Raw genomic sequence first — 288,358 nt, 5'->3', positions numbered from 1 at the left:
CATTTAGCTGAGCAAAAGGAGGCACAGGAAATTTAAGAAGCTATCCTTACACAGCCAGCAATCTGCAGAGCCAGGATTTAAACCCATACTGCCGGGATCCTGAGACCACAACATTCACCATCTCGCTGTACTTCTCAGTGAATAACAGTCAATTTTAGTAATCACTGAATCCTTCTAGCTTGCAGATTAAGTAATTCCTGGGTTAGAAGCCAAGGATGGTGCTTAGGCATTCAAGGTACATCCTCCACCCTCTAAAAGATCTCCGTCTTGATAAGTTATGGACAGCTGGAAGTATGCTGGACCTTCTATACTTCCCTCCCAAATTTTCATTCTCTGATGACTTGTTATTTTTAGGTTGTTTTTGGCCATGGCTCTTTTTCATACTTTGGACTGTGACATTTGTTCCATTCAGCTTTCAAATCCTCCTATCATATTAAATAAATGACTTTGCTTCACATTTTTTACATAGCTCATCTCTCAGAAGAGGTTTGTTTAGGATTTGCTTTTCTCTGTTCTGCTGCTGGGATAGGACAGTCTGGAGGACTAGAGTCCATTTGAATATTGACAATTCCATAAACAAATGCACCATATGCTAGAATGTGTAATGTCTTGAAGATACACTTTTGCCATGGGCTGTGACCAAGATTGCTTATCTTTAAGAAGATTCCAAGTGAAGACTTTATCATGATTTCTCAAAATGACTGAATACATCCTTAGGCCCTTCTCAAATCTCCTGATAAAATTATAATTCTTCACCAGGTGTTTGCAGCACCCAACTTGGAAAATGCTACCTTTTGGCTATTTAAACTTCATTGTATTGCAGGCTGGAGGCTTATCCAGGTGCTGCCACATATCACCCAAACCAGCCATTGGACTGTTGGAGGAGATTAAGTAGCCACCATTGTCAGCCTTCTTTATGTCCCAGCTAACATATCATGAGCAGTGGCACCATGATTTACTAAAGGGGGGAGGGGTGTCTCGATCATTGGTCTCTATCTAGACTCAGCCAGAAACTTAAAAGACAATTATGATTTTGCTTTTGGAATTAATTTAACAAAACTTGTTAAGTGTAAATTACGCACAAAATAGTGTGGTAGGCTGTGGAGCTAAAAGAACAAATTATAATAATAAAAGTAGTGGTAATAATGGTTAATATTTTTAACTTCTTTCTGTGTTAAACTCTGGGCTAAGCTCTAAAAATTTTTAATTTTATTTGGTTCTCAAAACAACATTATGGGGCTTCCCTGGTTGTGCAGTGGTTGAGAGTCGGCCTGCCGATGCAGGGGACACGGGTTCGTGCCCCGGTCCGGGAAGATCCCACATGCCTCAGAGCAGCTAGGCCTGTGAGCCATGGCCAACTGAGCCTGCGTGTCTGGAGCCTGTGCTCCGCAACGGGAGAGACCTCAACAGTGAGAGGCCCGCGTGCCACAAAAAAAAAAAACAAAAAAAGCAAAAAAACCCACAACATTATGACAATTATATTATAAGGATCCTATCATCTCATTTTATAACGAGGAAACTGAGGCACTGTACAGTAACTTGTCCGGAGTCACACAGCTAATATGTGAAGGGGCTGGATTCGAATTCTGACTTCAGTCTGAATCCAGAATCCTCACGTTGACCACTCCACACACACACACATTTATAGGATAGAGAGATCAAACAGATGTGCAAATAATTTGACTACTGTCTGCACTTCTTCTTTCTCCATGAACTGTAAACATCTCTCTGTCGCAGATACTTTTCAGCTCCACCAGTGTGGGTGGAGTTAAGAGTTTTCCACTATATGATGTCAAGAGTTCAGCCACACTACTCAGTGTGGTAGCGCCACACTGAGCAGTCTTTCAGACATTCCTCCTAGGTTGTTATAAAGCAGCAGAACTCATAGAAGCATCTTTTCCATGACCACAATACCTTCAATTTTTTATTATAGCTGCTGATGACTAGAGCCACAAAGTGAAAGAAACAATGGCCGTTGTTTGCTTGTTTCCCACTGCAAATGCTGAAGTCTAGAGTTGCAAATTATTTCTTCTCCCATCAGGGTTTTACCATGAGAGTTTCACAACAGAATGTCACCTTAATTTTAAAAGTTCTACCTAAGATGCAGGTGGCTACATACTACTGGGCAATGAGGTCCTTCATTGGTAATGTTTTTATTCCTTTTCAGTTATTGGAGCTGTTGGCTAGAAGGTTAAATCCTGGAATCATGGCCAGACAATAAACAGCCTTGCCGGCCATGCTGCAAAGTTTAGACTTGATAATTTATTTTATTCTACCCCAAATGCTCCAAGCCCTAACACCATTTCTTCCCAAGATCTAGCCACACCCTCATGTACTAACATTTGATGAAAATGTTCTCCTTGACCTACCTTCAGTCAGTCTCTTCTGAGTTGTCTTTTTGTCTAGGTCCTGCCCTTGGGCTATGCCTTTGGCCTGCTTAGTCCAGTTTTAGCAAAAATCCTGCTGAGTCAAATGAATGAAAATCCCTTCCCTTAATATTTTGTTAATCTGGCCTATCTTCAGCAAGAATTTTGTCAAGTCATGTTAGCCAGAATCACCTTAGACTTGATATTTACTTAGCAATTTTCCATCCATTGACCCCCCGCCCCCCGCCACCACCCTGCTCCTTGGCTATAAATCTCCATTCACTCTTCTCAAATTGAGTTGAGCCCCAATGTCTCTTTCCAACTGCAAAACTCCCACTGCAGTTGCCCCTCTTGAAGAAACGTTTCCTTACCATCTTTAACAAATGTCATGAAAAACTTTTCATTAGAACTTTTAAAATACTGTTTTCTGTCACTAGAGCTTATTTTCATGTCTTTTCCTGCTTTCTGAAAATACATGTTGGTAGGTCATTACCAGATGGACCAAACCCAGCAAATAGAGAAGACCAGATGAATTCTTAACATTCCATCTTCCTGCCTTAATTTGATCATTCAGATCATTCTTACAAGGGTCCTAAACCACATTAAAATTCTCCCTGTGGGGCATTTCTAACTGGTAATGAAATAAACAGGATGTGTTAGTTGTAATTCTACAAGGCTTGCATAACTCAACTATGATTTCTGTCAATTTACCAAACTTTTTAGATTATAGGATTTTCCCCCAACATTCCTCCCTTTTGCTTACTCCTCCTCCCCTTCTTGTTCTTTTTTTTTCTTCAAGAACTTCAAAAACTAGCAGCAAACTCATTCTATACAAATTCTTTCTAAAGTCTGCGTTTAATGCTGGCGTAAATTGGACAGACCCCTCTTACGAGGATATTTTCTGAGTGATTCCAACTTTCACAACAGGCACATGTGAGTGGATTTTCTCCAGGCAAGCAAAGGATGAAAAAGAAAAATTCCAAAAAATTTTGGCATGTAAGTTTCTCAAACTATGATTTGATTTTCTATAATTATGAAAAATATCAAGCATCAAATATAAAGAATAATAAATAATCACCCATTCACCTATAACCCAAATTCTTCAAATTTTGGCATTTTCACCATAATTGTTCAAGGTTTTTTTAAATGTTTCAGATTGTTCAAGCCCACAGTGTATACTTTCTTCAGTTCACTTTCTTTCCCTCACAGATGTAACTACTATCTTAAATTTGTAGCTTACAATATCCATAAATACGTTATACTTTCATTACAAATGGTATATTCAGTAAAGATACATTGTTGTGGGGGAGGGGACCAAAAAAAAATACATTGTATCTTTTGCATGTTTTGAAAAAGTCTGTTCTGTATATATAATTTTTTGTACATTAAAAAAATTATATATTGAATGTATAATTTGGTTAGTATGTTCTTTTTTTTTATTGATGTGTTTTTTTTTAACATCTTTATTGGAGTATAATTGCTTTACAATGTTGTGTTAGTTGCTGCTGTACAACAAAGTGAATCAGCTATATGTATATATATATATCACCCTATCCCCTCCCTCTTGCATCTCCCTCCCACCCTCCTTTTCCCACCCCTCTAGGTGGTCACAAAACACCAAGCTGATCTCCCTATGCTATGCAGCTGCTTCCCACTAGCTATCTATTTTACATTTGGTAGCATATATATGTCAACGCTACTCTCTCACTTTCTCCCAGCTTACCCTTTCCCCTCCCCATGTCCTCAAGTCCATGATCTACATCTGCATCTTTATTCCTGTCCTACCCTTAGGTTCATCAGAACCACTTTTTTTTTTTTAGATTCCATATATATGTGTTAGCATTCAGTATTTGTTTTTCTCTTTCTGACTTACTTCACTCTGTATAACAGTCACTAAGTCCATCTACCTCAGTACAAATAACTCAGTTTTGTTCCTTTTTATGGCTGAGTAATATTCCATTGTATATATGTGCCACATCTTCTTTATCCATTCATCTGTCGATAGACACTTAGGTTGCTTCCATGTCCTGGCTATTGTAAATAGTGCTGCAATGAACATTGTGGTGCATGACTCTTATTGAATTATGGTTTTCTCAGGGTATATGCCCAGGAGTGGGATTGCTGGGCCATATGGTAGTTGTAATTTTAGTTTTTTAAGGAACCTCCAAAATGTTCTCCATAGTGGCTGTATCAATTTACATTCCCACCAACAATGCAAGAGGGTTCCCTTTTCTCCACACCCTCTCCAGAATTTATTGTTTGTAGATTTTTTGATGATGGCCATTCTGACCAGTGTGAGGTGAAACCTCATTGTAGTTTTCATTTGCATTTCTGTAATGATTAGTGATGTTAGGCATCCTTTCATGTGTTTGTTGGAAATCTGTATAGCTTCTTTAGAGAAAAGTCTATTTAGATCTGTGCATTTTTGGATTGAGTTGTTTGTTTTTTTGATGTTGAGTTGCTTGTATATTTTGGAGATTAATCCTTTGTCCATTGTTTCATTTGCAAATATTTTCTCCCATTCTGAGGGTTGTCTTTTCATGTTGTTTATGGTTTCCTTTGCTATGCAAAAGGTTTTAAGTTTCATTAGGTCCCATTTGTTTATTTTTGTTTTTATTTCCATTTCTCTAGGAGGTGGGTCAAAAAGGATCTTGCTGTGATTTATGTTGTAGAGTGTTCTGCCTATGTTTTCCTCTAAGAGTTTTATAGTGTCTGGCCTTCCATTTAGGTCTTTAATCCATTTTGAGTTTATTTTTGTTATGGTGTTAGGAAGTGTCCTAATTTCGTTCCTTTACATGTAGCTACCCAATTTTTCCAGCACCACTTATTGAAGAGGCTGTTTTTTTTCTTTTTTTTTTTTGTGGTACTCAGGTCTCTCACTGTTGTGGCCTCTCCTGTTGTGGAGCACAGGCTCCAGACACGCAGGCCCAGCGACCACAGCTCACGGGCCCAGCCGCTCCATGGCATGTGGGATCTTCCCGGACCGGGGCACGAACCCATGTCCCCTGCATCAGCAGGTGGATTCTCAACCACTGCGCAACCAGGGACACCCCAAGGCTATCTTTTCTCCATTGTATATTCTTGCCTCCTTTGTCAAAGATAAGGTGACCATATGTGTGTGGGTTTATCTCTGGACTTTCCATCCAGTTCCATTGATCTAACTCTCTGTTTTTGTGCCAGTACCATACTGTCTTGATTACTGTAGCTTTGTAGTATAGTCTGAAGTCAGGGAGGATTATTACTTCAGCTCAGTTATTTTTTTGTAAGATTGCTTTGGCGATTTGGGGTTTTTTGTGTTTCCATACAATTTGTGAAATTTTTTGTTCTAGTTCTGTGAAAAATGCCATTGGTAGTTTGATAAGGATTGCATTGAATCTGTAGATTGCTTTGGGCAGTACAGTCATTTTCACAATATTGATACTTCCAATCCAAGAACATGGTATATCTCTCCATCTGTATGTAGATTTTTTATCATTAGTGTATAGGAATGCCAAAGACTTCTGTGCATTAATTTTGTATCCTGCTACTTTACCAAATGCATTGATTAGCTCTAGTAGTATTCTGGTAGCATCTTTAGGTTCTCTATGTATAGTATCATGTCATCTGCAAACAGTGACAGCTTTATTTCTTCTTTTCTGATTTGGATTCCTTGCATTTCTTTTTCTTCTCTGATTCCTGTGGCTAAAACGTCCAAAACTATGTTGAAGTGGTGAGAGTGGGCAACATTGTCTTGTTCCTGATTTTGAAGGAAATGGTTTCAGTTTTTCACCATGGAGAGTGATGTTGGCTGGAGGTTTGTCGTATATGGCCTTTATTATGTTGAGGTAAGTTCCCTCTATGCCTACTTTCTGGAGAGTTTTTATCATAAATGGATGCTGAATTTTGTCAAACCTTTTTCTGCATCTATTTAGATTATCATGTGGTTTTTATTCTTCAACTGTCAATATAGTGTAGCACATTGTTTGATTTGAATATATTGAAAAATCCTTGCATTCCTGGGATAAACCCCACTTGATCATGGTGTATGATCCTTTTAATTTGCTGTTGGATTCTGTTTGCCAGTATTTTTTTGAGGACTTTTGCATCTATGTTTTTCAGTGACATTGGCCTCTAGTTTTCTTTTTTGGTGACATCTTTGTCTGGTTTTAGTATCAGGGTGATGGTGGCATTGTAGAATGAGTTTGGGAGTGTTCCTCCCTCTGCTATATTTTGGAAGAGTTTGAGAATGATAAGTGTTAGCTCTTCTCTAAATGTTTGATAGAATTCGTCTGTGAAGCCATCTGGCCCTAGGCTTTTGTTTGTTGGAAGATTTTTAATCAGAGTTTCAATTTCAGTGCTTTTGATTGGTCTATTTATATTTTCTATTCCTTCCTGGTTCAGTCATGGAAGGGTGTGCTTTTCTTAGAATTTCTCCATTTTTTCCAGGTTGTCCATTTTATTGGCATATAGTTGCTTGTAGTAATCTCTCATGATTCTTTGTATTTCTGCAGTGTCAGTTGTTACTTCTCCTTTTTCATTTCTAATTCTGTTGATTTGAGTCTTCTCCTTTTTTTTTATTAAAGTCTGACCAGTGGCCTATCAATTTTGTTTACCTTCTCAAAGAAGCAGCATTTAGTTTTATTGATCTTTGCTATTGTTTCCGTCACTTCTTTTTCATTTATTTCTAATCTGACCTTTATGTTTTCACACAGTCTATATGTGTTCTTAGGTCTGAAGTGGGTCTCTTGTAGACAGCACATATACGGGTCTTGTTTTTGTATCCATTCAACCAGTCTATGTCTTTTGGTTGGAGCATTTAATCCATTTACATTTAAGGTAATTATTGATATGTATGTTCCTATTACCATTTTCTCAATTGTTTTGGGTTTCTTTTTGTAGGTCTTTTCCTTCTCTTGTGTTTCCTGCTTAGAGAAGTTCCTTTAGCATTTGTTGTAAAGCTGGTTTTGTGCTGCTGAATTCTCTTAATTTTGGCTTGTCTGTAAAGGTTTTAATTTCTCTGTTGAATCTGAATGAGATCCTTGCTAGGTAGAGTAATCTTTGTTGTAGGCTTTTCCCTTTCATCACTTTAAATGTGTCCTGCCATTCCCTTCTGGTTTTCAGCATTTCTGCTGAAAGATCAGCTGTTAACCTTTTTGGGATTCCCTTATGTGTTATTTGTTGATTTTCCCTTGCTGCTTTTAATCGTTTTTCTTTGTATTTAATTTTTGATAGTTTGATTAATATATGTCTTGGCTTGTTTTTCCTGTGGTTTATCCTGTATGGGACTCTCTGCACTTCCTGGACTTGATTGACTATTTCCTTTCCCATGTTAGGGAAGTTTTCAACTATAATCTCTTCAAATATTTTCTCAGACCCTTTCTTTTTCTCTTCTTCTGGGACCCCTATATTTTGAATGTTGTTGAGTTTAATGTTGTCCCAGAGGTCTCTGAGGCTGTTCTCAATTCTTTTCACTCCTTTTTCTTTATTCTGCTCAGCAGTAGTTATTTCCAGGTCACTTATCCGTTCTTCTGCCTCAGTTATTCTGCTATTGATTCCTTCTAGAGAATTTTTAATTTCATTTATTTTGTTGTTCATCATTGTTCGTTTGCTCTTTAGTTCTTCTAGTTCCTTGTTAAATGTTTCTTGTATTTTCTCCATTCTATTTCCAAGATTTTGGATCATCTTTACTATCGTAACTCTGAATTCTTTTTTAGGTAGACTGCTTATTTCCTCCTCATTTGTTTGTTCTGGTGGGTTTTTACCTTGCTCCTTCATCTGCTGCATATTTCTCTGTCTTCTCATTTTGCTTAACTTACTGTGTTTGGGGTCTCCTTTTCGAAGGCTGCAGGTTCATAGTTCCCATTGTTTTTGTGTCTGCCCCCAGTTGGTAAGGTTGGTTCAGTGGCTTGTGTAGGCTTCGTGGTGGAGGGGACTAGTGCCTGTATTCAGGTGGATGAGTCTGGATCTTGCCTTTCTGGTGGGCAGGACAGCGTCCGATGGTGTGTTTTGTGGTGTCTGTGAGCTTAATATGATTTTAGGCAGCCTTTCTGCTAACAGGTGGGGTTGTGTTCCTGTCTTGTAAGTTGTTGGCATGGAGTGTCCAGCACTATTGCTTGCTGGCAGTTGGGTAGAGCTGGGTCTTAGTGCTGAAACAGAGATCTCTGGGAGATCTCACACTGATTGGTATTATGTGAGGCTGGGAGGTGTCTGGTGGTCCAGTGTCCTGAACTTGGCTCTCCTACCTCAGAGTCTCAGGCCTGACACCAGGCCAGAGCACCCAGACCCTCTCTGCCACACAGCTCAGAAGAAAAGAAAGAAAAAAACTAAAAACTAAAACATGAATAAATTTTTAAAAATAAATAAATATAATTTTTTAAAATTATTAAAATAAAAAAGTAATTAAAAAAAGGAGAGCAACCAAACCCATAAACAAATCCACTAATGATAACAAGTGCTAAAAACTATACTAAGATAAACATAAAAATCAGAAACATTCTGTCGCAGGCAGCAAACCCCAGTTTGCAATTGTTCCCAAAGTCCACTGCCTCAATTTGGGAACATTTGTTTTCTATTCAGGTACTCCACAGATGCAGGGTACATCAAGTTGATTGTGAAGATTTAATCCACTGCTTCTGAGGCTGCTGGGATAGATTCCCCTTTCTCTTCTTTTTTTGCACAGCTCCTGGGGTTCAGCTTTGGTTTTGGCCCCACCTCTGCATGTAGGTTGCCCTCAGCCTTCTGTTCCCACCCAGACATGATGGGTTTAAAGCAGCAGTTGATTAGGGGGCTCTGGCTCACTCATGTCAGGGGGAGGAAAGGGTATGGCAGTTATAATTGGAATGCTGGGTGAGCCTGCGGCGGCAGAGGCTGACATGAATTTGCAACAGCCTGAGGCACGCCGTGTGTTCTCCAGGGGAAGTTGTCCCTGGATCACAGGACCCTGGCAGTGGAAAACTGCACAGACTCCGGAGGGTGGGGGAGCAGGCACGTGTGGATAGTGACCTGTGCTTGCACACAGGATTCTTGGTGACTGTAGCAGTAGCATTAGTGTTCCATGCCCATCTCTTGTGTCTGAGCTGATAGCCACAGCTCGCAGCCATCTCTGGAGCTTGTTTAGGTGGTGCTCTGCCTTCTGTGGGCAGACAGGGAAGGAATCCTCTCTCCTCACACACCCCAAAACAATGGTCTCTTGCCTCTTAGGCAGGTCCATACTTTTTCCTGACTCCCTCCCAGCTAGCTGTGATGCACTAGCCTCCTTCAGGCTGTGTTCACGTAGCCCACCCCAGTCCTCTCCCTGGGATCTGACCTCCGAAGCCCAAGCCTCAACTCCCAGCCCCCACCTGCCCCAGTGGGTGAGCAGACAACCTATCAGGCAGGTGAGTGCTGGTTGGCACTGATTCTCTGTGTGGGAATCTCTCCGCTTTGCCCTCTGCACCTCTGTTGCTGCACTCTCCTCCATGGCTCTGAAACTTCTCTCCCGCCAACCCCCGTCTCTGCCAGTGAAGGGGCTTCCTAGTGCGTGGAGACTTTTCCTCCTTCACAGATCCCTCCCAGATGTGCAGGTACCATCCCTATTCTTTTGTCTTTGTTTTTTCTTTTTTCTTTTGCCCTACCCAGGTACGTGGGGATTTTCTTGCCTTTTGGGAAGTCTGAAGTCTTCTGCCAACATTCAGTAGGTGTTCTGTAGGAGTTGTTCCACATGTAGATGTATTTTTGATGTATTTGTGGGGAGGAAGGTGATCTCCATGTCTTACTCTGCTGCCATCTTGAAGATCCCCCATTTTGGGTTGGTATGTTCCTTAATGTTCCTTATTGTTTTAAGCTCATTTTCTCCTGCTGATGGACATTTAGGTTGTTTTCAATTTTTTCCTATTGTAAATAATTAGAACTTGGTGGTGTTCTCAAGTTAAACAATAACAATTTCATAGAACATCAACATCAAACAAGGCCATTCTGTGACTGTGATAGATCAGGACAAAAACCAGGAGTACTATGTAATTGTCTCTGAATCTAGACAGAAACATGAATTCAAACAACAAAAATGACCAAACATTCCTTTCTCCTGGCTAATATGAATGACTGCTTCTCCTTTACTAATTACAGCTTTAGACTCATCCTAGACTTCCCTCCTTCTATATAAGGTTTAACAAAATAATTATACAGTTACTCCACTTCCAAATAACATCCCATTCAGAGCAAAGCCCCACTTCTTACATCCTCCCCCATAGCATCTACAGAAGCCTCAATCCATAACAAGTTCTCTCTGACCCTCTCTCACTGAGATGCCTCTCAGTTCACCATAGTGAGTGTTCTCCTCCAGTGCAACAAGTAAGAACCCAAATCGTTCAATTTTAGGTATGTTCCTGGTGGCCTGAGGCTAGAGAGACACTAATGAGGTTAAACATCTTTTCCCACGTATGTTGGTAAGAATAACCATTGATGGTGAGAGATGACTTTGTTTACAAGATAATCAGAAGATTCCAAAGCTCTCTAGGATCTCCTTTTGGGTTGTTCTTTCATTTTTTTTCTGAATTGTCTATTAGTGAGATTTGACCATTTTTTATTGCATTGTTTTTCATTTTTTTATGTATTTATAGTTTTTTGTTATGTATTTATATTTTCTAGATATAAGAACTTTATAGATTGTACTAAAAATTCATGTTTTTATATTGTCATCTTTATTGATTTTTTTATGATCTATGATCTTTGTGACCTAAGAAATGCCTCCTATATAAAGGTCATAAATATATATATATTTAAATTTTTATTCTATTTCTAGTATCAAAGTTTTGCTTTCTTCACACTTTGGCCACCAATCTCCTAGAATTTATTTTATATATTGTAAGAAGTACTAATATGATTCCATTTTTTCCCAATCTGGATAACAAACTATTCTGATAAAATATATTGAACAGTCTTTCCTTTATCCATCCATTGATAAAGCTAGACCTGATATTTATCAAGTTTCCAAAGATGTGTGGATTCGGTATTTTATTCTATGTCGTCCCACTGTTTTGTCTATCCCTGCACCAGTAAACACAGTTTTCATTACTACTATGTCCTATTCTTTCCTTCATAATACTTATCATTTGTAATAAGTATGTTTTCTGTAATGTCTAACTCCCTCATTAGATTGTAAGTTCTGTGTGGTAAGCTCAGTGTTTTGCATAGTGCCTAACACACTGTAGAGACTCACCATACATTTGCTGAATGAATGGATGAATGAGTGGAAGAATAAATAACATTAGAATATAACCATAAAACTAAGCCAAATGATCTGGCTTTCAACTGCCTGTGGCCTCCTGCATGTCCAGGTCTCAACTCATCTAATTTAGGCAGATGACTCAGGTGCTATATATAAAGATCTTCTTGATTTATTTCTTCCTTGTTTTGCTATTCCTCAGAGAAAAGAGTTGCAAGTTAGTTCCTAATGCTGTGTTTTGATCTCACCCCACCTGTATTTTATCAAAAAGAAATACTTAAATTTTCATGCAAGTGAAGATTTTGTTTTGTATTTCATATCCTTCAAAAATTTCCCTAATATTTGTATCAACTTCTTCCTTTTCTTCGTAATAATAATCTCAATAGTAGATGCTTACATAGTGAGTACTATGGGCCAGGGTCTGATCTATAAGTACTTTATATTAGCTCATCCAATCCTCACAAATATCCATGTTGTGTGTGCACTTATTACAGCTAATCAAAGATGAGGACACTAAGGACAGAGAGTTTAAGCTCCTTCTCTAAGGTCACTCAGCTAGTATGTGGTTAAAATAGAATTTGAACTCAGGCAGTCTTGCTTTAAGGTTCATGTTCTTGGGGAAGGAGAGAACCTAAATGTTTGTGTTCATAGCTTATTTTATATAGACATTGTCAATTATCTATTTTGGTTTTGTTTTTTGTTTGTTTTTTTTGTGGGTTTTTTTTTATTGGAGTATAGTCGTTTTACACTGCTGTGTCAGTTTCTGCTGTGCAGCAAAGTGAATCAGCCATACGTATACGTATACATATATCCCCTCTTTTTTGGATTTCTTTCCCATTTAAGTCACCACAGAGCACTGAGTAGAGTTCCCTGTGCTATACAGTGGGTTCTCATTAATTATCTGTGTAGTGTATATATGTCAATCCCAGCCTCCCAATTAATCCCACCACCCTCCCTTCCCCCTTGGTAGAGACATTTGTTCTCTATGTCTGTGTCTCTATTTCTGCTTTGAAATGTACTTCTAATCAAATTATTTTCATAGAGATAACATTAATTACATAAGGGGGATATTTGAGGTTGGGTCTTGTTTCACTGGTGGAAGCTCTGGAGCTGGTCTCTCCAAGTCTGCTTAGTTATGGCTTGAAATCTTAAAGGAAGAAGATTCTTCCTCTTTCAGGATCTATATATTAAAAATTATCACTACACATGCACAGATACACATTACCCTTTCTTCCGAATTATCTCTGTTTTCTCCAGAGTTGGATGTTCTCAAGTGTTCAGCTGGCAAGCTTTCTTCTGCACAGTATGGGCTGGGAGCTGGCAAGTGGAAGGAGTGGAATCAGCAACCCCCACCAACCCCACTAACCACCTTGCCCTCCCCTCACATAGATTTTAATCCCTTTTCAAAGAGGTTTGTTTAGCTTGCTCTTAAGATCTTTGCACCCATGAAAGTTGGGGTTGGAGTCAGATTGGGTTTGTCTTTAATCATTCCCTGTTCTTAAGCAGGCAGTCCTTTAACCAAATTACAGCCTTCTCATTCTTCCCATGACTGTCCCAAACAGACATGTTAGAGGCTCTATCAGGAAGAGTGAGTTCCCACTGGTTAATTCTTCAGAAAAATTTCAGTTTCACATCCATCTTTCAGTTGGGATTCCTCATAGTCTCTGGACCACTGATGGCCCTGTGCTGTTATGCAATTATTTTCTTTAGTACACCTTTTTCTGTAATTTAATTGGGTTGAAGAGGAAGGTAAGTTGAACACATGTTTTCTATCTGTCATCTTGAACTGGCAATCAGAATAGAAAAAGTTTATGAATTCTTAAGAAAGACTTCAAATTTCCTTAGATATGTTACTTGACTTTAACAGGTATAGACAAATTAATTTATAAATGAGTATCCCAAACAAAACAGAGCCATATTCTATCACATAACTGGAAGTATGCCAAAGATCACAAACTTGGTAGCATTTTCCAGGAGCTTTTCTTGGCTTCTCCATTGGTTGCAATATATTCTGCCACTTGCTTTCATTTTCATTTCATTTTGAAATTAATTCTCCAGGGTAGGGTGACTCTTTTTTTCCAGATAAGATGAAACAATGAACAAAACATTTTTTTAAGTATACTAATATGATAATATATGTATTTTTTTAAAAGCTATCCATAACCTTTAATATAGTTTGACTTATCAACCTCAAGGCAAAATGGGAAATTTTTTTTTTTTTTTTTTTTTTTTTTGCGTTACGCGGGCCTCTCACTGTTGTGGCCTCTCCGTTGCGGAGCACAGGCTCCAAACGCGCAGGCTCAGTGGCCATGGCTCACGGGCCCAGCCGCTCCGCGGCACGTGGGATCCTCCCGGACCGGGGAACGAACCCGTGTCCCCTGCATCGGCAGGTGGACTCTCAACCACTGTGCCACCAGGGAAGCCCGGAAATTATTTTTTACTAACTTTTTAAACTGATTATAAAAGTGGTTCGTGTTCATTATAGAAAATTAGGTAACACACACAAACATAATGAATGAAATAAAGTAAACATATCTCCTAATCTTATCATCAGAATGAGGAACTTCTTAAATCTCTGCTTGGCCTGTGACTTCTCAAAGTATTTAATAATGGAACCAAGAAATTTATCAAAGATTTTGCTCATCTGCTCTTACTAATGATCAGTCAGTAAGTTGCTTTTCCAGGGTCATACAGAAAGCAGCCCTAATGAAGACTTTAGAATTGCTTTTTCTTTACCAAGGCATAACTTAGGCTCTAAAAGATTTGAAAAACTGTAATTTTTTTATACATGCTCTCTTTACTTTTTTTTTTTTTTTGGTCAAAATAGGGATTCTTCAGCCATTCTGTACTCACACTAAAAGTCAGCAATTCCAAACCTGGCTAGTCTGTATTTTTCCTCTTTTTGTTTGTGCAAGTAAGATTTGAAAAATGCATGTGGGTTTTGAAACTCCTGCTGTGCCAGCCACAATTTCCCATAAAACAGGGAACATTTATTTGTGTATATGAAGTCCTGGACAGCAGTACTTGGTCAGACGTGAGACAGATGTATGTGTGCACAGCTGTTTGTGTTTAAGGACAGAATACAGACATAAATAAGGTTAGATATCCTTGGTTTGATGCTAGAACATTTTCATACACCATATTCAAAGGAATATCTGTCATAACTGAAAACAAGGGGAAATTTATCAGGAACAGAGCACAGGCCCCTTCTCCAGAGCCAGGATAAACAAAACCAATATGGGCCTATGAAGTTATGGTCTTATAAAATAAACTTCATTGTACAAAAGAAAACCACCTTATTTATTCATAAAAATATTGTCAGGTAGTACTGTCTTTTGTGAAATTAAAGACTAGAGATATTTTTCTGGTTTGTCTGTAACTATCAAAATTGCTATTATGTGTAAAGCTAATAACACTAGAAAAGAGAGCTCCATGAAAGAACAGAGCTGCTGTCTTTGTCATTAAGTTTCCTTCCTCGGCTAAGACAGACTAACGTCCTTTTCTTTTCCTATAAAAAAAGTTTGTATTGAAACAAAACTGAGACTTCTCTCTTTTTTTTTTCTTTTTTTGGCTGCGTGCGGACTTTCTCTAGTTGTGGCAAGCAAGGGCTGCTCTTCATTGCAGCGCGAGGGCTTCTCGTTGAAGTGGCTTCTTTTGTTGTGGAACATGGGCTCTAGGCGCAAGGGCTTCAGCAGTTGTGGCACACAGGCTTAGTTGCTCCCCTGCTCGTGGGATCTTTCCGGACCAGGGATCGAACCCACGTCCCCTACATTGGCAGGCTGATTCTTAACCACTGCACCACCAGGGAAGTTCCAAAACGGACACTTCTATAGTATATATCAGTGGCCAAATGATTCCCAAAAGATGTTTTCCTCTGCATGATACAAAAAGCACAGAATATAAAATGACAAATCTGAGACTCAAGGTCACAGAGATTTCTAGAGATTCCTATAATTTGTTTTATGGGGATGATGACCCTGAAGTTTGGGAAGTGTGCCTCAGGAAAAAGGTTAACAGGGAATTTTGCTAATTCATTTCTTTATTCATTTTTATTCTAACTCTTTAGCTTAATCCAATTAAGAAACATTCACATTATGTGCTACCTGGATAAAATAATTTACTTTTAAAGCAAAATTCATTCAAATAAATTTTTCTAATAGGTGGTATAAATAATACTTATTTTCACACTATATCTGCCAAGATTTTTGCATCTCAAATGCTCCATTTCCTCTCCCCAGGTCTTGCCTTCAAGAAAATCCCTTTAAAATCTTAGAGCAGCCCTTCAAAGTAACTACACACTTTGTTTAGAAGGTACTCTTGTTTTGATGAAAATCCTAAAACAACTCCTTTAAAGGGTTTGTTTAAAAGAATCCAAGACACAGAGATATCCGTAGGACTGAAATGCTACACTTTATTTACACAAGTGTGGACTCTGAAGAAATGTTTTGTTTTGTTTTCTTGTCAACCCAATAAATCATATTGAGGATCATGGGTGACTTACAATGTTCAAGACATAAAGAAGACAACTTGGAGTAGTCCATCCTTTTAACCTCTGCTCTGATAACTCAGCCATCATTAGCTTAAGCCATGTGATGAAAGCAGGAGATTAAAAGGTAGAATTGGCTGTTAGAATTTTTCCCCATGTAATTAAAGTATTTTACACTGTGTCTAAAAGCAGATAACTTTGATAAGATTTTACATGTCTTCAAAAATTGTAAAATCTTTCTACTACATATATGCAGCACTTGTTTAACATAATTTTGAGAATTACATATTTTGTGTCATCATATGTACAGAGAAATATAACAGGAAAACAATGAAAAGAGAATAAGATTATGAAGAAGTGAAAAGTCCTTTTCATTTATCTCATAGACGTGAAATTAATACAAGAAGCAGTGTTAGAAAGAAGTTCATACTGTAAAACAAAATGTGTGTTTTATTGCCATGGATATATGGTAACATCGTAACTTGAAGGGCTAAAAATTACCTGAAGAGTTATATATTCTCAAGAGGAAACTTTTTAAGTTAAATTATATTTTGTATAAACTTCTTAAAAGTGTCTGTTCAAATTTTCTGACTTGATTATTTTATTCTCAGTCTATTTTTACTTGGAGTATAGCGTTAAGAATAAAGACTGAAGGCTACTAGCAGAGAAATAAAATTCGTGGATTTCCGAAGTAAAATACTGCTGTGAGTCACAGGAAAAATCATGCACTATATGTTGATGCAAAGATTTTTCCCAACACCTGCTTGTCGCCATGCCCGCCAGAACAACACCTACAGAACTGGATGACAATGGCTTGTTTTCTTGTCAGTCCCTAACCTTGAACTGTGAGCTCTACCAGGGAAAACAGGACCATATCTTAAGTCATCCTTTTATACTACCCATTTGGACAACGTTAGGTTTGTAGGAGAAAGAGCCAGTTCTCCCATGTGAAAAATAAGAACAATACATTATAGTCCATCTGATGGTGTCACCATTCCCAAGGGGGTTCCATGTGGAAATTTTAGGCCCAGGCAGTCTTAACTTCTTGGTATCACAGGACCATCATCACTTCATCCTTCTTCCATAAACATGTGTCCCAAATTCTCTTCTTTGGTCCACCCCAACACACACACACACACACACACACACACACACACACACACACACCCCATTCACTCTAAGATTTCTGAGTCACCAAGCAGAATAACTAGATTAGTCACAGACTTCTCCCCACTGTGCCTGAGCAGCCTCTCTGAAGCCCACGTGTTGGTGTGTTTGTCTCTAGACTCCCATCAAGGGGCTACTTCCCCACCATGACCCCTCCGTGGCTTGGTTATCCAGCTCCTGGCCAATGAGATGTGAGTGTGATGGGAGACAGTGACCAAGAATTCTGCCCATCTCATTATAAATGGAATATTCCAAGCATGCAGAAAATTTTACATAATGACATAATGAATATCTGTATATAATCAACACTAGCCTTATTAAATCTCAATATTTTGCCATATCTGCTTCAGATCTCTCTATTTTTTGAAACATAAAGTAGAACAGATATGATTAAGCTCATCATGCCACCCACTTTGAACTCAGTCCACCTCTGCTCATGACATATATGAAGGTCAACATTGTTCCACATTTGGTGGGTATCATTTCCTCACATGGCTTTGTACCCTTACTATATCCTAAATACATCCATCAATATTGTGTAGTATTGACTTGCTTGTTTTACACACATATATTAGTATCATTTTTTACATTTAATTCTGCAACTCTTATTTCTTTCAACATTATATGTTTGAGATTTATATTGATTTTGAGTTATTTCTATGTCTATACTCAGAAATATATAATAATTTAGAACGTAAAATGTGCTTTTCATAATGTTTATGCATTCTAGAAAAAATACACTCATTGTAAATAACTAAGTCCCCAAAATACTGCCTAGGCCTACAAAAGCACTTCAAAAGTATGTCTTATTGCAAAATTAAACCCCACGTTTACCCATTTGCCTGTAGACAAACAATTACTTTGTAGGAAACTTCCTCAAAAATGAACAAATTAGTTGACATATGAGACTGCATGGCATACTCATTCCTTACTTATAAGATACCAAGATTCTGTATAACTTCCAATATTCATCATAATGATTTATAAAAAATAATTATTTCAACAAAAATTTTATTATTATTATTTTTTTTTTTTGCGATACGCAGGTCTCTCACTGGTGCGGCCTCTCCCGTTGCAGAGCACAGGCTCCGGATGCGCAGGCTCAGCGACCATGGCTCACGGGCCCAGCCGCTCCGCGGCATGTGGGATCTTCCCGGACCGGGGCACGAACCCGTGTCCCCTGCATCGGCAGGCGGACGCTCAACCACTGCGCCACCAGGGAAGCCCCCAAAATGATTTTTTAAGTGAACAGGAAAAGGAGAAACTAAAAACATATGCATACACGTTTAGTTGGAATGAAATACATTGACAATATTAATTTTAATTATTGAAATGCTGTCTGATACAGAAAAATATAATGAACTTATCTCAATTTATGTTAAAGATTTTAGCAAATATTTTTTAAAAAGAAAAATAAGTAGCATACTGCTTAGATTTTCGGAATCAATTGTAAAACAACCACAAGAGGGAGTCTTGAGTGAAAAATACATCGAGTCACACACTTTGTTCCTAAATTAGTGATACAATGATGGTAAAGAACCAAACATAAGAAGATGGTAGTGAACAGAAAGTGGAATATTGAACATGCTGATTTGTAAACTCCATTAATGTGCTATCTAAAAATATATTGTTAATTTCTAACAGACAATATTTGTTAAATAGGCTTAGACCATCCCTTTAACTTGTATATTACTATATTATATCAATGTACTATTAGCAACAGCAATAACAATAAAAGCTACATCTTACTGAGATTTTAATATATGCCAGACACTATAGACAGCGTCTGATAGTATACACATGAGGGGTTCCCTGGTGGTGCAGTGGTTAAGAATCTGCCTGCCAATGCAGGGGCCATGGGTTCAAGCCCTGGTTCCAGGAAGATCCCATATGGTGCGGAGCAACCAAGCCCTTGAGCCACAACTACTGAAGCCCACGAGCCCACGAGCCCGTGCTCTGCAACAAGAGAAACCACCGCAATAGAAGCCCACACAATGCGATGAAGAGTAGCCCCCGCTCCCCGCAACTAGAGAAAGCCCACATGCAGCAATGAAGACCCAATGCAGCCAAGAATAAATAAATAAATTTAAAAAATAAAATAAAAATTTAACTGATACATATATAAGACAACCAGTATTTTGAATTTCAGATAAACAACAAATAATTTTTACTATAAGTACATCCCATGCAGAATTTGGGACCTACATATACTAATTATTTGCTGTTTATCTGAAATTTATATTGACCTGGCATCCTGTGTTTTAACTGACAGCCTTACTCTAAAACTGATCCAGAGCCTTAACTCTCTGTTATTTGACTCTCAAGAACTAGAAACTCTGCCTTGGATGAAGAAAAGGACAGCCACTATTTTGCTTGTCTAAACAAGTGAAGGTCAGTGGTCTGGGTCTCGTTGCGCCTTCAGCATCATCCAATAGTTCAGTGGTTCCCAAATTTTAGTGGGTGTAAATACCATCTAATGTGTTTACTGTAAATACACGTTCTCCAACAGCCTTTGGCTGGGCCTAGAAGTGTACAATTTTAACAAGACTCCAGATGTTTCTGATGTAGGCAGTCCTTGGCTTGTTCCCTGAGAAACAGTGAAATAGCTGGCTTACTCAAGAAAAATGTAATGATACTGGAAAATGTGCTAGAAAAAGTAAAAATCATTTTAGGGGCAAGGTGGACCAGCCTATGAAGTCTGACTAAAATTATTAGAAATGCAGTCTGAAAAAATATAAGCTGAAGAAAGATCTAATTGAACATCATGTTATCATGACATGCAGCAGTCAATAATATTTTTTTAATGGAGTAACCAATTAAACCCAATGTGCATTTGATAGGCTACTACTGTTCTTCTGGACATTGGCCATGGGAATTAAGGATGATATCCTTGAATATGCAATATATATCAAAATTTAATATTTCCTTTTCTCCACTACTAAATTACTCATTTCCGTGCAAAGTCTTCTCTTTTTAGGTGGACCATTCAGGGCAGATGATTCAATTACTCTGACCTTCCAGAGTTTGAATTACTTACTGATCCTGAGAAACTTCATGCAGATTAAGAAATTAAAATGAGAACCAATTTAAGTAAATGAGAGCAAATGTTTTTCTGCTAAATGTTATAAAGGAGCTCAAATCCCAAGAAATCTTAGAAAGATATCATTAAATTATTTTAAGATTTTATCTGTCCAAACTCTTTTAAATGTTACCAGCAGGCATTCTAGTATCTATCTTTTTAACCCTTTTTGTGTTTTCAGTAAGGTAATAACAATGAGGGCAAGAACCAGAGAAGACATGTTAAACATGGAGAGGAAAGAGCAAATACTAAAGACTTTTTTTTTTGCGTTACGCAGGCCTCTCACTGTTGTGGCCTCTCCCGTTGCGGAGCACAGGCTCCGGATGCGCAGCCTCAGCGGCCATGGCTCACGGGCCCAGCCGCTCCACGGCATGTGGGATCATCCCGGACCGGGGCACGAACCCGTGTCCCCTGCATCGGCAGGCGGACTCTCAACCACTACGCCACCAGGGAAGCCCTAAAGACATTTTAATGGTAGAATTAATACCACTTGGAAATTTATTCAATATGTAGAATGAGTACAATATCAATTTTTCTCTATTATGGCCATTATGATCATTTTATTAGTAATTCTATCTTACTAAGTAGTATGACATGCATGTTTTTGGTACCTATTGGACTGTGAAGAATTCATTTTCTTTTTTTCTTTAATTAGGGGGTGGCTAGATGATGGCTATTCTTTTAAGATGTTCACTTCCAGCAACAGTCTCACTGCCCCTGTTTTGCTGTTTTATCCCTCCTAAGAAGAACTGAATGCCACCAGTAGACAATAATTGATCAAGACATTTACATGAGTAATCTTAATTTTCTATATTATCCAAATAATTTTCTCAAATTGTGTATACTGAAAGATAATGTTAAATAGGCTTGGACTTGCAGTAAATCTCAGAGCCGTGGCTCAGTTAACTAGGCACAGCGAATCTCCAGAGATGATGAGGTGTGAATTATTTCCCAACCATAGTAGACACTGAAACCCTTTTTTATCTGAGGATCCTGTCATGGACTTGATGTTCCATCAAATACACACACACACACACACACACACACACACACACACACTCACACACTCACTTAAAACTCTGTATTCTGTCTATGTCAACATGTTTCGGACTTAACAGCAGGAGACTTGCATAGCTGTTTTATTCCTCCACAAAGACATTTTGTTATATGTCATCTGCTTTTCTCTGGATAGCTGAGTTGCTGGGTAAATGGCATGGTGCTGTTCTCTTCTTGCTAGGAATTATATAGTTCCATCAGTAGATAACATGTGTAATCCCACTGACCTAGAGAATTCTGGGTTCTTTGAATTTCCACATGAAATTTTTAATTGGCTTATCAATTTCTTTAAAAATGCTTGTTCAGATTTTGAGTAGGACTGCATTGAATCTACATATTGGTTTAAGGAAGATTGCCAGGTTAACAAAATTGAATCTTCCAATTCATGAACATGGTCTTGCAATTCATGAAAACATCCCTCCACTTGTTTAAGTCATCTTTATTTCATAGTTTATTTTTCAGTTCTAAAATTTCCATTTGGTTCTCTCTTTTTTTTTTTTTTTTTTTGGCTGAATTTCCATTTCTCCATTGAGACTTTTACCCCCTGAAAACATGTCTTTCAGGTTTTCTTCTGTTTTGGGTTTTGTTTTATTTTACTTTATTGAGGATAGTTATAATATCACTTTAAAATCCTTGTCTGAAAATTTCAACATGTAATTCATCTTAGGTTCAGACTGGATGAATTCTTTTTCTCTTGAAAATGTGTTTTTTCCTTGGTTTTTCACATTTTGGGTAATCTTCAGTGTATCCTGGGCTTTATGAATTTTAAGTTGTGGGGATTATGAATTCTGTTCTTTTTCCCTGATGAACATTTGCTTTTAGCGAATAATTTTCTCCACTAGGCTTGAACTTCAAACACTGCTGGATTTCTTGAATGGCCTCTCTCATCTCAGTTCAGGTCTTTTGCCTTTAGCTGGGCTGCCTTTGGCTCTGCTTCACGCATGCATTGTTCACGTGTCAGTCAAAAATGTAGGCAGACAGAATCTGGGGATCCACATTTTGGCTCTTATCCTTGTGAGGTTTACCCAGTCTCTTCAGTGGATCAGCTTTTGTGGCTACATGTTTCTAATTTCACTGGCCAGAAGGTCTGGGTCTTTCCACATGAGCCCCAACTCCTTCTGTGTGTATCTCCTGGACTGCACTTAGCTCAGGATAAGAGCTGCAGAGAGGGAAATTTACTTAAAGAGAATGCCCTCTGTTCCCTCCTTCAAGTGAGCATAGACTCCCCATCAGGTCTATCTTCCCCTCACTGCCCAGTACCTTCAGGTAACTGTTTTATGTGTTACTTCCAGGTTTTAAATTTTCCTGCAGATTTTGTTTCTAGTAGGGTCTTAGTCCAGCACTCCAAGAAATAGAACTCCCTACCTAAAAATCTGTTCTTCCAAACTACAAAGACACCATCAAATCCATGAATTCATCTTGTATTTGTTTGACATACCATCTCTACCCCACTAAAGACAACTCCCTTAATTTCTGGTGAGTCCGACATGACTATTTTCTCTCAATTATTCAGTGATGGTCATTCTTGAACATCTAGATTCCAATAATTATTTATGTTGTCATGATATTACGTTCTTTCCTTCATCAGTATGGTCATCAAATGGTAAAGTTCAAAGTAATAAACTCCTGGTCATTGTTTTCATAAGACTCAAAAAAAAAAAAAACAAAAAAAAGAATAGGAGGGAAGCTGTATAGGTTTGACTGCAGCGAGTTTTAGGAAGTTGCACAGGATCTATTTTCTCATGCTGCCCTGAACCTTTAGCTCTGATTTAGGTGTAGAGCCGCTCTGTCAAGTTTCCTCTTGAAGTCAATTTTAATCTCTCTTTTTATTTGGTGGATTCAACCAACTTACTCATTGCGTATTTATTTTGTAAACTTTTACTTCTCCCTCCTAAATGTATTTTTTTCTCTGCTACTTATCTCTATTTCCCCTGTTTTCTTCTCTTTTAATGGGCCACCCACAAAGCCAGTAGCATACCTTTGATATAACTTCCTAACTGAGCAGGTTTTGAATCCCTCTTTCATTCTCAAATCTCTACCCATTATGGCAGAGACAGGTTACAGAAATCTACATTTCTTTCCTTCCTTGACATCATCCATTTTCCTCCAACAACTGACTTAGAGTTGTTCTTGAAATAGTGTAAATATTTGCTTAGGATTTTATCCTAATATCCCACTCTATGAGACAGTCGTGCTGATAAAACAGCAGGGACATGTCACAGAGAATTTTCTACATTCTACAACTTAACAACTAAAGGGAATCTTTATTTAATTAAAATTTTTATATGTCTTATTTCCACTCATAAAAAACACTGAATTTCTCAGGGCCCTTATTTGCATTTCCATTTCCTTTACACTGATGATGCCTTGAATTCTTAACTAGACCTCATCAGAAAAGTCATTTTCCCTTGAGTATGAGTAACAAATGGATTATACCTCTTAGACATACTCTAGATTTCCCAACAGTTTCAGAATGAAACAGGTCACTGCCAGGGCCATTATCCTGGAGTATCCAAAATCACACAGGTAATCAGGGAGGTCACACAAGTTACAAATCAGCCATCAATAATTATTTTTAATTTTTTTTTTACCTGTAGGTTAAAATAAAGATAATTTGCAGTTCTATACGAATATAATACGGTTCTACAGTACTTACTCTGTGCTCGACACTGTTCAAGCACTTTACTAATGATACTTGAAATATATACTCAAAGGGGAAACTAATAGTAGGTTGGAATTAAAAACTTGGGCTGTTTTAGTAAGATCTGGGAATTAGTGAGGTGGGGCTGGGTAAGATGGCAGAAGTAAAATAAAGTTCTCCTACCTCAATGAGGGAGTGTGGGAAAATAAAAATGTGCCAAAGGTCTTATCTTGATGAGGAGATGCACAGCTGGGAATAAGAATGCCTTCGTGTGTTGGGCAGTTGGTCAGTATCTTATTTTTGTTGAAGAGTGGAGAAATATGTGTTTGATCACAAGCATCAAAAAAGGAAAGGTGTTTCTGGGAAATTGACCTTCATTGCAGGCATGTAGCCAGAGTCTGCAGAACAGGCTGGTCAGGAAGCGTGGTGGGCGTTCAGGACCCAACCCTTTACAAGGAATTTCTCACACCTGGTCAGAGCCTTGCTCTCTGTGGGTGGTATCATTCACAGCTGTACACAATCTAAACATGCTAGCATCTTTTATGAGCTGCTTCTGATGGAACACAAGAACATAAAAATATTGTGACCTAAAGAAATTGCCTTGCTTTGAACTCTGGGCAAAGTTGTAAACATTGCTGACATTTCTTGATGTCAATTGGATTATGCTTTCTAGCATTCTTTCTTAATTGGTTTTGATTGGACTGAGACATACTGATGATTACAGTATTCTTAATAATTATGCCTACAATTGTCTAAAAGTCTTTAAGAAACTAGAGCACACTACTAAAACTGCTTGAGATAAAATTTTAAAATGACTTTAATAACTATGAACATGAAAAGCTAGAGGGAGAGAGTTTTAGGTAAAATCTGAAGAGTTTTATTTGTGTCTAATGTCCATTTCATATCCCTTGCCTATTGAACTGGATGATCTCTGAGCTATCATGCGTTCTGTTCTTGCGTAGTGTTTGGAGTGCCCTTGGAGAGGGTTGGGATTTCCTTTTTACTTTTCATACAAAATTAGCACACTTAATGGAAAGAGCACACTTACGTGCAACTCCAGCGTTATTGTAAAGGGAAATGGAGAATTCAAAATTGGGGAAAACACTAATTTGAACCCATTGTTTGATATGTCTATTTTAAGACAGGCATATTTAGTGGAAAGAGGGGAAATGTATTAATAAGTTCTTACATTATTGCAAAGTAAAAAAGACACTCGAATTGGAAGTAGCAGCATGACTTATGAACTTCTGGGAAACGGGAGCTAATTGGAATCAGTTCAGCTTGTGATAGGCTACATGTCAGTGAGGATGCTTTACAAAAACAAAAAATATAAAGTACACTCGAGAAAAGTCATACCTACTGATGAGAGTGAAGGGATCGATGCCCAATGTCTACTAAAAGTAGAGAAGGTTCAGAGAACAAATCATTTCATTAATAACAATGATCAAATATTTTGATATGTTTAATTGATATATCCTCTTCCTTATAATTCTGGTTGAGAAGTGAAAGATAATAAGGAAACTAAGAACCAAAGAAGGAAAGAAAGAAAAAGGAAAAGAAGAAAAGAAAAAGAGAAGAAAAGTGTTGCTGAGTTGACACAGATGTCATTTGGGGTCCTGGAATGGGTAACAAGAACAGTCTTCAGACAAGCTGAAGCCTGAGTCTGTTGAGGAGTACTCTGGGTTTTGGGGAAATTGATCTTTGTTTTGCCCAATATCTCAGTAAACATTCTGGAATGTGCTGGAATTGTTTATATCAGCCACTTTCTTCTGATGAGCAGGCCAGTTTTCAGGACAGCCAGATGTGAGGGAGATCAAGGAAGAAAGCCCTTGTGAGAATTACAAAAGGAGCTTCTCCTGGCTGGTAGAATCTTCACTCCTTGTGAGTGATATCATTCACATTCCTTAGCTTTTGTCATTGAAGACATTTTACATCCACTTCTCTTGACATCTCTCAGTCAATAACACCATTACCTCATTGTAACAAACATGATAAATTGTAACTGTTAGTAGAATAGACAGCAGAATTCACTTCTAAATTAACAACTGGAATTTTTTTTTTTAAATAACAAAGTCAAGCACACAGAATACACAGAGAGCAGAAATAAGATCAAATATATTATTTAGAAAATTAAAAGTGATCAAGATTAATTCCCCTCTTAAAAGACTTGAGAATAGGAGATTAGGAAAAAAGTAGGAGAGTAGGAAAAAAGTTATAACAAAATATTTTTAAAAACCAACCTCCTCCCTTTAATGTATAGGTGCATGTGTATGTGTACATGCATGTGTATGAAGAGAGTGGGCATGAGAGAGAAAGATGTTGCTTGCAAATATTAGACAATTGACAGTTTTAAAATTTTACTGGTATAGATGCAAAATCAGTTCATTATTTTGCCACAAACAAACCTAGATGAAATCAAAATAGTAGAGATTTTACAGACTACATTTTTTATCATAAATCAATTAAATAAAATATAAACAGGTAATGGGGAAACTTGATTATATGGTACAATATGGAAATTAAGAATTATCTTTCTAAAGAAACTCTAAATCACAAGCTAAAAACAAAAATTACAAAACTATACACAGAAAAAAGAAAACATTATACCAAAATCTCCAGAGACAGCTAAAACTGTATCAAATTTAAGGAAGGAATACAGTGTAAAAATTAGGGAAAGACTAGCAAAATCAACCAAAAGAAAATACATAGACAAAAATCAATATCAAACCTTGGAAAATGAGAAATAGGAATGAAAATATTTAAGAACGTATAGATATACTCAATTGCATTATTTGAGAAGGCCAGTTAGAAAACAACAATTTCTAGCAAGCTTGCTTAAGGGAAATATGCAGAAAGAAAAATCATACAAGTTTAGAAATGAGAAGACATAATACAGTTAATACTATGAGAGTTAGGAAAGAATATCATCTACAATCTATAATAGGCATTTTTAAGACCCAGAGGAAATTGATGATTTCTTTGCAAAATATAAAAATTGACCAAAGAAGAGGTAGAATGCTTGCATAAACCAAAGGGATTTAAAATGTGTGGCAGTTTCCTTACTCTACGTATATCTATACCCTGGTCATTATGTATTTTTTTACCTCTTGACTTTGCACTTGACCATAAGATTTTCTTTAACCAATAATATATGGATGAAGGGCGAGTATGCCTGTCTGAGTCTAACCTTTCAGAGGCTTCAGGTGTTTCTGCCCTCTCTTTTTGCCTCTGACACAGCCATGAAAAGGATATGGAGAAAAATAAGAAAAATAATTATAAGCTAGTTCTAAATATTTTTCTTTGGCTCATTAATTTTTAAATAATTCCTCTTATTTGATAACTTAGGGGAGATCTTTTTTTCAGTTGTTTAAGAATTTGCAGTCTAATGATAGCAAGTTCTAGTTTTGTTTCAAAGTTAGAATTTCTGATTTGTCTGCAACTTCTTTGATTTTATCATGTATATAGAGGTTCTGATTCAGAGATAGTCATATAAAAACAAGTTCTGTTGTGTCATATTCTATTTGTTTAGAAGGTATTTGAAATAAAATAAAAATTATTCTTGGAAAAAAAAAAAGGATATACCTCTATAGCCACCTCTCCAAGGAAGATGGTACAGAGGTGCCAGCCAAGCCCAGCAGAAATCAGTCTGTAGACAAATAAGCAAGGTCAGTGCAGACGAGCAGATCTGTTACAGATAATCTGAAGACCTGTAGGAATAAAACATGGCTGTTAAATCTTCGACTTTTAGGTTGGTTTATTATGCAAACAACCCTGAGTAAAAGCAAGCACATACCAATGTTATGAAAGTTCTTCCATCATAATTAGGGCACAAATACAAGAAGGTTTCACAGCTGATTTTTCTCTAATCTCAAGAACAGGTAATTTCAGGATATACCGGATCTTTCCCTGACTATAGTAATAGGATGTAAAGATTCTTAGTTCATTTATCAAACCAGACACCTTATTACCAAAACTTGATATAGTACCAATGAAAGAGGAAGGGACAGAGAGACAGTGAAAGAGATATAAATAGAGAGAGGCAGAGAGAGAAAGGGGAGGGAAGAGAGAGAAAACTACAGGCCAATCTCATTATTAAATACACAGTGAAATTCATAAACACTACCTTAGTTTAAAAATCTAATTAATAACTCACAAAATTACGGTTCAGCTGACGAAGAACAGTTTGTCAAGGAATACAGTTTTAGTTCAATTCTCTCTTCTGCTTCTGGCAATACCATTCGATATTATTAGACTGACTGATAATGTCCTACAGCTTTTGAACGCTCTATTCTATTCTTTTCAGTCTTTTTTTTCTCTTTGTGTTTCAGTTTGGGTGATATCTTTTGACCTGTCTTCATGTCCTCTTATGCTTTCCTTAGCTTGTTGAGTCTGCCAGTGGGCCCATCAAAGGCATTCCTCTTTCCTGTTACGATGCTTTTCATTGCTAGAGTTTTCATCTGATTTTATTTCGATAAATGTACCATGTGTTCTTGAAAAAAATGTGGTTATGTTGCTGTTGGAAGTTATATTCTATGCGTGTTCATTACATCTTCCGTATCTTCCAGATCCAGTTGAGAAAGGTGTGTTAGAGTCTCCCACTAAGATTGCAAATTTGTCTGTTCCTTTCTTTTGAAACTATAATTGGATGCATCCAGATTTTACTGGCCGATATCATTTTGAAATATTCTTCTTAATCTTCAATAATGCTCCGTGCCTTAAAGTTTACATTTTCTTTTATAGGAATAGTCACATCAGCTTTCTTTTGGTTAGTGTTTGTAAGGTATAGTTTTTTTTCCCTTTCATTGTCTTTTTGAACTTTCTGTGTACTTGTATTTAAGAGGCCTCTTGTAAACTGCCTGTAATAATCTTTGGCTCTTTATCCAGTCTGACAAGCTTATTCTTTCACTTGAACTATGTAGTCCATTTGCTGATAGACTTGCACATATATCTCCCACATCTTCAAGAAAGGCCTGTTGCCCTGCCGTAGGGAGCGTTACCAGCAGACTGCCTCCATTGTCAGCTCCCTCAGGGTCTGCCTCAACTGCAGGGGAGCACTGCACCCCAAGTCCCCCTGCTTTGTCCAGTGCTGCATGCATTTGGGGATTGAGCAAGTTGTAAAGGCCTGGCCATTTCAACACAACATAAGACAACTCCTGTTCCTCTGCCCCATTCTCCTCCCTTTGGGTCTTTCCTTTTTCCTAAGGCGTGGCCTAGGATGGAAGCCTGACAGACCTCTGTCACCTCAACCCTGAATGAGACCTAGCTCTGCTCTTCAGAGTTTCCAGACATCCTTCTAAATCTGTCAAATGTCTTAAGGCGGAGGCCTGTGGAATTCTTGGAGGCTGGTCTCTGTTTCCTCAGCCCTACAACACTAGGATACATTCATTCTGCCTTTAAGGCCTTTAGGACTAGCTCCTGGCCTTCTAAACAGAGCAGAATTTAGCAAATATGCTCTGGGGAAAAAAAAAAAGTGAATTTGAGTCATCTCAATTTTCTAACTTGTCACACCAGACCCATAAGCCAACAGCTTTGCTGATCTCTATTTTCCCCAGCGGGGGCTCTCTCTGCTTGGGAAACTCCAAAGTTTGCCTGTGGCCATGCTCAGAATCAGCAAAATCTCCAAGCAGAAACAAAGAAAACAGCTAGAGATCTTCCGCTCAGCTCAGGAAGCTTCCTCCTCTTTGGGATTTCAGTTGTTCTAATAATGCTTACTTAGCTGTTCTGACGCCTTTAAAAATAGGGTTTAAAAAAAATTATCCAGCTTTTCTAGTTGTTACAGTAGGGACATTGGTTTGCCATAGCATCCCACCAGAGTGGAAGACTCAGTTATCTCTTAAACCTTCTTTTAGTCTTCTCCTTCTTTGTGCATTCAGCTGACACATCCCATTGATTCCATTTCTGCAGTTTGCTTGGATCTTCTGTCTTTTTCTTTCCATGGCCACCACTTTAGTTTGGTTACTCCAGGGTGATTCCAACATCACTAGTCTCTCCTGCACATCCCACTAGACTTCTCTGTAGACTAAACATTGGTAGGCACAGCTCTAATGATACTAATTTCCAGTTAGAATTCTTCCATGGCTTTTTGCCACAATTGAATGTCAAGTTTTTGTCCCAAGTTATTTCTTGTTTTATGATTCCTATTGCTTATGCTTCATGCAAACCAGACTATTTAGTGCTCCATTAACATACCCCGAAAATCAGCACTACTTGCCCTTTGTCCAAGTTATACTTAGTCATTTTCCCTTTAAACATCTGCTTTAGAAATCCTACCCGTGATTCAAGTTACCATTTAAATGCTGCCTCTTTCATGAAAACTTCTTTTATGCTCCAACAAGATCTCATGAGTTTGCCTCCTCTACATCTTCCTGTTGTGTAGATTTAACTTGTCTTTTGGTGCTTCCTAAATTCTGTCCAACATTATATTGATTTGGGTATCCCCACTGCTAAAATGTAAAATTTCGAAGTCAGGGACCTATTTGTACTATCTGGTAAAATATACACTTATTAAGCACATTTTGCTCAACAAAGAATAATAAAATAAACATTGGTAAATAAATAAAAGAGTGAGTCACATAAATGATCAAAAATAAGTTGATGACAAATTGTGTACAGATTTTCTAGTGTAGGGACCTTTTCTCTCCCTTTTTCACTGTTTTTCACCATGTTTCTGCAATATTCGGTAGTGGGGGGGATATTCAGATTACCTGTAATGATTGCTTGGACCAAAGTCAACCTCCTCCTTGCCTTTTCTTTGTTAGCTTCAAAGCCATTGTACAGAGAGAGAGAATTTGGAGCAAGTACAAAATATTCCACAAAGCAGCATAAAATGTTTATCTTAATTTACAGTCAACCTTAAAGTATAAAAATTCAGTATTTGTCCACAAAGTGCTTTCAGAGCCTCAGAAGGATAACATAACCCAAATCCAAAGTGCCATTGTGTTGTTATCTTCAGGTTCTCACATTATGAGGTCATGCTTATTACTCATGTAGTTGGATACTTTACATTTCTTTCAAATCCTTCCCAGAAACAGCCCCACCCTAAATAAAACTGTTCAAAGTGAAGACCCTTAGTTTTAAAGTATAAATAAGTAAATGATGAAACTTGGTAAAATGATCTTTTAAACCTCATTTGGAACAAAAGAACATCAGTGAGAAACAATAAATGATGCAGAGAAACATTTATTTCTGCATCAGCTAAACTCCTTTCTCTATCGCCTGCAAAGGACCAACTGTCATGTTCTATAAAACTGTGAGTCATATGAGTTTCCAACAAGCACTTATCATTGGCCGTCATAGACGGATGTGGACTTGAAGTTGGGGAAAACAAGCACGAAGGGCTCAAGCTTGAAATATTAATAATATAGTTGAAAGAGATTGTAGCAGGAAGTCCTTCTCCCATCATTGAATAATCTGATATAAGCTATTTGGGTTGTATCTACATAAGAAAAAATAAAACTATTTAAATCAGTAAATCTGATTTTTAACATGGGAAAATTAATAGCTAATTGAAGCTGTGTAGTCTGTACTTAATACATGTAAATTATGTAAATAAAACAATATATATGTTGTGATATGCATAATTTTAAATCTCGCACTCTCTATCTCTATTCTCCAGGATTAAACTGAAAAGCAGCTGAGGATAAACAAGGTCAAGGGTATGGACTCTGAAACCAGACTGCCTAGGTTCAAATCCCAGCTCAACAATTAATTATGTAGCCTTAAGCAAGTTAATTAAAATCAAGTTTCCCATAGATTGCTTACCTTGATAGGAGTGTTGGTTACTGGGTGTAAAAATTTGTCAAACCACATTTAACTGAACACTTAAAAATCTGTGGACATTATTTTATATAAATTACGTCTCAACTAAAAGGGAACAAAATTGTTTAAAAACCATTTCTATAAGAAGGGAAGGGCTTCCCTGGTGGCGCAGTGGTTGAGAGTCCGCCTGCCGATGCAGGGGACACGGGTTCGTGCCCCGGTCCGGGAGGATCTCACATGCCGCAGAGCGGCTGGGCCCGTGAGCCATGGCCGCTGGGCCTGCGTGACCGGAGCCTGTGCTCCGCAACAGGAGAGGCCACAACAGTGAGAGGCCCGCGTACTGCGAAAAAAAAAAAAAAAAACACACACACACAAAATAAAAAAAAGAGAAAGAAAATCACTCTGCTTATCACATATGTTTGTCGTATGTCTTAAATAAGACTGCATACAAAATGCCGCAGAAATCATAACTATTATCATTTGAATAAGTGATAAAAATTTTGCAAGGTAAATATTGCCGCCTTTTTTTTTTTTGAACTAATGAAGGAACAGTCTAGAAATGTGTACTAACTTGCCAAAAATTTGAAGCAGAGCATTAAATCTTGGTCTGCGGAAGGTCCGAGTTTTCTCCACTCTAAGAGAAAATTACAGTGTGGACTTTTTAAAAGAAGTTTAGCTGGATTGAATGAACAGTTAAGTGTAGATTCTGTTTTTTCTTGTAGTTTAACCATGGGAAAAGAGCTCAAAGTTTCAAATGTTTTAGTTTAAAATATTCTGTTCACAGAAAATTTTAGTTTGAAAGTTTACGATTGTAAATCTTATAATAGGGTATAATAGGGAGGGATAGTAACATTATGGAAGATGGGAACTTCATTCTTCCTTTCTGCTACCTGCTAAGGGAATATTTCGTTGTTTCAAATATGTTTAGAACTGTTACTTTTCAGACTGACAGCCTAATGGATGATACTACCAAACAGATAAAGAGACTCTATCTCTTCCTCAGGCATGTGGAGAAATATACATAAACATATGACATTGGCTGCAAACATGTTGGTTGTATGGTTTGAATAAAAAGAAAAGCACCATGAACTATATGGTGGCTTTCCAAATGACACATTGTAGGTTTCATCTAAAATTATTTATAATTCCTATATAAAATATTTCTATAAAAATTGTTTCCAAATTTCTGCTAAAGCACAGGTGAAGTTAGCTCCACTTTTTAGCTCATCATCTCTTGCCATATGATGAATGTAATCTTAAGAATTAAATAACATTTTAAATAATAAACCATCAACTTTGATTCTATATAAGTATTGTGAATTCATTCATATCTTATGATTCGTTCTATTTTTTGAAATTCTAACATTTTATAGAAATTATGTAAAAGGTTTGACTGTTTTGGGGGAAACGTTATTTAAGATACTTTTTATATAGCTGCATCTTAATATAAAAAATCATTATGCTTCCTTTATTCATTCATTAAAATACTACTAGCAATCATATTCAGAAAGAAAAAAACCTGCTCTGTGATTGGTATACAAAGGCATCCGCAAAGAACTTTCAGTTTAGTGAGGGGAAATAGAATTACACTGAAGTGATTATCATAAAAATCAATATTTAAGGACACTGTTTAACCCAACAGCAGTGGGAGCAAAGCAAGAAAGATATTTCTGAAAAGGCAACTTATTCTGAATAGAGAAAGTTCAGATTTGAAAATCTTATCTTTGATACAATAAGGATATAGTAGATTTAACAGAGGGTGACCTGGAGAGAGGAACTAAAATAAGCAGAGACACAAGAATACAGGAGCAGAAACCCAAGGGTAGAAAAATAAACTAGAAGATTAATAGCAATTGGTTTAACTACACAGTTCAGGTAGTAGAGAAATGGGAGATAAGTATCTGAAAGGATGGTTGGAGCCAGATTTTGAAGGTCTGAGAATGCTAAGATAAAGAGTTTGGGCTTTTATTCCTCAGCCTCTGAAATCCTGGTTTAAGCATTGTTCTAAGCAGTGATTCTCAAAGTGTTGTCTAGGGAACCCTGGGGAGCCTCCATGAGGTTTTTAGAGTCCATGAGGTCAAAACTATCTTCATAATAATACTAAGATATTAATATCATTCTCATTGCCTCACAGGTTTACTGTGGAGTCTCCCATGGTGTGTTACATCACAAAAGACTAAATGCAGAAGCAGATGTAAGGATCCAGGTGTCTCCTCTTGAGCCAGACGTTAAAGATGTTTATAAAACATAAACCCATGCCATTTTTCTCAATAACAGTGCTTTGTTTTGGAGAATATAGTTATTTTTTATAAGACTATATAACTTACATTAACATGTAATGGCTTATTAAACTTATTTTATAGTAAATTAATAAATATTTTTAAAGTTCTCAGTTTTATTTCTGATATATAAATATAGAGTATCAGTAGATATAACTCATCTAAATAAAAGCTCTTAGGAGTCTTCACCAATTTTTAAGAGTTTAAAGAGGTCCTGAAACAAAAGGTTTGAGAACCATTGCTGTAACAGTACCTTGGACCTGATACAGATTTTATCATGGCCTCTAGAGGACACATCCAGCCATGTCGTAAATGTGGGGAAATCTGATTCAGTCACCAAAATAAAAGGACATGATTTTTAAAAATTTTTAATAGCCCAGTAAATCCAAGAATGTCATTTCAACATGTAATCAATGTAAAACTTGTTGAGATATCATGAATTCAAAAGAACATCATTTGAAATTCCACCGTCAATTCTTCTTGAGACTTCACTGAAGCTCTTCTATCAGCAGTGCCACATCCAGGTGCGGCTTGGTTGGCTCGGGCCACGGTGTCCCGAGGTCTCCCTGCTTCAAATCACCTGGGCAACAGGCTTCTAAGGAAGATTCCTGGCTCTTACCCAGAACTTCCAATCGTCTTTTGTGGAAGATCCCATCTGCATTCAATCAAGAGCCCCACATTGTTCTTAGGAGCACTGCCATTTAAAATTCTTGTTTTAGGATATTTATGGTGTACTTAACAAGTTTACAAAGAAGCATCCAAAAATGGTGGTTAAACCTCACATGGAGTCAGACATTTCACTCAGCTGGAATTTCAGTCGCCACTGACATAGGTGTTTTTTCCACTAGAAGGTATCTTGTTTTCAGGCAAAAATTGAGAAACCCTGACGTTTACAGAACTTGTCCAGAGAAAAAGAATTACTCATGGGTCCCTAGTGAGACCTAAATTCATCAGACACCACTCTGCCCTCATGGAAGAGTAAAGTGTGGATTAAACCTGAGCGTCTGAGACTTTAAGGTACAAGAGAATCACCAAAGATTGCAAAGCCTAAAATATTTATTATCTGATCATTTACAGAAAAAATTTGCTGTCTCCTGCTCTAAATCAGTGCTTTTTAAACTTTAACAAATTAATCTTTCGGGGATCTTGTTAAAATGCAGATTCAGATTTGGTGGATCTAGAGTCAAGATTCTTATTTCTAATCAGCTCCCAGGAGATGTTGCTGGCCCACTGGCCACCTCAGAGCAGGCCTGAAATGCAGGACCTCAGGCCCCAACCTGCAGTCCCACTGAATTGGAAGCTGCATTTCACCAGGATTCATGGATGACCCTCATGATTGCACCAGAAGCACTGAAGTAGATTACAAAAAAAGAGTGTGACCTTTGACTTCAGACAAAACAGAATCGTAATCCCTCTCTCTCATTAGGCATGGGGATGTCTGCATGCAACTCAAGCTCTCCAAATCCCCTTTTTTTCATCTCTAAAGTGGGGACAAGAATATTTTGTTCACCCACCTCATAACTGTTATGAAAATCAAATATGACAATGGAAACAATTTATAAATAACACTAACACATATTGAAGGCTTACTATATGCAAGCCATTATGGCAAATAATTTATAAATAAAGAGACTGAGGTTCAGAGAGGCAAAACAACTTGTTGGGAATCACATTGCCAACTAGAGAAGAGTCGAACTGGTACACAGTCCTGGCCAGTAGTTACCTGCTCCTGCACTTTTTATGACCATATAATTTTGCCACCTTGAGGGTCTTTCAGCCCTATTCAAATGCCTGTGTTAGTGGCTTCTATTATTTTTTGCAATCATATTCCAAAATACATCTCCATGCATAAATGAAAGAAATCTACAGTCTGGGCCAATAGGGTAAATGCTGCAAACCATAGTGCATACACTTGACCTTGCCAAAAAGTCAAAAAGCAATGAAGTAAATCAAAATAGTCCTAACCCATGTCCTACGTTAGAGCAACTTTGTTTAATTAAGGTCAAGCTTCCAGAAATCCAGGAATGGTCAACTCTCATGATGACTAAATCACATATTGAGGGAGATAGTGGTGTACACTGCTCAATTATATAGTTTCCTGGTCTTTGAAATCACCTTTGAGTATTGCTCTCAGGAGAGCTTTGGCAGCAAAGCCTCCATCTGCTTATAATTTCCCCTGCGTTTTCTTAGCTTTTTCAGTCCTTGCTGTTTTGCCCAGCAGGAAGTCAAATTGGGTGAATCATATTCACCAGGCAGTCCCCATCTCTGCGACTCACTTTCATTTTCCCTTCCTGCCCTAAGTAGAGGGTCACAGCTGTCTTTGAAAGAGCACTTTATAAAAGATGCAACAGCATCCTCTACTGACTGTGGCTTACTATATCAAAGAGGAAACAACTCACTTTTGTGTGATTTGGATCATTCTTCTGTGCATTTATCAGTGCTTTTTATTTTCTTATTTTAGGCTGTTTTGGAATGAAAATAAAAGCTTGGTGTTTAAACTCATTTTTAAAACCGCTTATTGAGGTGTGTGACTGACATAGAAAAAGCTGTACACATTTAATGTACGCAGCTTGTTGAGTTTGGAAATAAGAATACGTCAGTGAAATCATCACCCCGATCTATGCCATAAACATACCCATCAGATCCAAAAGTTTCCTTCTGCTCTTTTTATTATTATTATTATTTGTGATAAGAATGTTTAACATAAGATCTGCCCTCTTGAACCATCATACACTGTTGGTGGGAATGTAAATTGGTATAGCCACTGTGGAAAACAGTATGGAGGTTTCTCAAAAAACTGAACATAGAACTACCACCTGACCCAGCAATTTCACTCCTGGGTATATATCTGAAAACAACAAAAACACTAATTTAAAAAGATACACACACCCCAATGTTCATAGCAGCATTATTTACAATTGCCGAGATATAGAAGCAACCTAAGTGCCAATCTACAGGTGAATGGATAAAGAAGCTGTGGTATATATATACTACTTAGTCATAAAAAAAGAATGAAATTTTCAGCAATATAGATGGGCTTGGAGGGCATTATGCTACGTGAAATAAGTCAGAGAAAGACAAAAACTGTATGATACCACTTATATGCGGAATCTAAAAAAATACATGTTAGTGAATATAACAAAAAACAAGCAGACTCACAGATACAGAGAAAAAACTAGTGGTTACCAGTAGGCAGGGAAGAGGAGCAATATAGCGGTTAGGGGAGTGGGAAGTACAACTATTGGGTGTAAGGCTCATTGATATATTGCACAATACAGGAAATATAGTTAACATTTTGTAATAACTGTAAATGGAACGTAACCTTTAAAAACTGAATAAAACATTTTAAAGTAAAAAGCCCCTGCACTATCCCTGAAACCCTAGGTTTCCAAAGAAGTACCCACCCCCATCTTTCAACACATATAACATGTTTGTATACTTTAAAACTAGTTCACAAAAGTATTATACATGATCCCATGGGTCATGATAAAAGTGGTAATTACAGCTAACATTTTAAAAACTTATTGGAGAGAGGATTCTGGGAAAATGGCATAGTAGTAATCATCAAGAATCTGTTTCCCCGCCTAGAAAACAATTGTACTGGCAGAACCATTTTGGACCTCTGGCATCTACTGAAGCTTTGCAACTTCCAGGGGAAGGCTTGGACAGTAAACTGTGATGAATTTTAGTCAATTTCACCTTTTAGTTCAACAGCACCCACTCCCAAGTCCCAAGGCAGACAGCCATGGATATGTTTCTGCAACAGCTTGCACTCAGCTTGAGGAATCCAGGGTGGGCAATAAGGACCTGTCCTGAAAATTTGGGGATCTTTGTTCTGTTCACTGAGAGCTGCCTCTGATCATGACAATACAGACTTGGAAGCAGGCAGTCAGTGTTAAACACATCCCCACATACACACCCACCATTGCAAGTCCCTCACCCTCAGGCTGAAGCAACTTCCAGGAGATTTAAAGGGTCAGATCTTTTTCCCTTCTTTACTTTTCTCCTTTTAGAAGCCAGACATTAAAGACAAAGACATTCAAGAGCAATTGCTTTCGAATTTATAAAGTCACTGTGCGTGGTTAAGGAAAGGCACAGGCTCAAGAAAGATCTGAGAAGACTTTAAACTTATACCCAGGTTTATCGTTGACACAGAGACAGCCTATAACAGTCAAAGCCAAGAGAGAAACAACAAAAAGCAAACCCTGTGAAAAGGGGAGAATCTGATTACCAGAATCCACATAATTAAATTTAAATGTCCCATTTTCAACAAAAAGTCACAAAACACACCAAAAAACACAGGAAGGTATGAACAATTCATTGGGGAAAAATAAACCAACAAAACTGCCCCTGAAAAAGAATAGATGGCAGATCTACTAGATAAAGACTTTAGAACAACTGTCTGAAAGATGCTCAAAGAACTAAAAGAAGACATAAAGTTAAGAAAATGATGTATGAAAAAATGGAAATATCAATAAAGACAGAGAAAACTTGAAAAGAAAATTTAAAAAAAATTCTAGAGTTGAAAATACAACGATTGAAAAGTAAAATACATGAGGGAAATTCAAGGGCAGATTTGAGTAGGTAAAATAACCCATGAACTTGAAGACAGGACAATTGAAATTATCAAGTCTGAGAAACAGAAGGAAAAACACTTGAAAAAATGTGAACAGAGCCTAAGGGACCTGTGGCACACCATCAAACAGACAACCATATGAAATGCCAGAGTCCCAGAAGAAGAAGAGAGAAAGGGACAGTGAAGTTATCTGGAGAAATAATGGCCAGAAACTTCCCAAATCTGATGAGAGACATGAACAAAAGTATACAATAAGCTCAATGAACTCCAAGAAGATGAACTAAAAGAGACCCACACTGACACACATTATAATCAAACTGTCCAATGCCAAAAACAAGGAAAGAATATTGAAAGCAGCAAGAGAGAATCAATTCATCACATTCAAGTGATCCTTGATAAGATTTTGGACAGATTTGTCATCAGAAACTTTGAAGTTCAGAAGGCGGTGGGCTAATATATTCAAAGTGTTAAGAGAAAAAAAAAAGCTGTTAGCCAAGACTCCTATACCTGGCAAAACTGTCCTTCTAAAGTGAGGCAGATTAAGACATTTCCAGATAAACAAAAGATAAGGGAATCTGTTACCACTAGACCTGCCCTGCAAAAAAATGCTACTAGTAGTCCTGAAGATTGAAATGAAAGAACACCAGCTAGTAACTTAGCTATAAGAAGAAATAAAGATGTCAATAAAGGTAAATAAATGATTCATTATAAAAGCTTATATTACTGTAGAATTAGTTTGTAACTCCACTTTTTGTTTTCTACATGATTTAAGACTAATGTATTATGAAAATCAATTACTGGTTTATGTTTTAGGTCACACAAGGTATAAGATGTACTTTTGCGACATCAATAACTGAAAGACATCGGAAGGAGCTGTAAAGGAACAGAGCGTTTGAATGTTATTGAAGTTAAGCTAGTATAAATTCAAATTAGAGTGTTGAAACTTTAGAATATTAAATGTAATCCCCATGGTAACCACAAAGAGAATAGTTACAGAATATCGAAAAAAGGAAATAAGAAGGGAATTAAAACATTTTATTAAAAAAATTGACTAAACACAAAAGAAGACAGGAATTTAGGAAATAAGGGACACAAAAAGCACCATAAGGCATATAGAAAACAAATAGCAAATAACAGAAGTAAGTACTTATCAGTAATTACTCTAAATGTATGTGAATTAAACTCTCCAATCAAAAGATAGAGATTGGAAGAATAGATAAAAAAAATCATATGCTGTCATGTCAACTATATGCTGTCTATAAGAGACTCACTTTAGTCTGAAGACACAAATAGGTTGAAAGTAAAAAGATGAAAAATAATATTTCATGCAAATACTAAACAAAAGACAGCAGGAAAAGCTATACTAATAGACAAAATAGACTTTAAATTAAAAAAAGGTATAAGAGACAAAGAAAAACTTCATATATTAATGAGTTTCAATACATCAAAAATATAATAATTAGAAACATTTATACACCTAATAACAGACAATCAATATATATGAAGCAGGGCTTCCCTGGTGGCGCAGTGGTTGAGAGTCTGCCTGCCGATGCAGGGAACACGGGTTCGTGCCCTGGTCCGGGAAGATCCCACATGCCGTGGAGCAGCTGGGCCTGTGAGCCATGGCCGCTGAACCTGCGCATCCGGAGCCTGTGCTCTGCAACGGGAGAGGCCACAACAGTGAGAGGCCCGTGTACCGCTAAAAAAAAAAAAAAAAAAAAAAAAAAAAAAAATATATATATATATATATATATATATATATATATATATATATATGAAGCATAAATGGACAAAATCGAAGGGAGAAATAGACATTTCCACAATAATAGTTGGAGACTCCAATGCTCTACTCTCAATAGCAGATAGAACTATCAGACAGAAGTAAGGAAATGGAGAACTTATTACACAATAACCTGACTAAATCTAACAGACATATACTGAACACTCTATCTAACAACAACAGAACACACATTCTTCTCAACTTCACATGGGACATCTTCCAGCAAGGATCATATGTTAGGCCACAAATTAAGTCTACATAGGTTTAATAAGATAGATATCATACAGAATATCTTTTATGACCACAACAAGATGAAGTTAGAAATCAAAATAGAACTAAAACTGGAAAATGCACAAATTCGTGGAAATTAGACAACACACTCTTAAACAACAAATGTATCAAAGAAGAAATCACAAGGGAAATTAGAAAATACTTAGAGATGAATTAAAATGAAGACACACAATATCAAAACTTATGGGACATAGCAAAAGCAATGTTAAGGAGGAAATTTATAAACACATTAGAAAAGAAGAAATATCTCAAATCAACAACCTAACTCTGCAACTTAAAGAACTAGAAAAAGAAGAACCAACTAAAAATAAAACTAGCAGAAGGAAGAAAATAATAAGGATTAGAGCAGAGATAAATGAAATAAATAACAGAAAAACAATAGAGAAAAATAAAAAAAAATCAAAAGTTGATTCTTTGAAAATATGAATGAAATTGAAAACTTTTAGTTGGATTGACTAAGAAAAAGAGAGTAGAATCAAATAACTAAAATCAGAAATGAAAGTGGAGACACTACAACCAATAATAAATACAGACAACAAAAAGGATTATAAAAGAGTACTATGAACAACTGTGTGGATCAAACTTGGATAACTTGGATAACTTAGATGAAACGGACAAATCTGAGAAACACAAAACTTGACATGACTGAGTCACAAAGATGTAGAAAACCTGATTAGACTGATAACCAGTTAGGAGATTGAATCAGTAATCAAAAACATTTCAACAAATAAAATCCCTGAACCTAATGGCTTCACTTGTGAATTCCATCAAACATTTAAAGAAGAACTAACAAACACCAATCTTTCTCAAACTTCAAAAAATATTTGAAGAGGAGAGAACACTTCCTAACTTCTAGCTCCTCATTCTCTAAGGCCAGCATTCTTCTGACACCAAAGCCAAAGACACTACAAGAAAACTATAGACAAATACACTTATGAACATTGATGCAAACTATGCAACAGGAAAAAATATTTGCAAATAAAGGACTAATATCCAGAATAAAACTCAACAACAACAACAAAAACAAATAACCTAATTAAAAAACAGGCAAAGGACTTGAATAGACATTTCTCCAAAGAAGATATATGAATGGCTAATAAGCAAATGAAAAAACTGCCAAAATTACTAACCATTAGGAAAACGCAAATCAAAACCACAATGAGATAGCACCTCACACCCATTAGTATGGCTACTATCAAAATCATTAAAAATAACCACCGTTGAAGAAGATATGGAGAAATTGGAAATTTGGAAATATTGGAAATTTGTACTGTTCATGGAAAACAGTATGAAACAATATGATGGGTCCTCAAAAAAATAAACACAGAACTACCATATTATCAGCAATTCCACTTCTGGGTACACACTAAAAGAATTGAAAGCAGGGTCTCAAAGAAATTCTTGTATATCCATGTTGACACCAGCATTATTCACAATAACAAACATGATAGTAACCCAATGTCCATTGACAGCTGAATGGATAAGCAATATATGGTATATACAATGGAATATCATTAGCCTTAAAAAGGGAAGGAAATTCTGACACATGCTACAACATGGATGAACCTTAAATAGGGAGTTATTGTTTAATGGGTACAATGTTTCAGTTTTGCAAGATGAAAAGAGTTCTGGAGATGAATGGTGGCAATGGTTGCACAAAATATGAATGCACTGAGTATCACTAAACTGTGTATTTTTTTAATGGTTAAGGTGGTAAATATTGTGCAATGTGTATTTTACCACGATAAAAAAATTTTAAGCAAAAAAAACTGAACCCAATTTAAGAGCCTGACCTCGTACCAAAATTTTACAGATTAATATTTTCAGCCACAAAGTGAGAAAGATACTATAAACAGCTCAGATTTATAATTGCAACCATGATGTTCAGGAAGATCTAGTGATTTTCCCAAGGTCACAGAGCTTACATAAGCAGCAGAACTGGAGTGTAGACCCTCAGAACCTGCCGTCTACTCACTATAGTGCTTTCGAAGCTATTTTCTGTATTTAAAATGAGGGAATGTAGCTAATTTGGCACTTTCTACCATTCAAAGATATTCACAAACATAAACTCATTTACTCTCACAATTTTTATGTTAGGAGGGCAAGCAATGCAATTTTTCTTCTATCCATTTTACAATTTACAATACTGAGGTTGAGATTGTGTGTTTTGTTATGACACTGGAAAGATACAAAATGGCAGAGTACATTAAAAACTCAGGTCTTCTTAACTATGAAATACTGTGAACAGAACCTATCTTTGCTTTGTTTCATAAACTGAACAGCTTCTGTGTAGTAAAAGTGAAAGAGTAGTGATCTACCCCCTTCTAGAACTGTGTTTTTTACTCACAATTAAATGTCAAATAGTTTTATTTATATAACAAACGTGGTAAAATGTTAAAAATTAGTGAATCCAGCTGAAGGACATATGATAGCTACTTGTACTATTCTTGCAGGTTTTTGTAAGTTTTAATTCTGTAAATTTTTATAGATGAAGTTTAAAAATATGAAGGTATAGTCAGATAAATGCAAACTGAATAAACTGCCAACTAAGGCACCAGACACAATTTACACATATAAACATTTAGAGTTGAAAAGTACCTTGGAAATTATTTATTTTAAATCCCCTATTTTACAGCTGAGGAAACAAACCTAAAGTTTAATGTTAACGCTATTTGTTAATATTAGAGCCTGGTCTAGAAATCTGAGGTGTCCCCGAACCCTTGCTCTCATCCTGAGTTTCCTCTTTTTGTAGCATAAAGTTTCTCCAAAAAAATTATTGCATTAAAAACAACTTCTTTGGCTCCTGGAAGCCAAGGAAGATTCTATATTGTTAAGAATATTCTCAGATTGAAGTAGTGAAAAGAACACATGTATGTTTGTATGACAGAGATACAGATATGGATCTGATAAGGATATAGGTAACAGTGTTCAACTGGGTTAAAGAGAACTCAAAGACTGTTCACCTACTCCATTGCAAGCAGTTGCTTCTCAAGCTCTTCAGAAAATTGCAGAGGAAAATTAATTTGACATTTTTTCTTTATCACGCTGCAAAATAGTTAAGAGTGGCCAGCAGATGCCACTGTTGTCAGTTGTAAATAATTTTTCACATTTCAAATAAAGGAGATGAGTCATTACAGAAGGAAATAGGATAAGTGTAACAAAAATAATCATGTTATCTTAAAAAAATGTAACAAAAGTAATGCATTAATTGGATCTTATTATTTACCTTTAAGCAAAACATTTAATTAGACACTTGTCAGCTAAAAGATATGAGCTAACTTGTTAGAAAAAAATTAACAAGAAAAACTGTAAGTCTTCTATGTTTGAAAAGAATAATCATGTTTAAAAATTAGAAGTTAATGCAATCACCAATGTTGACTAATAGCTATATTTAATAGCCAAGATATAGCCTACCTGATGAGTGACATAAGGAAGAGTAAAATAAAACATCAATTCTATTCTTTTGTGTTACTATTGAGACATTATAAAAATAGTTTTGTATTTCTCAAGCCTACACTCAATGGTGAATAAGCTGTTACTACAAAATTGACTGTTAATTATGTTACTCTCTTATATTTCCATCAATATTCGTAGTGTTAAGTATTTTTAAAATAATTTAAAATATATAAATTAAAGCAGACCTACATGGCCTATTCCATGAGAAAAAATATGATGGCTATTGGTTACTTCTAGGCTGGCCTCCCAAATTCCACAGTGGAACATGATTGATCACTCCTGGAATCCCTGTATCTTCCTGAACATATTTTTGGAATGACTTCACTTTTTTTAAAACATCAATCCCACCAAAAATCTGTAAATTATAGTTCAAATAGATTTTTTCATATATTTTCATGTGGATTTGAATTGCTGAATATTTTAATTAATTGACAAGAAAATATTAAATCTATGCTATATTCAACACTCTGATAGTTGCTGTGAGGGATTCAGAAGAGAATAAACATAGTTTCTGTTCTTAAGCAAAGAATACAGTAGAATAAAAAGAAAGGTTTTATGTATGGACATATATGTACTATGCTAAATGTTTCTGCTGTTACATAAAATGATGTGTAAAATGGTGAGGTTTCATAAGATTGTTGTAAAGATTAAATTAGATAAGGAGTAAAGTATCCATATCTAATTTAATCTCTCAATATCAAGCACAAAATAGTGGCTAAGCCAGTGTCAGTTTTCACTCAAATAACTGTCTTGGAGAGCAGATAGAGTGAGTGTTCAAAACCCTAATCAAATACTAAGTATAAATAATAAGTGATGTAAGAAAGGAATAGAATACATGAGAAATTAAAAATAAAGTGTTCCTGGCAGAATGGTCCACAAAAATCTTGATGGAGGAGGTCATATTGAGCTAATACTTGAGAGAAATGTAAGCATTTAAAGTGTAGAATAATGTGAAATAATCTTATGCAAGGTAGAGAAAGTGTGGGATAAGATAGGTTAATCCCTGGGGCAAACGTTAAAAAAATAAAACAAAGACGCCAACATAAAAAGAGAATATAAAATTGAATACGAAACTAAACAACTCAAAAGAAGGCAGAAAAGGAGGAACAATGGAAGAAAGAATGTATGAGACAAATAAAAGACAAATAACAAGAAGGTAGACTTAAATTCAACCATATCAATAATTGCATTAATTGTAAATGGTCTTAAATTCTTCAAGAAAAAAACAGATTGCTGAACTGGATTGAAAAATGAAAAAACACAGAACAATTCTATGCTATTTATAAAAGAAAATTTAAAGATATATGCTGGTTAAAAATAAAGGATGGCAAAAGATATATCATGCAAACACTAATTAAAAGAAAGTTGAGATAGTTTTTTTAATACCAATGTAGACTTTAAGGCAATAAGTATCACTAGAGATATAAGAATATTTCATAAAGAGGGTCAATTCATTGAAGACATAACACTCATAAACATGTATGTACCTAATAACAGAGTTTCTAAATTCATGAAAAAATCTGGCAGAATTAAAAGGAGAAATAGACAAATTCACAATTGTAGTTGAGGAGTTTAACATTTGTAAGACTAATAGAATATTAACATCCTATTAATAGAATAGAATAATTTAATCAATAAGTGATCATTTTCAGTAATATAATTTTAAAAAATTGACTCTACAATTAGAAAAATATCTCAATATATAATATAATATATAATAATGGACACTACAGTTATTATTATATATTAATACTCTACAGTTATAACACTACTATAATAACTGACACTACAATTAGAAAAACTGTATCCCTCAGTAATTGATACTGCAATTAGAAAAAAGATACAGAAAATATTTGAATAATATGAAAATCTAACTTGACATAATTTACTTACATAAAACCTATACAAAATTACTGCAGAATACACATTATTTTCAAGTGCACATAAATATGTACCATGATAGACAATACTTTCAGCTATTGTCATAATATTTCATGGAACGCTCCCTCACCCTTGCCAAACGCTATTCAAACATCAAAAGGAAAATAACTCAAAATATATAATTGTGCTTGGCAATTAGGAATTCATTTGTGATTTTAGCGAAAGTAGTATCGATGAAATATTGAGGGCTGGAAACCACGTTATAATGGACCAACGCTTGAATGAAAGGTAAAGATGAAGAGATCATGAGGATAGCTGTTTCTCTTAGGAAGTTTGACAGTGAAAGGAAGAGAGAGTGAATAGGGGTGGCAGAGGAGGACATATTTTTGTTTTAAAATATAAGAGAGGTGAACACGGTTTCCGGATGAAAAAAAGGAGCCAGTAGAGAGAGAAAGGAAAAGGAGAGAGAATAATCTGCGGAGAAAGGCCTTGGGTAATTCAGAGTGGGAGGAAGTCAAGAGCAGAGATGGGCAGATTGGCCTTTGATATGATCAGGGAAAGCTTTTCCCCTTAAGGAGTAGGAAAAATAGATAAAATAGATGTAGAGGGTGCTTCACTTTAAATGATAAACAGGTATAGAAAACTACTATACACTGCATAGTAATATTTGTAACTAAGGTACAGTGCAAAAAGCATGCTTTGTGATAAGAGATCCTCAAATGTTTTAAATCACATTCACATAAAACTGACTCCCTTATATGTTTGTTTCTTTCCTTTTTTGTTTTTTTTATTGGGGGGTGGAGTTTAGAGGGTGGGGAAAGGCAGGAAAGGTGGAGGACGGGAGAGGTAAAGTGAACAAAAAATAAAAACGCAATTCTCAGAAAAAGGAACCTAATAGCAAAAAAATATATGAAAGGATCTTCATCCAACCTAGTAATTAAATAAATATAAATTCAAACAATGAAATACTATGCTCTGCCCCATAAGATCAGAAAAAAATTTCACATGTCACTGAGGATGTGGATACTCTAAACTTTTTACACCCTGCCAGTGGTAATGTAACTTGATTTAACCCCTTTAGAAAGTAGTAATTTGGCAATTTCTAGGGAAGTTTAAGATGGATGGATGAAACATATTATTGCTCAAAAGGATCTACTCCCTCCCTTGGGAGAGGATTGTGAGTCCTCACTCATTTCCATATGTCTGGCCATCCTGCACTGTAGAGGTAGTATATTTCCCTGCCCCATTGACTAGGATTTGGTCATGCGATTTAAGTTGACCAATTGAATATGAGTATACATGGGTACCCCTTCTATGAACAGAAGCTTTTGAAGTCATTGCAAATTTTTGTCAGCCTCCTGCCCATTATTTCCATGAGAAGGGTATACACTGGATAGGAGCTGTTTCCATCCCAGCTGCAACAATTTGAATAAAATCTTTTTAGAATTTCTGTAGTGATTTTAGAGTTAGAGACTTTTTGGTGAAGAATTCTTTTTTTTTTTTTTAACCTGAAAGGAAAATGAAAACAAAGTCCTAATATATCACACAAACATGTTTATTACTTAAATGTTTATAAATTATAAGATTTTACTTATGAATAAAAACATTTCTAGAAAATGTTACACATTTTGTAATAATGTTTGTAACTGGTTTCAGGCACATAGTGCAAAATACTTCTTTTCTGATACAGAGATCCCTAAATGTTTATCTAACCACATTGGCACAAAATTGCTTTAGTACCTTATATGGTACAATATACCCCTAATAAATCTTTGAAAAAGAAAAACTTTGTGGGCAAAACTAGTACACTACTATTTACTGGCAAAAATCTATTAGTAGATTCAGTTTTCTTGGTTTATAAAGTAGGTTGCCATAGAAAAATATTATTTGTCTATGATTCTTTTAAAATCACATTATTATATAATACACAAATTATTCACCTGAAAAAAATCTCTTAATACCTGAGAATTTGTCCATGAACAGTTAATTTTTATACTATCTTTTATGTTCTGGCTTTGAGATACCTCAGATATGAAATAACTTGAACGTCTCTAATAAAAATTTTGCAAATGTAAACATAATTTTATGTTTACCAAAATAGGATCTTCAACATGTCAATAATTCTTACTTTTCTACTTGATTAATAAAATACAGTACTTAACTGTGAGAAAATTAATTTTTTAAGAGTAGACATATACATATATAAGATCTATAAAGACATGATAGAATATACACATTATAAAAACAATGTATTGTTCTTATAAGTACAATCAAATTAGAGGTAGGTGTTTTAAGTCAAATTCTACTATATCATATCTTCTTCTGTATTATTCCCACAAAATTTCATATTTAGTATTTAACCAAAGCATATATTTTAAATACAAAATTATACCATATTTTAGGATGATTTTTTTCAAGCACCATAATGCACAATTAAAAATTAAAGGAAACATAAAACAAAGTATCTAAGCTGTATCAGTAGAAAGTATAATGGCTATGTACTTTTTTGATGTGACTATTGATTTGCTATTCACCTGACAGATTCAATATGTTTATCGCAGTTTTAAATAAGTTCATTTTCCTAATTTTTACTTGCTCCATTTTAACAAGTAGAATAAACATTCATTGTACAGTAGGATACCAGAGCAGAGATTTACATGTGTGTTTATAGGCATAAGGTAATTGTGGTCCAGTCCAAGCTGTTAACAGCAATACTATCTTGGTACAATGCAAGCATCCCTGTGTACCCTACCATAAATTACTATATACTTTTAAGGATCCAGATTAGAATCACATATTGTTCAGTTTATTTTGAAGCCCTTGAAAAATTAAGCAGTGATGTGACTCCCTGATGAGCACCCTGAAAAAAAGGCACAGACATTTTAGACATGGAAATCTCAGGAAGGGAAGGGTAAAGAAACAAGCACCAGCTATTTGCAGTTTCCAGAGAATGTCTCCTCTTTGGGACATACTTCCCACTTCTGAATGTTCATATTACTTGAATTGGGAGACCAGTAGTCATGTGAGGAATACACTTTCCACAGAACCCTCCACATCTGCCGTAGACTTTGGTTCCATCCTGAAAATAGGAAGAGGAAGAGATACAGGAGAATCTGTTACAAGCTAGTATCTGCATGCACAGGGCAGAAAAAGCAAATGCTTTGAATCATGCGGTTGAAATAATTAGCCAAGGTTTCATACAACAATTACACTTGAGGTCAAAGGTCATGCCATTTCAGGATTAGTTGAAATTTGTGGTCATGGGAATTAGATAATGTGAGATTCATATTATCTACTTAATGATTATAAACCACACTCTAATTTAGACAATTCATCTCAACCCACTTATTTTTCAACAAGATATCTATTTGCTTCAGTGAGTTTATTAAAACCTCTCCCAATCTGTTGTCCAGCATTGCCATGATTTTATATAAGATTCTCACAGACTAAAAAAAAGATAGTATGCAAACTTGACCTTAACTGAATCCAAGCCATATTAACCTCAAATATATCCTGGAAGCATTAGAAACACAGCCTGAAGAAAATATTTAGAAGGTGATAAAATGGGGGGGGGCGGGGAATAAAACTGGACTGAAAGCAGGAATTATAATTAGATAAGGACTAAAAAGGGAGATTCTTCTTTTTTTTAGGAAAGCAGAGCTGCTTACTGAGGAATGGCTGGTGAAGAAGGTGGTCAGGACATGCTAGATTTTCTTTCCAAACTGTCTTCCATCTTTAGGTCCAAAAGTCAAAAGGCATTTTGATAGGATAAAGCAAAAATAGCTTGAACTCCTGTAGTTTCTAGAAAAGGTAAGTTTTGCTTTGTTTTTGTTTTTTTAATCTAAGGAAGGAGGGTAGAGAAGGAAACTTTGGGTTCCTGGAACTTTTGAGGATGAAGAATATTTTGAGATCGGGGGCTTTTGAAGTTGCCTCTCCTTTCAAAAGCTTTCTAAACTCTAGAGAGTCTGAGTAAACAGAGAAAGGAATGGCAGTAAAAATTCCAATTTATATACATTCCTGTTCGCAAACGGATCGTATAAGTAAACCCCTAATCTTGCTTAAATTTAATGGGAAATGAAAATATGTGTGCATTTCCGTAAGTACATTTGGGTTTCACAAGTCTCATTTTCACACCAGGCAATAGATCTCAGGAAATACCTTCATGTGCAAAATTTTTGATTGAGGGAGAAACTCTCAATTAAATAAACAAATAAATAATCTTTAGAATAGAACTTAAATAGAAGCAAAAGTAATGATTCTACTAAATATTCATTTTTACTGCTGCCCTCAGCCAGATCTCATTTAACCAAAAGATACCTAAAAACTGTATAAAGTCAGAATATCTCATTGCACTCTCTACATTTTCTACTTGCTCAGAATATACTTTAACTAGGTAATTAATTTATTTCCATTCTTCTACCAAAAGGGATTAGACCAAAATTTGCCAAATAAATATTTAGAAATAGCCATTTTTAAAAAGCCTACTGCTTGCCCATATGATAGAAATAATAAAAATTTAAATTCTTTAATTATAAATTGAAACACAATTTCATAATATTCAGAAACATAATGTTTTAGTCTCTGATTATTAGAAAATTGAATTTCATTTATAAGTAGTATTCATATAAATAGGAGTGTAACAGAAGTCACTTTTATCAAAAGAAAGAAAAATGATAAAACCTTAGAGTGGGCAGGGGGTTGTTGATGGTGCTGATTTATGTGCAATATAGGTGAGGACACTTACAATGTAGATCCTGATTTACTATAGATAGAATCATGTTATCTAAGACATGGGAACTCCAAGTACTAGGAGCCACATCTCATAAAGAGTATGTGCTAGTACGTCACACCAGCATCAAGATTAAATGGATTCTACTTTAGATAATACATGTGCTATAGGTAAAAATCAAATGCCAATGTTCTCTAGATAAAGGTAGACAGAGGAAAATATGCATACAACCATAAAAAATATTCCTAATTCTTGAAGAACCTATAAAGGATATTTGTTAAATGACAAATGGCTCCAACCTCAGCTCCATCACTAAATCAAAGTAGTGAGGTAAATAAACCAAAAAGTTACCTCTCACTTTGAAATATTAAAACCTACAAACCTTTAATAATTAGAATATAGCTAAAAGCACTACCTCTTTTTGAAGTAGCTGCATTTCAAGCCATCGACCCCAAACTTGAGCTACTTCAATCTATATGCTCTGGCATTTGATTTCATGTTCAGATATATGTAGGCTAAACATGAATGTGTATGTATATAAAACCTACATAAGCACATGAATAAAAATGAACCCAATTCCATAATTTCATAAATTAATGTTATATTTCATTATATGTAATATAGCCCATCATATGCAATAACGCATTAGTCATTAACTTCATATAACTCTAAATTTAAAGTAGAGGACCTTTAATGCTAGTTCACAGCACAGAAGTATTTCAGACAGATTTTCTGGTCCAGCAGGACTTACTTGTGATCTGTGAATGATGACAGAGGCATAACTGCCCTGAGCAAGCCACTTTGCTGTACTGGATATCTTCATTCCAGTTCCAGCCAAATTAATGCTGAATTGTCCCTGGATTGAAAACAAAACAAAATAAAAATAGATGGAATTCATAAAATATTTAAGCATCCACTTTGCTGGAAACACCTGAATTGGAATTATGTAAGAAAGGACTCGAATTGGTTTTCAAGATTCTTTCTTTAGAAAATGAAAGAATATTGATACAACCTTACACTAAAGAAAATGAACAGGCTAAAGACTTTTTAAATTGATTACAAATAAGTCTTCTCAATTACAAGAGACAACTGAAATAATACCAGATAATGTTATTTGTGCAAAAGTAATTCTGTCCAACACTAGGACTCTAGGGTTGACAGCTAGAGCTTATGCTCCTGTAGCAACAGCAAGTCCAGTCAGAATGGGTGTTCACAGGGATTGATACCAACCAGACTTTAACATTTCTCCAGTTTCAATTTTTGACCCCTCGTTGCTAATTTCCCTAAGTTACACCTGTTTAATGTATTTCCTAGAATCTTCTGTTACTGTGCCCTTACCTTTTGCGTTAAGAATGTTACTTTTTAACCTACCACACAAAACTACTGAATGTGATATTATTGCCCCAGCTATCATGTGCTTTTAAGAGCCCAGAAGTGTTATGTGGACGTCTGATTCCACATGATTTACACACATGGTATGTGAGCCCCCTAGTGGCTTTATGATCGAGTTATTTTCAAGACACAAGAACCAGTTTCATGTCAAAATATTCCAGACTATCTATGCTAAAAATTAAACTTTAGGGCTTCCCTGGTGGCGCAGTGGTTGAGAATCCGCCTGCCAATGCAGGGGACATGGGTTCAATACCTGGTCCGAGAAGATCCCACATGCCGCGGAGCAACTAAGCCTGTGCGCCACAACTACTGAGCCTGCACGCTAGAGCCCGTGCACTGCAGCAAGAGAAGCCACCACAATGAGAAGCCCGTATGCAGCAACGAAGACCCAACACAGCCAAAATTAAATAAATAAAATAAATAAATTTATTTAAAAATAAACTTTAAATATCTGTTAATTAAGAAAGTGCCTGACTAAAATTGGTAAAATTTGTGGCACATGTATACGATCTTGCAGTACAGAATTATACACTGAAAAGCTGTACTTAATGAAAGCTAATTAAGCCTACTGCCAATGTTTAATATACATACAGATTTAGAGTGATATTAGGACAATCTTAGATCACATCACAATATCCTATGGCCTAAGACTCAGGAATCTTGAGCAAGACAGTGATAAAACATTAAAGATTATGTTATGTCAATGAAAATATTATCTTGTCATGAAAGCAAACTAAATAGATTTCAAATATATTTATAATATGAATTATTACAACTGCTAAAAAATTATGTATCAGTTTAGTTTATTAAGTTAGATTTCTTAGGAATCTTATATACTTCTTATTTAAAATCAAAATAGAGATTCAAATACATTTATAATACAATGATAATATATGGAGAATTTTCCCCAAAATAGAAATAATTTGTTTTAGATAAATTTCAAAGAAAATTAATTGTTATATACGTCATCTGGTTATGAAATTTAGAATATGACCTGTATGTGTGCTTCATTGCTGTATTCCTAGAGTCCAAAAGAAGGCCTAGGCACTCAGTAAGTGTTTTTAAATGGATGAATGAAGTGCAACATTATAAATATTAAATTTTAGCATTGTAAAAGTTAATACACAAATACACAGCTAAACTCTTCATGCTCGTGATAATGAATGACACTAATGCTACACACATCAGAATTTTATATTAGTGAATATTTGAATGAGAAGAAGCAATTCTAAGGATATAGTCTACTGGTTAATACTTAGTCATCTCATACAGGTTTTGCACTGAATACCTTCATCCCACCTTAACTCATAAATAGGCCTCTCACCAAATAAAAGAAATGGAACTATATTCTGTGGTGTAGGTTTCCTGTGGCTAACCACTTACTGAGTGCCCCAGTTGGGGGAATGCAATGTTTTCACAACCTAATAGTTTACACTTCCATTTATTCTTTACTTCCCTGCTCAAGGTTGCTTGGAAGCATTCAGCTGGAAAGGAAAGACAAAAATCCAACTGACTACAGTACTGAGAGACTTAGGTGGTCATTAACACAATGAGTTGGGTCTAGAAATATCTGCTGCTTCATTTCTCCAGACTAATTTTCATGATCTTTGTTTACATCTTTAGTCCTTGTTCAAAAGCTACATAATACAATCTCAAAGAAATGGCAAAACAATTCAACTGAACTCTGGGATGATATTGACAGAGGTAAAAATACACTTCACTCATTTGTTCGAAATTAACTGAGTGGCAGACTTGGTATGAAGCACTACTGCAATACAGAGAGAGGTTTTGCTCTAGGTTTGAGAAGTGAAGCACAGATTGGTGGTTGCCAGAGGTAGGAGCTGAAGGGGGAAACGGGTGAGGGTGTTTTACAAGATAAATAAATCCTGGGGATTAATGTGCAATATGGTAACTATAGTTAAGTATACTGTATTGTATATTTGAAAGTTGCTAAGAGAATAGATCTTAAAAGTTCTCATCACAAGAAAGAAAATATTGTAACTATGTGAGGTGATGGATGTTAACTAAAACCATTGTGGTAATAATTTTTCAATATATACATAGTCAAATAATTATGTTGTACATCTTAAACTAATACAATGTTTAATGACAATTATATTTTAATAAAATGGAGGAAACTAAATCTGATATACACATAAATAAATGTGATGCAATGTAGAGAATTATAGGTGCCATAAGAAAGGTACTGGTACATTCCTATGGAACTTTAGAAGTAATAAATGATTGAATAATTGAATTAATTACTTATTTCAATTCCATTACTTTATTTAAGATTAAAATTTAAACCTCCTTTAACCTAATATTTAACTTGAAAAATTAGTTCAACATAGTATCAACTAAAAAATATGATTTTTTGAAGTAGTATGAAGTTTATCTCCTCTTGTACTCTCGACATTTTTTAGAAGAGGCCATCGTAAGAAGTAAAATTCTAACAGCCAAATCACAAGTGGAAGGTAAGGTGATTCAGAAGACCTAAGAATTCAACAGATTGGAATGTCTGCCCTTGAGTAATTAGCTGCATCAAAGGAAAAAGTAGTTATGGATACAAGGCAGAGGGAAAGCACAGAAATAGATGCAAGTTTTAATGTTCCACTTCTTTGATTGACTGGTTGGTTCATATGTGCCCATTATATCATTAGGTTTTACAATATTAAAGTTTGTTCCACATATTTTATTATGAATGGGATCTATAGATCTAATGCAATTCCAATAAGAGAAATGATTCTAAAATTTATATCAAAAGACAAAGAAATTAAAACAAGTTTGAAAAAAAATAAATTTGAAGGACCCACACTACCTTGTTTTAACACTTATTATAATAAAGCTATCATAACCAAGACAGTGCTGTGTTGGTGAAGAGAGAGACATGTAGATAAACGGAACAGAAGACAGAGTCAGAAATAGACCCACATAAATATGTGCAATATATATATATATATATATATATTTTTTTTTTTTTGGCCTCACCACGTGGCATATGGGATCTTAGTTCCCCAACCAGAAATCGAAGTCATGCCCCTGCATTGGAAGTGTAGATTCTTAACCACTGGACCACCAGAAAAGTCCCCTCCAATTGATTTTTGACAAAGGCGGAAAGGCAATTTACTGGAGAAAGCACTGTCTTTTCAACAAATGGTGTTAAGACAACTGGATGTCTATAGGCAAAACCCTTCCAACTTCATAAAAAATTAGTTCAAAATCAGTCATAGGTCTAGATGTAAAGCATAGAACTATAAAAAAAATTTTAAGAACACATAGAAGAAAATCTTTGTAACCTGGAGTAAGTCAAAGGCTCTTAAATATGACATTAAATGTACAACCCACAAAAGAAAAAAATGATAAATTTGACTTCATTAAAATTTAAAACTTCCACTCTGTGTAAGACAATTAAGAGAAAGAAAAGATAAGGTCCAGACCAGGAGAAAAAGACTTGGAAATGTTATATACAACAAAAGACTTGTAACCAGACTATGTAAAAAACCCTCAAAACTAAACAGTAAGGAACAATAAGGAAACAAACAACCTAATTTTAAAAATGAGCAAAAGACTTGGGCATACACTTCACCAAAGAGTATATACATGGAAAATAAGCATATGAAAGATACTTAACATTATTATCCATTAGTGGAATGTAAATTAAAACTACATTGAGCTACCACAGAAGATGGGAAAACAAACAAAAAACTTGACAATACTAAGTGCTGACAAGGAAGCTAATCAACTAGAAATTTAATCTTTGCTGGTGGGAATAAAAAACGGTACAGCCACTGTATCAAACAGTTTAGGAGTTTCCTATAAAGTTAAACATACACATATCATGTGACCCTACAATTTCACTCATAGGCATTTATCCCAGAGAAATGAAAATGTACGTTCACACAAAAACCTGTATGCAAATGTGCATCTCAGCTCTATTCATAATCTCCAAAAACTATAAACAACTCATTTTCTTTCAACAAATGAACAAACTGTAGGACAGCTGTATGACATCCATTTGATGGAATAATGCTCAGAAATAAGGAAGAAAAAATTATTGACACATGCAAAAACACAGATGGACCTCAAAGGCATTATGTTGAGTGAAGGAAGTCAATCTCAAAAGGTTACATATTGTGTGATTCCATTTATAACACATATCTATGTCATCTCAGAAAATGCAAAACTAAAGCAACAGAAAAAAGATCAGTGTGTACCAGGAGTTAGGTGGGAGGGAGGAACTGACTCCATGGAGGAAATGTGAGGGACCTATTCTATATTCAGATTATGGTAAAGTAACATGAATCTGTTATGTATGTTAAAACTGTATACTAATAAAGGCAATTTTATTGTGTTTTTTTCACCTTAAGATGTGAATGAATATAACACCTATTTAAAGAAAAAAATTTCCAATTGACTTGCAAACAAAACCCAAGTACATGCTATATGTAATAGACACACTTAAAGTGACTCATAAAGGCCAAAACTAAAAGCATGTGCAAAAGTATACCAGGAAAATGTACATAGAGAACAGGGGTAGCAAATCCTGATAAGGTAGAATAGAATTCAAGTATGAAATCAGGAAAACATGACAAAGAAGTGCTAAAAACCATAATCCACAATGAAGACGTAATATGTGAGTATTATGCATCAAATAACACAGCAACTTTTTTTCTTTTTTATCGCGGTATGCGGGCCTCTCACTGTTGTGGCCTCTCCCATTGTAGAGCACAGGCTCCGGACACGCAGGCTCAGCGGCCATGGCTCACGGGCCCAGCCGCTCCGCGGCATGTGGGATCTTCCCGTACCGGGGCACGAACCGGCGTCCCCTGCATCGGCAGGCGGACTCTCAACCACTGCGCCACCAGGGAAGCCCAAACACAGCAACTTTTATGAAACAAAACTACAAGAGATGAAAGGAGACATAGGTAGAAACATCCTAATCATAGGAAATTTTAATATACCACTTTTAATAACAAAATAGATCAAGCAGGCAAAAATAAGGAGAGAGATGATCTAAACAATATAAATAAAAGGGTAGATCTTACGCATATATATCAAACTCTGCAGTCTGATAATAAAGAATACACGTTCAAAATATGTAAAAACTGGCTCTGAATACTCAAAATGGATGCTGGCCATGATCCTCTGACATTGGTTATTTCTCTTGCTCTCATGTAATCAACATTAATTACAAAACAGCTAAAGAGATACACATTGCGTTTTTGGTTTTTTTTTATGGCTCTGTGAAAAGTACCGAACATTTTACTTCACTTTTGAGGTATATATATATATATATATATATTCTAAAGTCACATCACACTCCTTAACTTCATCTTATATTACAATGTGGCAAAGTTTATTTTCCCTAGAGAGTGCCATATGTGTCCATTTTCTTTTTAGCATTCATGTCCCGGGGTGCCCTGTCATATGCAAACAAAGAGAATATGGTTTTGAGGAATCCCAAACAACAGAATAAGTTCTTTCTGTGACATCAAACATCTGGAGAGTATTCATGCAAATCTTATATAACTTAACACAGAATCTGGTTTATATATTTGACAGAATAGCTTCAAGAATACTGGACAGTTTGTATTTTTGGTAACAGTAACTTCAGGCACTTGAATACAGACTGAAAAAAATGGGCATACCTTTTTTTGACAGCACATACCTATGCCCAATAACATCTAATTTTGGAAATAGAGCATTCCAGAAATGCAAACTAAGTGGAATGCAAACTAAGTGGAAGAGCCATCTCACCTTGACTAGCAGAGAGGAGCATTTTATTACTACACTGGGGCTACCTCTGACTTCCTCAAGGATCTTGTACAGGTTGTTGACACAGAGTGTCTGTTTCTCCAACTGTAAATTGGGGTTACCCAGTTTATAACTATGTACTTTTCTTAAGATATTGTAGGGAAAAATGGGGTTACATAAAAATTGGAGTAATGGAGTTAGAAATTACTGAAAATATGTTTTATCATTTAAAAACTTGATTGTGCTAAGATCTCTTATTCTGATTTCATGTTCATTGAGAAATATACTGTTTATAATAATTAGTTTTCTGTTAAGATATTTTCTATAAGCAAAGTTTACTAATGAGATAAAAGGAGTTTTGATTCCACTTGACAGTTATATTACTTATTTGTATATCAGTCTCCTGTGAATTTTGTTGATGTCTCATTGACCAGATTTATTCAATTCAACATGTAATGAAAAGGACCAGATTACCAGAATGTCATGACCTTTCCGAGGTAATAGTACCTTGTAGCACACTCTTCACATCTCTAGGTGGCATTTACTTCTTTCTAATTTACTTCTTTCTAATCATATCAAGTATATGACCAGAAGGCATTGATTAGAAGGAATATGGATTGTTGGACAAAGTTGACCAGTCTTGACATGGGTTGGTCATTGGAGACTGAATAATCTCCATTTAAAAGGGTCAAAATGGAAAAGCTATTTTAAATATCCATATGTGAAAGAAAAGATTGTTTAAAGTGCTAAAAGTTTTAGAATACACATCCTTGACCTTAGAACAACTGTTCAAAGAGACATAGTGTAAGACTTCAGAAGGGGGAGTTCATCAGGAAAAGCATAGTCCTGGGAAGAGAACTAAATAAAAGATGTAGGTCAGAGAGTCACCGTTTTGCAGGGAGACCAATCATCTGGTAGGCCAACATGAGCGAAGCAGGGAAGGAGAAGAATGGACATGAATAGAGCTAACCAGGCTCAAAGATTGAATGAGAACCTGAGATTCCTCTGCAAAGCTGTGTACCTTAAAAAATATAGCCAATAGAGGGAGCACATTTGGAATGGCTTTTGAGGAGACCTGTGGACTCTTTCTTCAGTGAAACAATAGAGAAAAATAGGAATAGAGGGGAACTTCCTTCAACTTGATAAAGAACACTTACCAAAAATCTATAGCTAACATTACAGTTAATGGTGAAAGACTGAATGCTTTCCCCCTAAGATCAGAAGCAGTTAAAGCATGTCCACTATCACCACTCTTCAAAACAATGCTAGAAGTTCTAGACATACATACTAGTATGATTCCACCTATATAACATCTTTGAAAAGACAAAAATTATGGAAATGAAGGCTAGATTAGTGGTTGCTAGAGGATAAAGTGAGGCTGGTGGTAGGAGGGAAGTAGTTGTCATTATAAAAGTTCTTGTGGGGCTTCCCTGATGGCGCAGTGGTTAAGAATCCACTTGCCAGTGCAGGGGATACGGATTCGATCCCTGGTCCGGGAAGATCGCACATGCCGTGGAGCAACTAAGCCCATGCGCCACAACTACTGAGCCTGCACTCTAGAGCCTGAGAGCCACAACTACTGAGCCTGCATGCCACAATTACTGAAGCCTGCGTGCCTAGAGCCTGTGCTCCGCAACAAGAGAAGCCACCACAATGAGAACCCTGTGCAACGCAATGAAGAGTAGCCCTCACTTGCTGCAACTAGAGAAAGCCCGCACACAGCAATGAACACCCAATGCAGCCAAATATTAAATTAAATTAAATTAAAAAAAAATAAAGTTCTTGTGGTGATAAAAATGTTCTGTATATTGATGTAGAAATGTCAATATCCTAGTTGTGATATTATACTATAATCATGCAAGATGTTACCATTTGGGGAAACTGGGTACATGGGATCTCTGTATTATTCCTTAGAACTACATGTCAGTCAACAGTTACCTCAAAATAAAATGTTTAATTTCAAATATAAAAAATATATAAAATACAAAACCATTTCAAGTCTCTTGAAATTGTCCTAAGGCTATACAAAAAAATGGAGAAACATTTATTCGGGAAAATCTATGAAATCTAGGTAAGAACAGTAAGCATCTGTGACATCTGAACCATGACCTGTCCTCTCTTCCCCACCTCAGCAAGATGACAGTTCTACTCTTCGTGGGTGCAGCTACGAACACAGGACTGTAATTCCCCCAGCTCTCTGCTAGGGCTACGCTTTCTCCTAGGGTGTGTGGGGGGCGGAGGGGGTTGGGGGACACCAGCACTCCTCATCTCACCCAGCTCTGTGTTGCTGAAGCTGTCTTAGAGGCAAGAATGGCGGAGATTCTGAAGCTCCCTTCCACCACTCAGGCCCTGCTCATAGATCAGAAGATCTGTCCCAGGCATGGCAGCCCAAGAACACAAGGCCTGAGTCAGTCCCACTCAAAATCACTGGTAGGGCAGAAGTTCCATGCTGAGCAAGGCAAGCCAAGAAGACCAGGGGATGTTGCCATTACCCAGCATTCTGCTTATAGATGGGGGATGTTACTCTGCAAAGTGGGTTCTACCCACTCAATCCACAGAATTGGTACAAAGGTCCTTCCTTGGGGGAAAATCAATCTGTAAGAACAGAAAATTCCATAGCTTTTCCTAAGGAGACTGAGCTTATTTGGGACTGAACATGGGGAAATTTAAGCCTAAAGGGCATATTGAAAATAAGATTTTAGTGGTGTGCAGTTAAGAGGAGGATGGGGGTAACTGGATGAGAGCAAGAAGCCAAATGGTAGGTCAAAGCTCAGTTTATCAGAGAAAACCAGGGAAAGAGACAGCCAAGAAGGGCTCCTCTTGAAGTCTGACCTGACCTCAAAGACTGACCTATAAGACTACCCTGGCCAAGGGGCCTGAGTTTAATTGGATCAGACCATGTAGTAATTTATGCCTCCAGGATGTTACTGAAAGAACAAAGTGATCATATACTAATTAGTGGAAGCTAAGAGCTGATTGTGATATCAGTAGAGGCAGGCCATCTAGAAACTTCATCAAAGACAGGCCAACTAAAAACACTGTCATTCCAGGAGGATTGGGGTGACAGTGTACACGTCCAAGGCTGAGCCCTCTGAGGAGTGACATTAAAGGCTGCACACCACAGGGGAAATAGATGTCCCTGAAATAGCCCAGCCAAAGAGCTAAACAAATACATAAGCAAGCAAACAACAAATCCTAGAGGGAAGGGGAAACTTAGTATCCACAGTTGCTAAAATATCTTATCTAAAATGCCCAGTTTTCAACAAAAAATTGTGAAACATGCAAAGAAACTGGAAAGGATGACTCATATACAGGGGAAAAGGCAACAGAAACTGCCTTTGAAAGGTTTCAGATGTCAGGCTAAGCAGATAAAGACTTCAAAGTACCTATTATAAATATGCCCAAAGAACTACAGAAAACTGTGTTTAAAAAAGTAAAGGAAGGTATGATAATAATGTCTCATCAAAGAGAGACTGTCAATAAAGAAATAAAAATTATATTTATAAAAAGAGCCAAAGGACAACTTCAGGAGTTTAAAAGTACAATAACCAAAATAATAAATTCACTAGAGCAGATCGATCAGTAGATTTGAGCTGGCAGAATAATCAGCAAACTTGAAAAGATATCAATAGTGATGAAACAATCTGAAAAATAGAAAAAAGAATGAAGAAAAAATGAATAAAGCCTCAGAGAAATAAAGGGACGCCATTAAGTGCACCAACATATGCATGATGGAAGTACCAAATAGAGCAGAAAATATATTTGAAGAAATAATGGCTGAAAACTGTCTAAATTTCATGAAATGCATTAACCTACACATCTAAGAAGCTCAACAGACTCCAAGTTAAGGAGACACAAAGAGATCTCCATCCAGATATGTCACAGTAAAGACGCTGAAAGTCAAAAAAAAAAAACAACAAAAAAACTGAAAGCATCAAGAGAAAAATGATCACATATGTGGGAATCCCAGTAAGATAAATAGCTGAGTTCTAGAAGCCAGAGGACAGTGGGATGGCATATTTAAAGTGCTGAAAAATAAAAACTGTAAAATAATTTTCTAGAAAATCAATCTCTCAAGAATGAATGCAAAATAAAGACATTCTCAGATAGACAAAACTGAGAGGATTTGTTATTAGCAGACATACTAGTTATTATTAGACATACTAAAGGAAGTTTTTCAGGCTGAAGTCAAGTGACATCAGACAATACAAAACAACCAAAGCGTACTAGTAGAGGTAATTGTAGTAATCATAAAAGACACTATAATTGCATATTTCTTTTTCTTTATTCTCTTGTTTAAAAAGCAATTATATAAACCAATATGTATGTAATTATACTACTGACCAGTATAATATAGAAATGTAGTATATTTGATAATAATGCCACAAATAAAGCAGATGGAAGCAAAGCTATTTTGCAGTAATTAAATGACAGCAGCTGATAACTCAGAACCACAGGAAGAAATGAAGAGAACTAGAAATGCTAAATAAAAAGGCTCATGTAAAAAACTCAATGAAATATAAGTTCTCTCATTTCTTATCTCTAGAAGATATAAAATTATATAAAGTAACACTATAAAAATGTATTGTGGTTTGTTACACAGGTAGGTATATGGACAACAAATATAACAACAAAAAAAGGGAAGAAGAGGGCTTCCCTGGTGGCGCAGTGGTTGAGAGTCTGCCTGCCGATGCGGGGGACACGGGTTCGTGCCCCGGTCCGGTAAGATCCCACATGCCGTGGAGCAGCTGGGCCCGTGAGCCATGGCCGCTGAGCCTGTGCGTCCGGAGCCTGTGCTCCGCAATGGGAGAGGGCACAACAGTGAGAGGCCCACGTACTGCAAAAGAAAAACAAAAAAAGGGAAGAGGAAAAAGAGTATATATAGGAGTAATGTTTCTATATGTCACTGCAATTAGGTAGTATAATTCTGGAGAAGATTCTGGAGTAGAGTTAAGATGTACATTGTAAGCCCTAGAGCAACCATTAAGAAAGCAATTTAAAATATAGTGAGAAAATTATTAAGGAAATTAAAATGTTACACTAGAAAATGTTCACTGAATAAAAAAAGCAGTAAAGAAGAGACAAAAACAATACAAGACCTATAAAAACAAAAAGTAAAATGGCAAAGATAAATCCAGACATATCAGTTACAACATTAAGCAATCCAATCAAAAGGCAGAGATTCAACAAGGTACTCCCTGTAGGAGACACTTTTAGGATCCAAAAATATATAGGTTAAAAGCAAATGGGATGAAAACATATATACCATGTACTATAAGCAGCCTGAGTAGCCATTCTAATATCAGATAAATTAGACTTTAAAACAAAACAAAACAAAATGGTACTACAGATAAAGAAGAACATTTTATAATGATATAAGGGTCACTATATCAGGATATTATGACAATTACAGCATACAGTCATGTACAACAAAATCACAAGGTAAATAAATCTAATACAAAATAAATGAAACAAAAGGATTGAAGTGAGAAGCAGACAATTCAGCAATAATAGCTGCAAAGTTTCCATAGGTAGAATAACTAGGCAGAAGATCAACAAGGTAATGGAAGAGTTGAACAATACTTTCAACCAACAAGGCCTGACAGACATCTACAGAACACTTCACCCAACAACAACAGAACACACATTCTTTCCAAGCACATATTGAACATTTTCCAGGATAGCCATATGCTATGTATAAAACAAGCCTCAATAAATTTTAAAAGATTGAATAATACAAAGTGTGTTTTCCAACCACAATGGAATGAAAGTAGAAATCAATAACAGAAGGAAATGTGGGAAATTCACAAATACATGGGACTTAAACACCACACTCCTAAATAACCAGTGAGTCAAATGAGACACCACAAGTGATAATAGAAGATACTTTAAGATGAATGAAAATGAATTCACAACATACCAAAACTTCAGGGATGCTGCAAAAGAAGTGCTTAAAGGAAAATTTACAGTTGCTAATGCCTATATTAAAAGAGAAAAAAGATCTCATACCAATGACCTAACCTTCCACCTAAAGCACTGAAAAAAAGGAGAGCAAATTAAATCTAAAGCAAGCAGAAGGAAAGAAATGATGATGAATAGAGTGGAAATTGATGAAACAAAGAAGAGAAAAATAACAGAGAAAATCAATAAAATCAAAAGTTGGATTTTTGAAAAGAACAAAATTGACAGACCAAGAAAAGAGAGAGGAGACTCAAAGCTCTAAAATCAGGAATCAAAGAGGGGACATGATTGTGAATCTCACAGGAATATAAAGGATTATATGGAATATTACATACAATTACATGCCAACCAATTAGATAACTTTGGTGAAATAGACAAATTCCTAAAAGCAAACACAAAAAACATAAGCTTACCAAAACAGACTCAAGAAGAAGTAGAAAATCTGAAAAGATCTACAGTAAGTAAAGAGACTGAATTAGTAAATAAAACAACTTTCACAAAGAAAAGCCTGAGCTCAGATGGCTTTGCTGGTGAATCCTACCAAACATTAATTTTTCACAAACTCTTCCGAAAAAGTAGAAGAGGAGGGACCACTTCCCAATTTATTCTATGGAGCCAGTACTTCCCTGATACCAAAACCAGAAAAAGACATCACAAAAAAAGAAAATGATAGGCCAATATCTCTTCTGAATACAGAGGAAAATCTAGCAACATATAAAAAGGATTAGACCTCATGACCAAGTGGGATTTCCCCAGGAATGCAAGATTGTTTCAACATACAAAAATCAATCAGTGGGCTTCCCTGGTGGCGCAGTGGTTGAGAGTCCGCCTGCCGATGCAAGGGATGCGGGTTCATGCCCCGGTCCAGGAGGATCCCACATGCCGCGGAGTGGCTGGGCCTGTGAGCCATGGCCTCTGGGCCTGTGAGCCATGGCCTCTGAGCCTGCGCGTCCGCAGCCTGTGCTCCGCAACGGGAGAGGCCACAATGGTGAGAGGCCCGCGTAACGCAAAAAAAAAAAAAAAAAAAAAAAAAAAAAAATCAAGCTGTGTGATACACCATATCACAATGGTAATGGACAAGAACCATAGGATCATCACAACAGATGCAGAAGGAGCATTTGACAAAATCCAACAGTCATGATAACACCACTTCAATTAGGAAAAGAAGGGCACTTCCTCAATCTAATCAAAGGCATCTACAAAACTCATAGCTAACACACTCAATGATGAAGGACTGAATGCTTTCCCTCTGAAATCAAGACTAGGACAAGGATGTCCACTCTTGTCACTTCTACTCAACACTATCCTGGAAGTTTTAGCTAGTGTAATGAGGCAAGGTAAAGAAATAAAAGGCATCCAGATTGCAAAGGAAGAAGTAAAATTATTTGTGTGTGACATTACTACGTATAGAGAATATCCCGGGGAATCCAATAAAAAACTATTACAACTAATAAATGAATTCAGCAAGGTTGCAGAATACAAGATCAATTTACAAAAATATTGGCAAAAATTAGTGATTTGTTGAGGCCTCGGATTTTTTTTTGGGGGGGTGGTCTCTTCTTGGGCAATTCTCCTTGTCAAAAGTCTTCTTTATCTTGAGCTGGAATCTGCCCTATTAATGTCTCCTTGAGTAACACATACTGAAGTCACTCCTCTTTCATGGAGCTCCTTACATATTTAATAGTAGTTATCATAACCTCCCACCATTTTCCTGGCTACCTTCTTCATTTTCCTAACATAATGAAATTTAAACCTTCCTTTTTTTCCTGATTGTCACCTTCTACTCCTAGATAGATTAAAAATTTATCTTTCCCAGACAGAAATTTTTTTTTTTTCGGTACGTGGGCCATATAATATTATAGATATGATAGATATTGGATGGATAAATAGATGAGAAAGAATGAATGGACACATTTCCCCAATTTGGTAGTTTTAATTTCTAAATCAAGTCCAACCATGGGCTGAACAATCCTGAGGCATCTCCAATGCAGTGGCAGCTGGCAGAGAAGCAAAATATCAGGCAGGAACTAAAACCCCTTAATAGGATTTGCCCTGAAAACCTGGCATTTCATAAAGCAACAAAGTAAAGGCATTCTACCCTCTGCTCAAGTGGAGCACAGACAATATGTTTCCAATGCATCATATGAATCATAATGTCTTTGTTGTTCTTTAGCCTTAATTTAATTGTAAAGAAATGTGGTATCACATTTTGTTCCGTGAAGAGGAAAATAATCCTTGTATTATGCCAGCCAATAAAAATAACTCAATATGAAAAAAAAAGAAAAAAGAAATTACTACTTGATCTACACTAGTTATATTGAACTCATGGTGGTTGAATAAAACACCTAGGTCTTTTTATATGACATTGCCAGGTTCTACTTGCATTTATGGACCTAAGATTTATATATTTATTCCAGTTAACTTCTTTCATATTCATTTCAGCCTGTAGTTCTAGTGTCTTTTGAACTCCTTTAAGTGTCCTTCTCTAATACAGAAAATGCCCTCTCTTTTTAGCATAAGCATACTTTCTATGTCATAGGATGAAAACTGTGAATGAGAAATTCTTAGAAGAGAGGGCTATGGCAAACGCTTTAGCTAGTTCTCTTCAAAATGAAATCATTATTATAATTACTATCTCCTGGGCAGGATTTTTCATTAATCTATAAATCTACCTAATAATGGTATATTCACCTAGCTTATGTCTCTGTATCTTATCATAAAAAATGTTATTCACACAGAATTTATAAAATCCTATGTTAAAAAAATGAGACAGCAAATTTCTTCTAGGAAGCACACTTTGTACTGGAAAGCTCAAAAATGACATAAAAGGGTGTGCAAAGAGAACTCTGCGAAAGAAAGGATAAAAACAAGAATAAATACATGGAAATGTATTATTTCACAGTAATAGAAAGTTATTCTGAGAATGTTACAGGCCCAAACAGCTAATATAACTGTTGTTAGCAGCAGTGTATGAAAGTCACATGTTTGTGATCCATTCCTTTACCTTGTAACTTATGTCCATTCATTTCTATGGACTAAGTCGAAAGATTGACAGTGATAAAGCATCATGGAAGGAGAAACAGGATCTAAACAATTTAAAATTCTTATTATTACACCCTTCACACAAACCTGGTACTGGTAAAGATGCTTTTCCTCCAAAGTTTATCTATAACCTTTGAAATGAGTTTCACGTCAGAAGTTTGCATTTTCTATTTACTTACGTTTCTTGCAGTATTTTGGTCAAGAAAGTGAATGAAGAGAAACAGTATTAACTTTACTCAGCGAGAAAAAATAATCAACTATGAAATACCTGTGGGCATCTGGCTGCACTATAGCAATCTCCAGCTGTGGCAAATGGAACTGCATTTCCAAATACTGTCTGGGCAAAAAGAAGGTCTGTAGCTAGAAAATAATAAATGAAATTCTTTAGCACTGAGACATTGTATGTTTTCACATCTTCATTGCAAAACATGCAGTCTTCATATTACATTCTTAAATACATTCATATAACTAATCCAAAATTTTAAGCAAAAATGTTGCACAATTGTAGTACATAATATAGATCAGGCTCTCAAATTTTTACTTAATATAAAAATGTTCACCTCATAAATTGCTCTAAAATATGACAGGGACATCTGTAACTAATCCATATGTTTTAAAAGCTAAATAAATGCTCTATCGTATTTTACATCATAGTGAATATCTAAAATAGATAAAGTGGCATAAGGAGCAAAATTACAGAGGAAAAAACATTAGTTAAAGATAAATTATGATAAAGCAACATATATGTACTTATAGAGAGTATGCATATCAATTCATTTAGAGAATTCAAAAACATGAGGGTAAAAAGTGTGCCATTTTCTTTGATTTCTTCTATTACTATTTCATTCTTTCTAATCTTACTTTTGCTATTGTTATTAGCAAAATTTCTTGACTGGCAACAATGCTGGGGATTCCATATAAAGTATCAGAAAGAGTCATTGGCTCAAAAATAGGTTGGGAGGAACCCTAAAGTTTAGCTGGTACAATCACTTATTCATGCTTGAATCACTTAAGTAACATCCCAACTAATGCTCATGCAGTCGGTGGCTCTCACCTCTGCTAATGTTGTTTCAAATATCTTTCAGGAGGACTGCAAGATCACTGCATGCCCTCATGATGACGCCAGTCCCCTAGAGGCAATCCCCAAAGGTAGCATTTCTGGAAATATTTATCATATCTCCAAGGGCAGCTTCCAAAGCCAGCAGGCCTTCCATGGTGTGCCAGAGTCAGCTTGTACCAAATCATGAGAACCAATTGTGTGTGTCTCTTCCCAACTCCATGCATAATGAGCTCATGTTGGTAGCTTAAAATTGGCCATGGTGGGAATATATACCCCATGGAAACTGGCAAAACCTACAAATCAAACTTTTTTTTTCCTGATTGTTAAGAGCTGGTTGTTAAACATTTATCCGCACACCATTGCTTATGCAGGGTACTTAGGGTTAGGCTGGGCAAACTGACACAGTTTTCAAATTAGCCTTTGCTATTATCTCCTCCATCATTCCCTGGATAACCCACAGATAGCTCTCGCTTAACATGTCCAAAGCTAAATGCATTATATTTTTCTCCAAACATATTCCCCCTGCTATATTTCTCATCTCATTGAACTATATCAGCATCTACCCAGTTATTTTGGAACTCTTTCTAAATATTCCATGCCACAAATCCCCATATTCCATCTGTTGGAAAATCATGGAGTGTACCTCTTTAATATTTCTCTCAGGTTCTCTATTCTGAACCAAGTCCCTAATTTAGGTCCTTATCACCTTCTATCTGAACTATTATATTAGCTTCCTAAATATCTTCATGGATACAATTTGCTCTCTCTCCAACTGAGCCTGTTCCCTCCCCTGTTTATACTTTTACCCCAAAGGTCCCCATAACTTAAAAGATAAATTCAGTTGTATAGTTTAGTACACGTTGTTCTTCATGATCTGCTTTCTGGGAACTTCTTTAATAAGCGGCTATCCCCCAACCTCCATTCAATTTATGCTTAGACAAAACTAGACTACTCCTTATTCTCTAGTGGAACCAAAATGCTTCACCATTTCATGCTATGTTCATGATGTCTCCTCCTGAAACTCCTTCTCCTCACTTTGGTTAATTCAAATTTGTCTTCAAGATTTCCTTAAGATAGTTTCTTGAGGAAAGTTGACTTCTATTCAGCAAATATTTCTTTAGAACCTATTGCGTATTGGGCATTATCATAAGTACTGTAAGAGCACAATAGTGGATGACATAGGGGCCGATGGAACCTGAGTGCTACCAGAGAGAAACAAGTAATAGAGTAGATACTATCATATGTTGTAGGTGATCAATGCTATAGAAAAAAATTTTAAAAAAAGCAGGAAAAGAATGAGAAGAAACGGAGTTTTGGAGTGGAGAGGGTCCAGGATGAACTTATTGGGAAGGTGTATTTAAGCAGAGACCAGGAAGAAACTGAGGGGTAAACCCAAAAGACAATCATTCTAGGCAGATAGAACAGAAAGTGCAAAGGCCTTAAGGAGGGGTGGAGGGCATGCTTGATGTATTCAAGAAACAGCAAAGGGACAAATGTGTCTGAACCAGATCATGCAAGGGAGGAGTGTGGAGGGAAGGAGCAGAAAGGTAATGGAGGTGGGAAGGTCTTATTGAGTTTTATTGACCATCGGCAGGATTTTTAATTCTGTTATGAGTTAGATGGGAGATGTTTGGAGAGTTTTGAGCAGAGGTTGGGGTTATTAAAAAGATGAAATGAGATAATGTATAAGACAAGACATGGCTTACGTTTTAAGGGATCACTCTGGATTCTCTATTGAGAAGAGAATCTAGGTCAGGAGTTGGGGAAAAGGTGAAAAGGAACCTGAGTGCTACCAGAATAAACAGGAATACCAGTCAGTAAGCATAAGAATCCAGGTGAAAAAAATGATATAGACTTGGCCCACGGTTATAGCAAATGAGATAATGGCAAAGTGGGATTTTGCATGTGTCTTAGCTCAAGCTGCCCTAACAAACTATCACAGACTGGGGGGCTTAAACAAAAGAAGTGCAGGTGCAAACACGGTCAAGTTCTGGTGAGAGCCTCCCTTCCTGGCTTGGAGGTCGTCTTCTTCCTGTGTTCTCACATGGCAGAGAAAGAGAGTCCTCATGTCTTTTCCTCTTTTTTTCATAATGGCATTCATCTTACAATTATGGCCCTACCCTCATGAACTAATCTAGACCTAATTATCTCCCCAGGACCAAACACTGTCACATTGGGGATTAGGGTTTCATCATATGAATTATGCAGGACACAATACAGTGCATAGCAGCATGTATGTTAATGATTCACCTGACAGAATTTGATGATGGATGGCACATAGGTGTGAGATAAAGGGAGGAGTTAAAGACATTGCTATGTTTTAGCAAGAGTAACTAGAAGTTGATAGTTGCCATTTACTGAAATGGTAAAAATTTGGGTAGAAGGACTGGTTCCTTCGTAGAGTTGTGAATGGACCTAGAGTCTGTCATACAGAGTGAAGTAAGTCAGAAAGAGAAAAATAAATATCATATATTAACGCATATATGTAGAATCTAGAAAAAGGGTACAGATGAACCTATTTCCAGGGCAGGAATAGAGATGCAGAATGAACATGTGGATGCAGTGGGGGAAGGGGAGGGTGGGACAAACTGTGGGATTAGGAATGACATATATGCACTACCATGTGTAAAATAGATAGCTAGTGGGAACCTGCTATAAAGCACAGGAAGCTCAGCTCAGTGCTCTGTGATAACCTAGATGGGTGGGATGGGGGGGTGGGAGGGAGGTCCAAGAGGGAGGGGCATAGGTATACATATCACTGATTCACTTCATTGTACAGCAGAAACTAACACAACATGGCAAAGCAATTATACTCCAATTAAAAAAAAATGAAAGTTCAGTCTTGGATACATTGTCAGACACATATTAGATTTCATGTGGATATGCGGAGTAGGGAGTTGAATCTTGGAATTCAGGGAAGCAGTCTGAATTAGGGATATACATTTGGGACTGTCATTTAATAGACGGTATTTGAAATCTATAAGTTGAAAGAGATCCTTAAGGGAATGACTGAGTCCTGAAGTTCTTCAATACTCAGTGTTGTACAAAATGAAGAGTAACTAGCCAAGTTGAGAAACAGTGAGAAAGATGGGAGAAAGAGTGACCAAGACAGGAGCCAAATGATGAGAGTGAGAAGTCCTGGAAACCAAAGACTGCAGATGGATCAAATGAAATGAAAATCAAGAATTTGTCATTGGAGTTAAAGAAATGGAAGAAGAATTGGTGATGTAAGAGAAAAAGGAAAGTTTGCTGAAATAATGGTCCTGAGTTGGTACAAAGCAAGGAGCTCAGAGCACAAGTAGAAGGGGTTGCCTCAGATGGCAGCAGAAATAGTTCATCCACAGTGACCAGGAGAGAAGGCAAAGTCTATAGGTCAAGGTTTAGGTCATCAGCAATGAGTGACTGGAGTGGAGGTATTAGAAAATTTTGAAGTTTGAAGCCAGAGGAGAAGCTGTGAGTCAGACGTTGAGAAGAGTTGGGGAGGAATGAACCAGGGTCCGTGCAAGCTCAAGAGTCATGCATTTAAAGTAAGATCAGTCAGGAGGGCTGTGTATTACTTGCCACATGCAAGATTCATGGTGCAAGTGCAGAGTAGGTGAAAGGTTTAATTTAATCAAGACTGGGTTTTTGGCACACAAGTATGAGGAAGGAAAAGAGAAAGCAAGTGGAAAATGTATACATTTAACATTGTATCTTCAGAGCCCAGTCCAATGCCTGGCAAAATGTCAGGTTTGATAAATTGATGAAAGATAAAAGCTTGCTAAACAGCAAATAAGTTCCCAAATGCCCATTATGTACTCAGCAATGCTGACACAACATATATTATTAAATAATAACCATTGTTTATAGAACACCTACTACTCGCAAGGCATTTACTAGATATGTTACAAGTATTATCTCTTAATCCTAACCGAAAAAAAAAAAAGGAAAGAAAGCAGAAAAAAAGAAAGAAAAAAACCTGAGAGCCATCTTCTTATGACTGGTAACTGGATGCAGAGAATTTACACCCAGCAATCTAACTCCAGAGTCTATGATCATAACCAAAGCATTATAACACTTCCCCACAGCAGTAATTGTGGGTGTTCAGTAAATGGTAGCCACTATTACTGACAATAATAGTTCACCGTCATATGACTGATTTAGAGATTATGTATTCATGCATTCACTGTCTCAACAAACATTGTTTTGTTTCTTTTTGTGGTTTAGGTACTGTGCTAGGCACTGGTGATTCAATTGTGATTTAGAGTTTCTGCTTCTGAAATGAACTTCTTTGCATTTTCATGTCACTATGTAATTTTCAGGAGGGCAGACTGTCTGATGCTCAGTATATGTTAGGTTTCATAAAGTATATTTACTTTAACTTGACTGTACTATAAATTACTTCCTAGAAAGGCAGCAGGTCCATAATCTGGGATCTGTGAGTGGGACTTTATCTCCCTGCAATGCCAGTTACTAACTGTATGAATTGGGCCAATCACTTAATTCTATAAGTGCATCTTAATTTCATCACTTGCAACAATCTGATGAAATTTTGCCTTATCTAGTATAGGGTTGTTAAAAAGATCAAATGAGATAAAGTATAAGAAAATACTAGACAAACTGTCACCTGAAGCTAATGTTAATTATTACTTTAAGCCCTTGCAAAAAAGCTTATACAACTACATTGAGGATATTAACTTCCTTATTTTTAATGTAATTGAGGATTTTAAGGTAGATTGTTATATCTTGGAAGGGCAGGATCTTTACTGTGACAGTATCCTTACTATCTTTACTAATGACAGTGTCATTACCACTACATTTTTATTAAGGGTTCCCATGGTTTGTATCATTGCACTGGAACTATGTAGCTAATAACTTTTTAAAAAGAATTCTAAGTAATTATTGTACAATGCTAGGCCCTTCTCTATACCCTAGCTACCACATATACCATATAGTATATTGTTACACTTGCATTAGCAAACAGGTACTTTTCATTTTACAAATAGAGATTCAGCACTTACTTTTAATTTGCATGGAATTAAGATCAATTCTTATTTTGCTGAAAACAGTGTGTCCAGCAGCCAAGTAGTCATTTTTACACTCACAGTCTTGCCTCCTGCTTCCATTAAAAGGACATTCATATGGATTTTGCAGTCTGTAACAACATTAAAATATTTTAGTATTAGATATCATTATTAGACCATAATGCAGATAAATGGTAAACTTTGGAAGTGGGAAGGTAAAAGACACACTCTTCAATATTTTAGGGTCAACAGGTTAAATGTGAAAGAAATGAAAATCACTCAACAAGTTAAATGTCAAAGAAATACAAAATGATCAATGGGAAATTCAAGACCAGTTTGTGGAAAAATAATTCAGCTGTAGTTCTCCTAGCTTTTATTACTGGAATTAATTTGATTTCTATGAAAATACACTCAGGTCTTAAATTCTTCCCTCCTCTGTTGTCTCACTGCTCACCCATAGTATCCTTCTTAGTCAGTCTCTCTGTGAGTACATGTTAATGCTCAAATCTTTATTATTGAACAGGCATGGACAACATCTGGCTTAGGTCATAATATATCTACCTGTTTCTAAATTACTTGTCACACTGGGAGCTATTCAAGTACCACTCTGAACTCTGGAACTTCTAATTCTCTTGAAGGACCATGAAAATGCACAGATAAGGCAAAACACAGCATATACCTAAAGCCATACACTTCAGAAAAGTTGTCTTCTTCACCTTTGACCAATGATATATATTCCTTGGGGTTCTGCAAGTGCATGCCAGCACAATAGATCTAAAGAGAAAATGCAAAGATCTAGAAAAGATTTTTTCAAAGTCAACAGTCAATGCTAAAATCAAATAGGAGCTGTCTTCGTAATACCTTTATTATTCTTCCTTTAATGTTAAGGTAATAGTCACCATCTTTGGTAATGTTGTTTTTCACTTGGATTTCTTTACAGCTGGTAAATGTTTTACCTTCAAGGACAAGTGAGTACAACTTATCAACAATGAACAAATTACAGACACAACATGAATTTAACTCAATTACACCAATATTGTTATATTCTGAAAAAAACAGACCTTTCATTTTGTGGAGTGTATCACTACTCTAAATATTTATTTTCAGATTTTAATTAAAACTTCTGAGGAACACTTAGGTTCTAGATTTTTGAAGTCTAGTACTTACAGTCATGGACATAACATTTCTTTTGAGCATCTGGTTTTAAACTCTTTAAACATAAGTCACTGGACCAACCATTGTCAGCTATGCATTCCACTCTTCTCTCCATTACCCCAACTCCACAAGTCACAGAGCACTGTGAACAGAGTAAAATTTGAAGGTAAAGTATATAATGGATAATAAGGCCAGTAAATACATATCTCCTCCTTTCAAGCTAGGTCCTTTTGGAACAAACTGATGATCAATAATGGCTAGAATTTCTGCAGACACAAAAATATCCTGGAGGCTAGAGAGTCACAGGTGGGGCTAATCCTTAAGAAACTCAATCTATTCTTTCTCAGTTACTGGCTCCTTTCCATTTATTTTGTATCGTTAGCTCAGCAGTATATTGTTAATACCTGATAAATATTAATTAATGATGGTTATTCAGACTACTGAGTTTTTACTCATTGTTGTATGCTGTTTGCAAAGCAATATTTACTTGCTTTCTATCAATTAAATTGGAAATGGAATATGGTGCAAATAACCTGTATTACTCATACATTAGATTTATTTACTTTTTCACTTAACCAATAAGTATTGCTTAAGCATCTACTCAAAATGCAAGCCACTGTGCCAGGTGCTCTGAGGAAAAGAAACAAGTATTAATTATGGTCCCTGCTTAAGGCAGGTTATAGCAAACTTAGAAAAAGAGATGATAACTGATAAATAACTGGTAAAGTGATTGTTAGACAATAGGGGTATGAGACAACTCTGATATCTAGTTAGAAGTGCAGAATAGTAGGCATCCCACAACTAGAAAGTCTCATTCAGAAGATTTTAAATTCATAATTATAAACTGACCTTGCTCCATTTTCCAACTTTCCAAGTGGCCATATGCAAACAGGTTCTAAAATTGCATTTGTAAACCTGAGGGGAAGGCAGCACAGGGCATTCTGGATAGTCTATAGGCCACAGCTCATGAAGCTTATATTTCTCAGTAGATCGGATCCCAATGCAATATGAAATCCTTTGTCGGTAACTAAATCCACAGTTACCTGCACACTGAAAAATACAATGTTACGAAGGGAGAAGAAGATGCTCTTAAACTTAACCAGGGTTAAGCACCACTACTTTCCAGGTGCTTAATATATACTATGTTATGGTATCCCCACAACAATCCTATTATTAGCCTCATTTACAGATGGGTAAACAAATGTTCAGAGGTATTAGGCAACTTTCACAGAGTTGTACCAGGATGGAAAGGATCCAGATGCAGGATAGATTGTCTATATTCAGTGCCTATGTTTTTTCTGTTTGTTCCTTTGTTTGTTTTCTGTTTTCTTGGTCACACTACAAAGAATAGCTTAACTGAATGAAAATTTATCTCCTGATAAGCAGAGCTTTGGAGAAATGAAACATATCAAGCATTCTTACCTGAAATAAAGGACATTTATTAGTCTTAATGTACTGGTAACTCTATATAAGTTTAGCATATATTTATCTCTATACATACAATGTGATGTGTACTACCATTTGACTAGAATAGGTAAGTGATTTAGATATAAATTAACGATCCAGAGAAAAGAATGGGCAAATAGATTTCTGACTCCAACAAAAAGGAGTAACAAGGAATAGAGTTACCATCTGACCTAAAACAAAAAAAACACTTGAACAAAATATGTATTGATTAAACAATGGCTCTTAAGACACTGGACATTAGGCAATAAAGGACAGTGATTCCCTGGGAGACGGAAACAAACAAAGTGACCCTATAATTGCTCCAGCTTAATGTCTTGAGAGAGTTTCCAGGTTTTGGAACAAGGAAAGGGATCCCAAGGGGACAGCAGAGTTCTGACCAGTGCAAACATGTGAGGACTCCAACTGAGGCCAAGGCATGGACCGATTAAAAGACATATGGGGACGTCCCTGGTGGTCCAGTGGGTAAGACTCCATGCTCCCATGCAGGGGGCCCAGGTTCGATCCCTGGTCGGGGAACTAGATCCCGCACGCATGCTACAACTAAAAGTCCGCATGCCGCAACTAAGAAGTCCTCATGCCACAACTGAAAGATCCCATATGCTGCAACTAAAGATCTCACATGCCCCAACAAAGATATCGTGTGCCTCAAATAAGACCTGGTGCAACATAAATAAATAAGTATTTTTAAGTAAATAAATGACATATGAATCACTGTATCTGGCACTCACACAGGACCAAATATAGTGTCTGTTCCCTTCATTCAGACTGGAAAACCTTATATACATGCAGCAATAGGTAGAGTACTCAAAGGGGTCTTGTCACAGTAGAGGGGAATAGCTAACTCTAGACTAAACAATGAACTGGTCTCCCATAAAAAATCTTAAGAGCAAGACAAGAAAAGATCACACTTCTTACAGACAAAATAACTGCATTCTGGAACAAAGCTCAAAATATACGTATAGAAATAAAAACTATCCAGTAGCCAACAAAGTAAAATTCATAATGCATGGCATGCAATAAAAAATTAACTGGCATGCAAAGAGGCAGGAAAATATAACCTATGATGAGGAGAAATATCCATCTATCAAAGCAGACCCCAAGGGGTGAGTGACATCGGTGAAAACAGCAGAGCAAGGACATCTGAAAACGTTCTCTTCTATAAAGGCAATGAGAAAACTGACAAAACTTGTGAAAATCAACTTTTTCAGAGCTCTGTAAATTAACCAAAGGCTTGCAGCAATCCGGGAAGCATTTGTTAAAGAAATAAGGCTAAATCTCAGTAAGAACAGTGAGCTTTGTGTGTTTTAGTTTGCCCTATTCCCATTCCCCCTCTTTAGCTCTATAGGAGGATTGAAAATCAATAGCCCTGCAAACATACTGAAAAACAAAAGCATGGAAGCCACCAGAGGGATTGGACATCTTTCTAAGCCTCATTTCCAGAGAACTGTCATTATTTGAACTGTTTAGTGGTTTTCTGAAAGACCTCAATTGCAAGTCTCTATTTGACTTTACCCAGCACTTGTCCAGTGCTAAAAGCCTTCTCCTTGGAGGCATTTTTTTAACACAATTAAAGGCTATTGTTTAACTTTGCAGCTTCCAGAGGAAGTGGATAACAGTCAGGCAAGCAATGGGCTACCAAGAAAAGCTTAAAAGGAAAAGCTTGGAAAGGAGATGTCCACAGGGGCTTTAAAAACTCCAACAGAGTCATAGATAACTAGAAGGCCATGGACATACATAAGGTTTGCACACGTCTAGGGCTGTGTGCAAGCTTAGGAAATATCTGAGAAGTACCTACACTCTCATTTCTGGCTGATGTCAAGGCTCTGCTCAAGCAGGAAGTTAAGGTTAAGGAAGAGTTGTCAACTGCTTCATCTAGTGTTGAAGATGCCCACACATGCACACAGAGCCTCTTGGCAAAGACTGGAGATTACTGGTTCCAAGTATCTCAGGAAATCACTACCCAGTCATTAGTTGAAAACTAATCAGATAGAGACTTTAGTGATCACATGAGACAAAGAATACAGACTTTACAGTTAGTTCAGAAAAGTCACTGAACAAACAAACAAACAACAACAAACAGCAGTAACAACAAACTCTGGGAAGATGGGAGAACATGTGTAGAAATCTGTGTATCTATGTAGACCTATAACAAGTAAAGAGATGGAATTAATAAACAAAAAACCTCACACAAATAAAAACCCAGGACCAGAGCCTTCATTGGTGAACTCCCCCCAAAGTTTAAAGAATTAGCACCCTCCCCCTCCAAAATACTTCCAAAAGATAGAATAGAAAAGAACACTTCCTAATTTGTCATATGAGGCCAGTATTTCCCTCATACCAAAACTAGGCAGACATAACAAGGAACGAAAACTACAGACCAATATCTCTTGTGAATATAGATGTAAAAATCCTCAACAGAACACTAGCAAAACAATCCCAGAAGCAAATAAAAAGGATCATACACCATGACAAAGTAAGATTTATCCCAGGAATGTAACATTGTTTCAACATGTGAAATCAATCAATGGAATACATCATACAAATAGACTCATAAAGACCACATGAGCATCTTAAGAGATGCAAAAAAAGCATTTGACAAACTGACACATTTTCATTATACAAACACCAAGCAAACTAAGAATAGGAGGGTATAATAAAGAGAATCTACAAAAAAATCCATAGCTAACCTATTCAATTATGAACATTGAAAGTTCTCCTCTAAAGAGAAGGATATCTGTTTTTACCACTTCTACTCAACATTGTTTTGGAGTTTCTAGCCAGGGAAACTAGGGAAGAAATGAAGTAAAAGGCACCCAGATTTAAAGGAAGAAATAAAACTACCTGGATTTGCAAATGATATACTTCTGTATATAGAAAATGCTAAGTAATCCACACAAAAAAAGAACTGTGCTCAATAAATGTGTTTAACATACAAAAATCAATTCTATCTCTACACATTATGAACGGACAAGCAGAAAATGAAATTAAGAGTATAATTTCATTTTCAGGAGCATAAAAGATTAATAAAATTTTTAGGAACAAAATTAACCAAAAAAGTGTAAGATTTGTACAATGAAAACTATAAACTATAAAGCATCCTTGAAATAAATTAATAAGACCTAAATAAATGGAAAGACATGTCAATTCACGGATTGGAAGACATTATTAAGATGGCAACATTCCCCAAACTGATCAAGATTCAACGTAATCTCTAACAAAATCCTAGCTGGAGTTTACCCAGAATATGACAAGTTGATCCTAAAATTTATATAGGAATGTAAGGGACACAGAATAAGCAAATAATCTTGAAAAGGAAAAGCAAAATTGGTTCTCTCACACTTCCTGATTTCAACACTTACTATAAAACTACCTTACTATAAGACCAAGACTATGTGGTAACGATATAAGGATAGGCACATAGATCAGGGAACTGAATTCAGAGTTCAAAAATAACTCTTCAGTAATAGATAATTCAATGAGGAAAGAACAGTTTTTTCCAAAAATTGTGTTGGAACATCTGGATAGCCACATGCAAAAGGATAAAGTTGGACCCCACTTCACATCATATACAAAAATTAATACAAAGTGGATTACAGACCTAAACGTATCAGCTAAAATTACAAAATTCTTAGAACAAAATATAAGTGTGAACCTTTGTAACCTTGGATGGGCAATAGTTTCTTAGAAATGATACCTAAAGTACAAATGAACAGAAAAAATAAATTTGACGTCATCAAAATTAAATACATTGGTGCACAAAAGACACTATCAAGAAAGTGAAAATGCAAGAGAAAAAGTTACAGCTGACACCACAGAAATACAAGGATTATAAAAGATTACTGCTAACTATATGCCAACTAATTAGATAATCTAGAAGACATGGATAAATTTCTATAAATGTTCAATCTCCCAAGACTGAACCAGGAAGAAATAGAAAATATGAACAGACCAATCACATGCACTGAAATTGAAACTGTGATTTAAAAACTCCCAGCGAACGAAAGTCCAGGACCTGATGGCTTCACAGGTGAGTTCTATCAAAAATTTAGAGAAAAGTCAACACCTATCCTTCTCAAAATAGTCCAAAAAATTGCCAATGAAGGAACACTTCCAAATTCATTCTACAAGGCCAGCATTACCCTGATACCAAAACTAGACAAAGATATCTCACACACACACATACACACACACACACACACACACACACACACACACACACACACAAATACAGGTCAATATCACTGATGAACATAGATGCAAAAGTCCTCAACAAAATATTAGCAAACCAAATTCAAGCGGGATTTAGTCCAGGGATGCAAGGATGGTTCAATGTCCACAAATCAATCAACGTGATATACCACATTAAGAAAATGAAGGATAAAAGTCATATGATTATTTCAATAGTACAGGGAACATACCTCAATATAATAAAGGTTATATATGACAAACCCACAGCTAACATCACACTCAGTGATGACAAGTTGAAAGCTTTTCCTCTAAGCCTTCTTCTAAGATCAAGAACAAGTCAAAGATACCACTCTCACCACTTTTATTCAACATAGTTTTGGAAGTTCTAGCTACAGCAGTCAGACAAGAAAAAGAGATAAAAGACGTTCAAATTGGAAAGGAAGAAGCAAAACTGTAACCATTTGCAGATTACATGATATTATATATAGAAAACCCTAAAGACTCCACCAAAGAACTATTGGAACTAATGAATGAATTCACTAAAGTTGTAGGATACAAAATCAATACACAGAAATCTGTTGCATTTCTATACACTAACAACAAACTATCAGAAAGAAAAATTTTAAAAACCATTCTATTTACAATTGCATCAAAAGGAATAAAATACCTAGGAATAAATTTAACCAAGGAGGTGAAAGACCTGTACTCTGCAAACTATAAGACATTGATGAAAGAATTGAAGATGACACAAGTAAATGGAAACATACACCATGCTCATGGATTGGAAGAATTAATACTGTTAAAATGTCCACACTACCCAAAGCAATCTATAGATTTAATGCAATTCCTATCAAAATACCAGTGGCATTTTTCACAGAACTAGAACAAAGAATCCAAAAATTTGAATGGAACCACAAAAGGCCTGGAATAGCCAAAGCAATCTTAAGAAAAAAAACAAACAGAAAAAAACCCAAAAAACCCTAAAGCTGGAGTTTCCATGCTCTTGGATTTCAAACTGTATTATAAATCTATAGTAAACAAAACTGTATGATACTGGCACAAAAACAGAAACATAGCTGAATGGTACAGAATAGAGATCCCAGAAATAAACCCATGCTTATATGGTCAATTAATCTACAACACAAAGCTAGGAATATACAATGGGGAAAAGACAGTCTCATTGATAACTGGCATTCGGAAAACTCAACAGCTATGTGCTAAAGAATAAAACTGGATGCTTTCCTTACACCATATACAAAAATAAACTCAAAATGACTAAAGATTTAAATGTAAGGTCTGAAACCCTAAAACTCCTGGAAGAAAACCTAGGTAATACGCTCTTTCACACCAATCTTAGCAGTATTTTCTTGTATACATCTCCTCAGGCAAGGGCAACAAAAGCGAAAACAAACAAATGAGACCACATCACAATAAAAACCTTTGGCACAGCAAAGGAAACTATCAAAAAAGTGAAAAGACAGCCTACTGAATGGGACAATATATTTGCAATGATATATCGGATAAGGGGTTAATATCCAAAATATATAAAGGACTCACACAACTGAATATCAAAAAAAAGCAAACAATTCAGTTTAAAAATGGGCAGAGGATCTGAATATTTTTCCAAGGAAGACATACAGATGGCCAACAGACACATGTAAAAATACTCAACATTACTAATCATCAAGGAATTTCAAATAAAAACTGTGATATCACCTCATACCTGTCAGAATGGCTATAATCAAAAAGACAACAAACAAACAAGTGCTGGCAAGGATATGGAGAAAAGGGAACCCTCCTGCACTGCTGGTGGGCATATAAATTGGTACAGCCACTATGGAAAATATTATGGCGTTTCCTCAAAAAATTGTGAATGGGAATTACCATATGATCCAGCAAAATTCCACTTCTGGATATTTTCCTGAAGAAAACAAAAACACTAACTCAAAAAGATATATACACCCCAATATTTATTGCAGCATTGATTACAACATTCGAGATATGGAAGCAACCTAAGTTTCCATAAACAGATGAATAAAAAAGCAATAGATAGATGATAGATAGATAGATAGATGATAGATAGATAGATAGATAGATAGATAGATGATAGATATAGGTAGATAGATAGATAGATATATGGATGATGACAGAGATATATGCTGTACCCCTTACACTTATACAGGGTTGTGCGTCAATTATATCTCAATAAAACCGGAAGAGAAAAATTTTTTAAAGCAGCCAACTATGCAGGGACAGATGCCAAACCGTCCCTGGTAGTCGGTTTCAAAGTTGTCACCGCTTCAGAACTGCACCAGAGTTTAACATACATGTCGCTATTATTCTATTTGCACCATCCAACTGCCAGCGATTTTATCCCTTAGATTGATATGCACACCATCATCTGCTCCCATGTTCAAATTTAGACCCAGTTTCAACTGGGTCAAATTTGAAACTCAGCTGTGTTTTCCAGGAGCGAAAATTCTCAACTTCCTTTCTTTGCCTTACCTGTGATGAGTTTCCCGTTACCACAATATACTTGCAGGGAGGGTTTCTGCACTTTCTGACTGCAAGAGGTCTGGTTGAAGGATCGCAGAAACTTTCATTCACTTGCGTGTTTTGTGCACCCACGCACTTCACTTGCCGATGTGTCTCTCTTTTCTTACATGACGTTGAACACTAGAAATACAATGACGAAATGAAGAACACATTCTTTCACTGAAGGGTTGTCTGAAAGTGTACTTGACAATACTCACATCCAGCCACTCTCCCGCCACCCAATGGTACTGTATGCAGTCCTGACGCCAACATTGTCTCTGAAAATAAGGCCGTGTGGACTGATCACACTTTTCTTCTGCCACCCGACCAACACCTCGCAGTCTGCAGTACACATCCCTTTGCTGAACTCCAGAGCCACAGGTCACAGAGCACTATGAAGAAACCCAAACGATTGGAATAATTAACTAACAAATATAAAATTATGTAAAAATCGCAAAGTAGAGCAAAATTATACCATGCATTAGATAGAAAATACATGCAAGAAGTATTTTTAACATTGCCTGGTCTGGAGCACCTATACAAGTATACAAATAGATGTTCTTTATTTTGCAATACCTATTCAAGTCTTGTAGAAACTATGACCAGATACTCCGTCCGAATTGATAGCTCTCTCTTCTGACTTAAACATACTTAATATCTATAAAATTTACCACACAAACTATTCTACTACTACATTGCTTTTGAACATTATTTAAATATTGAAATTACACTGTATTCATAATCTCCCTCAAAGCAACAATAATTTCCAAGTTTGGGTTCTATCCATCTTTATACCTGCCGTCCCTATTACAGCTTGGGGATCCAAACATTTGCTGATTTGTTGACTCGTGATTGTATTTCAGTGGAGAGGTGTTTTGGGAAACTGATCGTGTAAGCTTACAGTTTACTTAGACAACCTTGTCTTAGCCTCTCCTCTCACTTGTCTTATCTGTACAAAGAAGGTTTTGTGTTATTTGTAAAATTTCACAGAACATGTCCCACACATTTATTCCTCGCAACAGCTCTTCAAAGGAGGCACCAGGGCTGAGGGCCCGGGACTTAGCTAAGAGATGTTAAGTCATTTGCCTGAGCTGCTACGTGAAGTCAGTGGCGAAGCAGGTTTAAGCCCACCTCTTTCTGACTGCAGCCTTTGAGCTCTCCCCGTGCTGCCTCCACAGGATGGAGAAGGACTTGGCAACTTCTCAGGGTTTTCTCAACTCTGCAAGGCCAAGCCATAAAACAGCAGAGCCTGACCACCACCAAGAGCTAGGATGCCAACATTAATAAAGTAGGCAGAACGTCTGAGGGTATTTATTTAATTTGTGAGCTTGGTTTTTATACTCTTCGTTATTCCAGAAGGGATTGGAGGTCATATTGAGTGTTACATGGGGCCTCATGGCTGTTCGCAACTATGACAGTGTAAGGGTGAAACTTCAGGTTTTTCATTAAGGTCTCTGTTTCTGCAGGATTCACAGAGTCAGTGGTTGCTTTTTTCTCTAACAGTAAATATGTCTCTGCAGAATATGGTTTCACCATGAATTTTAAAACACTTAAAGCCCACAAAACCTAAGGACTTAGTTCACCTGTTAGACTCAAGTTCCTCTTATAAACTCTTGCAACAGTTTTACTCTAGCGGTACCTTTAGATTTAGTTTTCTGTCTTGTGTGTATAAGCGGCAACCACTGACTTAAAAGAGGATTTTTATATTTTTTTAACTTACAAAGAATATTATGCATATCTATATTGCTTACTTATATTGACCCTCATCTTATGCTTTAGCAGTTGAATTTTGACAGCTCATTGAATGTTTTCACAAAAAAGACATGGCTCCTTTGTATGGAGATAATAATAACTTAATATGTATTTTGTGCAGGGCACAATATTAAGCAGACTAAGATGTCAGGTTGTAGTTTAACTTATCTGAACCTTTGGTGAAATGTTTAGTCTATAAAATAAGGCTCCTGCAAACATTTTCCAGTAATAATTTCACAAATATAAACCATATTCAGAAAAATTCCTACTTCTAAACCTGAAAAAAAAATCCTGAAAATAAATTTCACAAAACACAATTTAGCAAGAAGTTGATAAATAGCGTTTTCTACAGTTCAATAATCCACAGTGGCTGACTGATTCTCTGACCACAGCATGCATTTAGAAGAGTCCACTGACACCATAGGGGGCTACTATAATGGACCTCACCCTCAAAAGAAAAAAAAAACTGGACTACTGCTTGGAAGAACACAAGTAACTTTTGTTTTCCAGCATTTTTTAGAGCTAAGAGTACAAAAGAGTAAACTGATGTGATTTCAGATTTGAACAGAGGAGAGAATTCTTTGCTTAAATGAAGTATTTCTTAGCCTCATGTCATCGATAACCCTAACTGCCAAGTCCAAGAGACAATTTTCAAGTCTTTTCTTAGTTAATCTCACTGACACTGTCAGCACCAGTGACCACATTCTGTTGAGCCTTTCTGGCCTCTGTGATTGAAATCCCCTCTGGTTCCAGGTACTCTCCTCTTGTAGTCCTTAACTGACTCTATTTTCTCTGTTTAGCCTTTAAATGTTAGCGTCTCCCAGGGTTCTCTTTATAACTTGCTTCTCTTTATACCCTCTGAGCTCTTCCTGAGCAATTTCTTCTATGTCCCAATAATTTCTAAATCTGTTCTCTCCAGCCTTGATCATAATTCTGAGCTCTCCATTTATATTTTCATGTATTTACAAGGAATTTTTCATGTATTGACAAGACTTTTCATGTATTTTCTACATAGATATGTCAAAGGCACCTCAAATCCAACATTTCCAAAGCCTAACTTATCGTCTTTGCCCATCAGCTCCTCTTACGGGCTGCGGATGCTGTGAAGACATGATAACTCACTCTTATGTCCAGCGACTTATTAGAATGACCTCCCAAGGTACAGCTGTAACTCCAGAGTAGTCACCCTTATTCAACAGCTTTATTGAACCACATTTTTATAAGTATGTTAAATTTTATCTTTCTTTAAAAATCCAAGTAACTCAAATGAAGGCAATGCGAGTCTATCATTACGAGTATGACACAAATAATTGATTGGAAGGCACTAACTGACCACCACTGCATAATTTAACTCAGAGAGGAAAAGTCAGCCAAATTTCCTATTCATGCATACATGTACTACAACACTGCATAGCCTGGTGCTTTAAAAACTTGACAGTGGAAGTGGAGAAGGTAAGTTTTAGCCAATCCACAGGTACTGTAGCTGTTTTAGCTACTGTAGAGCAGAGATGAAGAAATGTTAGAACATGCATTGCCAAATGGGTTCATTAAGGCTAACTCACTCTGCTATTTAATAAAAAAATTATTTAAAATGTAATAGTAAAGTCCTTTCTTGATGCATTATTTATAATTTCTTGTTAATGGATTAAGGTTTTGATTTTATTATAGTCAGTTATTTGTAACTATAGTTTATTTCAAATTCATCAATACTGTAGCAGTAGTATTAGCAGTAGTACAGGATTTTGAGTTAGAAAAGACTCTAGGAATATCTAATTCCAATTCCTCTTCCATCCTGAAATCCATTTTACAGCAGTAGTGAATGAATGAATATCAAACCTACCCATACTTCCACAGCCTCAGTATGAGTAAGTTCACTGTATCCTGAAAGCAATCATTTCATTTTTGGGTGACTCTGAAGTTTTAGCAAACACCCTCCTATATTGAGCTGAAATATTCTTCCGTAAACTTTACCCACTGTCTAGAACCTGTCCTCATCAACATAGAACAAATTCATACTTACTTTCATGTGAGAAAGTATAAAGGTGTGAGGTCTGGAAAGGGAGCAGCTATTTTATGACCATTAGGGTTGATCAACAGAATCACAGAAATGCCCATCCAGCACCCTGCCATTGTGGAGCTACTGAATCAAACTTAAATCTAGTGACCTTCTGGTCTTGTTTTGTAAAGAATAAATGACTTTGAGTTCGAGCCACTAACAATCAGTACTTTTCCTACTTGCAACAGAACACAGTGGAACTGATACAGAATAGTTATAACAATTCAATTGGGCTTCTCTGGGGATTTGGTAATTTGTCAAGACTTTTCTTACAGTGTGGGTCTCAGAATAGGTACTGCTCCAAAAATCTGACCAGAATTTATTAGTGCAAAATTTTGAACACGCTTCATGTATTAATGTAGCCTAATATGTTGCTAGTGATTTAAGCAACTACACCATATTCAATACATGATCAATTAAACCCTCAGTTATTTTCCTAAGATATGTAAAATCCATATATATCTTAAATTTATGCAACAGGTTTTTATATATAAATAAGCCTGTAATGAACTCAACACAACATAGGAACTACGTTTCTGTTGAATGCATTGTTATGTGTCATCCAGTGACATTCTGCAATTGTTGACTTCAGATGCCTTGTAAGAGGGGAGATACATTGCTAAGGAAGTAAAAGACATTGCTAAGGAAGTATAAAGATGAGCTCATGTAAAATGATAACTATAAAATAATTATGACAGCAACTACAATAGGGAAGACTCAGACAAGTGTTCAAATGCTCACCCCCCGCCCCCATCACTTCCTGGCCTGTGACCTGCACAAGCTGTTCAGTACTTAACCCCTGTAAGCTGTTGTTTCCTCATCTGCATAATGAATACCTACAGTTGGGAAGAATACAGAAGTCTCTCAGCAGTGTCAGGAACTGACTGTCCCTTGCTGCTTCCGTCCTATTCCCATTTTTTTTCACTTTTCTTACAGAGATACAAATATTTTTGCCTTGAAAAGTTTCTCGACACATGCCTCAAACCAAAGAGTATTAGTCATCTCAGCCCACTCAAAGATAGACCATCTTAAGTATCAAGAAAGATGATAAAGGAAGAGAGTTAACAGGCAGCATAGAAATTCAAAAGCAGAATTGCTGGCACTAGCTAGAAAAGATTGAGAAGCATAGCTCATCCAGCCCCAGAACAAAAAGACATCCTCTCTGACCTTGGCCTCAGCCTGTCTTCCTGGAAGAAAACTCACTTAACCTGGGTGTAAAGATGAAGAGGCTCTGCATTCTTGGTCAGGGGCTGTGGGGACTTAAGATTTACTATCTTTTTAGATTATAAAAGATATATATGGGCTTCCCTGGTGGCGCAGTGGTTGAGAGTCCGCCTGCCGTTGCAGGGGACACGCGTTCGTGCCCCGGTCCGGGAAGATCCCACATGCCGCGGAGCGGGTGGGCCCGTGAGCCATGGCCGCTGAGCCTGCGCATCCGGAGCCTGTGCTCCGCAACGGGAAAGGCCACAACAGTGAGAGACCCGCGTATCGCAAAAAAAAAAAAAAAAAAAAAAAAAAAGATATATATGTATACATCACATTTTTTTCAAATATGACTATATTTGAAATCAAATATTTAAATCAAATATGATTTATATATGTATTTTGGAAATATAGAAAATATGGAATTACAGAAATACAAAATCACTTAACCATGTCAGCATTTAGCAAATAGTTTCCAAAAAAATTTTTTTCACATTAGGTGTTTTGGGAAAGGGGGGCACTAGCCGGTAGACTTGTGAGATTTTGGAACTCATATCACATTTGGTTCCAACTCTGATCATAAAATACTACAAAGAAAATAATGGGTCCCTGAAAAGAGGGACCAAGTAAGTGGCTGCTATCACGAGGCTCTAGATTCAATAGGGTTGCCTGAGATTCTTCAAGTATCTTTCTAAGCTGTCCGGCAAGTTTGCCATGATCAAGGGGAGGTAAGAATTCTGGATGATTTTTTTTTTTTCTGAGTATAAAAACTACGTTTGGATGGCACTGAACTAAGCATGAGACCATGAGGATGCTAACACCCCATGCTAGCCTTAAAAACTTGAATTTACAAGTGAAGCTGGTATTCCCAAATAGGTAAAATTAGGTGAAAACAAAAACAAAAAGCCTGGTTCCAGAAATAAGAGGATGAGGCATTTTTCGTTTTAAATGATTCCAGTATTTATTTTGCCTCTAAACGTATACATCTGGATCCTAGGGACAAAGGACTCTATATAGCAATGTTTGTTCCTGTTTGGCTGGAGTCATTAAAATGCATTACTAAATCCTTTCATTAAAAAAAATGATATCAAATACCAAATGAAGAGTGTTAACTTCAAAACTCATTTGAGCACCTCTGTGGTCACAGTTTGCCAAATAAGTCTTTCCATTAGAGGTACAATGTAAAATAGTAATAAAATGAAATTATAGTGAGGGATTCTAGTAAAGCAATTTTACAATTTATGCAGTTGGAACAAAGTAGCAACCAGTGATTATCCTGTAACTACCTCTGAAATTACACTTCTGTTGAATATATTATTATATGCAGCTCACTGACAGCCTGCAATTGTTAACTTCATGTGGGTACTTTTTATAGAATAAATCAAAGCCAGCGACTTTACTAGTGGTCATTTGTTTCTGGCAGAGTTTTGGGGACTGTGTGGGTGTATGAAGCTAATTTCTATGACAAGGAAAACCAATTCAAAGAAAAAAAGCCGACGCGGTACAAAAGCATCTGTGTTTTTTATAGTCTTTACATATTCATATCTGTATCTTAGAAACCCCTGAAATACATCCCTTTAGTGAATCTTATATAATTTCAGAGTTGGTGGCAAGCCAAGGACAAGTTGTTAGCACCCATGATTGATTCACTGTTGTGGAGCTGGAGGTCAAGGGTCAGGAAGTGTTCCTCATGAATAGCAACCACAGCAGCTGCAGCAGCTGCAAGGCAGCAAAAGAATCCTGGGGATCAAAAGGGATGCTGGTGGCCAAAAAGCAGAGTCTCTCCTGCCTCCAGTCCCATCCACCAGCGTCTCCTGCCTGCTGTCATTGAGAGAAGCTAGGGGATAACTAACTGAGGGGTCAGGGGAGACAGGATGGACTCAGTGTTTCTGTTTTGAACGACTTAGTAGGTAGTAGTGGCATTCACTAAATAAAACAGGTTAATGGGATATCTTTTAAATAATGGTCTCTGCTAAACCACAAAATTAATTTTATTTACTGTACCAAAATTCAGGGTAGAAGTAAGTGCTCAGATATATATGTTTTGCTTTGAGAAGAAAAACAGAGACATGTTTGCCCCTAGTTTTCAGTCAAAGATGAACCACAATTCTCAACACACTAACACTTGACAGAGGCTAACTCTTCTACACAGAAACCTGAGATGCTCACTCAATTTGGGAGCTTTTTATTCAAAAATAATGATGCGCTGACACTGTCACTTTAAAAGCTGGTGCTCTGCCACCAAGGATCTGATCTCACGGAGTGAAGGATGAAAACTTAGAGGCCCAGGGAAACCCCACTTCCAGCTCCTGTCTGAACCCCTACATTCCTAACATAGCTCCAGCATCAGACAGAGACAAGGAAGTTCCATCAGCAGAAGATGAGCTCTTTTTCCCATCGTAGGACTAGCTCCTCTAAGACACGGATAAGTATCCTGAGATACTGCTGAGAGCAGCCAGATAGCTTTGCTGAAAGCCTAGCCCCACTGAAATCAGGCCTCAGGAAATTATTCTAGTTATCATTTCTGGCTTCATTTCTGGCTTTTTCCTCCTTAATACTTCCCAGGCTGGTCTTTGCTGGACAATCACATTCAAATATATGGCTTTCCCAGTTTAGATCTGGAGCTTACTTCCCTGAGTGTGCCAGAGCAAGTATCCATCACCCTTCTTTTATAAACTGAGTTTTCAGCCTTGGTCTCATCTCCGCAGCAGCTTCATTTTTGCTGAGTCTTTCCAAGTGTGTCCACTCTCTGGCCTTAGACCAGCTGGGCTCCCTAGTTCTGTCATTTCCCTGACTCTTAAACCATCTCCAATCATGATCCGTCTGGAACTTACCAGTTCCTTTTCCAAGTTGCAAACTCAGCTCAAATCCAAGACTTTAGTGTGGAAGCAAGACAGTTACTAAACACCTCATCAGGTATATTTTACTGTTAGGTCACCTGGAATAATATTATAATCATCAGTAGCCTCCCTAGTATTCAGTAACAGAATTTCTTGTAAAGTTTACAACCACAAAAAAAAAAACAAAAGACTAATTTGTTGAGCAGCCTCAGAAACAGCGGATTAAATCTCCACAATCAACTTGATGTACCCTGCATCTGTGGAATACATGAATAGACAATGATTCATCCGAAATTGAGGAGCCGTGTGGATGAAAGGCTCTTGGTGCTCCAGCCAGAAGTCAGGGCTCCGCCTCTGAGGTGGGAGAGCCAACTTCAGGACACTGGTCAACAAGAGACGTCCCAGCTCCACATAATATCAAATGGCGGAAATCTCCCAGAAACCTCTATCTTAACACCAGCACCCAGTTTCACTCAACGACCAGCAAGCTACAGTGCTGGACAACCTATGCCAAACAACTAGTAAAACAGGAACACAACCCCACCCATTAGCAGAGAGGCTGCCTAAAATCATAATAAGTTCACAGACACCCCAAAACATACCACCAGACGTGAACCTGCCCACTAGAGAGCCAAGATCCAGCCTCATCCACCACAACACAGGCACTAGTCCCCTCCACCAGGAAGCCTACACAACCCACTGAACCAACCTTAGCCACTGGAGACAGACATCAAAAACAGCAGGAACTACGAACCTGCATCCTGCAAAAAGGAGACCCCAAACACAGTAAGATAAGCAAAATGAGAAGACAGAAAAACACACAGCAGATGAAGGAGCAAGATAAAAATGCACCAGACCTAACAAATGAAGAGGAAATAGGCAATCTACCTGAAAAAGAATTCAGAATAATGATAGTACGGATGATCCAAAACCTTGGAAATAGAATGGACAAAATGCAAGAAACAGTTAACAAGGACCTAGAAGAAATAAAGATGAAACAAGCAACGATGACCAACACAATAAAAGAAATTAAAAGTACTCTAGATGGGATCAATAGCAGAATAACTGAGGCAGAAGAATGGATAAGTGACCAGGAAGATAAAATAGTGGAAATAACTACTGCAGTGCAGAATAAAGAAAAAAGAATGAAAAGAACTGAGGACAGTCTCAGAGACCTCTGGGACAACATTAAACACACCAACATTCGAATTATAGGGGTTCCAGAAGAAGAAGAGAAAAAGAAAGGGACTGAGAAAATATTTGAAGAGACTATAGTTGAAAACTTCCCTAATATGGGAAAGGAAATAGTTAATCAAGTCCAGGAAGCACAGAGAGTCCCATACAGGATAAATCCAAGGAGAAATACGCCAAGACACATATTAATCAAACTGTCAAAAATTAAATACAAAGAAAGCATATTAAAAGCAGCAAGGGAAAAACAACAAAAAACACACAAGGGAATCCTCATAAGGTTAACAGCTGATCTCTCAGCAGAAACCCTACAAGCCAGAAGGGAGTGGCAGGACATACTGAAAGTGATGAAGGAGAAAAACCTGCAACAAAGACTACTCTACTCAGCAAGGATCTCATTCAGATTTGATGGAGAAATTAAAACCTTTACAGACAAGCAAGAGCTGAGAGAGTTCAGCACCACCAAACCAGCTTTACAACAAATGCTAAAGGAACTTCTCTAGGCAAGAAACACAAGAGAAGGAAAAGACCTATAATAACGAACCCAAAACAATTTAGAAAATGGGAAGGAACATACATATCGATAATTACCTTAAATGTAAATGGACTAAATGCTCCCACCAAAAGACACATTGGCTGAATGGATGCAAAAAAAAGACCTTTATATATGCTGTCTACAAGAGACCCACTTCAGACCTAGAGACACATACAGACTGAAAGTAAGGGGATGGAAAAAGATATTCCATGCAAATGGAAACCAAAAGAAAGCTGGAGTAGCAATTCTCATATCAGACAAAATAGACTTTAAAATAAGGACTATTAGAAGAGACAATGAAGGACACAACATAATGATCAAGGGATCGATCCAAGAAGAAGATATAACAATTGTAAATATTTATGCAGCCAACATAGGAGCACCTCAATACATAAGGCAAATGCTCACAGCCATAAAAGGGGAAATCGACAGTAACACATTCATAGTAGGGGACTTTAACACTCCACTTTCACCAATGGACAGATCATCCAAAATGAAAATCAATAAGGAAACACAAGCTTTAAATGATACATTAAACAAGATGGACTTAATTGATATTTATAGGACACTCCATCCAAAAACAATAGAACACACTTTCTTCTCAAGTGCTCATGGAACATTCTCCGGGATAGATCATATCTTGGGTCACAAATCAAGCCTTTGTAAATTTAAGAAAATTGAAATTGTATCAAGTATCTTTTCTGACCACAACACCATGAGATTAGATATCAATTACAGGAAAAGATCTGTACAAACACATGGAGGCTAAACAATACACTACTTAATAATGAAGTGATCACTGAAGAAATCAAAGAGGAAATTAAAAAAAACCTAGAAACAAATGACAATGGAGACAAAACGACCCAAAACCTATGGGATGCAGCAAAAGCAGTTCTAAGGGGGAAGTTTATAGCAATACAAGCCCACCTTAAGAAGCAGGAAACATCTCGAATAAACAACCTAACCTTGCACCTCAAGCAATTAGAAAAAGAAGAACAAAAAAACCCCAAAGCTAGCAGAAGGAAAGAAATCATAAAAATCAGATCAGAAATAAATGAAAAAGAAATGAAGGAAACAATAGCAAAGATCAATAAAACTAAAAGCTGGTTCTTTGAGAAGATAAACGAAATAGATAAACCACCAGCCAGACTCATCAAGAAAAAAAGGGAGAAGATTCACATCAATAGAATTAGAAATGAAAAAGGAGAAGTAACAACTGACACTGCAGAAATGAAAAAGATCAGGAGAGATTACTACAAGCAACTCTATGCCAATAAAATGGACAATCTGGAAGAAATGGACAAATTCTTAGAAATGCACAACCTGCCAAGACTGAATCAGGAAGAAATAGAAAATATGAACAGACCAATCACAAGCACTGAAATTGAAACTGTGATTAACAATCTTCCAACAAACAAAAGCCCAGGACCAGATGGCTTCACAGGCGAATTCTATCAAACATTTAGAGAAGAGCTAACACCTATTCTTCTCAAACTCTTCCAAAATATAGCAGAGGGAGGAACACTCCCAAATTCCTTCTACGAGGCCACCATCACCTTTATACCAAAACCAGACAAGGATGTCACAAAGAAAGAAAACTACAGGCCAATATCACTGATTAACATAGATGCAAAAATCCTCAACAAAGTACTAGCAAACAGAATCCAACAGCACATTAAAAGGATCATACAACATGATCAAGTGGGGTTTATTCCAGGAATGCAAGGATTCTTCAATATATGCAAATCTGTCAATGTGATAAACCATATTAACAAAATGAAGGAGAAAAACCATATGATCATCTCAATAGATGCAGAAAAAGCTTTTGACAAAATTCAACACCCATTTATCATAAAAACCCTGCAGAAAGTAGGCATAGAGGGAACTTCCCTCAACATAATAAAGGCCATATATGACAAGCCCACAGCCAACATCATCCTCAATGGTGAAAAACTGAAACCATTTCCACTACGATCAGGAACAAGACAAGGTTGCCCACTCTCACCACTCTTATTCAACATAGTTTTGGAAGTTTTAGCCACAGCAATCAGAGAAGAAAAGGAAATAAAAGGAATCCAAATTGGAAAAGAAGTAAAGCTGTCACTGTTTGCAGATGACATGATACTATACATAGAGAATCCTAAAGATGCTACCAGAAAACTACTAGAGCTAATCAATGAATTTGGTAAAGTAGCAGGATACAAAATTAATGCACAGAAATCTCTGGCATTCCTATATACTAATGATAAAAAATCTGAAAGTGAAATCAAGAAAGCACTCCCATTTACCACTGCAACAAAAAGAATAAAATATCTAGGAATAAACCTACCTAAGGAGACAAAAGACCTGTATGCAGAAAATTATAAGACACTGATGAAAGAAATTAAAGATGATACAAATAGATGGAGAGACAAACCATGTTCTTGGATTGGAAGAATAAACATTGTGAAAATGACCCTACTACCCAAAGCAATCTATAGATTCAATGCAATCCCTATCAAACTACCACTGGCATTTTTCACAGAACTAGAACAAAAAAATTTGCAATTTGTATGGAAACACAAAAGACCCCGAATAGTCAAAGCAATCTTGAGAATGAAAAAAGGAGCTGGAGGAATCAGGCTCCCTGACTTCAGACTATACTACAAAGCTACAGTAATCAAGACAGTATGGTACTGGCACAAAAACAGAAAGATAGATCAATGGAACAGGATAGAAAGCCCAGAGATAAACCCACACACATATGGACACCTTATCTTTGATAAAGGTGGCAGGAATGTACAGTGGAGAAAGGACAGCCTCTTCAATAAGTGGTGCTGGGAAAACTGGACAGGTACATGTAAAAGTATGAGATTAGATCACTCCCTAACACCATACACAAAAATAAGCTCAAAATGGATTAAAGACCTAAATGTAAGGCCAAAAACTCTCAAACTCTTAGAGGAAAACATAAGCAGAACACTCTATGACATAAATCACAGCAAGATCCTTTCTGACCCACCTCCTAGAGTAATGGAAATAAAAACAAAAATAAACAAATGGGACCTAATGAAACTTCAAAGCTTTTGCACAGCAAAGGAAACCATAAAAAAGACCAAAAGACAATCCTCAGAATGGGAGAAAATATTTGCAAATGAAGCAACTGACAAAGGATTAATCTCCAAAACTTACAAGCAGCTCATGCAGCTCAATAACAAAAAAACAAACAACCCAATCCAAAAATGGGCAGAAGACCTAAATAGACATTTCTCCAAAGAAGATATACAGACTGCCAACAAACACATGAAAGAACGCTCAACATCATTAATCATTAGAGAAATGCAAATCTAAACTACAATGAGATATCATCTCACACCAGTCAGAATGGCCATCATCAAAAAATCTAGAAACAATAAATGCTGGAGAGGGTGTGGAGAAAAGGGAACAATCTTGCACTGCTGGTGGGAATGTGAATTGGTTCAGCCACTATGGAGAACAGTATGGAGGTTCCTTAAAAAACTACAAATAGAAGTACCATATGATCCAGCAATCCTACTACTGGGCATATACCCTGAGAAAACCAAAATTCAAAAAGATTCATGTACCAAAATGTTCATTGCAGCTCTATTTACAATAGCCCGGAGATGGAAACAACCTAAGTGCCCATCATCGGATGAATGGATAAAGAAGATGTGGCACATATATACAATGGAATATTACTCAGCCATAAAAAGAAATGAAATTGAGCTATTTGTAATGAGGTGGATAGACCCAGAGCCTGTCATACAGAGTGAAGTAAGTCAGAAAGAAAAAGACAAATACCGTATGCTAACACATATATATGGAACTTAAGAAGAAAAAAAAATGTCATGAAGAACCTAGGGATAAGACAGGAATAAAGACACAGACCTACTGGAGAACGGACTTGAGGATATGGGGAGGGGGAAGGGTGAGCTGTGACAGGGCGAGAGAGAGTCATGGACATATACACACTAACAAACGTAAGGTAGATAGCTAGTGGGAAGCAGCCGCATGGCACAGGGATATCGGCTCGGTGCTTTGTGACCGCCTGGAGGGGTGGGACAGGGAGGGTGGGAGGGAGGGAGACACAAGAGGGAAGAGATATGGGAACATATGTATATGTATAACTGATTCACTTTGTTATAAAGCAGAAACTAACACACCATTGTAAAGCAATTATACCCCAATAAAGATGTTTAAAAAAAAAAGACTAATTTGTTATTAAGCTATGAACTTAGCAAACGTGTTAACACTGTACAATATTAATTCAGAGCATAGTGCAAAAAAATTGTGTAATAGAATAAAACACATTTAGTAGAGTAAAACTTTCAAGGTTATTGAAAGCATACAGAATGAATTAAGATTTTCTCTGTAAATGCAAAAATACATATATAATCATAAAACATCTTACATACCTCATTCCATTTTTTGGCTTTCCATGAAGGGCATCTGACAGATCTACAAGCTTTATGAGTTCGAGGTTTCTGTAGATGACTGCAATATTTTTCTTCTAATTTCCCATGGAATTGGTCAACGCAAATCACCTCACGGTACTTTAAACCTTTACCACAAGGAGCTGAGCACTGGAAAATAAATATGAATGCACTTGATTCATTTTATCTTTACTAATTAAAGTTTATCTGCAAGAAGTGTAAAATGAAGCAATCAAAACATCATCACTTTGATATTTCATGAAGATATACTTTGATATTTCTAATGAGAGAATTTAAAATTTGCCAATCTGCCCTCGACCATCACTGATATTGATATGATAAGGTATCCATTTATTCTTCAAAAAAGTATTGATTGTCTACCATATACCAAGCACTCTTCTGGCACATAAGTGCTTTAGATCTTTTGAGGTTAAAGACTATCTGCAGCTAACTCCTGTTATCACACATATTTCAATAAAACTTGCTTTCGATTTTGTATGGTCGCCACCTATTCAATTTTTAACCTCATATGTCTTGCCATAGTGCAAACTGTGCTTTGGATGTCAAAAACAAAACAAAACAAAAATCTCTCAATGTAGGAAACTATGAGAAAGTATAAAATTAATTTTTTAAAGCGCAATTCAGTTCAGGTTTGTTTTTCACTTCCATCTGGCAACTGTATGTCCCCATCATCAACCCTCCAAAATATTTAGTGAAAAACAAACTACCTAAAATCTCTGTAAGGATATATGTAAAACAGTGATCAGACTTCCTTTTTCAGCCAGTTGCCATTTTATAAGCAATTCCAGTGCAGAGGAGAGGAAGGGCTTGGGCTCTGGCATTGAATACCAGCTCTGCCACTTACTATTTGGGTGACTTTGAGTATATTTCATCCCCTGGCCAAACCTCAGTTTCTTCATTATAAAGTGATGATAATGACACCAATATTAGAGGTTTATTATGAAGATTAACATAAGATAAAGAAAATGAGATATCTAATCCAGTCCTTTTACATAGGGTACATCTTCAGTGAATATTAGCTTCCTCTTCTACCATTTTCCTTCATATACTCTGAGGATGTTGACAATTTTCAGCATGATATATGTACCAGGGAAAAGTTAAGCAAAGAAGACACGGATTCCAGATAACTCCTCTCATTCCTCTGAGACAGCTGGTTACATATGGTTTCATTTAGAAACATATACTGAGTTCTGAGAACATTAGATAATATATTATGCATTTTATGTATATTATGAGTTCAAAGAGTGATTAATATAGAGTATTAGATGTTTAAAATATTTTAAATTAAAAAAATGAATAGTTTGGGGATAATTTACCTTTATATGTTATCTGCAATACTATATCCCATTTGTGTGGGGAATTAATTTAACTTGGTACCTTGACTTTTAAGACATTACCATATCTGAGATGTTCTCTTCTTGTTAACACCTACAGCTTTACATGCCACTTAGAACACACTTTAATTCAGTGTGAATTGTTAACGGGTCTTGATAAACTGTATTACATGTACATTCTTTCCTGCTATTTTTTTTATTTTTTATTTTTGTATTGAAGTGTAGTTGATTTACAATACTGTGTTAGCTTCAGGCTTATAGCACAGCAATTCAGATATATATATATATATATATAGAGAGAGAGAGAGAGAGAGAGAGAGAGAGAGAGGGAGAGAGACATATGTATGTATATATATTTTCTTTTTCATATTCTTTTTCCTTATAGGATATTACAAAATATTGAGTATACTTCCCTGTGCTATACAGTAGGTCCTGTTGGTTATCTATGTTATATATAGTAGTATGTAAACATTAATCACAGCTTCCTAATTTATCCGTCCCCCCACTTCCCCCTTTGGTAACCATAAATTTGTTTTCTATGTCTGTGAGTCTATTTCTTTTTGGAAATAAGTTCATTTGTATCTTTTTTTTTCAGATTCCACAAATAAGCAATATCATGATATTTGTCTTTGTCTGGCTTACTTCACTTAATATGATAATCTCTAGGTCCATCCATGTTGCTGCAAATGGCATTGTTTCATTCTGAATGTGCTCGATATCATCTTTCCTACTACTGACCTTCCCTTTCAGATCTACCTTTATGCTCTACTCCTCTTGGTCTCTTATCTTGGGCACTTCCCTGCCTGTTTCTTGACTACATTGTTTATTTTTCAAAGAGTATAACATAGTTTATACTAAAACATCACATACTATTGAGTACCAGGCGTATATTATCTGGGAGTATACATGCATGTTCACACATACAAGAATGTATTTCTCCTTGGTTGTGTATTTTTTCTAACTTTTAAACTGTGACTTTTTGAACAAAGGAGGATTTATTACTCTCCCTGATAGTCCCTTGTAAAAAGTAATCATTATTGTGAATACTCATGATATGAGCCCAGTAGTACTTATGGAAGATGGAAAAATGTTTACTATTTTATTTACTCTATGAATATTATTGAGTTTTTGCCATATACCAAGAGTAGCATATAAATATAGATTCATTAACCATCTTTTGCCTTGACTTATCCTCAAAGTGCTTATAATCTAAATGACACCATCTATTAAATGAATAATGCCAGAGTACATCTTAAATAATATTAAATTCAATAAAGATCAGAATAAAAATACAAGACAGTAAAAACCATTAAGACAATACAATAAAAATATTATTGAATTAAGAAAATAGTGAAAAATAGTCATTTCTTTATGGGATATTTGGTAAGCACTCAGGGAGAGGTGATATTTAAACTCAGTCTTGAAGATGTAGTTTTGCTGATGGACAAAGACAGATGGTCTTGTATATTTGTTTGATGTGCCTTATCTAATGCCCATGTGTCTCTGTTTTGCAAAATTCTCATAGTTCTTTTATCAGTGCCAAGAATCCAAGAATCGTGCAGTAAACATGCAGTAAATTGTTGATATTTCTGATAAGAATGACCAATTCATTTATGAAACTAACACAAGAAGAGACATTAAAGATTCTACTTTAGAATTGAACAATGCATTTCCTCTATAAGCAGCATTTGTGAGTGGAATGTAAACTGGGACATTACAGTTCACTACCAAAGTGAGGACTGTTTCTCACAAAACTGAATAGCCTCTCCTCATCTAACTGGAAGTCACCTTTTATTCTTTCTCTTCTTTGTTATTCTAATCTGTAACCAAGACTAGTGTTAAACATAATTTTAAACATATTGCTTCTTTATTTTTTTCAAGAACTGACAATGAATCTCTATTGTCCTTAATACAATACGAAAACAAACCTCTTCCTTGCTTTCTTGATTCACCAAATTTCAGTCAACATCCCTTTCTAGCACAATATTCTGTTTCTTTTCAACACGCAACCTTTGCTCTACTAACGTATAACATAATTACTTTCTCTTTAGGGTGACATTTTCACTCACCACAGTACCTGATTCATATTATTTCCTTTTACTTCGACTAATCACTTGCCCTGGTGCTTTCTAAATAGTACTTATCCTTAAAGCTCTAAGTCCATCCCATGTCTAAGGTGAATACATATCAATCTTTCACTTCTCTGAACTCTTCTGTCTCTGTTTTTGGCACTTCATCATTTTCTATTTTTGTCACATACTTTATCCAAACTTCTAGAGGTCAAGGACCTTTTAGATCACGCACGTCACCCACAAAGTGGAAGGTACGATAAATATCAGCTGATTAATTGATGTTGATTCTTGGTGCAAGCAGTTATTTGTTTTTATTAAACTCTAAAATAATTTATTAAAAGTTTACTTTTCCATGAAATATATTTATTGGATATTAAACTCAAAGTCTTCTAGGAAAGATAGATAAAATGTATAAAATCAAAGAATTGCAAAGTAAATTATGCTTTCGTTACACTTTTAAAGTAGCACTCTCTTTCCCCAAGATCTGAAAAGGAATAAGTACATTATTTTATCATGTCTGATGAATTCCATGTGGGCATTTAAGTAAAAGAGAACACATTATGCAAAGAATTATGTTTTGGTTGGAACGAAGCAGTCATAGAGTAAATAACTAGTGAAATGTTACCTTCCTTCTCTCAAACCACAATACATTCTGAGTTGTAAAGTTTCCACAAAATAGCTTATTTGGTAGAAAAACCCAAACATGGTCATTCTTTGCTCTGGGACCCCAGTAATTCTTTTCATTTTTGTTTTTCTCTATTTTATATCCCTAATACCATCTTATTCCCTTGAGGTTTTATTAACTGTATAATTTTTTTGAACTTTATTTTATTTTTTACATAGCAGGTTCTTATTCATCTGTTTTACACGTATCAGTGTATACATGTCAATCCCAATCTCCCAATTCATCCCACCACCACCACCAACACCCCATCCCTCTTTCCCCCCTTGGTGTCCATACGTTTATTCTCTATATCTGTATCTCTATTTCTGCCTTGCAAACTGGTTCATCTGTACCATTTTTTGATTAACTGTAAAATTTATTTCCAGCATTGTCGTCAAAGTTTGTTTTTCTTTAAAATCATCTCTGTCATCCTTAGTTGACAGTCTTACTAACTAACCCTTTCTGAGATTTTTCCATGAATACTAGGGAGCAATAGCTATAGGAAGTGGTGACATTAAATGTAAGTAATCTGAATTGACTATTCTTATAAATTAGGTGAAGACACGTGCCTATTTAAGGAAAACAGGGCGTTCAAAGCAAATGTAGAATTTGCAGGCCCTAAAAATAGAATAGAATATCCAGAACTGTGCAGGTTGACTGGCACATTCAATCTCAAGATGGACAGTTGGAATTAATGAGTCCGTTTTCACATGATTAACTTTGGAACAAGTCTATTCTCGTTTTTCAAATGAAGTTGTACATAATTACAGAATGATTACTTCTGATATTGGAAGTGTGGATTATTGCTTTGTTTGCATATAAGGATACTATAGAAGAATGAATGAATTGACAATTTGTGAGAAACTTGTTGTTAATTTAATTCTAGAAACTTAAATTGCAAGACAAAATAAAACAAGGAAATGAAGTTTACCTAGCTCCAGTTCTAGAAAATGGAAAACTGTGGAGTTTGTGCGTGTGTGTTAGACTTTCATAAACTGTAATGGTGATTGGGTCTCTATCCTCTCTGAAAGTAGTGGGAAACATACTGATATTGGGAGAATTAGTATGTACCCTAATTAACAATAAAATAGACCTGAAAAGTAACTGTTACACTATACCGTTGTCATGTATAAACTGCCTTTTACTGACAACAAACTGGGTAACTGTATGTAAGTTCTTTAATCTCACTCAACCTCTATTTTTTATATGTAATATTAGTAAAAGAATAACTATTTCATATAAATGTCTGGGTAAAGGTAAGGAGAAAGGAATTTTTTAAATGAGAGAAGGGGCCAAACTTAAAAAACTCTAAAGAATTTATAATGCTATAGCAAAATGTAAAAAATATTAAAATTAATAAAGAATAAAAAGAATCCTACAAAACTTAATGTTAATTATATGAAGGACAACCATGAAAATGTCTCCCATAATGTAAAAGCGAATGGGAAGATGACATAGAGAGAGAATATTGTTTCCTGGAAAACACTCTGCTCATTCCCAGCTCACGACATTTGCACATGTCATGTCCTCCAGTCCCCGCACTCTCCTTCCATTTCAATCCCTACATATTTTTCAGTGCTGAGTTTTAAATCTCATTCCCTCTGCAAAGCCTCCTTTGGCTGCTGGAGGATATCAGTCCAGGCTAGATTAGGTGTGGCTCTTACAGAGCTTTTATACCTCAATACCTGGTTACCTCTTCCCCTGTTTCTTTTCCCTGCTGGACTATAAATTCTACTGGGAACAGACTTATTACAGGAAATCATGAAAAGTAGAAAGAACCCCAGAATCACTTGTTCCTAATTTAACGTGTTATGAACCATTCTTCTTCTCAAAAGAAGAAATAATTGTACCATTGTACCATGAACCATAGTTCTCCTAAAATAATAACTATTTCACTGGTGCTACCTTAGCTGATTTTAGATGGTATATTTTAAATTTAATGCTTAAATTACATAGTAATGGTCAGCCTCAATTTTAGCTATAAAGATCCCTTAGCTAGCTCTTTGAAAACCAGAGTAAAAAAGAAAAGAACCTAAAGTTTGGTCTACTGAAAAACAAGTGAAGTCAAAGTTAAGAGTAAGAATTAACTATTCGTGGGATCTATTTTAATTAAGTTTGACTAGAAAAGTAGCTAGGCAAAAAAAAAGTAGCTAGACTAGAAATTTGGTTAGAAATGTCTATTTCACTTGCCACTGCATAGTTTCATCTATGGATGAAGGAGTATATTTTTGTTTCTATGTTCCTCACGTAAACTTTAGCTAAATAACTCTAAGAATAAGTACTAAAACTAATATTTGACATTTTATATTAGAAAATTATTATTAGAAACACTTAATATTAGAAAAGAGCTATAACGTCAACTATAAGTTCTACATTAAATATTTTTAATGATTATCAAGATAAGCAACCAATCAGTGAAAGCACAGGTTTTACAGAAAAACTTAGCAATTCACATAGATTCTCGGTTTTTTATTTAAAATTTCCTAATTAATTCAATATATAGCCTAAATAATTTCCAGTTCTCTAAATGGACTTCAATCAGTAAATTTGGCAATGACCCCATTGTTTAAAGTCAGTAGGGTCAGTTAGTCGTTCAAGGTCAATTAGTCAGAACTAAAAGTATCTTGTAGCAATAAAACTACAGCTTCCTTAACATTCCTCTTCATTTGCTGATAAGGAAAATATTTAACATTAAACAAGTATTATCAAAATTTGATAATACCATTGTAAACATTTTATTCTATATTATGGTTTATCACAAACCATTTCAGGGATAGTTAAAAATAATGACATTTAGTTTTTCAGCTATCAGAAATAGCATAACTTGACTTAATTTTAGTTTTCTAATGTTGTTATGCAAAAAATGACTAACAAGAAAATACAAAACTGAATAAAAATAAGTGAGTTACTATTAATCAATTTCACTTTGCTTTTCAGAATCTTTGGAATCTTCTGGTTGTTTTTCGAAACATAATCATTAAGTCATCAAACAACCTAATGAAGAAATGAATTTTTACTTTATTTCTAGATGTCACATTATCTCTGTTTCCTGACAGCAAGGTCCACAGTCATCTGTTGAAAATGTGAAAGCTCACAACTGGATGGCTGGGAGTCATGTCCATCCTATTGCTTACTTATGACAGGTATTAGCTAAGACAACCAAGGAAAACCTGCTATCAAGTGACAAAGGGGTTCACACAGTCTTTTTGTTTTAGGAGAGCTAAACTCACAGAAATGCAATCATTTCACGTTACAAATCTAAGTCCAAATATACCTTCTCACTACAAACCAGAAATGCTTTCCATCAAGACAGGTGCAACTGAATAAGAAGCATCAATTTACAATGAAAAAAATGGAGAGGTTTTGATTTAAACACAAACGTATCATAGTAGCTAAAACATAATCATGTACTTGGAAATAATTTGAGAGGATTAGTTGTCGTTTTCTTTGTCTTTATGAATATTCCAAAAGTATCAATGAATTTCTCATTATAGGAACATGTATTATTTATCTTTGTTTTGAACTTTTCAAAACTAAACAGTTGTATGCTTCTATAGTAAAGTTAAATTTTAAATTTTTCATGGAAAATTTTTGATCATAGCTATTTTGCCAGAGAATTTTTTTAAACTATGTTTTGGTGATTATGTTAAATGTCTTTACAACACTCTTACGAAACAAAAAAATTGTCTATGAAATGACATATTACAAAGGGAAATAATAGAGTTTCAGGCCAAAACAGTCTAGAAGTTAGATATTCTATGGAATAAAACACTATTGTGTGTATGCATTCATGGATATGTATGTTTCTTTTTTTCTTTCTGATTTTTAAGAAGCCTATTATAACATTCTCTAAATAAAGTAAAGAGGCTAATCAAACAAACAGACTACATCTAAACCCCAGGAACAGCATGTTTTTTTTAAATTTCAGGAAGACAACGATAACTATCTATCTAAGAGAAAAGCCCCACTATAGAAAAATCTTAGCTATGAGTTTTATACAACTATTAATACTTTGTAATTAAGGGCATTCCTTACAATGGTGGAATACTATTTTAAATTGAGCTCCAAAACTATTAGAGAAGTAAAACATTAAAGTAGTTAGAGCAAAACAGCCAGAGTATAGTAGAGTAGGGTATCTCTCTGTTTAAAGAGAAGCAAAAAAAGACAAAAATATGCATATTAAGAGTAGAGTGTCAACTCTGTAAATATAGTACTGCTACTGTTCCTTTAATTCAATGCATATGTGCAGTAAGGAGTAAGATACTAAATCTTATCAACAGGGACCCCATTCATAGTATTTCCTGAAAGATTATACTTAAGAGTTTTAAAGTTTAATGCAGTTTGAATATTTCCTTTTTAACCTGTTACAGACACCCTTTGACTATGCAAGACTGCATTTGGTTTTTAGAATACGTACTACTGAAATATTTCATTCAGTTGCATTGTATCTGATTATATTTAAAATCTGCAAATTTAGACATTTAAAATTTTTCAAGTCAGATTCATTTGCAAAGATGTTTGAGTCTCAACTTAAAGGACAAAGAAATATATGCTTAATAACAAACATATCCAGTAAACTTTCACTACATTTATATTATTGTAAAAATTATAATATTTTGATTTCTATTTCATGTTCTAAAATTTTTTGGGGGGTATATATGTATATATTTACATACACACACAAAATGGACTTACAGTTCTAAGCTAGTCAATGCAACACAATTATCTCATGTATAATTTATCTGGCTAATTAAATTGCAAGTAATATTTAAAGATAATTTACTATAATATAGTTATGGCTATGGAAAAATGTGATTATTTTCACTTTCAAATATAAAACCTGAAGCAAAATTGCAATAACTCATGCAAGTACTTTATACAGAAAATTTCACTTATCATATACTGTTTTCCACACATAAATATTAGGAAATTGGGATAAAAATCACCCCAGTATATGATAACTAAAATACTCAATTATTGGATTCATTTTCTTCAATAATAAGATTTGATAAACAATCCCTATAAACCTGCAAACATGAGTTACAGAACTCAGGTTTATTTTGCTAGAAGCAACAGTAAATGTAAGTCTAATTCAAATGTAAGCACTATTTGTAGCAAATAAAATTGCTCAGGAAAAACTGGCATTAGTTTAAAGCTTGTAGATTATTCTTTTAACTTTCTGTCTAATAGTATAGTGTATGTGCATTACAAAGGAGTAATGAACATTTCAGACGCCTCTGTAAAATCTCATCTAAAGAGTTCCTGTTCAGAGATTTTATTGACTCACTAACATAAATCTTAACAATTACATGGTATCAGGAAAAAAACTGTTACTCTCAATATGAGAATAATATAACTCTTGTCTAATTTTAACAATTCTTTAGGGGCCATTATTGTGCATTTACTTTTTCTTGATGTCTTTATACAAATCACAACAACTGGGACGTTACTTTTGTTAGATGGTATGGCACGTTCCGTGATAAAAACCCACATTTTAACCCCTGGGAGTGCATTCAGAACCATGAGCATCTGCTTTCCTGGATGGAACAAAGCAGAAAACTATTCAGTGTGGGTAGACCATAAAAAGGTAAAGAGATCAGAAAAATAACTAAAGCATACCTTTAAAAAAATAGATTGACTTTCAAGGCATTACTTACTATGGTAACATTTACAAAATTCTTAAAATCAAGTGCCAACAGAATAGCAGGATTTACCATTTCAAGTTTCTACAAATGTTTTCATGCTAGCTGTGGGAGTTAACAGAAGTAAAGCCAAGAAGTTTGCTTTCAAGTAGGGTTATAAAGATCTGAAAAGGAATATGCACAGAGAACTCTCAGATGAGAAATAAAAAATGAGCTCTATGAAGGCTTTGATAAGGGAAAAGTCAGAGTTGAAATTAAAGGAGCGATACCCACTGCACCTATTTATGTCTATTTATCATATGCAATAAAAGTTGTGAGGCAAAAATGTTTTCGGGATTAATTTTTCAGTGAACTTAAGCTAACTTTAAAATTATATTAATCAGATAAAGATTATTTATGTTAAAATTTAAGGCGGGGTTTTATAGTTTTTACTACTGGGGAGTGGAAGATAGAATAATAAAAAGGGCATGGGATTTGGAATCAGAGACCTACACTTGAACCTCAATTGTCAGCAGTTGAACAGCCTTGGGCTAGGTCTTAACCTTCCTAGTCCTCAGTTTTCTCATCATAAACTGGCAATAATAACACCTACACCTCAGGGTAGTTGTGAGATTAAAGGTGATAATGGATGAATGAACCTAAAACAGTGCTTGACACAATACTCTAAAGTCATATTAAACCTCCGTTCCCCTGTCTTTTTCTTCCTTTCCCAAATCCTCAGTAAATAAATTTTAAAAAAGGTAGTGAAAATACAATCCATGGTGTGGGTTTCTCTATTAAACACTTGAATGGAATAGGGGCATGGTTCAACACTCATACATTTGTAGCTCATTCAGTAGTGAGAGAAGGAGGGTAACCACCTCAAGGGAATTCAGGTAAGACCCTATCTTGTTCCCTCTGTAAAAAAATTCTGTTTACCTAGATGCTGAAAAACTCATCAGACATACTTCAAGTTATTTCAGAGTGGAGAGAAAGAAGAGAAAGAATAGGAGGTGAATAGACATATGGTCAAAAAAAAACCCAACAAAAACCTAACCAGTTTCCGTTAAAAATGATGGAGTGATCATATGTGTTCATTTCCCCCTCCCTCCTTGATTTTTTTTTCAACCCACAAAGTCAAAGCCAATAAAACAGACTGGAAGATGCAAAGAAGAGAAAAGACCAATGTGAAGCAAGACAACCTTGTACCTACAAGACCTCTGAACCACTTAGCACCTGGATGCAACAAGAAGGGCTACCTCTCCTCAACTCCTCTTTAGGCAGATGAGGGGTTTATTCTTTGGAGAAATTAAATTGCAGGAGTTCCAGAGTTGGGGATGCTGGAGGAAGAATAAGGGAATTCTACCCATTCAACTCTTGACCCTTAATCTCTCTGCCCAGAGTACTCTTGCTCACTGGCAGGGGGTTCAAGCGTTCTTCTCTGAGAAACAGTGTCTCCAAGAGAAAAGACCTTAAACTATTGACTTACAGGGAATATCATCCGTCACTAGATGCTATCCAAACGCAGTTTCATATCAATTCTCTAGTGCCTTACTCTTAAATATGAGCTGCAGAAAATTATCAACTTTTGAAAGAAAAGACTTCCATAGGAAAACCAGAAAACCACTCCCACCCTTACCCAAAGAAAGGGTCCAAAGGATAAGGAGACCATCAAGAGAGAATCTCCCCTCAAAAAAACAGTAATTAATATGAGAGAGAGAGAGACTAGATGCTATATGGGCAAAAGAAGAATAGAATACTATGACCCCAAAGCAATTAGAATGCAAGAAAAGGCTTTGGATAATTCAATATGTAATAACATAAATAATTCAAGAGATGGTTTATACACTGACAAAGTTTCCCATCAAGTAAAATCAAATGACAGAGACAGAAAATAAGAGAATTAGAGGATCAAGAATTCTAATATACAACTAGAAAGAGTTCAAGAAAGAACAATGAAAATAGTTGCATAGATATTATCCAAGAAATAACAAAGTTGATTTTCTCAGCACAAGTCTCCTTAATGAAAGGGCCTATAGAATGCCTAACAAACTGAATTTTAAACACACACAAACACTAAGTCACTTTATCATGCAATATTAGAACAACAGGGACAAGGATACCAAAAGCTTCAGTGACACAGACATGAAGACAAAGGCACCTACAACAAATGAGGAGTCAGAATCACCAGACATCTCAGAATGCTAGAGGATAAGATAATCCCTTAAAAATTCTGAGGGAAATTATTTTCAAGCCAGAATTCTAAAACCAGCCAAATTATCAATGAAATATGAGGACTGACCAAAGACATTTTCAGATTTGCACAAAAGGAAAAATGTACCTCCCATTTTTCATCTTTCCAGAAGATACAGGGAAAAGTGTTTTCATATGCAAGAGTAAATTAAAAAAAAAAAAAAACATGTGATGCAAGAAAAAGTCATCATAATCGAAACTGAGTGAAAGGCTTCACAGGATTAGAGAATGGTCAGCAAGGTTGTTTGTCCTGGCCAGATCAGAAGAGGATGACTGGGGGTCAGGGGGCTCTGGGAGGAGTCTAGGAAAGAGAAATATCTGAGCATTTAGAAAAAAACATTCATAGAGATTTTATATACGTGTTCAAGCACTTGAGAGAAAAAATAATAATTGGAACATTCAAAGAAAAACTAAGCAAATTTTTAAAGGAAGCAGTTACTAACTCTAGGAAAATCAGAGTTGTGCAAGAAAGGAGCAGTGCTTTAGGGACCTCCTTGGTGGCGCAGTGGCTAAGAATCTACCTGCCAATGCAGGGGACACAGGTTCGTAGCCCTGGTTCAGAAAGATCCCACATGCTGCAAAGCAAGTAAGCCCCGTGCGCAACAACTACTGAGCCCGCACGCCTAGAGCCTGTGCTCCGCAGCAAGAGAAGCCACCACAAGGAGAAGCCCGCGCACCACAGTGAAGAGTAGCCCCCGTTCACTGCAACTAGAGAAAGGCTGCATGCAGCAACGAAGACCCAACGCAGCCAAAAAAATTAATTAATTAATTAATTTTTCAAAAAGGAGCACAGTGCTTCAAAGTACACTACTTGGCTTCACAGTGACGTAAGGAACACTAACTGTTGATTGAATCAAGATTTATTTTGAAGATAGGATTGTAGAATTAGCAGTCCATTTAGGAATTAAATAGTCAACCTCTATAAAAGGAAGTCAATAGGTAATTTTTTTTTTTGATGCATCAATAAATAGCAAAGTAAGCCTGTTCGGGAATAAGGAATTACGTATCAGAAGACATAGATAAAAGGATTTAAAGATTAATTCTGGGTTAGGAAAGACTGCAACAGGAGATAGCTTTTTTTCTTTATCAGCATTTTAGCATCACTTATTTTTTTAACTATGTACATGTGTTACATTAATAAGACTATATTCAAAACTGTAATCGATGATATTTAGTTCATTAATGGAGATCAATGCCAAACTGGGTGAGCTCTCTCTAGAGGTATGTGCTTGAGCTCTGGATCCACCTGGGTATGGAGGAGACTATTAATTACTTTATGAAGACATGAAATGCACGCTTCCCAATTTACTTATGACATAAAGTTGGAAGGATTTATTTAAAAGTCAAATATGAGAATTTAAATAAAAACTATACGAATGCAAACTACTAGAGAAAAAAATAGAAGTTCTATACTTTTACTTAAAAATATCTACTGCTAAGGAAAAATAAAATGATTAATAACAGTATCATATACCATACATATTAGGCTTATACTGATGTAAGATCAGTATAAAAAAAACTAGGTGACCACTAGGAACTGAAATTTGATGCAATATTGGTTATATTGGGCTCAGTGTTCATATCAAGGGTGGCAATATTCTTTTTACAGTTAGACCATTTTTGCTAATGAATGAAATTCTAGATGTTAGATTTTGAGAGAGAAGTAAAAAAAGGTGATTACAATGATTAAAGAGTTGAACAAAATAAATATATTTAACCAGGAAAACAGAAAAATAGCTGCCTTCAAGTATTTGCTCTGTAGAGGAGGAATTTGATGTATTCTTACTTCAAGGTGCAGAATGAGAGTTACAGAGGAATATTCCATATATATCAATTTTACCTCAAAATACAGAAGAGCAGTCATATAATTTTCCTAAAAAGAAGTGGATTATGTTATGTATGGTCTCCAACTTTAGAAAGGTTCATCAACATAGAAACTGTGTATAATTCAGATGAGAAACTTAGTAAATAATCTATGCTTTGTGTAGAAGGATAGGAAAGAGGAAATTGAAAGTCTCTCCCAATTTTAAAGGTATAATACCAAAAAAATGTAAGAAAACAGTATTTTTAAAACATTTCAAGAATCACAATAATTTAACTTTTTAGATATATATTTATGGGTTTATTTTTAAAGCTGTATTATTTACTCAAACCAGAAAATCCAAATTCCTGCACACCTGAATTACAGGACATCCATTGGTAGGAGAATATGCCATCCTTTACTTCCTAAGAAATTTCAAATAAATCTTATAGTTTTATATTGCCTCATTCACTATGACATAGGTATCTGAATGAAATCATGAAGTTATTCCCAGACTTATAAATTTTAGTTTCCGATAAAATAGCTTTCAAAAAAGAATCTGCTTTTCATTATCATAGCCACAGCTAAAATCTTTCCAACTAATTTCTCTTTTAAAAACTTCTCTAGAGTTTTCCTAAGTATTAATATATATATACATGGAAACATTTTCCCAGTCAATAAGGAAGTGAGTTTTATGTACAAGTTTTCTCCACATTTTGACTTAAAAATAACTAAAAAATCCTCATAGTTTGAGAGTGACACAGGCATAAAAACTTGAAGACAATGTTTAATTTCATGAAATACAAAAAACGTCTCCAAAGCTCTCCTCAATATAAACCATAATCTTAAATGGCCTATTTAATTATATCTAAATAAATACCATATCCTTGTTAACATAATAGAAATTTGGATATTAGGATGATTTTCATGTATAAATTATGCATCAACAAAAATAACTAGACTTTCTACCAAAATATGCCCACACATTAAAGATGCTGAAATAAAAAATAAATGAGAATTCTAAACTTAATAAGGTCAGAAACCACATCTATAAATGTTTACTGAATGAAAAAATGTTATGTAGAAAAAAAACGAGCAAATACATACAAACAAACATCACTTAAATATGCAGTTTATGTTATCTGAATGAGGTAGAGTTGAATGGCCCTTAATTCTACCAAAATTACATAGAAAAGAAAGCTTCATGTAATTTAGATCTCTTTCTCCAAGATTTTTGTTGTTGTTTTACTGATTCTATGGGGTGCCTTGTGGATCAGCAGAGATGAGAAACATCTCCTGGTTTCATCTAAAATTAAGATCTTGCCAATTTTAGCAACGAAATGCTGACTTGGAGACTGGAGCCCATATGAGCTCCTACTGTTCTTTGGAGCCTGGATGCTGAAGAAATGTCCACTGATGTGAGAGGAGCCAGGCCTGATTATCTTCCCTATTCCCAGATCTGAAAATATTCCTAAGGCCCATGAATAAACAGTAAAAAGGCTTCCCTCAGATGGAAGGATGCAAACTCTGGTGGTAGAATATGGAGTCATTTTTTATTAGTGTGGCAGTAAAAAGTTCCTTTTATTCTTTCACTCTCCTATAAAGAATATATTCTCACAGAGCACACATCACCATTTACACGGTACAATTTGCACATTTTAATTCTCACACTATCTTTAATGATATCCCAGAGTGATTAATCTTTAATCACACAAAATGCTTTCTGGTTCTACCTATTGAATATTATTATGTTTGCATTTGTTTATGATGGGTAAAGTCTACTATAAGAAGAAATACTTTTGTGAATATATTTATACCCTGAAAAAATTACAGGCTAGAAATAAAAATGGTTCTACTTTGGGCAAGCCTTTTTTTGAGAATTTTAATAATTTCACCAAAGTTCTCTTCCCCAGAAGTCTGACTGCTTGCCACAGTATTTTCAATTCTGTTTTTATTTATATTTTGGAACTAGGTTAGAATCATATTTCCTGCTATTAATAAATATCACATTAAAAGAAACGTTTGTCTCAAAAATGATGATAGTCGTCTCTTTAAATGTATTAATTTGTTGTTGCTTTAGTCTTTTTTTATCCAGCTGTAATATGTAATATCTTCTATCTCATGATACATTCGTGTTTTTATCCTCCACACCAAGTACTATGCAACCATCGTTAACACACACGAACTGCTATGTAAATATCTACTGAATGAATAACTTAAGAGAAATCCATGAAGATTATAAATTTTAAAGTCTGATAATATCAAGTGTTGGGAAGGATGTGGAGCAACTGTAATTCCCATACAATCCTTCAGAAAACTGTCTGTCAGTATTTACTAAACCAGAACCTAAGCATTAACCAAGATTCAACTCCTGTCTACCTACCCAACAGATGTGCATATACATGTTCACCAAAAACATGTGTGAGAGATGTTCATAACAGCATTATTTGTATATCCCAAATTAAAAACAACTCCAATTGCTTGCCAACTGGAGAATATTCATATAAATTCATTAATTTATTCACACAACAAATTTATTCATACAGTACTAGAATGTAATAAGAAACTACAATTACATGCAACATGAATGAATCACACAAATGTCATATTGTGACTCTCACAAACAAATTCTCTAAGTTCCATTATATAAAGTCCAAAGACAGGCAGACTTATCAGTGATATTTGATGTCAGAATATGGGTAGCTTTGGGGGGTATAGTGATTGCAAGGGGTATGTGGGGAAATTTCTGGGGTGCTGTTCTTGGTCTGGGTGTTGGCTACTCAGGTGTGTTCACTAAAATTCACTGAATTGTACCTTTATGATTGAAAGTATTGCTGAATGTCACATTTCCTAAAAGTTTGAAGAAGAAGCCAAACTCTAGTCCGAATTGATTTCTTTCTTACACTAGAGTATTTTTGCTTCAGTAGATCTTGTTGCAGATTGTTCAATGTGTTATACTTATCTACTGCGTTTGGATTTTTAGCTTTTTGAGGAAAGAGTTAGTACTTATTATTGGATAAGTGATAATAAAAAGCAAAATACATTGAGTCTTTAAGTAACAGGCCCTATGCTAATCACTTTACCCATTGTCCATTTAATACTAAAAAGTGTCCTCTTTCGGTAGGCACTATTATTATATTCTATGAAACAAAATCTTCGAAATGTTCAGTAACTTTCCAAAAGTCACTCAGTTAAATAATAGCAGTTTTAACTCAAACGTAGGCATTCTAACACCACAACTCTTAATCACAAGATCTAGAATAGACTTACTATTAAAAGTTTCAGTAGGCTTAGCAATAATGATATTGCTTCAAACTCTTTTGGTAAATGAAAATTTACATTTCCCTTGGTGAAGTCAAGATTATATTCTCTTACGTGAAACTAATACAAAGCCAAGTTATACACCATCAAATGGGCCGCTCAATCTGCAGTTTGTAAGCATAGTAAATTCTTGACTCATTGCCCAAACTTTTTACTCTCTTCAAGCCCAAACTTAATTTATCTCAAAATTATCCAACATGACTTTTCTCAACTTTATTATCTTGACAATACGGTACTTGACAAGATGTTCTCTTATACATCTTTTCCTCCCATTTGCAAAAAGTAGTCCCATGAATCTCTCCTCTACCAGCTTATTCTACTCCATTACAATTCGAGTGTTGTAATCCATAAATACTTGCTGAGTAACTGAACAGTCCCTAAATCATCACTCTAAACTTTTAGAAGAGTCCCCTCTTGGACTTCTCATCTCCAGTCTCTGATATTTTCAATGTGTTTATAATTTATGATGAGAATTGCCTATGAATCTTCCTAAAACACTGCTGTGTTCCCACTCCAAAAAATTCAATGTTTTTTAACAAACTTAAAGAATTTTTCCATTTTTAAATTCTCTTAAGCATGACACTTATTGGTCCTCCTTGCTATGGCTCAATTCATATTTCTAACTTTATTCTTGCCCCTTGTCTCTCACAAACCAACCTACACTAGTCAAATAACTACTTTTTCTGGCCTCTGGTTTTGCTCAGCGTGATCTCCAACCTGGTTCCTCCTTTCCCACTCAAATCCTATCTACCCATCAAGGCTTATGCCTTCTTGATAAAGCCCTACGTTTCTCCAACTGGATGCACATTTTCTGACTTTCCATGACATCCATTTCTGCCTTGTGATTTGTGTATATATTTACTTTTCCCTGGACTGTGAATCTTTTGAGCACAGTATGTCATTCTTATTCATCTTTAGCTTTCTTAGCCCAGTGTCTGTTACAGATGGGCTCTTAATAACCTTGAATGGATTGATGGGGATTAATTTTTGGGGGCTCAGTGGCCACCATTCCCTTCATAGTTACCTCCAAAGTCTCTGAGTTTCCCTGGGTCACAACTGCAAAATGTCAAAAGTTCAGGGAGATTGAAAATAGCTCAGAGCAGTCTTAGAGGATCACCTTAGAGCTCAGTTACAACTGATAGAGAAGAATTTGTTATGTGATCTACCAAAAACTTTGTAATACATCATTTAACTTTCACAAATATATGAATGTCATATAATGCATATTATATGATACCAGGGTTTTAGTACAAAGGTCATATCACAATAGGACATGATAGAGTACCTTCCTAGATATAGCCTACTAGATTTAGGTGCATTGGTGAGTTTAAGTTTACCCAATCATGTGGGTAGGGGAGTACAACCAAGAAGCAGATGATGGTGTCTATGAAAACAAATTACATAATTCCAATCTTTACTGTGTAACGTATAAGGTTTTAGAGATGTTACTGAACCGTTAAGTCTCAAGTATATCTCAGAGGCAAGGTGATTCAATGGAGTACCAAAAACATTTTTTAATAGTCTCTGTTCACATTTGTTTTCATCTAAAGTAAGAAAATAAGCTTTACTATATGGGGTTATATGTCAGCCTGGTATGTAATGCATATAATACATTAGGTTTCCTGGCAGGGAGATCATCACTTGCCACTCACTTTCAGTGTACCCACCACACTTCACACACACCCACTTAGGAAGATGAACAGATTACAGTACATGTATCAACTCATAACACTATAATCAGATGAGTGCCATGACACACTGCTCCTGCTGGTTTTTCAGTTTTAAGTCACAGAGTTTTGCTGATTGTGTTCAAATTACCAAATGGGATCATGAAGATGAATTATTAATTTTTCTATTATGAAAAGAGGTTTGTTCCAAATTTGCTGATTTTTTCTATGATAAGGATTAAAATGTTACACCTGTCACTTAAATAGACTTATAATCTCTCCTTTAAGATAAAGGAAACAGGGCTTCCCTGGTGGCGCAGCCGTTGGGAGTCTGCCTGCCAATGCAGGGGACACGGGTTCGTGACCCAGTCCGGGAAGATCCCACATGCCGCGGAGCGGCTGGGCCCGTGAGCCATGGCCGCTGAGCCTGCGCGTCCGGAGCCTGTGCTCCGCAACGGGAGAGGCCACAGCAGTGAGAGGCCCGCATAGCGCAAAAAAAAAAAAAAAAAAGATAAAGGAAACATTTAAGATTGGATGAGAAAGGAACTGCTTTTGGGAAATCCTTCTAAGGAGAGAACATTTTGAAATGTTTGGAAGTGTTTCTAGTGTTATGGGACTTTGTTACCATAAGTATGCCAACGATAAAAATTCTCCAGTGTATTTTTAAAACTTTGGAGCAAGATTTTCTAATATGTTTAAATTGCTTCCAAATCTTTCAAAGTTTCACTGTTTTAACAGTATTTGTTAAAATATAAAGATATAACCCCTTCCAGTACTTTTCAAGAAGCAAATGACAGAATGGAAAATGGAATTCGTCAATTTTCAATAAAAATTTTTAAAATAACTGGTATGATCCGATGATTTAAAATCAATGACTAGTTTATAACAGGAACATCCAGTGATAAACTTTGCTATATGGAGGTATGCATTTAGCAAAGTAATTTCTTCAGCTATGGAAGCTACTGAAATCACATATTGGAATAAACCAGACTTTTGAATTGCTCTAACAGTACTAAAACAAGGTTTTCAAACTAATGAAACATTCTACCACTTTTTAAACATGAGATGAGTACAATAATAGTTCACTGAGAGAAAAACTTTATTATCCATAAAATTAAAAATGTATTTAATATTCATCTTATCCTTTTAAATTTATATGTTCTATAAATCACATTTATATATTAGTTTATGCTTGCAATGTATAGATATATAATAATATATAAGGGTATGTGATCAAAATATTTTACTGAGAAATGTACATATAATTAAAAATTAGAAATTGTCTAGAAAATGTCAAATAGACTCTTTAAAGTGTTAATGTTTGACTCTGTTGTAATTATATAGGAACTAAAATCTGATTCTCAGTCTACCGAAAGTTGACACAAAATTATAACAAAAAATTAGGGATCTAATAAATGTACTAATATTAACAATGCCTGTATATCTCATACAGCATATAGATATTGTAGAATACTGAGACTGTTCTTCTAAAACATCTAAAAATCTATTTCCAGAAATTCTTAAACATTCTGAAGCATTATGCCTGGGAAAATAGAATTACAATGGAAACATGATCATCCATTTTCTTCATATAAAGAAAAATATAGCAGTATCACCATTTCACGTTGACATGTTTTTTAGAGTTATTTTAAACTCTACATTCTAACTTCACTCAACCAAACACACTTACAAGTATCTTTTTTTACATTCTCATCATTAGATTATCTCCTTAAATTTTTCCTAAGTCACACATTTCAAACCTGCAAGGTCCATTTGTATCTCCAAAATTATTTTCAAAGCATCATATCTAGGGCAAACTATAAATCAGTCTACATTCTCCCTTTCGGTGATTCATGAAATTTATGCACACACACAGACAAAAGAAAAAGATGCTGCGATTAGGCAAAAACTAACCTATTCTTCTAGCACAGAGACTTGGACGCCACTCATCTCTAGCCAGGTTATAATGGAATACCTCCTGCTAGTTAAGGCTTTCTAGAAGGATCTACTGGAATAATTACTATGCTTTCAAATACAATTCTTATTACCAATTCTTGGATAATTATAATCTATTGAGCCCCCGATATTATGAGTCTTTAATATTATAAATCACAAAGTTGTTACTGAAATAAGATAGGAATCCCATTCTGCTTCTAATCATCTGTTTATCTGGTACCTTCACCACTAAACTGCAAACTCCTTGTACACAGGGATTGTGCCTGATTTACGTCTAGTGACTAACACAATGCCGAACATGTAGGGGATGCTCATAATTTGGGGGAGAGTTGACGAATGCACCGTAGAATGATATGGCAATATAATAAATGGAAACATTATTTCAACAGATTTCTATGATAAATTGGAAATAAAATAGATTTCCAGTCTGTTGCTATACTTGCGTGTGTCTTTTCCAAATTTGCGAAAATAACTGATTACTATAAATTGTTTTACTGAACACTCCACTTTACAAAGAATGGACAGTTTCTTGAAACCATTTCCCCACACATTACCTTGTTCCCCTGGCTGATTCTGGTCTTAGGAGCAGTGGAGCCAGTAACAAGTTCCTTCCCGAGTACATTCCACCTTGAGTGGGAGCTACAGTTTAAGAGGCTGCCTGACCCCTCTGCTCAGTCCCTCAGTGCTCTTTTGTTACACAAAACTGTTAAATTGACAAACTGCAGATTTACTAGGTGTGTATGGCTACCCCATGCTCATTTCTGAAAGCGCCTCTATTTGTCACATTCTGTTGTATCATATTAGAAATTTAGTGCTCTCTCTCTCTCTATATATATATATATACACATATATACATATTTTTTAACACAATGCTACAGGAGGGTATTATTTTAAAAAGAGACACTTGGGGAAAAGGACTAGCATCAAGAGGGTTCAAGTATCAAGCTTTCCTTTTTAAAAAAATAATTTTCTCATTTTTAGAGGAAAGAACAATCTTGAATGGGAAAAATACTCTCTTTACCTCTGTGTGATCATTATTAACCCCAGAACACAATAGAATACACATCATTTTCTTACCCAACATGAATTCATTTTATGTAGGGAATAAAAAAATATTCATTTTATGTAGGAATATTCTAGGAAAATAAGTCACTTAAATGAGTTTAGGGGGAAATAAAGATAAGTTAATATAAATTTCTTTAAAAAGCATTTGTAGAAGTTTATGTTACATGTAGTGTCCCTTACAATATAAAGGAAAAATAAAACTTTTACTCATCTTTTAAAGACTACCCTGGGCAAGAGCACATCTATTGTTAACTTACTAAATGAATTTGCTTACATCACAAATTTTTATTCATTATTTATAACATATGAAAAGAATATTAAAATTTCTAGTATTTAAAAATTGATAGCCAACAATAAATCTTATTTTTAAATACCAATGTTAGTTTCTAATAGGATTATCTGAAAAATAGCAGTAGCTTATACATATACTCAGTAAAATTATGAAAACGTATACTATTCAACAATTAAATGTTTAATAAGAAAAATTAACAATTTGTTATTTAAGAAAAATACATCAAAAGAAAAGAGGCATTCATTATAATACAGGATCTGTTCAGTGACTTAAAACATTTTAGGTATTGATCCAAGGAATAAAAATATAACATACATGTGAATTATGCAAAGCACAAAGCCACAACACATCATTAATAAGCAAGGGTTAAAATACAATCATTTCACATTGACTAATCACAAAAATGCAGTCATTAAATTAACAGACATATGTTAAGATTTATTTATTCCTTTCTTTAATCATGCTTATAAATTATTACAACACAAGGTTTCCAACAAGGAGAAAATTTAAATGTATATTTGCAACTTTTTTCCTAGTTACATTTTAATGATTTAGCACTTGGTATTTTAATTTTGCTTTAAAATGAAAAGTGTTTAAGATTTCATGTCACTCATATATGTGTATATATATATATATATATACACACACACACACATGTATATATATACATACATTTCTTAATTTTCTAACCTAGTAAATAGGATCTGAAATTAAAGTTGTACATGAAAGAATATCAACCTGATATGTTAATTAGAGGTATTCTGAAATTTGGCTAATATGCAACAACACTGAAAGAGGTAAAGGGTTATATCTGGTTTTAACAACAAAACTTCAGATCACTTAAACCCTTTTAATATAAAAGGCTAATGTAAGGAATAAAATTCTTCATATAATAAGAAATCCAGGTACTCTAATGATATATATTTACTTTATACCTATAAAAAGTTAATAAATAAAGTTTATAAAAATTCTGATATATACATCTACTGTGATTTTTAAATTTTTATCCTCAATTTATCAAAAAAATTATAGTTCTTTCCTAGTGCAAAGACTGAATTAGTCAATGAACTCCTTTGTGGAACAGACATGTATTAAATAATTGAAGACTTTTATATTTTTGCCCTACTATTTTTTAATTTGTGGTTATTGTTTTCTTGGTCATTTGTTTTTTGTGAGGTTGAAAAAAGTTACCTCTACACAGGGTCTTTAATGAACATTCAGGTTTTTCACTTATGACATCATTTACATACAAAAAAATAACATGACACAAATATATTGGAATGTAGTATTAGATATTATTCCAATACAAGAAACATTGTGTGATGTTGTACACCTTAAACTTATACAATAAGACCATATATATCTCAATAAAGCTGGGGACAAATTATGTGAATATTACAGTGAATATGTAGAGAAGATTGATAAACATTAAGGTATTTTAAAATGTTAAAGGATCAAAAACATCTGACCCCAAATGAATATTTGCAATTGTAATATGCTATAACTTTAAGTACATTTTACATTAAATTTAAAAAGTTTTATAATGTTATTAAATAGAACCGGAGTCAACAAGCTTTCCCTAGAAAGGACCAAACAGTAAATATTTCAGGCTTTGAGGGCCAGTCTCTATTGCAACTAATGAACTCTGCTTTGTAGTGCAAAAGCAGCCATAGATAATACATAAAAAGTTGTGCATGACTGTGTTCCAATAAAATTTATTTACAAAAATAGGCAATGGGTCAGATTTCATAGTTTGCTGACCCCTGAAATAGAAAATCTGATTCAAAAGCACTTAATTTTAGGAACTTCAATATCTAGCACAAAGCAGGAGACATAAGTAAATGTCTAATGCTTCGTGAATTAATGAATTCATGAACGAGTGGGGAAAATAAAACCTTCGTGTCTGCTTTCCTAATTGAGGCAAAATTCCAAGAAGGCAATCTATGGATTAAGTCTTATTAAGAACTAGGCTTGCAAATTAAACCAATAAAATGAAAGAAAATGTAACAGAGATATAGTAAGGAGAAAGTGAATTTCCAATCTAAAATGACTAACAAAAAATATCTTTATAGTGAGTTCCTACAGTACTTCACATCTCTCCAACTAAACTGTAAACTCCATAGGGGTAAGAAATATGTCTTTATTATTCCTGTAGCACAGTACCTAGGATATAGCAGATGGTCAGTGAACATATTATTAAGTATTGCTTAATAATTATTGCTTTCCATAGCAAAATACGTTTTTTGTTAGTTCCTGAAAAGTAATGGCTCTCTACTTCTAATGCAGCCATTTAACTTTAAGATCCTCCTATAAAGTTAAAATGTTCTGTTGTTTTGTATCAGTCACACTGACTCTAAAGATGAATTTCAGCCTGAACTGGAACTTGACCTGTTCTTCAAATAGCATGAATTGAAACAGGTTTACATTTCATCATAAAGCTTTGACTTGGGTGAAGTAAAACAAGTGTACACATCAGGGTTGGATATAAAACCAGAGTTATAATTATTTTCCAAATAAAGAACTGTTTAACTTTATAAATTTAATTATAAATAGATTATAGACTCCAATCAGTTTTTCACCTGAGAGAAGTATACTTAGTTGTTCATGATTTAAAATATCAAAAGTGACCAAAATGCTAATTTCAATATATTTATATATTAATTATTCTTCAAAGCCTGATATTTGAAAAATACTAGAGGAAATTAATCATTCATAAATATTTATGAATTTTGTCTATGGCTCCAAAAACAATAAAAAATTAAAACAGTTCAAAACACAGTAACTCCACACAGTGGAAGAAATGAATATTCTTATAAACTACTATATAAATCACACTTTTCCATGATGTATGTGACAAACTGTAAACAATTAATTTACTTTGTGTAAGTAAATTTCTCTATATTTTTTAATACAATAATTTTCACATTTCCAAACAAAATACTAAGTTTAACAATGATAAGAACAAGAATGTTACTTGCTTTTAGATCAGTTATTGGACATTGACAGACAAAAGCCACAAACAGTTATATACTCAAACAAGACACAGCCTTAACTTGCCATTGTTATAAGCACAATGTTAACATTATGTACAAATGTAAATAGTAAAATATTTCCAGTTAATTTGTGGGCAAGCCAAAGGTGTACTGAAGAAAGATACTGCCATTAGAATAGTGCTACGGTTCAAAATTCACTTATAAAAAAATAAATACATATAAAACTATTATATATATGTATGTATATATTACAGTACTTGAAATTGAATGATTCTTCTTTCAAACTATCAAGCCAAGAGGGCCAATGGTCTACTTTAAAAAAAATCAGAAGATAAAATGTGTGCATCACAATTTATGAAGAGAGGAAATTAAAGTAAAAGGAACATAGAAAAACAAAACAAAACAGAAGGATAAAAATAAGAATACTATCGTACCGATTTCCATGGTCCCCGATGCCATGATACATCATCAGGGCAAGCATGCACATGACATTGTACCACACTAGGTGGCTTGTTTAAGATTTCACAGTTTTGCTCTCGTGACATTTGGCCATTGGGAAATAGACATATTACGAATCGTGATTTTATTCCTCCTCCACATGTTTGTGTACACTAAAAATAAGAAGAAAAATCAAAACTATGTGGCTTCAAAAAGAATATTATATTGCTTTATTCAATGTTGAGTACATAATCAGTATTGCTAGAATTTAGTTATCCTTTCTTATAATCTTATAATTATAAGAAATATATAAGAATATATTTATATTCTTATATAAGAAATATAAGAATCCTTATAGTTCTCAACATTTCTTCCTGGGTAAAAAATAAATCAAAGTTTTAGTTCTATAATTTTTTTTAAAAAAGACAAAATTTTGAGAATTGGTACTGTAGTAGGTATTAACTACATAATGTATGGTATCCTATCAAAAGATGACTGTGTAGCCATGAAAGCTAATAAGGGAGATCAAAATTTATGAACATAGAAAGATGTTCAGTATATATATATTACATGAAAACAGCAGATGGCAAAGTGGCATGTATAGTATGAACCTATTTCTGGAACCCACACAGAACAAAAGTCTGGCAGGAAATGTATCAAATGTTAAAAGTTCTTATCTTTTCACAATTTTTCATTTTATTTGAATTTTCACTATGAGATTTAACTCAGAAATTAAAAAGTTACTTTCAGTTTGGAAAATAGTAAAAGTACATTTTAAAGAGGTACTTGCTATTTATTAGCACCTGGTCAGAGTGTATCTTTAAACAATGATTTCCAAACTCCTTATGGAGAGAAAATATGTACTAAAATCATTCAGCAAAAATATCTGACTAATTAAATTAGGCAGTTTGTTTTATTCATCCAAAGCCAATGTAAGTCTTTCTTCTTTCTCATGCATAATATAGGTGGAGTTAGTATTCATTATAACCATTTTTAAAACTATCTTCATAATCCCAGTGCCTAAAAAGAATGCCAGGACATGAAGAAAGCACTCAATAATTGACAGCTCTCCATTTAAAAGATTCACCAAATGAATGGTTCAGCCTTCATTTGATATGGATAGAAGGATATAAACATGCCTATATATCACTCTAATTGTCTATATCTGTCTAATTTTCTAAGAAATTAAAACAATAATATACTACTTTTAGAGAGGTTTTAGTAGGTCACAGACCTATTGGCTAGCACAAAGGATTCTGTTAAAAATCTGGAGTATATATTTCCTATCATGAATGAGTGATTTATACCATGACACAATGTCTATTAAAAGAACATATTTTTACTGACTCAATTAAAAAAAAAATCTTTTCTCTGTAGGACAGTGAAGTAAGATTATCCAACAGTAACAATATGAAGTGCTTAACTTTCAGTCTTGGGAGATGTCATAATCTCCACAAGTTTAGGAGATAGTATGACTTACTTCTCCCCAGCTTCCGTAGCTCCACCGTGGACAAGGCCCCGAATCACAGTGCTTTGATTCTGGGGGTTTGGAGGCTGCATTGCAGTAACTGGCACTTTGTCCATTTTCATCCTGGCAAACCACAGCTCTACGCTGAATACCTCCAGCACAACTGCTAGAGCACTGAAAAGGATGGAACACAGGAACACACAAACTGCAGATTCCATGGCACAAAATTACATCAAAAAACCCCCACAAAAAATCAGTACTTTGACTCCAATTCAAGCTCTCCACGTTAAAAGCCCCCTCATTGGAATAATAATTTGAATCAAGAATATCTGTCAAAAAAACACTTGGGTTTTTTTTTTTAATACATAATGTGTTTTATTTAACCCAACATAACCAACACTTGGGTTTTAACTAGGGGTTTCATTAGAATTTGTTGATGGAAAGGTGAAGTTTTAAAGCTTGCAAAAGGAAATTCACCCTTGTCCTAAGTGTTAAGTAAAAAGGAATTAAAGTTTTCAGGTCTCACTAGGAAGGAAAAAAACCAAAAGATAATGTTAAGTTACTAAACTTTCACATTGTTTTTCTTTATTTGGTATCTTTACTCTCATATAAAATATGAACCACAGTTGTACCTTTTCTAGTAATCATGATTTTATTCCAGCTTACTGCACTGCTATCAGAGTAATTTCTGGGTTTTGGGGGCTTTTTTCTTCATAAACACTGGTAGTCTTAACACTTAAAAGATTTTCTTTTATTTTTACTATAATAAACTCTGAGATTGTTTTCAAGTGCATTCCTCTGTAATCATAATATCACATTACTGTATAATTCAATAAGAACTCTGGGGAATTGTAATCTGCATCAAAAATTGCTTAATCCTTTTAAGATTTAAACTACTGATCTTCAGAAAAATTTAGCATTAAAAGCATTCGATGTCATTACACACATATCTGTTAAAAGGCCATGCAACATAACAAAATTACAGAATTAGTATAACTCAATAAAGAGGGCTTACTGATCCCCATGGTCCTGTTCTCCACTGGTTTCCTCTGATTGATGGATGGACCCCCTGATTTTGATTATCTTCTGGTTTGTGAGTTAATGGAAAATTCCTGCCTGGTAAATGGCTTGGCTGCTCAGAGGAACTCGGAAAGTGGCTGTATGTGGGAGGGCAGGCTGCCAGGTTACATTCTTGCTCTATCACAGGGCGGACTTCAGGGTCACAGTAATTCTCATTAATTGGCTGATGATAGTTGATGCATAAAACTTGTCGAGTTGTTTTTCCATGGCCACAGGAAGCTGAACACTGATCACAAATTCAGCCAATAAACTACATTATCTCAAATAGCAAGTATTATATTTAAATTTTTCATTTCATTTTTTTCACACAAAAATACTTACAGGTGACCAATTCCCTGTTTGCCACTCTCCACAAGGGCTAAAACAGACAGCTATTTCAGCTGGTCGGGGTAAGTGGGCACAATATGATTCATCTGCTATTCCATCGTGAGCATCACGACAGCTTACATAGCGGGCTTGATTCCCTCTTCCACAAGACACAGAGCACTAAAAAAATTGAATAATACCAAGGAGTTATACAGGACATTTCCACATCCCTTACACTTGGCTGTTGTTCAAATTTCTAAACCTCAAGTTTATTGAAAAAAGTTAAATTATAAATACTATCACCTGGCATCATTTCTGAGTCAAAGACAGGGCAGTGAATATCCCAATGAGTTTAGAAAATAAATTTCACAAATCAGATATTTGTGGTAATGAAACAAAATACTCAGCTTCTAGGAATATTGATTAGTTGATTGCCAAAATTTAAAAAAGAACAGAAAATATTTTATGTAAGAGAATCTTAAGATATCATTTAAGATAACTTTTGAAGACCTAGGTAATAGAGTAGATAGACTCTCATAATTAAAATATTCAGCGAATATGTGAAACTTAAAAATGTATCTTTCATATATTTTCATGTATCTTTCATATATTTAGTATATATTTTCATATATACTAAAGCGAGTATATACTCCGAATAGATTAAAGCCTTCAGTTTAGAAAAACAACATGAATATGTGGTAGTTTAAATAAAGGCTGATAAAAAGCATCACATCTGCTTCTCATAACAACCTGGGACATAAATATTATCATCCCCTGAACTGGTTTCCAAGGCAGAAATAGAGACACAGATGTAGAGAACAAACGTATGGACACCAAGGGGGTAAAGTGGGGGGGTGGTGGTGGGATGAATTGGGAGATTGGGATTGAAATGTATACGCTAATATGTATAAAATAGATAACTAATAAGAACCTGCTGTAAAAAAAAATAAAATAAACATTAAAAAAATAATCAATAAATATTATCATCCCCATTTGGTAGATCAGAAAATAGAGCTAGAAAACTTAAATTTCTTCCCAGAGACACAGAGCTCTTGAAAGGCAGAAGAGGATTTAGTCATTAAATTATCTAATTCTAAACCTTATATTCATCAAAATACCTGAGAATGAATGCATACATTAATTTGGCAAATCTGTAGCAACTATTCTGTGGATGTCTGAAAGGCTCCATAGTAGAAACACTGTACCTCTGAAAGGAATTCACTTACTGGGGTCCAAGAACCATATCGCCATTGTGCTATCTTTCCCATGGGGAGGGCTGGTAATGAAGTGGCCCCAATTTTAGGGATAATTGGGCAAGGTGTAACAATACAGTCCTGTTCAAAAGAAAAATGGGTCTCACAAAACATCAATGAATTAATTAACATTCTGCTTTATACTAAATCCTATACTTCATTTCATCCTCCACATATATAAGTAAAGAACATTTGCACTCTAAACTACAAAGAAGCGATGTAAAGGTTTATATTTTTCAAAAGTACAAAATATGGGCTTCCCTGGTGGCGCAGTGGTTGAGAGTCCGCCTGCCGATGCAGGGGATGCGGGTTCGTGCCCCGGTCGCCCCGGTCCGGGAAGATCCCACATGCCGCGGAGCGGCTGGGCCCGTGAGCCATGGCCGCTGAGCCTGCGCATCCGGAGCCTGTGCTCCGCAACAGGAAAAGCCACAGCAGTGAGAGGCCCGCGTACTGCAAAAAAAAAAAAAAATGTACAAAATACTATTAAGGGCTAGAAGTGGATAGTATGACTCTGAAGGCTAAAGTTTGGATCATTCTGCCTGATGGTTGAAAAGAAAAGAGTAATAGTCCTTCAAAAATACCACTAAGCGGAGACCTCCTGAATGAACACAGGATGCTCCCTTAGGCAGTACGACACGCTTTAGAGGTTCAGCCTTCTGCAGTTCAAAGGATGGAAATATAAGTTAAATGAGTGATCCAATGGCAGATAAAGAGTAAAAAAAAGGCATCAATAAAGCTGGCAAAACCAAGAACAATATACTTTCTGATGCCCACACACCTTTTGTAAAATATACTTATTTATTTATTTTTTTGGCTGCGCCAGGTCTTAGTTGCAGCATGCGGGATCTACTTCCCTAACCAGGGATCGAACCCAGGCCCCCTGCATTGGGAGCACGGAGCCTTTGCCACTGGACCACCAGGAAAGTCACCCACATACATTTTTAAGGCATAGAAGTTTAAGTGGAAAATATACGTATGGAAATAATTTTAACATATCAATAATCCTCCTGTATCAAACATTTTTGTTTATAATCCATGAAGAGGTGTCCTTTACCTGCCTGTCACTTGGGCGACTAGCTCCATGGCACACTCTATCATCTAGCAGTGCACTAAGTAGCTCATTGACACATTTCACAGCACGCATCTGGTACCCGTGTCCACAGGTGGCTGTGCACTGAAAGAATATAAGCAGATACCAAACACCATTGTTCAAAAATCACATAAACTTAATTTTCTTTGTAAATAGACAGTTAAGAATATACTTTCAGTAGATATTTTTATTAGTCTTTTATACCAGATTCTAGACTTAAAATGAGCAAATTGAATCAACACACACCTTTATTCAAATTTATGGAGATACTAATAAAATAGTGAAGTTAAAATGGACAATTATTATATCTTTAAAGTTATCATGTAAAAATATCAATAGAAGCCTGATATTTTGGAGGCAGAGTCAATACAGTTTAGAGAAACTAAATACTTTTCAAAATCGACCTGGTGCATGCATGTCATTCAATACGCTAAGTAAATTTCAAAGAGATAAAGGAAGAGCATAGGACAGAGTTAAAGGGCAGATGAGAGAAGGTTTCCCAGCAACTGTGGCAACCTGTGTAGGATAATAAGCTGCCCACCCTCATCCAGCAGATTCCTAGCCGCCTGTTTGGCAAAACTTCCTAACAATGCCTACTCTAAATACAGTAAAGATAATAATTTAGACACCGAACATGAAAATGTCTATAGTTTAAATAAAGCTGATGAAAGCATAAAAAAATTTTTATTGAAGTATAGTTGATTTACAACATTACGTTAGTTTCTGGTGTATAGCAAAGTGATTCAGTTATTTATATATATATTCTTTTTCATATTATTTTCCATTATGGTTTATTACAGGATACTGAACATGGTTCCTCGTGAAAACATAAAATTTGTAGCATTTTGCTTAACAAAACTGAATTAAAAAGCAAAGCTAGAATATTTACCACAGCAACATTAGCAGTACTGACAAAATTGTGCAGGTAGGGATTTACATTTCAGGAAACTTTTTCCAAAAAAACACCCAAATTTAGATGCAGCCACTAAAGAGTGAATACACCACAACTTCTGTGTTATTCTGTAATGATGGATTAGAGTAGAAAACCCTTATCATATACTCACAGAACCCCATGGTCCTATTTGCCAGGAAGCACATGCATGAAGCTCACATGGTCTCAGAGACTCAGGTTTGGTGCTTGGATCACAGAAGCCATCATTCAAGTGATCTTCATTCAGTTGACACCACACCTGCCGCTGCCTTGTTCCTTTTCCACATGTAACAAGACACTGTAAGAATACAACTGACCATTATTTTCAGTATTAGTCAGCACATATACCTACAAAATATATAATGAATGATCAATTTGCATATTCAAATACAGCTGAAAGACCATTCCTAAGGACATTTTCCCTTCACTCCTCAGAAAAATCAGAGATATACACGGGGTAAAATCAGCCATCCCAAACTTCTGCTGCCCAAATCCCAGTGCAAAGGTTTGTTTGTTCCAGAAACAAAGGTACAAAACTAACCTTAGAACAAGTGTATATCTCAGCCTACTGTGGACACTATGAAAGTGGTTATAGGTTAAACATCAGTATGTCATTGTTGGCCAGATATTGTAAACAGTTAAAGAACGAACCATTTTTAAATGTTTTAACTACCTTGATAAAGTTATTTACCACATGATAAAATAAATTGAAAATTTTTTTGAATTATATAGCCTTCGATTGTAAAGCTCTCCTACACAATGTTATAACAGTTCTAAGCCTCATGGGTTTAATGTTACCTCACTCCACTCACTAGTGGCCCAACTGGGACAGGAAAATTCATTGCAATTCTCAGTTGTCACTCGGGGAAGTTCCTGGCATTCTCTGTCAGCAAGACGGTGGCCAAAGTTATTTATACAGTAAGATTCTCGAGACCTCTCCCCTCCTCCACAACTCCTGGAACACTGATTAAAAAAAGAAAAGTGGTGACAAATGGACACAAAATTAAAATTTTAACAAAACTCTAGAGTGACAAATATTTAATTAGAGGTAAAAAAAAAAGGAGCAACTTTTCTTAAGCAATCTTTTTCTTTGTACCTGGGACCATTCTGAATAATGCCACCTCGTTAAGACACAGTCACCATGGCAGGGTTCTCGGGTCGGAGGTTTAAGCTGGTCACCACAGTAGTGGTCATCTACTGGAACAGTATGTCCTTTATGAATGGAATACTTCATACAGTGGACGTCCAATGACTTATATCCTTGACCACAAAGGGATGAACATTCACTTTTGCCAATGATGTACCACCTTCAAAAAATGATGCTATTACACTTAGGAGGTGTGCCAACGAACACAATTTAAAAAAAGGATTCAGAGAAACTCACGCATATCACTCATCTTTAAAATTTTGTTGCAATTAATGGACAAGCTACCTAAAAATATCTGATGTATCATTGATTTAGGGATGAAAACTTCTTAGACATCAGAGCCCAAACTTTCATTCTATAGATGAGAAAATGAAGACCAGAGGTGCTGTACATTCAAATGGTATGAACACCTGACTTGTCAGAAATCTTACTTTTTTCCAAATAAAATCTAACTTGCACTCCAAATACATAAACATGGAGTGTCTGGTTAAAGACGGAGGTAGGGAACCAGCTATACAGGCACTTGGAGGCAGCTTTGGAGGTCCTAGGAACCCCACGCCTCCCGCTAGACCTTTGAAAACAACTAGTTGAGATCAAGATTGCTCAGTTACGTAGTAGAAGATTTAAGACTACAACTGAATATATTTGACTCATCATCAGGGAGTGCCTCCCTATGCAACCTTTATTTGACGGAGGATCAGGGAATATCTGGGAATATGACTACATCAATAAAGATAAAGCCTTTACAAGTTGGTAAACTTGGTTTTTGTAAGGCATATCACATTTTCTCATTAACTCAAGTAATCTATTTTTAGACATGTTTCCAGGGAAAACACTTTTTTCCACAAGTAAAGTCTGCCAGTTTGGGCCACATTATCTCAATTACAGTCTAGCAATCTCTCAGACAATATGAGTGCACTAGTACAGCAGATAAGAGAATTCATGGAGTTCCTTTCCATCCCACCTGCACCTCAAGGGTTTCACTGTGCTTCACTCTACTGCAATGTAGAGGATGCACCTTGTACAGGCTGTTCTGTCATTAGCCTTTCACTATAGGCCTTCAAATACCACTATAAATATATAAAAATTCTCATCCTTGCTGAGTCAAAGAGGTTCTGGCCATCCCTGAAAGTTGACTGTCACCTGCTACATGGGGGTTATTGCTCTTAGCTTCACTCTAAGACCCATCACAGATAATCAAAAAACAAAAATTTTAGAAGAACAAACTTTCTGCCATGATCTAGGATCATGTTCCTAATGTTTAACGGACAAAATACTGATAAGATGTAGAAATCAATTTATTGATTAATCCTCAAACTTTAAAAGTTTATTCGTTCATGAGTTCAATGAGAATTATAGGATAGTGCTACAAAATGTATTGTTTCAGATCTTTAAACCATAGGTTTTCAGATTAGAGTTTTCCTGTATTTATTTTACAGACAAATTTGATTCGATTTCTTACACAAAATATTGAGGCCTCTATACTGGAATTCAGCAAATACTATGAATAAAAAACTCAAACCAACTGCCGAGTTTCACAGTAAGTTAGTGAGTCTAAAGTTTTTTAACCGAAGGGGCAAAGGATAGACATTAATTACATGTCCACCCTGTGAGAGGCACTACACTAGATGTTTACATCTTACCTCACTTACTGATTTTAACCTGGTTACATTATACATTATTTCTCTTTTACTTACCTTAGTTCACAGTCTGTATTGCACCTTTCAGTCACCAACAATGGAAGTGGTAAGTGGTCACATCTTTGATCAGACACTACCATATGATCACTCTTACGTACACAGATAATTTTTCTTCTATGAAGACCTTGGCCAAAGCCAAATGAAAATTTAAAATTAAAGGAAAATTCACATAAGGAGATGTTGCATAATCATTTACTTCTGCTAATAGCCTGAAGGATTATGCTAAGAAAGCAAAAAAAAAAAAAAAAAATTCCAGCATAGCATACAAATAGGCTAGCATATTGATCTAGTCAGGAATGACTTTCTGCAATAAGCAAGCTGAATCCTGAAACACTGAGGAGTTTGCTTAGTAGAGAGACATAAGGGAAGGTGGGACAGGTGTGGAGTAGAAAGAAATTTATTATAGCTGTATTGAAGTGTTGCTAATAGAGAACTGAACGGCCAGGGTCAGTGCTGACGATACATGATACAGGATACACAATACATGATATACTACACCCCTGTTCCCCATTATTTGCTTCCCTTTTCCCTGTAACAAAATTACAGTCTCCACTTGCTACAGTGTTACTATAACTTCCTATAGGAGGAGCAGACTTCGCTGCCCATTGACATCAGGCTTATGACAACCACCTGTAAGGGGATGTGACCTATTCCAGTTCCAAGCAGAAGCTCTAAAAGCCACGGTATGCTTCTGCCGACTCTCCTTCCCTTTTCCCTCCGTCTCTAAAACAGCCTTTCCCAGATGGGGCTGATCTTTCAGCCTGGAATCATGAATGAAAAAGGCAGCACAGACAGACTTTAGTTAATAATAATGGATCAATTGTAATAAATGTGCAACACAAACGCAAGATGATAATAATAGGGGAACTGGGGAGGGAGGGTATGGAAGAAGGGGGAATATGAAAATTTTCTGTACTTTCTGTTAACTTTTCTATAAACCTAAAACTTTTTTTTTTTTTTGCGGTACGCGGGCCTCTCACTGTTGTGGCCTCTCCCGTTGCGGAGCACAGGCTCTGGACACGCAGGCTCAGTGGCCATGGCTCACGGGCCCAGCCGCTCCGTTGTATGTGGGATCTTCCCGGACCGGGGCACGAACCCGTGTCCCCTGCATCAGCAGGTGGACTCTCAACCACTGCGCCACCAGGGAAGCCCTAAACCTAAAACTTCTTTAAAACAATAAAGTCTATTAATATTTTTGAAAAATGACATGGATGCAGATACCAAGCTGGAGAAGAGTCAGAGCCAATTAGCAGCCAACACATAGTATGAGCGAGAAATAAACCTTTATTGTTCTAAGTCATTGAGATTTGGCGGTTGTTTGTATGGGGCATAATCACAGCAAAAGCAAACTAAGAGAAGCCACAGGGGCCAGAGTAGACTGAACTTTGCACTTTCTGCAATGAGGAGACAGGAATAAGTTTAAGCCATCAGTGCCATGATCAAATTTCTGTTTTATCCAAGTTCAACTGTATACTTTCAGTTAGTTAAACATGAACATGCATGTTTATCTCTGCTCCTTCCTAAATACCATCTGAGGTAACTATAAAGAATTTTGAAAAGGCAAAAACCTCAAGGAACAAAAAGCAAAAAGTATAAAGAAGGAAACACAGTAGGCAAGAAAAGGAAATTCTGAATATGAAAAGAAGATGGAAATAACTATTGTAATAGAGCCAAGGAAGCTGAAATCTAAGGTCGTGGAGGAAGAAAGTAAGAAACAAACCATTCATGCCACAGAATCCAAGCAAAGTCCAGGAGTCAAAAACACCAGTTTCCTCTAAAGAGGTGAATGTGTGAGGGGTAGGCCTGAAAAAATGGAGAAGTGACTGAACACTATTTATGAAGATTGGTCAGACTCCTACCTTCTCGTCGAGAGCAGCACTGCCCAATAAAAACATGACGTGAACCACATGTAAGTTTACATTGTCTTGTAGTGACATTAAGAAGTAAAAAGATAGAAGTATCCAAGATAATATCCAAATAGGATCATTTCCACCTGATAGCAATGTAAACATTATTGATGATGTATTTTACATTCTTTTTTCATACTAAGTCTATAGAATTCATTGTGCATTTCACACTTACACCACATTTCAATGGGCTAGCCACATGTGGCTAGTGGCTACCATATTGGACAGCAAAGCTCTAGAGAAGGTGAACTTGAGGGCACAGACACAGCAGCTGAGGGAAGTTAGGGAGTTGTACTAAAAAGGGAAGTTGTACTAAAAATAGGGGTATTCAGTAAAAGTCCCATACTGAATGATGAGACCCAGGCCCACTGGGCTCTCCCTCCATTTCCCTCTGGCTCCAAGCCAATTTTTACGGTTTCTCCCATCCCCTAACTGACCATCAGAAGATGGGAGAACTCCTCTCTTGGAAAACTCTTCAGCCCAAGAAAAAAGGTCAAATGACAATGACATTTGGGGCTTCTCCCCCAGTGACACAAGAAAGGACTACTTAGAGATCCAATTACTCTATAATGAGGGTTGACTTATCTAACCCACACAGGACTTTCAGTTGGTACTTTAGTCTTAAATATGAACAAACAGCAAAGGATCAGCAGACACTTTAGGAAAGTCACTCACACAAAAGAGGCCAAAAGAAGCAGAAGCAAAACAGAACTAAGATGAAATAGATATGTCAGGGGGCAGAAGAAACTTACAAGACTAAGATTAATACTCTCAAGGACATGGGTATTGCATCCATGAAACAAAAGCAAGCTGTTGAGAAGAAACATTAAGAAAACAAGGTACATTTGGAGAGGAAATTAGGAGATGAGAGATCAGTCCAGGAGGCTGGATATCCAGACAATACAAATTTTACAAAGACAGAAGAGAAAATTTAACATGAAGAAATTATCAAAGAAATCATGCACAAAACTTCTCAAGTCAAAGAATCTATGTTTCCCGATTGGAATGCATCCTCATTACCTAGGAAAAGAGACAAATAAAAAAGCCGCACCAACGCACATTGTCCTGATATTCCACACCACCAGAATTAAGGTGGGGAGAAACAAAACTTCCACATCAGGAAGTGTCATATCCAAGCACGGGAAATCAGAAAATGAGCCAGAAAACAAGATTTTCAACATTCTAAAGGAAAACAGTCTAGTTTAGAATTTTATATGAGCCAAGCTATCAATCCAAGGCGCGAATAGAATAATGCTATTTTCAGAGAGAAAAAGAATTCCAAAAACCTGCCTCTCTTTCTCAGGAAAGTACTGACAGATATGTTCCCTGCAATGGAGGAAATAAAAAGAGGAATTCATAGGATTTAGAACACAGGGAATCAAATACATAAAAAAGGGAAAGTGCATGATGACAGCCGTGTAACAGGCCTGAAAAGCAACACGGCCAAGTTAGAGCAGGAGAGAAGAGGGCCACAGGAGCAACAGATGAGGAAAAATAAAGGAAAATTGAAACTGATACATTGAATAATGTGCTTCAAGATACCAAGACAAAATTTATAGCACTCACAAAAAGTTGGGGGACTGACCATTTTCAGTACACAGGAAACAAGTAAACAAAACTGAAGTAACTTCACTTTAAAGAAACCCAAAAGTTACACACACACATCAAAGGAACTATAATCATAGTATACGTTGTGGCAATTGATTTAATAGCTCCTTTCCTCTGGCACACAAGAGAGCTCTCCTGGTTCAGACTTCCAAACTATCTCAAAATGCCTCGTCCCACCTTTCATTTGGATCTTGTTATTTTTTATTTGGGGTGTTCCCCACATTTTAGAATGTTCTTTCACTCAACTGTTACTTAGATTTCTTCTAGCTCCCCATATCCACTGCCAGAGACCAGCTTACCCAGTTATGCTGGAATGCTTGTCCCAGCTCCCCAAACCGAAATTCTCTTCTATAAAGCATAACCAGGGTCTTTCGTCAAAATGAATTCCTCCATCTCCTGTGTTCCTAAAGCTTTGTTCCTACTTACAGCGTTATCCCAGTCAGCCTGGCATCATCTACTTCAGTCTCCCTCCCCGGAGACACTGCTCAAACAGGAATGCCTGTTTCCACACTATCATCCAGGCACCCCTGTCCCGACACCACAGGACGAAGTCTGTGCCTTTTTCTGAACGGGATACCACAATTTCTTTGGCACCTTGAGGTCAGTTTGTTAAAATGTCCCGCATGTTTCCATCATCTGTGATCACTGCCTCTGGCCACCTACCTTCTCTCAGCTCTTTTCCATACTGTTCTGATCTGCCTCTCTTCTGACTCACTGCTCCCCTAATTGCCAAAACTTGTCTCTAGTCCCCATCAGAACTACCTTTCCATTCTATACAAACTTCCCTGTATTTTCCCGTTTCACCTCCTCAAACTGCCCCCTCCATCTTTCCTGGGGTCTTCTCTGTGCATACCTGTAGCATTGCATTTACCATTTAAAACTAAGATGACCTACGCATGCCTCTGTTTCATCCATATGACTTTAAAGCTTTAATGCAAATCAGGGTCCTAATAATCCAAAACAAAGTAGCCTCTCAATAAACATTTACTGATTTGCACAAATGTAGCATCACACAACTAGGTATTCATAATTACAGATTGCCCAAAGACACCAGTCTCTTCATTTGCTTTCTCTACTACCAATTTCGCTGTTTTTCCATCTCCCTCTATATTCCTTTCAGTTATCCATCCATCAGTACAAACACATTTCCTTGTGGTCAGAGAAGGGAAATAAAAGAATGAGAGAATGTTGACACCCCAACACTAAAAGAGGGAGATGGGTGGCTGGGAAAGTGTGTTGAGGGGAAAGGACAAGAGGGTGGGTATTTCACCGGGAAACAGAGTCCCAGTTAGAGAACCCTTCTGTGACAGCGAGAAAGAGAACGAGGACATGATAGGGAAGAAGCAGTGATGGAGAACGTTGAAAAGGGTAGAGATAAGGGAGGCTGTTAAGTATAAGAACCAAAGAATAAGTGGGGAGAAAAGCAGGAAGAGAAAAAAGACAGAAAACCTCTGTATGTCTGTGTGGTGTACATGCGTGGATTCCACAGGCAGTCAGACTCAAGAGCACCCCAGATTATACCAGCATGCAGAGCTGAACTTTTGTCTCTTTCATTTAATACCAGTGTACCTTGACACATTTTTGTACAGTCTTGCCATGGTCCATATGGGTCCCACGTGAACAGATCACTCTTCTCTTCCATGGGGATATTGAAGGAATAACGTACATCAGGGTTGTAGAGATTACCCACACATAAAACCTCAATAAAAATACAAAGGAGCATACCATTAATTCATAAAAGATATACTCTTAAAAGATATAATTTTTATGTTTAATAATAAATGCAAAGCACTTAAGCATCATACTTTACTAACACGATTAAAACTATCTTATTAACAACTACTGAGAATTTACCTGCAAAAGAAGTTCTTCTTCCAGCCGATCAGTACTATTAATTCTTTCAATCGAGTTGTTTGAACCACTGTATTCAAAAATAGCTCCTTGTACGTTGATTTCTTTTTTGGACATACTTACAACAAAATTCCCATTCAAAAGAAAATTCCCTTGAGTGTCTGATAATGCTGTAGAAGGAGAGTACTCATGAAATAGCAAAACCAGTCAATGGTACAGAAGCATTTTTAACTTTTACAATTCACATCCTTTTTTTGAAATTAGAGAATATAAATTAATATGGAGGAAATAAACTTTATTTTACTGTAAAGGGGTATCTAAGCCATATGCAGGGAAACTTGAGCACATCAGCCAAAGACATGAAAATAAATTCATCCCATAGTTTTTCCTTCCGAGAAGGTCATGTTCCACAAGGTGTGCAGCTCTGGGAGAGACACGCAAGAAGTGGGAAAACAGAAAGAAGTCATGCACGGGCCTGCAGACAGATCAGCTAAATCAATCCTGGTCATCCATGGTGAGGAAAGAAAGGGCAGCCAGACCGCTGCAGCATTCCGTTAATGCTTATCTTGGAAAAAATGTACAAAGCTTCAACACTCTAGCGTCAACGTTCTAAAAGGCCATGCCTCTCCACTCCTCTCTCTGTAAACATCTGGATCTTCTTCATGGCAAGGCGTTCATCACTGCTCATGCATACGTGAGTGACTGCTGCTTTTCAGAATCCTCTGACCTCCCTCTCTGTTCTTACCCTTTCTTATTCTCTCTTTTTCCCCAATGACAGGTATTAATATCAGCCTATCAAATATGTATCCGTTTGTCTATCTATATACTAATATTTACATATGTATATAATAGAGTATGTAACAATATGTATTCACGATTTGTTACTTTTTATTTATTTTTTATTTATTTTTTGTTGTTGTTACTTTTTAAACGCAAAAAGTACATGGTGTCCACAGTGATGTGGTAGTAAAAAGACCACAGAATTTGGTATTAGAACAACTGGTTTAAATTCAAGTTGTTCCAATTAATTACTATGTGATCTTGGATAAACTACTTGCTTCCTAATTGCATAACAGGAATAATAAAAATTCTTACCTCACAGGCTTTTAATCGGAATCAAATTTGGAAAGTGTTTGTAAAAGTGTATAAACTGTAAAAAAGCACTGTGCTTTTTTTTAACTTTCAAGAGGATATATGATATTTTAAATTTTGCACTAATAAAAACTCCATATTAATAAAATATATTTTTGCTGCTTTACTTCTCAGTGGAATAACTGTTTTGGAAAACATTTGTTTGGTCTTCCAGGGAACCCCACCCAAAGCATACAAATTACCTATGATTAAACTTACTAAATACTACACACCTCAAAGCAACCATGAAGGGATTACTGCCAAAGACATTTGGTGTTCCTGTGTCTGTATGGACTATGGTGATTGTCTTTATACATTACACTGAATTCAATGAAGAACAAATAAAGTTCCACATTTATCCTATAAAATGAAAATCTGGACATTATCAGAAGTGGATAGGCCTATTTAAGGGACTACCAGTTACATTAAAACTAAGGGAAATAAAACTTTACTGAGAAAAATTGTAAACATTTCATTATTTTTAGTTACCAAAGCAAATTTCATAAATATAAATATTTTACAAGTCCTTTCTAATGACTTCACATGTTTATTTTGCTCACTCCAATTTAGATTTTGATATTTCCATTAGTAGTTCTTTTACAAAGTATAGTGATACTTTATTGGTGAACATTTCCAATTTTTAAACTTGGGCAGAACCCAAATATCTATATTTGGATCCTAAGAGAGACATATGAAATTATCTACAATATGGTAGCATATATCTATGTATATGCAAAAGAAAAAGAATTGCAACTAAATGTAAAACGTTAAAACATTTACATTTGATTTTCTTTGGAAAATTTTTGCATTTTTTATAGAGGTGAAATTGACACAACATAGAATTAACCATTTTCGACTGAAGAATTTGATAGCACTTAGTACATTCACAATGTTGTATAACCACCACCTCTACTTAGTTCTAAAACTTTTTCATCATCCCAAAAGGAAAACCTGCATCTCTTCAGCAGTCGTTCTCTTTACAGTTGACTCTATAATGCCAAGTATAATTCTTGAGATAAGCTGTTCATTATATATTCAGATTTCAAGTTAGAAGAGTTGATTACTTGGGCCAATACTTCACATTTCATTAATGTGAAGCAGGTACTTTCTCATTATCAGCTTTGCATCACCAGTTTGGTGAATTACGAATTAGTCAATATTAAGGTATTTATCAGACACAAAGAAAAGGTTTGTAAAGCATTCTTTTCATCTCTGGGCCTAAGTGAAATTCTTTAAGCCTAAAAGCTAATTTCCAAAAATAAACAACAACTGAAATTTATACTCTAGAATTAGCTAAAGGACAATATACTATAACTATACTCATTAACATCTAAAAATATGAAACCATAGTTCTTTCTGCCTTTCTGTAACATAAGAGCTTTGTAAAAGTTGTATTTAAAGACTTTTGCTACATGGTAAAGACATTTAAGAAAATTCTTTAAAACATTTAACCCCAAAGAGGTCTATAATTAACTTTAGATAAAGGTAGAAGGATAGAGGATTTTATTCTAAATACACACACAACTTTAACTGAATATAACCTCTGGTTTTCTAAAACACCCTCATGGGAGAAAAAGTTTAATTTACTTTCCAGAATTTAGTTAAGGATTTTTAAGATAGGATATGGTGTGTAGCTCAAAAAGAAATCACGCATAGGGAGTCAGATGACTTAAGCTCAGTGTGAACTGAAATTGCATGTTTGTTCAAGGGGCTCTTCTTGCCTTCCAAGAATTTACAGCACCCACAGACCTCTGTGAAATTGCACACGAACCACATACTGGCTGCTGTTTAACTAAAAACGTTTACCCAGGTAATTGTCATCTTCTGGTTTTCCAGAATAGCTGTGCTGAAGAATATCAATGTTTGTTGCTCCTGGGGGAATCTTTACAACGACATTATAACCTGCAATAGAAGTTTACACATGTTAACTTTCACAAAAAGCAGAATGGCCAGGAGGCTAGTACCGCTGAAAGAAAAATCTGAATAGCATAGCAGACTTAGTTTCATTTTATCTTTGAAAGATGATATCGTGCTTATTCTTTTTGAATCAGTGTCTTATATAAATTACTAAGGATTAAGAAAAAGTGGTTGTTGTCTAGAAATACACAGTCTGGGATTCTTAAAGTACATTTCTTAATTACTCTTACTTCTAAAATTCTGAATATAGAATAAGAATGAAACTAGTATTTTAGCTCCTGAACTATTTAGCACACATACTCATTTTAAAATTTGACCAATACTTTTACATCTTATACTTCCTAATGAGGAAAAAAATTCTAAATGCTATTCACAAGTCCAGGAGATATAAAAATAGTTGGTCATTGCTATATGTGTACACAGACTCAGTGAACAGCAAAATAATGAAAGTTAAAGAGAAACATTTTTCTTAAGCTTTTAGGTTCTAGTGTAAGCAAGAATCCCTACAGCTACCCCCCAAATTTTACATTATTTTGTAAAGTCTACTAACAAATTGTCAAGAGAAAAGTAAAAAGTTTACTCAAGAGAAATGAAAATGTTTCTGTTTTATGAGACCGAATTCAACAACACTGGCACTTCTCAAAAGATGAGGAAACACTATATCAAATATACATTAAACAAGAAGCAACGTTTCTCCTGCACTAAGACCACTCATGTCACAGTTTTCCGAATACTCTCAGGTTTTAAGTCAACAATTAATTTTGCTCTAGTGATATTATTCTAAGTTTTTCCTTTCCCTTTTTAGGATTTTCCTCTTTTATTTAATACATAAAAGGAGTTAAAATTTTTCGTATGTACTGACTTGATAAATATAGAATGAACTTAAGAAAAGGAAGTTTTCAAAGAGCTTACGTTTGAAACCTTGATATGAAATTACCTTGCATGTTTTTAGAGCAGCCTCATTTATTTATATCTCTTTAAGATATCACATTTAAACGTAAAGTGATAAATGATCTGATGATTCTGTATACACTATATGCATATTGGGTGTAGGTTATAAGCCTACAAAAATAATTTTGACTCATGATTTTTTCACTATAAAATATCCCTACCAGCTCCACTATTTTATGTCTTTGCTATTTTTTCAAGAAAGCGTTCCTAGGCATTGCAAATGTGACAAAATGAAGGCTACCACCAGGGGGCAGTAATGTGACAAACGCTATTCAGACCCCTGCACATGAGTTTAAGATCTTTTTCCGTTTGCAAACTGATCAAGTCATAGTACAATTTTGTCAAGGTTAAATATATGATCATAATTTGGTGCATGTGGTTTTACACAGAAAAAAAAAAAAAGTTTTTCAGTGAATACAGACCAGACTTTGATAAATGTGTGCCATTGGTTACAAAAGGGGATCAAATATTTACGGCTCCCGTGAAATAATGAATCATAATAACTAGAAAAATAATGTCAAATTATCTAGTAACTCAGATTCATAAGCACGACCAGAGTATGAAATGTACTATGCTTTTCATATAGATAAAAATATAAATTGTGTTTTAAATTATACTGCTTTAACTGAATTCTTACTAACTTAAACAACTATGTTCAAAAATATGTGAATACAATTTAAAGCTGAACAATAAAGCTGTAATAAAAAATACATTTTTATTTTGCAAGGAAAGTTTTAAAAGGCTGCTTTTTATTACCATAAAAAGAAAAAGTTTTCTCAGAAAATTTAATGGAAAATGTCTGACATATTGTATTCTCATAATTTTGAAGAAAAATGAAACCGTGGCCAAACATCAATTATATCTGTAATCCAGATACTTCCCGAAAAATCAAATGTAACACTAATTCCAGATTAGCACTGAAGTTAATGGTTTCATCCTTCACCTTCAATCAGTTTCAATATATCATCAATATGAAACACAGTAGATAGGCCAGGTCACGCACAAAAAAATGTGGTTCAAATGATTAAAAATAATTGAAAGCGAATTTCCTAGAAAAATTATAAATAAATACAATACAAATTACAGGAAGAGCAGTAAAAACATTTCTTTAACTGGGGGACTATTCACACACCATTGTCAAGCTGCACCACATTTACTCTAATAAATGCACCTAACAAATTTTTAAGGATCAGATTTGTCTTAAAGCAGGTTATTCATTAATTAATTAATGTATTCATTAATTCAATGATACATCTGGTATAAGATTTAATTAATCATTATGAACTAAGGTACAGAATAGACAAAACAATAATGAGCATTACTATTATTCCTTCATTATATACTCCATTATATACTCCATTATACCCAAAGAGAAAATTAGAAAGAACTGCACAGCTCACCATAATGGGCACTGTTGAAGGCACCTGCCATTGTCCTGCATGAGGAGTTATCCCCACCACACACTCCACATCTGTCTCTCCTGGCCTTGGAATTTAATACGTGATCACAGCCAGCTTGCTTCAAAATACAATAATTACAATGAACGTCATAAAAAGGACTAATGAAAAGCATGGTGCTTTATAAACAAAGTTCTTTTCAAAAATATTCTTTCAATTAATAGGAGATTCAATACACAGGGTTTTTTCAGAATACTGATCTTGTTTGTACACCAGTATTTTCACACATCTGTTCACATGGTTGAAAAAGCAATGTTTTTTAAAGGGTCATCCACATACTTCCTGCATCAAAATCACATGGCGTGGGATTTAAAAAGACAGATTCCCAGATTTTCTGAATTAAAATCCTTGGAGGTAAAAACCTAGGAATCCAAATTGTAACAAACACTGACAGTGATTCCCACATCCGTCATTTGAAAATCACTCTTTAAAGTCACGTAATTCAAAAGGGACAAAAAGTAACACATTACAATAACTCCAAAAAGATGTCTTTCATGATTCACGTTTTTCACTCATGACCTTAGAACTCTGGGAATTAAATGAGCACTTTTGAGAGAAACAATTTACTTCTTTAAAATTAATACCTAGCATAATAAACAGTGATTATGAAAAAGAATGAATAAATAAATAAAGGTGAAAGTATACATGGTTTGTTCTAGGGCTTTGAAAGAACAAGTGCAGCTCTTCTCCACACAGATGGTGTCCTCTGCATACATTGCAGTAACGTTTAGTTCTTTGGAATATTCCTTTAAATTTAGTGATCAGGAAAGTAAGAAAAATTCATAAGCCTCATGACTTTTTACTCACAAGGCAAATATTTCGAAAATTTCATCCAGATATTTTCTGAAAGTAACATGAATCTTTATGTTCAGATACTTGTCATATTTTTTCATGGTATTTGACTCTCTGCTGTTAATTTAAATAAAACCAGTTTTTAAGGCCACCAAGTACCCTTTTTCTAGTATTTAATCTATTCCCAAAGTGTAATTTAAGTTTCTCTGAACATCTCATTAGCCCTTTGGGTGCGAGGCCTTTCTCACCTAGGTAACTGATAATAGATGTTTGGTTATAGGGAGAAGAAATTGGTCCTATTAAGTTCCACTTAATGAAAGGAATGAGTTCACAAGATGACATTTGTATTCTTTAGACAGCATTCACTATCCTAGTTCTCAAACTCACCATCCATTTTTAAGATCACCATCTGCAACTTGCATGCTTTGATTCAGGGGCTCATCTGCTCTCACCTAGAATCCTGCTAAATGGCCTACCTAACTCCAATTTCCTGACAATCCAGTACATTCTGAAGATTCTGACATGCAAATCGAATCACATCTCTTGCTTAACTCTAAATCCTTGTATTTCCAAGAACTTCAGGAAAAAATTTCATATAACCACCATCAGCTGGTAGCTACCTCTACCCCTGGCCCCTTACTTCTTCACCTTTCTAAACCTACTTACCCTGATAATTAGCTCCAGACTCACACCCTCCAAGAGCATTCCCCAAATCCTTTACCCACTTCCCCACAGAACAAGACACTCCTCCTACATCGTCCCCATGCCACCTTGCAGATGAGCCCATAGCACTGCATTCTAATTGTGTGTGTGCCTATCTCCCCCACAAATCTGTGTCCACATTGGCGGCAGGTGCTCTGTTCCATTCTTTCATCTTGGTGACTAGAACGGTATGTGACATCTAGCAGGTATTCGGTAAAAGTTTGCTGAACGTCTGTAAGAAGTAAGAGAATGGAGAGAGGGAGGGAGGATATCACTGCTTCTAACACTGAGGGGAAAAATGTCACCACAGAAGGGTCATGTTCGAAGTAGCAAAAGGACTTTACAACCCTTGGGTCCTAATACATTCTATCTTTTTAGGAAGCTGACCTCATCTTTCATCTTGATTTTAAGTGCCATAGGCAAAACAAAACCAGCAAACTCATCTTACTGCTTCATGAGTCACTCCTAATGCCGGAGAATGGCCTAGGAATAGGCAGCCCGGTAGCAACCAAGGATGCTGCGCTGAATTCGCAAGAACGTATCTGAAGTCATAGAAGCAATACTTGGTTAGAGTTATAGAAGGAAAATAGTATTCTGAAAGTCATTTTAAATGTAGTAAGTTTACTTACCCGACACAGACCTTGAACACAGATGTCATTTGTTTCAGTTCCACAAGGAGTACCATCGGCAACCCTGTCCTTCAACTGGTAGAAGTTAGTGGTTCCAGCCACACGACAATACAGTTTACAACGATCTTTCATGGCAACTGTAAGAAAAAGTCCAATTCTGGGTGTACGATAACACAGCTATGTGTTCCTATGTCTCAAAAATTTTTACATTAAAAAAAAATTCTAATTACTTACTCCCACTATATTTTGGAAGCCACCTCACATTAGGGGACAGACCATGGATGTTGAAATGTTTACCATCAAAATCAGAGCACTGCTTCTCACGAAAGTCCTGCTTGCCTTTTGGACATGAATCAGTGTTACATGATCGAAATTTCATCCTGCGGCCCACACAGTACTTTCCTCCGTTTCTTGGCCTAGTCAAATTCATTACATTGTAAAGCACATCAGTACAAGATTATTTCTGCCATTTACTTCTAAAACTCTTCCATTCCTTTCCAGGATCTGGAAAACCACTGATGTCCCACTCACACTTTTCGTTTTTAACAGAAGTATGTAACGTGGTTGTGAAGCAATTCTGTGGTTAATGAAACTGTAGAAAATATATTTTAACATGGACACTGTGGCCTGGAGGGCAGAAATGATGTCTTATTCACGACTAGATTAACTAACAAGGAGCTAAGTAATGATGGGGATTTGTTTTAAAACCTCAAAAAAGGGTTTCTTCATTTTGGAGGTGTGGGGACACACAGAGTGAGCCAAAGATGATCAGAAAGGAAGATGATAACATGTTAAATTTTAAAAGAAGTATATACGCCTCTTTGTTGTGTATATCCTACTTATCACTCTGTTCAAAGAGTTTCATGGTATCAATCTATAGCCATCTATCGCTATATCAACTTATGCTGGAACATAAAAACTCTTTTGTCAGTGTTTTTCTTTTAATATGAAGACTTTCAGCATAATTTAGCTTTTCAAAAATTCAAATAAACTAAGTCGGATTTTATTCAAAGTATGTCACATTTCTGCATTAAAAAGTCTTCATATATATAACATATAATAACAGAAACATTATTTTTAAATTTTTATGGAATCCCTAAGTTCTTTTAAATAGTTTGGTGAGCAGGACCTATGCTTCAGTTCTTATTCAAACTAAAGACACTGAAGCATCTATAACATGAAAAGAAGAGAAAGAAAATATGACATGACAGATTATACCAAACAGTAAACATACGGTAACAAAACTACATATTTTATCCAGGAAAGCCAAAACATAGTCGAAAGGGGCCAGGATCTTCCAACGGAAGCACAGTAAAAGTAAAACTGCCATTATATTACCATCATTATTGACAACTATTCCTCAAATTTACACCAGATCAAAAAAGAAAGAAAATGGCTTGGTCTTGATTCAAATTCTCAAGACTATTTTAATTTACTTTTTTGTTTAAGGTCTGAATCTACCAAGATATAAAGTAACATGGCTTAAAGTACTCCAGAAGTTTTCTGAATCTCAGAAACTTACAGACTGACCTCCAGTTTTAGAAGTGAATGAAATTGATGTTTACTTTCTGGTGCCTTGAGATAATCTTAATTTACAGTGACATAAAAAGGACATACTCGGGCCGATTACAGAGCCTGGTTGTGCTTTTGATTCCACCTCCACATGTTCTTGAACAAGAACTGTAAGGTCCCCACGGTCCCCAATCGCCATCTACAGGACGTGTGTCCATTTCTTTGTTTACACATAGCCCATGGTGGCAATGCTATAAAAATAAAACAAAAAGAAATGATTCATGCATTATCTCATTGGGACATCGTAGTAATAATAACAATAGCACAGAGATCAGTAGAAAAATAGGTACACAATTTTAAGCAAAATGTTATCAATTCAGAAATGAGATTACACGTGACACCACTCTGTGAATATTTCCTGAGTATCTACTGAGTAACTGTAAAAAGATCGACAGAATGCAAAAATGAATAGGAAATTTACCTTGCCTATGAGATCTATAGTCTCATTGGAGAGGGAAGACCTACACATATGGGGAAAACTTAAATAGTATAATGAAAAATATTTTTGAAAAAGAAGCAAACAAATATTTGTTAACGTGGTATTTGTCCATGCTTCTATTTTTATGCAAAGATATCTATCACTCTCCCATGCCTTAAGCTAACTTTCAGCTCTATCTCATTCAAAGTCTCAAAGACCACTTCGTTCCTTGCTTTCATCAAGAAAGCAGAAATGTACAGAAGAATCTGCCCAAAATCTCCCACCATCCCTTCTACCCACCCAAAAGCATCTGTGCCCGGTACTCAACCTTCCTGCCAATTAGTATACATGAAAAATCCAAATCCGATCCCTCCACTGTGCCCCTCATCTCATCTCTTCTCGCTACTCCAAACACCACTCCAGCAGTTCTCCCATCTCTCCTACATCATCACTGCTCCAGGCACTACTACATGAAAGCTAATCAAAACACGGTCCATGCACGGATGGCAGGCTTTGAACTAGTCACTGTCAGTAGGGAGAAGAGGTATACAGAAGTTGAGAGTAAGCGTTCAGAAACTTTCAGAAGATTTTGACAGAGTAATTGCGTTTATTAAAGTTAATAATTTTAAAATTAGCTTATATTAGTTCTATTTTTAACTGTGCTAAAATACACATAACGAAATTTACTCTCAACCATTTTCAAGTGCACAGTTCAGTGGGATAAAGAACATTCACATTGGTGCACAACCACCGCCATCTATAAACAGAGCTCTTCTCCAAACTGAAACTCTGGACCCATTAAGCAGTAACTCCCCATCCTTCCCTCCTCCCAGACCCTGGCAACCACCATTCTACTCTGTTTCTATGAATGTGACTGCTCTGTATATCTCACATAATTGAAATCGCACAGTATTTGTCTTTCTAGGATGGGCTTATTTCACTTAACATCATGTCCTCAAGGTTAATCCATGTTGTAGCATGCGTCAGGACTTCCTTCCTTTGAAGACTGAATAATACTGCATTGTACGCATATATCACATTTTCGTTTTCCATTCATCCGCTGATGGACACTTGTGTTGCTCCCATCTCTTGGCTATTGTGAATAATGCAACTCTGAATACGGGTGTGTGAATATCTCTCAGAGACCGTGTTTTCAATTCTTTTGGATATATACCCAGAAGTGTTTGTGTTGGGTCATCTATTTCTATTTTTAATCTTTTTGAAGAACCACCATTTTGTTTTCCACTGAAAAAAACTGGCTTACACTTTGAATGTCTTTTTTCATTCATTTTTATCATTTTGTGCAAGAGTATGTTTATAAATGACCAGAACTGTTTAAAAGAGAAGACTGGTCCTTTATGAGAGATAGTTTGAGAAGCACTCCACTCATGCTCTTTAACTTCCAAACATACTCTTGTTTCTCCCACTTTAACAACAACAACAACGAATTTTTCTTAGATCTCGTTTTCTTCACCAGTTATTGATCTGTTTTTCCTTGAAAGAGTTGTCTACGTTTATTGTCTAACTCTGTCTATTCTCTCTCATCATTCCACCGTCCATGAACCTGCTCATGTGTACATCACCAATGGCCTCCAGGACACTATGATGAATGGCCAGTTCTCAGTCTCTGCCTTCATTGATTTATGTGACACAGTATGTGACACAGCTGATCATTCTTCTTTGATACATTTTTTCTTCTCTTGGTTTCCAGGACTTGGCACACTCTTGGTTTTCTTTTCTCTTTAATGATTTCTCTTTTGCAGTTTCTTTTGCTATTTCTTCTTCTTTTTGACCTCTTAATGTCCCCAGGCTCAGATTGTAGTCCTTTATTCTTCTTTATTGACAGTCATTCTCAGTCCAGATCTCTCTCCTGAACTCCAGACTCCATAGACAGCTGCTTCCTCACCTTCATTTGAATGTCTAGTAGCCACTTTAACTATAGCGCATCAACACTGAACTCTTGCCTTGGCCCCTCAAAATCTGCTGAGTTGACTCATTTGATCAGCTAAAAACCTAGTCATCTTATCTCTTCTTCCTCTAACATTCCATATCTAACACATTAGCAAATGCTCTAGTTCCTTCAAAACCATACACAAAGTTGAGTTCTAATCATCACCTGGTTTCAGCCACCTGCATCTCTCATCTCCATTATTTCAACAGCTCCCTGAGTACATCTCCTCTGTTTCTACTCTTGGCCCTTACAGTTTAGCCTCAACAGTTGTCAGAATGGTCATGATCCTTTTTTAACTTAGTTTAAAAATTAAGTCAAATTAGGTGACTCTGCTCAAATCCTTCAATTATCTCACTCTGAGTTATACAACATTCTCACAATGGCCTGCAAGTTCTTCCAGTAACTTCCCATACATCTCTCTCTCTCTTCACTCCACTCCAGCCAAAATGTCTTCCTTGCTCTTCCTTGAATACTCCAGCAGTACTCCAGACTTAGGAGTTTGGCCATTCCCTTTTCCTGGAGCTCACTCCCCTGGGATGTCCTCAAAGCTAACTCCCTCACTTCCTTTAAAACAGCTCATGGGCTTCCCTGGTGGCGCAGTGGTTGAGAGTCCGCCTGCCGATGCAGGGGACATGGGTTCGTGCCCCGGTCCGGGAGGATCCCACATGCTGCGGAGCGGCTGGGCCCGTGAGCCATGGCCACTGGGCCTGCGCGTCCGCAGCCTGTGCTCCACAACGGGAGAGGCCACAACAGTGAGAGGCCCGTGTACCACAAAAATAATAAATAAATAAAATAAAATGAAGTCCCTTTAAAAGGAAAAAAACAGCTCATTAGGCAACTTCACATAAGATCGACCTTGACCACCATAGTTTAAAATGCAATCTGCCCTCTCCTACCACACAACTTCAATCTTTCCTCTGCTGTATTTCTCTCATTCATGGTACTATTATATTGTTCATAATACTCCAGTCTTCACTAGAATACAAGCTCCAGGGGGGACAAGGATCTTTTCTCTTTTGTTCACTGATGTATCCTGAGTGCCTAGAATAGTATCTGACATGTAGTAGGTCCTTGATACATTTTTGTTGAATGAATTAATCCTATAACCAAGATTATTAGCAGAGAAAAATGCTTTGTGCCCTCCACTGGAACAAATCATTCAATATGAGAAAGCCATTATAAAAGTGAACAAAATCAAACTCTCAGAATAGAATATACTATGTGCATATAAATTTTGTGGGCATCTTCCAGAAACATTTAAAGATTCCTTGCATGTTCCTTATTTATTTATGTATTTCTGAGAGATCAAAGCATGAAAAAGAATGTTATACCAATCACCATGTAGTAAAATTAACTCATCATCAGATAGGTTCAGCATGTCTTCATGCAAACAGATTTACTACCAAAAGCATTTAACAGATATCTCACACATAAGATAGTCATAAGATAAAGGAACTAGAGGAGAGTGTTAAGGCCAAATTATAGAATATTTGTTTAAATTTTCCTTTAATAACAGGTCCATTTAATACTGAAAATGGCTAATGCATAGGGGCTCACTGTTTTTAATTGATTTTTTTAAAAAGGGAATTTATACCTATCATGATCCACATTTTATCCCAAATGCCACCTCTACCTTTAATCTACATGGGCTTTATAGTAGGTTTCAGTATCTCATCATATTTACCTGAATTCCAGCAAACCCATGCCCGCCATACCGTATCACCGGGGGAATATTTAAGTGGCTAATAAGCAAATGAAAAGATGCTCAAAATTGATGATAATCAGGATAAGGCAAGTTAAAATTACAATGAAATTCTATTTTGCACCCATCTAGAATGGCTAAAGTTTTGTTAAGGCTAACACTATCAAAAATTGGCAAGGAATGCAAAGCAACTCAAACTTTCATATTTACATTGCTTGGTAGGTCTAAAATGGTTCACATACTTTGGAAAATTGTTTGGTACTTTCTTATGAAGTTAAACACACACCTACCCTATGACCCAGGAATTCTACTCTAGGTATTTACTCAAGAGAAATGCAACATATGTCCACAAGAAGACTTATACAAGGATGCTCACAGCAGCTTTATTCATAAAAGCCAAAAACTGGTAATGACCCAATTATCCATCAACAGGAAAATGGTAAACAAATTATGGTGCAGCTGAATTACACTTCAACATAAAGGAATGAAGTACGGATGCACACAACAATTTGAATGAAACTCCAAAACATTATGTTGAGAAAAAGCAGCTTGACCCACTTGTTCCTTGCCAAGACAGACTATACTGTATAGTTTCATTTACTTAAAATCAAGAACACACAGGAGATGGGGCAAAGATGGTAGACCCTGAGCTCATCTCCTCCCATGGGCACACAAAAATTGCAACTATTTACAGAGCAACTATCAATGAGAATGACCTGAAGACTAGCAGAAAAGATCTATAACTACAGATATAAAGAAGGAACCACAACGAGATGGGTAGGAGAGAACATAGTATAGTTAAGACCCACACCCCTGGGTAGGCAACCCACAATCGAGAGGATAATTACAATTGCAGAGGTTCTCCCCAAGGACCCAGAGGTCCAAAACCCACATCAGGCTCCCCGGACTGGGAGTCCTACACTGGGCAGACGAGCCCCACAATGTCTGGCTTTGAAGGCCAGCAAGGCTTACTTGCAAGAGAGCCAGAGGGCTGTAGGAAACAGAGACTCCACTCTTAAAAAGGCACACAAAAAAATCTCATATGCTCCAAGACCCAGGGAAGAAGCAGGAATTTGAAAGAAGCCTGGGTCAGACCCACTTGCTGATCTTGGAGAGGCTCCCAGAGAGGGAGAAAGCAACTGGGACTCACCCTGGAAACAGAGACTCTGGCAGAAGACATTTTAGGGAGCTCATCCTACCACAAGGACACTGGTACTGGCAAGCACCATTTTTAATCCTCCTGCTAGCTTATTAGCATCAGGACCTGGCCCCACTCACCAGCCTGCTGGCACCAGTCCTGGAACGCCCAGCCCCTAGATCCCCAGAGACTTGCAGCCGGCCATCAGACAAAGCTCCACCCACCAGGGGGCAGGAATCAGCCCTGGTACCCCCTGGGCCCTGGCCCCGCCACCTGCTGGCCTACATGGACTCTGGGACGAACAGGGCCCTGCAGCCATGGTCCTGGACCAGATTCGGCACACCAATGGACCAGCACTAGCCCTAGGACTTCCTGGGTCGTAGCCCACCTACCAGCAAACTGAACAGCTCTAGGACCCCCAAGCCCCAAAGTTAGAGACCCCAGAACCCAGCTCCACCCACCATGGGCCACCACTAGCCCTGGGACCAGATTTACCCACTAATGGGCAGGTACGAGTGCCTGGACTCCCTGGACCCCACAGACACCATCCCTGGGAAGCACCATGGCCCCACAGCCAGCTGTCCTGGGATCCAGCCCCACCCACCAGTGAGCTAGCACCAGGACCAGGCCTCTCCTAACCATGCAGCCAGCCACACCAGGACCCAGCCATACCCACAAGTGGCCAGCAGCCTCCGCACAAGGCAGAACCTGGCAACCAACAAGACCAAGATGACTGAAATCATATCAAGCATCTTTTCTGACCACAATCCTATGAGACCTGAAATCAACTACAAGAAAAATATTGTAAAATACACAAATATGTGGAGGCTAAACAACATGCTACTAAACAACCAATGGGTCACTGAAGAAATAAAAAATACCTAGAGACAAATGAAAATAAAAACACAACAATCCAAAATCTATGGAACGTAGCAAATGCAGTTCTAAGGGGAACGTTTGTAACAACACGAGCCTACCTCAGGAAACAAGAAAAATCTCAAGTAAACAACTTAACCTTATACCTAAAGGAAGTAGGGTAAAAAGAACAAACAAAATTCAATGTTAGTAGAAGGAAAGAAATCATAAAGGCCAGAGAAGAAATTAATAAAATAGTTACAAAAAAATAATAGAAAAGATCAATGAAACTAAGAGCTGGTTCTTTGAAAAGATAAACAAAATTGATTTATTCAGACCCATCAAGAAAAAAAAGAGAAAGGGCTAAAATCAATAAAATCAGAAATGAAATAGGAGAAGTTACAACTGACACCACAGAAACACAAGGGATCCTAAGAAATTACTATAAATGATTATATGCCAATAAAATGGACAACCTAGAAGAAATGGACAAATTCCTAGAAATATACAATCTCTCAAGACTAAATCCCAGGAAGAAAAAGAAAATATAAAAACACCAGCACATGAAGTTCACTAGTAATGAAATTGAATCAGTAATTTAAAAAACTCCCAACTAATGAAAGTCCAGGGCCAAAGGGCTTCACAAGTGAATTCTACCAAACATTTAGAGAAGAGTTAACACTTATTCTTCTCACACTATTCCAAAAAATTACAGAGGAAGGAATGCTTCCGAATTCATTCTACAAGGCCAGCATCACATTGATACCAAAACCAGACAAAGATGTCACAAAAAAAGAAAATTACAGACCAGTATCACTGATGAACATAGATGCAAAAATCTTCAACAAAATATTAGCAAACTGAATTCCACAATACATTAAAAGGATCATACACCATGATCAAGTGGGATTTATCCCAAGGATTCAATCGTTCAATATCCGCAAATCAATCAATGTAATATACCACATTTCATTATCTTGGTGAACCTATCACTTGACATCATGTTGGCAGATTTAGATAAGTTCATGACTGATGCTAGAATGGCAAAGATGTAGTATGGTAGGCAGTTTATCTTGCAGTACAATGTATTTTAAACATTAACACCAATAAAGATCTGAAGAAGCCACTTAAAACTTTCAATTATACTTATCTGAATTTTTAGGATAAAACGTATACAATGGTAACATCCTTGAATTTGGGGGATTTGCTGTAATATCTATGGCTAGACTCATTTTTAATAACAAGACTATAATATGCTTAGATAACTAAATATCCATGTTATTATGTAACTATAATATCCATCTGCTAGATCTTGAAAAAAAGAGTAAAATTTTAATTCACTTGACAACATACTACATCAAACAAGTAAGACAAAAACATTAATTCAACTAGCAGAACAAAAGTTGACAGCGAAAAGGAAGAATGCTGAAACGCAGAGCAATCGCCTCCTTGGATAATCTCTTGATATAAGACTCACCCTTCGAGAAAACCTACCATCCCAGGACCACAGTTTGTTCCATCTGCCAGTGGCATGTGTTGAGTGCGACAGCCCTTGTGAACTCCTTCTGCACTCGTGCACCAGAGACGCCTGCATTGTTTCTGCAGAGTAAGAAAAGGCACGCAAGCAAGAGTGAAAATAACACTGTAACCACGGAATCAATTCAGTATCATGCATTGGTTTATAAGCTGATCCTAGGTACTTCCTGGTTTCATGGTCAGAGCGGGAAATAATCAGTAAAAAAATATTTGCTAAGTCAGTCCAAGTCATCGATTTTCCTCTAAACACATAAAATGGCAAGATTTCATTTTTAAAAACTTTTGGATTATCATCAAACACTGAACAATGGAAGAGATGTCTTGGAGTAGAAGTATTCAAAATTATGTGGGACATTTTTCTCTCTTTGCAAGACATTTTTCTAAAGGACTTTTTGTTGTTAAATGTCATTCACAAGGAGTTTCCAAAAGTCCCTTTTGATCCAACAGTGGAATGTATGAATAATGTGCATAGAAATATTGTATAATGTATACTGGTTTCCTATTTTGTGAATATAATGCATACTTTCAACTTTTGAACAAAGCGTTCTGAAGTTTTCACAAGATACGAAAATTCACAGAGGCTCACAGGAGCTATACCCAAGATAATCCCTTTCTGTTTCTAAATTTAAATTCAAAGTTCATTCAGTACCTAAGTCAGGTAGGAAAGAAATGTATCTTTTATAACAAAAAATTAAGGTAAATCTTCCCCCCTCCAAAGTAGATGTTTAAAAGCTTATAAAATTTGTGATTATAAATTTAAGATTTTAGGAATATTATTCACTGTATGGAATATGCTTTGTATGTCCCTGTGCTCACTGTTAAGTAACTTTCATTCATTCATTTATTCATACATTCCTTCACACATTCATTTATTCATTCATTCAACATGCAGTAAGCACTTATTTTCTGGTGCCTATTATGTGGCAGACCCTGAACTGCAGCCTGGGGATACTTAAATGAATAAATAAGGCTGGATTCCTGGTCCAATGATCCTCACAGTCGAGTAGTATAGTAAGCAATTTGGCAAAGTTTTATACAGGAATGAAGAAAATGGAATGAGTATTCTGCTTGGAAAAGAAAGGCATGGATTCACCAAAGTAGTGACATTTATTCAAACTAAATCTTAAATTTAATTTACCCTCAAGATAAGGTAAAAACTTGGTTATAGATTCAGTAAAAATGTTAACTCAGCTATTTCGGTGGAAATTTAAAGCATCTAACCTGTGAAAAATCCTCAAAATAAATTATAGAGTAATGGTTTAATGAAAACTAAACAACAAGAGCCAAATTTCATTCCTTTGGATTCAAATCTGTATAAATTAAAATGTAGTCTCTGAGACTCCTGGGGCCTTTAATACAATTCATTATCAAAACACTTATATTTTCTTCTCCCACCCACAAAACAACATCATTTGAAAATAACTATTTGAATGCTTTTAATTTTCAGCAACCTCTCTGTGACTCTTGTTTTCTGACTGGGGATACTTTTTTAAACCTTTTCCTGACAAACAGTAAGTTTTTCTAATCCTTAAAAATTTTTAATATATATTCAGTACACTGTCTGTCCAAGAGAATAAATGTACATTTCAAAATGTAGTCAAACTACTACTTTATGGTAGTTTTCAAACAAAAGGACATAATTTTTCTTACCAAATAGGGACACACTTGTGATCCAGGACCAAACATAAGTTCACATTGCTTGTTCACGTCATACACTGATCCAGGAAGTTGTGAAGACAGATCGTATATTCTTCCATTTGGTTTGTCAAGGAGGCATTCCCCATGACCAGTACTGTAACAATGACAGAAAACAAAGTACTGTGAATACATATGGATGCATTTCAGTATAAGATTCTTTATCACATTTTCTATAGCTCTGTACTTTCAAAGAAACTATCAATATTTTTTCATAATTTAAAAACCAACTCACATGAAAGTCAGTATGGAAACCTCAGTTTATAAAGGACATTTTATGTGTTTGTTCTCATTTGATCCCCACAACTGCCTTAAAGGTAAACATTTTTAAAAAAGAATAACAAATAAACAAAAATTCATCACAATATCATGTTTGAAACATACATTCCTATTTTGATCACACTACACTTTTGGTCTGCTTTGCTATCCGATAGCAATGCCCTACCTATATCTAATGTCCAAATTGTCAAAATGTAAAAAGTAAAGTTTTCAGATCATCTGAGAAAGTACATTGATAGCTCTAAGTGACAACAAAACAAAGGAATTTCCAAAAGTGTTATGTGGTCTCCAACTCAAAGAGTTTTTTTAGGAAAAGAATATAAAGCAGAGTCAGTAATGTCAGCTTTGGGAGTTTGCATTTGGGTCTCATCACTTCCCAGAATGCATGGTGTGAACAAGTTATTTAGTCTGCCTGAGCCTAAGTCTCCTCATCTGTAAATTGAGAGTGGTAGTGTTTACCTTGCAAATTGCTATTAAAGTATATGATATATTATCTTGAAGGAGTTAGAAAAGTGGTAAATAGTGGTGAAAATGTGTATGTGCTATTCCTAGTGTGTCACACGATAGATAGTCTGCAGAAAACTTTGTGAAAATGTTCAGCCATTCTAATTGGGTTAAAAGCAGCAATTTATTCAATGGAAATAATTAGAAGAAATATCTTGGGGGGGGGGATTTTTTACAGCTAGAGGGCAAATTAAATTTTGTCCCAAAAATGAACATGGAATTTTTAAAATACCCATTGGCTAGAATCATATTACCCCCTTCCAAAAATAAGCACACCCACTGGTATTTTTAATCAATACCTCAGTCAGCAATTGAACAAAGCTATATGCAATCATGTATAGATCAGCAACTGTGTATTGTACTTTCAAATCAAGTTCCCATACAAGGATAAATAATCACTGCTGATTATAATTAAGGGATATATTTATACACATATATTCCAAAACACGGTTTCATTTATTCCTGTAGTTCTCGTATAGATAGGTAACTAAAACTGCATAAATTGGTGATTAGAATATGTAGTAGAAAAAAATCAAACAGTATTTTGTTTATAAGAGCTTGGCCTTGCCTTTTGAACAAGTTTCAGTAAGTAGGATAGAAATACCATTTGGATAAGAAGTTGGGAAGCAGAGAAACCTGGTAGGAGTCGAAGAGGCAAGGCAAGAACAATCTGGACCTGCCTCCTGTCTTCAGAGCTGGGAAGAGCCTCCAAAGAACAGGTAAACCTAGAGATTCCATATCCCTTCAGAGAACTATTTGTAATATTCATAGTTTGACTTTAGCTATTCTTTGGCCTTCAAGGGCACCTCAAACTTGAACTAAACTCCTCTTAAACTATTACCTAGTAGCTTCTGAAAAAATTCAAACACACACAAGGAAGCTTTGATTCCCATTAAGTCTCCCCCTAAAATAAGTTTTTCCCATAACAGAGAGCCCAAATAAAAAAAAACATGATAGCTAGATCTGAACTGCCCCCCCGCACACCAAAAATATTAGTTAAGAGTGAAATAAAATTCTTTTCTTGTTTTTAAACATCCATTTGTACAGTGAAAGTAAGCTTAAACAATAAAAAACTCAACAGAGATTGAACCACTCTAAAAGAACATACAAGTTTCACATTTCATAATCTAATAAATGTTCAATTATTTAACTAAAGTAACACAAAATCACTTACTCTAGGAATTCAGTGATGTATTTCTGACTACATTTTGACCAGGTCCAAGGACTTGTGTGGTAATTTAAAGTTGGAGCCATTACATGATACTGATGTTTAATTCCACTTTCCTTACATTTAAAACTATCATCGTGTGGAACATTAAATCTAAAAATAAAAATAAACACTTAAAAAAGAATACTAAAATATGTATACAACATTAGAAACAGATCTCTTATATTTAAAGTATAATCTAAAATGCAGATAAATCTGATTACATCAGGATTTGTACTCTTGATCTCTCCATAAGTATTGTAATGCTAGGGTTACCTTCATGTTTAGAAGCACATGATGCCTAAGAAACAGTAGATTATAACTTTGATCAGTAGCACAGTCTATTGATTTGGTATTTGAATTTAAACAATCAAAATATTTGGATTCTGGCTCACTTCATCACAATATGGACTTAGCATTAACATAAAAATAACTGTAGTTTCCAACACACATACCCTAGGAGATGCATGTGGAAAGATTAGGTGAAGGCTCTACCACACTAAATTCCAGACCATTGACTATTGCTACAGTATCAAAAAAAAACCACAAAAAGCACTTCTTTAATTTCGTATCACTCTATATTTTCCATCTATTTCATATGAAAGAGCCGAAGTGCTCTTTCTGGTTTATAATCAATAAGTGATGATTTAATTGAACTGGAATAATAAAAATATTCCTAAAGGGCAACCAAATCTTCACAATAAGAGCAATGCTATTAAATGATTAGCTGGTCAGCAACAAATCCTACACATTCTTTTGAGGACCCCAGTAAAAACTCACATTTAGAAGAAACCACTTGATTCAGATCCTTGCCTGTCAAAATGTGTACATAAATCAGTATTGTAATTAAACTACTTACCTATATTCTAAAGACACCTAAAGAGTTTCTCAGGACGAAAATAAATGTCTAAGATGGTACCCTCTGCAAGAACACTCTTCTCCTAGTTAGCACCAGTAGTAACCAGAAATCAGTGCTTTCCAGATGTTGCAACACATGATGTACCTCAGGCAGGTTCCTGATCTGCCCCGACTTCAACAAACAATATAAAAATCTGAGTGTGCATCCTGTGGATGGTCATGAGATATAACCATGCTAAAGGGAACTGAAGAGGCACTAGTCTAATAAAAACAATCTCCACGTGAAATTATTCCAGCTGAATACTCTAATGACGTTAAGCCATGACCAGGAAAAGAAAATGTAGTCAAGAGAGGCAACTCTAGCCTCAATTCCTTATTAGCAGATAACCAAGAAATCAAAGGAGTACTGGGGGTACATTTGGGATCATTTTTCAGGGGATGAGTTTCAGAGGGGTTTCTGATTTTCTCTGGGAGCCCCAAGGGTATCATGGGAAATCACAGCCTCCACATTCTTAGAGCATAAAACCCCAGTAGAATTTTTAATAATGCAGGAACAGATAGGAGAATCTCAAATTAAAAAACAACAAAAAAAAACAAACAAACAAGAAAACTATGGAAATGGGAGGAAATTTTTAAAAAAATCTTTTAGTAATTAAGAAATTCCCACAGGCCACATCTTCTGCTGGGGCTCTGAGCTATAAAAGCAGGAAATGAATTGGTACTACAAATATTTTGGGGAGTTCCCCAGAACCAGGGGCCCCTGCAGGCCCTCCCATAAGATGGTAGAGCACAGTACCTGGTCATGTATAGGATAACAAGGGATAGAGGCCAGAAGTGCTTGTCATGTAATCCAATACAGTAAATGAAATAAAAGAATTCCCAAGCTCTAGTTCTTTGCTTAGTCTGTTGATCTGTGCAGCCTGTCTGACCTAACATAGATCACAAAAGAGCCAGAGTTAGAATTTCAGGGGTGAAAATTATGCTACTAATACTTTATAAAGATATAAAGGTGCTAATTACTCAATTGAAGATGGAATTTTAGACATTTGTGCAATGGTATATAGAAGGCACGTTACTGAGGTGACAGAAGGTACTTACACATGCCCAAGCTCGTGGGCTATGGTAAAGGCAGCACTGAGTCCATTTTCTTCACTAATAGAGCAGCTCCGTAAAGGATCACACAGGGTACCTAATTCTGCTAAACCTGAAAAATTTCATGTTTGTATTTCAACAAAATGGGAAATACCAGAATCATAAAGAAAGCACTAAAGCATTTATCGTTGGCATTACTACTTAGAAATGAATGCAGTTGACTGTTAATATTGCATGAACGTTTTGAAAGGTAAAGGAAAAAGAACAGAATGTTTTGTCTGTAGTTGAAATCTTTTCAGCAAATTCTTGGATTCTTTCACTGAAGAAAATAATCCAAAATATGGGACAGGCAAACAGTTTTTTAAAAAACAGAAAAATAAATTTAAAAATTTATTACAGGAAGAATGAAGTTTTAGGCCACGTTAGTGTGCGTAATAGGAAAGGTAATAAATGTTTAAATTGGTAATAGCACTAATAAAGAAAATAGCACAGAACAATATAAATTATAAATTTTCTTTTATTTTTTAAAGTTTTGAAGCAGCATACAATTATTCAATTACCATATGATAATTAAATGAGTAAAAATATGTTAAATGCTTAGAATAGTGCCTGAATTTAATATGTGTTAAATAAAACATGATAATAATATAATCACTGGAAGCACTTGATTTTGTAACCACTTCAGCAATGGGAAATGTATCACATGTCAAGATCTAGTCACTCATTTAAATAACAATGTGCAACTCTGCAACTCGAATTGCTGCTGAAAGAAGAAGACACCATGAACTGGTTGGACACCAAAGACAGCAATAGTTACAACTGATATAGTCTTTTAGTCTAGAAAAAGAAATTCAAAATAAATGTTTATTATAATAATCCTACTCCATCATCAACCAAGGTAGCATTTCATTTTACTTTTCAACATAATACAATGGTTTTTGCTATTGCTAGCCTTCAATATTTGCCTGCAAATTTATCTGCTCTCCTACAATGATTCCTTTCATTAAAAAAGATTATCATATGTAAAATAACCAGTTTCTTACTGTAAAGTTTTACATTTAGAAATTTCTTAATATAAAATAAATACTTATATTAGCTACTGTGTTTTAGCTCCCTCTTCCTATGTATTCTTTTAGTCATAAATGTCAGAATAAACTGAACACATTTCTTTCATGAATATGCTGGCATTCCCTTGCCTTCATTAGTATTTTCAATTTGCCTAGTGGCTCAATTCCAGTGTATTCATTTTCAGGGCTGTGTATTTGGAACACAATATTGACTCCATTACCACCTAAACTTTATGTTACATGCTTAAAGATAGATATATTCTAAACTGAACATTTTAGTCACATGACATATCTGTAAAAATATGCATTGCATATGATTAGAGACCATGATCAAATATCCCCATAGGCAAGACCAACAAAAATCAAAGTGAATGTATAGCCTTATGGTACCAAGCAGCCGGCTGAGGGTTTGTGCCTAGATTCACTCATGTTGATCAAGGGTTCTCTAAAACTGGGCAGAGATAGAATAAAGCAGCACAGGCCCGAATCTGACACAGATTCCCCATGTTTGGAAGTGTAAGAAGCTACACAGAGTCACCAATCCATCATGTTAAAGAATAAAAACCATTTTTTAACATACTTTGTAAAACATGCTCAGAGACTAAGGCAACAGTACTTGCAAAAGGATAAATGAGCAGGAAACCTAGTAATTATTACCAACATCTTGTATTTGTCATTAAGAACTATCCTTAGGGTGTGTTCAATTGAGGAGGTAAGAATAAAGGAGCAGCAGCTACTCAGGGGAGGATCTTGGGGGGCAATGGGAGAAGTATAAGAAAGCAAATCCAACTCCAAGAAAATATTGAATTCTCTCCTATGCCATGTTCTGCAAGTTCCCAAATAGAGGCACTTTTTGGTCTCAGAACCCATTGCCTAAAATCCTGGCTGAGTCCCTGGGTGGAGAAAGACCCTGTAAAACATCCGTGTGGCTGACAGGGACTTGGTGCTCCAGCCTGGGGCCAGGGCTGAGCCTCTGATGTGGGAGAGCCGAGTTCAGGACATTGGACCACCAGAGACCTCCTGGCCCCATGTAATAACAATCAGTGAGAGCTGTCCCAGAGATCTCCGTCTCAATGCTAAGACCCAGCTCCACCCAACAGCCAGCAAGCTCCAGTGATGGAGGCCCCATGCCAATCAACTAGCAAGACAGGAACACAACCCCACCCATTAGCAAAGAGGTTGCCTAAAATCATACTAAGTTCACAGACACCCCAAAACATACCACCAGATGTGGGCCTGCCCACCAGAAAGAAAACATCCAGCCCCACCCACCAGAACACAGGCACCAGTCCTCTCCACCAAGCCTACACAAGCCACTGAACCAACCTCACCCACTGGGGGCAGATACAAAAAACAACAGAAACTACAAACCTGTAGCCTGGAAAAAGGAGACCCCAAACACAGTAGGTTAAACAAAATGAGAAGACAGAGAAATAAGCAGCAGATGAAGGAGCAAGGAAAAAACCCACTAGACCAAACAAATGAAGAGGAAATAAGCAGTCTACCTGAAAAAGAATTCAGAGTAATGATAGTAAAGATAATCCAAATACTTGGAAATAGAATGGAGAAAATACAAGAAACATTTAACAAGGACCTAAATGAACTAAAGAGCAAACAAACAATGATGAACAACACAATAAATGAAATTAAAAATTCTCTAGAAGGAATCAATAGCAGAATAACTGAGGCAGAAGAACGGATAAGTGACCTGGAAGATAAAATAGTGGAAATAACTACCACAGAGCAGAATAAAGAAAAAAGAATGAAAAGAATCGAGGACAGTCTCAGAGACCTCTGGGACAATAGTAAATGCACCAACATTCAAATTACAGGGGTCCCAGAAGAAGAAGAGAAAAAGAAAGGGTCTGAGAATATATTTGAAGAGCTTATAGTTGAAAACTTCCCTAACATGGGAAAGGAAATAGTCAATCAAGTCCTGGAAGCACAGGGAGTCCCATACAGGATAAATCCAAGGAGAAACATGCCAAGACACATATTAACCAAACTATCAAAAATTAAATACAAAGAAAAAATATTAAAAGCAGCAAGGGAAAAGCAACTAATAACATACAAGGGAATCCCCATAAGGTTAAGAGCTGATCTTTCAGCAGAAACTCTGCAAACCAGAAGGGAGTGGCAGGACATATTTAAAGTGATGAAAGGGAAAAACCTACAACCAAGATTACTCTACCCAGAAAGGATCTTATTCAGATTCGATGGAGAAATTAAAACCTTTAGAGACAAGCAAAAGTGAAGAGAATTCAGCACCATGAAATCAGCTTTACAACAAATGCTAAAGGAACTTCTCTAGGCAGGAAACACAAGAGAAGGAAAATATCTACAAAAACAAACCCAAAACATTTAAGAAAATGGTAATATGAAAGTACATATTAATAATTACCTTAAATGTAAATGGATTAAATGCTCCAAACAAAGACACAGACTGGCTGAATGGATACAAAAAAAAGACCCATATACATGCTGTCTACAAGAGACCCACTTCAGACCTAGGGACATATATAGACTGAAAGTGAGGGGATGGAAAAATATATTCCATGTAAATTGAAATCAAAAGATAGCTGGAGTAGCAATTCTTATATCAGACAAAGTAGACTTAAAAGTAAAGACTATAGCAAGAGACAAAGAAGGACACTACATAATGATAAAGGGATCAATCCAAGAGAAGACATAACAATTGTAAATATTTATGCACCCAACATAGGAGCACCTCAATACATAAGGCAAATGCTAACAGCCATAAAAGGGGAAATTGACAGTAACACAATAATAGTAGGGGACTTTAACATCCCACTTTCACCAAAGGACAGATCATCCAAAAGGAAAATAAATAAGGAAACACAAGCTTTAAATGACACATTAAACAAGATGGGCTTAACTGATATTTATAGGACATTCCATCCAAAAACAACAGAATACACTTTCTAGTCAAATGCTGATGGAACATTCTCCAGGATAGATCATATCTTGGGTCTAATAAACCCTTGATAAATTTAAGAAAACTGAAATCGTACGAACTACCTTTTCCAACCACAATGCTATGAGACTAGATATCAATTACAGGAAAAAAACTGTAAAAAATACAAACACATGGAGGCTAAATGATATGCTATTAAACAACCAACAGATCACTGAAGAAATCAAAGAGGAAATCAAAAAATACCTAGAAACAAATGACAATGAAAACACGATGACCCAAAACCTATAGGATGCAGCAAAAGCAGTTCTAAGAGGGAAGTTTATAGAAATACAATCCTACCTTAAGAAACAGGAAACTATGAGACACTGATGAAAGAAATTAAACATGATACAAACAGATGGAAAGATATACCATGTTCTTGGATTGGAAGAATCAACATTGTGAAAATGACTACAATACCCATAGCAATATACAGATTCCACGCAATCCCTATCAAACTACCAATGGCATTTTTCACAGGGCTAGAACAAAAAATTTCACAATTTGTATGGAAACACAAAAGACTGCGAATAGCCAAAGCAATCTTGAGACAGAAAAACAGAGCGGGAGGAATCTGGCTCCCTGACTTCAGACTATACTACAAAGCGACAGTAATCAAGACAGTATGGTACCAGCACAAAAACAGAAATATAGATCAATGGAACAGGACAGAAAGCCCAGAGAAAACCCACACACATATGGTCACCTTATCTTTGATAAAGGAGACAAGAATATACAGTGGAGAAAAGACAGCCTCTTCAATAAGTGGTGCTGGGAAAGCTACATGTAAAAGAATGAAATTAGAACACTCCCTAATGCCATATACAAAAATAAACTCAAAATGGATTAAAGACCTAAATGTAAGGCCAGACACCATCAAACTCTTAGAGGAAACATAGGCAGAATAATCTATGACACAAATCATAGCAAGATCCTTTTTGACCCACCTCCTAGAGAAATGGAAATAAAAACAAAAATAAACAAATGGGACCTAATGAAACTTAAAAGTTTTGCATAACAAAGGAAACCATAAAAAAGACCAAAAGACAAATCTCAGAATGGGAGAAAATATTTGGAAATGAAGCAACTGACAAAGGAGTAATCTCTAAAATATACAAGCAGCTCATGCAGCTCAAAATCAAAAAAGCTAACAGCCCAATCCAATATGGGCAGAAGACCTAAATATATGTTTCTCCAGAGAAGATATACAGATTGCCAACAAACACATGAAAAGATGCTCCACATCACTAATCATTAGGGAAATGCAAATCAAAACTACAATGAGGTATCACCTCACTCCGGTCAGAATGGCCATTATCAAAATCTCTACAAACAATAAATACTGGAGAGGGTGTAGAGAAAAGGCAACCCTCTTGTACTGTTGGTGGGAATGTAAATTGATACAGCCACTAATGGAGAACACTATGGAGGTTCCTTACAAAACTAAAAATAGAATTACCATATGACCCACCAATCCCACTACTGGGCATATACCCTGAGGAGACCATAATTCAAAAAGAGACATGTATCCCAAAGTTCACTGCAGCAGTATCTACAATAGCCAGGACATGGAAGCAACCTGAGTGTCCATCAACAGATGAATTGATAAAGAAGATGTGGCACATATACACAATAGAATATTACTCAGCCATAAAAGAAATGAAATGGATGGCCACAGAGTCTGTCATACAGAGTGAAGTAAGTCAGAAAGAGAAAAACAAATACCATATGCTAACACATATATATGGAATCTAAAAAAAAAAAATGGTTCTGATGTACCTAGAGGCAGGACAGGAATAAAGACGCAGACAGACATAGAGAATGGACTTGAGGACACAGGGAGGGGGAAGGGTAAGCTGGGATGAAGTGAGAGAGTAGTATTGACATATATACACTACTAAATGTAAAATAGATAGCTAGTGGGAAGCAGCTGCATTGCACAGGGAGATCAGCTCGATGTTTTGTGACCACCTGGTGGGGTGGGATAGGGAGGGTGGGAGGGAGATGGGAGGGGAAATGAGGATATATGTATACATATAGCTGATTCACTTTGTTATACAGCAGAAAGTAACACAACATTGTGAAGAAATTATATTACAATAAAGATGTTAAAAAAAACTATTCTTAGCTTGTTATTTTTTTCCACATATTTTAGATGGGAAAAAAATACTAAATCTTGTATTAATACACACTCTGTAGCCTTGGGCAAATTATCCTCATTTATAAAATTGAAATTATAGGTCTTACTTCATAGGTTTGTTGTGAAGACTAAATAAGTCCAATCATGTTAACCTTAATATAGTGTATGATACATAGTAGGCACTCAAATATATCAGCTATCATTATCATCACCATTACTCTTGACTTAAAGGATAATAGGAATACTTTTATTTTCACATTCTATGTTTCTAGATATCACTATGATTTATGTGCACAGGAGTGGCTGAAAACTGCAAAAAAAAGAATGGGGACCACACCACCCACTTCTACATGAATAGCCCAGAATGTCTAACATTAAATCATTAAAAAATAGTAAGATATGGCTGACATATTCATACTTAACTTTTAGTATAAAGATGTGACAACTAGGCATAGATAATATAAGAAATATAACGTATTCAATGGATTCTTCTTAGATGATTGACTCATAAAATATGTCTACAAAGTCAGAGAATAGTTTGCAAGGAGAAGAGAATGGGGTCTGTTGTAAAAATTAGAGTAGCAGGTGTCTGTTTCCACATTTGTGGAAGATTAGAGTTTCTAGACAGTCCTCCTACCACAAAGAAACAAGTCCAGTATTAAAAAGTACTTTTTAAATGAATACTGACCTCACAGTGTACAAGAACTATCAAATCCCCACACCTCCAAAACCTAACATATATTCTCTCCCTGCCCATCTCATACCTATGCACACATGCATACATACATATAAACATTTATACCATGGGCTAAATTCTAATTGGTAAGCAATGAATAGTAGGGATAGGAATTACTCTGAGGGATAATACTGATAAAAGCAATATGATCCAGAGCTTGCTATAGGAAGTTTCAAGGTACAGGATCTGGTTCTGAATTCTCTGCCTTAAGTCAGGGACCTTGGTTAGTAACACCCTTTGGATTACAGCAAAAACAACTGAAAACGCTCTCTAGAGGAAAGCACACACTTTTTAAGTGGTCCACCACTAACCTTATGGATTAATATTAAGTAAATATGAGCTTATGATCAGAGATCACCAAACATACAAAACAACAAGTCAGCATAAGAGAAAGTTAGCAGAAATCACATATTTGGCTATCAAATGTTTAGGATATGGGAATTGTCAAAGATGGTATATAAAATTACTCCAAATAAATGTGTCAGTAAACATGAAAGGCAATTACAAATATAAGCAAATATAAAAAGAATGTAAACAAAATGAACACACAGATTTTGAATAAGAACTAACTAGGATATTTTAAATTGAAAAACTTATGTTGAACTGGAAAATTCAGAGGACAGGTGAAATATCAGATTAGATGCAGCCAAGAGAAAAATAATAAAATGCATGTTAGAGATGTTTGAATAAAGCATGAAGACAAAAAGAAATAAAAGCATGGAAAATAATTATAATAAATGTACATGGACTAACGTTGGTAGTTAAACAGACATTATTATGGATGTTATTTTTTAAATCCAATTATATGTTGTTTCCAATAAAAACACCTGAAGTAACAGGACATTGGAAAATTGAAGGAAAAGATATCTAGCAAATACTAAACAAGAAAAAGTTGGGTGCATAAATATTTACAATTGTTATATCTTCTTCTTGGATTGATCCCTTGATCATTATGTAGTGTCCTTCTTTGTCTCTTGTACTAGACTTTATTTTAAAGTCTATTTTGTCTGATATGAGAATTGCTACTCCAGCTTTCTTTTGATTTCCATTTGCATGGAATATCTTTTTCCATCCCCTCACTTTCAGTCTGTATGTGTCCCTAAGTATGAAGTGGGTCTCTTGTAGACAGCATATATATGGGTCTTGTTTTTATATCCATTCAGCCAGTCTATGCCTTTTGGTTGAAGCATTTAATCCATTTACATTTAAGGTAATTATTGATATGTATGTTCCTATTCCCATATTCTTAATTGTTTTGGGTTTGTTATTGTAGGCCTTTTCCTTCTCTTGTGTTTCTTGCCTAGAGAAGTTCCTTTAGCATTTGTTGTAAAGCTGGTTTGGTGGTGCTGAACTCTCTCAGCTTTTGCTTGTCTGTAAAGGTTTTAATTTCTCCATCAAATCAGGAGCACCTCAATACATAAGGCAAATACTAACAGCCATAAGAGGGAAAATCGACAGTAACACATTCATAGTAGGGGACTTTAACACTCCACTTTCACCAATGGACAGATCATCCAAAATGAAAATCAATAAGGAAACACAAGCTTTAAATGATACATTAAACAAGATGGAGTTAATTGATATTTATAGGACATTCCATCCAAAAACAACAGAAAACACATTTTTCTCAAGTGCTCATGGAACATTCTCCAGGATAGATCACATCTTGGGTCACAAACCAAGCCTTGCTAAATTTAAGAAAACTGAAATTGTATCAAGTATCTTTTCTGACCACGCTATGAGACTAGATAGCAATTACAGGAAAAGATCTGTAAAAAATACAAACACATCGAGGCAAAACAATACACTACTTAATAACGAAGTGATCACTGAAGAAATCAAAGAGGAAATTAAAAAATACCTAGAAACAAATGACAATGGAGACACGACGACCCAAAACCTATGGGATGCAGCAAAAGCAGTTCTAAGAGGGAAGTTTATAGCAATACAACCCTACCTTAAGAAACAGGAAACATCTCGAAAAAACAATCTAAACTTCCACCTAAAGCAATTAGAGAAAGAAGAACAAGAAAACCCCAAAGTTAGCAGAAGGAAAGAAATCATAAATATCAGAACAGAAATAAATGAAAAAGAAATGAAGGAAACAATAGCAAAGATCAATAAAACTAAAAGCTGGTTCTTTGAGAAGATAAACAAAATTGATAAACATTAGCCAGACTCATCAAGAAAAAAAGGGAGAAGACTCAAATCAGTAGAATTAGAAATGAAAAAGGAGAAGTAAAACTGACATTGCAGAAATACAAAAGATCATGAGAGATCACTGCAAGCAACTCTATGTCAATAACATGGACAACCTGGAAGAAAGGGACAAATTCTTAGAAAAGCACAACCTTCTGAGACTGAATCAGGAAGAAATATAAAATATGAACAGGCCAATCACAAGCACTGAAATTGAAATTGTGATTAAAAATATTCCAACAAACAAAAGCCCAGGACCAGATGACTTCACAGGTGAATTCTATCAAACATTTAGAGAAGAGCTAACACCTATCCTTCTCAAACTCTTCCAAAACATAGCAGAGGGAGGAACACTCCCAAACTCATTCTATGAGGCCACCAACACTCTGATACCAAAACCAGACAAGGATGTCACAAAGAAAGAAAATTACAGGCCAATATCACTGATGAACATAGACGCAAAAATCCTCAACAAAATACTAGCAAACAGAATCCAACAGCACATTAAAAGGATCATACACCATGATCAAGTGGGGTTTATTCCAGGAATGCAAGGATTCTTCAATATACACAAATCAATCACTGTGATACACCATATTAAGTAATTGAAGGAGAAAAACCATATGATCATCTCAATAGACGCAGAAAAAGCTTTTGACAAAATTCAACACCCATTTATCATAAAAACCCTGCAGAAAATAGGTATAGAGGGAACTTCCCTCAACATAATAAAGGCCATAAATGACAAACCCACAGCCAACATCATCCTCAATGGTGAAAAACTGAAAGCATTTCCACTAAGATAGGAACAAGACAAGGTTGCCCACTCTCACCACTCTTATTCAACATAGTTTTGGAAGTTTTAGCCACAGCAATCAGAGAAGAAAAGGAAATAAAAGGAATCCAAATTGGAAAAGAAGAAGTAAAGCTGTCACTGTTTGCAGATGACATGATACTATACATAGAGAATCCTAAAGATGCTACCAGAAAACTACTAGAGCTAATCAATGAATTTGGTAAAGTAGCAGGATACAAAATTAATGCACAGAAATCTCTTGCATTCCTATACACTAATGATGAGAAATCTGAAAGTGAAATTAAGAAAACACTCCCATTTACCACTGCAACAAAAAGAATAAAATATCTAGGAATAAACCTACCTAAGTAGACAAAAGACCTGTATGCAGAAAATTATAAGACACTGATGAAAGAAATTAAAGATGATACAAATAGATGGAGAGATATATCATGTTCTTGGATTGGAAGAATCAATATTGTGAAAATGACTATACTACCGAAAGCAATCTACAGATTCAGTGCAATCCCTATCAAATTACCAATGGCAATTTTTATAGAACTAGAACAAAAAATCTTAAAATTTGTATGGAGACACAAAAGACCCCGAATAGCCAAAGCAGTGTTGAGGGAAAAAAACAGAGTTGGCGGAATCAGACTACCTGACTTCAGACTATACTACAAAGCTATAGTAATCAAGACAATATGGTACTGGCACAAAAACAGAAAGATAGATCAATGGAATTGGACAGAAAGCCCAGAGATAAACCCACGCACATATGGTCACCTTATCTTTGATAAAGGAGGCAGGAATATACAGTGGAGAAAGGACAGCCTCTTCAATAAGTGGTGCTGGGAAAACTGGACAGGTACATGTAGAAGTATGAGATTAGAACACTCCCTAACACCATACACAAAAATAAGCTCAAAATGGATTAAAGACCTAAATGTAAGGCCAGAAACTGTCAAACTCTTAGAGGAAAACATAGGCAGAACACTCTATGACATAAATCACAGCAAGATCCGTTTTGACCCACCTCCTAGAGAAATGGCAATAAAAACAAAAATAAACAAATGGGACCTAACGAAACTTCAAAGCTTTTGCACAGCAAAGGAAACCATAAACAAGACCAAAAGACAACCCTCAGAATGGGAGAAAATATTTGCAAATGAAACAACTGACACAAAGGATTAATCTCCAAAACATACAAGCAGCTCATGCAGCTCAATAACAAAAAAAAACAACCCAATCCAAAAATGGGCAGAAGACCTAAATAGACATTTCTCCAGAGAAGATATACAGATTGCCAACAAACACATGAAAGAATGCTCAACATCATTAATCATTAGAGAAATGCAAATCAAAACTACAATGAGATATCATCTCACACCGGTCAGAATGGCCATCATTAAAAAATCTAGAAACAATAATTGCTGGAGAGGGTGTGCACTGTTGGTGGGAATGTGAATTGGTACAGCCACTATGGAGAACAGTATGCAGGCTCCTTAAAAAACTACAAATAGAACTACCATATGACCCAGCAATCCCACTACTGGGCATATACCCTGAGAAAAGCATAATTCAAAAAGAGTCATGTACCAAAATGTTCATTGCAGCTCTATTTACAATAGCCAGGAGATGGAAGCGACCTAAGTGTCCATCATTGGATGTATGGATAAAGAAGATGTGGCACATATATACAAAGGAATATTACTCAGCCATAAAAGAAATGAAATTAAGTTATTTGTAGTGAGGTGGATCGAGCTAGAGTCTGTCATACAGAGTGAAGTAAGTCAGAAAGAGAAGAGAAAGACAAATACCGTATGCTAACACATATATATGGAATCTAAGAAAAAAAAATGTCATGAAGAACCTAGGGGTAAGACGGGAATAAAGACACAGTCCTACTAGAGAATGGACTTGAGGATATGGGGAGGGGGAAGGGTAAGCTGTGACAAAGTGAGAGAGTGGCATGGACATATATACATTACCAAACGTAAAATAGATAGCTAGTGGGAAGCAGCCGCATAGCACAGGGAGATCAGCTCAGTGCTATGTGACCACCTAGAGTGGTGGGATAGGGAGGGTGGGAGGAAGATGTAAGAGGGAGGACATATGGGAACATATGTATATGTATAACTGATTCACTTTGTTATAAAGCAGAAACTAACACACCATTGTAAAGCAATAATACTCCAATAAAGATGTGAAAAAAAAAAAAAAGACTTCAGAGACCTAAAAAAAAAGAAAAAGTTTGGCTACTATAGTATTGCCAGACACAGCACTTTAAACATAAAGCTATACTGACTTTATTTTCTTTCAAAAGCATTATTAGAGATAAAAAAAAGTCACTGCACAATTGTAAAAGGTTCAATTCAAACTTACATATGCCTAATAAGTTAGCCTGAAAATAGATGAAACAAAAAATTTGAATACTGTAATTGTAAAAATTATAATGTAAAATTGAAAAGGGATAGAGTAACAGAGATACATTCATGTTTCAAGTAAGTGACCTAGTAAGCAAAAAATTAGTAAATATACAGTTGATTTGAATAAGATAATCGGCAAGTTTGATTTAACAGGCATATAGAAACCTGTATACCATAGTTAAAGAATGTACATTCTGTTTAAACATACCTGAAACATTTTTTTTAACTGACCACATAATAGACCATACAGGTAATACCAAAAGATTTCAAAGAATGGGTATCGTATAGATCATGTTCTCCAACTACAGTGAAATTAAATTAGAATTTAATAAACAAAAAACAGTAAGTTTGAATATATTCATAAAATTTTAAATGCATTTCTAAATTATAAGTCAAAAAAGAAATCATGATGAATTTATACATACTTAGAATTTAGAATTTTAAATGATATGATAAATACCTATCAAAATTTGTGAGACACAATAAAATGATACCTTGAAGTAAGTCAATAGTCTTAAACAATAAAATTAGAAAAGAAAAAATCCTGGATGTTATTGAGCTAACAGTCAGTTTACATTATAAATAGAACAGCATGAGTAAATTGGAAAGAAAAGGAGAGAGAGAGCAGAAATTAATGAAATAAAAATGAGATTGAAAGCAAAGAGTTGATCCTTTAAAAAGACAAATGCAATAGACAATATTCCAGTGAAATTGGGCCATTATAAAGAAGTGTAAATAGATAATATCAGAAATAAAACAAGGCAGAAGTATAGCTATTGACAGAACTTAAAAGAAAGTGCTATGAGAATAATTTAAGCTAATTAATTTTACTACTACTAAAAGAAATGGTCAGATATCTAGAAAAACATACTTTTTAAAATACCTTCAAAAAGATTTTTTTAAAAGTCTGATTACCGTTGGAAAAATCAAATAGTTAAATATCTTTCCACAAAGGAAAGATGAAACCCAGATGGTTTTCTAGGTGGGATCTCCCATGCTTTCAAGATATAGATCATTCCAACATTATATAAAATCTTCCAGAGAATGGGAAAAGAAATAATACACTTCCAACAAATTCTGTATGGTGAATAAAACCTTGGTATCAAAATTAGACAAATATAATCAAAGGAAGATCATTTCACTCCTGAAAATATATGCATGGAATGGAATCTAGTAGTGTGTTTAAAAAAAAAAGGAAAAACCTTGATCAAGTTTGGTTTAGTGTTACAAAACTCATAAAAGGAATTCACAGGATTAAATTAATTGTATGATTTCAATATCTGCAAAATTTTTTAATAAAAAAGCATACATTTTTTAAGTCTCAGAAAACTATGATGATAAGTTTATCTGCCAAGAACCTATGTCAAATATTATTCCTTTCAAAATCCAGGATAAAAGGCTACCATCATCATTTCTATTCAACATTCGACAAGGTTTTTGTCTTGCTTTAAGACAAAAGAAAGAAAAAGAGAAAAACGAGAGAAAGTTATAAGGATTGAAGAAGAGGGGGAATAATAGCCATAATTCACAAGTGATATAAATATCCACAGGTAAATTATAAGGATTAGTTAGAGTAATGAATCAGGTGGCTAGATTTAAAATCAATAATCCAAATAATCTAATGCATTTCTCTCAATCAACATCATAGACCATACACTAATAAAAGAGGTAAATGAAAGTTGTGCATGACCAGCTTTGAAAGAAAATATTATATACTACTGAAAGAAATTTTTAAAAGACTTTCATAAATAGACAGATAATTGTTTTATAATTACTTGACATGCTTGTCTAAAATTTTTATGGAAGAGTAAAGGTCCAAGAATAGCCAAAATACTCTTGAAGAAAATTAGATGGAGTTATATATCCTATGAATTATGATGATTTATTATATAGCTATAAAATTTGAACTAATGTGAAATTGGCACATGGACTAAATAAAAAGTATTGATTAATGAAACAGCGGGATGATTTGCACATACCAGTGCAAACAGAAACTTTATATACGGCATTGCAGATTCTAATGAAAGGAGGTAAACTAGTCAATGCGTGATCTGAGGAAACTGGACATTCACAGAGAAAAGGAACTTACAAAACTAGATCCCTATGTGATACCACATCAAAAAAATTATGCCAAATGGTTTAGAGATTTAAATGTGAAAAGACAAATTTTTAAATATTTACAAGGAAACAGGATAATACACTCAGACTTTTGAGCTACAGAAGGCTCAGAAGGCTATAATTTCTTTAATAAGATACAAAATTGCTAAACCTAAAGTTATAAATTCAGCTACAGCATACATTTTCACACACACAAAACAATTAACACTAAGGAACAAATTATTAACAGATATTTACAATACATATAAACCAAAAAGGGTTTGGTATCAAGAAGTTATAAAGAACATTAAAAGGCAGTAAGAAAATGAAAAATACCACAGCAGAAAAATAAGGCAATGTTTTCTTCATTTCTTTCATTCCTCTCCAAAAAGGAAATATAAATGACCAGTAAATGTATAAAAGGACGTCCAAACTCATTAGTGACCAGGGAACTGAAAATTATTGCTATAATGAAATATATTAAATTTAGATTGGCAAAAATGAGAAATTTGAAGATCCTGGTATTAATAGTGACATAATCAAAACGAATGCTTATACACTATTGATTAAAAGTATAAATTGGTACCACTTTAGAAAATAATTTGGTATTTCTTATAAAGTTAAACATAAGCACATTTAGTGGCATGCAATTCTAACCATAGGAATATACCTTAGCTCTTATGATAAAGTTCATAATAGAAAACAGCTGGAATCAGCCCAAATATTCACTGACAGGATATAGATATGTGAACTGTGGATGAAATATTGTACAGCAGTGAAAATGCACGAACTAAAGCTCAAAAATAAGCATAATCAAGCAATTTCTTTTAGGAATATATACATATACAATAAAACTATTTTTCAAAAGATGGAAGGAACTGCCACATACAAAATTCATGCTATTGGTTACCTCTTGGGTAAGTGCAAGGGAGAGAATAAGGACTTAGCACAGGCCATAGAACAGTACCGATAAATTTCTAATTCTTAAATCTGGTGGTGGATTCATGACTACTCTTTTTTTTTTTTTGCTTTAAATTTGCATATAAGTTTTTATGTACTATTTTGTATGGATCAAATATTACACAATAAAACACTTTAAAATGCCAAGCTCTGCATAGCACTTGATATTTAGAAATTAATTGGTACATAAATATTAGCTCTTATTATTCTTTAAAACTTAGAGCAGAATCAAATAATAGTGACACTAACCATTATTAATAATCAAAATGATTGTGTAAATTAAAAGGAAGATAATCGAAACATCATTTTAAATAATTCAGTAAACAATTATACAAGCTATATTTTATTTACCAAATAACTTACCTAATGTGTCACATTTCTCTCTAGCTCCACAAATGTCTTCCCTTAAAACAAAAGATTTTGAAGCATTTTCAGAAAATATTTTTGCAACATGTCAAAACAAAGATAAAGAAGCTTTAACTATGACATGACTATTACCCTAAACCTAGAGTAATACACCATTTTTGCATATCAATAAGCAATAGGTGCTATATAAAAGTGATTGCTGTGAACAGCTGAAGTTTAACCAAGTTCAATGAAAAGCTTTCTAAGTGTATTTTTCTCCTCTCTGCCTTTATTTATGCAGTAGTATATGTAATATACTCTTGATGTTTCAATGCCTTTATGAACTTCAGCTATTATTCTCAGCTGCAAAATAATGATGTTCTCAGATGTTACCAAGTTGCTTAAATTTTTTCCTTCTTAAATTATTTAGTCCTTAAACATTCATTATGACAGTTCTCTAGTCTCCTTCCTCATGGTCTCCTCTTACAGCCCTTTTCCTCCCTCCCATCATTAATCTTTTATCTTCAGTCTTTGCTGCTTGGCCTCTAACTATAACCCAGGGCAGTACCATGGATTGGTAATAGAATACTCTGTATAAATTTGAGTCAATTCTGTTTTAGTTTAGAAAAGAAATAAAGCACATGGACAATCCGTCAGCTGTTTTACATGGACTAAAGGTTTTCATTTCAGGGTTCTAGAAAGCCAAAATTTCTCTGAGTCTGACCCTCAAGTAAAAGATTTTTCCCCCTTGGCCAAGCAACCAACCGAAACAAACAACAAACTCAGGATCTAAATATTCTGGTAGCATGACCGTTGCTGAAACAAAGATGTGAATTAACAATGTATAGTGGTACATGTAAAATGGATACTCATTTTATAATAGCAGCAGCTGCATATAAATAAATAGGTTTGAGAAAAACCCTAGCAAAAGCAGCCCGGTAATTACGTCATGCGTTGAGCATCAAAACAAGGAGCAGATAGATATTTTTAAGTATAGGGCATCCAAAATAAATTCAAAGGCTTTCTTTTACAAGCGATTTAAAGGTCAAGTTAGGGAAGAAACAAAACATGTTCTCAGTTCCATAACTATATTAATTTCCAAGTAATTTTCCTAATTCTTACTCTGTCACTAATATAATAAGGAAATTATCTTGTTTATGTCAAACCATTACTTAGCAACCTAACGTTGCTAATTTCCTAAGGAATCAGGCCAGTGTTCTGGTCTGAAAAAAACAGAATGCTTTCATTCAATGGTATCTTTTGTAATACAAGTTCTCACAGAACGTTTCTATGTATTATCGATAAAGAATTATCGTAAGAAGAAGTACTGGTGATCACGCAGGAGATAAAGGATAAACAATTTCATTGCAAGCATTATTTCTAGAACTGTACCTAGTGATAAGAACAGCAGTATCATGGTGGGATGGGTGGGCATCATCTAGAACATTCTGAGTTTGCTGCCATAAACAGAAGTTGCGTAACGTGGTAGCCGCATTAAAACTGATGACTGGTCCTTCCTACACACAAAAAATCAGCAATTTAACATTACGTCAAAACATTCATGGCCTTTTTCCTTCCAAGCCTGTCAATGTTTATGCAATTCATTAAATAGCATTTTCACAGGCAAAGGAAGAAGTGGTATCATCTCTCCCTCATATCTAAAACATATTTCAGCAATACTTAAAACACTGTGATCAAAACACAAAAATTAGACCTTCCAAAATTTGGGATTGAAAAGCTAACTTCTGAAAATTACTATATTTTAAATCTTTCAACAGTAGGATTATAAAAGTGAATACCTCAATGTTTTCAACCTTAAATTTTTAAATTGTTTATTAATTTTTGTTACTTCCTCTGTTGTCATTCCATTTTGTTTCCATCACGACAGAAAAAGTTAACCCCACTCCTTTTCAAATCAAGTTTTGTAATATACATTTTTAAAATATCTCATTTCTAATAAGGGTTTTAATGATCTCTCTATATATTCCCGCTAAGAGCCTACTACAGCTAGGATTACTACTTTTAGAACTGTTTCTTACCTGTTCATCATGAATTATAACTAATTTTACAATTACTATATTTATAAGATTTCCAATACTTGAGTCCTTGTAGATCGCTGCAACCTGCAAGGAAAAAAATATAAGATTAGATGCCTAAAATGAACACCTTTTCTCAAAAAGTAAATTGAAACCAGTCTGACCCAGAGCATCAATTCTCCAATTTAGCTGCACATTGGAATCTCCTAGGGAGCTTTTCACAAATCCCTAAGCTCACGCCACATCCCTTATCAATTAAATCAGAATCTTAAGGATTGCGACCCAGGCATCAGCATCTTTTAAAATTCCCTGGCTTTTTAATGATTCCAATGTGAAGCCAAGTTTGAGAAACAGTATCTTAAATCTTGCTACTGAGATTCACTCATTGATCAGCAGCATTTGTATCACCTAGAGCTGATTAGAAATAAGGAATCTCAGGCCCCACCCTGGACAGGTGAGTCAGAATCTATATTTTAACAAGATCCTCAAGTGATCTGAACACGCATTAGAGCTTGGAAAATACTGTTCTAGATGATTCAGCAAAAAATTCACTACATTCTGTGTCACAATCCACAATTTATGTGTTCACAATACACCATAAAAATAAATATAGGGGGCTTCCCTGGTGGCGCAGTGGTTGAGAGTCCGCCTGCCGATGCAGGGGGCACGGGTTCGTGCCCCGGTCTGGGAAGATCCCACATGCCACGGAGCGGCTGGGCCCGTGAGCCATGGCCGCTGAGCCTGCGCGTCCAGAGCCTGTGCTCCGCAACGGGAGAGGCCACAACAGTGAGAGGCCCGTGTACCGCAAAAAAAAAATAAAATAAAAACAAGGTCATCTTGCTCATTTAATTGTATGCACCTCCTATTGTTTTATGTACTGACCTTTATAATCTATGTGCTCACACTCTATACATACATACCTTTTATAATATTTGGATATTCAGAGGTGCTTTTATTGAATAACTATTCAATTAAGCTGAATTGTGAATCAGGCAGATGAATGACCAGAAGGCCCACGTGTTACTTCAGAGGCTTTCCCAGTTAGCATGCACAACATGCTTCTCTTATTCCTAAAAGTACCATCCCATATTAGGTCACCATAATGGTAGGGTATCCATGTTTGCTACTTCCTCATAAACACATAACTAGAAATAATATTTACTGAATGTTTACTATGTTTGTGATGTGATCTAAGTTTAAATGTATTAATTCATTTAGTAATTCTCACAACAAATCCTATGAGCTAGAAACTATTGTATCCATTTTATGGATGAGAAAACTAAGGTACAGAGAAGTTAAGTAACGGACTCAAGGTTAGGTGGCTGGTAAGCAACAGAACAATTTCCATCCAAGGCAGTCTAGCTTCAGCTCTGACTACTTTATCTGATCTTATGGAGCTTCAGCATTCTACCCTAAGTATTTCCTAATTAGCTCTTGGTACAAAAGTTATTTCAGAACCCTGATGTGGTTCATGCCCTAGCCCCTGACACTGTCCTGCTATAGTCACTTGAGCATGGCCTCAGAAGTCCTACATAGTCAGGAGACCTGGGTTTTAGTTCTAGCTCTTATCAGTTACAAGCCCGTTGTCTAACTCTAGAAATGGATGTATCTACTTTTTGGCTCAATACCACAACTACACTGAGGCACTGAGCACCCTCCGTCACAGTGCCCTGGTGTGCCGGATTAGTATTTACCAGATGCTGTTGGGGAAGGGGTGTGAGAACGTTGGTTTTAAAGAACAAAATCATTCCACAGTTTGAGAAAAGTTGAGTAAAAAAATTAAACAGATGCCTTCATGGAGTCTTGAATAGGCTAACATATATGCATAAATATTAAATCTACAAGAGAGGTATTACATGCAGCATCTCACACAACTACTTGGCCAAGTCCTCTCTTCCCTTTCATGGAACATGCCGAAGGACGAGTATCGCATCCCAGACTACACTGTAGGAACTGCTAGATTAGATTTGTAAGGTAGCTTTTGTTTTATAAAATCATGGAATATTGTTAAATTTTACTGTAATCACTCCACTTTAGAGTGCTATATATTAGAACTTTTATTGATCCAGTTAAAATGTATTCAATCTTTTATTCTTTTTTTATCTTTTAAAAAATTTTTATTTCATTTATTTTTTTATACAGCAGGTTCTTATTAGGTATCCATTTTATACATATCAGTGTGTATCTGTCAATCCCAACCTCCCAATTTATCCCACTACCACCCCCACCACCAGTTCCCCCTTAATGTCCATACGTTTGTTCTCTACATCTGTGTCTCTATTTCTGTCCTGCAAACTGGTTCATCTGTACCATTTTTCTAGGTTCCACATATATGAGTTAATGTACGATATTTGTTTTTCTCTTTCTGACTTACTTCAGTCTGTATGATAGTCTCTAGATCCATCCACATCTCTACAAATGACCCAGTTTCATTCCTTTTTATGGCTGAGTAATATTCCATTGTACACATGTATCACATCTTCTTTATCCATTCATCTGTGAATGGACACTTAGGTTCCTTCCATGACCTGGCTATTGTCAATAGTGCTGCAATGAACATTGGGGTGCATGTGTCTTTTTGAATTATGTTTTTTTCTGGGTATATGCCCAGTAGTGCGATTGCTGGGTCATATGATAATTCTATTTTTAGTTTTTTAAGGAACCTCCATACTGTTCTCCATAGTGGCTGTATCAATTTACATTCTCACCAACAGTGCAAGAGGGTTCCCTTTTCTCCACACCCTCTCCAGCATTTGTTGTTTGTAGATTTTCTGATGATGCCCATTCTAACTGGTGTGAGGTGATAACTCCCCGTAGTTTTGATTTGCATTTCTCTAACAATTAGTGATGTTGAGAGGGTTTCATGTGTTTCTTGGCCATCTGTATGTCTTCTTTGGAGAAATGTCTATTTAGGTCTTCTGCCCATTTTTTTGTTTGTTTTGTGGTTTTTTTTGTTTTTTGTTTTTTGTGGTACGTGGGCCTCTCACTGTTGCGGCCTCTCCCGCTGCGGAGCACAGGATCCGAATGCGCAGGCCCAGCGACCACGGCTCATGGGCCCAGCTGCTCCGCGGCATGTGGGATCCTCCCGGACCGGGGCACAAACCTGTGTCCCCTGCATCGGCAGGCGGACTCTCAACCACTGCGCAACCAGGGAAGCCCTGTAAAAACTTTTAAGTATCATTAGATCCCATTTGGTTATTTTTGCTTTTATTTCCATTACTCTAGTTGGTGGATCAAAAAGAGATCTTGCTGTGATTTATGTCAAAGAGTGTCCTTCCTATGTTTTCCTCTAAGAGTTTTATACTGTCCACTCTTACATTTAGTTCTCTAATCCATTTTGAGTTTATTTTTGTGTATGGTGTTAGGGAGTGTTCTAATTTCATTCTTTTACATGTAGCTGTCTGGTTTTCCCAGCACCACTTATTGAAGAGACTGTCATTTCTCCATTCTTGCCTGCTTTGTCATAGATTAGTTGACCACAGGTGCGTGGGTTTATCTCTGGGCTTTCTATCCTGTTCCATTAACCTATACTTCTGTTTTTGTGCCATTACCATATTGTCTTGATTACTGTAGCTTTGTAGTATAGTCTGAAGTCAGGGAGTCTGATTCCGCCAGCTCCGGTTTTTTCCCTTAAGACTTCTTTGGCTATTCGGGGTCTTTTGTGTCTCCATACAAATTTTAAGATTTTTTGTTCTAGTTCCGTAAAAATTGCCATTGGTAGTTTGATAGGGATTGCATTGAATCTGTAGATTGCTTTCGGCAGTATAGTCATTTTCACAATATTGATTCTTCCAATCCAAGAACACGGTATTTCTCTCCATCTATTTGTATCATCTTTAATTTCTTTCAGCAGTGTCTTATAGTTTTCTGCATACAGGCCTTTTGTCTCCTTAGGTAGGTTTATTCCTAGGTATTTTGTTCTGTTTGTTGCAATGGTAAATGGGAGTGTTTCCTTAATTTCTCTTTCAGATTTTTCACCATTTGTGTATAGGAATGCAAGAGATTTCTGTGCATTAATTCTGTATCCTGCAACTTTACCAGATTCATTGATTAGCTCTAGGAGTTTTCTGGTGGCATCTTTAGGATTCTCTATGTATAGTATCATGTCATCTGCAAACAGTGACAGCTTTACTTCTTTTCCAATTTGTATTCCTTTTATTTCTTTTTCTTCTCTCATTGCTGTGGTAAAACTTCCAAACTATGTTGAATAAGAGTGGTGAGAGTGGGCACCTTTGTCTTGTTACTGATCTTCGAGGAAATACTTTCAGTTTTTCACCATTGACAATGATATTTCCTGTGGGTTTGTCATATATGGCCTTTATTATGTTGAGGTAGGTTCCCTCTATGACCACTTTCTGGAGATTTTTTATCATAAATGAGTGTTGAATTTTGTCAAAAGCTTTTTCTGCATCTATTGAGATGATCATATGGTTTTATTCAATTTGTTAATATGGTGTATCACAGTGATTGATTTGTGTATATTGAAGAATCCTTGCATCCCTCGGATAAATCCCACTTGATCATGGTGCATGATCCTTTTAATGTGTTGTTGGATTCTGTCTCCTAGGATTTTGTTGAGGATTTTTGCATCTATATTCATCAGTGATATTGGTCTGTAATTTTCTTTTTTTGTAGTATCCTTCTCTGGTTTTGGTATCAGGGTGATGGTGGCCTCACGGAATGAGTTGGGAGTGTTCCTTCCTCTTCAATTTTTTGGAAGAGTTTGAGAAGCATGGGTATTTGCTCTTCTCTAAATGTTTGATAGAGGTCACCTGTGAAGTCAACTGGTCCTTGACTTTTGTTTGTTGGAAGATTTTTAATCACAGTTTCAATTTCATTACTGGTGATTGGTCTGTTCATATTTTCTATTTCTTCCTGGTTCAGTCTTGGAAGGTTATACCGCTGTAAGAATTTGTCCATTTCTTCCAGGTTGTCCATTTTATTGGCATAGAGTTGCTTGTAGTAGTCTCAGGATGGTGTGTATTACTGCAGTTTCTGTTATAACTTCTCCTTTTTCATTTCTAATTTTACTGATTTGAGTCCTCTCCCTCTTTTTCTTGATGAGTCTGGCTAATGGTTTATCAGTTTTGTTTATCTTCTCCAAGAACCAGCTTTTAGTTTTATTGATCTATTGTTTTCTTTGTTTCTATTTCATTTATTTCTGCTCTGATCTTTATGATTTCTTTCCTTCAGCTAACTTTGGGTTTTGTTTGTTCTTCTTTCTCTAGTTCCTTTAGGTGTAAGGTTAGATTGTTTGAGATTTTTCTTGTTTCTTAAGGTAGGCTTGTATTTCTATAAACTTCCCTCTTAGAACTGCTGTTGCTGCATCCACAGATTTTGGATCATCATGTTTCCATTGTAATTTGTCTCCAGGTATTTTCTGATTTCCTCTTTGATTTCTTCAGTGAGCTTGGGTATTTAGTAACGTATTGTTTAGCCTCCATGTCTTTATGTTTTTTTACGTTTTTTTCCCTGTAATTCATTTCTAATCTCATAGTGTTGTGGTCAGAAAAGATGCTTGATATGATTTCAATTTTCTTAATTTACTAAGGTTTTATTTGTGATCCAAGATGTGATCTATCCTGGAGAATGTTCCATGTGCACTTGAAAAAAAAGTGTAATCTGCTGTTTTTGGATGGAATGTCCTATAAATATCAATTACATCTAGCTGATCTATTGTGTCATTTAAAGCTTGTGTTTCCTTATTAATTCTCTGTTTGGATGATCTGTCCATTGGTGTAAGTGAGGTGTTAAAGTCCCCCACTATTATTGTGTTACTGTTGATTTCCTCTTTTATAGCTGTTAGCAGTTGCCTTATGTATTGAAGTGCTCCTATGTTGGGTGCATATATATCTATAATTGTTATATCTTCTTCTTGGATTGATCCCTTGATCATTATGTAGTGTCCTTCCTTGTCTCTTGTAACATTCTTTATTTTAAACTCGATTTTATCTGATATGAGTATTGCTACTCCAGCTTTCTTTTGATTTCCATTTGCACAGAATGTGTTTTTCCATCCCCTCACTTTCAGTCTGTACGCGTCCCTAGGTCTGTAGTGGGTCTCTTGTAGACAGCATATATATGGGTCTTGTTTTTGTATCCATTCAGCGAGACTGTGTCTTTTGGTTGGAGCATTTAATCCATTCAGGTTTAAGGTAATTATCGACATGTATGTTCCTATGACCATTTTCTTAATTGTTATGGGTTTGTTTTTGCAGGTCCTTTTCATCTCTTGTGTTTCCCACTTAGAGAAGTTCCTTTAGCATTTGTTGTAGAGCTGGTTTGGTGGTGCTGAATTCTCTTAGCTTTTGCTTGTCTGTAAAGCTTTTTATTTCTCTGTCGAATCTGAATGAGGTCCTTGCCGGGTAGAGTAACCTTGGTTGTAGGTTATTCCCTTTCATCATTTTAAATATATCATGCCATTCCCTTCTGGCTTGTAGAGTTTCTGCTGAGAAATCAGCTGTTAATTTTATAGGGGTTCCCTTGTATGTTATTTGCCATTTTTCCCTTGTTGCTTTGAATAATTTTTGTCTTTAATTTTTGTCAATTTGATTACTATGTGTCTCCATGTGTTTCTCCTTGGGTTTATCCTGCCTGGGACTCTCTGCACTTCCTGGACTTTGGTGGCTATTTCCTTTCCCATGTTAGGGAAGTTTTTGACTACAATCTCTTCAAATATTTGCTCAGGTCCTTTCTCTCTCTCTTCTCCTTCTGGGACCCCTATAATGTGAATGTTGTTGCGTTTAATGTTGTCCCAAAGGTCTCTTAGGCTGTCTTCATTTCTTTTCATTCTTTTTTCCTTATTCTGTTCCGTGGCAGTGAATTCCACCATTTTGCCTTTCAGGTCACTTCTCCATTCTTCTGCCTCAGTTATTCTGCTATTGATTCCCTCTAGTGTAGTTTTCATTTCAGTTATTGTATTGTTCATCTCTGTTTGTTTGTTCTTTAATTCTTCTAGGTGTTTGTTCTTTAATTCTTCTAGGTTTTTGTTAAACATTTCTTGCATCTTCTCAATCTTTGCCTCCATTCTTTTTCCGAGGTCCTGGATCATCTTCACTATCATTATTCTGAATTCTTTTTCTGCAAGGTTGCCTATCTCCACTTCATTTAGTTGTTCTTCTGGGGTTTTATCTTGTTCCTTTGCCTGGTACATAGTCCTCTGCCTTTTCATGTTGTCTATCTTTTTGTGAATGTGTTTTTTGTTCCAGAGGCTGCAGGATTGTAGTTCTTCTTGCTTCTGCTGTCTGCCCTCTGGTGGATGAGGCTATCTAAGAGGCTTGTGCAAGTTTCCTGATGGGAGCGACTGGTGGTGGGTGGAGCTGGCTGTTTCTCTGGTGGGCAGAGCTCAGTAAAAGTTTAATCTGCTTGTCTGCTGATGGGTGGGGCTGGGTTCCCTCCCTGTTGGTTTGGCCTGAGGACAACACTGGAGCTTACCCAGCTCTTTGGTGGGGCTAATGGTGGACTCTGGGAGGGTTCATGCCAAGAAGTACTTCCCAGAACTTCTGCTGCCAGTGTCCTTGTTCTCACAGTGAGCCACAGCCACCCCCACGCCTCTGCAGGAGACCCTCCAACAAGAGCAGGTAGGTCTTGTTCAGTCTCCTATGGGGTCACTGCTCCTTCCCCTGGGTCCCGATGCTCACACTACTTTGTGTGTGCCCTCCCAGAGTGGAGTCTCTGTTTCCCCCAGTCCTGTCGAAGTCCTGCAGTCAAATCCTCCTAGCCTTCAAAGTCTGATTCTCTAGGAATTCTTCTCCCATTTCCGGACCCCCAGGTTGGGAAGCCTGACATGGGGCTCAGAGCCTTCACTCCAGTTGGTGGACTTCTGTGGTATTAAGTGTTCTCCAGTTTGTCAGTCACCCACCCAGCAGTTTTATTTTGATTGTGCCCCTCTTACCAGCTCATTGTGGCTTCTCCTTTGTCTTTGGATGTGGGGTATCTCTTTTGTTGAGTTCCAGTGTCTTCCTGTCGATGATTGTTCAGCAGTTAGTTGTGATTCTGGTGCTCCCGCAAGAGAGAGTGAGTGCATGTCCTTCTACTCTTCCATCTTGAACCAATCCCCCAATCTTTTATTCTTTAAGTATTTGTTTCCCTGGCATATAGAATTCATATTGCTTTATAGTAGGTCTCATAAAATAGTAAACATTAATTCATAATTAGCAAAAGGAAAAGAAATGGTATGAATTGTTTAAATAGTTTAAGAAAATCCTAGGCAAAATAAAGTTCATGCAAAGCATGAAACAAATTATGTCGCTAGTAACTGACCAACTATTTTGAAATAATTTCCAAATAGTGCTTCAGCAAATGTTCATACATGGCATGTTTAGAGACTACCTTCTTTATTATTTTAGCCATTTTTTAAAATTAAGATAACTGACATATATCATTGTATTAGTTTTAGGTGTACAATGATTTGATATATGTACATATTGCAAAATAACCACTACAATAAGTTTGGTTAACATCTATCACCATGCATAGTTGCAATTTTTTTGGTTATGATAAGAACTTTTCAGATCTACTCTCTTAGCAACTTTCAAATATACAATACAGCATTGTTAACTGTAGTCATCATGCTGTACATTACATCCCCAGGAGTAATTTATCTTATAACTGTATATTTGTACCCTCTGACCACCTTCACCTTCAAAGTCATCTGTAAAGAACTGATTTTAACAAAGTGAACACATTTTGCTTACAGAGACCATTACTCTTATTAGAAAGATGTTTTCGTTTTTAAGTTAGAAAATGACATTCTGCATATGCACAAAGTAAATATGTGCAAAGAATTAAGAACAGGTAGAGCACTGAGTTGAAGGGAAAGGTAACATAAATGGTTGAACATAAAGTACGAAAATAAATCATTGGTTTTTATTTTAGTGTGTTTGAAAATTTTCCCCATCCTAAATAACATCAGTAAAAGCAACTCAAAGAATTGAAAGCAATGATATTAAGTCAGTGTAATGTAGGTTAGGCTTTCTAGTTGATAAGTGTCTCTAATAGCAATTGTGTTTTAATAAATAGGGCTAATTCCTGAGAATCAAATGATGCTCTTGAAATTTACATTATTAAATCTGTAGCAAGGTGAATAGCATCAAGTCAAAACTTTGTAAACCCGAAGGAATGTGGAGTTTTCTGACACAGTAAGTATTTCCAAGATTAATTAAACAGTAAGTCATTGCATATCAAAATAAATCTGTTGAAAAAATAATAATGCATGTAAAATTACATTTTAACCTGATCATGTCACCCAAATTTTCTAAGGATAAAATTTTTGGAATAGCAAATAATTGAACATCTTTGCTCATTTAACACACACTTTTTTCATTAGATATACTATACACCACATATGTGCTCTTCCCAGCTAATTTTAATGTTATTTCCAGAAACTCTTTGAATAGAGATCACTAAGTTATTTTTGCAACATGAGTAAAGCACTCTAAAAGGTGAATTAAATCACACACACTATTTCTATATCACTGCACTCAGATATTTTTAAACTGTTGAAAGCAAAGGAAAAGTTTGAGAAGAGAGCATAATTGTTTACTTTGTACAGGATGAGTAAGTGTAGATCATCCTCTTTCTAAATTACGTGTGTAATCGATCTGCTCAATGCTGAAAGCATTCAGCAGTTTTTCCCACTATATCTGGAGCTCAACACAGAAACTCTTTCATCACTTTGAACTTTTCTTTAAATGGCTCTCAATCATATTCCAAGTCCAAATCACATATTCATGTCTTTTTCCTAAATTACTATGACCAAAAAACATTACCAATATCTCAAGTGTGTGCTTGAAATGCAGTTAATGCCTTTTTAAAAATTAGGACAAAGGGCTTCCCTGGTGGCGCAGTAGTTGAGAGTCCGCCTGCCGATGCAGGGGACACGGGTTTGTGCCCCAGTCCGGGAAGATCCCACATGTCGCGGAGTGGCTGGGCCCGTGAGCCATGGCCGCTGAGCTTGCGCGTCCGGAGCCTGTGCTCCGCAACGGGAGAGGCCACAACAGTGAGAGGCCCGCATACCGCAAAAAAAAAAAAAAAAAAATTAGGACAAAATATGCAAAACTTGAATGCCTTCTTCTTCAACTGGAAACATCTGGGGACATTTATGTGGAGATAGTATTCCTCTTACTTCTTTAGAGCAATTTTGGAAATGGACTTCACAAGTGGAGATAAAACAAATTGGATTAGATTTGACTATCTCTGTGTAGTGTGACCAACTGTCCCAGTTTGCTCAGGACTAAGGGATTTCCAGAGACATGAGACTTTTAATACTAAAAGTAACAAAGTCCCAAAACAAGAGTCTGTCAACTCTTTCTCCAAGTTTCCATTCACCTTTAACATGGTTTACATCTACAAATATAGCTATGACCTCTTTTTTTCACTAATAAAATAACAATAACTGTCCAGAACCTGACAGAAAATCTGCTGACTTTCCTGCATCCTTATCTAAACATTCAACAGAAGAGAAAAAGAATAAAGAGAGCAAAAACCCCAGGTAATTTGAAGTCATCTGAAATTCGGCCTCTGAGGAGGAAAGAAAGTATATATAAAACCAAGACTACCTCAAAAGAGAGATTTACCCTCCTGAAATTTTCCTCCTGCCCCATCTGTATTTGGAATGTTCCCCTATTCCTCAACCTGTGGCAGTATCTCCCTGTGAATGAAAGCTTAACACAAACCAACTGACTACATCTACAAACATCTCGTCTAAACTGAATTTGGCTCTCCTAGTGAGACTAAAAATCTAGGAAATGGTATGTGCATGCACTGGTCTTCTGTTTCAAGCAATCTCAGAAGCAGATTTACTTTCCATGAAGTCAGAATGTTGGCTTTGTCCTTGATGAACTCTGGCTTTAAAACTCCCATGGACACAAGGTACATCACAATATCTTCTAAACAGTGATTACATTGATTTTTATGTAAAATACAGATGACAAAACTTTTCAGAGGATGGCATCATCACCAAAACTGTATTTGAGAGCTATTTGAAAATTACTCTTGTGCTCCTTGACTTCTTCTAGTCATTACTTCCAAAGCACTGATATGGGAGTTGTCACTTAACATGCTACAAAACCTGTTGCATTTATAAAATCTAATATTTTCCTTCAGTATCTCTATCCCCTCCCCAGTTTTCTTAATGAGTATCTGCTTTAACCATTTAAAATTGCCAAGCTTATCCCACACTGTTCCATATAATTGATATAATTTCCTACATATCAATCAACATCCTCCATGTCAATGTTCTCATTAGAATCCCTTCATAATGAGCATGCCACACCCATATCTAGATAATTATACATCTAGATAACTACTTCAGATTCGGAAGTTAAAAAATCATCAGAATAAATCTGTATGTATAGCTCTGTTGTCATTTTAAAAATTCAACTCAAGTAAACAAAAGACATCTATACTGTACAAATTTAGGAAAATCATTTTGGATCATCTCTGGTTTTTGTCTGTTACAATGTCATTTATTTTGAAAAAAGTATCACTTTAATCACTTATTTACTCATTCTTTAACTAACTAATGAGTGACCATTTCATACCAGATACTGTGTTTAGGCAGCAGAGATCATGTATTCTTAGCACTTATAAGAATTTAAGATAAAATGTTATACGTAAGGAAAATAACAAAGTCTTAGGATCTTTAAGTCACAATGAACGTAACTGGCGAGTTCTTGTTAAAGGAGATTTATAATAGCCTATATATGTGTCCTGGTCAAGTTTTATCCACCAAGTAGGCCTGAATTCCCTACCTGTGAATAGAGATACTTCTAGCCATGAGATGTGTTCCAATATCCTGGATGTGTATAAACAGGGGACCATATAATTCATCAACTAAACCAAGATACTCCTGAGAATGAAAGAGGTACTTTTAGTAATTACTTCAAAACAGCAGGACTTAATCCAGCAATGTCCCAGACAGTAGATATATGTGTGTATATATGTATATGGGTGCCTATATACATGCATGTATATAGGACATAGCGTGCTACCACTAACACAGAACCGGTGTTCTTTACTGGCACTAGAATTCTGTTCTAACGATACTGGCACCACCATTGCTCAAAGAGATATTAACATCAGCTCAAAAGCTCTTATAACTACTGTGATCTTACACCCCAAATTTGCTAAAGCAGCTCTATTAGTAACAGGTTATCCTTTTATTGCCATAATATTTTTATAACTTAAAATATCATGTGTCCCAATTTGAGTTGGCGAATGCAGTAGTAGTAAAATTAGTATTCCCTCCTTCTGTGCAGAAATAAGATAAGGTTTAAAAATTCAGATTCAAAGGGCAAAAGATCAGTTCTACTAAGATCTTCCCTGTCACTAGGGGGCAGAAGCCATTCATGTGATGAAGTAAAGATTCAAGCAATTTCTGTAAGTGGCTTGTTTCAAAGATTTTAGATTTTTTAGAAAACTGTCCAAGTAACAGAATGGGATACTTGCTATATACATCTATTTAAACTAAATTTCAAGGAAATATTTTTGGCTTAAATATAGACAATTTGCTTACATCTAAAGTTCGGGAAAACATTTTAATTAAATGTGAGAAAATATTATGTTAAACACCTTAGAAAATACAAAGGACCCGTTAAGTTTACTTACAATTGACATTAGAGTTAGTACGTAGTGCTGCAAATTCTGTCCATGATGATGAACCATTTTAGCATCAGCTGTAACCATAACTTCCACATATCTTGGATACGATAAAAAACGTTTTTTCCTGGAATGTAATTGACTTCTTTCATCTTTCAATGATATATTTTTTGAAGAGTCTCCTAAAACCATTTCCTCCTTTATATTAAGATCTTCATTCATGTCGCTGTAGTTATGAAAGGGTAAAGTGGTTTTCTTTATTTGACTTTCTGGTGGGGGAAGAATACAACAATGTGGAGTCATTAAGTTGGAGGTGACTCAAAATACTGCACAGAATAGAATAACCAAAAATATTGAATACTTACACACCTGCTTCCAATATGAAATAAAAGGACAAAAAGAAATTATTTTAAAGTGTTATACCATATTATCATAAGCATTACTACTCACAGTAATATAATGTTCACATTTTCATAGATTGCACTAACAAAACTGTATGTAAGTCTTATTTTAACAGCTATGACTATTCAAAATATATATTAACCACTGGGCAGAAAATAAAAACAAATCAAGGAGAACTTATGTTTTTTTCAGTAGGTAAATTAGGTCCTCAAGCCACTGATTGCATCTACTCTCATTACAGAGAAGTATTTTGTAGGATGAAACTTCATAAAATACAGAAAAGAAACATATTTTTTGTTATACAGCATGTGAAGAGCACCAACAGAAAATGAACCCATATAACAATAGACGGCTTTTCAAACCCAGAAAGTCAAAGGTTGATATAAATTGTATAATACTTGAGTATATGAAATACCTGATTATTTTTATTACATTTCTTTATATATAAATACAGTGTTAAAACTGCTGAAACCTTAGGGATTATTATGGCAACTACTTGAAGTCCTATGCATTTATAAAAGTCACTTCTAAATTCTTATTTGTGCTAATGGAAAAAAATTCACAGGCAGCATGAGTGTTTGTCCTCTTTCCTTCTCTTTAAATTTATTCCTCTACTCTCTTTCTTATTTTTCTCTTATAATTGTTTAGTGAAACTATTTAGAACAGAAAAGTGGACCAAAGACATCAGGCAAGAAGGAATATAAGGTCCTGAATAGCTCGTAAGGCAAATCATCAATACCACAACAATGAAGATTTAGTTGTACTATAAGGATTAGACAAAATATAAAACTATATTACAGAAATAATTCATTTCACTTAAAATTAGCAGCAATCCTATGGTTGTAAAAAAGAAACAAAAGTCCTTGAACAATGTTTCCACAGATGAACTACTTTTTCTAATTCTTAAAACCATCCTGCCTTTTAATGTTACTATGCTCTTAAGTTTTAAAATTTATCTCAGTGGGAGATTGTGGGAATCTGGCAAACTGAATATACATTCCTAAAACTTTGTCCTGCCATATTTTTCCTAGGGTGATTCAACCACCAAAATATCCATGACGAATTATTAGACCCTGGAGAAGATCCCAGATATATCTGATGAATACAAATCTCAGATATATCACAAAGAAGCTAAATATTCATGTTTTGTTTTATTTTTTCATCCACTTCATTCATTCAAAATAAACTTTCATTGAGTACCTACTCTATGTCAGCAAACATTTAGAAACTGAGGAGCAAACAGCATCTAATAAGGCTTACACTCTCGTGGGAAGAGAAAAAATAAATGAACACATATTGAAGCACTTAAAGTTACCTCAAATTTGTTCTTAAATAACAATTCAACCAAAAGACAAAAAAAGTGACTCAACCTTACCAAAACGGCTAAAACTTAAAAGACTGATAATACCAAGTGTTGGTACAGCCACTTTGGAAAACTATCTGGCAGTTTCTAAGTTAAGTTACACATGTACCCAACGGCCCTGCAATTACACTCCTAGATACATACCTAAGAGAGGGAAAATATATGTCCACAAAACACTTGTATAAGAATGTCCATAGCATGACCAATGGAACAGAATAAAGAACCAAGAAATAAACCCTCACATATATGGTCAAATGATCTTTGACAAGGGTGCCAAGGACACTCCATGGGGAAAGAACAGGCTCCTCAACGAATGGTGTTGGAAAACTAGATATCTCCATATAGAAGAATGAAACTGGACCTTATCTTACAACATATATAAAAATTAACTCAAGGGCTTCCCTGGTGGCGCAGTGGTTGAGAGTCCGCCTGCCGATGCAGAGGACACGGGTTTGTGCCCCGGTCCGGGAAGATCCCACATGCCACAGAGTGGCTGGGCCTGTGAGCCATGGCCGCTGAGCCTGCGCGTCCAGAGCCTGTGCTCTGCAACGGGAGAGGCCACAACAGTGAGAGGCCGCATATCACAAAAAAAAAAAAAAAAAAATTAACTCAAAATGGATTAAGATCTGAAAGAAAGATGTAAAACTTTGAAACTCCTAAAAGAAAACAGAGGAAAAGCTTCATGACAGCTGGTTTGGCAATGATGATTTGGATGTGACACCAAAGCACAGGCAATAAATGCAAAAAATAGACAAATACGGCTACAAACTTTAAAATGTATGTGCATTAAAGAACACAATCCACAGAGTGAAAATGCAACCTATTGAATGGGAGAAGATATTTGCAAATCATATCTGATAAGGAGTTAAGCAGGTAATATACAGAAAAAAAAAAATATATATATATGTATATAAACTCTTACAACTCAATAAAAATAACCTGATTTCTTAAATGGTAAAAGGACTTGAATAGACATTTTACCAAAGAGAATATAAAAATGGACAACAAGCATATAAAAAAAGATGCTCAACATCACTTATCATTAGAGAAATGCAAATCAAAACTACAAACAGATATAATTTCACACCCATTAGGATGGCAACTATTTTAAAAAAAAAACAGAAAATAAGTGTCAGTGAGGATATGGAGAAATTGGAACCTTTGTGAACTGTTGGTAAGATTATAAAATGGAGCAACCGCTACGGGTAACAGTATAAAAGTACTTTAAAAATTTACATATAGAACTACCATATGATCCAGCAATTCTACATCTCAGTATATATCCAAACAAATTAAAAACAGGGTCTTGAAGTAATAGTTGCACATCCATGTTCATTGTAGCATTATTCACAACAGCCAAAGGGTGGAAGCAACCCAAATATCTATTGATAGATAAATGTATAAATGAAATGTGGTATATGTATAAAATGGATTATTCAGCCTTAAAAAAGGAAATTATTTCATGCTCTGACATGGACGAACCTTGAGGATAGTATGCTAACTAAAAATAAGCCAGCCACAAAAATATAAATCCTGTATAATTCCACTTACAAGGTATCTAAAATAGTCAAAATCATAGAAACAAAGTTGAATGGTTAGTTACCAGGGCCTGTCAATATCTCACTACCTGAGATAGCCCCCAAAGTCTGTCCAGCCTGAGTGCTAAGAAATCAAACATCTCACTGGCTAGTAGTAAGTTAAACAACACATTTGATGAAGCACTATGTCTTGAAGGAGTCAGACTGATAGTAAGTTAGAATAGGTGGTTCTTTGCAGGCTGAAATAATGAAAGAAACAAACAGAATTCCAAACTGGAATGAAAACACTGGATATAGTAATATAGCACAGAAAAAAGAAAGTCTCTAGCACAAAAGAATATATAAATTTTAAATTCAATTCTGGAGTAATTAATCAATTGAAAAAGGAAAAAATAGCAAATATCAGGATCCTGTAAACAGTAAGAAGACATTATAAACAGCTTGATGCAAAAAAATTCAGAAATGTTTTCTAGAACATTTCTGAAAAAAATACAACATCAAAACTGACCCATAAAGAATTAGAAAGCCTAATAGCCACATAACTTTAAAAAAATTGAACTCTAATCAAAATCCAGTCTCAAAGGGCTTCACCAGTAAATATGATTAAACATTTAAAGAAGAAATAGCTCTACTTTCTCAAATACTTTTCTAAGAATTAAAAAAAAAAAAGAGAAAGATCCCAAACATGTTTTATGAGGATTTTAAATGACGATATATCAGAATATCTTCAAGATCTGGTTTTTATTTTTAAAACAGGACTCTTTAGGACACAAAAAATACTAACCATAAAGACTATTCATTTGAGTAAGTTAAGACTTTGAATTTGTGTTTACCACTATGGGAGTAGGAGAAGGTATCTGCAATAAATATAAAAGGGCTTGAGGAGTCAAGATGGCAGTGTGGAAAGACGCAGAGTTCACATCTCCCCACAATTAGGGTGCCTGCCAGATGCTGGTAGGAGACTCCGACACCCAAGGAGACAGGAAGAACCCCCAAGCAAACCAGTAGGACGTGGGGGCACTGAGCAGGGAGGAGAAGTGGAGGCCAGACAGAACTGGTGCCCCTGAGGGATGACTGAGAGGGGGGAGGGGTTCTCATGCCTGGAGGGACCCTCAGGGGCTCGGACTGCGGGGAACAGACCCAGCATCTCCCTTGCCCAATCAGTTGGGGAAGTCTGCCCGGCTCTCGGGCCCAGTTCTCCGCCCTCAGAGGTCCCCTCTGGCCTGGGTTGGTCTTGGGGGCATAGAAGGGAGGACAGGAGAGAACAGGAGAGGCAGGCAGGAGGGTCCCTCCAGGACCAGAGGAGCAGGAAAGGAGTGGAGGGTGTTTGGGCATGGGGAGCCTGTTGAGTTCCCAGGCCAGTCCCCCACCCTCCAAAGCCCCCTCCAGGCCACATGGGTCCTGAGAGCATAGGAGGGCAGCCAGGGAGATCAGGAGAGGCAGATGGGAGGGATCCTCCAGGACAGGAGGAGCAGGAGAGGAGCTGAGGGCATTTTCCCCACCCACTTGAGCCCAAGAAGTCTACTGGCCTCCCTGGTGGGGTCCCCCGCCCTCTGAGGCCAGGGATGGGGGGCACACCTGGGCCTCTTCTGTTCCATTGAGCCTAAGCCCCAACCCCCACACCCCAACCCACCCTGCCATTTCCAGCCCTGTGAGTACTAAGCATATGCCCAAACCTCACCCCTGCTTAGGCCCTGCCCTCCACAGCCAAGGCCTTTTCAACTTTTTCATTTTCCTCCTCTTCCTTTTTACTATTGCGGTTCTGTTTTACCTTCCAGTTGTTGTTTCATATATATTTTTATTTTTATATTTTTTCTAACATAGCTGGATAATTTTGCACCCCCGCATGGCTTGAAGGATCTTGATTCACGAGCTGGGGGTCGGGCAGAAGCTCCTGTAGTGGGAGCTCCAAGTCCAAACCACTGGACTACCAGGGAACCTCAGACCCCAGGGAATATTCATCGGAGTGAGGTCTCCCAGAGGTCCTCATCACAGCACAAAGGCCCAGCTCTACTCAACAGCCTACACACTCCAGGGTTCGAAGCCTCAGGCCAAACAACCATTAAGACAGGAACACAATCCCACTCATAAAAAAAAGGAAAAAATAAAATGAGACAGCAAAAAATAAGTCACACATGAAGGAGCAAGGTAAAAACCTGTAAGACAAAATAAATGAAGAAGAAATAGGCGATCTGCTGAAAAAGAATTCAGAGTAATGATAGTAAAGATGATCCAGAATCTCAGAAAAAGAATGGAGGCACAGATTGAGAAAATACAAGAAATGTTTAACAAAGATCTAGAAGAACTAAAGAACAAGCAAACAGAGATGGACAACACAATAACTGAAATGAAAAATACACTAGAAGGAATCAATAACAGAATAACTGAGGCAGAAGAATGAATAAGTGAGCGGAAAGACAAAATGGTGGAAATATCTGGCGAGGAGCAGAACAAAGAAAAAAAAGAGAAAGAATTGAAGACAATCTAAGAGACCTCTGGGACACACTAAATGCACCAACATTCGAATTATGGGGTCCCAGAAGAAGAAAAGAAGAAGAAAGGGTCTGAGAAAATATTTGAAGAGATTATAGTAGAAAACTTCCCTAACATGGGAAAGGAAATAGTCACCCAAGTGCAGGAAACACAGTGAGTCCCATACAGGATAAACCCTAGGAGAAACACACCAAAGCACATATTAATCAAACTAACAAAAATTAAATTGAAAGAAAAAATATTAAAAGCAGCAAGGGAAAAACAAAAAAATAACATACAAAAGAATCCCCATAAGGTATCAGCTGATTTCTCAGCAGAAGCTCTGCAGGCCAGAAGGGAATGGCAGGATATACTTAAAGTGATGAAAGGGAAAAAATCTACAACCAAGATTACTCTACCCATCAAGGATCTCACTCAGATTTGATGGAGAAATCAAAAGATTTTCAGACAAGCAAGACCATCAAACCAGCTTTACAACAAATGCGAAAGAAACTTCTCTAGGAGGGAAACACAAGAGAAGAAAAAGACTCACAAAAACAAACCCAAAACAATCAAGAAAATGGAAATAGGAACATACATATTGATAATAACCTTGAACGTAAACGGATTAAATGCCCCAACCAAAAGACACAGACTGGCTGAATAGATACAAAAACAAGACCCACATATATGCTGTCTACAAGAGACCCACTTCAAAGTGAAAGGATGGAAAAAGATATTCCATGCAAATGGAAATCAAAAGAAAGCTGCAGAAGCAATACTCATATCAGATAAAATAGACTTTACAATAAAGACTGTTACAAGAGATAAGAAAGGAAACTAATAATGATCAAGGGATCAATCCAAGAAGAAGATATAACAGTTATAAGTGTTTATGCACCCAACATAGGAGCACCTCAATACATAAGGCAAATGCTAACAACCATGAAAGGAGAAATCGACAGTAACACAATAATAGTAGGGGACTTTAACACCCCACTTTTACCAATGCGCAGATCATCCAAACATAAAATTAATAAGGAAACACAAGCTTTAAGTGACACATTAGACCAGATGAACTTAATTGCTATCTATAGGACATTCCATCCAAAAACAACAGAATACACTTTCTTCTCAAGTGCTCATGGAACATTCTCCAGGATAGATCATATCTTAGGCCACAAATCAAGCCCTGGAAAATTTAAGAAAATTAAAATCGTATCAAGCATCTTTTCTGACCACACACTATGAGATTGGAAATTAATTAGAGGAAACACACTGTAAAAACCACAAATACACAGAGGCTAAACAGTGCGCTACTAAATAACCAAGAGATCACTGAAGAAATCAAAGAAGAAATAAAAAAATACGTAGAAACAAATGAAACAAAACCACAACGACCCAAAACCTATGGGACACAGAAAAAGCAGTTCTAAGAGGGAAGTTCATAGCAATTCAATCTCATAACAAGAAACAAGAAGAATCTCAAATAAACAATCTAACCTTACACTTAAAGCAACTAGAGAAAGAAGAACAAACAAAACACAAAGTCAGTAGAAGGAAATAAATCATAAAGATCAGAGCAGAAATAAATGAAATAGAAACGAAGAAAACAATAGCAAATATCAATAAAACTAATAGCTGGTCCTTTGAGAAGATAAAAAAAATTGATAAACCATTAGCCAGACACATCAAGAAAAAAAGGGAGAGCAAATCAATAAAATTAGAAATGAAAAAGGAGAAATCACAACTGACACTGCAGAAATACAAAGGATTATAAGAGACTACTACAAACAACTATATGCCAATAAAACGGACAACCACGAAGAAATGGACAAATTCTTGGAAAGGTACAATTTTCCAAGACTGAACCAGGAAGAATTAGAAAATATAAACAGACCTATCAAAAGTAATGAAATTGAAACTGTAATTAAAAATATTCCAACAAACAAAAGCTCAGGACCAGATGGCTTCACAGGTGAATTCTATCAAACATTTAGAGAAGAGCTAACACTGATCCCTCTCAAACTCTTCCAAAAATTGCAGAGTGATGAACACTCCCAAATTCATTCTATGAAGCCATCATCACCCTGATACCAAAACCAGAAAAAGATATCACAAAAAAAGAAAATTGTAGACCAATATCACTGATGAACATAGACGCAAAAATCCTGAACAAAATACTAGCAAACAGAATCCAACAACATATTAAAAGGATCACACACCATGGTCAAGTGGGGTTTACCCCAGGAATGCAAGGATTCTTCAATATATGCAAATCAATCAATGTGATACACCATAACAACAAATCAAGGGAAAAAAATATGATCATCTCAATAGATGCAGACAAAGCTTTTGACAAAATTCAACACCCATTTACGATAAAAACTCTCTAGAAAATGGGCACAGAGGGAACCTACCTCAACATAATAAAGGCCATATATGACAAACCCACAGCAAACATCATACTCAATGGTGAAAATCTGAAAGCATTTCCACTAAGATCAGGAACAAGACAAGGAGGTCCACTCTCCCCACTCTTATTCAACATAGTTTTGGAAGTCCTAGCCATAGCAATCAGAGAAGAAAAAGAAATAAAAGCAATACAGATTGGAAAAGAAGAAGTAAAACTGTCACTGTTCGCAGATGACATGATATTATACATGGATAATCCTAAAAATGCCACCAGAAAAATACTAGAACTAATCAATGAATTTGATAACGTTTCAGGATACAAAATTAATGCACAGAAATCTCTGGCATTCCTATACACGAATGATGAAAAATCAGAAAAAGAAATTAAGGAATCAATCTCATTTAACACTGCAACAAAAAGAATAAAATACCTAGGAATAAACCTACCTAAGGAAGCAAAAGACTTGTACCCAGAAAACTCTAAAACACTGATAAAAGAAATCACCAGATGATATAAACAGATGGAAAAATATACCATGTCCTTGGATTGGAAGAATCAACATTGTGAAAATGTCGATACTACCCAAAGCAATCTACAGATTCAATGCAATCCCTATCAAACTACCAACGGCATTTTTCACAGGACTAGAACAAAAAATTTTACAATTCGTAAGGAAACAAAAAAGACCCCGAATAGCCAAAGCAATTTTGATAAAGAAAAATGGAGCTGGAGGAATCAAACCCCCCAACCTCAAACTATACTACAAAGCTATAGTAATCAAGACAATATGGTACTGGCACAAAAACATATAAGCAATTACATATAAGCAATTACACTCTAATAAAGATCTATTAAAAAAGTAAATAAATAAAGGGCTTATATGCAGATTATATAATCAACCACTGCAAATAAGAAATAAGACAAAAATAGGAGAGTTGAATACCTCAAAAAAGACAAAAGTCAAAGGCAATAAATATATGAAAACAGTGCCAAAAATTTATCGATAATCAGGGAAATGCACATTAAAGCAGAATGAAACTTGACTATTTACCCTCCCAAATGGCTAAAATGAAAAATATTGAAAATAACAAGGCATGGTAATATAATGTTATTACCATGAACCTCTCGTATACTGCTGGAGATGGTGAAAAGTGGCATATTCACTTTGGAAAATTTCAGTGGGGCAAGAAGGAACTGGGGTAGGTCACATAGCTTCGTGCAAAAAAGGATATAATTATTATTTACTTTTAATATCAGCAAGTATCAGGTGTGTGTATATACAAGTGTTAAAATAACCACATCACCAAAGGAAAAAGATACTCAGTAGAACTTCTAATTTCAAAAGGGTGGGGGATGACTTAAGAAAACTCAGCAAAAGTAAGGAAATGGAGAAAAAAGAAATCAGAATATCATTAATATGAAATACAAATAACACAATATATTGGTTATTATAAGCCGAGTACAGAAGAGCCTTGAACAACATGGGTATGAGCTGTGTGGGTCCACTTATACGTGGATGTTTTTCAATAAATAGGTACTATAGTACTATGACCTGCAGTTGGTTGAATCCACGGGTGCAGAACCACAGATATGGAGAGCCAACTATAAAGATATATGTGGATTTTCCACTGAGCAGGGGTCAGCACCCCAAACCCCCACCTTGTTCAAGGATCAGCTGTACATTTCTGACAAATTTATTTGTATTAACTAATTTAATAGTGGCATACAAAATAAGTACTATTGTTAATCCCATTTTATAAATGAGGAATCTACAATATAAACAGATTACAGAACTCACATAAACAGTTAATCATTGATAAAGCTGAAAATGAAAACAGATAAAACTAACTAAACAGTTCATATCATAATAAAGGTAGTTTAAATTTGCCTATCAAAAAGCAAAAGCTTTATAGAATTGGGTTGGTAAAATCCAGCCCTATGTAACTAATAAGTAGCACATCTAAGATTTAAATCCTGGGGCTCTGGCTCCAGAGTCAGTGGTTTTAACCCCTAAAACATACTGCTTGACAATGAAGGTTAAAGGAAAAAAGAAAGAAAACCATAATTTAACAACAAATACAGTGTTATCAGTACAGATCTCAAGAGTTTAATCTCTATAGCAAATGAAATAATGATAAGAATATTCTACAGGACTCTGTCAAAATCATTGAATAATTTAGAAGAAATCTAATTTCATAGTTCAACACACAACAGTATGCATCTATTTTGTCACTATAAGTGACAAAAGTGGAAAAAATTAAATACAATGTATTTTTATATAGCTTAAAAGCTAAAAGATATATACTTTAAGAAATATCTATGGATGTAATAACACTACATTAAAGCAAAGCAATGACAAACATGACATTCAGAATGATGCCTCAAGTGAGGGGAGGTAGGTGGATGAATGAGAGGGTGGGTGACAGCAGAACTGTGTGGCCATGTATAAGTTGTTGTCCAAGTCCTATATTTCGTATTGGTTCATATCTTCATGACTTGCATTATATTATTAACAAGTTCTTAACAAACAGTAATTTACAAAACTAACTGCCGTTAAAATAATAGGACAGCTCTCATCACTATCATACAGTATTGTTTTGGTAATGCTAAAGCAGTAAGACAATAAAATGAAATATACAGAATGAATATTAGGGAGAAAGTTTTCTTCACTATTGTTTTGATTTGATTTTGCAAATATAATTTTGCAAAGACAAATGGCTGGTAACTAAAAAAAAACAAGAGACGCAATTTAAAACTTTTAAAACCAAGAATCCTCAGCACAGGAATAATTCAACAACAGAATGTTATGCAGCTGTGAAAAATAAAGAATGAGGTCTATGTGTTTTTATAAGGAAGGATGTTCATGATGCATTTTTAAGTAAAATGTGTAAGTGGCAGAACAATATGAATAGTATGTTCTCATTTTTGTGAAAACAAACTTTCACAAAATATTGATATATACTCATAAAATTTTATAAAATGAGCCAAAAAGATATAGAAATATACACCTCAAACTTTTAGCACTGGTCATATGGATAGGTGTGACTGAACAACTATTAAATTCTTTCATTAAATCTCAGTGCCCTTTAAATCATTACAATGAATTTGTTTACTGTTTATTTTAATTACAATATTATTTTTTAAAACAGTATCTATAACTATTTTATAGGATAAATGTTTTATCTCATTATCTTTTTTCTGATATTTATACTTAAGCAGTATAACAAATAATAATGTAACCTTTCCAAATACCCTAAATAAATGGGCATTATTCAAAGCTCATTTGCCAATTCAATTACATCATTTCTATGCAATGCTTGTCTTTCTATGTTCCATTGACTCAAATGTTTAAACAACGTCTTGTCCTTTATTAATAACAAGTGTATTGTGACCCAAAACTAATTTAGACCAAACCACCACATCTCAAACATCATGCAACAATGACAATCTACTTACTAGAACATAAAATACTTAAAATTACATCAGTGAATATAACCCTTAAAACAGCATAGTGTATTCTAGAATGCAAGAAGATTAAGTTATAATCTATAAGAGTATAAACTACTAAAAAATTTCTCAAATAATGAAATTAGAAGCCCATAATTTGACTTGAATGTCTTACTGGTACCTCATACTCAAAATATATAAAAATGAGGGAATTTTCTTTTCCCATTCCCTGTTTCCCCATTTGTATTAATGTGAGCAATAACTTCCAAATACTATACTGACACTAAACTGTACACCACCATTGCATTCTTCCTATCCTTCCTTTACCCTTTGCATCTGGTCACCAAGTTTTGCCACTTCTCCTTCAAAATGCTCCCTGTGTTGCTCCTGTTGGCAACAATATTGTTGCCTCTAACTTCATTCAGGTCTTTCTCACTTTAGAGCAACACTGCTGGAATCATAAATGCAAAATAAGAATCAAAGAGTCTCCAAACGGTCCCACCATCTTCAATCTCTTCTCCCTCCCATTCATCCTTCATTGGTATCCAAAAAGATTAATTTTTAGAAACATCTCTTTTATCTCACCCTTATTCAAGAAATTACAATGGATCCTCATTGCCCATAAGATGAAGTCCAAGCCCCTCCCCATCAGCCTACCACTAAACACAGTCATCCCCACTACCATCAAGCTATACCCTCCCTAAAGCCTGGGAACACTACTGGGTAATGTGTTCTGCCCTTTGTATGTGCTCAACAAATATTCATGGAAAGAAGGGAAAAGGATTAAGAGAAAGAAAATGAGGATGATAGAAAGTTGGAGGTGAGATGGAGAAAAGGAAGACAGATGGAGAGAGACAGAAGAAAGGAATACACTGAGGAACAAGACAAAAGAGTTATCAGACCAGAACATCAGAGAAGGGGTAATACTAATCATGAAGTGCAGCAGCAATTCAAAGACAAGAGAGATTGCCTTTGACTCTCCTAATATCAAGTACAACATTTACTCCAGTCTCTGGGCTGAGGCTGGAATTGATACTCATGCTCTGTATTTGACCAGATGAGTAAACAAATTTTATACTTCTCCAATAGCACCTAACCATCCATTTAAAAAATGATGGCATGAAATCAAATGAAGCTTATTCTAGACCATCAACATTTCAAACTACCTGTTAAATACCCAGTAGCACTCCCAGCTCAAAGAACTGGGTGTGCCTTGAAATAAAGGATGATCATAGCAGGTATACTGTGAAATCTAAATTATATTTTCTCATGGTTTAAACTGTTTTCTGGATCTACTAAATGTCCTATGTTGCAACCCTATTGAGTTTTCTTATTAATACTACTAGCAGCAATAATGGCAAACATAATACTCAGTGACTGTACACTGTACAATGTACCAGGTACTTGTACATTTCACATAAATTATCTCTTATTATTAACAATAACTTTATAAGGTAGGTATTGTGATTATCTTCACTTTATATATGAAGAAAGTGAGGAACAGTCAAGTAAACTGCCCATGCTAACATAGCTTATAAATATAATTCCAGAACATATTTTTTAATAGTAATATTCCATAACATAAACACTTATACAAATCTATAGCTCTCTGATTTGTCAATATTAGAAATCTCAACCACTATTATAGAATTATGGCACTTAGATTATGAAATATTTTATAGTGCTTTATTTAAAAGCAGTTCACAAGTTAATAATTAGAACTCCACCTACTAATAATAAATATGCAGAAGATTATGGACTTGCCTGGGGCCAGCTGAAACCTGAAATATAAAAGAATCATTACGTCATTAGTCCTCATTGCATCCCTGAATCAGCTACTATTACAGTACACTTTTTAAAACAGAGATGTGACACGGGTTACATAAAATTTCAACAGCCACCAACTAAATAAGTGGCATAACAAAGAGATGAATTCATATTTCCTCAATATCAATTATTACACCTGAATTCCACATCACATGACACTTCTAAAAGTCATATGTGGGTAATATATGCAGAATGTTAAGAATTTAGTAACCAAGGTCATAATGGAAAATCCTGCCTCCTACAAAATTAAAAGAGGAACTAGCTAGTCATAATGAAAATACGGGGTCTAGTCTTCTTTGTACTACAGAATCATAGAGTTGAGCCAAGATTTGGATATAAAGGGATTTAGCTCGAACTTGCATAGACTTGAGACAGACCTGGTACTGTCATTTTACTCTACTGGCCCTCAGCGAGAAGAAAAGAGGGCACTGGAAACCCCCAAATTACTCACATTAATCCTATATCCAGCAAGAAATTCTAGTTCCTTCTGCTATGTGTGCTGACAGGGCAAAGGGCACACTGGTCAAATATTACAGAGTAAATACCCTTTCTTCTTTCATATTCTCAAGAAGTCAACCCTAGGGGCTTACTCTAAAGGTGTAGAAGACAATTTCCCTAACAAGCTGATCAAGGATTCTTGCATAGATCAAGAGCTGAGGGACTTCCCTGGTGGTCCAGTGGCTAAGACTCGACGCTCCCAATGCAGGGGGCTCAGGCTCAATCCCTGCTCAGGGAATTAGATCCCACATGCTGCAACTAAGAGTTCGCATGCCACAGCTAAAGATCCTGCGCATGCTGCAACTAAAGATCCCGCATGCTGCAACTAAAGATCCCGCATGCTGCAACTAAGACCTGGTGCAGTCAAATAAATTAATTAATTAAAAAAAAAAAAGAGTTGAGGGCTTCCCTGGTGGCACAGTGGTTGAGAGTCCGCCTGTCAATGCAGGGGACACGGGTTCGTGCCCCGGTCCGGGAAGATCCCACATGCTGCGGAGTGGCTGGGCCCGTGAGCCATGGCCACTGAGGCTGCGCGTCCGGAGCCTGTGCTCCGCAACGGGAGAGGCCACAACAGTGAGAGGCCCACAAACCACAAAAAATAAAAAAAATTTTTTAAAAGAGTTGAAAACAGGCACATATTCATTCATAAATTCAAAACCTTTAAGGTTTTTTTTAATGGAAAGGAATACACACCAGTTGTCTCTTTCCAGCTTTTGGCATCCCAACCTCTACACTTGATGGTTATAAAAGAGGAACACTTGTATTGCCCTTTGCATTTTGTGCCTTTTCGCATCTCCAAATCCTATCCCTTATCAGAAATTCTAAGCAAAGTGAGACTAAGACAAACTAACCAACCAACACAGATATCAGAAGAATTTAGGTTTACAATTACATGTAAAACAATGTGATATTCCAAACTCCTACTCCATTACTGCTTAAAAAGGTGTTTGAAAATCTTATCAATGAGTTAAATTTATACCCTAGGAACTGAACATGTAAATGAAATGTACCATTTCATTCTTTAAAGAAAAATTAGTTATTCAGAATTCATGCTGAACACTACATATCACATTGATATGTAGTGAGTTTATTTTGCAAGGGTGCATGGCTGCTAAAATTAGAATATAGCATAACACTATTAAAATGGACACCAGTACGGAACTCTACCTTATCAATCTTATCTTCTTGTTTTCAGATGAGCCTTCATGGCAAGCCACTCCTAAACCATATCCACTTACTATTATTTAACAGTAGATAACATAACTCCCTCTGTTTTTCAAACTTTGCATGAGTTGCTCCTAGAGCTCAGTTTTCCCATATTATCTGACAATCTGATTCATGCGGAATCATTCCAGAACTTCTTTGAGGTAATTTTAAGTACTAACTAAGCATTCTAAAACACCTCCCAAAGTGCAAACTTAGTTCAAAGTAGGCACTTATATAAGCATTACGCCCTATTTGCTCTATCAATTCAAGTATTGATATAATACTATTTTCTACACTATTACTAAGTAACTCATTAAAATCCTAGATGAGCACTTCCTTTTGTGTTATTAACTATAATTTATGTCTTGGATATTTTTGGAAAATAAAGTTATAACTCATAAAAATCTAAAATGTAATCTAAGGTTATACTTAAACTCATTCTTTATTCCAATGCTACTCTGGTCATTACAATTTATTTCTTAAACTATATATCTACTTCTCCTGACTCTAAAATTCCTGAAACAGCTTTGACTGAAAATAGAATTCTTATATGAAATATTCTTTGAAACGTTAATATTTGCTTGAAAGATTTTTTAAAATAAGGAATATTAAAGGTGTTTTCCAAAGTAAATATAACACTGAAAAACTCAGAGATATAATTAAAAGATAGTCATTAAATGAATATAAAATGTTAAAAATTAAAATTTTATGTGATCTCTTAATAGATATTATGGAATCAGTTTTTACTCACATTGCTTTTGTAAAAGCTTCTATTAAGTCCGTATTTTTAGTTTTTGACAAAAGTGGGAAAAAATCCAACTTTGAAATTAGATAGATTGAACTCATATCTTCAAGCAGGTATTTTATTTTATGCTACACCTCAGAATTTAACAAATCACCACTTTCTGAAAGAATGTTTCCATCAATCTTACACAAGGAAGTGACTGTAACATCCAGGTACATTTGTATTTATGCAAAAGAAGTTGCAAACTGCAGCCTGACAGATCAGAGTGGGAAGGGAGTTTTTCTCTTCAGTTTTCTGACTCTCTTCCAAGGAAGAAAAGCCCAAGAAAGAAGCCTTCTTGGGGTAGATCCAGAGATCTGGATGTTCTCCACATGAAACAGTGTATCTGTCACTGACCTGGCCATTGGCCCAACTTTCATTCTGGAAGTAATGATCTTCACAAATAGTGGAACACAGGCTGAGACCAGCCAAGAACATGGCCCATCCTTGTGCAGTTTTCCCCTACATTTGTACTCATTGTGAGAGCAGCCCAGTCTCATGTCTCAATGTCTTTAAGCAGAGTTGCTTTTGAATGCTGCAATTCTGAATTGGATTTTAATTGCAAATAATTAGAATCTTGCACCCTCTTCATGAGGAAAGCATAATGTGACTCAACAGTAGCAAGCCAAAGATAAAAATTTACTTCACTAAGCATCTGCAGTTAAGTCATGTGTTTGGTAGACCAAAATAAAACTGTAAAATGAGCTATCTGGCTGATTAGTAATCTAATACTTCAGACAGAAAATTTTACATTTATTGCTCTCCACAAACCTATTGATTTATTGACTTCTCTCCTTTACCTTCTGAGTAAATCTAAAAGAATATCAAGTGTATAAAACAAAAATGATTATACAGCTCATATTCCATGGTCCATCATTTTAACCATTCTTTTCAATAGGCCCTCATATTGCTTGCTCTTTTCCATGGAAAACTTAACCATATTCATTCATGAACATAGATGAAGAAAGTCTAAAGAAAATATTAGCAAACCTAGTCTGATAAGAACCCAAGCCAGACTTGCCATTTGAGAATCAAATAACTGAACAAAGGGGGAAAATATGATCACCTTGGTACATGCAGCATAAAATGTTTTGATAAAATTCAATATCCATTTATAATAAAAGTTCTTAATAAAGCAGGTGTTCAGGGGAACTTCCTTAATCAGATAAAAATTGATTTTTCTTCCTAAGAAAAACATACATTTTGTTGTAAACATTGTACACATCAGAACAGGTCAAAAGCTTTCATTCCACCCCATTCCGGGAAGATCCCACATGCCGCAGAGTGGCTGGGCTCGTGAGCCATGGCCGCTGAGCCTGCGCGTCCGGAGCCTGTGCTCCGCAATGGGGGAGGCCACAACAGTGAGAGGCCCGCGTACCACAAAAAAAAAAAAAAGCTTTCATTCCAAAATTGGTGATGAGGCAAGGATTTTCATCATTGCCATTTCCATTCAACATTGTTCTAGAAATCCTAGCCAGTGCATTAAGGCAAGAAAAGAAATAAAATGTTGAAATAATCTTTCAAAGGAAGAAATAAAACTGTCTTATATGATTGTTCATGTACAAAACCCAAAAGTATGAACAGATAAACTATTAGAATATATGAGCACAGTTGCTAAATATAAGATCAATACAGGGACTTCCTCGGTGGTGCAGTGGTTAAGAATCCACCTGCCAATGCAGGGGACATGGGTCCGAGCCCTGGTCCAGGAAGATCCCTCATGCCGCGGAGCAACTAAGCCTGTGCGCCACAACTACTGAGCCTGTGCTCCAGAGCCTATGAGCCACAACTACTGAGCCCATGTGCCACAACTACTGAAGCCTGTGTGCCTAGAGCCCATGCTCTGCAACAAGAGAAGCCACCACAATGAGAAGCCCATGCACTGCAATGAAGAGCAGCCCCTGCTTGCCACAACTAGAGAAACCCCACACGCAGCAACAAAGACCCAATGCAGCCAAAAATAAAATAAATTTTAAAAATAAAAAAATAAAGATCAACATAATGTTTGCCTGCATTTTTATGTACAATAATTATAAGATGAAATTTTAAAAATTATACCATTTACAATAGTGTCAAAACTGACGAAATACCCAGGAAGAAAACAAAGACACAAGACCTCTACAAATAAATCTATAAAATATTAAATGGGAAATTAAGCAAGAATATAGGGATATACCATACTGATGGATTAGAAGACAATATTATAAAGATGTCACTGTTCCAAATTGACCTATTGATGCAATTAAATCCAATCAAAATCCCTTTTTTTCCTTTTGTGGAAACCAACAAGTTGATTCTAAAATACATATATGGAAATGTAAAGGGTAATTTACATATATCAAGGACTTGTCCTACCACATTTCAAGACTTATAATAGAGCTATACTATTTTTAGGACTATTTTTAGCAACATTGTTTTTGGTGTTGGCACAACAACAGATATAAGAACCAATGGAAGAAAAAATACTATGCAAAACAGATGGACATATAAGGACACTTTTCAGAATAAATGTTATGCTAAATGTTTTCAATTTCTATGAAACATCTCAATTAACTTTTACACAAAATAAACTTATTTACACTGCTTTTGGTAGTTTTATTAAGTCCACTATTTCTGGATTTTGACAAAAGGAATAAATCAAAGTTTGAAATTGATATATTGAGCTCTTAATTTCAAAGATTTATTTTATTTCATCTTTTATTTTATTTTATTTTATGCTACATTCCAAAGTTTAATATATCACCTTTTCTATGAAGGTTTTCACCATTGACAGGATTAGTCCTCAACAAGGAAAGCCTAAAGATAGTTCATCTAAGTCTCCTTAATAATACCTTAATTTTATGAGTTTTATTCCTGAAAATATTCTGGAACCCATTCCAGTCAGCACAACAGTTAGGGTCACCAATCATCTCTACTTTGCAAAATCCAATAATCAGTTGTAAATCTTCATGTTCTTTGAATTCTCAGCATCATTTAGCTAATTAATCAGTCCTACCTTTTGAAAATTTTTTTCACTTGGCTTTGGGGCACACGTTCCTCAGGGTTCTCTTTAATTATCACCCTGGCCTCTACTTTTCAGTCTTCCTAGTTTTCTCCTCATCTCCCCAACTGCTAAAAATCGACATGCCCCATATAGTACAGTCCTCAGACGTTTTCTCTTCTCCTTCTAATCCATTCCCTATGCAATTTCACACAAACTTATCTTTCAATATAATTTATGGTATGACTCCCAAATTATTATCCCAAGCTCTGATTCCCCTACTGAGCTCCCAACTCATATTTTCTCTTGCCTACCTGACTATTCTCCCTTGATACCTAATTGGCACCTTAAATTCAAAATATCCAAAACCTAATTCCTGTTATTCCCTCCTAACCTGTGGTTCCCTCAGACTTCCCCATCTTAGCAAGTGACAACTCCATCCTTCCATTTGTTCAGGCAAAACAAACAGACAAACATAGAATTATCTGTGACAATTTTTACTGTCAACCCTCACACTCAACCCACCTATCAGCTTGACAAAACATACAGAGTGAGACCCTCAACATGGTGGACAAGACATGGAGATCACCTTCTTCCCCACAAATACATCAGAAATACATCTACACGTGGAACAACAACTACAGAACACCTACTGAACGCTAGCAGAAGACCTCAGACCTCCCAAAAGGCAAGAAACTCCCAACATACATGGGTAGGACAAAAGAAAAAACAGAGACAAAAGAATGGGGACGGGACCTGCACCTGTGGGAGGGAGCTGTGAAGGAGGAAAGGTTTCCGCACACTGGAAGCCCCTTCGCGGGCGGAGACTGCGGGTGGCAGAGGTGGGGAGCTTCGGAGCCGCGGAGGAGAGCACAGCAACAGGGGTGCGGAGGGCAAAGTGGAGAGATTCCCGCACAGAGGATCGGTGCTGACCAGCACTCACCAGCCCGAGAGGCTTGTCTGCTCCCCCGCCGACGCGGGCGGGGGGCTGGGAGCTGAGGCTCGGGTTTCGGTTGGAGCACAGGGAGAGGACTGGGGTTGGCGGCATGAACACAGCCTGAAGGGGGCTAGTGCGCCAGAGCTAGCCGGGAGGGAGTCTGGGAAAAAGTCTGGACCTGCCGAAGAGGCAAGAGACTTTTCCTTCCCTCTTTGTTTCCTGGTGCGTGAGGAGAGGGGATTCAGAGCACCGCCTAAACAAGCTCCAGAGACTGGCGCGAGCCGCAGCTAACAGCGCGGACCCCAGAGACGGGCATGAGACGCTACGGCTGCTGCTGCCGCCACCAAGAAGCCTGTGTGCAAGCGCAGGTCACTATCCACACCTCCATTCCAGGGAACCTGTGCAGCCCGCCACTGCCAGGGTCCCATGATCCAGGGACAAGTTCCCCGGGAGAACTCAACGGCGCACCACAGGCTGGTGCAACGTCACACTAGCCTCTGCCGCCGCAGGCTCGCCCCGCATCCATACCCCTCCCTCCCCCCGGCCTGAGTGAGCCAGAGCCCCCAAATCAGCTGCTCCTTTAACCCCATCCTGCCTGAGAGGGGGAACAGATGCCCTCAGGCGACCTACATGCAGAGGCAGGTCCAAATCCAAAGCGGAACCCCAGGAGCTGTGCCAACAAAGAAGAGAAAGGGAAAATTCTCCCAGCAGCCTCAGGAGCAGCGGATTAAATCTCCACAACCAACTTGATGTAGCCTTTATCTGTGGAATACCTGAATAGACAACGAATCATCCCAAATTAAGGCGGTGGAATTTGGGAGCAATGATATATATATATTTTTTTTTTCCTTTTTCTCTTTTTGTGAGTGTGTATGTATATGCTTCCTTGTGTGATTTTGCCTGTATAGCTTTGCTTTTACCATGTGTCCTAGGGTTCTGTATGTCCGTTTTATTTTTTATTTTTTTAGTATAGTTTTTAGTGCTTGTTATCATTGCTGGGTTTGTTTTTTGGTTTGTTTGGTCTCTTCTTTCTTTTTTTTTCTTTACTTTTTAATATTTTTATTTTTAATATTTATTTTTATAACTTTATTTTTTTTCTTTTTTTCTCCCTTTTATTCTGAGCCATGAGGATGACAGGGTCTTGGTGCTATGGCCAGGTGTCAGGCTTGTGCCTCTGAGGTGGGAAAGCCGAGTTCAGGACATTGGTCCACCAGAGATCTCCCGGCTCCACGTAATATCAAATGGCTAAAATCTCCCAGAGATCTCCATCTCAACACCAACACCCAGCTCCAATCAACGACCAGCAAGCTACAATGCAGGACACTAGCAAGCACTGACACACAACTAGCAAGAAAGGAACACAACCCAACCCATTAGCACAAAGGCTGCCTAAAATCATAATAAGGTCACAGACACCACAAAACACAACACCGGACACAGACCTGCCCACCACAAAGACAAGATCCAGCCTCATCCACTAGAACACGTGCACTAGTCCCCTCCACCAATAAGCCTACACAACCCAATGAACCAACCTTAGCCACTGAGGGCAGACACCAAAAACAACGGGAACTACGAACCTGCAGCCTGTGAAAAGGAGCCCCCAAACACAGTATGTTAAGCAAAATGAGAAGACAGAGAAACACACAGCAGACGAAGGAGCAAGGTAAAAACCCATCAGACCAAACAAATGAAGAGGAAATAGGCAGTCTACCTGAAAAAGAATTCAGAGTAATGATAGTAAAGATGATCAAAAATCTTGGAAACAGAATGGAGAACATACAAGAAACGTTTAACAAGGACCTAGAAGAACTAAAGAGCAAACAAACAGTGATGAACAACACAATAAATGAAATTTAAAACTCTCTAGAAAGAATCAATAGCAGAATAACTGAGGTAGAAAAACAGGTAAGTAATCTGGAAGAAAAAATAGTGGGAATAACTACTGCAGAGCAAAATAAAGAAAAAAGAATGAAAAGAATTGAGGACAGTCTCAGAGAATTCTGGGACAATATTAAACACACCAACATTCGAATCATAGGGGTCCCAGAAGAGAAAAAGAAAGAGACTAAGAAAATATTTGAAGAAATTAGAGTTGAAAACTTCCCTAATATGGGAAAGGAAATAGTTAATCAAGTCCAGGAAGTGCAGAGAGCCCCGTACAGGATAAATACAAGGATAAAAACACCAAGACACATATTAATCAAACCATCAAAAATTAAATAGAAAAAATATTAAAAGCAGCAAGGGAAAAACAACAAATAACATACAAGGAAATCCCCATAAGGTTAACAGCTGATCTTTCAGCAGAAACTCTGCAAGCCAGAAGGGAGTGGCAGGACATATTTAAAGGGATGAAAGGGAAACACCTACAACGAAGATTACTCTACCCAGCAAGGAACTCATTCAGATTCGACGGAGAAATTAAAACCTTTGCAGACAAGCAAAAGCTAAGAGAATTCAGCACCACCAAACCAGCTTTACAACAAATGCTAAAGGAACTTCTCTAGGCAAGAAACACAAGAGAAGGAAAACACATACATTAACAAACCCAAAACAATTAAGAAAATGGTAATAAGAACATACATATCAATAATAACCTTAAATGTAAATGGATTAAATGCTCCAACCAAAAGACATAGACTGGCTGAATGGATACAAACGCAATACCCGTATATATGCTGTCTACAAGAGACCCACTCAGATATAGGGACACATACAGACTGAAAGTGAGGGGATGAAAAAAGATATTCCATGCAAATGGAAACTAAAAGAAAGCTGGAGTAGAAATTCTCATATCTGACAAAACAGACTTTAAAACAAAGACTATCACAAGAGAAAAAGAAGGACACTACATAATGATAAAGGGATCAATCCAAGAAGATATAACAATTGTAAATATTTATGCACCCAACATAGGAGCACCTCAATATATAAGGCAAATACTAACAGCCATAAAAGGGGAAATTGACAGTAACACAATCATAGTAGAGGACTTTTAACACCCCACTTTCACCAATGGACAGATCATCCAAAATGAAAATAAATAAGGAAACACAAGCCTTAAATGATACATTAAACAAGATGGACTTAATTGATATTTATAGGACACTCCATCCAAAAACAATTGAATACACTTTCTTCTCAAGTGCTCATGGAACATTCTCCGGAATAGATCATATCTTGGGTCACAAATCAAGCCTTTGTAAATTTAAGAAAATTGAAATTGTATCAAGTAACTTTTCCGACCACAACACTATGAGACTGAATATCAACTTCAGGAAAAAATCCATAAAAAATACAAACACGTGGAGGCTAAACAATACACTACTTCATAACCAAGAGATCACTGAAGAAATCAAAGAGGAAATCAAAAAACACCTAGAAACAAATGACAATGAAAACATGACGACCCAAAACCTATGGGATGCAGCAAAAGCAGTTCTAAGAGGGAAATTTATAGCAACACCATCCTACCTTAAGAAACAAGAAACATCTCAAATAAACAACCTAAACTTACACCTAAAGCAATTAGAGAAAGAAGAACAAAAAAACCCCAAGTTAGCAGAAGGAGAGAAATTGTAAAGATTAGATCAGAAATAAATGAAAAAGAAATGAAGGAAACAATAACAAACATAAATAAAACTAAAAGCTGGTTCTTTGAGAAGATAAACAAAATTGATTAGCCAGACTCATCAAGAAAAAAAGAAGACTCAAATCAATAGAATTAGAAATGAAAAAGGAGAAGTAACAACTGACACTGCAGAAACACAAAGGATCATGAGAGATTACCACAAGCAACTCTATGCCAATAAAATGGACAACCTGGAAAAAATGGACAAATTCTTAGAAAAGCACAACCTTCTGAGACTGAACCAGGAAGAAATAGAAAATACAAACAGACCAATCACAAGCACTGAAATTGAAACTGTGATTAAAAATCTTCCAACAAACAAAAGCCCAGGAACAGATGGTTTCACAGGCAAATTCTAACAAACATTTAGAGAAGGGCTAACACCTATCTTTCTCAAACGCTTCCAAAATACAGCACAGGGAGGAACACTCCCAAACTCATTCTACGAGCCCACCCTGATACCAAAACCAGACAAAGATGTCACAAAGAAAGAAAACTACAGGCCAACATCACGGATGAACATAGATGCAAAAATCCTCAACAAAATACTAGCAAACAGAATACAACAGCACATTAAAAGGATCACATACCATGATCAAGTGGGGTTTATCCCAGGAATGCAAGGATTCTTCAATATACGCAAATCAATCATTGTGATACACAATCTTAACAAACTGAAGAATAAAACCATATGATCATCTCAATAGATGCAGAAAAAGCTTTCGACAAAATTCAACACCTATTTATGATAAAAACACTCCAGAAAGTAGTCATAGAGAGAAGTTACCTCAACATAATAAAGGCCATATATGACAAACCCACAGCCAACATTGTTCTCAATGGTGAGAAACTGAAACCATTTACACTAAGATCAGGAACAGGACAAGGCTGCCCACTGTCACCACTTTTATTCAACATAGTTTCAAAGTTTTAGCCACAGCAGTCACAGAAGAAAAAGAAATAAAAGGAATCCAAATCGAAAAAGAAGTAAAACTGTCACACTTTGCAGATGAAATGATACTATACATAGAGAATCCTAAAGATGCTACCAGAAAACCACTAGAGTTAATCAATGAATTTGGTAAAGTAGCAGGACACAAAATTAATGCACAGAAATCTCTTGCATTCCTATACACTAATGATGAAAAATCTGAAGTTGAAATTAAGGAAACACTCCCATTTACCACTGCAACAAAAAGAATAAAATACCTAGGAATAAACCTACCTAAGGAGACAAAAGACCTGTATGCAGAAAACTATAACACACTGATGAAAGAAATTAAAGATGATACAAATGGAGAGATATACCATGTTCTTGGACTGGAAGAATCAACATTGCGAAAATGGCTATACTACCCAAAGCAATCTACAGATTCAATGCAATCCCTATCAAACTACCACTGGCATTTTTCACAGAACTAGAAAAAAAATTTCACAATTTGTATGGAAACACAAAAGACCCCAAATAGCCAAAGAAATCTTGAGAAAGAAAAACGGAGCTGGAGGAATCAGGCTCCCTGACTTCAGAGTATACTACAAAACTACAGTAATCTAGACAGTATGGTACTGGCACAAAAACAGAAATATAGATCAATGGAACAGGATAGAAAGCCCAGAGATAAACCCACGCACATATGGTCACCTTATCTTTGATAAAGGAGACAAGAATATACAATGGAGAAAAGACAACCTCTTCGATAAGTGGTGCTGGGAAAACTGGACAGCTTCATATAAAAGAATGAAATTAGAACACTCCCTAGCACCATACACAAAAATAAACTCAAAATGGATTAAAGACCTAAATGTATGGCCAGACACTGTCAAACTCTTAGAGGAAAACATAGGCAGAACACTCTATGACATAAATCATAGCAAGATCCGTTTTGACCCACCTCCTAGAGAAATGGCAATAAAAACAAAAATAAACAAATGGGACCTAATTAAACTTAAAAGCTTTTGTACGACAAAGGAAACCATAAACAAGATGAAAAGACAACCCTCTGAATGGGAGAAAATATTTGCAAATGAAGCAACTGACAAAGGATTAATCTCCAAAATTTACAAGCAGCTCATGCAGCTCAATATCAAAAAAACAAACAACCCAATCCAAAAATGGGCAGAAGACGTAAACAGACATTTCTCCAAAGAAGATATACAGATTGCCAACAAACACATGAAAGAATGTTCAACATCATTAATCATTAGAGAAATGCAAATCAAAACTCAATGAGATATCATCTCACACCAGTCAGAATGGCTATCATCAAAGAATCTACAAACAATAAATGCTGGAGAGGGTGTGGAGAAAAGGGAATCCTCCTGCACTGTTGGTGGGAATGTAAATTGATACAGCCACTATGGAGAACAGTATGGAGGTTCCTTAAAAAATTAAAAATAGAACTACCGTACGACCTAGCAATCCCAGTACTGGGCATATACCCTGAGAAAACCATAATTCAAAAAGAGTCATGTACCACAGTGTTCACTGCAGCTCTATTTACAATAGCCAGGACATGGAAGCAACCTAAGTGTCCATCCACAGATGAATGAATAAAGAAGATGTGGCACATGTATACAATGGAATATTACTCAGCCATAAAAATAAACAAAAGTGAGTTATCTGTAGTGAGGTGGATAGACCTAAAGTCTGTCATACAGAATGAAGTTAAGTCAGAAAGAGAAAAACAAATACCGTATGCTAACACATATATATGGAATCTAAAAAAAAAAAAAAATGGTCATGAAGAACCTAGGGGCAGGATGGGAATAAAGATGCAGACCTACTAGAGAATGGACTTGAGGACACGGGGAGGGGGTAGGGTAAGCTGGGAGAAACTGAGAATGGCATGGACATATACGCTACCAAACGTAAAATCGATAGCTAGTGGGGAGCAGCCGCATAACACAGAGAGATTAGCTCGATGCTTTGTGACTGCCTAGAGGGGTGGGATAGGGAGGGTGGGAGGGAGGGAGATGCAAGAGGGAGGGGATATGGGGAATATATGTATATGTATAGCTGATTCACTTTGTTATAAAGCAGAAACTAACACACCATTGTAAAGCAATTATACTCCAATAATAATGTTTAATAAATAAATTAATTAATTAATTAAAATGTACAGAGTATGTGGCCACTTCTCACTAACTTCATGGCTATCACCCTAATTCAAGACATCATTTAGCAACATGATTACTGCAATAGCCTCTAACCCTCTTTGCTTCTGCCCTTCTGCTAGCCTTACAGCATTCCTTACAACAATCTGAGTGATCCCTTTAAAACGTAGGCTGATCAGGTCACTCCTACGTTCAAACTCCTACAGTGGTTTCCACTGTTACAGTTAAAGCCAAAGCCATTACTGTGACTTACAATGTCCTACAGGTTGAGGTGGGTTCACCATGAACCTAAAACAGGTTAACTTCTGACCTCTCACTTATGAAGTCCCTTTCAAAGACCTTGAAGGAACCCTAGAAATTTTGCATTCATAATTTCTCTATTATTTTTCTTAAAGAAGCCCCCCCCCCCGCCCTTTGTTTAATCTTCAGGCCCCACAACCTGGATCCACCTACAACTATAGGATCTAGCCTCCCACTACCACGCTGGCTTCATCTCCTACTACCGTCTCCCCCTCCCTCACAGCAACTGTACTTGTACAGGCTGGTCATGGTACGTGTTATGCAGCCCCAGCACCTTTGTAGCTTCAGTGAAGGAGGTACTCAATAAATATTTTATAAATGAATGAACAAATGAATAAACAAACCCATGTTAGGGTAAAATTGAGACCTCATCCTCCAGAGTTATTGATGTAGAACAAGGACCTGAGTGTCCTCTTAGCAGTCAGCCTTCTTCTCCACTTATTAAGTTCAACCCCACCCCAGAACGTGGAGCAGGGAAAACCTGCCCACACACACTTCACGACGACACTCTTCTTGCTTTTTTATTGTCCTTTCTTCTCCTGGCACACCACGAGATGGGAAACAGAAAGGGCAGGCTTTTTATTTATTGACCCTACACCATACATTTTCTTTTTCCAGCTGAACTATAAACCGAGTCCTCTAGGGCTAGCAGTGGATATACTACTACAGTAAAAGATAAACAATTCAGAAATTTCTTCTATTTTCTTGTGGCACCAATTTTGAAAGTCACAACCTGAATATTAGCCTAGTCTTTCTTCTCTCCAACCCCAAAATAAAAAACAGAGGTGTGGTCAGATAATCCAAGTTTGCTAGAATATATGTGAAATTATTGAATTTTCTGACAGTGGAAAAAATGAGGTAACTGAAAATTCTGGACAGTGTTACACTAAGAATAATATTACCAGTTCTCTTTCTTGTACCATAGCCTGTATTTTAGCTATTAATAACTCAGTCCTCTACACATTCTATGTCTTTCAACATGAAGTTCAGCTACTAACCCATTAATGTCAGAAATAACCCCTTCATTCTGTATTTATCAGTTGTTGGCATCTCTTTTTGCAGTGCTCAAAAGCTCGTCAAACACAATTTTTCTAACCCCAGTATCACAAATGTCCATCCCGTGTTTCTGCATGTTATGGTTTTCTCTACCCAGCATTTATTCACCTAACTTCTTACAACAGTCCCCAATTTCTCTTTGGGTATCTATCCCTGTCCATCCACTTAGTCTATAGTTACAGTTACAGTGATCTGACCCCACCACCAGCGTGGGTGTGGCTGATTACAGCTCTGTCTCCAATAACAGCAATTAACTCAGGCCAAGTCAGGTCAAACAAAATAATCAGACCCTATACCGGGAACTTTGTTTGAACTACTGGGGGAGACGACTCCCAATATCTACTGGATGGGTACTGAGTTAAAGCCCAAACACCTAATCCAGGTTTACACTGACCTTCACGAACTTTCCCCTGCTGACCTCCCCAGCATCAGGTCATCTCACCATCTCCTGGCATCCCACAGTTTTTACTAATGACTTATAGTTCCCACATGGCTCTAGTACTGCCTCATCTCCAGGTGTTTATACATGCTGTTGCTTCCATATGAAATACTTCTCACTCTCTCCCTGACTAATCCCTACTAATCCCTACTCTTCTTTTGAGTCTCAGATAATGAGTTATTTTCTCCAGTAAGCTTCCATGACTTCCATATCTGAGTTAGGTTCTCTTTCTATGAGGCCCCAAATCATCTTCTGAATGAACCTCATCTTACACGCCTACCTGCAAGCGGTTATTTTAGTACTAACAATTCCTCAACTATTTACACAGCATTTATTATATGCATAATATATTTCAATAGTATTAGTTGCTGTGAGGAATGTAAATAAGGAAATAAAATGTAACCTTTTACTTTAAGGAGCATAAACAAAGAATCTTAAAACTGAGAGGTAGGATAACAGAGCACATAAGAAATTTTAAAACAATGCAAGACAGTGTTAATTATGTGCAGAATAAATAGAGTAGCCCCTAAATTGTGAGACATTCTATGGGACATTCAAAAGCCTGTGTTCTTAGTCTTACAAAATCATGAGTAGGTACATTAACCACAGGAGAATGAATAAGATGCTAATTATAAGTAAAATGAATAGCAATTTTTAGTAAAGCAAGAACCTGTAATAAGATACAATTAGTAAAAGAGCTAAAAACTAATGACTCCATTCACATTTTTATCTCTGTAAGTGAAGAGCATCTAAATAAACTTCTACTTAGAGCAAAGGGATTTTCTTTAAAAAAAATTTGAGGAGACACATCTCATTGTACAGGAAACATTAATGAGAAAACTTCTTAAAGAACATGTGATTAAGTATGAAAGAAGCCAAAGAAAATACAAGGTGGTAGACAGATCACTGAAGAACAAGCACTGCTGTAAGAAAGGGAAAATGGAGATGTATCCAATTCTAGCAGTGAGGCTTATATTACTGTCAAGTTAAAACACATAGAAAATTTACCAAGTTGCAAAGTGACTAAAATCCCTACAAGGAATTTCAAAACAAGAAGTAGACCAATCTAAAGCAAAGACGGAAAAGTTCTTAATGAAGGTGGAAGAGAAACACACATGCACAGTACATTTCAAAGAAGGATTAATAATCTCATTCCCACCTCAACAGTAGATTTCATGAACACATGAACCAGAACAAGTTGACATCAGGATTCCTAGCAACAAACAAGAAGCTCAAATTTTACAGTGAGATGTAATCAAATCTTAACAGAAATATGAGAAGTGGTTTGGCACTATTATATTTAAGACTCTGATGTAGCTTACTCTCCAATCAGGGGTCACAACTATAATAGTTTCTCTTCTACCTCAAGAATCACAATTCTCCCCATTCATTCCCAAGCTAGTACAGAAACAACATCAAGAAAAAAAACTATGCTTCAAAACTAGAAGAATGAATCATTATTTCTACCAGCAAGACATTCTCCAGTTTAAGGATATAGTATGAAATATGTAATCCCAATACAGAGAAAGGAAGATTTTTAAAAACTGTTTAATTCTAAAGAGTATGTAGTTTTCGGGTAGTCCTTCCTGGAAAGAACTATTGTTACCACAGTTAAAATATAGAGGATTTCAGTTACCTATAGTGATATATGCCTTTCAAAATACACCTGACAGACTGGATAAACATACCTTCTGGTTCCTAACATATTGGTTCCCTTCCTCATTTGCCCATTTCACACAATTCACCCAATGTGGGAATCATTAACTTCACTATAAGTAAAACTAGATAACACAAGACTTCACACATGAAATAGGACTTCAAAGCTCTGGGAATTGCCACAGGCCTAATAATGCAACACAAAATAAGCATCAAGTATAGCAGACTGATTCTTCCCCTTGGAATGCATTCTTAAATACACGCGCATTTCACAATCATGGCAAAGCAGAGCACACAACTGGCAGAACAGGTCAGCTAATAAAATAACCCTGTGCGTGTGGAACAAACAATTGTCACAGCACCACGAGGTCTTCCCCTCACAGAAAACATGCATAAGTTGAGGATGATTGTAGCTCAGAATTACTCTAAGGATCAGTGACATATGACTATGAAGAGTGCTTTGAAAAGCACAGAACCATATATATGTATCTTCTATTCCATAGCATTCACAGTCTCAAAATCTTAATAGGTCAAATTTCACAGTTTAGGATATTTCTTTGGTTTGGGATGAAATTTAACTTAAGAACATTACTAGTTCAATAAGACTGAAGAATAGCCACTTAGGAAAATAGTAAACTACCTCCATGCACTTTAGAATACTGATGAACAAATAAAGCAAAACAGGAAAACCTGAGTGGGTGAGGCAAATAATTTGTTATTCAAATATAAATCAGTCTTTTCTAGTTAATTGAATAAGGCTTTAAAAAGCAATACTTGTTAAGTTTCCACTACAGCATGTGCTTGATTTAAACATAAATTTGGACACCAAAAGAATAAAGGCTTCTTTTGGGGGTGCAGGTGAAGAGCAAGATAGAAGAGAGAATGGCTTCGGATTTATATGTATTGAGTCTAAGATGCCGCTGGGACATCCAAGAAAACATCAGCATCACGCAGTTGTAAACCTGAGATTTCATCTCAAGACGAGCTGAATATAAACATTTTTAAGTTCTCTAACGTTTAAGTTAGTAGTTAAAATTAGAGAAGTACAAAAAATCACAGACTATATAAGAAATGGTGTAAACTGGTAGCCAAGAAGAGCACTTTTAAAAAATGTTTACCTTAGAAGATGGTAAAGTAACAACGACCAGGAACTGAAATGGGAAGAAAGGTAAGAAAGAAAAGCAGCAAAGATGGACGCAAAGTGTGTCAGAGAAGCCAAAGTTGATCAAGAGTGAGAAATAATCCCCCCAAATGACGTAACAGTAAGCCTGAGAGAGATGATTGCTTTTGGCAAGTAGAAGCTCATAAGAGATCTTTGAGAGAGTAGTTTTAATAAAGGGTGGGCAAATCAGTAACATCTCTATAGTCAGTTCTATAAATATTTAGAAGCTTGAGCTGACTCTTAAAAATACCATTAACAAGTTATTAGTTCAAAATATTGGCCATTGTCACGGCCGTATTTACAATCCTCTCTTCCTAGATTAATGGCACCTCCTTCTCTACCCACAAATTTATAAAATGTTATAAATGTCAGGAACCTTAGAAATCATTAAACGATTGCAAACTGGCAGCCAACAGGCCAAATTCAGCTCTCATGTTTCTAACTTTTTCCCCCACTTAAAAAAAATCTTAGATTTTCAGCTTCTTTGTAAGATACAAAGGATCTGGTAATAATGGTCCCACATTTCCAATGCACCTTTTGCAAGAAGCATGTCTATTCCACTGCCCTAAGGACACCTCAACGTCCTAATGACACCTCACTTCACTCATTTCTGGTAACTGCGTTCCTGTATCTGTGAGGTGTCTAAGATAGAAACTCCTAAACTTGACTTAAATAGGAACCATTAAATTCATCGGCCATTCACTACCTACTCTAGGTTAAGACCCAGAGAGGTTAAGGTCTCAAAGTCAGTTAGAGAGCCAGAAGTAGAACTCTGTTCCCTGACTCCCAGCTTACTAAGTGAACCGTGGCTTCTGCTGACACTAAAGATACCTCTGGGTTTCCCCAAACACATGCCGATTAATTATCTTTAAAGGAAAGGGAAATCATCTATATCTAAATATAATTTTATTAAGAAGACAATTCTCAGACATTCACAGAAATATCCAAATTGATCACTCACAAAAAAAAATCTTTACCATACCATCAAAATTGAAGGAAATGCGTTAAGGAAATCATCTTTAATTTATTCTTTATGTGCACTTTACTTGTTTGACATGTCCTTTGTTGACAAGAGAGCTGCTTTCTTGGATTCCGTCTTTCTGCCTTCAGTCTTTTCTTATTCAAATCCAAAGTTATCTTTAACAATAATCTGCCAGCTGAGTAATACGTTATAAGAGAGGATGTCTCTGTTTTGGAAGTTCTTCATTTCCCCAGGGCTTATGGAATAGCCTACAAGACCCTGGAGCCCTTTCGGTCGGCCTGTGTGCCTTCATGGCCTCATCTTCCCTTACCACCTACACTCTCCTTCACACGCATCAGGACGCTGAGGACACAAATATTATTCCCCCTTATCTAGAGGTCTGTCCTAACCAACTGCTGTAGTTTTTGTAACTGATGAGTTGGCATTAATCACAGGACCAAACTAACAGCCAAAGATGTTTATATGTCCGCTACAGTCCAGCTTTCAACAAGCACACTGAAACCGTATTACGAACCTTCCGACCACAAACCACAAATTGTGATCAGTGGTTCACTTTCTGTCCAACAGGAGACACCCTGTGTAACAACTTCCCATCACTGCAGAAACAAGGCCTTTGCCCATGCTTTTCCCTCCCTCCTTCACCTCCTGACCAAGCTGGGTGCTTCTCCATGAGACCCAGGGGGGCATGTCCCCATCTCTTGGGGACCGTAAGTAATAAACTCTTCTTTCAAAGGCAGTTATCTCTATGTCTATCTTCTTAGCATACTTAACTAAAACAAATCCCGCAGACGTTTTAATATAAGCCCATCCTCCTTTTTTTTTTTTCTTAGAAAATACCGATAAATCCTTCACAGTGAAAATTAAATGGTTTAAATGTCACCTCCTTGGTGAAACCCAGGGCAATTTTTGTTGCTCAGCCGCTTGATCTGCTCCTAACACAGGTAGGGCAGCCTCCGCTCAGTTTTGCAATTTTTCTGTTTTTGTGTTCTTTTGTACCCATTGGGCTTGGAGAACCTAAATGAAGAGAAACACTCAAGTCTTACCCAGTTCCCCCCTTTATATATATTAAGGACTCAATGAATAAATTTGCAATGGGAGAAAGGGAGCCAGGCTCACCGGGTCCCTTGAAGAACACAGACCAGCTCTGATCCGCCTTGGAGGATAAACAACAGCAGAACCACACTTAACAGAATCCAGAGGTTTATTTTCATTCCTGTCAGGCTTTTCAGGGCTTCCCTCTCCCTTGGGTTTTAATTTTGTTACTATGTGGTTGTTTGTTCATTTCATGGGTTTTATGGGCTTGTTTTGCTATTTCCACTGGATTTTACTTAGACTAAGTCTGATGTCTACCTGGGAACCTGGCATCCACAAAGGCTTAGGTTTGGCTACCAAATATACTTCGTATGGCCTCAAGGCACATGGTGAAATCTGATGTTAAAAACAACTTAATCTAATTCATCAAGGCAGAAGTCACTATGAATTACAACATTTTAGGGTTGTAATGAATTAAAATCAATAGAAATATGGGGGGAAAATGACCTTTCCTTTTCCAATTAATCCTTTTGGTTCAAGCGCTAAATCTTTAGGCCTACCTATTTGAAGAATTCTCCTGAATGAAGGTTTACCTTTAGAATACGTAAGATTCTGCAAGTATTTCTGAACAACAATGTGTGAACTGGGGAAGAGGAAAAAAGCCTTTGATAACATTTTACTAATTACATTTATAACTCTCCATTTTTACTAACAAGATGATGATTAACAGGTAAGTATTTAGGCCACTAATTGATTGCCTTTTTTAGCGATTAAAAATATGCATGTCAATTATACCTAAAAATGTAGGTAATTTAAGAACTGAAAAGAATGATACTACTTTTAACATTTTAGTAGATAAATGTGGGAAATAATATCATGATTAAAAGTAAATCCCATAGCTTTCTACTTGCTTGTTATTTGTAGCTTTAAATAAATAATAAATCTAACTTAGTATAAGTTTTTTGGTTTTTTAAACAAAAGGGCCTGGCTTTTCTTGAACCATTCTCTTTCTGATAATGAACACTGATTGTGAATGCAAAACCTTGCATATCATTATGTGAAACATTTATGCATTCAGAGTGTCTACTTGGTGGCTTTCTTCTTAAGAAGCTAAACAATTCATTAAACAAGCTGCTCCTGAATGGTAGATCAGAACAAGCATAAGCTGCCTTCTGTAGAATTCTATTGTGGAGCTGTACCCATTTGTGTTTTCTTTGAAGCCACAAAAATGAAACCCTTATGCTCATATTAAAAGCATAAGAAAGGCATCTATTGTGTCAATAGATTTAAAACACGGCCTTAGACACAGTGAGAACCACTCCAAAATGGCACTCCTATAATAGCAAAGGTTAAGAAGTGCATTCCCAGGGAAAACCTTCAAAGGCCTACATATCATTATATCCCAAAACAGATGGCATCGCAGTGTTTGGAACTATAGTTTATGGACACCTACAATCTCAAATAAATCCTTTCTAATCCCACTCTTTTGTCTAGATTTTGTACTTTGATGATAACTGCAGGTGCTTTTCTCCATTCTTCATAGGGTGACAGAGTGACAAAATGATACAGTGAAGATTCATGTACATATATGGACACAACTCTTAATACAACTTCTATGCAATGTACAAGTATTCTACTAGCAAGAGACTTACACTTTATAGAAACTGGCAATTCCTAGATTCCGATCTATGATAAATCATTAGTCTGAATTTTATAGGAAATAATGGAAAAAAACACATCTCTCTCATATATTGCTGAAAATATAAACTGATAAAAACCACTTTGCAAAACAATGTGGAATTCTCTAGTATCTATGTGTGTATACTTTGGAAAAACTCAAACACAGGAGATGAGGACAAAAAATTTCACAGCAGCATTGTTTATAATAGCAAAAAACTGCAAATAACCCAAAAGCTCATCAACAGGAAAATGGATATGTGAACCGTGATATACTCAGCAATGAAAATGAACAGCTGCTACATGTACCCATGTAGATGAACCTCAGAAACAATGCTAAGCAAAGAAGTCCCAGAAAATGATCTGCAATGCTTCCTTCATGCAAATTTAAAAGCATGCAAAATCGAGCAACATGTTATTGTTACTTAGGTTCAGTTTTTTTAATCATGTAAAATTCTGCTGAGAAAAATCATACTACTGTGACTAACAGACTGAAATAAAAGTTTTCTGATTTTTTGCTACAAATCTCGGATACAGTGGACCCTTGAACAACACGGGTTAGAATTGCACGGGTCCACTTATGTGAGTTTTTTCACTAAATTTGTACTACAGTACTACATGACCATGGCTGTTTGAATCCATGGATGGAGAACTGAATATAAGGAGGGCTGACTATAAAGTTATACATGTATTTCCAACTGTGAGGGCGTCAGTGCCCCTATCCAACATGCTGTTCAAGGGTCAACTCTACTGAACACATTTTTGGATTCAAATTTAGTCTACAACAAAATTCTCTACAGATAATTTCTAATGGATCCTTACAGGTCAAGAAAATTTATTTAAAATATCATATATATCAATATTTAAGGAAAATATGTAAATTCTAACCTGAAAAAGATTTAAATAGTATCATATTTTTACTGTAAAGAGTTTTACTTCATAGTTTACCTGAAACTTCACAAGGCTTGTGAGACTGCAGGAAATAGTTCCTCTTTAATTCCTGTCTGTATATAAGATGTAGCTTGTTATGATCATCTTCATGTTCACTCCCATCTGCCTTCATTATAGGTTCTAAGAAATATTCACCATCATGTGCTTTAAATGTTCCCATCTGGAAATAAAGAAAATAAAAATTAATTTTCTTCTGTCACTAAGCAGAGAAAGCACGCTGTGCCACAGGTTAACGTGAGAGCACAGAAACAAGACAGCCAGGAGTTCATTCACTAAATGGCATCAACTAAACATGATGTTTCTTTCCTGGCTCACTTCTCCTTCTTATGTATAAAGTCACGGAGACTGGATAATATTCCAGTAAACCAAGGTGAAATGACAGGTATTCCAGGTATAAAGAATAGCATAGGCAAAGGCATTAAAATGGCCAAAGGCTTAGCACATTCTAGAAGTAAGAAAGCCTCTTTGGCTTGGTCTATGTAAGGTAATAGAGTGAGACAAGACTTAAAAGGAAGGCTGGGGTCAGATAAAAGATCTTGAATGTGACGCTAGCAATTTAGAATTTGTAAGCAATGTGGAGCCATTGAGGAGTTTTGTCAAAGACCTGTCTCCTGAATTCCAGAATCCAACATCCAACTTGCTTTTTTGACACTTCCTAGTAGCATTCTCAACCTCAACATGTCCAAAGACAAACTCTTTCTTTTCAGTCCAAACCTGCTATTTCTTCAATGCTCCCTCCTCAGTAAATGGCAACAGTATTATTCAGATAGTTAGGACAAAAATCCTTAGAAACCAAGGATGGGTCTCTCTCAAATCCCACATTCAATTCATCTGCAAATGTAAATGGCTCAACCTTCAAGGTATAACTGAAATCCAACCACTTCTCCCAAATTTTATCACTACACCCATGATCTAACCTAACTTTCTCTCCTTTCTGAACTAAATCAATAGCCCTCTATTGTCTCTACAGAGGAGTCACAGTAAATTTTAAGTCTAGATCACGTTGCTCTCAAATCAAAAAAACAAATACAAAAAAGTAACATGACTTTTCACGTCATTCAGTAAGATTCAAATTCCTTACCATGGTCCACAATGTCCTGCGTGATCTGCCCACCCCTTTGCACCACCCGGCCCCTCCAAGCACACAGATGACCAACAGTTCTGACTTCACCTTCTCCCATTCTACCTTGGCTCATTCTACAGCTCCATTCCTGATGTCTTGGCTATTCCTCAAACATGACAAATATTCTCTCACCTCAGGACCTTTGCACTTTCTAAACCTGCCTCAAGCACTTTTTTCCCTGATCACTCCCACTATCACTTGTTTCAGGTCCCTACTCAACATTCATGACCCTATTTAAAAATGTTACCCAGCCTCCTACGTCTATCCCCACTATCCAGTTTCATTTTTCTCCATAATGCTTATCACTACCTGAGAGATTATTATTTATATTTGTTTCTTGTCTGATACCATCCACCAACATATAAGTCCATGAGAGTAGAGCTTTGACTGTATTCTTCTCTGCATGTCTGTCATGCCTACCACATAGCGGATATTGGATAACATATATTAAAGGAATGAATAAGACTGTAAGACATGGAATTTAATCTAGTGACACTGTATGGTAGAATACTAGCAGTTATAAGATAGAGGCTATAGCCCAGAAGAGAGGTAACAAAACCTGAATTATGGTGACAGTGATGGTATAGCAGTTGGAAGAGAAAGATTACCAGATGCGAATGCCTAAGGAAAGCAGAAAAACAGACAGTGAGAGGGAGAACTTATGATAGAGATAATTTTCTGGGAAAATAATATTTACCAAAATGACTCCAGAAATGTTAAAAATCCAAACAGACCCCTTTTCTACCAAACAACAGAAAAAGATGTCAGAGTTACATCACAAAAACTCCTGGCCTTGATGATTTCATAGAGGAATTCCACCAAACCTTGAAAGAGCAGATAATTCCATTGTTATTTGAACTGTTCCCAAAAATGAAAAAAAATCCAAGTTATTTTTATGAAGCTAGTGCAAACATATAGCAAAGCCTGGTAAAGACAGCACAAAACAAAACAACCACCCAGAAAAACAAAACAAATACAGGACAAGCTCACATATGAGTATCAAGCTAAAAGTCTGAAACTGTATTAACAAACAAAAGTCAGTAATGTGTGAAAAATATACGACGAGGTGAAGTTTATCATAAGAATGTAACTATGGCTCAATATTGGAAATCTTAATTCATCATCACCACTTACACAAATGGAAAAAAAATCACGTCTTTTGAAAAAAATCACCAAACATTCTTGATCTTAAAAATATCAATAAAATATAAATAGGTAGATGCTCCCTTAACAAGATAAACTCTATCACAGCCCAAAGACAGTATCATGCATAACAAAGATACATGCAAGGCATTCCCACTTAGATCAGGAATATAAGGATGCCCGGTATCACCTGTCCTAGACAACAGAATTAGGTAAAAGATTGGAAACATAAAATTGGAAAGGAAGAGTTAAAACTTTCATCTTCATAGGTAACATCCGTGTATACCTTAACAAATAAGAACTAACTGAAAAACTACTATAAGAACTAAGTGAATTCAGTGAGAAAATACACAGGCTTCAATAATATTCATGTGTATAAAAAACAGTGAGAAGATACTATGGAAGAAGCAATCCAATTTACAAAAAAAAGGTTAAATGCCCAGGAATAAAACAAATTTGTCAGGTCTACTGGAGAACAAAGGAAGAGAACTTAGAAACCACTTGCCATGTTCCTCAATATAACAAGATCTCAAAAAAATACCAACAGATTTTTTAACATGTAAACTGCTTCCAAAGTACATACAGAAAAAAGAAATCACCAAGATAATTATAAGAAAACAGTGAGGTGGGACTAGCACTATAAGATGTTAAAATATTACAAAGCCACATTAGTTAAATACTCCAATGCTGGCATGTGAGGAGACCAACGGACCAATGAACTGAAAAGAAAGGCAAGCAATAAATCCTAAACCACAGGACTTAGTATTATTAGTATATAGACTGCATCTCAAATCAATGAGGAAAGAGTATATTGAATAAATAGATTGTAACATGTGGACATCTGGACAAAATAATTTGGATACATCCCACACAGACTAAATTCCAAAGGGTCAGTGATGTAAACTTTTGAAATAAAACTGTAACAGCACTAGAAGGTAACATGAGAGAATGCCCCTTTCACTTTGGAATAGGGAAGGTCATTCTAACCATGACTCAAAACCCATTAAAAAAATGTTAAACTTCACTCAGGAAGAACAGAAATTAATACTAAACTGAGAAACCATTTTCACCTATGAGACTGGCAAAATTCTAAATGTTTTATAACATACTTCAAATGTGTCTGTGGAAAAATGGGCACTCTGATACACAGCCGTTGAAAATGTAAATTAGTGCAATCACAGTGCAAAGCATTTAGCAATATCTATGGCAACTACAAATGTGTTTGTTCTTTAACACAGCAATTCCCCTTTTGAAAATTTATCCAACAGATACTGTACATTTCCACACATGTTGAGCTAACATAATTAAGGTTACTAACTAAAGCACTGTTTTTAACAGCAAAATATTGGAACCAATTCAATAGTCCATTGTTAAAGTATATTTACATAAACTATGGTATAACCATATAATGGAATATCTTGTTGTTATAGACAAAAAAGAATAAACATTTTATGTAGTGATATGGAAAGACCTCCAATACAATTATTATACCAAAATATAAAACTGTAAAACAGGATGTATAGTATACTACCATTGTGTAATAAAGGAAGGAAAAAAAACCTAAATATTTCTATTTGCCTGGAAGAAATGCTAGAAGGATTCATTAGAAACAGTACAGGTAGAGGTGGGAGAAAGCAGATGGATTCAGGATGGACTAGGTATAGCATCCTTTTCACTTCAGGTACTTCATATACACTGTTCCCAATTCCCACCCTTCACCTCACATTCCTGCCACAGCCCCCTGCCTGGTGGACTCCATCTCATCGTTCAAGTCTCAGCTTCAAAGAGCAGCTACCCAGAAAGTTTTTCCTTTACCAGCTAACTAGGTAACCACATCCCTACCCCTAATCCTGAAAATAATTACTTTTTTAGAGTTTACTACTGTTTGACTTCTTCAGAGCACTTACAATGTTGTATATATTCGTTTGCTATTTATAACTGTTCTGCCTCATTAGACAGGCTTCATACAGGAAGAGACCTAGCCCTGAATTTACATTGCCTTATACAGTACCTGACACACAGCCAGTGTGGTACACAATAAATATCTGTTAAACCAAGAAAGAGATTATTTCCTACTTTTTGTAAACTCAGGTTATGTTGAGCAGAGAAGTAGGACAAATCTGGACACACAAGCTGGAGCTAGAATATGAACTCTTGAATGTAGGGATGTTATAATAAAAAGAGTCCATAAGCAGGTGAGAAAAAAATTGCATTTTTATTACCATGAACCTATAACTGAAAGTTAGAATTTTCTTCAACTGTGAATGTAGGCAACAAATCCCAGTGATGTTGCCAGTGGAGAGCAGATATTTTCATCACGTGAAGATGTTTGAGATCTCAAAATATTGTTTATGCTCAACAACTGTGTTATTAGATCTGCCATTAGATCTTATTTAATGTGATAATAGGTAAAATTTTACATAATTATTTTTAATATCCTGATAACTGTATTTCAATAAAATTGGTTTATTTTGTAATTTATCTTAGGCACTTGAAAACATTCTGAGAAGGGCTCCATTGGTGAATTATCAAGAGGTTTGAAGAGAAATGGGAGGAGGAAGGATAGTCAAAGCAATAACTTCAGAAGATTAAATAATATCTTTGTGCAGCTGCTAAGACAGCAAGGGATGAAACAGAAAGAACTTGCACCCACTGGTAGTCAAGAGAGTGGAAAGAATCCCTCAAATGGTCAGCTCTGATCAATAAATCTCTTTCTCTAGTTTGGTGAGGGTAGGCATTAATCATAATTTCAATAGCTAACTCGGATCTATACAGCAGACATCATTCCTATACACTTATAATTTATTTCCACCTAATAATAACTGAGGTAAGTTATTATTATCCCCACTTTACAGGTGAGATGAATGAGGAACAGTGAGGTTAAGTACCTTGTCCAAGGCTTACACCTAGTAAGTGACAGGACCAAGATGTGACCCCAGTTAGGCTGGCTCCACAGTTCGTGCCTTAACCCAATGCACTGTGCTAGTGATCATACGCCAATTCTGATAAACCCTACAAGACAGCTGAAAACTACTTAATGAGTAGGCAGAGTTCTAGGGGCTAGAGATCCAGAGGTGAGCATGACGAAATCCCTGCCCTCCAAGAATTCATACTTACATGGGAAAAGACAGATAATAAAGATGTAATATGCCTGGTGGTAATAAGTACAATAAAGAAAATAAGGCAAGGAGACAGAGAATCCCAGAGCGTGGGGGGAGGCACTCTAGGCTGAGGCTAGAATAACGAGGGGGGAGCCATGGAAAACTCTGGGAGAACACTGCAAACAGAAGAGCGGTGACTGAAAGGCCCAGTGACGGGGAAAGCTTGGCAGGTTCAAGTGACAGAGAACAGTGAGGCTGAAACTTTGCCAACAAGGGGATACACAGCAGAAGCTCAACAGGTAGGGGCAGGCTGCACTCATTATGCTTGACACTGGAAAGCACTCACCACGCCTCCAAATACACAAAGGTACATTTACCTACATGTAAAACTTGGCAAGTTTCCACTTAGAGAAGCGTATTTCTGTGAAAAACCAATTCAGAAATGAATAACTAAATTATGGATGCTATGATAAGCACAGTTTTAGTGAATGAGGCTTCATTTTCATTTCTTAATTATCTTTAAATTATTTAGGGATAATAACTTTGAAATTGTTGCTTTAAATTCCATTGTAAAGAGCATATGTAAATCACTGTTTTAACTGAATAGTCACTGCAAGCTGTTTAAATGATTAGGGCAATTATAGTCATAAATTCTTCTTTACATTCATAATTATTACCAGATCAACCTCTCCTTAAAGGTACCAAAGGCTTTACTATTTTTACAGTTCCCAAACCTAAAACATTGCCTGAGATGTAGCAGGCACTCAACACATATCTGTAGAAATAAACATTTTTTTAAATAAATTTATCTATTTATTTTATTTTTGGCTGTGTTGGGTCTTCGTTGCTTCACGTGGGCTTTCTCTAGTTGCAGCGAGCAGGGGCTGCTCTTCGTTGCGGTGCGTGGGCTTCTCATTGTGGTGGTTTCTCTTGGTGCGGAGCCCAGGCTCTAGGCACACGGGCTTCAGTAGTTGTGGCTCACGGGCTTAGTTGCTCCATGGCATGTGGGATCTTCCCGGACCAGGGCTCAAGCCCGTGTCCCCTGCATTGGCAGGCAGATTCTTAACCACTGCACCACCAGGGAAGCCCGAAATAAACATTTTGGTAACATGGTAAAGTACCTGATTTTCCCCCCATATACCCTTTAGTAATCCTTTTTTTTTTCCCTCTAATATTCTTAAGTTACAATAGTTTAGGGACTTGTCTGAGATATAGTTACATGATTTTGTTTTCTTTTAATGCTGAAAAGTGAAATGTGTAGGTGCTCTTGGTTACATAATGTGCTAGTATATTAGGATTACATTTTTTTTTTTTTTTTTTTGCGGTACGCGGGCCTCTCACTGCTGTGGCCTCTCCCATTGCGGAGCACAGGCTCCGGACGCGCAGGCCCAGCGGCCATGGCTCACGGGCCCAGCCGCTCCACAGCATGTGGGATCTTCCCAGACCGGGGCACGAACCCGTGTCCCCTGCATCGGCAGGCGGATTCCCAACCACTGCGCCACCAGGGAAGCCCCAGGATTACACATTTTTAAAAGGCTTAAAAATTAAGGAAATTCCATCAGATATACTGAAATTCTAGTCTGTGAAATAGAAAAATTTATAAAGAATTCATCTATTTCTTAGAAGTATACTATACTCTAGCATATTTCATTCATTCTACCAGTGTTTATTTTCCAAATATAACTACAAATCCCTTATTTTCAATACATACCAAAATTCCAGCTTTGCTTTCCCAGAAAAAATAATTAACTATACTTAGAGGTAACAAAGACTACTTTTGAAACTTGAGTAAATGGACCCATGGGAAAAAATCACTTTCTACCTTTTTTAAAAAGCATGCTGAGCAGAAGAAATGTGATAGCATCCTGGTAAAAGATACAAACAGGAATGAGGCAGCTTGTTACTCATCCCAAAACGATTTTGAATAATGTCACACTTTCCCCAAACAATACTGTAAATATCTATACCTTGAAAACTTTTTTTATATACCTTTTGGATCAAACTCTGACTATGGGGTACTTCTGTGATAATGTTCCAATAAACCCACACATGGGTCCAACCTGCACTCTCATGTGAAAGATGAATATAGTTGTTTCGAGTCCATCAGCACTTCCTTTAGTCATGCTAGAACACTCTAACCTGCTAATAATACTGCCTTTATAACTCAGAGGCCTTTTCTTCAACAAAACCTCATGCTTAAAAGAGTAATTTCAAGAAAAAATAATTTGTCCTCAAAGGGGTTTGCCCGTATTTATCAATGAAGGACTTAAAAGCATTTTGCTTCCAGCCATTTTTCTATAAGCCACCCCACTGCAGAGGACTTTCTCTTCAAAAAATAAAAAAATTAGAGCTTTGCCTAAAGGCTCCTAAGGAAGCACTTAATTTTTTTTTTCAACTTGGAAAGGAACCTCGTAAGGCATTGGAGGACTTAATAAAACAGGTGGTTCGTAGAATTATATTTAGATCATGCCATATTTTTAGCAACCTGCCTATCTGCGGAGGGGCACTGCAATTTGATTCATGAGAAATGCCAATCAAATTCCAAAGTCTTTCTTTTGATGACTATTAAAAGTAGCATAACTAGTTTTCACTTGGGCAAAGGGTTCCCATTTACTTGAAGCAATGATCGTCCATTTGCCAAGGCAGCAAGTGATTATGCAACTGGTTCCAATTTACTCTCATAGGTCAAAATTTTTATGTTTAGAGAATTTTTATACAATAGTTTTTCCAAACTGTTCTTATTTCAGTATTTTGACATTCATTCATGTACTTTTCCCTAAATACATGGTAAACACATGTATTATAGCCACCAATAATAATGTACTCTCAGATTTTATTAAAGGGTAAAAACAACAAGCACAAAATGTAAACCATTTGGACTCTTTTCCCAAATCATTTACAGTTATCACATAAGCACTGGCGGCTATAGAACTAGTTCAAAATAAAGGTACTATTAAACAAGGCAATTATTTAGAGCCAATACTGAGAATTTATTTTAGTAACAGATTGCTCTCAACTATTAATAAAATTGGATTTTCATTTAAGGACTGAATCACTGGTAATTACTACCATGAAGACTAAAATGTTTAGTTTCTCAATCTTTAATCATATGTCGTATTAGAATCAGTTTGATGCTCTTTGTAATAAGAAAGCCTGAGTATGAGTCCTGGGTCTGCACTCATGGAATCTTGGGCAAGCCACTTCATATCTCAAACCTCAGTTCCATGACTTATAAAACAAAACAAATAATTCTATCTACCTAACTTCCTTAGAAAGACAATGTGTGTTAAAATGATGTCAGTAACTGTTTTGAAAGTGAGTATAGTTTGATATAGGATGGAAAAGTCTCCACTAAAAACACAAATGTTACAGCTACCCTTTTTTACCCTAAGCAGAGGGTAAGTGTTATGTAATAAAAGGTCATGAAGATTAACTCTGAGATTCATCTTTATTTTAGGGTACTCTGTTCAATGCAAAAGGTATTTTCCCCTGACAGTTCCTCATTATAACACCACTGACCACACCTAGGAAATAGCGTATTATACATAAGCACACATTGAATGAATGAATCGATGATATGAAGAATATGTAATTGGCCACAGAAGCCTAAAGCAGAAGATTCATTGCAAAGTTTTTGAAAAGAGAGTCTTCTCTCCTCTAGTAGCATTCTTTATTCCCCATTCCACAGGGCAATTCCAGATCTCCAGCATAAATGTGAGAGGAAACATTGCTGATACTCACCTAAAAAGACACTGCTCTCTCACCACATGAGATCCTACCCATGAGGATCAAGAAAATAAGACAGACTCTGGACTCATCTACCCGAGATTCGTGCAGCCAAATGATTCAGCTACATAAATAGTGTCCCAGCAACATCACTAACAAGGAGTGAATTCTGTAACATTTCTCTTTTTTGTAGGCACTGAGGTATATTTGAGGTCACATGAACTCACTAAAAGTGGAGAGAACTGTCAAAGAAATGGCCACGTTTCTTTGACCTGTGGGGTCCAGGTAGTGGTTCTCAGGACAGCCTCTGCCATCCTCTTACTAAAACATCTGCAGAGACATAAAGCCCAAAGTCATTATAACAATTAGAAATTTAAAACAGTAAGAAATGATAAAGAACAACTCTGTAGGTATATAATGGAAAGATGTTCATGATATATTGTCAAAATGTTATAAAGCAATATTACTTGACAAAGATATATGTATACAACCTGGTCAGCTCTTTGTAGAGAAGATGGGACAAAGAAAAGAAGGCTCAGGATGGATCTGGAAAGATGAGTAGGAGTTTAAGGCAAAGGACATTCTAGACAAAAAGAAGAGTAAATATAAATTCAAACCATTATGAAGATTAAAGTAAACCTATGAGAGAATCAAACAAATGTTTCTAGAATAAGTATCTCTTTCTTGGCACCTCTCCTGTTATTAACTTTCCTGGTTAATGGCTACAGGATCACTCAGTCATTTAAGTCAGAGTCATTAGAACCATTTTGGTTGTCTGTTCTTCTGGTCCAAAATTCTAATGGGTCTCCTACAAGGTGGCTTAACTTCAGCACTACTGACATTTTGATAATTCTTCATTGTAGGAGGCTATTCTGGGCATTGTTGGATGTTTAGCAACATCCCTGGCCTCTACCCACCCGATGCCAGTAGCTTCCCTTGCCCCCTGCACAGCTGTGACAACCAAGTGTCCCCAGACTCTGACAAATGTTCCCCGGGGGGACAAAACTGCCCCAGTTGAGAACCACTGGTCTCATAGTGCACCTTCCACAGGGACCCAACTCTTCTCGCCACTGCAACCACATTGCTTCCTGCGGCTCCCATTCCCTGCTCTTCCTTACTGCAGTGGTGATCTCCTCAGCACCTCGCTGCCTCCCCTGCTCCTTGCACCATGGTGCATAAGGGCAGACCCCTCCCAACACATCAAACTAACCCACCATCTACAGTCTAAGCCTTCACGCTTTCACAGTACATTCCAGGCCTTAATCCGACTTCAACCTTACCTTTCACCCTCACCTCCTAATGCAGCCTACTCTTCAGCTGCAGAGACCCACAAGAAGCCCTTGAATTTTCACATCCCCAAATGTTTATTCATCCCTCAAAGTCCAGCTGAGAAGCCTCCTCCAGCCCAGGTCTCATAACACTCTTCCTCCCTCCTTCCTCAAAGTTCACCCAGCACTCCTTGTACGCCTCTGTTAACAGTATTTAAAAGACTATTTTCACTGAGTGTGTGTACATGTGCCCGGGGTCACTATGTGGTGGCCCTGAGAATGCTGAGCATAACTGACCAAGGACCCCCACTCCAGGTTTTGAGATCCACCCATGCGTGTGCCCCAGCCATATCTCCCATGCACCACTCCAGACAGTAACTGAGTGTGGCAAGGATATGAAGAGGAAACTCATTCTTAGGAGGCAAGGCACCGTTGTCCCAGGCAAATCTGGCTTGAGGGGTGCTTTGCTGAACCCTGCTTAGACTGCCCGGAAGCCTGGGATGCTTCTACCCAACATTTTCATCCTCTCTTCACCTGTTTCAGACTCCACTGCTCGCTCCTTTTTTCTAACACAGACACTTCCCCTATTAAACTCTTTGCACATTTAATCCCACCTTACTATCTGCTTCGTGGAGGACCTAGGCTAACACGCGAATGTTAAAGGTAGAGGCCTAAGAAATTCTCCCTAGTGTTGCTTGAGTATTTGACTAAGTATAGGAATAACTAACAGGGATCCTTATGAGTTTTCCAACAAAAAAATATGAATACAGAATGGCATGTGTAATGACCTGAGGCTATGTGACTTCTGAGCAAATAGGAAGTTTAAAAAATAAAGTTTTCTAAGAAGACAAAAACCGGTAAAGACACTACTGATAGTTTCCATACATTTATTTCCTGTCTGAACGTGGAGGTACTACAGCACCTAAATAATCAGTCATCAGAGGGCATTAGTGCCTGACATGCCACAGAATGGTTCACATGAGAAACTTCAAAAAAGTACACACAGCCACTGCTCCGTGAGAATACTGTATAAGCCAGATGCAATGTCTGGTTTTATGACATCTGGAAACTGTTTCTTTCAACCAAAAAGACTGCATTGATTCAAATCCCACCAAGAAACAGTGAAGCTAATTGTCTAGGCAGTCGGGTTAGTCCCTGAGGGCCTTTGGAAGAAGGGAACCCAACCAGGTAATGTAAGAGAGCTGGTAGAGCGACAGGGGTTGTTGGGAATAGCCTCCGTACAATTTACATATGCCATTCTGACAAGGATATGCCCCAAATATTACAACTTATGGAATACTGACCTCTACTTTGGCAAGAGTGTATCAACATCATGAGAAAATAGATAATATGGCCATGAAAACAAAGTTTAGAGTTGAATCTAGAGATATTAACGCCTGATAACTATATATTCTGTGACTTTATCAATGAACTAAAAACAGAGTTTGATTAGCCATTATATTACATATAGGTAAATTTATGATTTGGCTCTATTTTCATATCTACTATAGATTTTAGAAATGTCAAAATAAATAATCAGAAATGTTTGAATTATGTGATAAATACTTACACTTAGAAGAAAGAAAAGTTACAGAGAAAGAAAGATTAGAAAAGCAAAAGTAGGGCTTCCCTGGTGGCGCAGTGGTTGAGAGTCCGCCTGCCGATGCAGGGGACACGGGTTCATGCCCCAGACCAGGAAGATCTCACATGGCGCGGAGCGGCTGGCCCGTGAGCCATGGCCGCTGAGCCTGCGCGTCTGGAGCCTGTGCTCCGCAACGGGAGAGGCCACAGCAGTGAGAGGCCTGCGTACCGCAAAAAAAAAAAAAAAAAGATATTTGGCATATAAAAATTTATATACTCGGGGCTTCCCTGCTGACTCAGTGGTTGAGAGTCTGCCTGCCGATGCAGGGAACACGGGTTCGTGCCCCAGTCCGGGAAGATCCCACATGTCGCGGAGCGGCTGGGCCCGTGAGCCATGGCCGCTCAGCCTGCGCGTCCGGAGCCTGTGCTCCAAAACGCGAGAGGCCACAACAGTGAGAGGCCCGCGTACCGCAAAAAAAAAAAAAAAGAAAGAAAGAAAAGCAAAAGTTATACCCACAGGAAACAAAGAAAATTTCTGGCAGACTCAGCCCCTCTGGTTCCTGGGCCCAAAACACTTAAGAAAACTAAACAATACAAGTCATGGTTCAGTGGTTTAGTGACAGAGAAAAACACATAAATACTAAGACTTCTAGAAGTGGGGAAAAAATGTAGCTGTGTAGAAATTAAAAGAAAACGTTAGTTTATATGTTTGAGGTTAATGCAACACTAGCAACTGAATGAAATCAATAAGTATGTTGTGGTGTCAATTTTTTTAAATGGTTGTATGTACAGAGATATTTGGAAAGTAGTAACTTGGTTTGTATTCCCTTCCTTTAAAAGTCACATTCCTCAGTAGCCACCAGAGAAAGGAAAGGTAGATGCTACCTCAAATGGGAAGATGGAAGGGGAACAGCTCAAATGAATGAGATATGAAAGGGGAACTCAGTGGATTCCAGGAAGAAAAGAACGATGGAGGCAATGGATACGGCTGGGAAGATGTATGTGCACTGACTTCTCCACTGAGGGTTTAAGGCCCTGGAGGCAGAAGGCATGTTACATAGTTTAGGAGGACTGCCAAGAGAAGTGCTTTAGCATGCTATGTGGGACTCAAGGGACGGACCTCTACAAGCCCCGCCCTCCCCCCCCACACACACACGCACTCACTGAAATAGAGGTGTGGCAGAGTTTGGCGAAGGGAGGGATCAAGTCCCCCTAGACTTTCATATGCCATGAAGGGTCTCAGAGCCTTAGAGGGGTCTGGAAGATTACCAATGGCATCAGCAAACCACCTTATGTGGAGAGAGCACTGCAGCAGGAGCTAAGTGGCCCTGCGTTGAAGGCTGCACATGAAGGAGCCAACTAGGTGTTGCATCCAGAACTCAGAGGGATACGCAGCAACAGAGAGAGCCCAGGTAGGAAAGAGTCAGTGAGCCCCAACTGAGCAAAGAAAAGTCACAAGTTCTCAGGCCCAGAATTCAGCGGCTGGTGCCAAAAAATGCAAGGAGACTGAGGCACAAAGGACATCGGAGGCTAGAGGAACTGGAGGACAGTATGATTTCCCCACCTTCCTCCCAAACAATACAGAGGCCTCAGAACACTTTGCTGCTCTGTATGAGGTCAGTTTTCGTCAATGGTCAACATTTGCTTGAATCCAGCCATGACAATGAACATTAGCAGAAAAAAAATGAGGAAGTCACACACTCATTCAATATATTCAGGAAAAGCATCTGATTAAGTACAACATCCATTCACGATTAAAAGCAAAACTAAAAGCAAAGAGCAACTAGCAAAAGAGAACTTCAATAGGACTGGCTCTAAAAATCCTTCAGTAAATCTCAACTTTAGTGTTTAAAGGACTGACAAAAATCAAAGCTGAATCATCACAGGCGCACACATGCAAAGTCACAAAGATGAGCTGGGAAGCAGTAGGAGCAGGACTGGAAGTGAGCATTACTGACATCTTGGGCATTGTATCGAGGAGGATCTGCAAAAACTCAGCTGGTCCAGGTTGTGAGTAACACAACTTTATCTGGATCTAAAGATTAATCTGAGACTAAAAAACAGGAATCTGATATAATAATAAATGGACTCTAAAACCTACCAGAAGTTCCACCATTTGATGAAACTATTATTCTAAAGAGTGCTAAGGATAGAGTCAAGGTAGAAATAAAAAAATCATAAATATACAGCTAATATCCGTTATAGTGCTAATATCACAAGGGAGAAAAATCAAAGAAATGTCACTAATCTCATCAGTGATTTAGACTTATAATGGGTCCTGATCATACTTCTAAAAGATTTTTAGATCCTGATACCTCTAGTTATGTGCTGTATTACTGGAAACTTTCTATCTCTGCTGTGACTGATATCCTCAACGCAGCCCTACACATACAGAGAAATGGAGATAAAGCTGAGTTACATAGGTACGAAAATATGTTTTTAGATGTTAACTCAAACTCTGATAATATCAGTAAGTCTACCAAAAGCAAAGTACATACATAAATCAAATTAATAATGCATGATAACTAAACAATTATATCCAATTTGACACAGTGACAGGAAAAGGATGAACTCCTGTTATGACTTTAAAACATTTCCAACTGTTTTTTGATTTCAAAAAGGAGATATTGAATAATAATTTGAACTACACAAAAATTATGAATCAACATGAGCAGAAACATCACTCCTAATAATGCTTCCCATCTGGAATTTTTTCCATGCCTTAAATACTAAATCAAGAAAACATACTGACCATGACAAATTTGTGGTAGTAAATCTAGACTTTTCTAGACAAATTAAACATTTTGAAAGGTTCTAGAAAAGAGAATATTTTTCTTTCCTTTGATGTGTAGATGGCTGTGTAAATATTAGTGTGTTTCTACCATTCTGATGTTGCATTTTACACTTATCTACAGCCGAAAAGAAAACTGTCCAAGGCGTATATATATATATATATATATATATATATATATATGTATACGTACATATATATATCAAGATAATAGCAGAAAAAAGAACAAAGAAGTGTTCCAAATCTACTTAGTAATGACCAATACTCACACCCAGGAAGACATCTTACACCAATTACCCTGAAAGGAAGTATTACATTTGGCCTAGAAAGAACTGTTATCAATTTTCTACCTCATCAAAGAGTAAACAATGTTGGTGTTCTGAAACTCATCTAAAATTTGCCCAACAAAAGCTAGTATACTTGGAAAGAATCCTGTAGCCAAATTCTTAGTTGTTTCTTCTTGAACACGTATGTATCAGAGGAGTTAATGATAAAGTGAGTTCATATATGTTTTAATGTAAGTGTTCTCAACCAGAGGTTCCATGAACTTGGATGAGAAAGACATCTGTATTTTCCCTAACCTCTGATACATAACATTTCCTTCAATTATGATTGTAGGTAAAACCACAGACATTGTGACTTTGTTGGCAATAAAATAATAGCTACTTCAACTCTAATGTAATGTAATACAAAACTATCCGGATTGTTTATTCTCATTACCACTACAAAAGTATAGAAGTAAGTAGTCCCCTCCCCAATAGATATTATTTAACGCATTAATAAAGAAGGATGTATTATGACACCACAAATTCTAATACTTGTAACATTTGATTACTGTTAGTATTTAAAAGGAAGCCAATTAAATAACGTGTATGCTATTTTACACATTTAAATTATGCTGAGAGGAGGCCCTGGGTTTCCCCTAGAATGCTGAAAAGTTGATGGCAAAAAAAAAAAAAAAGTTTAGAACCTCTGTTTTAGAGGGAGAGAAACAAATAAAACACATAGAACCCAATATTTTATTTCATTTCCTCTCTCCGCAATGAGGTTTTCACAAAATCCACATCCTTTACTCGTCACTCTAATGATCATTTCTCATTTGCTGGCACCAGATCTTTGTAGATGCTCTACATTTTTAAGTGCAGTGCATTTTAAACTGGCATATTCAACCTCTTCCCCATCCTGTACTTCACAGATTAATGGCCATCCCCATAGTAGCAAAAAAACCCAAACAAAACAAAAAAACAAACAAAAACTCTTTGTTTTCAAACCTTTTCATTTATTCATTCTCTATTCATTCTATCATTCTTCATTCAAGGAATAAATTTAAGTAACTTCAGGGGAGTCTGCCTTAATAGATGGTCCAGAATGGGTGTGTCTGAATGAAGGAGGCTGCTGTCCTGCTGGAAACCACACTTCCTGTGTAGCAGAAAGCCACTCCCCACCTCCCTGACTAGCTCAGCATCTGACACTCTTTCTTGCAGCTTTGCACAGAAGGGTCAATTTTGCCCAGCAGGGAGAGACATGCTGATCCTCCAAACCCTTCTCCCCACTGCAAGAAAGGAGTGGCCTCTGGCTTGGGTTCATCTAGGTGTTAATCCCTCTGGTGGCCCACTCTGATCTCTTAGGTCAACCAACCGCCCATTCGGGAAAAGCCAATGCCCGGCTCCCTGAACAAGCAAGGATGGATCCCAAGAAAATGCCAAGGGACCCGAGCGCGCTTACCAAGCCTCCACAAAGGCTGAAGACGGCTGTGTGATCCTCCCGAGCATTGACCTGGCCGCGGTAGAAGCAGTGGCGCAGGTCTGGGGGCGCCGTGCGGCGCTCCTCAACCCGGAGCGCAGGGGCTCCCAAGTGCACCTCGGTGTAGCCGGCAGCCAGGAAGGCCGCGTCGGCGCTCAGGTTCAGCTGGAAGACCTGGCCGTAGGCGCGGATTCGGTAGTGGGTCCTGAACGGCGTGGGCTCCAGCGCCTCGGCGCTGCGCTTCCTCCGGCTGAAGTGGTGGCTCTTTGGGAACACTTCGCCGAACTCATTGACCCGCGCGGGGGTCACCACTTCGTAGGAGGCCAGTGTCCTCACCAAGGCTTCTGCAACCACAGCGAAAAGGCCGTTGAGCCCCTACCCGTTTCCAACTCCCCAGCGCCGAACTTCTTCAACCAAACGTCCCAGCCAGAGAGCCGAGGCCCCAGGTCCCCATACCCCCGGCGGGGCGCGACGAAAGAACACACGCTGGCGAGCGCGCGCGCACACACACACACGTGCGCTCTGTGAGTGTGCCTGCCTGCTTTCCCACAACCCCGATTCGCTCCACCCTCCCCAAACAGGGACCCTGACACTCAGGGCCCTCAGCAGCACCTCCTTCTCGCGCCCCTCTTCGCCCCCCTGCCGCCGCCAACTCGTGCCCCGCGGGCGCCCGCGCCACCCTGCTCCACGCGTCCCCGCCGCGTGGTCCCCGGAGGGAAACGTGTGCCCCGCGCGCGATTCCTCGAAACACCGCGCAGCCGCAACCTCCGGGGATGCTTGGGGCTGACTGATCCCGGAGTCCCGAGAGTCCCGGCTGGGCCAGGGTCCCCCAGCGGGCAGAACCGCTCCCCCCGCCTCCGTCCGCCCGTCCCACTCGGGCACGCGCCCCACCACGCTGCTGAAGGCGCCCCGCGGTGACCTTACCCTGCCTGGGGTGGAAGTGAACTTCCCAAGACCTGGTGATGAAGAGCGAGAGCTGGTAGAGCAGCCCCGTCAGCCACTTGGCCACCCGCATGGTTCCACCGGGGGGATCCCGACCGGGGAGGCCAACCAGAGACGCCTGCCGCCCCGCCGGCTTCCCCGCGCTCCGCTGCCTCTCCTCCCTCTCGCCTGCCGCTCTCCGCGCCGGCAGCCGCGGCGCCTCAGCAGCCTCCGGAGCAGCAGCCCCGGCCCCGGGCCGGCCCGTCGCGCCACACCGCCAGCCTCCGCTCGCTGAGCCACTGCTTCATCGCACTGCAGCCCCGCAGCCTCCGGCTCGCAGTCGGCAGCCTCGCTCCGCTTCCTGCGCCCGCACAGCCCTCAGAAGCCCTCTCCTTGCGTCCAGCCCAGCGCGAGGAAGCGACCCGACCTAGCAGGAACGGTGCCAATATAGCCACCCCGGGCCTGGCGAGCTGGGGGGGAGAGCCCGCCCCCAGGGGCCGGGCCCGGCCAATCAGCTGGAGGCGCGGCCCAGGCTCGCCCTCCGGCGCGCTGCCCGCCCCCAGCCCCTAGCCGCAAGCGGAGTGCGGTCGCCGCAGGCTCCGGCTGTGGGCATGCAGCGTGGTGAGTAGCCCGAGGCCCAGTTGGACACCATCCCGGTACCCGTAAAACCTAGGACTGATACAAGTTGCGCGGCCGAGGTCCAGATAGGGGATAGGTGTGCGAGGTTTTAGTTCTTACAATGAAATGGCAAGCATCAGAAGGAAAGTTTCTGTCATGTTTCACGGTAATTTTAGGCTTCTCAAACAAGATAAAGTAAGCTACAGCGGAAAATTCTTGTAGGCAGAGGATGCTACCAGCGAAGCTTAATGGCCAGGCCTCATTTGCAAGTACCCCTGTGCACCCGGGGGGTTGTTGTGAGTTTCAGTGTTGGAGGGGAAAGCAAAAGTGAGGTTGCAATCAGCAAACACTTCTGGGTGAGAATTTCTGGCAGTTGCCAGAGAAAAAAGGATCTCAGTCTCCAAAGTTCCAGTAACTTATTGTGACTTTTTTCATTTCAGTATTCATTTTTGTACTTAATTTTGTATAAAGGGCCCCCCAAAATTATATAAATGTCAAGCCCCATGAAACTTGGATCTGCCCCTGGGTCATTGTTTTTATGAGACTTTCTGCTGGTAGTTTCACAGTATTCATATGTCTTTTGTTTATAATATCCAAATGACCCCATGTATCCACAGTTATCTTCCTCAGCAATTATTGTAGCTCTGAATCCAGTTGAGTCATCTTGTGTCTGTTAAATTGGATAAACCTCAATGGCAACAGAAAGCAGTCATCATTTCAGAACTCCTTCCTCATTTCCCAAATCCACCTGTTTGATTTGCAGGTTACATAACTGTTTCTCCCTATAACCAGTATGGAAAAAAAAAAATGAAGTGGAAGTGGTCAGATATTGTTGAAATCCAACCAAGGGAGAGAAAGAATATGAGTATAAAAAGTAAAGGAATTATATGGGTAACTCTTCACGAACACAAAGGAATACACTCTCAATTTAGTCCCTGGCTGCCCTTTCTCCTGTGAGCTCACAACAATGAAAATTCTGTTTGCTTTGAGTTGACCTCTCATGACAGACCTCCATACTTTTGTATCAAATGTGGAACAATCTTGTCCAAGGAAGGAGAGTTTCTTACTTTTGCCAAGGAAATTACCCAGCTCTGTAATGGTAATTCTTCCACAATCTATCCCCTTCTTTTGTACCCCTTGCTCACAAGTGTCATTTTATTCATCACAGAATTACAGACTTCTCATGTTGTTTTTCTAAATTAATCCTACTCTAAACAAAACAAAAATGGACTTGACCCACACTTGTCTGTTTAGTGGTTACCTTCAGTACACTGTAATTTAGAGTCATTCCAATTACACTGCAGCTCTGAATGCATCTTTACCTTAGGAGCTATGCCTACCTTCATACAAATAACAGAAAATAGATCTGCACCTGTTTAACTGGCTATCTGACTGCCGACTGCAGGCAAAGTAGATACTTCATTTCCATCACAGAATGTTTGTCACTCAAAGTAGTATTTGCAATGTGATATTTGATTTTCAACCTGCTCTAACTTTTTGGAAACAATGTTCTAAGAATAGGGCTATTTTTTCCTGTTTTAAAGGAGCGGGAAAATGTACGAGATATGTATTTTATGTCATTATAATCTTTACAGTGTTCAGTAAAGAACATTATTTCCTTCATTTTATAGAAGGTAAATGTTACACAGTATCTAAGTAACTAACTGGATATCTACAAACCCTTTCTGACACCAAAGTTTTTTCATTATGCTAGACTAGACCCATTACGATATTCACATTATTTGTCTCTCTTCCTTTCTCCTTCCCTACCAGGTGAAAATGTCATGAATAAGCTAATCTATGCCATTTAAATCAAGCATTTCTCCACATGGGCAATTATAGCTACCACTTATGGAATTCCTTGGACATACCAGGCACTGTACAAGAGACTTTAGAAAGGTTACCTCGTTTAATTTATGCATTCCCCCCAAGAGAAATTAGGTAAATCACCCCAGATCACACATCAAGTTAGACTCAAATCTCTTTGGTCTCAAATTCCATACTTTTTAAGAGTAGACTGTATTCTTCATACTAGCTCAAATCTCATTACAGTCGTAATCATCAATCAACAGTAAAATAGATCAATAGATTGTGATATATGCCCACAGTGGAATGCTAGACAGACTGAGAACATATAATCTATAACCGCATGCAACAACATAAATGAATCTCACAAAAAATATTATTTAGAGAAAGACTTAGAGCCCCCCAAAAAAATATATAGTGCATATAAAATGACTCAATCTATATGCAATATACAAAAGCAGGCAAAACTGCTCGATTTTATTAGAAGTGGCTAATTCTTAGGGTGGGGATAATAGAGATTGGAATAAAGATGAGTGAGCTTCTAAGATGCTGATACCATTTTGTTTCTTGATCTATGTTCTAGTTGAAGAGGTGGTGTGTGAAATTTCTTACATCTGCAGTCTTGTGTATTTTCTTATCATAATGATATGTATCATTTTTCTGTGTATATGTGCATGTAATAACATAATAAACATTTTTAAAGTACTTACTATGAAAAAAACACCACTATTTCTTTACTATATGGAAAAAGTTTAAGAGAACTTCAGGTATTAAATATTAAAATAATCTTTTGAGGTAAATATTTATTTCCAGACACAACTTAATCCAATAACCAGAACCTATAACTAGAATCTCACAAGACAAAAATGTCAAGAAAATTCTAACAAAATATCTTCCATGGCTATTGTCAGTCACTTAACTACTTATTCAATTTTTCTTTTAAAAATAAGAAAGGAAAGAAAGGTTCAACACAACAACAAAAAAGGAAAGAAAGAGGGGTATACATCCCTCCGAAGAACATTTTTATTTTATTAAAATACATTGCTAACTGCATGGTATTTAACTCATGACTTAGAAAAGGAAGAAAGTAGGGAAAGAAAGAAGGGAGATAAAGAAAGAAAGAAAGAAAGAAAGGGAGGGAGGAAGGAAGGAAGGAAGAAAGAAAGGGAGAGAGAAAGAAAGAAAGAAAGAAAGAAAAAGAAAGAAAGAAAGAAAGAAAGAAAGAAAGAAAGAAAAGAAAGAGAGAGAGAGGGAGGGAGGAAGGAAGGAAGAAAGAAAGAAAGGGGGAGAGAGAAAGAAAGAAAGGGAGAAGTGAGAGAGAGAGGGGGAGGGAAGGGAAAAAAAGGAAATATAATAACTTTCCTCTGATTTTGAGGGATTCGTAAATAATTCACAGGTTTTCTTTTAAGCCATGATGTACTTTTACCCAAGAGAATGTAGAATTCTGATGGGTCTAATCATTATTTTACATCTAAAATGTTACTTTTTTACCTTTTATACTATTCTGCATATTAAGGTTCATAACCTGTTGGTTGCACAAATATTATAGGATTATTTGATAGAAGTATTTTTGACACAATGGATTCACATTGAATACGTCAATTAAATTTCTATAGAGAGTAATGATAATAGTCCGTGAAAATGAAATATAATTGGAAGTATCAACTGCTTTAAAAGGATATAAGTTTTGGGCTTCCCTGGTGGCGCAGTGGTTGAGAGTCCGCCTGCCGATGTAGGGGACGCGGGTTCGTGCCCCGGTCCGGCCACATGCCGCGGAGCGGCTGTGCCCGTGAGCCATGGCCGCTGAACCTGTGCGTCCGGAGCCTGTGCTCCGCAACGGGAGAGGCCACAACACTGAGGGGCCCGTCTACCGCAAAAAAAAAAAAAAAAAAAAAGGATGTAAGTTTTTCCAAACAATTACACAATCGTTTCTGTTTAAATGGCCTTTATATTTGGAATTCTGCAAAATATAATGAACTGATGTGTCTTGCTCCTGAAAATTGGTTTTCTGTCAATTATTCTTGAAAAGAAGTTCTTGATCGTTTATGGTCTAGGATCCATATAGACAAAATGCTTCCTTCTAGACAAAGTATTAAATAAGTAATATATTGTTCATTTCATTTTGCTACTGAGACAAAATTCTAGCAATCTATTAGGGATAGAAAAGGTCAGGAAAAATTATTATCACTAAGATTTATTTAAAATTCTACACTAAGGCAAAGATATAATACATTTAGAAAAAGCAAGAATAACTTTCCTCTAAGGAGGTGTTAAATTGGAATTGGACACTGTGGCATATAACCAGTAGACTTTTTCGCCAGGAAAAAAAAATGGCAGAAGATCAGAATACACGGGAGGCAGTCTTGAAGTTTACCCCAGTGACATGACTGAATGCCAAATAAGGTGGAATGCCACCAGGATGGGGTGAAAATAAGGCAAGGAGCCTCAGCAAACAAATGAAGGAAAGGATGGCATCATTCCAAGGACAGAAGAAGAAAGGAGTGCTCTTTCCCAGTCCAGCTTGAATTACAAAACTCTGGAAGCAATGGGAGGAGCTAATAATACAACTCTGTTCTAGCTCGGGAGGTGCCTGGCTAACATGATGATGACTGAGCAGTTTAAATATAAGACTCTACTGGTGTGTTTGCAAAGAGCCAAGTAAATGCCTTCACTCAGGAGAATATGACACCAAACAAAAATTCACCTGTGCCGTTTTGTTTCAACATACATTACATTTTTCAAATATTATAGCCATTTATTTTATAAAAATATGGACTAGTCAGACTGATACTCAAGGACATTGTCACACCAAAAAACAAATATGTCAAATCTCTTACTTACTCTTACTTTTGCGGTCTCAATGTGTTTTCTTACTGATAAATTATGAAGACTGGACTGGATCATTTCTGTGACCATTTACAAGCCTAACATTTTATGTCGCTGTAATTTTATGATTTGAAATAAAGTATAAAAAACACACAATCACCAGAGAGTGGAAGAGTTTGTGGACTGAAAAAGGTCAATATGGATATCGGATCTTTATTTTAAAGGGAGGGTAGCAAAAATGGATGATGCACTTTGGGATATATCACAGGAATTTGAAGAAATGTTTTATTCCTTTATGAAACAAAATAGGGTGGGAACTAAAAGCTGAAATCAATATTTTGGCATCCAATGGAGGTTTATGCAGCTCAAATGAATTGCATGTAGTCAACCAAGTTTCACAAACAGGTTAGAGAGAAAAGTAGGCATTGCACGGCCATTTTTGAGATATTCTATAGAGGTAAGATTTATGGACACTGATTTTTTTAGTTCCATCCTTTTACACTGCACACAAATATAGAAAGAATTCCTCAACTATTAGGGTGATAAAAACTGAAATGGACTCAACAGAAATGCAGGGTCTCCATTACTTCATATACTCACCTGTGTAAACTGAGACCAAAAATATATTTCATGTAAAGGCATGTAGTTTTTCCAGAAAATTAAAGTAAGAAAGACGCTTTGAAGCCAGCATAATTTTATATTGTTTTTCGATTGTTTGCTTTTTCCTAATTTTATTTGCAGGTGCAGGAAAAATGGTTGGAAAAGTGTGTTTCAGAGCCCAGTTATAAGCCATATGAGAAAATCACTTTACCTATTTTATTGCTGCATACTTTGTGTTAACCCATTGCCCAAGCTGCATATTTATTTACCAGACTTACTCTCAGTTGCATAGTGAATGTATTCAAAACTCAAATACATTTCAAGGCCTCCACTGAGGACCTTAAATTTTTTTTTTTAGTGACTCTAAGAAAAATTCTTAAAAAGAATTTCAATCTGTTTTAAGAAAAAGTAATGGTCCCTGTCACATAGTACAGTAAACAAATATACTCTTTTGTTTAATTAATATTATAAATGAAAACATTCTTATTTTTGGAACTGTGAGCATAACCTCTCTATCTAATCATCTATCTACCACGTGATTTGCTTGACCAAAATTATTCAATGTATATAATTTAAAGATAAAACCATCTTCAGTCTGGCATAGCTAAATTAAGTGAACTCTTAGAAATCACTTTGAACGTATACTACATCTGCCTAAGGAATGCCTTACATAGCCTTTTTTCACTTATGTGGTCTTAGATAAATACAATAGGTGCTATTCTAACTTTCCTTTACTTTTGAGGTGATGCTGAGAACACACAAAATTTGTAGTATGCAAAATAGAAAAGTTGCTGAAATGCGGACCAGATATCATCTCTTACTGTCATGTTTTCTCCATTCTTCCAGAAGGAAACAAAAATTCTAACATGCCCACTGAACATGAGGCATATGAAGTTGGAAATCTGGAAATTACCTAGATCCCCATTTCCCTGAGTGAATACAAAATAAGGAATGGTAAGCTAAGTTATCTATTTTTGACAGTAGCTTTCCAGGATCTGGATCAGACCTTAAAGCATTGAAATATTTATTAATTATTCTTGTGGTTTGTCTCACCTAATGTAAGCTCCAGTGAAGGTAGGAGGAGCAGGGTGGGGAGCTCAGCCTAGGTGTGAAATCACCATGGAAACCACATCTATGACTAATCAGTGAGAACTGGCAGGCACGGTTCTGCACTTATTATTACAAAGCCCCACATGTGAACTTATTTAAATCCCCTCTCACTTTGTCTCTATTTTGAGTTAAAACAATACTCAGGGTTTTCTTTTTTCCAGAGTGGTCCCTGAGTGTTGTGTAACCACAGATCCCCACCAGCCTCTCCTCTCAAAACTTGGCCCAGCATTTCTCAAAGCATATTGGAAACATCTATCATCTCTCTCTCGTTCTCCCTCTCTGTCTCTCTCTCTGTCTCTCTCTCTGTCTCTCCCCTCTCTCTCTTTCAGTCTCTCTCTTTCAATCTCCCTCCTCTGCCCCATATCTCTTCTTAATATAGGAACAAGGATAGAGATATGCCCACCTCTGTGGGATTGTTTAATCACAGCTGGAATTGGAAAAAGAGCTATTAGGAGGGTTCATTTCAAGATGCTGTCTTAAAGAATCAGGACAGAATGTTGAAATAGGAATCAAAATTAGATTACTTAAGAACCAAAGTATTTCCAGAAGGACAGGTGTAGTCAAGTAAGAAGGGGAGAAAGTCAAATAAAATGAGAGATAAATACCTATTGGATTTCACAAAAACGAAATCATCGACAGCCTTCATGGAGCTGTTGATATGAAACGGGAGTAGGATCAATGTGAACCAGGGCGGAGGGGGCGCAGACAGTGAGCTCAGAATGAAGTTCAAACAGCTTCGTTATATAGATAGAGTGGCATCTGAGAGACGCATGTTTGAAAAGGGCTTGTGTTTTCTAAACTTTTTAAAGACAAGTGTCTTGAGTACATTTAAAACCTGATAGGATGGAGCCAGGAGACAGTGAACAGTTGAAGATTGAGAGAAGAAAGAGGCAAGGATGGGATCCTGTGAAAGAATGGATGGCCTGGCCTTGGGCAGAAAGAGGTACCCGGCTGCTAAAGGGTGGGTTACAACCCAGGTGAATATGTCAGTGTAGTGGCAGGAAGTTGAGGAATTCCACTTTCAGATTTCGACTTTCTCTGTGAGGTAAGTAAGTCACTTTCTGAAAAGGAAGGACAGGGCAGCGGATGAGAGGTGTCAGATAAGTGGAGAAGGTCTGAAAGGAAGGTTTTGGTCCTGATGAAGCCACAAAGGGAGATGCTGGGGGAAATATTGAAGGATAGCCAAGAAGCATTGAGAAGCCACCTAAGGTTGGAGAGTTTGTAGTGACACCAGACCCATGTTTAGGCCATTTTCTTCAGCAGGACCTAGTCACCTAGAAGAAGAAATATTGAGGGAAAATAAAACAGCCTTCTAAAGTATTCCTAAGACTATACCACCTAGTAGAAATTACTTTTGCCACCTTAAAGACCAATTTAAATACATGCATACTCCAGCTTCCACAGGGCACCCAAGATCTGTCATATTTCTAGGTATTAGTCACTGTAAACCTATTTGAGGCCAGAGATCATGCCTTTCTGACATTGTGTCCAAGGACCTAACAGGGCCAAGCACATAGCAGACAATATGTTATAAATATTTACTGAAATCAATGCTAAATGGATGGATATCTTCAGTCTACTGTGAAAATAGAACACTGGCCACTTGTCTTCCAGACCAAAAGAAATAAGTATAAAGTAAAAGAAAGGTAGATTGCTTACTGGCAAATTACATGTGGAAAGACATAAATGTACTTTCAGTTTATTACTAAAGACTATGTATTTAAAAGAGACCCAAGTACACTTACTAAAAGGAGATCGTATTTAATTCATGTGTCAGGAGAACAGTAGAAGGAGACAGTAGCCAAAAAACAGAAGGGTGACCTCAGGAAACATGATCAGTACAGATACAAATTTCATAGCCTCAGTGGATGATCCATGGACTTAATCATGAAACTGGAAATAATAGTAGGTAGTCATTATTAAAGTAATATTCTGGGATGCTTATTATGTACCATGTTCTGGGCTCAGCACTTAGATGAATTCTCTAATCTTCACGACAACCCTGGGAGGCGGGCACTATTAATATCCTCGTTTTGCACATAGAGGTGAAATAATTTGCACATAGAGGTGAAATAATTTGCTCATGAGTACAGATCTGGTAAACAGCAGAGCTCATATGGGTTTAGTTCTCTCTGTCACCAGAGTCCGCTCTCTTCACCGTGCTATCTTCCCGTCCAGTGCAACCCGTCCTTTGTCAAATGTGAAAACCAAGGCCCAGGGAATTAAGTGAGTTGCCTGTATTCACACACTGTTAATTGTTGATCCATGAGTAGAACTCAGGTCTCTTCATCTCCAGCCCAATAATCTGTTACCCATTCTTCAAAGCCATAAGCCCTGATACATTAATTCCTAGTATTTGAAAATTTTACCTGACCCCAGTTCATTGACTCAATGAAAAAAATTTGCCCTTAGCTGAGTGACTGGATCCATTTTTTATCTTAACACTTTTGACCAAACTAAAGTGGATCTATCGTAATTCATCACTTAGAGAACATATTTTTAACTCAGATATTTGAGAGAAATCCTGTCATAAGAATCTTCACTATTACCCCACTATTGTGATGTGAGAGCAACAAGAAGCAGAGACCGTATAAGACTATGGTCAAGCAATAACCTAAGCTCTTTAGATATATTATTCATTTAATTTTCACAGTATTGTATCACCGAAGATAGGTACAATTAGCACCCCATTTTTCCAGTTCAGGGAAGTGAAGTACTGAGTGTTCCTGTCATATACTTAGGAAATGGCAGACTCCAAACTTGGATCTTGGCAGTTCCTACTGAGAACCTTTCATTCGTATTCACATTTATGAATATAAAAGAATGTTAAATAGGACCTCTATAAAGGACCTATCATAACAGGACTTACCAACTGTTCCAGAAGCCATCATTTCTAATAGCCTATGGAAGATAAGGATAGAGATTCATTAGAGAGAAGTTCCCTCTAAGGGGGTTATTAGGATGAATTCCTAGTGATAGGGGCAAAGAGGAATCTTTGGATAGATTGGTGGGGGTGGCATACTCATAGGGAAAGTCAACAGGCATCTCCTTCTCCAACTGGATGCTTCTTTCTAAGTGGGTAAACTGGTTAAACCCCTTGGCTCATCCAGGGATAATACAGGAGTGAAGTAGAAGAGTCCTTGAGAGAACCTAATGAACCCCTGGTGTTCGGAGGGCAGAGAGTCTAGGTATGAGATGCACCTGGAGCAGTTTGGAGGTGGCATCTGGCTGCAGTTGCCTTTGGCGGCTAGGTGAGTAGAGAGAAGAGGGAGGGGTAGTGGGAAAGGCAGCTTGCATTTCCAGAGTTTGGCAGACCTGGAGGCAGAGCCCAGTTCTGGTGGGCCACACAAATGTCACTGAAGTAAGGCAGATCCTAGCCTAAGAGAGTTGTCTGGTGGGGGAAAGAGTATCCAACAGAAAATACTATGGGGGGGGGTCTGCCTCCAGGACAGAAGCTTGAAAAGCTGAAGGTTGCCCTGAAGAGTGAGCTGGAAAAAGTATCACTCCTGACAGGGGATGGTACAATATGGAGGTGCTGAGACCTTTGGGGGTGGGTCTCAGGGGAGACACAGAAGAGCCTCCAACAGGAAGAGAAGCATTCGGACATCTGCCCTACAGGAAGCACCAGCTGCCGAGGTAACAACAGCAGCATCAGTCAGAGAAGAGCAGCCCTTTCCCTCTACCTGACCTCCAAAATTATTTCCTGATTTATTCCCTCTGAATTCAGGCTACTTAATAAACTGGTCACACTCTCAATCCACAGTAGTTTCTTAACTGGTCGTCTTATCTTCAGTCTAGCAGTTCTTTATCCAACATTTACTTTGCTTTCAAAAATATTTTTCAAAAAAATATTACTTCCTTGCTCTGGCCCTTTCATAATACTCCCTCCCTCCCAGTTAAGACTGAACTCTTCAGTATTCATGGAAGGAATTCAATAATCTTTTTTCTGTATTCATTTTTCAACATATGAGTGGTTTGACTTATATTTGGACCCACTATGAAGGGAAAAAATTTAATTGATTTCTGAGAATACATTTTAGTCCCCCAAAGTTCTGTGGATGTGTACTTTCATTTCCCCAAACTCACTATGGATGTCACAACTCTGTCTCTCAAGCTGAAATGCTTCCATAACCCCAATCAAAATCCAACCCACCCTTCAAAGCTCAGCTCAAATATCACGTCTTCTTAAATTGTTACCTGATTCCCCCAGTTGGAATCAGTTAGTCCTTGGTCTGTATTCTCCTGACCTTTTCTGTATTCTTTTGGTTTTGATCTTATTTCATTCTGTTTCATATTAGAGCTAGCCATGTAGCAAGGGTGCATGACAAAAGCCCAAAATGTACATCCACTCTCAATTTCAATATATCAAGAAATAAAACAAGAAGGACTTGGAAGATTCTAGTTGCATGCAAGTTCAAGGAGTCTGCTTGAAAGAGAAGTGACTGAGACCCTTGAACAAGTCCAGAGTCAAGCAAACCTCCTGACCTATGAGGAGTATGGTTTTTAGTTGAACCTGAGTGAGCAGGGTAGAGGTGGTAGGATTCAGTCCTGAGGCACCAGCAGAAGTGTGCCAGGGACAGAACTTGAGGGATTCATAGTAAGCAGTATCAGCTCCCAACAACTGAGTTTAGGAGCCTCAGGTGAAGAACTTTAAGAAATTGAGCCTAAGAAAGGGTTTTTATCTCTAGGGCAGTACAAAGGATGCTACTTGGGAGCCAGTTAAGAGTTATTTCATTGGAGGGAAGAAGGCTATTTCTTACCTCAGCTGAAGATGAAAGTGATGGGGAAAAAAAGAAAGTATTGACAGGCATGAGGATATGGGCATGGTGTCAGAGGGAAGATGACAAACCCCGAGTCATGATTCGGTCTGTCCCTATGGGTGCGGTGAGAGGCCAAGTAACAAAGTGTGTGGGCTCAGTGTGTGCACAGGCACAGAGGAAAGGAGATCAGCAGGGCAGCCCTAACTGATATTGTGTAGTGTCAGTAGCAGTGGCCTCTAATGAATTAGAGAATTAATTTGGAATTAGAGAAACAACCTCTTGTGGCTGCAGGGGGACACTCTAAAGTCACAAGAAGCATGTGTAAACCACTCCACCAGGGAAAGGGGTTTGGATTTGAGTATCACCTACTTCTCACTCCTATGTCCCAGGACGGGAGAAACTGCATGTCAAGGGTTACAGTTGGAGACACTTAATAAATGTCTATTGCATCAATAAGGATGTTGCCGTCTTCTGTGAAAGATCTCATCAGATCTTGCAAAACAGTGTGTCTGGCAATTCTCACTGTATCCTTAACTTTCCATAGAGTAGACACCTGTATCTCTATTGGTTGAACATGCCCCTTTCCCCTTCCTCTAGTAAATGCAACCTCTTCTTTGGCAGACCTGGTCCTCCCCTGCTCTAACTTTTGACATTAGTGAGGTTGCCAGTCATGGTCACACGAACCAGGCTTGCCATTCAAATGGGCCCATCGTTTTAGCAACAGGGACTGGTGTGAAGGATTGGCACAAGACTCAAACTCTGGTTAATCAGCATTTTTCCATAGACATGTTACATACAGAAGCAGGGACCCTGTCTTTCCTCACAGTGGCGAAACTACCATGTTTACAACATTGGAGCTGCTGCTTGCAGCCATGTTCACGGTCGTGTGGAGAAAGCCAGTGGGGAGGAGGAGAGAATGAAGGCCAGCAAAGACAAGCTCGGGTGTGTGTGTGTGTGTGTGTGTGTGTGTGTGTGTGTGTGAGAGAGAGAGAGAGAGAGACAGAGACAGAGACAGAGACAGAGACAGAGAGACAGAGAGAGAGAGAGGCAGACAGAGAGTAGAGAAAGAAAATACAAGCTTTATTAGGAAGATAGTAATTATATTTTTCAGTGTACCTTTTCTTTATTAACATTTTCCTGCTGTTTAAACAAAAATTATTTTTTAAATCAGAAGAAAACACAAACACATATTGGGAGGACACATGTGAATGTTTCTCATCCTTTAGCTGATCCAGCCTCGCCAGACTTGCCTGTTTTAGACTGTTTATTTCCACTCTATCACCATGTGTGACACTAATGAAGATTCTGGCTTCATAGTCCATATGCTGGAAGCTGCATTGTTTTCTGTAACACTCTGGGGTCCCACTATAAATATTTAAAGCATGTCAAGCTTGTTATCTACAAAGGAGATTCCGGGTAAGAAGTGAGCTCTAAAGCTCTCCTAGAACATTAGAGTGGGGTAAGAGAGTCATTATAAAATCATAAAGCTCTGTAAAATTCAGGCTAACTTCTTATTTTAGAAGTTGTTTTTGATTTTTCTCATACATCTTTCTTTGTATATCCTGTTTCTGACTAGATAGCCTTGCTTGATATTTCTAAAGGAGATCATCGTACTGAATCTAAAAATCAAAGAACTTAAGCCAGAGGAATTTTAAAAAAAAGAAAAAAGAAAAACTGGGGATGAAAACTAAGCAAAGAATAAAATGTTAAGGAAAAGTAAATCAAAATTGTCATGAACACCAAGAGATTTGAAAGCTGAATTATTCAAGGCGGCACATTTTCTGGATTCCAGCTCTATGCTGCAAGAATTGGAAACAGATAACAGAGGCATTGTTACATACTTTTCACTGCCAGCCTTCTGCTGCCACCAGAAAGCACTGCAGTCCCTGTCCTTACTGCCAGGACAAGAACCTTGCATGGAAAATAACATGCAGAGTCCCTAGTTTTGTTTTTAAGTGATAAAGACTCACTTTTAGACGTCTACAGAGAAGCTACTCCATCCAAAGTGTTACCTAATCAATTTGTCTAATAATCTATCAGGGAAGACTTGCTTTATTTTTTTTTTTAAGTTGGGCACAATTGCAAGTGTAAAGACTGGATATAATAAGGCAGATAGTTTTAAAAAATGGATACAATTCCTATCATTTCTCTCCAGCTTGTAATCTTTAAATTGACATTGCCCACATTTATCCTAAGATCATGTAAATAATAGACTGTCTCCAAATTTAACTTTATTACAAAATTTGGTGCCTCCTAACTCCATATACTTTATAATTGAGACTTCAACAAAACACTGCAGTCACTCCTTTTCTTCTTTGCCTTCTTTTCAAATAAACTCCTTTTTGTTTTCTTTTTGAAATTTTTTTTACCCCTCACTTCCACAGCACTATCCATGGGATTTATTTCTTACATGAAAGCAGAACTAGTCTCTGTGTGATTTGAAGAACCTTGCCCACAACACTCTTTTTTTTTTCTCTCCTCAGACTACTTTCTGTTAAGTCCTGCATCTCCAGAAAGCCACAGCTAAGCTGCTGGAAAATGCCTGAAGGGAGAGAGAGGAAGGGAGAAAGCCAGAGTAGGCCAGTCACTGTCTAGGAAGGGTAGACCCCAAAACGGAGTATCATGGCAATGCCCAGCAAAGGAATACCTGAAAAGTTGTAGTGGAGAGGTGAGTTTTTACGCAGACTTAAGGGATGTAGAGTAGGAGAAAGCACTACTACAGAGCCTGGCGGAGGGAGCTTTTGTACAGTGTTTCTTTCCTTCCTTCCTGCCCTCATTCCTGGTTGTCCATATAACAGAGAACAAGCCTGATGGGGGACACTGCTAAGAGCCCCCTAAAGATGCATAAATGTCCACATTTCCAACAAATCGGACTTAAGCTAACTCAGTATTATGCTTGCAGCAGACTTGTCCTAGACAATGCATGTCTGATGAAATAAGTTTGGAAGGACTAAAAGTTCCCACTCTATCTCTCAGCTAAAATTACATACAGATGCTGCTCTGTGCCTGTATTAACTTGTAACTATGAACAAATTATAAGGTTTTAAGATCACAGAAAAGTTTTTGAAGTTGAAAATAACCACCATTACAGACAAAATAACCTGTCACTTCTTTTAGAGTTCAGGGAAATAAAATGTTGGTGAGAAAATAAAACATTCTGGCTCCATACCAGAACATAACATTATACTCTCATACACTTCTAAAGTGCTTAAGTGTCAGCAAGTGGCTCTTTGTTGAAATCCATCTCCCTTAAAAATATTTAAGATCTTTTTGATTGACAGTACTGAGTGTCTGTTATACATTAGATTATATGTTAACTTTGCTCTAAAGAAATAGCATCCAAACATTTATTTATTGGAATCAAACTTATTGCAAAACCCATCCACAAATCAAGGAAAGAAAAATATTTGATATATTTAATGAAAGAAGTGATATATTTTATTTAATTAATTTATTTATTTATTTATTTTTGCGGTACACGGGCCTCTCACTGTTGTGGCCTCTCCCATTGCGGAGCACAGGCTCCAGACGCGCAGGCTCAGCAGTCATGGCTCACGGGCCCAGCCGCTCCGCGGCATGCAGGATACTCCCGGACTGGGGCAAGAACCCGTATCCCTTGCATCGGCAGGCAGCCTCTCAATCACTGCGCCACCAGGGAAGCCCAACTATCTGTATTTTAATTCTGCAATGTCATTATCAGTTTCCTGGTTTTCGTTATTTGAAAGGAATAACACACAGAGTTTAGAATCTGGGTATGATAACTTTACATTTCTGTCTGCAGATACTATATCTTATAATAATAAGGTTTTTAAGACATGTGTAAGTTCAGAAAAAAGAGGCCTAATTATAATTTTATGCTGTGGTTTTGATAGTAATGGTTTAATCATAAAGCATAAATAACTGATATGAAATTTAAAGGGAAGTGGTTTTCACCAACACTCTGGTTAATCCGAAAATATGCAATATTAGGTCTCAAAAGGGAGAAAACCAGTTTTCTTGAGATTTCTCTTCTGCAGCTGCATTCTACAGAGGCCTAAAAATCATTGAAATGAACTATCCCAAGGTTCAACCCAAGCCTTTTCTTTAAAGGACACACTGAGGGTAAATTTTTGAGCCTAATTATTATGCCACTTCAAATACACTCCTCCAACGGAATCAGTGGGACACAGCTATCCACACACACGTTGAGCATCTCAAACGTCTACCCTCTGCCCCTTTTTAGCTCCTCTTCCTGCAAGCTGAGCCATTCTGGCTTTTACTTTCTTTATTCCCTCTTTCCTACTCTCAAAGGGGAAAAATGAATGTGAAAGAAACTGAACCACAGTACCAAGTGCGCGGGCATATATAGATAAGCAGATAGACTCTCTCATACCTAGATTTTTAAACTCCGTGTATAGTTTGTTTCAAATAATGAAAATCAGGAAAATAATTTTTAACTTTCAAGAGTAATAGAGGGCCCAATATGATTTGTCATATATGCCAGGAAGTTCAGAGTCTGGGAGCACCTTCTGAAGATTAGAATCGATACATCAGGCCATTTAGCATACACATTATAGCTGAATTTTGCCTTTGTGTTAATAAGTCTAATGCTTTTGGCTATTTTGGACTCATATTAATTGGTCTAAAGGTCAGGAGTTATAGGTTCTACCCCGACCTTAGAACCCTTTGTAACCTTAAGCAATTCATGTAAATGACCTGTTCTAAATCATTTGTCCCCTCATCTGTGAAGTAAGGAAGTTGGACCAAATCAGTTTCTAACCTGTGGGTCAAAAACCTATTCAGGGTAATGGAGTTACTAAAAAGGTTCAGATAAATCATACGTACAACTGAATAAATACTACTAACACATGTGATACTAATGCTTCAAATGTGTGCAGATACTATTGCACTTAATAAAATATAAATTCATTTAAAAGGCTTACTGAATTCAGAAAAGCATTTTGTTACTTTGCATTTGTAATATTAATCATCCAATAGTAAAATTACAACTGAAAGTATGTGAAAGGTCCTACTAAAATGGTGAAATATGAAATTATGCCAGCTCTAAAACACTAAAAATCTGTGGAAAGCAAATTCCATGCAGAATTCTTAGGCTGCTCTTTGGAAGGGCTATAGGAATGTAAAAACAGAGCTTATGGGTACCTCTTTGTCCTGTGACCTGTTTTCTGCCTCACTAGTCAAAGGTGACCCTTACTGTGTATAGGACCGCGGATTCTAACCACAATGCTTTCAGATTCCAACTTAAGCTAGGAATACCAAAGACGTGAAACATGTCTATTTCTCCTTTTCAGAATTGCCCAGGAAAATAATCTAGCCTGTAACAACTGCAACATTCTTCTCTGAACACAAAGCTTAGGCTATGAAATTCCATATTAGAAAATAGTTTTGAGACTTGACTTGAGAAATATGAAATAATTCCTTTAGAATAAAAGAAAGAGTATTAGAGAGATAATATATGTCTATGAAGTTAGTCTCATGGACACAGGAAAAACTATTTTCTGTATCCATTGTAATGCTTTGGGCATGATATTTTTTTCTCACTTTTTTTTCTTTCATTAGTCTTATATGTGTCCAAAACTGAAAGTGAGCTAAAGTTCTTATTGCAGATACCAACTGATCAATTATCAAGATAATCAGAGTTAATGTCTTTCTCTGGTTGATTCTTCCATTGTCTTTATCTCTATTGTCTATACATCCTCACAATCCTTTCAATGGAATTTTCTCAGCTTTCCATACCTTGCAAATCTCAGCGCTCTGGATTCCTCTCAGCATCACTCAGAATGCTGATGCTTACCTTCTACCTACACTCTGATTTCTTCCAGGTAGAGTTCATTTTGTCCCAATGAAACCACCCATTTCCCACCCCTGATTGATTCCAGATCACTCCCTACTCAAATCCATTCTACTCCGCCATCAGAATTGTTTTCTAAAATAGTTTTGCTTACATTAAAAACTGCAGGGACTTCCCTGGTGGCACAGTGGTTAAGAACCTGCCTGTCAATGCAGGGGACACGGGTTCAAGCCCTGGTCCTGGAAGATCCCACATGCCGCGGAGCAACTAAGCCTGTGAGCCACAACTACTGAGCCTGCACTCTAGGGCCTGTGAGCCGCAAATACTGAGCCCGTGTGCCACAACTACTGAGCCCGTGTGCCACAACTACTGAGCCTCTGTGCCACAACTACTGAGCCCACGTGCTACAACTACTGAAGCCCACGTGCCTAGAGCCCGTGCTCAGCAACGAGAGAAGCCACTGCAATAAGAAGCCCATGCACTGCAAGGAAGAGCAGCCCCCACTCGCCGCAACTAGAGAAAAGCCCACGCAGCAATGAAGACCCAACGCAGCCAATAATAAATAAATAAATAAAATTTTAAAATAAAATAAAAACTGCACCCAAGTTTTAAAACATCTTAAATTACTCCCCGTTATCTTAGAGAGAAGTTCCATGCTACTTAATCTAGCCTACAAAGTTTCACAACCTGGATGTGAGCCTCCTTTTTAGCCACATCTCCAACCAGCTCAATCCTACTACTACACCATGATTTTTTTGTAATTCATTGTCTTTGCTACTGCTACTTAGTGTGTCTAGATTATTCTCTGTCTAAAGCCTCCCCAACCCTGTGTCCCTTCCTGTCAAGCTTTTATTTATTCTTCAAGATCCAGATTAAAATATTCTCTGTTTTCAATGTTTTTCTTATTCCTTTCTCCTTAGTAGAATTGACTGAACTCTTCATACAACACTAACTGAACATCTGTGTGTGATATCATACTAGATACTGAGGGCACAAATGTTTATAACAAGACAAATTCTTGTTTTCAGTGAGCTTTCAGACTAGTAAAGGATACAGTTCTGAAAAGAAATAAATGCCACTTGGTGTGTCAGTTCTATGACAAATCAATAGGTATACAACAGGGGATAAATAATGATCAAGAGGGGAGGGAGAGACCATCTAGTCAGTCATTCAGTTATTCATTCAGCCAACATTTATTGAGTGACCATGATATGCCAGGCACTGCACTAAGGGCTGAGAGCATAAAGACAGATTAAAATACATTCTTTATCTTGTAAAAGGCAAACAAGTAAATAAGCAATTATATGACAGTGGATATGGTAGACCGCCTCTAAACTAGCCCCTTGTAACAAGGAGTCTGGCTCCAATTTCATTTTGCTGGTTGACCCCTGACAGCACTCACATCCTATTCTCCCCCTTTCCATTTTCCCCATATCAGAGCAAGGCAGTGAGAAAGCCTTGGGGCTCCATCCATTGGTGCTGGTGAAAAAGTTTAGACCATCCAAACCCCATTCCCGTGGGAATCCTCACCAAGGTCCCACCTCCTCACCACAATAAAAGCTAAAGCCACTGGCTTCTCTCTTCTCTCAAGACATTCCAGACTGGCTTTTATGCCTGCCCTACTTTCTTCAGAAAGACCCATTATGTGAGTAGTAAATACTGTTGTGGCATCTTGGTGCATGTGTGGTGTCATCAGTCTGGACGTGCGAACCAGTTATGGGTGGAGTTATTGCCTCCACCGGCCAACCACAGAGCATTCTCAGTGACCCCAGCCTGGGCGTTCCAGGCCTTGGATAATCCCCTCCATCTGAATGTGGGCTGAGCCTAGTGACTTGCTTCTCACAAACAGAATACAGCAAAAGCGATATATCCTATCACTTTAAAGGAGTTAAAGTAGAGTAATCCTCGTGATTAGATTACGAAAGATTCTGTTTTCCCTCTGCTCATCCTCTCTTGCTGTCTTACTCGCTTTGATGGAAACCAGTTACCATGTTGTGAGGTACCTATGAGGTCCACGTAACAAAGAACTGAAAGAGGCCAGTGGTCAATAGCCAGTGAAGAACTGAGGCCCTCAGCCCATCAGACTACGTAGACCTGAACTGGTCAACACTAAAGTCAGGGAGCTTCAAAGAGGACCTTCCCCCGGTTGAACCTTCATATGAGACCACTGCTCTGACCAACACCTTGATTGTAACCTTATAAAAAAAACCTGGGTTAAAGAACCCAGCTGAGCCATGCCCAGATTCCTGACCCACAGAAACTGTGATATAATAAGGGTTCATTGTTTTAAGCCACTAGGTTTGGGGATAATTTGTTAAACATCAATAGATAACTAATACAAAGGAGTATTACAGTGGTGAAAATACAAAATGATGGTATGCTACTTCTGGACCTCATGGGTAAAGCATGCAGACATGAGAAGCCTGGCAAAGTTATGAAATGTGTTGCTTAAGATAGTTCAATGTTGCTGGGCTAGAGGGTTGGGGTAGGGTTTGTCTCCAGCTGAGCCTGGAGAGATGTACTAAACCAGGATAGGAGAGTGCCACATAAGGCCACGGGAAGTTGCAACAAGGAGGCACTGAAGAATTCTAAACAGCACAACAACATGATCATATTTATGTAACTTGAGCCTGTGCTGTTTTCTTCTTCAGATTCAGAAATGCCTGGACAGCTTTTGAGGGCTAAGTGGCCCAGGCCCTCAGCAGTCTGTTTGCATGAGTGATCAAGAAACATCCTGGAAGATAAGTCAATCGGTAAGAAGAGTTCCTAGGTTTCTTAAAGTCAGTGATGCAAGAGCCGTGGCTCTAAGCTTAGCAACACGGTGTTGGCAGCTCTGATTATCCTTAATTCCAGTCCCTATAGATTGATGCCTGAGCCCCAAGAAGAAAGAACTGTAGTAACAGGCAAGGAATCTAAAAGGACTGTTTCACAAGATTCCCATGAGAATCTCAGATCCCAAGACAATATCATCAAACCAACAGCACTAGAGTCAGCAGATTTGGCAGGAAGAAATGTACTGGCTGCTTTGCAAGGACCTTGGCGCCTTAAACATTGGACACCAGCATTGGCATCGGTGCCCTGGCGAAGACTCCAGATCTTTCAACAGAAAACATTATTCTCTTTTTTCTTTAGGAGCCAGAACAAGAGAGAAGAAAAAGAGCAGATGACAAAAAGATTTCTTGAGAGCACACACGGATCAGCACCAGCCTCCCAGGCTCCCATGTTTGGAGGAGAATCTGAAGGGTCTAGAAGGTCTCAATGGGGAGGGGGTCAGTGAAATAAAAAGACAAACACTATTTTTTTTCACTGCTCCTTTAGACTTTTTTATAATATATTTAAAAATCTAGCAAACTCGATGCTTAAAATATATAAACTTTGCTCATTTATAACTATATATCTATATAAACTTGAATATCTAACATATACTTAAACATACAAATATAAATGAGTAATGTTTATAGCAAAAACAAGGCTGTAAAACTGAAAATCCAATACTAGAGGGAACAAAAAGTATATTTAAAAATATATTCTGACCCAGAGGAACTAATATGTCCTATGTTATGTAAACTCTTCTAAAGTAGTCATTGTAGATAGAAAACTGCTCAATCATTATAAGATACTAGACACCAAAACCACCAACATGTGTGTGCACACATGCACAAACACTCTAAACAAAGTCCCATTTTTATGCCTACATTCAAAATCTCCTAAATAATGTATTTTTCAAAATCTGACAAGGTCTTCCCTGGTGGCACAGTGGTTGAGAGTCCGCCTGCCGATGCAGGGGACATGGGTTGGTGCCCCAGTCCAGGAAGATCACACATGCCGCGGAGCGGCTGGGCCCGTGAGCCATGGCCGCTGAGCCTGTGCTCCACAATGGGAGAGGCCACAACAGTGAGAGGCCCGTGTACCACAAAAAAAAAAAAAAAAAAAATCGGACAAATAGTGAGCTAAATGTGTAATATATTTTGTAAAAATAAAAAGTTTCCCAAGAGTACATCTTCTTCCCCTCATTTGATGTTTCTGTATTTTGTTAGAATTTGTTAAATATAGATTAGAATTTGTCTGACATATGTTATATTTCAACTTCATTTTCAACTTTTTTAAAAATTATAAGTGTCTCTTCAGAATAGTGTTTAACTGATTATTTTTGTTAGTTTTTTATTAACTCGTTAGCTTGACTTTACCCAATTCAAAAGTGTCTGTCTTTGGAAGGCGATAATTAATCCTTTTATATTTGTTGTAATCCTTATCTGTTGATCCTATTTCTCTCATCTGTTTTTTTCTGTAACAAACTCTATTTTTTAATAATAAACCTTATTCTTCAGAACAGGTTAGATTTACAGAAAAATTGAGCAGGTAGTGCAGAGTTCCCACCACAGTTTCCCCTATTATGAACACCTTACATCAATACAGTACATTTATTACAATTAATTAATCAGTATTGATATATGATTATTAACAAAAGGCCATAGTTTGTTCAGATTTCCTTAGTATTTACCCAACGACCTTTTTCTATTCTACAATACCATCCAGGATACCATCCAGAATTACATTTAGTTGTCTGTCTCTTTAGGCTCCTCTTAGCTGTGACATTTTCTCAGACTTTCCTTATTTTCCATGACCTTAACAGTTTTGAGGAGGACCAGCCAGGTATATTGCAGGACTCCACTTTACTGGAATTTTTCTGATGTTTTTCTCATGATTAGACTGGCTTATGAGTTTTGGGGAGGAGAAATACTATTTTAATATTGATGTTGTGCACATTTTTTGTCTCCACACTGCTTTGGCCTGGGAAATGTAAAATGTATTACATTTGTATTTTAGAAAAATCACTACTGTAGAAGAAATATGGAGTAAGGTCAAGAAACTAAGCCGCATGACCAACTTGAAGGCTATTGCAATGATACAGATAAGATATAATAAAGATCTGGGCCAAAGCAACTATGGTGTGAAAAGAGTAGAAGGGAAAGATACAAGAGGTGTTCAGAATGTAGAAATGGCAGAATTCTCTAACCAATTGTCTGTGAATGGGAGGAGTCTGCAAAAGTGGCTGAGAAGAAATGGTTCAAAATGTGGAAGAAGACCAGAAAGAGCACAGTGCCAAAGCCAAAGAAAGAAGAAGTTTCAGGAAGGGTGTAATAAGTCAAATTAAAGAGGATCAACATGATCTTTGGGTCTGGAAATTAATAGGTTTTTTTTTTTAAGTCAAGGGTGGTAGCATGATTGAAGGGGCTGGAAAGTGAACTGAATGTAAGGAAATTTAAAAAAATAGTGTCAATACTCCAAGCATTCTGATTCTAAAGGAAAAGAGAATGATCAGAGCATGATCTAAAAGCTAGAGAGATATATAGAATTGAGGACATTTACTGATATATGAGACAGGAGCATGTATTTGTAACTATATGGGGTAAAAGGAACAGATAAAAGAAGATTGAAAATATGGCAAAATGAAAAACTGGTCTTATAGCAGATGAAAGGATGGGATCATTCATGATAATAACAGTTACACACACTGAGTATTTACCTAACCATTCCAGACACTAGGGTAGGGCTTCAATGCATTATTTGCCTTAACCTTAACAATACTCCTGGGCGGTAAGTGTTATGATTGTCCTCATTTTATGGATGAAGAAACTAAGGCAGACAACAGCGTGAGTCAAGACTTGAACCCAGGCAGATTAACTCTACTTGCTTAATCACTGTTATATATTGCGTCTCCAAAGCCTGGGTGGTAGCCTGAAACAGCAGAAGAGGCATCTGTACGATGGAGGAAAGGAATGTATGTGGGTGGCATATGGTGGTTGCATAATAAATATTTGTAGGATGAATGGAAGAATAACAGAGTGCAAATATAGATATATAGCTATAGGAGCAGGAAGTCGATGGGGGTCACACTTTACGATGCTGATTACATCAGCATAGATGAATTTGTAACACTTCATACATAAATAGTATAGCACTTGTTTCCTTATATTACAAATCTGTATTTCACCTCTGTGTCCTCACTTACCTGAAATCCCACTCCCTCAGCAAGGAGAGAGGTTGGGGCTGACCTATCCTTTGGATTCCCTAGGGCAGAACCGGAAAAGTCTTCAGAAGATGTCAGAGACAAGGAAGAAGCAAAGCACGATGAGAAATTGAAATCCAGTGAGCTGAAAAATCAACAGTCCCCAAACAGATGGGAGAAGCAGAAGCAGGTTTGGAATCCAAGAGTGTGGAGCCAGGGATTCGAAATCCTGGGAGTCAAGAGCCAGAGCAGAGGCATGGAAAAATGATCTCAACAGATGTCGCTTTCTGAGTCTTATTTTTCGCTGCCAGTCATGGTGATGAATGGTCAAACTGGCTAGTTTAAAGGGTTGCGAGAGGTCGATATCTCCAGGTAGTGAACATCTTGGAGGCAGGGGCTATGTCTTTTTTACCCATAATTATGTCCCTAGCATCTGATACAGTGCCTGGCATAGAGAATGTGTTTTTAAGCTGATAGGATGTGTGGAGGGACTGATCAAGACCTAGGAGAACTAGAACTTAATTGATAAATATTACTGATGCATGCCAGTATTTCTAGATCTCTTCCTACTCTTGGACATACAGAATGATTATCTGTTGAACTTAATCAAAGCTGTCTCATTTGCTTCAGTCAATAAAACAGGAGTGGTGGCACTTTAAGAAAAAACACTGAATGGGACAGAACACTAATCATCTGTAAGTTTGGACTAAAATCTTTAGCTGGAGTAATTAGTGACTATTTAAATTATAGCATATTTGAATTTGAACTTGATAATTATGCTGAAATATCAAGTGGATTTGCAGTATGTCCCTGGCTTATCATTGGACGTTATTGACACATATATAGTCCTATTTAAGACGATAAATGATTACCCTTCAAAGGGAACAATAATAGAATCATGATTCATAAGTGTATTAATCATTCTTTCTAACTGCAGACATTCACATTATTACCCACTGGACCACCAGGGAAGTCCCTAGAATAAGGGAATTTTTGTATAGGGATTAGTCCTTATGAAATTGTGGGAGCTGATGAAGAAGTTAATGGAAGACCTTTGTGCCTCTGGTAATAGGCCTGGAGTCACTATAGGTCAACAGTGCCGCAAGTCTGGGTGTGAAATGGGACTACGTGAGGGCAAAATGGTACCCAAAAGGACAAACTGGAAGCCACAGGTACACACTAGACCTCACATCTGTCTCCCACTGTCTCCAAACTTAAGATGCAGGTGACCCGAAGAAGGGGCTCATCCCCTTCTCCACAGAGCTGCACACCTGCCTGGCCCAGGACTCTAAGAAGCTGAAGGAAGACATGCGGGGAGCCGGAGAGGCTGCAGACCAGCTGTGACCCCACACCAACACTTTGGGCCAGCAGATCAGCAACAATGCACACCAGCTTCACCAGTGCCTGGCACCCTCCACTGACCCTTCAGAGCAGTCACTGCCGCTTCATGTGTGCCTTTCAAATCACACAAGAATTTCTCTTTGGTCAATTCTAACCTCAAAACATGCAGAAAAGGGAATTCTAGGAAATGTTATTTTAGATCAGCTGAGTTGACACAATGTAAAGTCATCACACTAAGCAATGCTAACATGTCCTGCAAATTTGTGTTTGCCCCTCACACAGGACCTCCCATGCTCCAGAGTTTTGCAGGTCACCTCCTTTTGCCTCCCAAGTACTCTGCCGGGTTGTACTCATATCATCCTGTTCCCACTCCATGGTAGGCACAGCTAAGTCTCTGCTGAAATTATTGATACCCTGGAGTAATCGAAGTATGGACCCAGCAATAGAGGTGGCCAAGGCCAACACACCTCCTTTTACTTCCACCCACCAATTGGAAACTCTAGATGTCAATGTCACCTTCAGTACCTAGATTAACCATCCACAGTACTAGACAAAGGAGGAAGAGTTCAAATTCCTAGCTCCACATAGCTCCGCACCCAGCTTCTGTTTCTGCCTCTGCCTCTGCCTTCCCCTCCTTAAAGCCCCGATGGGAACATGACAGTGGGAACACACAGTTAGTTCTTCAGGCAGAAAACCCCCTCCTGCACTCACCAAGCGTGCTTGGGCCCCATGGCCCAGAGAAGGGAATAACAGTGGGCAATCCAGCAGCGTTCCCAAAGGCAGCTAAATTAGTCTTAAATAACAACCTGAGTAGGATACCAAAGTGAAGTGATGTTAGTGTCATGCGATGTGTAGCCTGATTATTTTGTTAGCTTTTCCTACAGTAAGATGAAGAAATCAGGTCTGCACTTTTCTGCTGCAGTCTAGTCTCATGACCTTGTAATGGCAGTGTCTAAGTGAAAAGAGAATTCTCTCTCTCTCTCTCTCTCTCTCCATCTCTTTTTTCTCTCTCTGACATACACACACACACACACACATGCAAACACACACCCCCCTCTCAAGAATAATCAATATTTTTAGACATTTGGCATCTTAAATGCAGACTTGATGAGATGGAGGAGACATTCTGTCTTCAGTGTGGAATAGTCCTGCTAAAAATTACCAAGTATTTAGTACTAAATAGAAGCTCTAACATCTCAGAGGAAGCATTTGCTTTCAAGTTCATGGTTGCTTCACTGTTTCCTCCAGGAACATTAGGTGGTATTCGTCTTACACTTGTGCAACTTAAGCTTTGTTTCTGGTGATTCCCATAACCTCCACCACCAAATCAAAGTCTCTTCCACTGGTGACTTGCAGCTCCACCTCTAGATGGAGAGAACTGTGAGCAACTTTTAAAGGATTCTTCCCTAGTTAAAAAAAAATTGAAAAGTTCAGTCAGACATTCCATTGCCTATTCAATGCACCTCCTGACGGAGGTTATCTCTGAGCCTCGGTTTGTGAAATGGGGCTAATACCTTTCTTGAAGGGGAATTATAAGAAAGAAATGATGCGAATTCCCTGGCTGTCCAGTGGTTAGGAGTTTGTGCTTCCACTGCCGCTGCCCGGGTTCCATCCCTGGTCGGGGAACTAAGATCCCACAAGATGCTCGTGTGGCCAAAAAAAAAAAAAGAAAGAAATGAGATTTAGTATAATATTCTCTTGACACAAACTTTGTGTACTCGATAAAGAAAGCTATTCAATTCACAGGCATGTATGTGTACAAACATATATGTATGTATATGAATACATATCCTTATATATCATGTTACATATATCAGGAAAAAAATAATTACTGTTTCCATATTGAGCACATATGCGAAAAGGAAAGAAATTCATCTATTCAGGGAGTGGGAAATGGAGTGGAAAAGACAGAGAGGTATTGAGTGAGGAAAAGTTCAACGAAATAAGACAAACAGACACTCTATAAACTAACTGTAGCAAAATCCCATTTGTATTCCAATTTTGGATCTACCAAGAGATATCCTTGAATAGTCTATGTTATTTCAAATAAACTGAAACCAACTGCCCTTGAACTTTATTCCTACTGTAAAAAATATATATATACTAAAATTTTGAGGCTAGTGAGTTCTAACAATTTTCCAGGGTTTCTCATAAGAACATATGCTTGTGTGCTGTCTAATTTTTCACCTAATTTTAAGCTGCTAAATCATAGCATGTGTTTATTATGCTTAAATGTGCAAAGTTGAAACAATGTTAATTTTTTTCTTGGCCTTTCATATGGCTCAAATGTTTTTACTGTTTTCCTAAATACTACTATTTAAGTCATATGGGGGGAATCTCTGTATTCACCACGTTTTTCACATTTAGCAAATTAATACAAATTATAAACCATTTGTTTCATGTTGCTAATGAATTCCTTCATGTGCCATGACTCACTGAATAATTATTGAGATACTACTGGGTGCCAGGTATTATTCTAGACCCTGGAGAAACAGAAGTCTCAGTTTCTGATTCAAACAGAATTATTGAATCTGTTACTGGGGTAGACAAACATTTTTTCAATCACTGCACAATGTGATCAGAGGTAAATACACAATACTACGTGGTAAGGAAGGAAGTTACAAATATTCTATGGGGAACAGAGAGAAGTTAGAAAACAATGGTATGATAGAGGTGATATTTTAACTGGGTATTAAAAGAGAGGCACACATGGAAACAGTAGAAGAGGGTTTTAAGCAGAGAAAACACATGAGCAGTGTCAGGGAGAGTGGAAAGATCATGAGTCCTGCTGGGTTAAGGCAAACGAGGTCCCAGGGGAGAGAATGAGGCGCAGAGGGAAACCAACACAGCAGGTACATTTGGAAGAATTTGCACTTTGTCCTGTCAGCACAGGACCCTTCAAGGATTTACTTTCAAAATACTGACTTAGTTCAAACATTCAAAAAGTGAAAATCAAAGAAAATGATATAGAACTGATACTTTCCTTGGTATTTCTTATTGAATTTTAACCTGTACACTACAATATTATACTAGGTTTCCAACCCATTTGAAACATATTAAAAAGGTCTGCTAATGAACTGTATGACAAAGGTTCAAAGTCAAGACATTTTAACTGATAGGAGTCTGGGAGTAAGCTCAGAATAGGATACTACTTCCACGTGAAAGTTCTCTCCATTGTTACACTGTGGAAAGACTTGGTCATTACACTGTGGAAAGTTTTTCTTCTACCTCATGGAATATTAAGGAGTATTTTCCTTCCAGCTTACCTATCATCAGTGATTGTAAGCTATCTGTAAAGCTATATTTTTAATGATCCATTCCTGTAAAAATGTAAATTAATATTTTAAAAAGTATAAGAGCAATATATTTCTTTTGGAGTGGTGAGGTGTCTGCACAGGAAAGATAGAAGAAATAACAGACTCGGGATTTCAAAGAGGCCAGGGACTGATTTATCAGAAGACATTAGAAGCAGAGTTGTATGTGGACATTTATATTGTGATACAAAGTCTTTGAATAAAAGACAAATAATTCCAAGCAATGTTTAAAACAACGCCAGAAGCTAACACTCTCTAAAAAGAAGCAAGAAGCAGAATTTCTAAGAGTTAAAATAAGAATGATCCTTCATTAATTTTAATTTTATAGAAAAAGTCAAATCTATTTCAACTTATAACCACTTACATCCACTGGCTCTTATTAATTGACATAGATACGTTGTACATAGTTGTTATTAGACTGTACATGCAAATTTGTATTTTTATTCACCTATTCTTCATATACTTCTATTCGTACACAGTCATTTCTAATTATTATGATGTATTCTAATTAGGATCTCTACTTGAACCAATTGCAGAAGGAATTTCTACCATTTCCATATAAAAAATCACCACCATTCATATCAAGTTGAATTGCATTTCAAAGTACACTAGACCAGGAGTTAAGAGACCATATTTTAGTCCCAGGTGTGCTATTAATAATCCCAAGTAGCTTGCTGCAAACTACTTTTTCTCCTTCAAACTCCATTTTTCCAACTATAAAATAAAATGTTTAGAAGGAAGATCTAGGGTACCTTCCAGGCCCCAGATGCAGATCCTGATACATTGTATTCATTCATTCATTTATTCATTTATTTATTTATCCGTTCAACTGATATTTACTGGGTATCTTGTCTGTGTCAAGTGTTGGAGATACAGCACCTGGGATACAGCAATGGAAAACACCATCAGAAGCCCCTACTCTCCTGGAATTTACATAGTCATGATGGGAGACAAATAATAAATCAACAAGTAAATGCAGTAATTTCAGATAGCTATAAATGCCGGTAATATGATTAAATGTCTGATGCGGAGCAAGGATTTGGTTTGGGTATATATGTGCAGATTGATGTACAATGCATAATATATTTGCCCCACAGTGCTTCATATTTGAGTGATGTTTAACTGCAACTTTCCTTGCAATTAGATTTTTGTACCCACTGGTATAAACAGCAAAAATAGCTTATAGACATCTTATATATTGTTCTTTATAGATTAGCTGCCCAATTTAGGCAAAATCCCTTTTAAAATATAATTATAATCTGGAGCATATAGACAGAATATTAACATAGAAGTAAAAAGGTATTAGCTTTCCAGTCGGGCACTGAGTGGTTCATTGGATCATGTCTGGTAGCTCCGCGGATTATAACAGAGAACACGGCGGCCCAGAGGGAACGGAGCCCGATGGTGTCATCGAGAGCAACAGGAATGAGATTGTGATAACTTTGATGATATGAATTTAAAGGAGTCTCTTCTTCGAGGCATCTATGCTTATGGTTTTGAGAAGCCATCAGCTATTCAGCAGAGAGCTATTAGCCCGTGTATTAAAGGGTATGATGCGATTGCTCAAGCCCCGTCAGGTACTGGCAAGACAGCCATATTTGCTATTTCCATCCTGCGACAGTTGGAGATTGAGTTCAAGGAGACCCAAGCACTAGTATTGGCCCCCACCAGAGAACTGACTCCACAGATCCAAAAGGTAATTCTGGCACTTGGAGACTATATGGGAGCAATTTGTCATGCCTGCATTGGTGGAGCCAACGTTCGAAATGAAATGCAAAAACTTCAGGCTGAAGCACCACATATTGTTGTTGGTACACCAGGGAGAGTGTTTGATATGTTAAACAGAAGATACCTTTCTCCAAAATGGATCAGAATGTTTGTTTTGGATGAAGCAGATGAAATGCTGAGCCGAGGGTTTAAGGATCAAATCTATGAGATTTTCCAAAAATTAAATACAAGTATTCAGGTGGTGTTGCTTTCTGCCATAATGCCAACAGATGTGTTGGAAGTGACAAAAAAATTCATGAGAGATCCCATTCGAATTCTGGTGAAAAAGGAAGAATTGACCCTTGAAGAAATTAAACAATATTATATTAATGTTGAAAGAGAGGAATGGAAGTTGGATACACTTTGTGACTTGTACGAGACACTGACGATTACACAGGCTGTTATTTTTCTCAACACAAGGCATAAGGTGGACTGGCTCACTGAGAAAATGCATGCCAGGGATTTCAGTTTCTGCTCTGCATGGTGACATGGACCAGAAGGAAAGAGATGTTATCATGAGGGAATTCTGATCAGGGTCAAGCTGTGTTCTGATCACTACCGACTTGTTGGGGTCGATAGCAGCAGTTGATGACGAGATGGCACTCAGAAACGGCGATGTAATTTAGGACGTGGAATCATAAGTGAAACAGCACACTGTCTGAATAAAGAGCGAAATTGGCAGAGCGGGTCGATTTGGGAGGAAAGGTGTGGCTGTAAACTTTGTTACTGAAGAAGGCAAGAGGATTCTTCATGACACTGATACTTTCTACAATACTACAGTGGAGGAAATGCCAATGAATGTGGCTGACCTTATTTAATTCCTGGGATGAGATAGTTTTGAATGCAGTCCTCGCTGTTGCTGATAGGCGATCACAACGTGCATTGTGCTTCTTTCTTTGGGAATATTTGAATCTTGTCTCAATGCTCATAGCGGATCAGAAATACAGATTTTGATAGCAAAGCAACATTAGTCGTGAGCTCTTGTGAGGAAAGTCGTTGGCTTTATCCTCTTTAGAGTTAGACTGTTGGGGTGGGTATAAAAGATGGGGTCTGTAAAATCTTTCTTTCTTAGAAATTTATTTCCTAGTTCTGTAGAAATGGTCATATTAGATGTTCTCTATCATTTAATAATATACTTGTGGACTAAAAGATATAAGTGCTGTATAAAATCAGCCAATTATGTTAAACTAGCATATCTGCCTTTATTATGTTTGTCATTAGCCTGACTAGAAAGGCCTTTATTTATTTATTTATTTATTTTGCGGTATGCGGGCCTCTCACTGTTGTGGCCTCTCCCGTTGTGGAGCACAGGTTCCGGACATGCAGGCTCAGCGGCCATGGCTCACGGGCCCAGCCGCTCCGCGGCATGTGGGATCCTCCCGGACTGGGTTACGAACCTGTGTCCCCTGCATCGGCAGGTGGACTCTCAACCACTGTGCCACCAGGGAAGCCCGCAGAAAGACCTTTAAAATTGATTTTTTTAGAAAGCATTTGAATGCATTTTGTTTGGTATTATATTTATTCAATAAAGTATTTAATTAGTGCTAAGTGTGAACTGGACCCTGTTGCTAAGCCCCAGCAAGCAATCATCCTAGATAGGGTTAAACGTTTACCCCAGTAAAATTGCCATATTGCACATGTCTTAATGAAGTTTGAATGTTAAATAAATTGTATATTCACTTTAAAAAACAAAAAGATATTAAAGTGAAAAGGATATGAGAAGAGGGTCATTCAGTTGTTCATCCATGGGGCACCATGACAGATCAGAAGGTGGTTAATACTTGCCACGTCCAGAAAGGAAGCACAAAGGTAGCATCAAGAAGACCATGCTTACTGATATGATTTTGCATGGATTACGCACACTTATGTTTCATCTTTTTCTTTTATTAAATGATGAAAATATTTGTCCCTCTCTATTTTCCATTGAAGACATAAAGATAAATTTATAATTTCCCTAAATTTGAGATGCTATTTGCTACCATGTGCTTACTGAGTTTACAAAAGGCATATTCATCACTAAAGCAATCTGCATGTGCCGTAACAGTCAAGTACAGCTTTGTTAGGACGGGTTTTGAAAGTATGTATTGTCACTATACAGTGATTGTCATTTTTAAAATAAAAATCAAGTCTGTGTTTTAAATCATACAGAAATCCCTAAAGTTTTCCTCTTAGCTGATTTGGTGAACAAGTTCTGTATTTTACAAACATCTCACCTATAAACGACTTCAAATAGTACTGTGCAAAATGGAACAGAAATGCAAAATAATGGACAAAAATCTGTGGTGATGAAAGATGTCTATTTCATCGATATACTTGTTCACATAGGAGATTTGGAAAATAATGTTAAGTATGCCTCATTCTCCCAGAATTCCACAGAGGAGTGGATGAGGATCTTCCCTTTACACGGACACATATCAAATGTAAAAAACTATTTTTTAATAGGCCAAATTGTACCTCCCTAAAACAAAGATGGGTTGAACCCAGAACACTAATCACACCAGCTTCTAAGCAGAACAGCTGCTGCCACATCAAGATGCTCTGGGCAAAGATGAGTGGAATAAGTTGGCCTTTGCCAAAGAAACTGTAACAATGTAACTGCAAAAACAACAACAAAATCCACTCAATTTCCAAAAGTGACAAAATACTCTGAGAAAGTACCTTAAAGTCAGAGTTAAAGATACTACCACTACTTATTTAGAGCTAAAATTTCTCTTCCACAATATGGAAATAAAGAATACACAATTAAACCATTTTAGATAAGATTTATTTACTTATACAGAAAGTTTTTATCTCAACATAATATACATTTTTCAATCTGTTTAAAAAACAGTAAATAATGACCTACTGTACACTGAGGAAACTACTAAACAACCTTTAAAACAATTATTTGGTAATTATAAATGCTCTAGAAATAAAAGAAAATTTCTTTTAAGATAAAAGCTTCTAGTGATACTGAGATATCTAGTGATCCTGAGGTATAACAGGAAAACTTATTCCAACTTAAAAAAATGTATATATGATGCTCAGAAGTGTCACACTGGCTATGTCATTAGAAACACAGAGCATTTTTCTGGGTGCCATTGTCCACAAGGCCCCATGACAGGCGCAGTACAATTGTGTCCTGACCCCCAAGCTTTAAAACAGGACATTCGTAAGCAAGTGTTTCTCTTTCTTATCTTTCAGTCCTTTGCTCTTTGCTCGAGGTACACAGGCACAGCTGTCACAGCATAGACAAAGTTGTGGACAGGGGAAATGGTCTGGACAACATCAAACTGGCTATGCTACGACCAAAGATTGAGAAGAGCTATCCAGTCACAGACATTTTGTGACGTGACTATGATCTTTTCCCCCTTGGATCCGGAATCAATTTGCATCTTTTTTTTTTTTTTTTTTGCGATACGTGGGCCTTTCACTGCTGCGGCCTCTCCCGTTGCGGGAGCACAGGCTCCGGACGCGCAGGCTCAGCAGCCATGGCTCACGGGCCCAGCCGCTCCGTGGCATGTGGGATCTTCCCGGACCGGGCACAAACCCGTGTCCCCTGCATCGTCAGGCGGACTCTCAACCACTGCGCCACCAGGGAAGCCTTGCATCTTGTTTTTTAGATTAAATATGGAACATGAATTTACTCAGTGGAACTCTTTACTTCTGCTTCCAATTTGAGAGAATGCACTTTGCTCTAGTGGCCCTGGGATCCTCCAAACTGATGTGAATGGCTACAGTTCTGTGCATGGCAGTGATCCTCAGTATGTGGCAGTAAGGGGCTACAAGTGTATTCTTCCCTGATTGTGGATGTAAAATAAATAAAGAAAATGTCTTTTTAATCTTAAGATAATATTCTATTTCACTGGCACACCTCCATGGCAATAGCAGAGACCAGCCTTCTAACACTGCATTAAATCTATAGAGTAAACATAACACATAAAAATTTTTAAAATATGAGAGAAATAAAATGTGTTTTAACTCTCAAGGTATAACCAAACAATACTTGATAGTTGACACAGTGCACCTTTACTTACTCCTATTTCTTTTAATTTACTTTCACTGTCTTTTCCCCCTTCTCCATTATCTTCTTTTAAAGTATTCAAACTGCCCACATGGATTTAATAGTAGCTCAGTTTATATCAGTCATTAATGCTTCCTTAAAAACAGCATAACTCATAGGAATCCTCATTACTCTTAACTTTATTGCTGTTGGTCAGTCAACATCTTATAAATGCTACATGTCCTTGAAATATTTTTGTTAAGTTTTTGAAGATACAGAAGCACCGATGAAGAATGAAGGAAAGAAGAATAAACCCATGTGCTTGGGCGAAGAATGTCAGGTATGTCGAGGTCCATAATCAGCTTACCTGATTGCTGGTTTGACACCTACTGCAGAGACATTGTGAAAGCTGACAAGATAACAGCCCACACATGTATGTCCCCAATCTGGGGTGGGAGGCAAATCAGATGAACTGTCTAGCCCTTAGAGCTTTGATTTTGTTGTTTGTGATGATGGTGCTGCATATACTTACAGGAATAGAGTCATTTGGTACTTATTGAAATACGTATTAGTTTTAAAAGGATCAAAGTATGGGGGAGCAAATAGTGTGAATATACAATATAGTTACTATTTTGTGATTCAACAGGTAAAAATTTGTCACCATAGAAATCAAATGTGCATTTTTCTCTGAGTATCCCATTCATGTAGGTATTCTCAAGATTTCAGCCTTCAATCCTCATTAATTCTCGACCTCACACTCTCCATAGGGAGTAGCTTCTGTTCTCATGGCTTCAGTTGCGTCACTAAACTGAATCTTCTCTTCAACCCAGTCCTCTCATTTGGGCTCCAGAACCGTATATGCAGCTACTTGCCAAATCTCCCACATCTGTCCTACTTTTCATCTCTAAATCTGAATGAGTCCTTCCCTGTGTGCTTCTTTATTCAGTGTACTCTGTCCAGTGAATGTCATCACCATTCATCCAGTTATCAAGAGCAAAACTGAAGATCCTGACCCCCTCCCCCTCCTTTACCACACCCCCGATACCATCAATCCTGGTATATTTCCTATTTCTTTAATATTGTATCTATACGAGGTGATGGATGTTCACTAAACCTATTGTGGTAATCCTTTCATAATGTATGTAAGTCAAATCACTATGTTATACACCTTAAACTTATACAGTGCCGTATAAGTCAATTATATCTCAATAAAATATACATGTATATAAAAAACATAGAAAAAACAAAATCAGCATAACCTATTATTCTATTCTTATACAGTGATTCCAGAATCTATCACTCTATTCACCATGGGTGACAACATTGTATCTATACACACATAAGGGTAAAGTTTTAAAGACACTAAATTGGAAAATTTTGATTTGTTACAATTACAAATAAATAAACAAACAAACAAATAAATAAAAGGAATCTATGCCTGCCATTCCACCTATGCTAAAGTGGTGGAGGAATGAGGAATCCTAAGCCCATTTATGACCAGAAGACACTGATGGACCAGATAAGGGCAACTTCTAGCAGTGGTTAAAACTCATGAGTTCTCTATGCACTCTATATGGCTACTATTATATTAGAAAGACCCTTATTCCAATCCCTTTATTCTTATGGACTCAAGAGAATCTCCTTTAATAATCTAATGAAAATGTGTTTCATTTCTGAGCTCCTTTATTAGTTTGGACAAATCTTATCTGGCTCTATCTGCCCATAGAACTTGTCATCTTGGCCATACTCAGGTTAGGAAAACCTCAAGCCTGTAACAATTAATGGTATTTAGACTTTCTTCCTTTTTTCCCATCAGTTTTTTCATTCTTCTTATCTTTCTTTCCTTCCTTCTTTCCTTCCTTCCTTCCTCCCAATTACTTCTGAACCATTAATACAGTATCTCTTTGTTTAGAACAATTGTGCAATCTAAACACTTAGGAAGTATAATATCAGAAATTCCCTTGTACATTCTTTGAGATTCGTGACCAGTGTCCTAAGAAAGGGTGACTGTAATTTTCCTTGTATCTGATGAGATGAGTTGGGATTAATGAATGTCAAAGGGTAAGGATCAAGGGATAGAATATCCATTTTGCCAAAATCACTGTAGGAGTTTTCAATAGGGCAAATCTTTGTGTTGGAACCAACGTCCATTCATAAGAAACAGTAGACATTCTTTTTTTGATGATCTAATGGTGGAAATTCCCTGCATACTGGCCAGCAGTGAAGAAATGTTGCTTCAAGCAGAATTACTGATGCCTTTCCATTATACCACGTTAAGACTGCCAATGTAAAAACTTAGCTCAAATACCCCACCCCCCAAAAAGGAGAGATTATGTGTCTTGAGAGAAAGTAAGGAAAGACAGAAAGAGCACTAACTACAAGTTGGGGAATCAGAGAGATAGTCCTGGGCTCTGCAACCCTCTAGCAATACTAGATGAGTAGCTTCACGTCTTGAACCCTCATTTCTTCAACTGTGAAATGAGAACATTGGATTAGAAGATCTTTATTTTAAAGCCCCTTCCACCTCTCAACATCCTTTGCTCCACAGTTCATCATGAAAATGATTTCAAAGAAAAAAACAGTGGGGTTTAAATAAAATAAATACATAGAAAAATGAGGAATATGAAGGAGGGTAGAGTGAAGAGTAGGATGAAATAGTTCCAAACTGCTTGATGGAATAAATACAGCTTTTTAAAAAATGAATAAATGAGATCAGTTTAACTGACAAATTCCTGCCATGCTTGTGGTCTATGAGTGTTCTAAGACAAATAGTATTTTCCCACTGGCAGATGAGAACCTCCTCTGGTAATTCAGCTGAATTTCAGCACTGAACTTGGGACTCCACAGAACATAAGCGTGTGTTTTGGGGAGATAATGCGGATTCTTAGGAGGACTCACTGGAGAGGCAAATGTTCTCTGTTCCGTTTCACAGAAGTGCTTGGTGGCAAATCCACAAGCACTGACCGTATTACTTGCTTTTTCTCATACTTTCTACCTAACTGAGGGGAGCCGAAAAAATAAAAAATATCAGTGAGAGAGTTCTGTTACTAACTCCAAACTAGATGCTTACAGTGTGATACAAAAATTTAGTTTTTAATTTTATAATCTCATTCTTGAATCTCAGAAGAATGAGAATTGAATGGAAAGGGTGCTCCTCCTCCCTTTTTTTCTTTCAGGGTAATCATTTTAGGAAAATTATTTTGCAATGCCGATTTTAAAACCTTCCCACTTAACTGCTCTTTCATTTCTGAGGCGCCTAAGCAACTCCCAAAGTTCAAAGATCACAGTTCCTTACAAGGCAGCTCAGTATAACGATTGTGTTCACACAGAGTGAACTGCAGTATTTCACGCTATTTCAGAGTGGTAACTGTTGGCAAGGCAAAACTATTGGTAATCCTTTCCACAGGTGCAAAATCGCCTCTGGGTATCACATCACTAGATCTAACAGCAATCAAAATGCATGCTACCTTAACAAATCTATGTTTAAATGAATTGAGACTCAAAACGTCAAGATGACTGAAGTTTCACATGCTAACATGAAATGATCTTATTTATAGAAGGTGGGTATTAAACTTGTTTGCAACCTTGCATGAAATATGCATTAATATTAATTAATTTCATCTGACCGTGATTTATTTGGCTAGGATGCACAGTACTGTGTATGTGCCAGGAAGATTGTTGTTTAATAAGCAGAAGAAAAATGGAGCTCATAAATGTTTGTGGAGGACTGGAATGTTCTACATTAAGACAAATTTCAGTGATGTATTATTTAACAATTATAACAACACTTTGGAATTTGAAGTGTCTGATGTACTGTATAACATAAAACTGTATACAAATACCCTCTGTTCTGAGACAAATTCAGTAGCTTCAGCCTCTCCACTGCCACCCAGAGGAGTTAGAAAATCAACAAACAACAAGGAACATTTCTCCCGAGTCAGCATTAGGAGGAAATTTTTCTGCTATAGGGTTTCTTCAGGAGTTTGTATTTGGAGACCATCAGCCAAAGGATAGCAAAAAAAAATTTTAGGGGAAAATTTCAAGTGACTGAGAGATCGTCAACTGGAATTCAAACTTAACGAACATGCTGGGGGTAGGGTTTAAAGTTGCAGCCTAACACAGCTTTTCTTGGTGTAGGGTAGGAAATAGAGCTTCTCTAAGCATGACCCATTACTTAAATGCATGAAAGCACTGACTGGAACAGCTGAGTTTTTTCAAAGCTTTTACCCTTCAGTTAGTCTGGATAAAGTAACTGTTTTAAAGTTAATTGTAGGTTGCTTTTAAATACAGTGTGAGGGGTCTCCAATTTATGATTCTCCTTTTCATTTATTGCAAAGATAAAAGTGATGTGTGTGTGTGTGTGTGTGTGTGTGTGTGTGTGTGATGTTTCAGTTGAAAGGCTTTTATACATTTACGTCCTGAGAGTACACTGATGGTCTTCTTAGCAGAGATATATTTTTGTTTTATTGATATGCTTCTGGATAATTCTCCATTCTCTCTTCATCTTAATGTGTGCTTTATGCATTTTTGGTCTTTTCAACACTCTTCAGTAGAGCTTAAACAGAAAAGGTAGGATAATCTGTCCCAACTTTTTTTAGTCTAATAAAAGATGTTTTCATAAAAAGGCATTAAAAGCCCATAACTGTCACTGCACAAGACCAATGGAAGACAGAGATACAAATGTTATGGTTCTTATCTCCCATGAAGCTTACTATTTAATGTACATAAAAAACATTAAATATGTATATTTATATTAGGGAGGAATACACACACATGTATTTTTTAGGGGAGTAAAGTCAAATTAGTGTTTTAGAGTCAAGTTCTATTTTGTTTTTTTAAGGGAGAAACAAAGTTTGCTTTTGCTTGGTATAGAACTATAGAGAATGTCCATCCATATTTTTTTATTTTTTAACTATATTAAGGTATAAGTGAGGTAAATCTTCATATATTTAAAGTTTATAATTTAATCAGTTTTGACATAAGTATACACCTGTGAACCCTCACTACAATCAAGAAAAACATTTCCATCACCTCCAAAAGTTTTCATGTGCCCCTTGGTAATCCATCTCTCCCTTCATATAGTCCCTAGGCAATCATTGATCTTTCTATCCCTATAAATTAGTTTGCATTTTCTAGGATATTACATAAATGGAATCATAGACCATGTACTTTATTTTACCCAGGTGTTTTCACACAGCATAATGATTTTGTGACTCACCAGTGTGGTTATGTGTATTGATAATATCTTCCTTTTTATTGCTGAGTAGTATCCATTGTCTGACTATACAGAAAATTGTGGATCCATTCCTTTGATAGGCATTTGGGTTGGTTCCAGTTTGGGTCAGTTTTTAAAATCTTAGACATTTTTATGTGTGGGTTCTCATTGTGGTTTTAATTTGCATTTCCCTGATGACTAATAACTTCCAGCATATCATATTCCATTAGGATGTTTGTCCTATTATTTACTTGAAGCAGTTCTTTATATATTCTGGATACAAGTTCATTGTCTGATACATGTTGCAAAAAATAATTTCTACCAGTTTGTGGTTTGCCTTTTGATTTTCTTAATTGTGTGTGTGTGTGTTTTTGTTTGTTTGGTTCTTTTTTTGCGGTACGCGGGCCTCTCACTGCTGTGGCCTCTCCCGTTGCGGAGCACAGGCTCCGGATGCGCAGGCTCAGCGGCCATGGCTCACGGGCCCAGCCAGTCCGCGGCATGTGGGATCTTCCCGGACCGGGGCACGAACCCGTGTCCCATGCATCGGCAGGCGGACTCTCAACCACTGTGTCACCAGGGAAGCCCTGTGTGGTTTTTTTAACAAATTTTGTTTATTTGTTTATTTATTTATTTAGGCCACGCTGCTCAGCTTGTGTGATCTCAGTTCCCCTGAACAGGAATTCAATCCGTGCCCTCTGCAGTGGAAGCACAGAGCCCTAACCACTGGACCAGCAAGGAATTCCCTTAATTGTGTGTTTTGAAGAGCAAAGTTTTAAATTTTGATGAAATCCAATTTATCAATTTTTTCTTTTATGACTCAAGTTTTTATGTTCTAATTAAGAAATCTCTGCCTAACTCAAGATGTTTTCTCCTATATTTCCTTATAAAAATTTTATCATTTTAGATTTCATATTTAGATTGTTTTTAAACTAATGTTTATGTATGATGTAGAGTAAGTTTGATGATTTTTTTCCCATTCAGACTCTCTTTTGTTCTACTTATGTGTGTGTCTATTTTATCACCAATAGCAAACTATTACTTTATAGTAAGCCTTGAAATTTACTGGGGTAAATCTTCCAACTTTCTTCTTTTTTACTGCTTTGTTTATTCTAGATCCTTTGCATTTCCATGGAAGTTTTATGAAAACGTTGTTAATTTCTACAAAAAAACCCCCTGGAATTTTGATTGGGATTTCATTGATTTTATAAATCAGTTTGGGGATCTTAAGAATATTGGTCATCTGAAGAATAATGAGTCTTTATTATATCTCTCCATTTATATAGCGTTTCTTTAATTTTTCTCAGAAACGTCTGTCATTTTCAGTGTAAAGGTCGAACATTTTCTATTAGATTTATTCCTAGATATCTTATGTTTTAATTTGGGGTTTTTCTGGGTACTATTCAGAATGGATTGTTAAAATTTTGTTTTTCAATTTTTTGCTTCAATATGTAAGAATACAATTGACTTTTGCATATGAACTTTGCATCCTATGACATTGCTAAATTCATTTGTAAATTCTAGGAAATATTTTGTTGACCTCCTTGAATTTGCTGCATAGATAATGATAGTATTTGCAAATAGGGATAGATTTACATTTTTGTTTTCAGCTTTTTCAGTCTTTTATTTCTTTATTCTGTCTTTTTTCAATGGCTAGGACCCTACTCTAACGATGAACAGAAGTGGTAAAAGCAGACTATGTCGGTTTGCTGCCAATCCCAGGGGGAAACAGTTCAGTTTTTCACCATTAAAGATGATGTTAAGCTGTAGGCTTTTTTGTTGATACTCTTTATTCATTTGATAAAGCTCCTTACCATTCCTAGTTCTGAGACTATCATGAATGTATGTTGAATATTGTCAAAGGCTCCTTTGGCACTAATTAAAAGGGTCGTATGGATTTTCTCCTTTATTCTGTTAATATGATGAATTTTGTTTATTGATTTTTTGTTTGTTTGTTTGTTTGCGGTACGCGGGCCTCTCACTGTCGTGTCCTCTCCCGTTGCGGAGCACAGGCTCTGGATGGCCATGGCTCACGGGCCCAGCCGCTCCACGGCATGTGGGATCTTCCCGGACCGGGGCACGAACCCGTGTCCCCTGCATCGGCAGGCGGACTCTCAACCACTGCACCACCAGGGAAGCCCTATTGATGTTTTTTTAAAATATTAACTAGCCTTTCATTCATGGGACAAGTTCTATTTGATCTAATGTCTTATCCTTTTTATCAATTGTTAGACTTAATTTACTAATATTTGCTAAGAATTTTTGTGTGTCTCTCATGAAAGACTTACTGTCACCATAATTTTACCTTTTCTAGAGTGTCATATAGTTGGAATTGTGTAGTATGTAACGTTTTTAGATTGGCTTCTTTCACTCACTAATATGAATTTGTTTCCTCCATGTTTTTTCATGTCTTGAAAGGTTATTTCTTTTTAGTATTAAATAATATTTCATAGTCTGGATGTACCACAGTTTATCCATTCACCTACTGAAGGACATCTCAATAGCTTCCAAGTTTTAGCAATTATGAATAAAGTTCCTATAAACATCTGTGTGCAGAATCGTGTAGATGTAAGTTTCAACTCCTAGGGTAAATACCAAAGAGCACAGTTGCTGGATTATATGGTAAAAGTATATTTACTTTTATATGAAACTGCCAAACTGTCTTCTGAAGTGGCTGTACCATTTTGCATTCCCACCAGCAATGGATGAGAATTTCTGCTGCTCCATATCCTTGTCAGCATTTGGTGGTGTCAGTGTTTTGGATTTTGGCTATTCTAATAGGTATGTAATAGTATCTCATTCTTGTTTAAATTTGCAATTCCCAAATGACATACGATGTTGAAGATCATTTCATATGCTTATTTGCCATCTGTATACCTTCATTGGTAATTGTCTATTCAGGTCTTTTGCCCATTTTTAATAGGGTTGTTTGTTTTCTTACTGTTGAGTTTTAATAACTCTTTTTTGTTTTGTTTTGTTTTTGTTTTTGTTTTGCGGTACGCAGGCCTCTCACAGTTGTGGCCTTTCCCATTGCGGAGCACAGGCTCCGGACGCGCAGGCTCAGCAGCCATGGCTCAGCGGCCATGCCGCTCCGCAGCATGTGGGGTCTTCCCGGACCGGGGCATGAACCCGCGTCCCCTGCACCGGCAGGTGGACTCTCAACCACTGCGCCACCAGGGAAGCCCTAAGAATTCTTTGTATATTTTCTTTTTTATTAAAGTATAGTTGATTTACAATATTATATTAATTTCAGATGTAAAGCAGAGTGATTCAGTATTTTTCCAGATTATACTCCATTAAAATTATTATAAGATAATGGCTATAATTCCCTGTGCTATACAATATATCCCTTTGGCTTATCTATTTTATACATAGTGGTTTATATTTTCTAATCCCATACCCCTAATGTGCCCCACCCGTCTTCCCTCTCCCCACTGGTAACCACTAGTTCGTTTTCTATATCTGTGAGTCTGTTTCTGTTTTGCATATATATTCATTTGTGTTATTTTTCAGATTCCACAAATAAATGATATCATAAGTATTTGTCTTTCTCTGTCTTATTTCACTAAACATAATATTCTCTAGTTCCATCTACACTGCTGCAAGTGATGGAATTTCATTCTTTTTTTAGTTGAATAATATTCCATTATGTATATATATACCACATCTTCTTTATCCATTCATTTGTTGGTGGGCACTTGGGTTGCTTCCACATCTTGGCTATTGTGAACAGTGCTGCTATGAACATTGGGGTGCATGATCTTTCTGAATTAGTGTTTTCATTTTTTTCAGATATATACCCAGGAATAGAATTGCTGAATCATATAGTAGTTCAAATATTAGTTTTATGAGGAACCACCATACTTTTTACCAAAGCAGCTGCACCAATTACATTCTCTCCAACAGTGTACAATGAATCCCTTTTCTCCACATCCTCTCCTACAGTTGTTATTTGTAGACTTTTTGATGTTAGCCATTCTGACAGGTGTGAGGTGATATCTCATTGTTTTGATTTGCATTTCTCTAACAATTAGTGATGTTTAGCACATTTTCATATGCCTGTTAGCCATCTGTATGTCTTCTTTAGAAAAATGTCTATTCAAGTCTTCTGCCCATTTTTTGATTGGGTTGTTTGTTTTTTTGTTGTTGAGTTGTGTGAGCTTTTTGTATATTTCGGACATTAACCTCTTGTCTGTAATATCATTTGCAAATATTTTCTCCCATCCCATAGGTTGTCTTTTCATTTTGTCAATGGTTTCCTTTGCTGTGCAAAAGCTTTTAAGTTTAATTAGGTCCCATTCATTTATTTTTGCTTTTATTTCTTTTGTCTTTGGAGACATATCAAAAAACACAATTTATGTCAAAGAGTGTTCTTCCTATGTTCTCTTCTAGGATTTTTATGGTTTTAGGTCTTACACTTAGGACTTTAGTTCATTTTGAGTTTATTTTTGTGCATGGTGTGAGGAAATGTTCTAATCTTATTGTTTTACATGTAGCTGTCCAGTTTTCCCAGCACCACTTGTTGAAGAGACTGTCTTTTCTCCATTGTATATTCTTGCCTCCTTTGTCATATATTAATTGACCACAGATGCATGGGTTTATTTCTGAGCTCTCTATTCTGTTTCATTGATCAATGTATCTGTTTTTGTGCCAGTACCAGGCTGTTTTGATTACTGTGGCTTTGTAGTATGGCCTGAAGTCAGGGAGCATGATACATCCAGCTTTGGGTATTTTTCTCAAGATTGCTTTGGCAATTCTAGGTCTTTTGTAGTTCCATATAAATTTTAAGATTATTGGGCTTCCCTGTTGGTGCAGTGGTTGAGAATCTGCCTGCTAATGCAAGGGACACGGGTTCGAGCCCTGGTCTGGGAAGATCCCATATGCCACGGGAGCAACTGTGCCCGTGAGCCACAACTACTGAGCCTGCGCGTCTGGAGCCTGTGCTCTGCAACAAGAGAGGCCGCGATAGTGAGAGGCCCACGCACCACGATGAAGAGTGGCCCCCGCTTGCCACCTCACACAGAAACGAAGACCCAACACAGCCAAAATAAATAAATAAATAAATGTGGGGTTTAAAAAAAATAATTAAAAAAAAAACAAGATTATTTGTTATAGTTCTGTGAAAAATGTCATGAGTATTTTGATAGAGATTGCATTAAATCTGTAGATTGTCCTGGGCAGTATGGCCATTTAACAATAGTAATTCTTCAAATCCAAGAGCAAGGGATACCTTTCCATTTCTTTGTATTGTCTTCAATTTCTTTCATCACTGTTTGATAGTTTTCAGAGCCTAGATCTTTCACCTCATTGGTTAAGTTTATTCCTAGGTATTTTATTCTTTTTGATGCAATTTTAAAAGGAATTTTTTTAAAAATTTCTCTTTCTGGTAGTTTATCATTAGTGTATGGAAAAGCAACATATTTCTGTATACTAATGCTGTATCCTGCAACTTTTCTGAATTCATTTATTAGTTCAAATAGTTTTTGGGTGGAGACTTCAGGGTTTTCTATACAAAGTATCATGTCACCTCAAATGGTGACAGTTTTACTCCTTCAATTACAATTTGGATGCATTTTATTCCTTTGTCTTATCTGATTGCTGTGGCTAAGACTTCCAATAACATGTTAAATAGAATTGGCATGAGTGGGCATCCTTGTCTTGCTCCTGAATTTAGAGGAAAGGCTCTCAGCTTTTCACTGTTAAGTATGATGCTAGTAGTGGGTTTGTCATAAATGGCCTTTATTATGTTGAAATATGTTCCCTCTATACCCACTTTGATGAGAGTTTTTAATCATGAATCAATGTATTTTGCAAATGCTTTTTCTGCATCTATTGAGATGATCATGTAATTTTTATCTTTCCTTTTGTTAATGTGGTATATTACATTGATTCATTTGTGAATGTTTAACCATCCTTGCGTCCCAGGAGTTAATCCAACTTGATCATGGTGTGTGATCCTTTTTATACATTGTCGGATTCGGTTTGCTAATATTTTGTTGAGGATTTTTGCATCTACATTCATCAATTATGTTCGTCTGTAATTTTGGTTTTTTGTAGTGTCTTTGTCTGGTTTTGATGTCAGGGTAATAGTGGCCTTGTAGAATGAATTTGGGAGTGTTCCGTCCTCTTCAATTTTTGGAATAGTTTGAGAAGCATAGGTATTAGTTCTTCTTTATATGTTTGGTAGAATTTCCCTGTGGAGCTGCTGTTAACATTCTCTGCCTCTATGACTGTAGATGAAACAGTTACCTATCACAGTCTTGAAGGGGTGTTCTTATATGCGAGTGTCCCAATACAGACGTTTGGTGGGAAGGCTGGATTTGACATGGACACCAGCTATGTTTCCCTCAGTTTGTGCTGGCAGCTATCACCTTGGTAAGTGGTGTGGCTAGGGTTGGAAGGGCTAATGCTGATGGTGGGTGTGAGGCAGGACTTCCTCTCTGCTTAGTGGCCATCACTGACCATCAGAGGTGGAGTCCAATCCCAAGTTGCTGGAGCAGAAGCCTTGAGTGTCAGGCTCAAGCTAGTTTTGTTCCCTTGTGTTGTGTATTTCCCCTATCCCCATACCAGGATATTTGTCCCAGAGGAGAGGAGTGTTGAAGCAAGTGGGGTCCCTGCACAGACAGAGGTCCAATGCACTGCTTGTGTAGGCATCTGTAGTTCCATTCAGACACAGCCTTGGGTGCAAGCCCCCTTTGTATCTCACAGCCAGTCACTGCCCCCTGCCTCTGCCACCCCCGCCCTGTTGTGGAACTGCTTCACAGGGGTGGCAGGGACCCTCATCGACTCTCAGCATGTGTCAGGAGGTTAGCTGTGGCACAGTGGTCACTGTCAGAGATCTTGGCAGCTTCTGTGGTGCTGCTTAAGTGCCAAAAATGGCTGCTGCCCCACCCCCAGCTCCACCCCAGGACCAGGTCACCTCTGCATCCCACAGTCGAGTCTTTTTCCTGCTTCTAGCTGACCCAGATCTAGTACCACACTGTGGCATGGAGAGATCAGGATTGGAGCATTTGCTCAGCTTGGGCTAAGGTGTGCAGTGTGGCAGTCACAG

At 36.8% G+C, this 288,358-nt stretch overlaps 1 protein-coding gene and 1 pseudogene across 4 annotated transcripts; one reads left to right on the top strand and one right to left on the bottom strand.

Annotated features, from left to right (window-relative positions):
• Positions 1 to 48,838: 48,838 nt before the first annotated feature.
• ADAMTS20 (ADAM metallopeptidase with thrombospondin type 1 motif 20) lies at positions 48,839 to 242,749 on the bottom strand. 3 transcript variants are annotated; one of them, XM_079938384.1, is made up of 39 exons: positions 242,174 to 242,749; positions 241,232 to 241,593; positions 224,771 to 224,933; positions 188,910 to 189,169; positions 176,304 to 176,387; positions 175,657 to 175,781; positions 174,283 to 174,323; positions 158,525 to 158,630; positions 156,536 to 156,682; positions 154,534 to 154,675; positions 152,842 to 152,946; positions 145,329 to 145,474; positions 143,946 to 144,127; positions 143,712 to 143,848; positions 141,532 to 141,649; positions 139,070 to 139,165; positions 136,136 to 136,302; positions 135,851 to 135,980; positions 130,764 to 130,890; positions 129,016 to 129,226; positions 128,718 to 128,882; positions 128,053 to 128,217; positions 126,953 to 127,072; positions 125,872 to 125,979; positions 124,661 to 124,825; positions 124,275 to 124,565; positions 123,272 to 123,433; positions 121,788 to 121,964; positions 96,276 to 96,443; positions 82,502 to 82,675; positions 82,254 to 82,424; positions 74,943 to 75,143; positions 74,106 to 74,235; positions 73,800 to 73,894; positions 73,618 to 73,712; positions 72,936 to 73,069; positions 67,144 to 67,235; positions 51,478 to 51,582; positions 48,839 to 49,076 (listed from the first exon to the last, which is right to left on the bottom strand). In XM_079938384.1, the coding sequence occupies exons 1-39, from the start codon at positions 242,262 to 242,264 to the stop codon at positions 48,987 to 48,989; spliced, it is 5,748 nt and encodes a 1,915-aa protein (XP_079794510.1). In that variant the 5' UTR covers positions 242,265 to 242,749; the 3' UTR covers positions 48,839 to 48,986. The 3 variants fall into 3 exon arrangements, with proteins under 3 accessions (XP_079794510.1, XP_079794508.1, XP_079794509.1); XM_079938382.1 differs by lacking the exons at positions 48,839 to 49,076; positions 51,478 to 51,582; positions 67,144 to 67,235; ... (7 more) ...; positions 96,276 to 96,443; positions 124,275 to 124,565 and having other exon boundaries at positions 121,361 to 121,964; XM_079938383.1 differs by lacking the exons at positions 48,839 to 49,076; positions 51,478 to 51,582; positions 67,144 to 67,235; ... (11 more) ...; positions 124,661 to 124,825; positions 125,872 to 125,979 and having other exon boundaries at positions 126,966 to 127,072; positions 128,100 to 128,217.
• A 28,781-nt stretch (positions 242,750 to 271,530) lies between these two features.
• LOC307194197 (eukaryotic initiation factor 4A-II-like) lies at positions 271,531 to 272,874 on the top strand (annotated as a pseudogene). Its single transcript has one exon. The product of its transcript is annotated as a eukaryotic initiation factor 4A-II-like (transcript).
• Positions 272,875 to 288,358: the final 15,484 nt, after the last annotated feature.

This window comes from Stenella coeruleoalba (genome assembly GCF_951394435.1).
Source record: "Stenella coeruleoalba genome assembly, chromosome: 11".
Taxonomy (NCBI): domain Eukaryota; kingdom Metazoa; phylum Chordata; class Mammalia; order Artiodactyla; family Delphinidae; genus Stenella; species Stenella coeruleoalba.
This window is presented reverse-complemented; position numbering and strand designations above follow the sequence as displayed.

What these genes read in the sequence shown, in the direction of transcription:
- ADAMTS20 (XM_079938384.1), bottom strand. Translation starts at nt 242,264, where the DNA reads ATGCGGGTGGCCAAGTGGCTGACGGGGCTGCTCTACCAGCTCTCGCTC. An exon ending in CAAACTGTGGTCCTGGGATG is followed by an intron (nt 145,475 to 152,841) that starts GTAGGTTTTCTC and finishes TTATTTTTATAG; the next exon opens with CATTGCCACCATGGGCTATG. An exon ending in TCATCATTCACAGATCACAA is followed by an intron (nt 49,077 to 51,477) that starts GTAAGTCCTGCT and finishes TCCTATTTTCAG; the next exon opens with GATGGAACCAAAGTCTACGG.